At 37.2% G+C, this 233,985-nt stretch overlaps 20 protein-coding genes, 2 long non-coding RNA genes and 86 other non-coding genes across 116 annotated transcripts; 96 read left to right on the forward strand and 12 right to left on the reverse strand.

Annotated features, from left to right (window-relative positions):
• The first annotated feature begins 1,705 nt into the window (after positions 1–1,705).
• Positions 1,706–2,233, forward strand: LOC143466207 (uncharacterized). The gene has a single exon (XM_076964843.1). It carries the CDS (start codon positions 1,706–1,708, stop codon positions 2,231–2,233), a length of 528 nt encoding a protein of 175 aa, XP_076820958.1.
• A 20,125-nt stretch (positions 2,234–22,358) lies between these two features.
• Positions 22,359–24,383, reverse strand: LOC143466208 (transcription factor Sox-19a-like). Its single transcript, XM_076964844.1, has 2 exons — positions 24,176–24,383; positions 22,359–23,165 (listed from the first exon to the last, which is right to left on the reverse strand). Exons 1-2 carry the CDS (start codon positions 24,326–24,328, stop codon positions 22,359–22,361), a joined length of 960 nt encoding a protein of 319 aa, XP_076820959.1. The 5' UTR covers positions 24,329–24,383.
• Positions 24,384–31,364: 6,981 nt separating this feature from the next.
• On the forward strand, positions 31,365–33,005 carry LOC143465670 (uncharacterized). The gene is made up of 3 exons (XR_013118640.1): positions 31,365–31,492; positions 31,806–31,945; positions 32,247–33,005. It is a non-coding gene; the product is annotated as an uncharacterized LOC143465670 (long non-coding RNA).
• Positions 33,006–35,085: 2,080 nt separating this feature from the next.
• Positions 35,086–38,282, forward strand: LOC143465318 (3-oxoacyl-[acyl-carrier-protein] reductase FabG-like). Of its 2 annotated transcripts, XM_076963543.1 has the most exons (7): positions 35,098–35,562; positions 35,936–36,069; positions 36,435–36,569; positions 37,031–37,127; positions 37,232–37,345; positions 37,457–37,493; positions 37,561–38,281. In XM_076963543.1, exons 1-7 carry the CDS (start codon positions 35,526–35,528, stop codon positions 37,781–37,783), a joined length of 777 nt encoding a protein of 258 aa, XP_076819658.1. In that variant the 5' UTR covers positions 35,098–35,525; the 3' UTR covers positions 37,784–38,281. The 2 variants fall into 2 exon arrangements, with proteins under 2 accessions (XP_076819659.1, XP_076819658.1); XM_076963544.1 differs by lacking the exon at positions 36,435–36,569 and having other exon boundaries at positions 35,086–35,562; positions 37,561–38,282.
• A 4,258-nt stretch (positions 38,283–42,540) lies between these two features.
• LOC143466209 (uncharacterized) lies at positions 42,541–44,805 on the reverse strand. Its single transcript, XM_076964845.1, has 2 exons — positions 44,463–44,805; positions 42,541–43,338 (listed from the first exon to the last, which is right to left on the reverse strand). Exons 1-2 carry the CDS (start codon positions 44,613–44,615, stop codon positions 42,541–42,543), a joined length of 951 nt encoding a protein of 316 aa, XP_076820960.1. The 5' UTR covers positions 44,616–44,805.
• Positions 44,806–50,047: 5,242 nt separating this feature from the next.
• LOC143465438 (uncharacterized) lies at positions 50,048–53,615 on the forward strand. 2 transcript variants are annotated; one of them, XM_076963727.1, is made up of 4 exons: positions 50,048–50,111; positions 50,516–50,576; positions 51,010–51,160; positions 52,521–53,615. In XM_076963727.1, the coding sequence occupies exons 3-4, from the start codon at positions 51,041–51,043 to the stop codon at positions 53,217–53,219; spliced, it is 819 nt and encodes a 272-aa protein (XP_076819842.1). In that variant the 5' UTR covers positions 50,048–50,111; positions 50,516–50,576; positions 51,010–51,040; the 3' UTR covers positions 53,220–53,615. The 2 variants fall into 2 exon arrangements, with proteins under 2 accessions (XP_076819842.1, XP_076819843.1); XM_076963728.1 differs by lacking the exon at positions 50,048–50,111 and having other exon boundaries at positions 50,135–50,576; positions 50,986–51,160.
• Positions 53,616–54,354: 739 nt separating this feature from the next.
• Trnar-ccu (transfer RNA arginine (anticodon CCU)) lies at positions 54,355–54,428 on the forward strand. Its single transcript has one exon. It is a non-coding gene; the product is annotated as a tRNA-Arg (tRNA).
• A 282-nt stretch (positions 54,429–54,710) lies between these two features.
• On the forward strand, positions 54,711–54,828 carry Trnal-caa (transfer RNA leucine (anticodon CAA)). The gene is made up of 2 exons: positions 54,711–54,748; positions 54,783–54,828. It is a non-coding gene; the product is annotated as a tRNA-Leu (tRNA).
• A 188-nt stretch (positions 54,829–55,016) lies between these two features.
• On the forward strand, positions 55,017–55,090 carry Trnar-ucu (transfer RNA arginine (anticodon UCU)). The gene has a single exon. It is a non-coding gene; the product is annotated as a tRNA-Arg (tRNA).
• Positions 55,091–55,678: 588 nt separating this feature from the next.
• Positions 55,679–55,752, forward strand: Trnar-ucu (transfer RNA arginine (anticodon UCU)). The gene has a single exon. It is a non-coding gene; the product is annotated as a tRNA-Arg (tRNA).
• A 279-nt stretch (positions 55,753–56,031) lies between these two features.
• On the forward strand, positions 56,032–56,149 carry Trnal-caa (transfer RNA leucine (anticodon CAA)). Its single transcript has 2 exons — positions 56,032–56,069; positions 56,104–56,149. It is a non-coding gene; the product is annotated as a tRNA-Leu (tRNA).
• Positions 56,150–56,337: 188 nt separating this feature from the next.
• Trnar-ucu (transfer RNA arginine (anticodon UCU)) lies at positions 56,338–56,411 on the forward strand. The gene has a single exon. It is a non-coding gene; the product is annotated as a tRNA-Arg (tRNA).
• A 281-nt stretch (positions 56,412–56,692) lies between these two features.
• On the forward strand, positions 56,693–56,810 carry Trnal-caa (transfer RNA leucine (anticodon CAA)). The gene is made up of 2 exons: positions 56,693–56,730; positions 56,765–56,810. It is a non-coding gene; the product is annotated as a tRNA-Leu (tRNA).
• Positions 56,811–56,998: 188 nt separating this feature from the next.
• On the forward strand, positions 56,999–57,072 carry Trnar-ucu (transfer RNA arginine (anticodon UCU)). Its single transcript has one exon. It is a non-coding gene; the product is annotated as a tRNA-Arg (tRNA).
• Positions 57,073–57,357: 285 nt separating this feature from the next.
• On the forward strand, positions 57,358–57,475 carry Trnal-caa (transfer RNA leucine (anticodon CAA)). Its single transcript has 2 exons — positions 57,358–57,395; positions 57,430–57,475. It is a non-coding gene; the product is annotated as a tRNA-Leu (tRNA).
• A 188-nt stretch (positions 57,476–57,663) lies between these two features.
• Trnar-ucu (transfer RNA arginine (anticodon UCU)) lies at positions 57,664–57,737 on the forward strand. The gene has a single exon. It is a non-coding gene; the product is annotated as a tRNA-Arg (tRNA).
• A 282-nt stretch (positions 57,738–58,019) lies between these two features.
• On the forward strand, positions 58,020–58,137 carry Trnal-caa (transfer RNA leucine (anticodon CAA)). Its single transcript has 2 exons — positions 58,020–58,057; positions 58,092–58,137. It is a non-coding gene; the product is annotated as a tRNA-Leu (tRNA).
• A 188-nt stretch (positions 58,138–58,325) lies between these two features.
• Positions 58,326–58,399, forward strand: Trnar-ucu (transfer RNA arginine (anticodon UCU)). The gene has a single exon. It is a non-coding gene; the product is annotated as a tRNA-Arg (tRNA).
• Positions 58,400–58,684: 285 nt separating this feature from the next.
• Trnal-caa (transfer RNA leucine (anticodon CAA)) lies at positions 58,685–58,802 on the forward strand. The gene is made up of 2 exons: positions 58,685–58,722; positions 58,757–58,802. It is a non-coding gene; the product is annotated as a tRNA-Leu (tRNA).
• Positions 58,803–58,990: 188 nt separating this feature from the next.
• Positions 58,991–59,064, forward strand: Trnar-ucu (transfer RNA arginine (anticodon UCU)). Its single transcript has one exon. It is a non-coding gene; the product is annotated as a tRNA-Arg (tRNA).
• A 281-nt stretch (positions 59,065–59,345) lies between these two features.
• On the forward strand, positions 59,346–59,463 carry Trnal-caa (transfer RNA leucine (anticodon CAA)). The gene is made up of 2 exons: positions 59,346–59,383; positions 59,418–59,463. It is a non-coding gene; the product is annotated as a tRNA-Leu (tRNA).
• Positions 59,464–59,651: 188 nt separating this feature from the next.
• On the forward strand, positions 59,652–59,725 carry Trnar-ucu (transfer RNA arginine (anticodon UCU)). The gene has a single exon. It is a non-coding gene; the product is annotated as a tRNA-Arg (tRNA).
• A 279-nt stretch (positions 59,726–60,004) lies between these two features.
• Positions 60,005–60,122, forward strand: Trnal-caa (transfer RNA leucine (anticodon CAA)). The gene is made up of 2 exons: positions 60,005–60,042; positions 60,077–60,122. It is a non-coding gene; the product is annotated as a tRNA-Leu (tRNA).
• Positions 60,123–60,310: 188 nt separating this feature from the next.
• Positions 60,311–60,384, forward strand: Trnar-ucu (transfer RNA arginine (anticodon UCU)). Its single transcript has one exon. It is a non-coding gene; the product is annotated as a tRNA-Arg (tRNA).
• A 281-nt stretch (positions 60,385–60,665) lies between these two features.
• Trnal-caa (transfer RNA leucine (anticodon CAA)) lies at positions 60,666–60,783 on the forward strand. Its single transcript has 2 exons — positions 60,666–60,703; positions 60,738–60,783. It is a non-coding gene; the product is annotated as a tRNA-Leu (tRNA).
• A 188-nt stretch (positions 60,784–60,971) lies between these two features.
• Trnar-ucu (transfer RNA arginine (anticodon UCU)) lies at positions 60,972–61,045 on the forward strand. Its single transcript has one exon. It is a non-coding gene; the product is annotated as a tRNA-Arg (tRNA).
• A 281-nt stretch (positions 61,046–61,326) lies between these two features.
• Positions 61,327–61,444, forward strand: Trnal-caa (transfer RNA leucine (anticodon CAA)). The gene is made up of 2 exons: positions 61,327–61,364; positions 61,399–61,444. It is a non-coding gene; the product is annotated as a tRNA-Leu (tRNA).
• A 188-nt stretch (positions 61,445–61,632) lies between these two features.
• On the forward strand, positions 61,633–61,706 carry Trnar-ucu (transfer RNA arginine (anticodon UCU)). Its single transcript has one exon. It is a non-coding gene; the product is annotated as a tRNA-Arg (tRNA).
• Positions 61,707–61,987: 281 nt separating this feature from the next.
• Positions 61,988–62,105, forward strand: Trnal-caa (transfer RNA leucine (anticodon CAA)). The gene is made up of 2 exons: positions 61,988–62,025; positions 62,060–62,105. It is a non-coding gene; the product is annotated as a tRNA-Leu (tRNA).
• A 188-nt stretch (positions 62,106–62,293) lies between these two features.
• Positions 62,294–62,367, forward strand: Trnar-ucu (transfer RNA arginine (anticodon UCU)). Its single transcript has one exon. It is a non-coding gene; the product is annotated as a tRNA-Arg (tRNA).
• Positions 62,368–62,649: 282 nt separating this feature from the next.
• Positions 62,650–62,767, forward strand: Trnal-caa (transfer RNA leucine (anticodon CAA)). Its single transcript has 2 exons — positions 62,650–62,687; positions 62,722–62,767. It is a non-coding gene; the product is annotated as a tRNA-Leu (tRNA).
• A 188-nt stretch (positions 62,768–62,955) lies between these two features.
• Positions 62,956–63,029, forward strand: Trnar-ucu (transfer RNA arginine (anticodon UCU)). Its single transcript has one exon. It is a non-coding gene; the product is annotated as a tRNA-Arg (tRNA).
• Positions 63,030–63,314: 285 nt separating this feature from the next.
• On the forward strand, positions 63,315–63,432 carry Trnal-caa (transfer RNA leucine (anticodon CAA)). Its single transcript has 2 exons — positions 63,315–63,352; positions 63,387–63,432. It is a non-coding gene; the product is annotated as a tRNA-Leu (tRNA).
• Positions 63,433–63,620: 188 nt separating this feature from the next.
• Positions 63,621–63,694, forward strand: Trnar-ucu (transfer RNA arginine (anticodon UCU)). The gene has a single exon. It is a non-coding gene; the product is annotated as a tRNA-Arg (tRNA).
• A 281-nt stretch (positions 63,695–63,975) lies between these two features.
• Positions 63,976–64,093, forward strand: Trnal-caa (transfer RNA leucine (anticodon CAA)). The gene is made up of 2 exons: positions 63,976–64,013; positions 64,048–64,093. It is a non-coding gene; the product is annotated as a tRNA-Leu (tRNA).
• Positions 64,094–64,281: 188 nt separating this feature from the next.
• Positions 64,282–64,355, forward strand: Trnar-ucu (transfer RNA arginine (anticodon UCU)). The gene has a single exon. It is a non-coding gene; the product is annotated as a tRNA-Arg (tRNA).
• A 279-nt stretch (positions 64,356–64,634) lies between these two features.
• On the forward strand, positions 64,635–64,752 carry Trnal-caa (transfer RNA leucine (anticodon CAA)). The gene is made up of 2 exons: positions 64,635–64,672; positions 64,707–64,752. It is a non-coding gene; the product is annotated as a tRNA-Leu (tRNA).
• A 188-nt stretch (positions 64,753–64,940) lies between these two features.
• On the forward strand, positions 64,941–65,014 carry Trnar-ucu (transfer RNA arginine (anticodon UCU)). Its single transcript has one exon. It is a non-coding gene; the product is annotated as a tRNA-Arg (tRNA).
• Positions 65,015–65,295: 281 nt separating this feature from the next.
• On the forward strand, positions 65,296–65,413 carry Trnal-caa (transfer RNA leucine (anticodon CAA)). Its single transcript has 2 exons — positions 65,296–65,333; positions 65,368–65,413. It is a non-coding gene; the product is annotated as a tRNA-Leu (tRNA).
• Positions 65,414–65,601: 188 nt separating this feature from the next.
• Trnar-ucu (transfer RNA arginine (anticodon UCU)) lies at positions 65,602–65,675 on the forward strand. The gene has a single exon. It is a non-coding gene; the product is annotated as a tRNA-Arg (tRNA).
• Positions 65,676–65,960: 285 nt separating this feature from the next.
• Trnal-caa (transfer RNA leucine (anticodon CAA)) lies at positions 65,961–66,078 on the forward strand. The gene is made up of 2 exons: positions 65,961–65,998; positions 66,033–66,078. It is a non-coding gene; the product is annotated as a tRNA-Leu (tRNA).
• Positions 66,079–66,266: 188 nt separating this feature from the next.
• Positions 66,267–66,340, forward strand: Trnar-ucu (transfer RNA arginine (anticodon UCU)). The gene has a single exon. It is a non-coding gene; the product is annotated as a tRNA-Arg (tRNA).
• Positions 66,341–66,622: 282 nt separating this feature from the next.
• On the forward strand, positions 66,623–66,740 carry Trnal-caa (transfer RNA leucine (anticodon CAA)). Its single transcript has 2 exons — positions 66,623–66,660; positions 66,695–66,740. It is a non-coding gene; the product is annotated as a tRNA-Leu (tRNA).
• Positions 66,741–66,928: 188 nt separating this feature from the next.
• Trnar-ucu (transfer RNA arginine (anticodon UCU)) lies at positions 66,929–67,002 on the forward strand. The gene has a single exon. It is a non-coding gene; the product is annotated as a tRNA-Arg (tRNA).
• Positions 67,003–67,287: 285 nt separating this feature from the next.
• Trnal-caa (transfer RNA leucine (anticodon CAA)) lies at positions 67,288–67,405 on the forward strand. The gene is made up of 2 exons: positions 67,288–67,325; positions 67,360–67,405. It is a non-coding gene; the product is annotated as a tRNA-Leu (tRNA).
• Positions 67,406–67,593: 188 nt separating this feature from the next.
• Positions 67,594–67,667, forward strand: Trnar-ucu (transfer RNA arginine (anticodon UCU)). The gene has a single exon. It is a non-coding gene; the product is annotated as a tRNA-Arg (tRNA).
• A 281-nt stretch (positions 67,668–67,948) lies between these two features.
• Positions 67,949–68,066, forward strand: Trnal-caa (transfer RNA leucine (anticodon CAA)). Its single transcript has 2 exons — positions 67,949–67,986; positions 68,021–68,066. It is a non-coding gene; the product is annotated as a tRNA-Leu (tRNA).
• A 188-nt stretch (positions 68,067–68,254) lies between these two features.
• Trnar-ucu (transfer RNA arginine (anticodon UCU)) lies at positions 68,255–68,328 on the forward strand. Its single transcript has one exon. It is a non-coding gene; the product is annotated as a tRNA-Arg (tRNA).
• Positions 68,329–68,701: 373 nt separating this feature from the next.
• Trnaf-aaa (transfer RNA phenylalanine (anticodon AAA)) lies at positions 68,702–68,819 on the forward strand. Its single transcript has 2 exons — positions 68,702–68,739; positions 68,774–68,819. It is a non-coding gene; the product is annotated as a tRNA-Phe (tRNA).
• A 188-nt stretch (positions 68,820–69,007) lies between these two features.
• Trnar-ucu (transfer RNA arginine (anticodon UCU)) lies at positions 69,008–69,081 on the forward strand. The gene has a single exon. It is a non-coding gene; the product is annotated as a tRNA-Arg (tRNA).
• A 285-nt stretch (positions 69,082–69,366) lies between these two features.
• On the forward strand, positions 69,367–69,484 carry Trnal-caa (transfer RNA leucine (anticodon CAA)). The gene is made up of 2 exons: positions 69,367–69,404; positions 69,439–69,484. It is a non-coding gene; the product is annotated as a tRNA-Leu (tRNA).
• A 187-nt stretch (positions 69,485–69,671) lies between these two features.
• On the forward strand, positions 69,672–69,745 carry Trnar-ucu (transfer RNA arginine (anticodon UCU)). The gene has a single exon. It is a non-coding gene; the product is annotated as a tRNA-Arg (tRNA).
• A 282-nt stretch (positions 69,746–70,027) lies between these two features.
• On the forward strand, positions 70,028–70,145 carry Trnal-caa (transfer RNA leucine (anticodon CAA)). Its single transcript has 2 exons — positions 70,028–70,065; positions 70,100–70,145. It is a non-coding gene; the product is annotated as a tRNA-Leu (tRNA).
• Positions 70,146–70,333: 188 nt separating this feature from the next.
• On the forward strand, positions 70,334–70,407 carry Trnar-ucu (transfer RNA arginine (anticodon UCU)). The gene has a single exon. It is a non-coding gene; the product is annotated as a tRNA-Arg (tRNA).
• A 281-nt stretch (positions 70,408–70,688) lies between these two features.
• Trnal-caa (transfer RNA leucine (anticodon CAA)) lies at positions 70,689–70,806 on the forward strand. Its single transcript has 2 exons — positions 70,689–70,726; positions 70,761–70,806. It is a non-coding gene; the product is annotated as a tRNA-Leu (tRNA).
• Positions 70,807–70,994: 188 nt separating this feature from the next.
• Trnar-ucu (transfer RNA arginine (anticodon UCU)) lies at positions 70,995–71,068 on the forward strand. The gene has a single exon. It is a non-coding gene; the product is annotated as a tRNA-Arg (tRNA).
• Positions 71,069–71,441: 373 nt separating this feature from the next.
• On the forward strand, positions 71,442–71,559 carry Trnal-caa (transfer RNA leucine (anticodon CAA)). The gene is made up of 2 exons: positions 71,442–71,479; positions 71,514–71,559. It is a non-coding gene; the product is annotated as a tRNA-Leu (tRNA).
• A 188-nt stretch (positions 71,560–71,747) lies between these two features.
• Trnar-ucu (transfer RNA arginine (anticodon UCU)) lies at positions 71,748–71,821 on the forward strand. Its single transcript has one exon. It is a non-coding gene; the product is annotated as a tRNA-Arg (tRNA).
• A 285-nt stretch (positions 71,822–72,106) lies between these two features.
• On the forward strand, positions 72,107–72,224 carry Trnal-caa (transfer RNA leucine (anticodon CAA)). The gene is made up of 2 exons: positions 72,107–72,144; positions 72,179–72,224. It is a non-coding gene; the product is annotated as a tRNA-Leu (tRNA).
• Positions 72,225–72,412: 188 nt separating this feature from the next.
• Positions 72,413–72,486, forward strand: Trnar-ucu (transfer RNA arginine (anticodon UCU)). Its single transcript has one exon. It is a non-coding gene; the product is annotated as a tRNA-Arg (tRNA).
• A 281-nt stretch (positions 72,487–72,767) lies between these two features.
• On the forward strand, positions 72,768–72,885 carry Trnal-caa (transfer RNA leucine (anticodon CAA)). Its single transcript has 2 exons — positions 72,768–72,805; positions 72,840–72,885. It is a non-coding gene; the product is annotated as a tRNA-Leu (tRNA).
• A 188-nt stretch (positions 72,886–73,073) lies between these two features.
• Positions 73,074–73,147, forward strand: Trnar-ucu (transfer RNA arginine (anticodon UCU)). The gene has a single exon. It is a non-coding gene; the product is annotated as a tRNA-Arg (tRNA).
• Positions 73,148–73,520: 373 nt separating this feature from the next.
• Positions 73,521–73,638, forward strand: Trnal-caa (transfer RNA leucine (anticodon CAA)). The gene is made up of 2 exons: positions 73,521–73,558; positions 73,593–73,638. It is a non-coding gene; the product is annotated as a tRNA-Leu (tRNA).
• Positions 73,639–73,826: 188 nt separating this feature from the next.
• Positions 73,827–73,900, forward strand: Trnar-ucu (transfer RNA arginine (anticodon UCU)). Its single transcript has one exon. It is a non-coding gene; the product is annotated as a tRNA-Arg (tRNA).
• Positions 73,901–74,185: 285 nt separating this feature from the next.
• Positions 74,186–74,303, forward strand: Trnal-caa (transfer RNA leucine (anticodon CAA)). The gene is made up of 2 exons: positions 74,186–74,223; positions 74,258–74,303. It is a non-coding gene; the product is annotated as a tRNA-Leu (tRNA).
• Positions 74,304–74,490: 187 nt separating this feature from the next.
• On the forward strand, positions 74,491–74,564 carry Trnar-ucu (transfer RNA arginine (anticodon UCU)). Its single transcript has one exon. It is a non-coding gene; the product is annotated as a tRNA-Arg (tRNA).
• Positions 74,565–74,845: 281 nt separating this feature from the next.
• On the forward strand, positions 74,846–74,963 carry Trnal-caa (transfer RNA leucine (anticodon CAA)). The gene is made up of 2 exons: positions 74,846–74,883; positions 74,918–74,963. It is a non-coding gene; the product is annotated as a tRNA-Leu (tRNA).
• Positions 74,964–75,151: 188 nt separating this feature from the next.
• On the forward strand, positions 75,152–75,225 carry Trnar-ucu (transfer RNA arginine (anticodon UCU)). The gene has a single exon. It is a non-coding gene; the product is annotated as a tRNA-Arg (tRNA).
• A 290-nt stretch (positions 75,226–75,515) lies between these two features.
• Trnal-caa (transfer RNA leucine (anticodon CAA)) lies at positions 75,516–75,633 on the forward strand. Its single transcript has 2 exons — positions 75,516–75,553; positions 75,588–75,633. It is a non-coding gene; the product is annotated as a tRNA-Leu (tRNA).
• Positions 75,634–75,821: 188 nt separating this feature from the next.
• Trnar-ucu (transfer RNA arginine (anticodon UCU)) lies at positions 75,822–75,895 on the forward strand. Its single transcript has one exon. It is a non-coding gene; the product is annotated as a tRNA-Arg (tRNA).
• A 281-nt stretch (positions 75,896–76,176) lies between these two features.
• Positions 76,177–76,294, forward strand: Trnal-cag (transfer RNA leucine (anticodon CAG)). The gene is made up of 2 exons: positions 76,177–76,214; positions 76,249–76,294. It is a non-coding gene; the product is annotated as a tRNA-Leu (tRNA).
• A 188-nt stretch (positions 76,295–76,482) lies between these two features.
• Positions 76,483–76,556, forward strand: Trnar-ucu (transfer RNA arginine (anticodon UCU)). The gene has a single exon. It is a non-coding gene; the product is annotated as a tRNA-Arg (tRNA).
• A 1,051-nt stretch (positions 76,557–77,607) lies between these two features.
• Trnar-ucu (transfer RNA arginine (anticodon UCU)) lies at positions 77,608–77,681 on the forward strand. The gene has a single exon. It is a non-coding gene; the product is annotated as a tRNA-Arg (tRNA).
• A 291-nt stretch (positions 77,682–77,972) lies between these two features.
• Trnal-caa (transfer RNA leucine (anticodon CAA)) lies at positions 77,973–78,090 on the forward strand. The gene is made up of 2 exons: positions 77,973–78,010; positions 78,045–78,090. It is a non-coding gene; the product is annotated as a tRNA-Leu (tRNA).
• A 188-nt stretch (positions 78,091–78,278) lies between these two features.
• Trnar-ucu (transfer RNA arginine (anticodon UCU)) lies at positions 78,279–78,352 on the forward strand. Its single transcript has one exon. It is a non-coding gene; the product is annotated as a tRNA-Arg (tRNA).
• A 290-nt stretch (positions 78,353–78,642) lies between these two features.
• Positions 78,643–78,760, forward strand: Trnal-caa (transfer RNA leucine (anticodon CAA)). Its single transcript has 2 exons — positions 78,643–78,680; positions 78,715–78,760. It is a non-coding gene; the product is annotated as a tRNA-Leu (tRNA).
• A 188-nt stretch (positions 78,761–78,948) lies between these two features.
• On the forward strand, positions 78,949–79,022 carry Trnar-ucu (transfer RNA arginine (anticodon UCU)). Its single transcript has one exon. It is a non-coding gene; the product is annotated as a tRNA-Arg (tRNA).
• Positions 79,023–79,305: 283 nt separating this feature from the next.
• On the forward strand, positions 79,306–79,422 carry Trnal-caa (transfer RNA leucine (anticodon CAA)). Its single transcript has 2 exons — positions 79,306–79,343; positions 79,377–79,422. It is a non-coding gene; the product is annotated as a tRNA-Leu (tRNA).
• Positions 79,423–79,610: 188 nt separating this feature from the next.
• Trnar-ucu (transfer RNA arginine (anticodon UCU)) lies at positions 79,611–79,684 on the forward strand. The gene has a single exon. It is a non-coding gene; the product is annotated as a tRNA-Arg (tRNA).
• Positions 79,685–79,975: 291 nt separating this feature from the next.
• On the forward strand, positions 79,976–80,093 carry Trnal-caa (transfer RNA leucine (anticodon CAA)). Its single transcript has 2 exons — positions 79,976–80,013; positions 80,048–80,093. It is a non-coding gene; the product is annotated as a tRNA-Leu (tRNA).
• A 188-nt stretch (positions 80,094–80,281) lies between these two features.
• Positions 80,282–80,355, forward strand: Trnar-ucu (transfer RNA arginine (anticodon UCU)). Its single transcript has one exon. It is a non-coding gene; the product is annotated as a tRNA-Arg (tRNA).
• A 290-nt stretch (positions 80,356–80,645) lies between these two features.
• On the forward strand, positions 80,646–80,763 carry Trnal-caa (transfer RNA leucine (anticodon CAA)). The gene is made up of 2 exons: positions 80,646–80,683; positions 80,718–80,763. It is a non-coding gene; the product is annotated as a tRNA-Leu (tRNA).
• A 188-nt stretch (positions 80,764–80,951) lies between these two features.
• Trnar-ucu (transfer RNA arginine (anticodon UCU)) lies at positions 80,952–81,025 on the forward strand. Its single transcript has one exon. It is a non-coding gene; the product is annotated as a tRNA-Arg (tRNA).
• Positions 81,026–81,308: 283 nt separating this feature from the next.
• Positions 81,309–81,425, forward strand: Trnal-caa (transfer RNA leucine (anticodon CAA)). Its single transcript has 2 exons — positions 81,309–81,346; positions 81,380–81,425. It is a non-coding gene; the product is annotated as a tRNA-Leu (tRNA).
• A 188-nt stretch (positions 81,426–81,613) lies between these two features.
• Positions 81,614–81,687, forward strand: Trnar-ucu (transfer RNA arginine (anticodon UCU)). The gene has a single exon. It is a non-coding gene; the product is annotated as a tRNA-Arg (tRNA).
• A 291-nt stretch (positions 81,688–81,978) lies between these two features.
• Positions 81,979–82,096, forward strand: Trnal-caa (transfer RNA leucine (anticodon CAA)). Its single transcript has 2 exons — positions 81,979–82,016; positions 82,051–82,096. It is a non-coding gene; the product is annotated as a tRNA-Leu (tRNA).
• Positions 82,097–82,284: 188 nt separating this feature from the next.
• Positions 82,285–82,358, forward strand: Trnar-ucu (transfer RNA arginine (anticodon UCU)). The gene has a single exon. It is a non-coding gene; the product is annotated as a tRNA-Arg (tRNA).
• A 281-nt stretch (positions 82,359–82,639) lies between these two features.
• Trnal-caa (transfer RNA leucine (anticodon CAA)) lies at positions 82,640–82,757 on the forward strand. Its single transcript has 2 exons — positions 82,640–82,677; positions 82,712–82,757. It is a non-coding gene; the product is annotated as a tRNA-Leu (tRNA).
• Positions 82,758–82,944: 187 nt separating this feature from the next.
• Trnar-ucu (transfer RNA arginine (anticodon UCU)) lies at positions 82,945–83,018 on the forward strand. The gene has a single exon. It is a non-coding gene; the product is annotated as a tRNA-Arg (tRNA).
• Positions 83,019–83,606: 588 nt separating this feature from the next.
• On the forward strand, positions 83,607–83,680 carry Trnar-ucu (transfer RNA arginine (anticodon UCU)). Its single transcript has one exon. It is a non-coding gene; the product is annotated as a tRNA-Arg (tRNA).
• Positions 83,681–83,965: 285 nt separating this feature from the next.
• Positions 83,966–84,083, forward strand: Trnal-caa (transfer RNA leucine (anticodon CAA)). Its single transcript has 2 exons — positions 83,966–84,003; positions 84,038–84,083. It is a non-coding gene; the product is annotated as a tRNA-Leu (tRNA).
• A 188-nt stretch (positions 84,084–84,271) lies between these two features.
• Positions 84,272–84,347, forward strand: Trnar-ucu (transfer RNA arginine (anticodon UCU)). Its single transcript has one exon. It is a non-coding gene; the product is annotated as a tRNA-Arg (tRNA).
• An 812-nt stretch (positions 84,348–85,159) lies between these two features.
• On the reverse strand, positions 85,160–136,445 carry LOC143466065 (titin-like). 6 transcript variants are annotated; one of them, XM_076964660.1, is made up of 138 exons: positions 136,094–136,445; positions 135,668–135,829; positions 132,716–132,866; positions 132,369–132,529; positions 132,100–132,222; positions 130,710–130,835; positions 129,686–129,783; positions 129,428–129,599; positions 129,035–129,165; positions 127,636–127,774; positions 127,311–127,385; positions 126,321–126,509; positions 126,094–126,171; positions 125,743–125,934; positions 125,243–125,320; positions 124,954–125,154; positions 124,591–124,668; positions 124,192–124,401; positions 124,028–124,105; positions 123,627–123,818; positions 123,366–123,443; positions 122,124–122,315; positions 121,856–121,933; positions 121,483–121,680; positions 121,296–121,373; positions 120,917–121,111; positions 120,621–120,698; positions 120,289–120,480; positions 120,120–120,197; positions 119,853–120,038; positions 119,513–119,590; positions 119,176–119,364; positions 118,867–118,944; positions 118,521–118,784; positions 118,240–118,422; positions 117,698–117,775; positions 117,357–117,545; positions 117,210–117,287; positions 116,918–117,112; positions 116,636–116,713; positions 116,371–116,553; positions 116,061–116,138; positions 115,624–115,845; positions 115,390–115,461; positions 115,064–115,261; positions 114,811–114,888; positions 114,498–114,698; positions 114,258–114,335; positions 113,903–114,091; positions 113,683–113,760; positions 113,286–113,474; positions 113,056–113,133; positions 112,797–112,988; positions 112,599–112,676; positions 112,311–112,496; positions 111,835–111,912; positions 111,526–111,717; positions 111,343–111,420; positions 111,070–111,264; positions 110,907–110,984; positions 110,577–110,765; positions 110,383–110,460; positions 110,089–110,280; positions 109,870–109,947; positions 109,398–109,586; positions 109,217–109,294; positions 108,891–109,082; positions 108,651–108,728; positions 108,251–108,439; positions 108,108–108,185; positions 107,830–108,021; positions 107,653–107,730; positions 107,246–107,434; positions 107,075–107,152; positions 106,808–106,999; positions 106,591–106,668; positions 105,873–106,061; positions 105,677–105,754; positions 105,404–105,595; positions 105,119–105,196; positions 104,773–104,961; positions 104,604–104,681; positions 104,344–104,523; positions 104,043–104,120; positions 103,691–103,879; positions 103,534–103,611; positions 103,266–103,457; positions 102,996–103,073; positions 102,577–102,765; positions 102,417–102,494; positions 102,148–102,339; positions 101,925–102,002; positions 101,518–101,706; positions 101,367–101,444; positions 101,094–101,285; positions 100,769–100,846; positions 100,419–100,607; positions 100,256–100,333; positions 99,973–100,164; positions 99,752–99,829; positions 99,437–99,625; positions 99,196–99,279; positions 98,896–99,084; positions 98,025–98,102; positions 97,673–97,861; positions 97,496–97,573; positions 97,182–97,373; positions 96,928–97,005; positions 96,595–96,786; positions 96,343–96,420; positions 96,090–96,272; positions 95,936–96,013; positions 95,618–95,800; positions 95,341–95,418; positions 95,071–95,250; positions 94,840–94,917; positions 94,473–94,658; positions 94,123–94,200; positions 93,826–94,035; positions 93,474–93,633; positions 93,114–93,244; positions 92,683–92,830; positions 92,415–92,539; positions 91,959–92,118; positions 91,548–91,678; positions 91,336–91,365; positions 89,452–89,599; positions 89,087–89,211; positions 88,763–88,926; positions 88,504–88,612; positions 88,121–88,223; positions 87,909–88,051; positions 87,254–87,680; positions 86,877–87,064; positions 86,600–86,733; positions 86,184–86,364; positions 85,912–86,095; positions 85,160–85,714 (listed from the first exon to the last, which is right to left on the reverse strand). In XM_076964660.1, exons 2-138 carry the CDS (start codon positions 135,789–135,791, stop codon positions 85,597–85,599), a joined length of 18,948 nt encoding a protein of 6,315 aa, XP_076820775.1. In that variant the 5' UTR covers positions 135,792–135,829; positions 136,094–136,445; the 3' UTR covers positions 85,160–85,596. The 6 variants fall into 6 exon arrangements, with proteins under 6 accessions (XP_076820775.1, XP_076820776.1, XP_076820777.1 ...); XM_076964661.1 differs by lacking the exon at positions 91,336–91,365; XM_076964662.1 differs by lacking the exons at positions 100,419–100,607; positions 100,769–100,846; positions 101,094–101,285; positions 101,367–101,444.
• A 5,508-nt stretch (positions 136,446–141,953) lies between these two features.
• Positions 141,954–143,638, reverse strand: LOC143465454 (synaptotagmin-2-like). Of its 2 annotated transcripts, none has more exons than XM_076963769.1 (4): positions 143,493–143,638; positions 143,063–143,192; positions 142,600–142,771; positions 141,954–142,472 (listed from the first exon to the last, which is right to left on the reverse strand). In XM_076963769.1, exons 1-4 carry the CDS (start codon positions 143,541–143,543, stop codon positions 142,235–142,237), a joined length of 591 nt encoding a protein of 196 aa, XP_076819884.1. In that variant the 5' UTR covers positions 143,544–143,638; the 3' UTR covers positions 141,954–142,234. The 2 variants fall into 2 exon arrangements, with proteins under 2 accessions (XP_076819884.1, XP_076819886.1); XM_076963771.1 differs by having other exon boundaries at positions 142,334–142,472; positions 142,569–142,771.
• Positions 143,639–145,655: 2,017 nt separating this feature from the next.
• Positions 145,656–152,473, reverse strand: LOC143465823 (synaptotagmin-5-like). The gene is made up of 8 exons (XM_076964318.1): positions 152,100–152,473; positions 151,829–151,917; positions 151,067–151,199; positions 150,711–150,859; positions 149,061–149,198; positions 148,261–148,390; positions 147,761–147,932; positions 145,656–147,035 (listed from the first exon to the last, which is right to left on the reverse strand). Exons 1-8 carry the CDS (start codon positions 152,395–152,397, stop codon positions 146,819–146,821), a joined length of 1,326 nt encoding a protein of 441 aa, XP_076820433.1. The 5' UTR covers positions 152,398–152,473; the 3' UTR covers positions 145,656–146,818.
• A 6,463-nt stretch (positions 152,474–158,936) lies between these two features.
• Positions 158,937–160,293, reverse strand: LOC143465694 (interleukin-17B-like). The gene is made up of 2 exons (XM_076964121.1): positions 159,943–160,293; positions 158,937–159,684 (listed from the first exon to the last, which is right to left on the reverse strand). The coding sequence occupies exons 1-2, from the start codon at positions 160,272–160,274 to the stop codon at positions 159,447–159,449; spliced, it is 570 nt and encodes a 189-aa protein (XP_076820236.1). The 5' UTR covers positions 160,275–160,293; the 3' UTR covers positions 158,937–159,446.
• A 2,736-nt stretch (positions 160,294–163,029) lies between these two features.
• LOC143465866 (uncharacterized) lies at positions 163,030–163,917 on the reverse strand. The gene is made up of 2 exons (XM_076964381.1): positions 163,532–163,917; positions 163,030–163,371 (listed from the first exon to the last, which is right to left on the reverse strand). Exons 1-2 carry the CDS (start codon positions 163,864–163,866, stop codon positions 163,131–163,133), a joined length of 576 nt encoding a protein of 191 aa, XP_076820496.1. The 5' UTR covers positions 163,867–163,917; the 3' UTR covers positions 163,030–163,130.
• Positions 163,918–171,995: 8,078 nt separating this feature from the next.
• On the reverse strand, positions 171,996–175,061 carry LOC143465939 (toll-like receptor 8). Its single transcript, XM_076964476.1, has one exon. The coding sequence runs from the start codon at positions 175,047–175,049 to the stop codon at positions 172,896–172,898; it is 2,154 nt and encodes a 717-aa protein (XP_076820591.1). The 5' UTR covers positions 175,050–175,061; the 3' UTR covers positions 171,996–172,895.
• A 6,506-nt stretch (positions 175,062–181,567) lies between these two features.
• Positions 181,568–182,178, forward strand: LOC143466118 (interleukin-17F-like). Its single transcript, XM_076964735.1, has 2 exons — positions 181,568–181,702; positions 181,849–182,178. The coding sequence occupies exons 1-2, from the start codon at positions 181,626–181,628 to the stop codon at positions 182,069–182,071; spliced, it is 300 nt and encodes a 99-aa protein (XP_076820850.1). The 5' UTR covers positions 181,568–181,625; the 3' UTR covers positions 182,072–182,178.
• LOC143466119 (uncharacterized) lies at positions 181,576–182,287 on the reverse strand. Its single transcript, XR_013118705.1, has 3 exons — positions 182,147–182,287; positions 181,823–182,059; positions 181,576–181,678 (listed from the first exon to the last, which is right to left on the reverse strand). It is a non-coding gene; the product is annotated as an uncharacterized LOC143466119 (long non-coding RNA).
• A 5,567-nt stretch (positions 182,288–187,854) lies between these two features.
• On the reverse strand, positions 187,855–193,476 carry LOC143465826 (MKI67 FHA domain-interacting nucleolar phosphoprotein-like). Its single transcript, XM_076964320.1, has 7 exons — positions 193,240–193,476; positions 190,116–190,259; positions 189,920–190,028; positions 189,393–189,520; positions 189,140–189,229; positions 188,950–189,007; positions 187,855–188,743 (listed from the first exon to the last, which is right to left on the reverse strand). Exons 1-7 carry the CDS (start codon positions 193,342–193,344, stop codon positions 188,229–188,231), a joined length of 1,149 nt encoding a protein of 382 aa, XP_076820435.1. The 5' UTR covers positions 193,345–193,476; the 3' UTR covers positions 187,855–188,228.
• A 2,351-nt stretch (positions 193,477–195,827) lies between these two features.
• Positions 195,828–198,697, forward strand: LOC143465791 (large subunit GTPase 1 homolog). Its single transcript, XM_076964260.1, has 4 exons — positions 195,828–196,131; positions 196,243–196,409; positions 196,597–196,730; positions 197,020–198,697. Exons 1-4 carry the CDS (start codon positions 195,882–195,884, stop codon positions 198,224–198,226), a joined length of 1,758 nt encoding a protein of 585 aa, XP_076820375.1. The 5' UTR covers positions 195,828–195,881; the 3' UTR covers positions 198,227–198,697.
• A 3,030-nt stretch (positions 198,698–201,727) lies between these two features.
• On the forward strand, positions 201,728–208,628 carry LOC143464727 (transmembrane 9 superfamily member 1-like). The gene is made up of 10 exons (XM_076962670.1): positions 201,728–202,286; positions 202,537–202,685; positions 202,941–203,072; positions 204,580–204,719; positions 204,823–205,008; positions 205,384–205,493; positions 205,712–205,875; positions 206,246–206,407; positions 206,952–207,005; positions 207,347–208,628. Exons 1-10 carry the CDS (start codon positions 201,807–201,809, stop codon positions 207,522–207,524), a joined length of 1,755 nt encoding a protein of 584 aa, XP_076818785.1. The 5' UTR covers positions 201,728–201,806; the 3' UTR covers positions 207,525–208,628.
• A 362-nt stretch (positions 208,629–208,990) lies between these two features.
• On the reverse strand, positions 208,991–212,920 carry LOC143464728 (3-phosphoinositide-dependent protein kinase 1-like). The gene is made up of 5 exons (XM_076962671.1): positions 212,648–212,920; positions 212,441–212,585; positions 211,194–211,882; positions 210,734–210,884; positions 208,991–210,565 (listed from the first exon to the last, which is right to left on the reverse strand). Exons 1-5 carry the CDS (start codon positions 212,855–212,857, stop codon positions 210,294–210,296), a joined length of 1,467 nt encoding a protein of 488 aa, XP_076818786.1. The 5' UTR covers positions 212,858–212,920; the 3' UTR covers positions 208,991–210,293.
• A 2,593-nt stretch (positions 212,921–215,513) lies between these two features.
• LOC143465922 (sialate:O-sulfotransferase 1-like) lies at positions 215,514–220,089 on the reverse strand. The gene is made up of 9 exons (XM_076964448.1): positions 219,444–220,089; positions 219,193–219,236; positions 218,864–218,981; positions 218,523–218,719; positions 218,213–218,408; positions 217,603–217,850; positions 217,222–217,419; positions 216,225–216,977; positions 215,514–215,708 (listed from the first exon to the last, which is right to left on the reverse strand). The coding sequence occupies exons 1-8, from the start codon at positions 219,641–219,643 to the stop codon at positions 216,592–216,594; spliced, it is 1,587 nt and encodes a 528-aa protein (XP_076820563.1). The 5' UTR covers positions 219,644–220,089; the 3' UTR covers positions 215,514–215,708; positions 216,225–216,591.
• Positions 220,090–222,041: 1,952 nt separating this feature from the next.
• On the forward strand, positions 222,042–226,046 carry LOC143465663 (charged multivesicular body protein 4b-like). The gene is made up of 5 exons (XM_076964068.1): positions 222,042–222,282; positions 223,127–223,304; positions 223,518–223,632; positions 224,057–224,183; positions 225,541–226,046. The coding sequence occupies exons 1-5, from the start codon at positions 222,105–222,107 to the stop codon at positions 225,594–225,596; spliced, it is 654 nt and encodes a 217-aa protein (XP_076820183.1). The 5' UTR covers positions 222,042–222,104; the 3' UTR covers positions 225,597–226,046.
• Positions 226,047–228,200: 2,154 nt separating this feature from the next.
• LOC143464857 (m7GpppN-mRNA hydrolase NUDT17-like) lies at positions 228,201–230,125 on the forward strand. Its single transcript, XM_076962885.1, has one exon. The coding sequence runs from the start codon at positions 228,886–228,888 to the stop codon at positions 229,801–229,803; it is 918 nt and encodes a 305-aa protein (XP_076819000.1). The 5' UTR covers positions 228,201–228,885; the 3' UTR covers positions 229,804–230,125.
• On the forward strand, positions 229,850–231,600 carry LOC143464858 (zinc finger CCHC domain-containing protein 9-like). Its single transcript, XM_076962886.1, has 4 exons — positions 229,850–230,254; positions 230,609–230,721; positions 230,898–231,042; positions 231,168–231,600. The coding sequence occupies exons 1-4, from the start codon at positions 230,104–230,106 to the stop codon at positions 231,458–231,460; spliced, it is 702 nt and encodes a 233-aa protein (XP_076819001.1). The 5' UTR covers positions 229,850–230,103; the 3' UTR covers positions 231,461–231,600.
• The last annotated feature ends 2,385 nt before the right edge of the window (positions 231,601–233,985 follow it).

Here is a 233,985-nt window from a genome sequence, read left to right on the forward strand (position 1 = left end):
GGAATGACTTGCACACTCAAGCTGGTATTAGTAACAGAATCAGCTATTTAGAACCAGCATTTCTCCGTCATATCAATGTTTTTATATACTTATCCATTATTTTTTCTCTGTGTGAACAGATTTACTGAAAGTGTTGTTTGAATTTTGGCATCCGGCAAGCAAAGAAAGTGTTGCAATGATTCTGATTGATATGTTTAGTTTATTTTCTTATAATCAGCATAAGCATAGTTATGTTTTTATTTCTTCAGCTTCTAGATTTTGGTTACTTTTGACTCAACTTGGAAAGTAACAGGTTGGAAAGCATGTTTGAAGTGTTATGCCAGGAAGCAAATACCAAGCAAACATCATAGTCCTGTAGAATTTGGTCTAAAAATGGGTCAACCTAGAAAGCTATCAACCAGTAGAGCTATCGTTGTTCGTTATAACTTCATTATGTTATTGTTTACTTACTATGGTCAGTTTTATTTACCTTGCTTGTTTTTTTTAGATAATGCTTAGTCAAAAAGAAACAGCAATTTGTGTTAAGTGTAGAAAAGGCTATCGGACTGGTGATTCACTGTGTCATGTTGGAGCTTATTTCTGCGAGAGTGATAGTACCATACACCCTTTGGACACTATAATTGGTCATGCTTTGAAACTGGATTGTGAAACGCTGGTCGCAACTTTGCAGAAAAATAAAGAAAATGGCCATATTACGTACATCCACACATCATGCCGTAATTTCTTGAGAAACCATGCGAGATCCAAGAAACGTCCAGCCTCAAGCACTAAACAATCCAGTAGCAAGAGAGTATCGACCCGGTCAGATCAACAGTCGTTTGACTTTAAAAAGCAGTGTTTTTACTGTGGATATAGTTGTATGTTTGATGAACGGCACCCTGATCGAAAAAAATTTGAAGAGGTGCGGACAAAATCGTCAGGAATATATTACGTAACACTTGCTTTATGCCAAAGTAGAGACGATGAAACTGCTAAAACTGTTCAGGCACGACTGCTTACTGCACACGACCTGGTGGCTGCTGAAGCCAGATACCATGTACCATGCAGAACAAGGTTTGAAAATCCTGCACAGTATTCAACACCTGGTCGTCCAACATCCACTGAAAAAATGACATTGTTTAATGCTGCGTCATCTGTTATGCGCAGCAGCTATTCTGTCCCTTATGTTGGAAGAATTTTAGAGTGAGTTGGCGCCCGGAGAGCAGAGTGCCTTGGAGAAATTGTATGACTCAGACAGTCCTTCTGATCATAATAATGACAGCATTGGGCATAAGATGATGGAATTCTTCACGGAAAAAAGGAGCAGCTCACACGGGAATCACGTACATCAGCTCTGTGGTTGAGCTATGTTAATTACGTTTCAGTTGTGTAGGAGTTTATTCGAGCAGAGAGAACAAGCGACTGGTTACTACACATTTCTGCGTCAAAAAGCATGCTGAACCTATTTGCTGCCACAGGCCACAACAATTATGCAAAAACATGTCGCCTGTATCTTCAAACAGTTGCAGAATTGGAAACAAGTCACCCAGATATCTACCAGCAATTTATGTAGGGTAAGCACACCGTCAGGCGTTCTAACAAACAATGGGCAGGAATCTGGACTGATTTGTCTATTGAACAGATTCTCATGAAATCTCTAAAAGGAAAAGGCGGAGTCATCGGCAAGGGCATCACCGATAATTTATTAAGGGTGTAGACTAAAACCATGCACAGGTGTGCAGAAGTGACAGATGCACTCAGTACAGTCACGTCATTGTCAAATTCTGATGATAAACACAAAGAGGCATTTGCTGGAAGAATCAAACGTGATAATGATGATTTTGAAAAAGTACAAACCTGGTTTCGTTCACACAATCCATTTAAAGTTGGAGTTCAGCTTATGGCTCTAGACTCAGGGTTGGTTGATGACAACAACAGTGTGACCTGTGACCGAGCTGAGGAGATAGGGGCGTCTATCCAAGCTGAACTTGATGGTAAAACCTTTGCCAGCTATTCCTTCAAGAGGAAGAAGCAAATACGTGCTATACAGAGCCTTTATTCCCGTGTGAAAATTGACCATGATACTATCACCATTGATCCATTAATACTCTTTTTGAGATTGGTTGTTGTCATAGAGAGAAAGCCAGAAAACGAAATTGCAGACTACGTCTTCTACGAGTTATCACCGTACCCAATGTCACTGTTCAAAGATGGAGTTCTACGAACTGCGCAAAAATCAAAACTAAAGTCATGACTAAAGAACCGGACTCCACAAAAATTATTGATGGCGGTGCCTTGTTGTGGTGTTGTGACTGGAAGAAGAACGAGAAGTTCCATGAGATCTTCAAAAAGTACATCAGTTTTCTTCAGCATTTGCGCGCCAATGTTATTGTTTTTGATGGCTACAGGGTGTCAACCAAAGATTCGACCCATCAAAAACGCTCTGGTACGACGTCTCAAACTGTTGAATTAAATAATCAAAATCCTTGCCCAACTGAAAGGAACATCTTTTTCTCAAACTATACAAACAAACAAAGATTTGTGGTGGCTTTATCGAAACAACTGGAGTTGAATGGTTTCAAAGTTCATTTGTGCCCTAGTGATGCAGATACAACAATCGTTCAAGTTGCTTTTGATTCGGTAGGTGGGACACCTGTAACTGTGTACTCCGACGATACTGATGTCCTTTGCTTGCTAGTGCATCATGCTATGCACCGCGACTATCCTGATATCTTCTTGACAAACATTACAAGAGGGAAAAACTGCCAGCAAAGACAGTGCTACAGAGTTAGAGATATCATTGCGAAGGTAGATGTTATTGTTTTGGAGTACTTGTTATTCGCTCATGCATTTACGGGCTGCGATACAACTTCAGCAGTTCATAAATTCGGCAAGATATATGTATTTGAGAAGTTGAAATCAAGCAGTTTGCGAAATGTTGCCGATGTTTTCTACGAAGACGACGTGTCTCCAAACCAAGTTGGCAGGGCTTCGATACGGTTTTTCGAATTTTTAAACTCGTCTACGTATACTTTATCGCAAATCAGGAAACAGAAGTACGAGGAAATGGTCATGTCTAATCGTTCTCACGTTGATCCAGCTCTCCTTCCACCATCACCACGTGCTGCATATCACCACGGCCTCAGAGTGTATCACCAGCTGAAAGTTTGGAGAACTTTAAGCAACTCAGATTTGAAACCCTTGTCATGGGGTTGGCAAAAGAAAGATGACATGTTTTCTCCAGTGATGACGGATGTAGCTGCTGCACCAGAAGATGTCTTGAAAATCATTCGATGTAGCTGCAAGGGATCATGCAACAGTCGCTGCTGTTGTCGGAAAGCGGGCTTAACATGCACATCGTCATGCAAGGAATGTTGCGGAATGACATGCACAAATACTACAGTCGTGTTTGATGACGAATTGGGAGAAGAAGAGAGACATTTTATGGATGCATTTGCATGATTTTGATTGAAATGTGTTTATATTTTATTAGAACTTAAAACTGTAAATATCGTTTTTACATCTTTACAGTTGGTTTAACCCTAGCAAGACCGGGCTTTTTTGGCACTCCAGGACTGGGGGTGTACAGAGTTTTGGTGTATTTTTGTAACAAAATACCCTATGAAATAGCATTTTAACTAAATACATCTTCACTACGTCTTAGATAACTTTTATGTGTTGCTTACATGACCTTGCTTATAAAAGAAAAACCTTTTATTTCGGTGAAATCTCTCCTATTATCTCCGTCTCGGTCAACTTTTACCCCCTTAAACGTGTGATAAATACCTCTTAATAAAGTTATATTTTATTTTTTTGCTGTCCTATTGTTAGTTTGCTTTGCTGATAGTAATATTCCAATTTATGGTGTTGTATTCTGTTACGAAAGTATCGTATTTTAGCTTATAATTGTATTATAATGTTAGGCAAAATAGTGTTTTACCCCCTGGCACGTTTTTGGTCATAACTTTTTTTCCCCAAGGTAAAAGAAATGACAAAACCCATCATTGAAAAGCTGATAAAATTATCTTTCCAACAGTATACAATACGTCTTTATAAGAATTTTTTCTAGGTTGACCAAAAATTCTTCAGTACTATCACGTTTCTACTTCCCGTCATGTGTGACAAAAAAACGCTAACATGCATTTTGGTTATTTCAGAGCAGTTAATGTTTTTACTGTCTGGAAATTGTTTTTAGCTTGGACTTGCAAAAAAAACTCTCTCTCTCAGGAGTGTAGCTAGCTAGTGGTTTGGGGTGCTGGTACAAAACTACGCTGCATGCTTCTCCTTCCTGCTATTACATCAATGCCACTATTATGATTATTATTATTACTACATAATAGACGGCATAGCTACCATATATAGCACTGCAACAGGATTTTTCGATTCGTCAGCTAGGCACTTTTTATGGTTGGTCCAAAGATGCGTAGTTAGGCTAAAGCAGTCCTTGTCTTACTTATAGGGTGCTACGAGCTCACGAGCCACCCCTAATAAGGCACTTACGGGAAATGGCAACTCTGAGTGAGTGAGTATGTACTTTATGCTGTGCATATTGGGTTCAGATTACTTTATAGGTTTAAAGCACAATCGAGCAAAGTTACAAAATATAACCGGGGATCCGGTAATTAATTTTACAACCAGATGTAACTGGCTCCAATATCTGACGCGGTGTAGTTACGTATGTAGACAAATTGCTGACTATAATAACTTGGTCCAAGAGATGCTTTTAGTCCAGATTAGTTTGATGTGTCCCTACTGTGGGAGCCGATTACAAATGCTATAAACTCTTAAGTTTTTGGTCACTGATGGTGCTGATGCAGCGAATGCTGTTGATCTTGTTGTTGCGCCGTTAATCGGAGTGCTGTTGTGTAGTAACCTTGACCACATGGAGCGTTAACGCAATTTTTACCATTTTTTTTGGATCTTGATTTCTTTCTCCTAGGCCGATATTTGTAATCAGGGTGCTTTGTCATGTGTTCTTTTCGCAGGCGTTTCGCCTTCTCAACGTAAGGGCGTTTTTCCTCCTCCGACATCATCTTCCAATTTGCTACTAAGTGTTTAGAGATTTGTAAATTATGCATTTTTGGGTTGTCTTCGGCCTTACTCGAAAGCCCAAACCTAATGAAAAGAGAACAGAAACACACCACAATTTCGATATTTTATCGTCTTTGTGCTATTGACGTTTTATGTATTAAAATAAAATGATGTAAATATAGTTCACTTTTTATATTTCATATTGTACTAAATGATGCCGTTATTCTTAGCTTTATTTAACGTAAATCATTCATCTGAAATAATAGAATAATAGTAAAGCAATAATAAGAGAAAAGCAACACAACCTCACAGCTCGAAAGATGTTCGTTTGACACAATACCAACAGTGAAGTAGTCGTGTCTACGATTAAGAACTGCCCGAAACAGAAACACACGAAGTAATTAAGATAAAACGGGGCGAATTAACTAAGGAATTTTCATTACACATATTTTTTTATATTTTTAGGAAAATTCGTTTTTTTCGCACATTAAGAATTGCCGTCAGAGAAATAGTTATGCATGTTATTATAAGTTGTCGGAGGGCTACATCTAGACGGATAGATTCTTGCCCATGTACAAATTGTTCAGAGTGCTCATAATTATTTTGTAGGAAAGCAGCCGCATTGTCATTTGCAGGGTTAGATGGATAAGAAATTGAATCAGACTCGTAAATATAACAGGATCCAGGAGTTAGAGAAGCAGTAGGGTAATTATTACTGGCTCCAACATCTGGACCAGCGTAATTGCCATCATTGCTATGTCCGATATCAGGACCAATGAAACTACTTGTTGGAGTAGCGTGAACAAGCTGGTTAGTATAACTCGGTGTAAGAGCCGGTTCATGCAGCGGATGCTGTTGATCTTGCGCCGTTAATGGGGCTGCTATTGTGTAGTAACCTCGACCACATGTAGCGTTAACGCAATTTTTACCATTCTTTGTGGATCTTGATTTCTTTCTCCTAGGCCGATATTTGTAATCGGGGTGCTTTATCATGTGCTCTTCTCGCAGGCGTTTCGCTTTCTCAACGTAAGGGCGTTTTTCCTCCTCCGACATCATCTTCCATTTTCCCCTTAAGTGTTTAGAAATTTGCCAATTATGCGTTTTTGGGTTGTCTTCGGCCATTTGTCGGCCTTCCTAGAAAGCCCAAACCTAGTGAAAATATAGCAGAAACACACCACAATTTCGATATTTCATCGACTTCTTGCTATTGACGTTTTATGTATTAAAATAAAATGATGTAAACGTTGGACCAGTTAAACATTGGCCATTGTTGATAAAGACATGCTTGGTAATGCTGATGCCGAAATAGTAACACAATTTCACGAAGGATAAAAGAGCTATCCTCAGATTTAAACGATCATGTTCGCGAACACTTTGTTGCTACAGACGAGCTGTCTGTACTTATGGTCTTTACAAGTTGACGAATCTACTGACAGAACTGGGAAAGCTCATCTGCTGGCTTTTATTCGCTTCATTAACAATGAAACATTGGTAAATGAATGTTTGTTTTGCAAAAGAATTAAAGGGCACAACCAAAGTAGAAAACGTATTCGAATTGGTAGATGAAAATATTTTGCTTTCTGAGTTGAAGCGGATTAACTGCTTGAGCGTTTGTACTGATGGTTGTCCTTCAATGCGGGGGGAAAATAAAGGATTTGTGGCATACGTGCTTCAAAAAAATCCGAACGTGATAGTTGTAAATTGCATGATCCATAGAGAAGCTCTCGTAGTTAAATCTTTGCCTGCAGATTTAAAAGAAGTTATGGATCAGGTAAGCCATGTGGTAAACAACATTAAATCTCGGTCGCTACAAAATCGACCCTTTTCTCAGCTTTGTAAAGCCATGAATTCAGAGTACGAGTGCCTGCTCTATCACACCGAGGTACGATGGCTTTCTGAAGGAAGGGTGTTTAAGCGCATGGTGCATTTGAAAACTCAAGTTATTTCTTTCATGTAAACTCAAAGAAAAGACTTTGAAAGTTGGTGGGTGAAATTTTTGTTTCTTTCTGACTTGTTTGATTAACTGAACAGTTTGAATTATTATTACAACAACATCAAAACTACGATCATTAGACGAAAAGTTGACATTGTGGAAAACCAAGGTCTCGAAGAAAATCTTTGTTTCGTTTCCCGCTCTTAATGAATCAACTCATAAACAAGAAATCATGAGCACATTGTCTGGACTTCAGCTTGCACTGCAACATTACTTCCCAGAATTTGCTGTTAACAACTTTAGATGGGTAGTTAATCCATTTGGAAGCAATCTTTCTACAGAAGAAGAAGAACAGCTCATTGCCTTACGAAACGACCCGTTTTTTCAAACGCTGTTTCCACAAACAAACTTGATGAATTTTGGCTGTCTGCTTTCAAATCCTATTCCATGATCTGTGCAAAAGCAAACAAATTTATATTGCCATTTGCATCTTCATGGCTATTTAAACATGGCCTTTCTTTTTTGACTGAAATTAAAAGCTGTAAACGAGAGAGACTGCTTGGAATTATTTTTTTGACAAAGATGGAACAGGGCATCTTATAAGAATATATAAAACAGAACATGCAATATCACTGTCAACGCTAACGAAAGTTATGAATTTTGTAAGGTTGTTTTCTGATACGCTAGGTTTGTGGTACCGCAGTCTTGTCTGCCTTCGGCCAGAAGCACTTATTAATTTGGTTACGCCTTGCCCGAGTTATTTCTATCGACACTGTACTGCTGTGTGGACGTGATGTGATATATCTAACTGCAGGTCTTTTCCAAGCAGCACTAGAGAAAGACCGGTAACAGTTGTGCACCTGTTTTGAATAACTGCTTGGTGTTGTGAGGAAACATTTGCTCTGATTCTAATTTTACACACAAAAAGAAATATGTATAGGCATTCACTGAAGATTAAGAAGCAGGAATGTCACTAATGGTTTGGGCTGCTAAACAATGCTACATTCTTCGCCCAACAGGATTTTTCGATTTGTCAGCTAGGCACTTTTTGTGGTTGTTCTAAAGATGCGCAATTAGGCTAAAGCAATCCTTGCCCTACAGGAAACTGCGTTTAAAAAGTGGAAGGTTCTATCAGTGATTGCAAGTAGATTTGAATGTGTCTGACTACCACCAACACCTAAAGACAGCTGTGGGAAATATCCTGTTTAATAAACGTCCTCCGTCAACAAGTGGAACATAAAAGTAAATCTGACGCGGTGTAGTTGCCGCTAACACTACCCAAACGTATTTAATAATTTTGTCAATATTATCATCTTCTTTCGTACGAGGTCGGCTCAAGCATAATCTTCCTTTCTTCGTCAGGGGTATTCAGGTCCTCTTAGCCTATTGGTGGGTGTAGGACACGACAGTCGAAGATGATGTGTTCTGCCGTTTGTGATTCTGCACCGCAAAAACATGATGGTGATGTTTTGAGGCCCCAGCGGTGCATGCATTCGCCAAAACGGCCTACTCCAGTTCTGAGGCGGTTCAGGGTTGTCCAGACCTTTCGAGGAAGGTCTGCGCCATCAGGGGGGGGGGTGGTGGAGGGCTCCACATTGAACTGGGTGGGACACTTTTTTCGAGTCGTTGCACCATGCAGTGTTGATGTTAAAAGCCGGCGTTTACAAGTGCAGTAGCGTGTCTGCAAAAGGGGCGGCGAGAAACCAGTCGGTGACGGCCACTGTGAAGTTGGCTGCTTAGGGTTCCGTACAAGGGATGATTGGTTCTGTTCATGGCTCGGCATGCAATCTTGTGGGTTGCTTGTACTCTCCGATATTTGGAGGGAGCGATGCCTGCCAGTAATGATCCTGAGGGTCTCGTTTAGGATGGTGTCCAGTTTCTTCGCATGCACACTTTTACACCAGACTGGAGTAGCGTACTCCGCAGCACTGTGGACAATCGCAAGCGCTGCAGTACGAAGGGTGGAGGTGCATGCACCCCATGAGATTCCAACCAGACGTCTTAGAAGGTTGTTTCTTGTCGATATCTTGCTTCGGAAGGCTGCAATATGTGGTTTATACGTTACCTGGCGGTCCAGTGTCACTCCAAGGTACCGTGGTTGCTGGATGTTAGGCAATACAATCCTGTTCAGTTGGGTAGCTAACTGACGGTTCGCCTCACGGTTGTTGAGGTGGAACGCGGTAGTTGTTGTTTTTGCAATGCTCAACTTTAGTCTCCATTTTTCAAGAAAGTCTACGATGTACTGCGTGTCCTTTGTCAGGGTCTCCTCCACGTTCTTCCAGTTCACTGGTCTTGAGAGTGAAACTGCGGTTGGACAAGACGTTAGTAATGAAACGCACTAGGTGTCGGTTAGGCCTTGCTGCCACACGGTGTCTTAGGCAGCCGTGAGGTCCACCAGGACCACACCCGCTTTCTGTCTTCGCTCGAAGCAGTCTTCGATGTTATCGGTGAGCTTCAGCACCTGCTGTACAATTGTTAGGGTTTGTTAGGCTTTAGCAAGGCGATAACATTGGCCCTGAGCCAGATCTTCGGGATCGCCATGCGACGGAGGCAAGATGAAAATAGGTTGTTGAGTCCTGTTTGACATTTGGGACCACACTGTTTGAGGAACTCTGGGGGATGTTATCCGGTCCTTGGGCTTTCCCACTCTTCAGCTGCAAAGTAGCACTCGAGAGTTCCTGGATGGTGAATGGCGTGGAAAGATGTCCATCTGGCCCAGGTGCCTTCCATAGTGCACTGCATTCCTGCTTTACCTTGCGTGCATGGTTCTTGTCTGCATTACTAAAACGGCCATTGGCTATGAGCTGTCCAGCTATGGAATTGGCTGTAATCGGGCATTGTTTTGACTGGGAGTTTCGTCCAGTGAGGTGGTTAAAGATCTTCCACGCTTTTCTGCTGGAATGTCTTTTACAGTATGCTCCCAGTGCTTCCTACGTTTTTTGTCGAGGCAGTTTAGCAGGTCTGTTGCCTTGGAGGCAGCATTACTAGGTTGCTCGGTACTCACGATTGCGTCATAGTGGTTATTACATTCATCATCCCATGTAGGGATGTAGTGTTGCCGACGGCCACGTGGTATGGACTTCTTTGCAGCGTCAGTGAGTAATTGGCAGAATGCAGAGCAGGCTACATTCAAGCTGATCGAGTTGGGGTCTGGTAGCTTTTCAGATCCAGACTCAACCAATCGAGTGTATTGTTGCCAGCTGGCTTTCCGGAGGTTCTATCTTTTGACTGGTTTTGTTTTCAATGGTTCTATTGGGTTCATTGGTTTTGTTAGTGATAGTAAGTAGAACGTCTCGGGTTAGGACCAGTGTTGAGGTTTGCGAAAGCCAGGTCAGGGTTGGAGGTGGTGTTCCATCTGCCTGAGCAGAAACTGCCTGGCTGGTTTGGGTCAAACAAAAGGTGGACATCGGAGGCCGAAGCCCATTCTTCAAGTGCTGCGCCATCGTGGTTTGTAGCGCTGTAGCCCCAGATAGTACTGTGGCAGTTGAAATCGCCAGCATAAACACATGGGCTGGAATTTTTAAGTAGCCTGGAGGGGGCGGTTTGTAGACATTGATGACATTAACGCCTTCCACATCTACAGCCGTCCATTCTGTTTCGGAGTTAGCAGCACATGTTGCCATGTGCTTCCATTTGGCTGTTTGCTTCACAAATGTAGCTGTGCCATGGATTGCGCTCTCGGTATGGCCAGCCAAGGTGTATCCGGCGATCTTGAGGCGAGATGTATCAATTGCATGGGTTTCTTGTATAAGGATGGCGGTGACTATGTGGGTACTCGCAAGGTGTTCCAAGATGTTGATTTTGGCTTTTGTGAGACCTTCAACATTCAGCTGTAACAGCGTGACACCTTCTCGTTCGGCAGTTCGAGATGCCCGCCCTAAGGAGGGCACATGCTTCGGGTCAGTATTAGGCTGCTGGGGCTGAATTCGCGTTTTGCTAAATAGCTTCTTGTTTACTTTTCTCATAGCTTGACAGACGTCAGTTTCCATGATTCACCACGAGGAGGTCATCAACTTGAATCCCAATATTATCATGAAATACGTGCGCTGAAGTATGCTAACACCAAGAATTAAGCTACCATTTATTCAGAAATGAGTAATGCACTTTACCGTCTAGGAATCAATCGGAAGCGTTGGCCAGCGTTGTCATCAGCTATAATCCATAACGTCAGTAGCATGACAGTCATTGTTCGTCAGCGAGAATTCTTTTAACTGGATACTTCCAAAATTTTTGAAATTTCTGCCGCAATTTGCTGGTTAACCGACCGCTAAATGCAATTTGTCTCTCAATCCTTATCTGACTCCAATTTGCACTTTTCAGAGAGATACCTTTTAATAAATCGAATTTTTTCAGAAGTGCAGTGTTCTTCTCTTGTAGAAGAAAGTCGGGTCACCATGAATGTGGTGACAAAACTTTCATTAAGTCTATATTGTTATATTGTCCGAACTATAGTCGTAGTCACATCAGAACAATTTCATCACCATTTCACATTCGAATAGAAGCCAAATAATTGGTCAAATCATAAGTTGTTTATGTAACAACAGCAGTTCTGCAACTTGGCATCGACGCTTCCTGTAATTGGGGTACGTTGTAACAATTATGGGTGGAATATGCAATAGCGTTGCCAATGTATATTTGCCAGAGCAGAATGGTAACTATTACTGGGTTCAAATTTTAGCGCATTGTAATTGCTATTAACATTGCTCTCTGCAACTTCTGGATCGTTGTGGCCGTAAGCTTGAGGAGGGCAGACATATGGCTGATTATAATTCTGGCCAGGAGCCGGTTGATGACCGTTATGCTGCTGTGCTCCAAAGTGGCTAGTTAAGCCATTGGTGAAACGTTCAGCGCAATTCCATGACACCACCGGTTGCTGGTGCATTTCCTGGCTACTGTAGCTGTTGTTTACACCGCCATTGGGAACTGCCGTTCCATAAGAAACGGGGGCAGATGTAATGTTTATACCTTTGTTAACTTTTTTTCGGACCACTGATTTTTTTCTACGAGGCCGATATTTGTAATTGGGGTGTCGTTTCATGTGTTCTTCAGCCAGTCGTTTCGACTCTTGAATGTGAGGGCGCTTTTCAGCTTCGGAAAGATTCTTCCATTTTACCCCTAAATGTTACCCGGTTCTATGTTTAGAGCATTGTAGCTGCCATTAACATTGCTCTCTGCAAATTCTGGATCGTTGTGGCCGTAAGCTTGAGGAGGGCAGACATATGGGTTATTATAATTCTGGCCAGGAGCCGGTTGATGACTGTTATGCTGCTGTGCTCCAAAGTGGCTAGTTTCGCCATCGGTGAAACTTTCAGCGTAAATCCATGACATCACCGTGCGGTGACTCTTTTGTGAGATCATGAAGTTTTTTAATTTGTCTAAAGACTAACGTTAACTCCTGGCGTCCCGCTTACAACAATCAATCATTAGTTATTTCATTTTTCGCCAAAAGCGCGTTGGGGTCGAAAAATCAAGCCAATTGTTACTTTCACGTGCCAATGAACAGGAAAAAGTGACGAAGCCGAAAAGGCTTAAAACGTGCTCAAGAGAAATAACGTTGGTATTTGCTGGTAACAATTAGCACGGCCACTAAGCCTATATAATTGGTTATATCCATAAAAAAGAGAGAATTAAGCAGACGTGCAGGCGGCGTGTTCAAGCAATTGATTCAATGCTGTTGTACATCAGAGGATGTGAAAAGAAACCCCATCCTGGGCAAGAGCTCCACTAAGGAAAGGAGTTGTTGATAAGCCCGAGTTAATACAGCCAGAATGCACACCAATTGTGTTCTGAGTTGTCATCGTACAGTGAGAATTTTGGCAAAATGTCTGACAAATTTGCGATAGTATGATGCGAGTACCAAAAATTGCCTTACATCTTTTTTCGATGACGACACAAGCTAATTAAAAACCGCAGAAATTTGTTCCGCATCGCACGATACACCAGATTTTGAAAACACATGACCCGAGATTCTAACTTTTTCTTTAAACAAAATGCATTTAGACAGTTTAAGTTCGAAGCCACCTGCAATTAACCGGGAAAGTACGTCGTCCAAGTTGTACAGATGATCCTGGAAGGTGAGTGCATATATGATGATGTCATCCAGACAAGCCAATGGGCTATTCGATTCAAGTCTAACGAGGAGTAGGCCTATGTGCATGAAGGGCCTGCAGTACCATTTTGAGCACAGTTTTGAAACTGCAACACGGTGATTGTGACGCAGATCGCATGCATGATATGATATGATGACGCATGATATAGAAATAGTATAAATGGTTCCGGTCCAGTGCGCATGTGACATATTTTGTGATGGTTTGATGTTGTTATGGCGTTTGCTGAGTGTAGGTCCAGGCTAAAGTTGACATTTTGTGTTGGTTCAAAATTATAGCTTTTTGGCTGCTTTTTTGGAAAAATTCAAGGAAAAAAGTTGAAGCATTTGGTGTGAGAATTCCAGATACAGAAATTTGCGCAAAATACTGCATCAAGTCCTTTTATCCTACATCTCGGTGGATACAAAAACTCAGCTAGTTGACCGCGCTTGCTTAGTAGCTAATGCAAATCGAAAAATGTTACTTTGCATTGTAAGATAGGCCTTCGTATGGGCCTACAGCCCTAAGTGTTGAAACATGGCAGGTGCTTTGGCTAGTCCATAAGACATAGCATTAAAATTGAATAACCCTCGATAGCATGTAAACGCTGTCTGTTCACGGTCGTCTTTACCCATCAGTATTTGCCAGTAACCAGATTTGCAGTTTGATTCAAACTGTCATCGATTCGTGGCAAAGGAAAACTGTGCTTTTTAGTGCAGTTGTTGACAGTCCTGTAGTCAACACAATTGGTATTGACCAAGGCGACTGTGAGTGAGCAATGACGTAACCATTTAACATGTTCTTTGAAAACTCATCCGTCTTTCGTTTGCTTTCTTCCGACATTCTTGTCGGGTGTTGGCGTATCATTGCAGCGTGTCAGTGAAAAAGCAGTTCGCCGTCTTCGAATCACTTCGATTACAGCTTCCCGCTCTACATCTGAAAAGTTAGGATAATTTAGATGCAGTTCTTCAATGAGAGACGACACGTCATCGTCGGTTGTTGACTCATCAACATCTTCCGATATATAACATAACGAGTAAGCGTTTATGTACTAAACATTTTCTCCAACAATTGGTATTAAATCAGTCGTCGTCCTAGCCGGAATGCATTTGCTTTTATTTGTAAAATAGGCAAGTCCAACTGGCATCAAATTGTCCTTGGTTTTTGTTACGTAATTTGCGCCTAAAATTTCGTATTTGTCTAGTAGGCTTGCAGACCTCTGTATGCCGTCGTAAGACTTGACTATGTCGGGCATTTAACATTACAGGGCCTCACAACCTTAGTAAACGCGGGGATAAGCAGTGACTCAATTAATGCAATCGAAGAACTGTGCAAAATACCTGGTTCTCTCAATAGCGTTAATGTACCTCTACCAGCCTTGAGTGTCATCACATCATAGTCAACGAAGCAACCATGGCATTAAAGAAAATCCAAACCCATAATGCAAGACTCAGACATACTCTTCACAACAAAAACGTCGAGAGTGGTTTCTATTCCGGCAACGGTGAAGATTAGCTTTTCGTTTCCTGCCATCGCGTTAACGGTTCCGCTTGCGCTAAGAAATCGAACATTTGAAGGGCAGTCTTTTAAATCTTGAGCGGATCGTTGGAAAGCCAAACGTGATATGACGGGTAATTGATGCACCGGTGTCAACAAGCGCAAACAAGAGCTTACCATTGATGACGACGGTAACGTACCTATATTGTTCTGCAGAGACGGGCTGTATCTTGTAAGTAACCAATTCTCGTTTTGGTTGTGGTGATGGATTCAGGGACGGGCACAGGCGGGCACACACCTGTGCCCGCCCCGTTGGCGTTTCCCTGACGGTTGCCTTGAGGACAATATAGCCTGATGTGTCCTATTTCTCCGCATGCAAAACACGTGCGTGATTCCCGAGGGCGAAAGGGATGATTGTGGTTAAGACGAGACCTCCGCGATATGTCCGACAGTGATTCACGCAAGGTGTCAACTTCCTGCCACAGATCCTGGATCATTTGTTTCATTTCCTCGCAAGCTGATGGGACTTGCATTATTGGCTGTATTTTGGAAACATGTTGTTGCACATGCGCAGGTTCCATCATTAACAACTTTTCGACAGCATCTAGAAACTTTGGACACTGTACCTCCATGTTGCACGTGACCAGCCTTTCTGCTTTATGTTTGTTACGCAGTCCAGCTATCAAAGCATTATTAAAGACGTCATTCTTCGTATCTTCATCATCAGCTGGCTTCGGGTATGCAATTGCTCCCAAATTGACTATGGCGTTGACGTAACTTCCATTGGTTTCACCTAATGCTTGGGTTCTTTGTATAAGCTATTGTTTGGCCTTGTTACATCGAAGTGAGCAACAAGCAACATCCTCAGTTTTGGAATTAAGTTCTTTATAGTTCATGGTGCCTAACTCTGCACCGTTGCATTTCATGTCCAACTTAACCTCTTCCGGTAAACTGAGCATAAAAGCATGTTTTCGAGCAGCTGCTGTTGCGTCCACACTGTCGCAGAAACTTTCAAACATGGATAAAAACGATCTAAAACTTTCTCCATGTTCAAACTTCGGAGGTGGAGAAAAAATTCATCGTGGATAAAACTTGATCCAGATCACTTCCTTTATACACGTTTTCAAACTGCAGGTCCTGCAGTGCTCGCCAAATGTTACCGGCTTTTTTCTAGTGCTGGTTCGAAGAGACCTGCAGTTAACTATAGGATTGTATTTCAAAACGGTATAAACTAGGCACGTCTACACAGCAGTACAGGCATCGGTAGAATGTCACTCGTTCGACAACGGGCAAGGCGCAATCACATTTATCAGTGCTTCTGGCCGAAGGCAGAAAACAACGTAACAATTATACAACGAATTAGTATGTGGAATATCGTGACAATTTGACTTAAAAAATTGGTTTTGTTCATGGGTACTTCTACTTTTAGTTTAGTTTTTAGTTCAAATTAACAAGTGTTAACACTTTTAGTGTTGAAGTAGAAAGTGTTTAAGTTCGAAGATAATTTGCTGTAATATTAATTTGCAATCATATCTGCACAAAGATTGAAAATTAATTAATTTGCAAAATCGTACAAAAATTGCAAATTAATAATTAATGTAATTAATTGGTCAAAAAAGTTTGGATTTTGCCTTTATATTATAGTAGGGGACGGCATTCGAGACAGTAACTAAAGTAATTTTTCTCCCTTGCAAAAGAAACCCTGATGTATCCCACTGTTAATTGAACTGTTTTTCAAAGACGGTCTTCGTATAGCAAAACTCTTTGTCCAGATTGGGGTCACTTCGCGGCTTTTTCCAAACTCATTCACGCTGAGGACCTTTTTTTAAGCTCCTGGAATTAATTCACATTTTCCTTTACCGTTACATATGATGATGGGAAAGTGACAATGTTTCCCCATTCACAAAATGCAGCATTAAGAATGTCGCACACGAACCGTTGTTTTTTCATTTACTAAACATGGAAAATGATTGCAAAACTATATTCATGAAATGTTGTTGATAAAATAAGCAAGCCCAGTACTAAACCAAAAGGTGACCTAAGAAAATGACACAAATCGTGAGCAAATATTGATTAAATTTTATATGTACCAGACTTTACACCAACCTTATATGTCGTTACTGAAAGCTGCACCCAACCTTACCGTTATCGTTCGATTTTACTCGCGCGTTTTTCGATCCTTTATCTTTAACCTTTACAAGTTTTTTTTTTAATAATGAATTGTTTCTTGCATGATTGTTATGAAAACACTTCTTTAGGAAAATCTGTGTAAACTGCATATTAACCCCTGTGCTCCAACTCGGCAAACAGGTTGCTTAGGTATTTAACTCAACGTAACGCCGATTCACTTAAGGCATGGAAAAATATCTAGCTCAATGGAAGATACCTGTTATAAGTCCAAACAAGATGGCTTATTAAGTATGCCCCGTGTTTAGCTGCACAGCATTGCTGTAACACGAAAGTAGCCGGATGTGAAGTGATCTGAAGGCAAAAGGCAAAACATGGAGCTATATGCTTTAGATCTCAAAAACCCTTTTACGAAGCAAGGCTTGCGGAAGTTGATTCTTTCGCCAATTGATCAGTTTAATCCGAAACAGGCCGACAAATGCCAATTTACGGTAAGACAATACAAATTTTTTTCTTACCGTAAATACATAATGTGTATGTTTTATCGTCGTTGCTTACCCTCGGCATGGGTCATTATTTTTAAACCGAAAAGGTTCTTTTGCCGCAAACAGAAAAGTAACTTTAAATATTCCAACTGATTTCGCAAATTGATTATAAAGACGCGCATAAAGCACTGTTCAAAAAAAGTCTATTCATACACATACCGCTTCAAGAACAATTTTAATGGAAAATCGGGAAATTTATTTATTTATTTAGCGAAACCAGTCATGCTGTGAAGTTTTGAAAGAGAAAACAGATTAAACGATGAATGTTACCTGTGCTCTTTACACGCTTGTAGTATAACATTTTGTTTTCAGAGAAAAACTGTCTCTGACTTTAATTAATTATTACTTATGCAAACTGGCGTATAACTGTGGTTGCAGTTTTTTGGTTTGTTTTCCTGTTTTTACTTACATAAAACATTGATAACCTATATCGCGTACTTCCAAATAACTTACTCTTTAGGCTACTCCATAGGTTTAGAATAAAATCAAGAAGTAAGACAAAATGGAACCGCAAATCCGGTTACTAACTAACACCAGATGTTCAAACTCGGACGCTAAAACATCAACACTGCATTAAAATACAAAAATACATACTTTGTTTATACTTTCGGGAAAATATGTTTTTTTCGCACATTAAGAATTGCCGTCAGAGAAATAGTTATGCAGGTACTGTATAAGAAGTCGGCTGGCTACATCTAAAGGGATAGAATCTTGCTCATGTAAAAATTGTTCAGAGTGTTCATAATTATTTTGTAGGAAAGCAGCCGCATTGTTATTTGCCAGGTTAGGTGGACAAGAAATTGGATCAGACTCGTAAATATAACTGGATCCGGGAGTTATAGAAGCAGTAGGGCAACTATTACTGGATCCAGGAGTTAAGAGAAGCAGTAAGGTAACTATTACTGGATCCAGGAGTTATAAGAAGCAGTAGGGCAACTATTACTGGATCAAGGAGTTAGAGAAGCAGTAAGGTAACTATTACTGGATCCAGGAGTTATATAAGCAGTAGGGTAACTATTACTGGATCCAGGAGCTAGAGAAGCAGTAGGGTAACTATTACTGGATCCAGGAGTTAGAGAAGCAGTAGGGTAACTATTACTGGCTCCAACATCAGGACCAGCGTAGCGACCATGATTGCTATGTCCAATATCAGGACCAATGAAACTACTTGTTGGATTCGCGTGAACAAGTTGGTTAGTATAACTCGGTCTAGGAGCCGGTTCATGGAGCTGATGTTGCTGTTGCTGCTGATGTTGTTGATACTGCGGATGCAGCGGGTCCTGATGGTGCTGATGCAGCGGATACTCTTGATGCTGCGGATACTCTTGTTGCTGTGGATGGTGCGGATACTGCTGATGCGGCTGATGCGGCTGATGCGGCTGATGCGGCTGATGCGGCTGATGCGGCTGATGCGGCTGATGCGGCTGATGCGGCTGATGCGGCTGATGCGGCTGATGCGGCTGATGCGGCTGATGCGGCTGATGCGGCTGATGCGGCTGATGCGGCTGATGCGGCTGATGCGGCTGATGCGGCTGATGCGGCTGATGCGGCTGATGCGGCTGATGCGGCTGATGCGGCTGATGCGGCTGATGCGGCTGATGCGGCTGATGCGGCTGATGCGGCTGATGCGGCTGATGCGGCTGATGCGGCTGATGCGGCTGATGCGGCTGATGCGGCTGATGCGGCTGATGGTACTGATGGTACTGATGGTACTGATGGTACTGATGGTACTGATGGTACTGATGGTACTGATGGTACTGATGGTACTGATGGTACTGATGGTACTGATGGTACTGATGGTACTGATGCTGCCGATGCTGTTGATTCGGCTGAAGCAGCGGATGCTGCCGATCTTGTTGTTGCGCCGTTAATCCGGCTGCTGTTGTGTAGTAACCTTGACCACATGTAGCGTTAACGCAATTTTTACCATTCCTTGTGGATCTTGATTTCTTTCTCCTAGGCCGATATTTGTAATCAGGGTGCTTTTTCATGTGTTCATGTCGCAGGCGTTTCGCTTTCTCAACGTAAGGGCGTTTTTCCTCCTCCGACATCATCTTCCATTTTGCCCCTAAACGCTTAGAAATTAGCGAATTATGCATTTTTGGGTTGTCTTTGGCCATTTTTCGGCGTTCCTCGCGGGCCCAAACCTAGTAAAAAGATAACAGAAAATACTATCATTTCGATACTTTATCGTCTTTGTGCCATTGACTTTTTATGTACTAAAATAAAATGATGTAAACGTCTGTTTGCAAACTTTATATTCTCGTTTAAGTAGTTGTGAGTATCTTTGAGGAATTTGGTGCTACATTTGTTACAACTTGTTTCGAATTGCGAACCGTCTATTATTTGCTCGCCATTGTCTGGATGTCTTTATACAACTAACTTCGGTGAATGCAGGGTGCATAGGATACTCTTGTTAAGGATCGATGCGTTCAATCAAATACAGCGATTGGCAAAAACCCACCCTTTCGGGTTAATTTTTTTCAATCTCTGAGAATTCTAATAAATGATTCCATGATTGTCCCATACGTCGCGATAAAATTAATCAAAAGAACCACCACCGCCGCAATGCAAACAAAATAGCGACGAGACACATTTTTGACATAGACTTGGGGAACGAAATAATACTAAAAATCGCCGTATTATTATGAATCGTTTTTACTTTTTTAATTAGTCGCAAAGAGATTTTAAACAGAACCGAGAATGTTTTTTTTTACTTCGTTACGTAGAAAATGTATTGTCAAAAATACTGATATACTTCATTATGCATTTTATTCATCGATCAGCTACTTTAGATCATGTTCCTGCGATGCGATGGAATGAAACATAACGAGAAACTATCTGATAGGCGAAAATTACAAGTTGAGTCTTTACATCTTTGTGGGCATTTGTTCGCCGGTTGTTAATATAATGCAGTTCAAAAGGAATCTTCATAAATTATTACAGTTACCTCAAAAATCTTTGTAGTTTGAACCCACCGTGTACAGCCAAATAACAACAAACAAAAGCGTACAAAATAATAAATCTTGCTACTGTTGTTGCGTTAACAGGAAATATTATAACTTAAACATCGTCTGAAGTAACACATTCTGACTTTAAAATCGGTTTATACTGCACCTGCATATATGTATAGGAATTAGACATGAAAGACGATCTAAACTATGTAATCAAAGAGAAATAGAAGCGCGATGGATTGGAATGAGCGTGTGACGGGAAACGACGAAAACCGATTTTCACATTTTGTTTGAATATATTCAATGGAATAATTTATTCTAAGCATTAAGTTATCGACGACACTCGAACATGGTGGCCTAGCGGTTACTGCATCTGGATCGCAATTATGCGACCTGGATTCGATACCCAGCTGCGTTACCGTTGTAATACCCTCGAGCAAAATATGAACGACGTTTATTCCTGCTCAGCTTAAAATTCGAGCATCACATTTTCCGATAAATGTGTTCTTGAAACGGTATATCTATGCATATAGTCATGGATTATGTGTTTTGAGCAATGCATTATGCGCGTGTTGAAAAATTAATTTTCAAGTTGAGTTGGAATTTTAAAAGTTACTTTTTTGTTTGTGGCAAAATCAAAATCGGTTCAAAATAACGATTCATGACAAGGATGGGCATTATAACGGTAAAATGTTTACAACATGTATTTATAACAAAATATATAGGATTATATATAGAAAATATTTTTTTATTTTCTCACCATAAATGCATTTGATTCGCTGTGGGGCTTGTGCAACTCTTTCATTATCTGCTGGATGAAGACCTTGGTTCGAGTTGAAGTTAGAACAGGAAGCATGATTGCTATACATCTTTTTAGCAGTAGACATATGTTTCCAAAAATTTAAATCTTTGAAACCTGATAATATAAACGGTAATCAAACCTTTCTGCTTCATGTTTGTTACGCAGTCCAACTATCAAAGCGTTATTAAAGACGTCATTCTTCGTATCTTCATCATCTAGTTTCGGGTATGCAATTGCTCCCAAATTGACAAATTGAAATTGACAAGAATGTAAACTCACTAAAACCTACAATATTTTCGACCTTAAACTATCTAAAGTTCTGTACATAAACCTTCGGTGAACTGAAACTAGTTTAATAAAAGGTATTTAATTTGGATTGTTAATCGTTGTATTATTTTGTCTTGATGGATAGATCTCTATTGCAGGTAAGTATGTTTTTATTTATTATATTTATTGTTTCACCAGATATAATAAGACTTACAGTTTTGACAACTTTCCGCCATCTTATAACACAATTATTTTCCTCGTTCATTTCAACAAAGACAGTGTGATAAAATTATCAATGACCTCGCACTTATGTTTTGTTCTGGTTTTACTTTGTAGCTCATTATAACACGTCTTAGTTGTTTTTGTCTGATTTGTGTGTGTATATTTTAGCTTGATCACTTTGAAGATTTCGTTTCTTGGAAAGCATTCTTACGCATAAGTTGTAGCCAGCGATCTTATGCATGCTTTTTTTGCTGTTAATCATTTAGGTCGTTTCCTTTGGCAAATAAAACATTTAACCAAAAATCTTGTCTCTATTGATTTATTCGGCGGGCGGCGATTCATCGTTAAAGACGAATCGACCTGGCAAGAACGGAGGCGATAAGCATATTAGATTTCTCGTTGCAGCAATAAAATGTTGCAAAACGTTTTAAACAGTCTGGTGTTTGTTGTAATTAAACTTGGTGAAAATTTCATCTGAGAGTTTATGTTTACTTATATTTTTTCGTACCTTCAATCCACTTTATACGTTATACCAAGGCATGAGTACATATCAAACTTGAAATCTTCACCAATCATGTTGTGACGTTGTGAAAGAAAAAAAAATTGAACGATAAACATTACCCATTTATCGAACATTGTTTACGGTTTCACACATTTCACCAAACTTGTACTTATGCATGTTGTCGTCGATTACCTGTATTGTATCATCTTAAATAACTGGTTTTTTAAGCTACTTCATAAGTTTGGAATAGAATTAAAAAGTGTGACAAGATGGAATCGGTGATGCAGTTGTTAACTTTACTCCAGGTGTTTGAAATCGCGCGTTGAAACAACAAAAAATAGTCTGCTTCTTTTATACATTTTTAATACACATATAAAAATATACGTTTTCACACATTACTAACTATTAATGCATCACTTACAGTAGTCATAAATATTTTCAAAATTTATGTCTTGCCAATCCGATAACCACGGGTCAGAGTGTCCATGATATGATTGTGTGACAGCAGTATTACTGCAACTTGGCATCGACCCCTCTTGTAATTGGGGTACGCTGCAACAATTCCGTTTGGAATATGCCATAGCGTTGCCACTTGCATCGTTAAGTACACATGGAACGTGATCAGGCTCGTAAATGTTCGTCTGTGCAGGAGCTGAAGGAGCAGAATGGTAACTGTTGCTGGGTTCAATATTTAGCGCATTGTAATCGCCATTAACAATGCTCTCTGCATCTGCTGGAACGATGTGGCCGTAAATTTGTGGAGGGCAGGCATATGGCTGATTATAATTCTGGCCAGGAGCCGGTTGATGACCGTTATACTGCTCTGCTCCAAAGTGGCTAGTTACGCCATCGGTGAAACGTTCAGCGTAATTCCTTGCCATCACTGGTTGCTGGTGCATTTCCTGGCTACTGCAGCTGTTCCACCCGTTGTTAACTCCGCCATTGGGAACCGCCGTTCCATAAGAAACGGGGGCAGATGTAATGTTTGTACCTTTGTTAACTTTCTTTTTGACCACTGATTTTTTTCTACGAGGCCGATATTTGTAATTGGGGTGTCGTTTCATGTGTTCTTCAGCCAGTCGTTTCGACTCTTGAATGTGAGGACGCTTTTCAGCTTCGGAAAGTTTCCTCCATTTTACCCCTAAATGTTTAGATATTTCCGAGTTGTGCATTTTTGGGTGGTCTTTCGCCATTTTCCGGCGTTCTGTGCGAGACCAAACCTAGGAAAAGGATAAAAGATATCACCACAGTTTCGACATTTTGTCGTGATTGTGCTGTTGACATATCATACTAAAATAAAATGATAAAATTATTTCAAAAAACCACAACCGCTGTAAAATAAACAAAATGGCGACTAAACATTTTTTTGACATAGACTTAGTGAAATATATAATACATTAATGTGCTGTACATTATTGTTAAAAATCGTTTTATAGGTTTTCCATTAAACGCAAAGAGAGTTTTAAGCCGATCCGAGAATGTTTATCTTCATTACGTTATCTGGAAAACGTTTTGCCAAAAATACTGAGATACTTCACCTTTTTCTTTATCAGCAAACTCAAATCATATGCCTTTGATTCGATGGAATTAAACATAACCACAAACAGTCTGATAGGCGGAAATTAAAAGTTGAAACATGAAATCTTTTTGTGCATTTGTATGCGCGATGTTAAATGAAAGCAATTTGGAGGAATCTTTAAAAATTATGATAGTTTCGTCAGACACCTTCGCATTTTTACCCCCTTTTTATAAGCATATGTAATAATGAACTATTACTGCTCTAACGATAGTAGTAAATACTACACATGAAAGATGTTGTAGTATGTAGATCATATTTTATACTAACTTTAACTTTACTAACATTTAAATGCTACTTGGGTTCCATACCCAGATTCGTCAACGCTTTAATATCTTTGAGCAAAGTAGGAACGACACTTGTTCTTGCTCAGGCTTAAATTCGAGCATCAGATATTGAGATAAAGTTGTTCACGAAACCGTGTATTTATACATAGACTATGCGTTTCCAGCAGTATTGGATGAGTGCGTTTAAAAATTACTTTGCAAATTGAGTTGGGATTTCTAAATTTACTGTTCTGTTTGTGGCGAAATCACATTGTCGGTTTAAAATAATGACTCATGACAAGGATGGGCATTAGCGGTAAAATATTTACATTACATAACTATATTGGATTATATAGCAAAGAAAATAAAAAAATTTTTATTTACTTACCATAAATGCATTCATCGGCCTTTTGATTCGCTGTTTGTGTTGTTGTTGTTGCTGCATTGTTCCTGTCGGGGCTTGTCCTAACCGGACATTATTTTCTGGATGACGACCCTGGTTCGGGATGTAGTTAGAACCCGAGGGAAGATTGGGATACATATTTTAGCAACAGAAATATATTTCGATAAATTTAAATTGTTTGAAACCTGCTATTATCAACTACAATCGTTTTGTTAAAAATAACGAACCCAAAACACAACGATAAATTTAACCTACACAAGCTCAAGCGGCGGAAAGCTTAAACATAACCTTTCACTATAATATAATTTACAAATTTATCAAATTCCCTGGAAAATACCATACAATTGAACATAAACATAAATAGGTCTGTTTTGTTAGTCTTTACCTGGACACTTATACTAATATTGCTATAAAACCTGTATTAAAGCTCTACAAATATTTTCTATTGATTAATTTAACAATAAAACTTAACAATAGCTGTAACAGTGTAGTTTAATAGCAGTCAATTGATTGTATGCTTTTAACAATTCTACGAAAGTCCACTAACTCCTAATTCCCAAACAAAACATCGCCGTTGTCCACTTCGTTCAATTCACCCGAACAACAATGGGCAACTGAATGAACATTTTCTCTCTCCACTGCTTTTTTCATCGCGAATTTGTCGAAAATTATTGGATTCCGTCGCTGCCTTTTTCCCGCGTGTTGGCGAGTTTGCGTGGCCAGCTAGACTTCTAAAATCAGGAAATTTACGACCATGGAAAACAATATCGCCGATGTTGGAAAATAACACCGGATGGCTTTTGTTCGTGGAGCGTCTTTCGAAGCCACAGATAAGAGACAATAGCGCACCTTGCGTTCTGTTTACCTTTTAACAGTTTAGCTGTAGGCTTATACAAATTCAGTGTCCCGCAGATATAACTGTTGAGACATATATTGCAAGCCAGCTGCAAAGGCAAGTTCCCTGTTCTGGTTTTATGCCCTCATGATAAAAGTTATCGTTGTTAGTAATGACAAATTTTACCTGCAAAAGTTTTATGAATACATAACTCACCATAGTTTTGTAAACCAGGTTTGATACAAACAATGAATTTTAACTTTTACATTAAAAAATAAAGTTTATGATTTGGTTTTAACTTTCCAGTCTAGAATTGTAACATGTTTTCTTTGTTTTGACACATTAAAGAGTTTTGAAAACAGTAAAACTTTTTTCATCATATTTACGAGGCCACAATTGTACACAATCATTCACAACAAGTAGCCATAATACCTCTTTCTTTTTGGCTTTGATTGATAGGAGCATATACATGTTGTACTGTACTTCTCCGGAGGATAAATGCGTTGAATAAAAGGATTAAACTGGTCAGAGCTATATATTTTTCCATGTTTTAAGTGAATCGGCGTTACATTGAGTTAAGTACTTTATCAACCTGTTTGCCGAGCTAGAGCACCGGGGTAAATATCCAGTTGACACAGATTTTCCTAAAGAAGTGTTTTCATAACAACCATGCAAGGAGCACCGAGGATAGTATGAAAGGGGAATACGTAGTTTGCATAGATTTTCCTGAGGTATAGTGTTTTGACAACAGTCATACGGGAAAAAAATAGATTGTTACAAACAGAACTTGATAAAGGTTTCTAAAACGCGGGAATAAAATCGAACGATAACGGTAAGGTTGGATGCAGCTTTTGGTAACGACAGATAAGGTTGGCGTAAGGTCTGGTGCACGCAAAGTTTGATCAATATTTGCAATAATAGGATACGTGCAATTCTTTTAGGTCTCTTGTTTGTTTACTACTGGGTTTGCTTCTTTCATTAACAACACTTCATGAATTCAGTGTTACAGTCATTTTTACATGTTCAATATGAAAGAGCTTGGAGTATCACATTCTTAATTATGCATTTTGTGCTTTTTTGAACACGGAAATAGTCATAGGAATATGTGGCAAAGTCTGTGTATGCATTTACAATAAATATTATATGGTCATACTTTATGATGCAAAAATATATTAGAGACTATGATGTGTATATACAGTCTACGTTTGTGTGAGTCGTGTACGTTTGAGTTCAGTACTTTTGATAGGTCTATTAGTGAGCAAATAAATGTTTCTTGAAGCAGATTAATATTCGTTTTTTCAGCTTTATCGAGAAAAATTAACCTTTTACTTGCATTACGACTTCATAGTAATATAAGGATCAAGTTGCGACATGAACACAGCCAAGAGACGCCCATGTCACTGTTAAAGCAACCGATTAAGTCATTTTCCCACCATCGGATGTAACGGCAAAAGAAAATCTCGATTAATTCCTGGAGCTGAAAAATGGGTCCTCAGCAAGAGTTCGGTCGGATAAAGCGGCGTTGTGACCTTAATTTGGACAAAGAGTTTTGCTCGGAAGACCGTGTATCAAAACTAGTCCAATTAACGGCGGGATACAGAATTTTGCTCCACCTTGGGCATGTCTTTTGCAAGGAAGATAATTTTTTTTAATTATGTCCACAGCTGGTACAAAAGATCTTGATCCAAACTGCCTCAAGGAATTCAAGCTGAACAAATCATTAAGTAATGGCATTTTCGATAACTTGAGCAATGTAATATACTGTATGTGTCGTGGACCATATTCTTTCATAAAATGTTGGGCAAAGACCAGAGACTCATTGGATGATTATGATCAGACGTATTATGTTGAAAGAGTGATTTATGTTATTTATTTTAATGAAAAGTCTCGTCACGTGCATCGGCATTTGTATTATCAAGTGCGTTTTTCAACAACATTGAACTCACAATTTTATGCTTAAACCTGTAAATTTCAACGAAATTTTAAGCGTCATCGAATAAACTACAAATAAACAAACAAATAAACAAAATCATATCTTGACTTTTCTTTCGCTATTGGAAAATTGTAGTACTGCGAAACAAAACGTTGGCTGAGCATTGTACGTTGTTTGAATTGTCCGACATGCACTGTTGAATAAACAGAGTTTTTGTTCTCCGCGGTGTTTTGAAAGTGACCCTAAAAACGCGCGTTGTTTGTTACCTATGACCGAAAACCGCAAATGTGCAAGCATGCGAAGGCACAAAATGTTTTCAAGAAAATAAATTAATCTCCGCTGTTTTAATATCTTTAAATTTAACTGCGAGAATCAGAAGTTGTTTTCACCGCCCATTATCAGGTGGCCAGAGATAGGCAAAACAACAAGACGATGTGTGATTAAAGCGATTAAAGCGCTCTTTTAGGAAACATTACTAAAATATGATCAGGAGATAAAATAAGATATTATTTTCCATTGTCCACGTAAGTGTTCTTTTAATTAATGTTGTTGATTTTCAAATAATCGAGAAATCTTTAATTAGCGCCTTCGGGGTCTCGGCACCCAGCATTTACCAAAAACCTGGTTTATGTCAACGTCCAGACAATGGCCGCTAAACAATGAATCGTCTGCGACTTTATCGTAGGCAATTAAACCGTAACTATATAACTACTGGGCATAGGGAACAGCTAATAACAAGGGTGTCCTGAAATACAGCTAATTTATCGGCGATAAATACTTTTCAAAAAAATATATGTTGCTTTATCCCTCTTAAAATATCGAAATGGCGAAATGATTGCTTAATATCAAAATGAAATAACACCTCCTTTAAAAATACAAACTGTAACCAACAAATCCAATCTCCATGTAGAAGAAAAACAATATCAAGGGAGCCAATGGACTCGGAGCGTTTAACAAAATGCAGTAAGTCGGCTTTCTTCGTTTCCTTCGAAGTCCAGCATCGACCACATCGACTATAGTCTATATTTGTATCTGATGTCGGAATGAATGATGTTGTACGCAAGTTCTGCTGATTGCTTCACATTCTAAAAGGTTTGTTCCAAAATATTTTTCTCTTTTAATAAAAAGAGTTAATAACAAGTAACAGAAATTATAAATGATGAAAATTCAATTAAAAACTGCACTTGATACTGTTTTGAGTTTTGCCTGTTTTGTGTTATCGGGTTCAAGAGCGGGTAGATAATTGTGCGGAGATGCAATGCCACAAGTTCGGTAAAGAATTCCAACTCTGCTCAATAACAATCATTCAATCATTTCAATTCTCGTCTCAAGTGCGCAGGTAGTAACAAATATCAAACCAGCTGAAATTAATAACTGTATTATAAAATAACATTATAGAAACACATTCTGTTTGCGTCACAGTTTTCGAGCAACAATTTAAACGGGATGCCATATTTTTTCAAATGTCCAGTATTGTGTCCAGTATTTGAGTTACCTTTTATTTAAAATCTTAAATATAAGATCTACTACGATTATTTTGTATTGTATACTTGGTTTATATAAATTATAAATATCCTATAAAGTTTAAGTAAACCAGTGCCTTTTTTGAAATAATGTTGATATATTTGATTTTATTGAATAAATTTGAGCCATCACAAATATTGTTTGGTTTTATATCAATTAATTCGCATTTATCTTGAATTGTTCATTTGGATTTAATATATGTATATGTTTTCAATCAATCTGGATTTAAACGAATTCAATTAAATTGCTATAAATTTAATTGGTATATATTTAATTGAAGATAGTTTAGTTTTACGGATTTATTTTACATCTTGGCTTTTGCAACAAGTAGCAAGTGATTTTAAAGAGGCTAAGTGAAGTAAACTCTTTGAAGTGCAAATAAGTGACGAAGGAAGTACAATAACTTGGGCACCGGTAAACAGCTTCAACCGCAAATATACAAAACTGAGCAAGTAACCAAGCAGGGAACTGGTATCTATAGCTTCACATCGAAAGGTATAAATGAAATAAAATCACTTATCATTGTTATATGTTGTTTCTATGGATGATCAACTAAAGATTTATTTAGCGCTGACGCATAAGTTACTCGTGTTTTTTTGCAGTTTGTTTAATAGAACTTGTATGATATAATGGTAATACATGTTTGGAGACTTTACTGTCTTCCTGGCTCATACCCACAGCCTAAATTTCCAAAAACATTATGACTTGGAAGTGCAATGTTCTTAACATTGGATGAGTTGGAGTTAGCCAATTATAGAATTTAAACTTCATACTGAATAAACTATGCAAATTTTTTCTAATGCCACAACACAAGAAGATGCTTATTTAGTGTAAGTTGTTGTTTTAGTGCTGGTTCATGCATTCTTAATTATTTAAACATCTTCAACTGGTACAGGTTGGAGAAAAATATTAACGCCCATTGCCACATGTTTAATTTTTTTCATACTCTGTCCAACCAACCTCGTTCTCAATATTGCCCACATAAGTATTGCAGAGTCAGTCGTATACATCAGTAAAAACCGGTTTTGCTTCACCGTTTTTTTGCCACGGGATACTGAATTCCAAAGCTTGCGGCTAACGATATAACTGATAAATAATCAACAGAATGCGAAGTGTGCTATTGTCTTTTATCTGTGTCATTTCGAAGGAGCTCCATGCATAGCAGCTATCTTTTGTTCTTTTAATACCTGGTTACCAGCATTTGTCGCATTTCCACGGTAGTCAGGTTTCCTTTATTTTCAAGTTAAAACCAAGGAAGCGCGCAAACGAAAGAGAAAAGTTAAGTGACAACATAGGTCGTAAAGGTAAAGCTTTTTTACGAAGCGGCAACGGCCAGTCTAACAACAGCAGAGCCACATGACAAAATTTAGTTTGCCCGTTCAATGTTTTAATTGAATCTGTTGTATAGAATGATGATGAATTGAATTGACTGATGAATTGTTATGGGTAAACAATCTATTTTAAAATGTTAAGGCATAATGTTATAGATATAACATGGGTAGGGTGAAAACTGATTTAGTGTATCAATCTTATTTAATCGTGTTTCGAAATTGCGTCCTTTTTTACTACAGGAGCAAATAGAGTAAATCAGGACCACGTTATATTGGACTTTATAAGCGGCGACTACTGTATTGTAAATTGTTTTGTTAATTTAACCTTCTTATTTTATTTTTCGTGTTCTGCTTTAACATGTATTTGTTTAGTAACGTTAGTTGTTGGACATATATGTGCAAAATTTACGTTTACATTCCTTAGCAAGACTGTGTCCAATGCGTATTTGGGCAGCATATCTACTCCAACCACCTTCTAAATAACCCTTTGTTTCCTGGTGTTGCGTGAAGGGAAATAACAAGCCTTAATGTGACGTGGCTAATTAAGTTTGAGAAAAACTGTTTAGAGTATCGTCTTGTTTTTGTTTTGGTCACATTCTCCCCCCCGCGCCTTCCAATTATGCTGCCAGCTTCTCTTATCCTTGCTGATTGCATTGAATTCTTGGCGCTTTCCTCATCTAGACACCTCAAGTCAGTTCGGTTGGGAGTGTCGGTAAAGCAACAGCTTTTCATGGTACTGTTATTCTTCTTGTGTTAGATTAGTATTAATCTAGTAAGATGAGTATTAATGGTAGTATTGTATGAGTAATGAGTAATTAGTATGAGTATTAGATGAGTATTAGTAATAAGCTTGAGTAGCAAACATGATTGATTTCATAGTTTAGCATCTAGATTTTCTTAAGTAAGGTTCTGCATTTTTATTTAATCAAGTTTCGTGCCCTATTCGTGTATTCGTATCTTTACCAGCACTAGTGACTTTGTGAGATATTTGACGTTATTTGTTAATGTTACAGATATCGTGACAAATGTCAGATTCTACAGGACAGAAGATTTTGTTGTAGATATATGATATTGGTAAGTATATATTTACCTTAGTTATAACACTAAGTTATATAATATATAAGTACATCAGTATTTTAACTTATTTGTCAGTGTAGAGAATAATCATCCCTTTGGAAAGAGAAATTTTTGTAAAATGTCCCTTCGTTTGAAGTTATATGAAACTATTTGTCTATGTGGGTGTGATCTGTTGCAAAATGTTATAGGAAAATATATACATGTTGCATAGCACAAAAAATCAAGAAAATTAATTTAAGATTTTTTTGCCAGTAGAAGATTTTACGAGCTTAACCAATTCAATGAGCAAGTACTTAGAATCTATACACGATTTGGGTTTTTAAGCTAATTGCTGCCTGAGCTTGTTTAAGTTTATTTATTTACCATCTTACTTTTGGAGTCGTTATGTTAACAGGATGATTATATTTATAAGATGATGATTTTACCCTAGTTTTAAACACAAAACATTTTTAGAAATATCTGTCTCTTCCTACAGGGCTAAGATATATACCAACCATGCCTCGGTTTCTAGCTTCAACCCGAACCATGGCCATGTTCCTGAACAACAAGAAATGTTTCAACAACACGAAGAGCGAATGAAAAGGCCGATGAATGCTTTTATGGTAAGAACATAAAGATTTATTTAATTTTCTTCTATAGTAAACACAAGGTTTATTCTTCACGGTCGTTGCCTACTCTTGGCATGGATCATTATTTTAAACCCGACAAGGTGACTTTGCCGCAAACAGAAACTTACTTTACTTATGTTACTTTAAAAGATCAAAATTATTTTGAAAATTAATTTTCAAACACGCGCATAAAGTATTGCTTAAAGCGTATAAACTATGCATACCGTTTCACCGTTTAGATACACCTTCACCGCATACACCGTTTCAGGAACATTTTTATCTGAAAATGTGATGCTCTAATTTTAAGGTGAAGAGGAGATAGCTTCGCATGAACACAAAGATGTAAATTCTCAACTTGTAATTTCCTCCTATCAGACTGTCTGTGGTTATGTTTTATTCCATCGAATCAAAGAAATATATGATTTGAGATTGCTGATAAACAAAAAGGTGAATTATCTCAGTATTTTTGGCAAAACGTTTTCCAGCTAGCGTAATGAAGATAAACATTCCCGGATCGACTTAAACTCTCGTTGCGTTTAATGAAAATCCTATAAAAAGAATCTTAACAATAATGTAAAGCCCATTAATGTATTACATATTTCCCTAGGTCTATATCAAGAAAATGTTTTGTCGCCATTTTGTTTCTTTCCCGGTGGTTGTTTTTTTAACTTATTTTAGTATGATACGGCAACAGCACAATCACGATAAAATTTCGAAATTGTGGTGATATCTGTTCTTCTTTTCCTAGGTTTGGTCTCGCATAGAACGCCGGAAAATGGATAAAGACGACCCAAAAATGCACAACTCGGAAATCTCCAAACATTTAGGGGTGAAACAGAGGAAACTTTCCGAAGAAGAAAAGCGTCCTCACATTCAGGATGTGAAACGCCTTGGAACAGCACACATGAAACAACACCCCATTACAAATATCAGTCTCGGAGAAAAAAAATCAGTAGTCCAGAAAAAAAGTTAATAATTGTGTAAACGTCACATCTGCCCCCGTCACATCTGCCCCCGTTTCTTATAGAACGGCGGTTCCCAATGGCGGTGTATACAACAGGTGGAACAGCTGCAGTAGCCAGGAAATGCACCAACAACCGGTGATGGCATGGAATAAAGCTGAAAGTTTCACCGATGGCGAAACTAGCCACTTCGGAGCACACCAGCATACCGGTCATCAACCGGCTCCTGGCCAGAATTATAATCACTCATATGTGTACTTAACGATGCAAGTGGCAACATTATGGCATACTCCGACCGGAATTGTTGCAACGTACTCCAATTACAGGAGGCGTCGATGCCAAGTTGCAGTACTCCTGCTGTCACACAACCAAATTATGAACACTCTGATCCGTGGTTATCGGATGGGCAGGACATAACTTTTCCAAATAATTCTGACTACTGTACTTCGATGCATTAATAGTTAGTAATGTGTGAAAACGTATATTTTCATATGTATTAAAAATGCATAAAAAAGAAAAAGTAAACTATTTTTGCAATTAAATGCAAAGTTGTTGTTTCAGCGATTTCGAACATTTTGTTGTAAAGTTAACAACCGCATCACCGATAAATCTTCGCTTTTATGAAATACTAAGGTGAAATACAGCCGTGCAAAATCACAGGTAATTTTTATCATTCAATATTCTTTTTCTTTCATCGTCATAACATGATTGGTTAAGCTTTCACGTTTAATAAGTACTCATGCCTCGGTATAATGTATAAGGTGTATTGAAGGAACCATTAGTTAACATAAACTCTCAGATGAAATTTTCACCACGTTTATTTACTACACACACCAGACTGTTAAGGACGTTTTGCAATGCTTTACTGCTGAAACGAGAAATCTAATATGCTTATCGCCTCCGCTCTTGCCAGGTCGATTCGTCTTTAATGATAAATCGCCGCCCGCCGAATAAATCAATAGCGACAAGATTTTTGGTTAAAACCTTTTATTTGCAAAAGAAAAAGTTTTGAAAAAGAAAAATTTAGAAAATTTTGCAAAATGATCAACAGCAATAAAAGCTTAGTAAGGTCCCTGGCTACAGCTTATGCGTAAGAATGCTTGCCAAGATACGAAAACTACAAAATGATCAAGCTAAAATATACACGCACAAATCAGACAAAAACAATTAAAACGTGTTAAAATGAGCTACAAAGTAAAACCTGAACAAAACATAAGTGTGAGTGTCACGGGATTATTTTTATGCACCCGTTTTATAGCCATCGTATTGTTTTTTTGCACCACTCTTATATTTTGATTTGGTTAAATGTGTGGGTCAGCTCCTGTTTTTATTCGCGTTGTGTCTTTTGTGTGCATGCTTGTCAGGTTTTAGGTTTGCTCACGTGCTGCTGTATTTTACTTATTTATTTGTGCACGTGTTTTTGGTCGACCTTTTGTGACGTCTCACATCGCGGTCCCTAGGGCTTAATTGGTGTTTAGCGTTCCACGTTGATTTTCTCATTACGTGGAATTTGTTTTGGTGTGGTTTTGCGCTCGACTGGGGGAGCGTTGGGCAGTCTACGTTTTAACTTTGTAGTGAAAAGATGGATGTTTTTACCTAAGATATGCGATTAAAAGTTAAGAAAGCAAAAAGAGCTAAGTGACTAGCTGTAAAGCGGGAAGGTTCCTGGCTGAGAAAAAGTTTGGTTACATGAGGTCATTGGTAATTTTATCACACTGTCTTTGTTGAAGTAAACGAGGAAAATAATTGTGATATAAGATGTCGGAATGCTGTCTAAACCGTGCATCAATACTTAACATAATAAATAAATAAATACATACTTACCGGCAATCGAAGTCTATCCATCAAGACACAATCATGCAACGATAATAATTACATAATCCAGGATAAAACCGTTTTGTAAAACTAGTTTCATTTCACCGAAGGTTTGGCACGGTACTTGACACACTAGAAAAATTATAAAATGCTCGCGGCACACTTACAAGTTACAAGAGAAGAAAAGTTGCTTCAAAAAAATTTTCACGTATTAATGCGATGGATGTGGTTATTGGATCAATATGTGCTTATTTATCAGCTATTGAAGCAGTTAGAGCGCTTTTAAGTCGCGTTTGCTTGTCTGCATGCCTTATTTTAAATATTTATACAGTTTTTTTCCAAAATTCCAAAAAGATTCGCGACACACCTGAGAATCTGTGGTGGCACACAGTTTGGGAATCATTGCCTCTGGAGCAATATAGCTAGTTCTAACACTTCAAACAGCATATTGAATATATCTGTATATATAGACACGTTCAGTCTGTTATCATAAAACATGCCCTATACTTACACATAGCTTGGACGTAAAAGATAAACAACTATAAATAACATGCAAACAGCATGTTTTTCAGCGAACAAATGAGTTAGCAACACCACTATACGGATCAAACTTTACAAAGGCAAGGATAACAGGATATCTTTCTATACGAAATCTACAGTAACTAAAAGTGAAACCAGCAAGCTCTTTACTATGCATGGATTGAACACTCTCTCTTTATCTGACTTTGGTCAATGTCCTTCGGCAAATTACGGTTCGCTGATTTCAGGTTTCATCTCATTTTGAGTTTTTGAATTATATGTTTCTGGCTGTTCTTCGTCGTTATATTCGACATTTCGATGTTTTATTGGCACCTTAGCAGATAGATGCACTGGTGTAAAACACAGAAACGCTATAACTAGATCACACGTAGTAAGTAAGACTATAAGTAGTTTTCCTCAGGAAGTGATGACGACGAAAGAACGGAAATGATATTTCGTTTGCATCAAAGAAAATGCACAACGTCACCACGTTGCAGAATTGCTTAGCTTGGACACTGTCAAATACAACTAACCGTCCATTAGAATGACGAAATACAAGTTGCTCAAGGACCCCTCAGGACAGACACTTTATCGACGTTCTGGTATAAGCCGTACTAATAATAACATCAGTCTAATCTATGTACATTATAGGCCTACACTGTATAGTAGCACGTGCTGAAAGAAAGCGCTTCGTTCATTTTCATAGCAAGTGAGACAGACGTCACAGAACTATGGTTGAATTTGCTTCAAAAATTGTTCTGGTTACAGGTATATAACCTCTATTTTGAAAGGTTATGAAAGATTTTATTAAGATTAGAGCATATACGTGATTCCTAAGTATTTTAATGAAAAAAGAACGTTGTCTATATCAATTTTCGTCATAATATTGGACAAATGGAAATGCAGGCTAAGTTAGTTTTAGCGTCATTTACATACTGTACATAGAACAACCTGTAATCAAGTGCTAAAACCGCAATGCAGAATTACTGGAAAAGTGGTATTGCAATAAATTGACCTACACGTTGCAATAAACACTGGAAGCGTATGATTGAACATAATTTAACTACATGATAAAACCTATAAAGTATAAGATATACTTGAAGTAGCTTGCGTATCACTGCTTCCTTTTTGCATTACATAGGTGCAGCAAGTGGTGTTGGGGCCGGAACTGCCAAAGCTTTCGCGAAGCATGGAACACGTTTGTGCCTTGTGGACCGTGACGAAGAAAACCTTGCAAAGACTGAGACTGAATGTAAAAATGTTGGAGCAGAGAAGGTAAGGAAGAAGCATTTACGAAACTAGCTATCGAAGATGTAACAAGCTTTGCCTAACTAAACTAAAATTATATAGGCAAAATAAGCCGACTTCACTTTTATGAAAGAAACAGTTGCAAACAAAATTCGTATAGGCCTATTCAGTTAAATGGGAATAGTATCAAGTTTTTTTAAAATAGCTATAAGCTACCACGTTTCAATCGCACTACTTGCATTGTAGTTTGCAATATCACTGTTACAACAAGCATCACTTTAAATCCTATGTAGGTCCAGCATTGAATTCACACATATTAAAAGATTGCATGAAGACTATTAGTGATCCCAGTAAACAAAATTAAACATTTCAGCTGTTATTTGAGAAAACAGGTTCTTGCCATTGTCGCCGACCTTACAAAAGATGAAGATTTGAAAAGAGTTATGCAGAAAACCATCGAAGAGTTTTCTGAGCTTAACATCCTTCTTAATATTGCCGGGATATGCTTGAATGCGCCCATAGAAATCGTAAGAACTTAAGTTTGGTTGAAACGTGATCCATTAAGTTTTAAAGCGCTGATAAGCAGAAAGTTAGATTAACTTAATTCTGAATTAAACTATATACGTCATATGAGCTGAATGTGACTGATCAGCAGCAGTAGGCTATAATGCTACAGTATTGCACGTTACTGTTGTTGAGGGATTGCCTTTTTTAAAACGATTTAGAATAATTCCAGGCCAATAAAATCTGTAATCAATCAAAATATTTACCGTTTTCATAAATTGCTAATAACCAATGTAAAACAGATAAAACATAAATAAATAAATAAAATAAATAAAGCCTACAAATAAAATAGGCACTAACCTCCAGCCGGTATAGCTCAGTGGGCTACTTTACAGCAAGTGCAAAGGTGACGTTGTCAATCGGATATTTAGTTAATTCAATTTTCGGTATAACACTCATATACAATATAGCTTTCTTCTGACAGGCCAGTTTCAAAGATTTCGACGATACCTACAACATTAATGTAAGGGCACCTCTATTTCTGACTCAACTTGCTATACCATATCTGGAGAAGACGAAGGGTAAACAATTTAGTACTTATCGCTTTCCGGGTTATTTGTGGTCCTAAACTGACTTGAAATTGAGATTGAGCTCTTTAAAATGTGTGATCTGCCATCGTTTTCAGGGAGTATCGTCAATATTTCAAGCATTGCGAGCAAGGAATATGCCGACGCATCTCAGATGATTTACTGCATGAGCAAGTCTTCTGTTGATCACTTCACAAAAATTGCCGCCTTGGGTAAAACAACATTAAACTGAAGCAGATATCATGCTTGAACTTTTGGCTTATAGCTTTACCTAAAGCTATTTGAAACTGCTATATTGCTGTATTCATGTTTTTTTTCTCCAGAACTAGCCAAGAAAGGAATAAGAGTAAACGCAGTCAAGTGAGTGACCAATATCATTTTTATCGGATCCTGGCGACAGATTCAATCACATACATATTCCTTTCAGCCCAGCGTTTATGAAGACGAATATATTCCAAAGTTGGCTCAACAGCGCCGACGATGCTGAAGAATTGGTGCAAGGACGTGCCAAACTCGTCCCCCTGGGCAGGAAGAACGTCAAGGTTGATGATGTCATAAATGCAATTATGTTTTTGGCTTCAGACCGTGCAAAAATGATCACGGGAACATGTTTGTTTGTCGATGGTGCGCGCCACTTGACAGGAATATGAATGCCTGGCGTGACCATATTTTTGGTCATTGGTGTAACATGATTGAGAAGTTTATCTGTATTGTATCAACTGTGTGCTTATCTGTATGCATTAGAATTGGTGTAAATATATTATTTGCAATTTACATCTTATCATTTCGGACGTAACATGACGTCAGATGCGGGTTGAGCTATCACCCATCATACTTTGGGATTTGGTTAAGGAATCTTTTGGGTGCAAGAAAAGGGATCAATCCTTAAATCACTTCCTGGTCGAAAAAAGGCTATATCATGTCTGATCTGTTATGGACGCTTTTGCCCCTTTTAATAATCACAAAAGAACTCCATAATTCTACGTATTATGAAGTGTAAAAAGTTGACTTTACATCGTTTGAGAGCACATATATTTCAAAAAAAGTATTTTACGATAAGAAACTTAGTTTACAGTTATTAACAAGTTTACAAAATAACAGATTCACGCGTCAAGACGTATCACAATGTTAATTACGGATTTTATAACATATAGATTAAATCGATTTCATTCACAAATTTGCTTTGGTGCTTTTCACCGCCTTGATAAGAATATGCAATAACGGAATTTGGGCATTGGCAAATATTCTTTCACCAGTCTTCTCATCCTGGACTTGGAAATTCCTTCAGGGGTCGTGTGTGTTATGTGGCTGTTTCCAATAATATAACCCAAAATTTGAAGTTCAAGAACAGACGATATTGTTTTGTCGTCATTTAGGGTGAAATTCTTACGTCGGATAGTCTCCAAAAAGGCCTTCACATTTGTGTCATGTTCTTCTTTGCTACGCCCCGCAACTGTGACGTTGTCTAGATAAGGAAAGGTGTCCTTTAAATCTGCTTCTTTTACGAGCTGAAACATTTTTCTTCGAAAAGCAGCTATTCCATTTTTCACGCCAAACGGAATTCGATTAAATTCATAAATTTGCTGTTGGCTTCAAAACCTGTGTACTGATTCTTTGCTTGCAATTTGGTGATACGCGCTACGTAAATCAAACGTCGAAACACCTTGTAACTTGCCAGTTCATTGCCCATGTCTTCTATACGCGGCAAGAGAAAGGCGTCTAATTCAGTGTAAAGATTAATGGTTCGCGAATAATCTACGCGCATTCGCTTCTTCGGCGATTTGCTTCTTCCTCGAACAACAACCACTTGAGCTCGCCGTAGTGAAAAACTGGGCCGATTGATTCCTTCTTTCAACAGTTTCTCGATGCTTCCTTGAATGAAAACACGATTTTCCTGACTAAACCGACGAGACTTCGCGGCAATGGGTTTAACATCTGGAAGAAGGTTTGCGAGTAACGATTCTTCCTCTCGATCGGCTGCTATTAGCACACATCTGCACTGGTTAGACATCACAAGCTCTGAAAGTTCCTCATTAAACTCAATGATCAAACGTCTGTGTTGACTTTGAAAGTCCAAGCCAAGTATAATGTCACAGCATAACTTCTCAAGAACGTTCAATCTTACGGATGGGTAATTGTGATCTTCTATGCAAATACCTGCCAAACAGAATCCAAACGATTTGACTTTCACGACAGACGATGCCGTTTGGACGTGGTGGCTGGAAGGATAAATTTTTTACTTGAGCTCTTTGCAAACAAAAGGGTTCCGTAATACCTGATTTTACTGAGCCCCGGGGAATGCGTCAGAGATTGTGCATAACGAGGGAAAGAGTGCAGCCCAATGTGACATTCCAGAAGGTTTCTTGTGAGTGGAGTTTCAATATTTAGAGCGGCATACGCGTGTAAAATGCTCCTTTTTGTTGCATGAATAACAACTGACTCCCGGGCAGGGCAACCTTTTCGATTACGGAAAGGCCCCCAAAAAAGGATTGTGACTTAGACATGGATCCCAAGACCTCTGAGTTCTGATCAGAATCTGAATCACTTGCTTAAGCTCCAGATGATGAGATGCTTGCTACAACGCCATGTTGAGGTAAATATGCTGCAGAGGCTTCCTGAGCCATTCTAAGCGAGTTAGCAATATTGAAAGCAGCTTCTAAGGTAAATTCATTGTTTTCTATAACAATCGTTGACGTGCATGGTACAATGACATACCTTTTATGAAGGCATCACGGACAAGTTCCTTTCTATATTCTTCAGCAGTGACATCGGGCAATGAACAATCCTTGCTTATAACGTGCAATGCTTGCAAAAACTCACTTAAAGATTCATTATTTCTTGTGACTAACAGATGCCGTGCAAAGATGATATTTTGTGACTTGATGTATATGCTTTTAAGTTTAGCAGTTGCAGATTCAACAGTAGAGCAATCCTCACATACTCATAGACCTCCAAACTAATATAAGCGACAAGAGTAATCACTTTATCCGGTGGAGCAACTTTTTGAACAGTTGCGACTTCGTTGCAAGTTTCCAGAAAACTTGCAAAAACCCTCAGCCTGTGCTTAAGCTGTTTTGCTGCTTTCGACGAGTTAGGATCTGCGTCAAACCTTGGCGGTTTCAAAATCTCGTTTAACGCAGTTAACATAATCCGTCATACAATGTAAGTTTGTTTAATTGAAGTGTATAATAATTAATAACACTTTTTAAACTTAAACAAACTTATAACGGAGATAACCTATAATGAAAGATCAAGTAATAAACATATAACAAAATATTTGTACATCCAAAAGAACAAAGTTGGGGCCACTACAACAGGATAGACGACAGGTCGAGATAGCGACGGACCAGACCAACACATTTAAGGTCGCGATAACGCTCAAAACCACAAAAGTAAAAGGTGCGCTCTACGTGCAATCAATGTGCCCGAGGCGCACCATCAAAACCCTACATTTTTTCCACAAACACGATTACATAATGATTCACATCTACTGTAGTTTGTACTTTTTTATTTTTGTTTTTAGGATCAATTTGGTATAGCATTACTTTCTAATTTTATTCCGATTTTTAAATTGGTGTTTTGATTTGTTTCTTCCAAAAGCATTTGTGCAAACAAACTGATAAATTAGTGATGTTGAATCAGTGCCGCTTATCTCGAAAACGAGCAGGAATTACGAGACAAAGTGCAAACAAAATCATATCTTTCTTCTTTTTGATCGTCGTTGTAAACTCAGATTCATCGTATAAGCAAATTCTAATGTTTTTTTTTGCTGGGTCTCGTAGTCTCGTAGTCAAGCTTCATTATCTAAATCGAGACCGTAACGGAAAAGCTATTTATCCTGAAAATCGAGGCAAAACGCGATAATAATATTTTATGATGATGATGATGATGATAATTTATGCAACGATAAACCGTTGCCATTTACTTCACCAAGTTTTTTCACTATGGCAGGTTCAAATAAATACATTCCTCGCCCTACAATCACTTGTTGGTCTATCCCACGACCGTGACTGAAAGCACGAGATACACATTCGCACAAAATCACTGCGCGTCCATCTCGTGACGTCATATAAAAACATAATAGCAAATATAAGAACTTGCTTTGAACAGGAATTTATTAATCAAAAAGTTTATTTGTTTTTCTAGGTGAAAGTATGATGGAGGTGGAAAGAGTATGAAGGTGAAGTTTTTGAAGTAAATAAAAATTAGACGTCGCCGCACCATTTTTAATTACGAAATTTAAAGTCACGAAAATATTCTTCAAGAATGTAAACTCACTATAACCTATAATATTTTCGATCTTAAATTATCTAAAGTTCTGTACATAAACTTTCGGTGAACTGAAACTAGTTTAATAAAAAGTGTTTAATATGGATTGTTAATCGTTGTATTATTTTGTCTTGATGGATAGACCTCGATTGCCGGTAAGTATGTTTTTATTTATTATCTCTATTGTTTCACCAGATATAATAAGACTTACAGTTTTGACAGTTTTCCACCATCTTATATCACAATTGTTTTCCTCGTTCATTTCAACAAAGACAGTGTGATAAAATTATCAATGACCTCGCACTGATGTTTTTTTCAGGTTTTACTTTGTAGCTCATTATAACACGTTTTAGTTGTTTTTGTCTGATTTGTGCGTGTATATTTTAGCTTGATCACTTTGAAGATTTCGTTTCTTGGAAAGCATTCTTACGCATAAGTTGTAGCCAGCGACCTTATGTATGCCTTTTGTGATGTTATAATCATTAAACTCGTTTTCGTTTTGCAAATAAAAGGTTTAACCAAAAATCTTGTCTCTATTGATTTATTCGGTGCGTGGCGATTCATCGTTAAAGACGAATCGACCTGGCAAGAACGGAAGCGATAAGCATATTAGAGTTCTCGTTGCAGCAATAAAATGTTGCAAAACGTTCGAAACAGTCTGGTGTTTGTTGTAATTTAACGTGGTGAAAATTTTCTTCTGGGAGTTTATGTTTACTTATATTTTTTCGTATATACCTTCAATCCACTTTATACGTTATAGTGGTTATACGAAGGCATGAGTACATATCAAACGTGAAATCTTCACCAATCATGTTGTGACGTTGTGAACGAAAAAAATATTGAACGATAAACATTACCCATTTATCGAACATTGTTTAAGGTTTCACACATTTGACCAAATTTGTACTTATGCATGTTGTCGTTGATTACCTGTGTTGTATCATCATCTTAAATAACTGGTTCTTTTAAGCTACTTCATAGGTTTGGAATAGAATTAAAAAGTGTGACAAGATGGAATCGGTGATGCGGTTGTTAACTTTACACTGCGCGTTGAAACAACAAAACAATAGTTTGCGTTTTCTACTATATACATTTTTAATACATATATAAAAATATACGTTTTCTTACATTACTAACATCAAGTATAGCAGTCAAAAACATTTGGAAAAATTATGTCTTGCCCATCCAATAACCACGGGTCAGAGTGTTCATAACTTGGCTGTGTGACAGCGGCATTACTGCAACTTGGCATCGACCCCTCCTGCATTTGGGGTAAGTTGTAAGAGTTACTGTTGGAGTATGCCATAGTGTTGCCACTTGCATTGTTAAGTACACATGGAACGTGATCAGGCTCGTAGATATTCGTCTGTGCAGGAGCTGGAGGAGCAGAATGGTAACTGGTAGTGGGTTCATTATTTACAGCATTGTAACTGCCATTAACATAGCTCTCTGCAACTTCTGGAACGATGTGGCCGTAAGCTTGAGGAGGGCAGACCTTTGGCTGATTATAATTCTGGCCAGGAGCCGGTTGATGACCGTTATGCTGCTGTGCTCCAAAGTGGCTAGTTAAGCCATTGGTGAAACGTTCAGCGCAATTCCATGACACCACCGGTTGCTGGTGCATTTCCTGGCTACTGTAGCTGTTGTTTACATCGCCATTGGGAACCTCCGTTCTATAAGAAACTGGGGCAGATGTAATGTTTATACCTTTGTTAACTTTCTTTTTGACCACTGATTTTTTTCTACGAGGCCGATATTTGTAATTGGGGTGTCGTTTCATTAGTTCTTCAGCCAGTCGTTTCGACTCCTGATTGTGAGGGCGCTTTTCTGGTTCGGAAAGTTTCCTCCATTTTACCCCTAAATGTTTGGATATTTCTGCGTTGTGCATTTTTGGGTGTTCTTCTGCCATTTTCCGGCGCTCTTTCTGAGACCAAACCTAGGGAAAGGATAAAAGATATGACCACAATTTCGACATTTTATTGGGGTTGTGATGTTAACATATCATACTAAAATAAAATGATAAAATTAATTGAAAACACCACAACCGCTGCAAATGAAACGAAATGGCAACTAAACATTTTTTTGATATAGATTTAGGGAAATATGTAATACATTAATGTGCTGTACATTGTTGTTAAGAATCTTTTTGTAGGTTTTTCATTAAACGCAAAAAGAGTTATAAACCGAACCGGGAATGTTTATCTTCATTACGTTATCTGGAAAACGTTTTGCCAAAAGTACTCAGATACTTCATCTTTTTGTTTATCAGTAAACTCAAATCATATTTATTTGATTCGATGAAATAAAACATAACCACGAACAGTCTGATATTACTCTACAAGGAAAATACAAGTTGGGAAAATATATTTGTGTGCATATCTATGCGCGATGTTAAATGTATTTAGTGAAATGTTTAAAAATTATGACAGTTTCGTCAGGCACCTTCGCAATTTTTCCCCTTGTTTATAAGCATATGTAATAATAAATTATTACTGCTGTAACGAAAGTAGTAAATATTAGACATGAAAGATGTTGTAGTATGGAGATCACATTTTGTACTAACAGATAAATACAAATACAATTGAGTGAAATAAACGTGAAATTAAACTTTCCTTGGTGTAATTTGTTACATAACGTTATGGACGACATTAGACCTGGAGGCGTAGCGGTTAATACATCTGGATCTTTATAGATGCTACCTGGGTTCCATACCCATATTCGTCAACGCTGTAATATCTTTGAGCAAGGTAGGAACGACGCTTGTTCTCGTTCAGGTTTAAAATCGAGTATCAGATATTCAGATAAAGTTGTTCACGAAACGCTGTATGTATGCATAGACTACGCGTTTCCAGCAGTATTGGATGAGTACGTTTAAAAATTAATTTGCAAGCTTGGTTGGGATTTCTAAATTTACGGTTCTGTTTGCGGCGAAATCACACTGTCGGTTTAAAATAATGGCCCATGACAAGGATGGGCATTAGCTGTAAATTATTTACATTACATAACTATAGGCCTATTGGATTATATAGGAAAGAAATTAAAAAGTCTTTATTTACTTACCATAAATGCATTCATCGGCCTTTTGATTCGCTGTTTGTGTTGTTGTTGTCGCTGCGTTGTTGCTGTCGGGGCTTGTCCTAACCTGACGTTATTTTCTGGATGACGACCCTGATTCGGGATGTAGTTAGAACCCCAGGGAAGATTGGGATACATTATTTAGCAACAGAAATATATTGATAGAATTAAAATGTTTGAAACCTGCTATTATCAACTGCAATCGTTTTGTTAAAAATAACGAACCCAAAACACAACGATAAATTTAACCTACAGAAGTTCAAGCGGAAGAAAGCTTAAACATAGCCTGTCACTATATTATAATTTACAAATTTATCAAATTCCTTGGAAAATACCGTACAATTGAATATAAACATAAACAGATCTATTTTGTTAGTCCTGCCTGGACAATTATACTAAAATTGGTATAAAACCTGTATTAAAACTCTACAAATATTTTCTATTGATTAATTTAACAATAAAACTTAACAATAGCTGTAACAGTGTAGTTTAACAGCAGTCAATTGATTGTATGCCTTTCACAATCCTACGAAAGTCCACTAACTCATAATTCCAAAACAATACATCGCCGTTGTTCACTGCGTTCAATTCACCCGAACAATAACGGGCAACTGAATGAACATTTTCTCTCTACACTGCTTTTTTCATTGCAGGTTTGTCGAAAATCATTGGATCCCGTCGCTGCCTTTTTCCCACGTGTTGGCGAGTTTGCGTGGCCAGCTAGACTTCTAAAATCAGGAAATTTACGACCATGGAAAACAATATCGCCGATGTTGGAAGATAACACCGGATGGCTTTTGTTCGTGGAGCGTCTTTCGAAGCCACAGATAAGAGACAATAGCGCACCTTGCGTTCTGTTTACCCTTTACCAGTTTAGCTGTAGGCTTATAGGCCTACATATTCAGTGTCCCGCAGATATAACTGTTGAGACATATATTGCAAGCCAGCTGCAAATTCAAGTTGGCTGTTCTGGTTTTATGCCCCCTTGGTTGTTAGTAATGACAAAGTTTACTTGCAAAATTTTTACTATTGCTTGATTCGCCGTATTTCTCTAAACCAAGTTTGATACAAACAATGAAATTTAACTTTTACATTAAAACATAAAGTTTACGATTTGGTTTTAACTTCCCAGTCTAGAAAATGTAACATGTTTTCTATGTTTTGACACATTAAAGAGTTTTGAAATCAGTAAAACATATTTCATCATATTTGAAATTCAGATCATGGCTCCACAATCATTCACAACAAGTAGCCATAATGCCTCTTTCTTTTTGGCTTTCACTGATAGGAGCCTATACATGATGTACTGTACTTCTCCGAAGGATAAATGCGTTGAATAAAAGGATTAAACCGATTAATTGGAGAAAGAATCAACTTTTGCACGTGTTGCTTTTGTTTTTAAAATGTTTTTGAAATCTAAAGTATGTAGCTCTTTACTTTATTATCTTAAGGCCACTTCACATCCAGCTACACATACAGGTGTTGAAGCAATGCTGTTCAACTAAACACAGGACATATTTAAGAAACATTTCGTTTCCACAGATCTTTCCTGTGGCATAGTGTTTTCACAACAGCTATGCAGGAAAAAATAGATGGTAACAAACAGAACTAGACACAAGTTTCTAAAACGCGGAAATAAAAACGAACGATATCAATAAGGTTTGGTGCAACTTTTAGTAACGACAGATAAGGTTGGCGTAAGGTCTGGTGCATGCAAAGTTTGATCAATATTTCCTTCAAAAAGATGTGTGTAATTCTTTTATACCTCCTGTTTGTTTAATACTGGGCTTGCTTCTTTTATTAACAACACTTCATGAAAACAGTGTTGCAATCATTTTTACATTTTTATAATATGAAAACGTTTGGTGTATCACGTTCTTAATTATGCATTTTGTGCTTTTGTAAATGCGGAAATAGTCTTAGGAATATGTGGCAAGGTCTGTGTATGCATTTACAATAAATATTATATGGTAATACTTTATGATGCAAAAATATATTAGAGACAATGATGTGTATATACAGTTTACCTTTGTGTAAGTTGTGTACGTTTGAGTTCAGTACTTTTGATAGGTCTCTTAGTGAGCAAATGAATTATTCTTTAAGCAGATTAGTATTCGTTTTTTTCAGCTTTATTGAGAAAAATTAACCTTTTACTTGCATTATACGACTTCATAGTAATATAAGGATGAAGTTGCCACATGAACACAGCCAAGAGACGCCCATGTCACTGTTAAAGTAACCGATTAAGTCATTTTCCCACCGTCGGATGTAACGGCAAAAAGAAAATCTGGATTAATTCCTGGAGCTGAAAAATGGGTCCTCAGCACGAGTACGGTCGGATAAAGCAGCGATGTGACCCCAATTTGGACAAAGAGTTTTGCTCGGAAGACCGTGTATCAAAAGTAGTTCAATTCACGGCGGGATACAGCATATTGCTCCACCTTGGGTATTTCTTTTGCAAGGAAAATGTTTTTATTTAATTATATGTCCACAGCTGTTACAAAAGATCTTGATCCAAACTGCCCCAATCAAGCCAAGCTGCACAAATCATTAAGTAATGGCTTTTTTCGTAACTCGAGCAATGTAATATACTGTATATGTGTTGGACTATAATCTTTTACAAAATGCTGGGCAAAGATCAGAGACTGATTGGAAGTTTACGATAGAACGTAGTATGTTCAAAGAGCATTTTGTCTTGTTTATTTTAGTGAAAAATCTCTTCACGTGCATCGGCGGTTTTATTGTAAAGTGCTTTCTTCAGCAACAATGAACTTAGAATTTTTGTCCCTAAATCTATTTATTTGAACGAAATTTCACGTTTCGTCGTGTTAACGTACAAACAAACAAAGAAAAAAGTCATGATATCCTGACTATAAATTTTCTTTCATAAAGCTATTGGAAAAGGGTAGTAGAAGCAAAACTAGTCAATGGTTGCGCATTGTAACTTGACGACAACAAAACGATGTTGAAGGCTTGAAACCTGTTTGAATTGACCGACATGCGCGGTTAAAAAGATAGAGATTTTGTTCTCCGCGGTGATTTGAAAGTGACCTTATAATCGCGCGTTGTTTCTTACGTATGAGAGAAAACTGCAAATACTCTAACACGCGAAGACAAGAAATTTTTTGTAGAAAAGAAATTAATCTTCGCTGTTTTAATATCTTTAAATTTAACTGCGAGAATCAGAAGTTGTTTTCACCGCCCATTCACAGGTGTCCAAAGATAGGCAAAACAACAAGACGATGTTTGATTAAATCGATTAAAGCGCTATTTTAGGAAACATTACTAAAATATGATCAGGAGATAAAATAAGATATTATTTTCCATTGTCCACGTAAGTGTTCTTTTAATTAATGTTGTCCATTTTCAAACAATCGAGAAATCTTTAATTAGCGCCTTCGGGGTCTCGGCACCCAGCATTTACCAAAAACCTGTTTTATGTCAACGTCCAGACAATGGCCGCTAAACAATGAATCGTCTGCGACTTTATCGTAGGCAATTAAACCGTAACTATATAACTACTGGGCATAGGGAACACCTAATAATGAAGGTGTCCTGAAATACAGCTAATTTATCGGCGATAAATACTTTTCAAAAAAATATATGTTGCTTTATCCCTCTTAAAATACCGAAATGGCAAAACGGTTGCTTATATCAATATGAAATAACACTGCCTTTAAAAATACAAACTATAACAAAACCATCCAATCTCCATGTAGAAGTAAAATGATATCAAGGGAGCCAATGGACTCGGATCGTTTAACAAAATGCATTAAGTCGGCTTCTTTCGTTTCCTTAGAAGTCCGGCATCGACCAGATCGACTATATTTCTACCAGGTGCCGGAATGAATGATGTCGTACGCCAGTGCTGCTGGTTTGGCAAAAATTATGACTGACGAACATTCGATTAAAAATTGCACTTGATACTGTTTTGAGTTTTGCTTGTTTTGTATTTTTTGGTTCAAGAGCGGGTAGATGATTGTGCCGAGATGCAATGCCACAAGTTCGGTGAAGAATTCCAAATTTGCTCAATAACAAGCATTGAATCATCTCATTTTTCGTCTTAAGCGCGCTGGCACTAACAAAAATCAAGCCAGCTGAAACTAATAACTGTATAATAAAATAACATTATAGAAACACATTCTGGTTGCGTCACAGTTTTGGAGCAACAATTTAAACGGGATGCCATATTTTTTCAAACTTCTTACATAAAATAACGCTTTTCAATTCAAACAGCAGAATAATTTTTCCCTTTATAGTGCTATTATCACATGTAGCCCATAATAGTATGGCAGGTAGCAAATGAAACGGAAAAAACGGCAAAATGTTTGTACAGGTTGAATATAAGAAGTACTTTCCCTTGCATATTAGGTATTCGCAATCACCTACGTATATTAGAGTATTAGAATACATAAAACTGTAGCGATGGACATGCTTCCATTATCTCAGTTGCTTTTCATTTAAAATCTTAAATATAAGGTCTACTACGATTATTTGGTGTTGTATACTTGGTTTATATAAATTATATTTAGTCTATGGAGTTTAAGTAATCTAGCGCATTTCTGAAATAATTTTGGTATGTTTGAGTTTTTTGAAGAAATTTCAGCTTTTACAAAAATTACAAGATTGGTTTCACATAAATTAATTTGTATTTATCTTAAAGTGTTAAAGTTCGTTTCGATTCTGTCTATTTTATAAATTATATTTTATATTTTTTCATATTTTTTCAATTAATATTGATTTAAACGAATTCATTTAAATTAATATAAATTGTGTAATGTAGATGTTTAAACCATCTTGAACTGGTATATGTTCGAGAAAGATATTAAAGCCCATTGCCATATGTTTAAAGTTTTTCATATTCCGTCCCACCAACCTCGTTATTTAGTATAGGTTGTTGTGTTAGTGACCTTATTCTCAATATTGCCCACAAACGTTTGTAGAGTCAATCGTATACATGAATAAAACCGGTTTTGCTTTACAGTCAGTTTACTAATTTTTCGAACGAGTCTGAGATTGGAACGGTGTAAATACTGCTGCACGATTTTGATCCATACTTCAGTTTGCATGATAACTACTAGTTTTTATTTTGAAATGTATTAAGCGTTCCATTATATACACAATAAATATTTATTGCTAGCTTCAAACTCTTTTATCTTTTAAAGAACCGCTTATACTTTTAGATGGCAATAATACATTCAAACATTTATTCTACGATTGGTATTATCATGGTATCGGGTTTGGAACCAGTATAATCGACGACAACGACAAAAAAATTCAAATTAATTTTATAGTAAGGTTTAAAAACGAAAAGGCTTAATTTGCATTTGCAGCTGGTTTACAAAGCTGCCCGCAATTATATCCATGCGATACTTAATTCGAAAGCTTGCGGCTAACGTTATAACTGATAAAGAGTCAACAGAATGCGAAGTGTGCTATTGTCTTTTATCTGTGTCATTTCGAAGGAGCTCCATGCATAGGAGCTATCCTTTGTTCTTTAATAGCGGGTTACCAGCGGCTCTTTTTCGCATTTTAACGGTCGCCTGATTTCCTCTATTTCCAAGTTAGAACTAGGCGAGCAGCCAGTACCATAGTGACAGGACAGGACGTTAAAGTAAAGTTTTTTATGAATAGGTAAGGGTCAGTCTAATAAAAGTAGTGTCACATTAGGAACTTCATTTGCAGTTTTCCCGTTCGTTGTTTCATATTGAAAATGTTTTGTAGAATTGTGATGATTTAAACTGACTAATGAATTGTTATTGCTAAACAATCAATTTAAAATTGTTAATCCATATTGTTATAGATATACTTGGTTAGGGTCAAAACTGATTTAATGTACCAAACTTTAGTAATTAATACAACTACAGCGGGGATTATCATAATACTATTTTATTACACACAAAATGATTGACATGTTTCGGATATTTTAAAATTCTATGTACATAGTAAAGTTTAGTGGTTTAGTGGAGTGAAATTATTGCTTAATATACAGACGAGAAAAATAAAACAAAAATTGACGTCATTTGTATTTGTTACAGATATTGCGACGAGTGACACATTTTACTGGACTTAAATTTTTTTGACTAATATTTAATATTGGTAAGTATGTATATATCACTAAGCTATATGGTATATAAGTACATCAGTACTTTAATTAAGTCATTAGTATGAAAGCGAATAATCCTCTTTTCGGAAAAATATTTATTTTATAAAAAGTCTCTTTTTTATAGTTATATAAATCTATTTGTCTATGTGGGTGTAATTTGTTGAAAAAGTTTGAAGGAAAATGTATACATGTTGCATAGCACAAAAAAATCAAGAAAATTAATTTAAGATTTTTTTGCCAGTAGAAGATTTTACGATTTTAACCAATTCTATGAGCAAGTACTTAGAATCTATACACGAGTTGGGTTGTTAAGCTATTTGCTGCCTGAGCTTGTTTAAGTTTATTTATTTACCATCGTTTTTTGAGGTCGTTATGTTAACAGGAAAATTATATTTTTCACAGGTTTAAAAGATAAATTTTTTTTAGAAATATCTATCTGTTGCTACAGTGGTAAAAGATGTATAACAATCATGCCTCCGGTTCTAACTTCAACCCGAACCATGGCCTTCATCCAGCAAATAATGAAAGAGTTGTACAAACACAACCGCGAATCAAAAGGCCGATGAATGCTTTTATGGTGAGAAAATAAAGATTTCTTATAATTTATTTTCTACATGTAATCCTGTATATTTCCTATGTAAATATATAATGTAAGTATTTCACCACTAATGCCCATCCTTGTCATGGATCATTATTTTAAACCGATAAGGTGATTTTGCCGCAAAGAAATGTTATTTCTCTCATTAAATTCTCATTCTGCAAATAGATTTTTTAAAGCATTGCTCAAAGCGCATAGTCCATGACTCTATGCATAGATATACCGTTTCAAGAACAATTTTAACGGAAAATGTGATGCTCGAATTTTAAAATGAACAGGAGCAAGCGTCGTTCATATTTTGCTCGAGTGTATTACAGCGATAAAGCAACTGGGTATCGAATCCAGGTCGCATAATTGCGATCCAGATGTAGTAACTGATAGGCTACGCTAGGCTAGGCTAGGCCGCCATGTACAGTGTCATCAATAACTTTATGTTTAAAATAAATCACTCCAATGACTACTTAAACTAAAAGTGAAAATCGGTTTTCGTCATTTTCCGTCATACACTCATTTCATTCCATTGTGTTTTTATTTTTCTTATTACTATTTTTCAATAATCTACAACATCTTTCATGTCTAGTTCCCATACGTATAGTCTCAATTTATAACTTCCGCCTATCAGACTGTTTCTCGTTATGTTTTATTCCATCCCATCGCAGTAACATGATTTAAGATAGCTGATGAATAGAAATGATTGATGAAGTATATCAATATTTTTTGGTACTTCGTTTCCCATATAACGTAGGAAAAATAAACATTGTCGGTTCGGTTTAAAAAACACTCGGAAATTAATCAAAAAAAAACTAAAACGATTCTTAGTGATACGGCAATTTTTAGTGTTATTTAGTTCCCTAAGTTTATGCCAAGAAAATGTCTCGTCGCCATCTTGTTTGCATTGAGGCAGTTGTGGTTCTTTTGATTATATTTTCCGAAACGTATAAGCGATCATGGAATCGTCAAGTATCACCTTAGGGAACTAAAAAGATGAACATGCTCGTTGTTTTTTACCAATCGTTGAATTTACTAGAAAGTTTATGCTATTAATGTGCCCGTTGCAGCAGTGTTGACAGTCTTGGTTGAAGGCGGCATTGTCCCATATGCGAACGCCCATACAATGTGGACCAAACACTGAAACACCTGCCACCCAGTTACAAACGATTAAACTGGTAATGAACAATTAAAAGATCACTTTCTCTCAAACTTACTCATAACTACCTAAACGACGATGTAGAATGTTCAAAACGAGGTTTATTTCATTGCGCTTTAGGTAAGTTTTGAACAGCAGCAGCAAAGTCTTAAATTTTGAACCTTGAATGAATCCTATTGTGTCTTTTTTCAGGTTTGGTCTCGCGAAGAAAGACGGAAAATATCCCAAAAAAACCCGAAAATGCACAATTCGGAAATATCTAAACGACTAGGGGCAAAATGGAAAAAGCTTTCCGCAGCTGAAAAACGTCCCTACGTTGAGGAGGCGAAACGCCTGCGAGAACAACATATGAAAAAACACCCAGGGTATAAATATCGGCCTCGGAGAAAGAAGCCAGTTTCTATGAAGAAAGTTAACAATCCAATTAACGCTTCTGGGCCGGGATATTACACACAGGCAGTTCCCTCTTGCGGCACATACAACCCCTGGAATGGTTACTACAGTCATGAATCGCAAACCAGGATGACGGCATACAGTAATGGACACAGTAATGCAAATACCCCGATTGGCAACTTTGGCGTATCTTTGCCTAATGGACCGGAACAAGCTCCTGGATCGAGTTATATCAACCATGATGTTGCAGCTCCTAGACCGAATCATATTAACCAAGCTGTTTCAGTTAGTGGATCCAGCTATATTTACCAGACTGATCCAAATACATATTTACCTAATGCTGCAAATGTAAACTCTTCGACATATACTGACGTGAATATTCATAACGGACATCAAATGCCGATGCCGGAACAGTCGATGCAAAATTGTAATGCTGGTGCTGTCCCACACACCAGTTATGAAAGCCATAACCAGGTTTTATGTAATACCGAAAAATAGAAATCAGGATAAATGTACTGTTGTTAACAAGAAGAGTATTGACAAAAACAAATCATTTTTGAAGTTTTACGCAGTGTTATCATCTCAAATGTTTGGCATCCAGCATGAAGTTAAGAAGCAAATTAATGTTTTGTCCTTAGCCTGATTCATTTTATTGGTAAACATAGCTTCATTTACAATTTAAGGTAGAATGCTGTTTTCTTTGTACTAGTTTTCTTGTCTTTGTCTTTGAAATATATGGCAAATAATGTGACAAGTATAAACTACATATTTAATCATTGACCAAAGCAAAATATTAAACATCATTTTTTTCGCAACAGTTATTCGTCATTTCTTTCTTCAATTTTGCGACAAATTTTGTGACATTTCCTGACAATAAAATCAAAGATTCCATGATTTGAACGTTGTTGAAGAACGCTGGTCTACCATGAAAACAAATCATATAAAAAACTACCAAAAGCTTTAAGCATAGTTTAATGATGTAGCAACTTCAAAGTATACATGCATTGTACAAATATAAATACATATAACAAAACAAATATATATATATATATAACATATATAAATATATATAACAAATATAAGCATATATATACAGCGTTGTACAAATATAAACTAAAATTAAGAGTACTATCACGCCGACAGCTGCATATTTTCGGATAGGCGGGCACACGTTGAAGAGAAGACACAACTAAGAAACAGCAGTGAAGTTAACATAAGCTAAGTCAGTTAGATTAAGAAAACAACGATTAAAATAAATGACTGATGAGCAAGGATAATGTTTACGGTTGAATCAGTTTCCATTCATACAGTCGACCGGTGGCCACCTGTCATGCTAAGATAAATATACATTCTATACACGGTGTTCTGGCATATCTGGAGGAAATAGGGTGTTATGGTTTCCGAAAAGAACCGTGGGTTCGAATTCCACTTCTGACAGTAAGTTTGGAAATTTTTAATTAATACAAATGCAAATTTTTTATCGGATTGAATCGAAATTGAATCGGATGGCAAAATTGAACATTGAGAAAATTACGTCTTAGTTCAACAACAGTCCGATCAAGTAACTTTTTTAGCTTTTCCAAGTTGGATTGTTTATTAAAGCGTGAAAATGTAACGGTTTTGGTGTGAGTTTATCTCTGTGGCGCAATGGAATAGCGCGCTGGACTCCTAATCCAGAGGTTCCGGGTTCGAGTCCCGGCAGGGATGATTGGCTTAACATTTTTAAAATCTTATCACTTAACTGTACATATTTTTATCCTAAATTGAGCTAACCGTTAACATCATCCTTTACATCTTGCATAAAGTAAATCTTGAATGAAACAATCTGGCCTGGTTCGTTGTATTTATCCTGGATTAAACGTCGTTGCATGCATCTGTGAAATTTACACAGCCACGAGAAAAAGCAACTGTGATATTAGTTTTAAATTAAGCCTTTTCCTGGTTTTGTGGTAAGTATTCTAAAAAGGGAGATCCATGAAAAGCATCGAAGTCAGGATGGCCGAGTGGTCTAAGGCGCCAGACTCAAGCAGAGGCTAAGTCGCTTTGAGCGTCTCTAGGGAGTTCTGGTCTCCGAATGGAGGCGTGGGTTCGAATCCCACTTCTGATATTGTCTTTGGAAAGTTTTACTTCACATTTATGCTAACTTTGTGTCGGATTGCATTGAAGTGGATAGTAAAATTGAACATTGAGAAACTTATGTCTTAGTTCAACAACAGTTCGATTAAATCATAATTTTAATATTCTAGGCTGGATTGTTTATTAAAGTTTGAAAATGTAAAAGGTTGGTATGTGTTTGTCTCTGTTGCACAATGGATTAGCGCGCTGGACTTCTAATCCAGAGGTTCCGGATTCGAGTCCCGGCAGGGATGATTGGCTTATTATTTTTTAAAGCTCAACACTTAACTGTACAAGTTTTCATCCAAAATTGAGCAAACCGTTAACATCATCGTCTCAGTCTTGTATGAAGTAAATGTTCATTGAAACAATCTGGCCTGGTTCATTGTGTTTATCCTCGATTAAACATCGTTGCATGCATCTGTGAAATTTGCACAGCCTCGAGGGAAAACAACCGTGATATTAATTCCAAATTAAGCCTTTTCCTTGTTTTGTGGTAAGTATTTTAACAACGGAGATCCAAGGAAAACATCGAAGTCAGGATGGCCGACTGGTCTAAGGAGCCAGACTCAAGCAGAGGCTTAGTCGCTTTGAGCGGCTCTAGGGTGTTCTGGTCTCCGAATGGAGGCGTGGGTTCGAATCCCATTTCTGACATTACCTTTGGAAACTTTTACTTCACATATATGCTAACTTTGTGTCGAATTGCATTGAAGTGGATAGTAAAATTGAACATTGAGAAACTTATGTCTTAGTTCAACAACAGTTCGATTAAATCATATTTTTAATATTCTAGGCTGGATTGTTTATTAAAGCGTGAAAAAGTAAAAGGTTGGTATGTGTTTGTCTCTGTGGCGCAATGGATTAGCGCGCTGGACTTCTAATCCAGAGGTTCCGGGTTCGAGTCCCGGCAGGGATGATTGGCTTATTATTTTTTAAAGCTCATCACTTAACTGTACAAGTTTTCATCCAAAATTGAGCAAACCGTTAACATCATTGTCTCAGTCTTGTATGAAGTAAATCTTCAATGAAACAATCTGGCCTGGTTCATTGTGTTTATCCTCGATTAAACATCGTTGCATGCATCTGTGAACCACTGCCACGAGGAAAAACCAACCGTGATATTAATTCCAAATTAAGCCTTTTGCTTGTTTTGTGGTAAGTATTTTAACAACGGAGATCAATAGAAAACATCGAAGTCAGGATGGCCGAGTGGTCTAAGGCGCCAGACTCAAGCAGAGGCTTAGTCGCTTTGAGCGGCTCTAGGGTGTTCTGGTCTCCGAATGGAGGCGTGGGTTCGAATCCCACTTCTGACATTACCTTTGGAAACTTTTACTTCACATATATGCTAACTTTGTGTCGGATTGCATTGAAGTGGATAATAAAATTGAACATTGAGAAACTTATGTCTTAGTTCAACAACAGTTCGATTAAATCATATTTTTAATATTCTAGCCTGGATTGTTTTTTAAAGCGTAAAAATGTAAAAGGTTTGTATGTGTTTGTCTCTGTGGCGCAATGGATTAGCGCGCTGGACTTCTAATCCAGAGGTCCCGGGTTCGAGTCCCGGCAGGGATGATTGACTTATTATTTTTTAAAGCTCAACACTTAACAGTACAAATTTTCATCCAAAATTGAGCAAACCGTTAACATCATCGTCTCAGTCTTGTATGAAGTAAATCTTCATTGAAACAATCTGGCCTGGTTCATTGTGTTTATCCTCGATTAAACATCGTTGCATGCATCTGTGAAATTTACACAGCCTCGTGGGAAAACAACCGTGATATTAATTCCAAATTAAGCCTTTCCTTCTTTTGTGGTAAGTATTTTAACAACGGAGATACATAGAAAACATCGAAGTCAGGATGGCCGAGTGGTCTAAGGCGCCAGACTCAAGCAGAGGCTTAGTCGCTTTGAGCGGCTCTAGGGTGTTCTGGTCTCCGAATGGAGGCGTGGGTTCGAATCCCACTTCTGACATTACCTTTGGAAACTTTTACTTCACATATATGCTAACTTTGTGTCGGATTGCATTGAAGTGGATAATAAAATTGAACATTGAGAAACTTATGTCTTAGTTCAACAACAGTTCGATTAAATCATATTTTCAATATTCTAGCCTGGATTGTTTTTTAAAGCGTGAAAAAGTAAAAGGTTGGTATGTGTTTGTCTCTGTGGCGCAATGGATTAGCGCGCTGGACTTCTAATCCAGAGGTCCCGGGTTCGAGTCCCGGCAGGGATGATAAGCTTAAAACTTTTTAAAGCTCATCACTTAATTGTACAAGTTTTTATCCAAAATTGCGCAAACCGTTAACATCATTGTCTCAGTCTTGTATGAAGTAAATCTTCAATGAAATAATCTAGCCTGGTTCATTGTGTTTATCCTCGATTAAACATCCTTGCATGCATCTGTGAATCACTGCCACTGCCACGAGGAAAAACCAACCGTGATATTAATGCCAAATTAAGCCTTTTCCTTGTTTTGTGGTAAGTATTTTAACAAAGGAGATCAATAGAAAACATCGAAGTCAGGATGGCCGAGTGGTCTAAGGCGCCAGACTCAAGCAGAGGCTTAGTCGCTTTGTGCGGCTCTAGGGTGTTCTGGTCTCCGAATGGAGGCGTGGGTTCGAATCCCACTTCTGACATTACCTTTGGAAACTTTTACTTCACATATATGCTAACTTTGTGTCGGATTGCATTGAAGTGGATAGTAAAATTGAACATTGAGAAACTTATGTCTTAGTTCAACAACAGTTCGATTAAATCATATTTTTAATATTCTAGGCAGGATTGTTTATTAAAGTGTGAAAATGTAAAAGGTTGGTATGTGTTTGTCTCTGTGGCGCAATGGATTAGCGCGCTGGACTTCTAATCCAGAGGTTCCGGGTTCGAGTCCCGGCAGGGTTGATTGGCTTAATACTTTTTAAAGCTCATCACTTAATTGTACAAGTTTTCATCCAAAATTGAGCAAACCGTTAACATCATCGTCTCAGTCTTGTATGAAGTAAATCTTCAATGAAACAATCTGGCCTGGTTTATTGTGTTTATCCTCGATTAAACATCGTTGCATGCATTTGTGAAATTTACACAGCCTCGAGGCAAAACAACCGTGATATTAATGCCAAATTAAGCCTTTTCCTTCTTTTGTGGTAAGTATTTTAACAACGGAGATCAATAGAAAACATCGAAGTCAGGTTGGCCGAGTGGTCTAAGGCGCCACACTCAAGCAGAGGCTTAGTCGCTTTGTGCGGCTCTAGTTTGTTCTGGTCTCCGAATGGAGGCGTGGGTTCGAATCCCACTTCTGACATTACCTTTGGAAATTTTTACTTCACATATATGCTAACTTTGTGTCGGATTGCATTGAAGTGGATAGTAAAATTGAACATTGAAAAACTTATGTCTTAGTTTAACAACAGTTCGATTAAATCATATTTTTAATATTCTAGGCTGGATTGTTTATTAAAGCGTGAAAATGTAAAAGGTTTGTATGTGTTTGTCTCTGTGGCGCAATGGATTAGCGCGCTGGACTTCTAATCCAGAGGTTCCGGGTTCGAGTCCCGGCAGGGATGATTGGCTTAATATTTTTTAAAGCTCAACACTTAACTGTACAAGTTTTCATCCAAAATTGCGCAAACCGTTAACATCATCGTCTCAGTCTTGTATGAAGTAAATCTTCAATGAAACAATCTGGCCTGGTTCATTGTGTTTATCCTCGATTAAACATCTTTGCATGCATCTGTGAATCACTGCCACTGCCACGAGGAAAAACCAACCGTGATATTAATGCCAAATTAAGCCTTTTCCTTCTTTTGTGGTAAGTATTTTAACAACGGAGATACATAGAAAACATCGAAGTCAGGATGGCCGAGTGGTCTAAAGCGCCAGACTCAAGCAGAGGCTTAGTCGCTTTGTGCGGCTCTAGGGTGTTCTGGTCTCCGAATGGAGGCGTGGGTTCGAATCCCACTTCTGACATTACCTTTGGAAACTTTTACTTTACATATATGCTAACTTTGTGTCGGATTGCATTGAAGTGGATAGTAAAATTGAACATTGAGAAACTTATGTCTTAGTTCAACAACAGTTCGATTAAATCATATTTTTAATATTCTAGCCTGGATTGTTTATTAAAGCGTGAAAAAGTAAAAGGTTGGTATGTGTTTGTCTCTGTGGCGCAATGGATTAGCGCGCTGGACTTCTAATCCAGAGGTTCCGGGTTCGAGTCCCGGCAGGGATGATTGGCTTATTATTTTTTAAAGCTCATCACTTAACTGTACAAGTTTTCATCCAAAATTGAGCAAACCGTTAACATCATCGTCTCAGTCTTGTATGAAGTAAATGTTCATTGAAACAATCTGGCCTGGTTCATTGTGTTTATCCTCGATTAAACATTGTTGCATGCATCTGTGAAATTTACACAGCCTCGTGGGAAAACAACCGTGATATTAATTCCAAATTAAGCCTTTCCTTGTTTTGTGGTAAGTATTTTAACAACGGAGATCAATAGAAAACATCGAAGTCAGGATGGCGGAGTGGTCTAAGGCGCCAGACTCAAGCAGAGGCTTAGTCGCTTTGAGCGGCTCTAGGGTGTTCTGGTCTCCGAATGGAGGCGTGGGTTCGAATCCCACTTCTGACATTACCTTTGGAAACTTTTACTTCACATATATGCTAACTTTGTGTCGGATTGCATTGAAGTGGATAATAAAATTGAACATTGAGAAACTGATGTCTTAGTTCAACAACAGTTCGATTAAATCATATTTTTAATATTCTAGCCTGGATTGTTTTTTAAAGCGTGAAAAAGTAAAAGGTTGGTATGTGTTTGTCTCTGTGGCGCAATGGATTAGCGCGCTGGACTTCTAATCCAGAGGTCCCGGGTTCGAGTCCCGGCAGGGATGATTGGCTTAATACTTTTTAAAGCTCATCACTTAATTGTACAAGTTTTCATCCAAAATTGAGCAAACCGTTAACATCATTGTCTCAGTCTTGTATGAAGTAAATCTTCAATGAAACAATCTGGCCTGGTTCATTGTGTTTATCCTCGATTAAACATCGTTGCATGCATCTGTGAACCACTGCCACGAGGAAAAACCAACCGTGATATTAATTCCAAATTAAGCCTTTTCCTTGTTTTGTGGTAAGTATTTTAACAACGGAGATCAATAGAAAACATCGAAGTCAGGATGGCCGAGTGGTCTAAGGCGCCAGACTCAAGCAGAAGCTTAGTCGCTTCGAGCGGCTCTAGGGTGTTCTGGTCTCCGAATGGAGGCGTGGGTTCGAATCCCACTTCTGACATTACCTTTGGAAACTTTTACTTCACATATATGCTAACTTTGTGTCGGATTGCATTGAAGTGGATAATAAAATTGAACATTGAGAAACTTATGTCTTAGTTCAACAACAGTTCGATTAAATCATATTTTTAATATTCTAGCCTGGATTGTTTTTTAAAGCGTAAAAATGTAAAAGGTTTGTATGTGTTTGTCTCTGTGGCGCAATGGATTAGCGCGCTGGACTTCTAATCCAGAGGTCCCGGGTTCGAGTCCCGGCAGGGATGATTGACTTATTATTTTTTAAAGCTCAACACTTAACAGTACAAATTTTCATCCAAAATTGAGCAAACCGTTAACATCATCGTCTCAGTCTTGTATGAAGTAAATCTTCATTGAAACAATCTGGCCTGGTTCATTGTGTTTATCCTCGATTAAACATCGTTGCATGCATCTGTGAAATTTACACAGCCTCGTGGGAAAACAACCGTGATATTAATTCCAAATTAAGCCTTTCCTTGTTTTGTGGTAAGTATTTTAACAACGGAGATACATAGAAAACATCGAAGTCAGGATGGCCGAGTGGTCTAAGGCGCCAGACTCAAGCAGAGGCTTAGTCGCTTTGAGCGGCTCTAGGGTGTTCTGGTCTCCGAATGGAGGCGTGGGTTCGAATCCCACTTCTGACATTACCTTTGGAAACTTTTACTTCACATATATGCTAACTTTGTGTCGGATTGCATTGAAGTGGATAATAAAATTGAACATTGAGAAACTTATGTCTTAGTTCAACAACAGTTCGATTAAATCATATTTTCAATATTCTAGCCTGGATTGTTTTTTAAAGCGTGAAAAAGTAAAAGGTTGGTATGTGTTTGTCTCTGTGGCGCAATGGATTAGCGCGCTGGACTTCTAATCCAGAGGTTTCCGGTTCGAGTCCCGGCAGGGATGATTGGCTTAATCTTTTTTAAAGCTCATCACTTAATTGTACAAGTTTTCATCCAAAATTGAGCAAACCGTTAACATCATCGTCTCAGTCTTGTATGAAGTAAATCTTCATTGAAACAATCTGGCCTGGTTCATTGTGTTTATCCTCGATTAAACATCGTTGCATGCATCTGTGAAATTTACACAGCCTCGTGGGAAAACAACCGTGATATTAATTCCAAATTAAGCCTTTCCTTGTTTTGTGGTAAGTATTTTAACAACGGAGATCAATAGAAAACATCGAAGTCAGGATGGCCGAATGGTCTAAGGAGCCAGACTCAAGCAGAGGCTTAGTCGCTTTGTGCGGCTCTAGGGTGTTCTGGTCTCCGAATTGAGGCGTGGGTTCGAATCCCACTTCTGACATTACCTTTGGAAACTTTTACTTCACATATATGCTAACTTTGTGTCGAATTGCATTGAAGTGGATAGTAAAATTGAACATTGAGAAACTTATGTCTTAGTTCAACAACAGTTCGATTAAATCATATTTTTAATATTCTAGCCTGGATTGTTTTTTAAAGCGTGAAAATGTAAAAGGTTTGTATGTGTTTGTCTCTGTGGCGCAATGGATTAGCGCGCTGGACTTCTAATCCAGAGGTTCCGGGTTCGAGTCCCGGCAGGGATGATTGGCTTAATATTTTTTAAAGCTCATCACTTAATTGTACAAGTTTTCATCCAAAATTGAGCAAACCGTTAACATCATCGTCTCAGTCTTGTATGAAGTAGATCTTCAATGAAAAAATCTGGCCTGGTTCATTGTGTTTATCCTCGATTAAACATCGTTGCATGCATTTGTGAAATTTACACAGCCTTGAGAAAAAACAACCGTGATATTAATTCCAAATAAAGCCTTTCCTTGTTTTGTAGTAAGTATTTTAACAACGGATATCCATAGAAAACATCGAAGTCAGGATGGCCGAGTGGTCTAAGGCGCCAGACTCAAGCAGAGGCTTAGTCGCTTTGTGCGGCTCTAGGGTGTTCTGGTCTCCGAATGGAGGCGTGGGTTCGAATCCCACTTCTGACATTACCTTTGGAAACTTTTACTTCACATATATGCTAACTTTGTGTCGGATTGCATTGAAGTGGATAGTAAAATTGAACATTGAGAAACTTATGTCTTAGTTCAACAACAGTTCGATTAAATCATATTTTTAATATTCTAGGCAGGATTGTTTATTAAAGTGTGAAAATGTAAAAGGTTGGTATGTGTTTGTCTCTGTGGCGCAATGGATTAGCGCGCTGGACTTCTAATCCAGAGGTTCCGGGTTCGAGTCCCGGCAGGGTTGATTGGCTTAATACTTTTTAAAGCTCATCACTTAATTGTACAAGTTTTCATCCAAAATTGAGCAAACCGTTAACATCATCGTCTCAGTCTTGTATGAAGTAAATCTTCAATGAAACAATCTGGCCTGGTTTATTGTGTTTATCCTCGATTAAACATCGTTGCATGCATTTGTGAAATTTACACAGCCTCGAGGCAAAACAACCGTGATATTAATGCCAAATTAAGCCTTTTCCTTCTTTTGTGGTAAGTATTTTAACAACGGAGATCAATAGAAAACATCGAAGTCAGGTTGGCCGAGTGGTCTAAGGCGCCACACTCAAGCAGAGGCTTAGTCGCTTTGTGCGGCTCTAGTTTGTTCTGGTCTCCGAATGGAGGCGTGGGTTCGAATCCCACTTCTGACATTACCTTTGGAAATTTTTACTTCACATATATGCTAACTTTGTGTCGGATTGCATTGAAGTGGATAGTAAAATTGAACATTGAGAAACTTATGTCTTAGTTTAACAACAGTTCGATTAAATCATATTTTTAATATTCTAGGCTGGATTGTTTATTAAAGCGTGAAAATGTAAAAGGTTTGTATGTGTTTGTCTCTGTGGCGCAATGGATTAGCGAGCTGGACTTCTAATCCAGAGGTTCCGGGTTCGAGTCCCGGCAGGGATGATTGGCTTAATATTTTTTAAAGCTCAACACTTAACTGTACAAGTTTTCATCCAAAATTGCGCAAACCGTTAACATCATCGTCTCAGTCTTGTATGAAGTAAATCTTCAATGAAACAATCTGGCCTGGTTCATTGTGTTTATCCTCGATTAAACATCTTTGCATGCATCTGTGAATCACTGCCACTGCCACGAGGAAAAACCAACCGTGATATTAATGCCAAATTAAGCCTTTTCCTTCTTTTGTGGTAAGTATTTTAACAACGGAGATACATAGAAAACATCGAAGTCAGGATGGCCGAGTGGTCTAAAGCGCCAGACTCAAGCAGAGGCTTAGTCGCTTTGTGCGGCTCTAGGGTGTTCTGGTCTCCGAATGGAGGCGTGGGTTCGAATCCCACTTCTGACATTACCTTTGGAAACTTTTACTTTACATATATGCTAACTTTGTGTCGGATTGCATTGAAGTGGATAGTAAAATTGAACATTGAGAAACTTATGTCTTAGTTCAACAACAGTTCGATTAAATCATATTTTTAATATTCTAGCCTGGATTGTTTATTAAAGCGTGAAAAAGTAAAAGGTTGGTATGTGTTTGTCTCTGTGGCGCAATGGATTAGCGCGCTGGACTTCTAATCCAGAGGTTCCGGGTTCGAGTCCCGGCAGGGATGATTGGCTTATTATTTTTTAAAGCTCATCACTTAACTGTACAAGTTTTCATCCAAAATTGAGCAAACCGTTAACATCATCGTCTCAGTCTTGTATGAAGTAAATGTTCATTGAAACAATCTGGCCTGGTTCATTGTGTTTATCCTCGATTAAACATTGTTGCATGCATCTGTGAAATTTACACAGCCTCGTGGGAAAACAACCGTGATATTAATTCCAAATTAAGCCTTTCCTTGTTTTGTGGTAAGTATTTTAACAACGGAGATCAATAGAAAACATCGAAGTCAGGATGGCGGAGTGGTCTAAGGCGCCAGACTCAAGCAGAGGCTTAGTCGCTTTGAGCGGCTCTAGGGTGTTCTGGTCTCCGAATGGAGGCGTGGGTTCGAATCCCACTTCTGACATTACCTTTGGAAACTTTTACTTCACATATATGCTAACTTTGTGTCGGATTGCATTGAAGTGGATAATAAAATTGAACATTGAGAAACTGATGTCTTAGTTCAACAACAGTTCGATTAAATCATATTTTTAATATTCTAGCCTGGATTGTTTTTTAAAGCGTGAAAAAGTAAAAGGTTGGTATGTGTTTGTCTCTGTGGCGCAATGGATTAGCGCGCTGGACTTCTAATCCAGAGGTCCCGGGTTCGAGTCCCGGCAGGGATGATTGGCTTAATACTTTTTAAAGCTCATCACTTAATTGTACAAGTTTTCATCCAAAATTGAGCAAACCGTTAACATCATTGTCTCAGTCTTGTATGAAGTAAATCTTCAATGAAACAATCTGGCCTGGTTCATTGTGTTTATCCTCGATTAAACATCGTTGCATGCATCTGTGAACCACTGCCACGAGGAAAAACCAACCGTGATATTAATTCCAAATTAAGCCTTTTCCTTGTTTTGTGGTAAGTATTTTAACAACGGAGATCAATAGAAAACATCGAAGTCAGGATGGCCGAGTGGTCTAAGGCGCCAGACTCAAGCAGAGGCTTAGTCGCTTTGAGCGGCTCTAGGGTGTTCTGGTCTCCGAATGGAGGCGTGGGTTCGAATCCCACTTTTGACATTACCTTTGGAAACTTTTACTTCACATATATGCTAACTTTGTGTCGGATTGCATTGAAGTGGATAATAAAATTGAACATTGAGAAACTTATGTCTTAGTTCAACAACAGTTCGATTAAATCATATTTTTAATATTCTAGCCTGGATTGTTTTTTAAAGCGTAAAAATGTAAAAGGTTTGTATGTGTTTGTCTCTGTGGCGCAATGGATTAGCGCGCTGGACTTCTAATCCAGAGGTCCCGGGTTCGAGTCCCGGCAGGGATGATTGACTTATTATTTTTTAAAGCTCAACACTTAACAGTACAAATTTTCATCCAAAATTGAGCAAACCGTTAACATCATCGTCTCAGTCTTGTATGAAGTAAATCTTCATTGAAACAATCTGGCCTGGTTCATTGTGTTTATCCTCGATTAAACATCGTTGCATGCATCTGTGAAATTTACACAGCCTCGTGGGAAAACAACCGTGATATTAATTCCAAATTAAGCCTTTCCTTGTTTTGTGGTAAGTATTTTAACAACGGAGATACATAGAAAACATCGAAGTCAGGATGGCCGAGTGGTCTAAGGCGCCAGACTCAAGCAGAGGCTTAGTCGCTTTGTGCGGCTCTAGGGTGTTCTGGTCTCCGAATTGAGGCGTGGGTTCGAATCCCACTTCTGACATTACCTTTGGAAACTTTTACTTCACATATATGCTAACTTTGTGTCGGATTGCATTGAAGTGGATAGTAAAATTGAACATTGAGAAACTTATGTCTTAGTTCAACAACAGTTCGATTAAATCATATTTTTAATATTCTAGCCTGGATTGTTTTTTAAAGCGTGAAAAAGTAAAAGGTTGGTATGTGTTTGTCTCTGTGGCGCAATGGATTAGCGCGCTGGACTTCTAATCCAGAGGTCCCGGGTTCGAGTCCCGGCAGGGATGATAGGCTTAAAACTTTTTAAAGCTCATCACTTAATTGTACAAGTTTTTATCCAAAATTGCGCAAACCGTTAACATCATCGTCTCAGTCTTGTATGAAGTAAATCTTCAATGAAACAATCTAGCCTGGTTCATTGTGTTTATCCTCGATTAAACATCCTTGCATGCATCTGTGAATCACTGCCACTGCCACGAGGAAAAACCAACCGTGATATTAATGCCAAATTAAGCCTTTTCCTTGTTTTGTGGTAAGTATTTTAACAAAGGAGATCAATAGAAAACATCGAAGTCAGGATGGCCGAGTGGTCTAAGGCGCCAGACTCAAGCAGAGGCTTAGTCGCTTTGTGCGGCTCTAGGGTGTTCTGGTCTCCGAATGGAGGCGTGGGTTCGAATCCCACTTCTGACATTACCTTTGGAAACTTTTACTTCACATATATGCTAACTTTGTGTCGGATTGCATTGAAGTGGATAGTAAAATTGAACATTGAGAAACTTATGTCTTAGTTCAACAACAGTTCGATTAAATCATATTTTTAATATTCTAGGCAGGATTGTTTATTAAAGTGTGAAAATGTAAAAGGTTGGTATGTGTTTGTCTCTGTGGCGCAATGGATTAGCGCGCTGGACTTCTAATCCAGAGGTTCCGGGTTCGAGTCCCGGCAGGGTTGATTGGCTTAATACTTTTTAAAGCTCATCACTTAATTGTACAAGTTTTCATCCAAAATTGAGCAAACCGTTAACATCATCGTCTCAGTCTTGTATGAAGTAAATCTTCAATGAAACAATCTGGCCTGGTTTATTGTGTTTATCCTCGATTAAACATCGTTGCATGCATTTGTGAAATTTACACAGCCTCGAGGCAAAACAACCGTGATATGAATGCCAAATTAAGCCTTTTCCTTCTTTTGTGGTAAGTATTTTAACAACGGAGATCAATAGAAAACATCGAAGTCAGGTTGGCCGAGTGGTCTAAGGCGCCACACTCAAGCAGAGGCTTAGTCGCTTTGTGCGGCTCTAGTTTGTTCTGGTCTCCGAATGGAGGCGTGGGTTCGAATCCCACTTCTGACATTACCTTTGGAAATTTTTACTTCACATATATGCTAACTTTGTGTCGGATTGCATTGAAGTGGATAGTAAAATTGAACATTGAGAAACTTATGTCTTAGTTTAACAACAGTTCGATTAAATCATATTTTTAATATTCTAGGCTGGATTGTTTATTAAAGCGTGAAAATGTAAAAGGTTTGTATGTGTTTGTCTCTGTGGCGCAATGGATTAGCGCGCTGGACTTCTAATCCAGAGGTTCCGGGTTCGAGTCCCGGCAGGGATGATTGGCTTAATATTTTTTAAAGCTCAACACTTAACTGTACAAGTTTTCATCCAAAATTGCGCAAACCGTTAACATCATCGTCTCAGTCTTGTATGAAGTAAATCTTCAATGAAACAATCTGGCCTGGTTCATTGTGTTTATCCTCGATTAAACATCTTTGCATGCATCTGTGAATCACTGCCACTGCCACGAGGAAAAACCAACCGTGATATTAATGCCAAATTAAGCCTTTTCCTTCTTTTGTGGTAAGTATTTTAACAACGGAGATACATAGAAAACATCGAAGTCAGGATGGCCGAGTGGTCTAAAGCGCCAGACTCAAGCAGAGGCTTAGTCGCTTTGTGCGGCTCTAGGGTGTTCTGGTCTCCGAATGGAGGCGTGGGTTCGAATCCCACTTCTGACATTACCTTTGGAAACTTTTACTTTACATATATGCTAACTTTGTGTCGGATTGCATTGAAGTGGATAGTAAAATTGAACATTGAGAAACTTATGTCTTAGTTCAACAACAGTTCGATTAAATCATATTTTTAATATTCTAGGCTGGATTGTTTATTAAAGTGTGAAAATGTAAAAGGTTGGTATGTGTTTGTCTCTGTGGCGCAATGGATTAGCGCGCTGGACTTCTAATCCAGAGGTTCCGAGTTCGAGTCCCGGCAGGGATGATTGACTTATCATTTTTTAAAGCTCAACACTTAACTGTACAAATTTTCATCCAAAATTGAGCAAACCGTTAACATCCTCGTCTCAGTCTTGTATGAAGTAAATCTTCATTGAAACAATCTGGCCTGGTTCATTGTGTTTATCCTCGATTAAACATCGTTGCATGCATCTGTGAAATTTACACAGCCTCGTGGGAAAACAACCGTGATATTAATTCCAAATTAAGCCTTTCCTTGTTTTGTGGTAAGTATTTTAACAACGGAGATACATAGAAAACATCGAAGTCAGGTTGGCCGAGTGGTCTAAGGCGCCAGACTCAAGCAAAGGCTTAGTCGCTTTGTGCGGCTCTAGGGTGTTCTGGTCTCCGAGTGAAGGCGTGGGTTCGAATCCCACTTCTGACATTACCTTTGGAAACTTTTACTTCACATATATGCTAACTTTGTGTCGGATTGCATTGAAGTGGATAGTAAAATTGAACATTGAGAAACTTATGTCTTAGTTCAACAACAGTTCGATTAAATCATATTTTTAATATTCTAGCCTGGATTGTTTTTTAAAGCATGAAAATGTAAAAGGTTGGTATGTGTTTGTCTCTGTGGCGCAATGGATTAGCGCGCTGGACTTCTAATCCAGAGGTCCCGGGTTCGAGTCCCGGCAGGGATGATTGGCTTAATATATTTTAAAGCCCATCACTTAATTGTACAAGTTTTCATCCAAAATTGAGCAAACCGTTAACATCATCGTCTCAGTCTTGTATGAAATAAATCTTCAATGAAACAATCTGGCCTGGTTCATTGTGTTTATCCTCGATTAAACATTGTTGCATGCATCTTTGAATCACTGCCACTGCCACGAGGAAAAACCAACCGTGATGTTAATGCCAAGTTAAGCCTTTTCCTTCTTTTGTGGTAAGTATTTTAACAACGGAGATCAAGTTAACAACGGAGATCAAATTAAGCCAAATAATGCCAAATTAAGCCTTTTCCTTCTTTTGTGGTAAGTATTTTAACAACGGAGATCAATAGAAAACATCGAAGTCAGGATGGCCGAGTGGTCTAAGGCGCCACACTAAAGCAGAGGCTTAGTCGCTTTTTGCAGCTCTAGTTTGTTCTGGTCTCCGAATGGAGGCGTGGGTTCGAATCCCACTTCTGACATTAACTTTGGAAACTTTTACTTCACAATTATGCTAACTTTGTGTCCGATTGCATTGAAGTGGATAGTAAAATTGAACATTGAGAAACTTATGTCTTAGTTCAACAACAGTTCGATTAAATCATATTTTTAATATTCTAGCCTGGATTGTTTTTTAAAGCATGAAAATGTAAAAGGTTGGTATGTGTTTGTCTCTGTGGCGCAATGGATTAGCGCGCTGGACTTCTAATCGAGAGGTCCCGGGTTCGAGTCCCGGCAGGGATGATTGGCTTATTATTTTTTAAAGCCCATCACTTAATTGTACAAGTTTTCATCCAAAATTGAGCAAACCGTTAACATCATCGTCTCAGTCTTGTATGAAGTAAATCTTCAATGAAACAATCTGGCCTGGTTCATTGTGTTTATCCTCGATTAAACATCGTTGCATGCATCTTTGAATCACTGCCACTGCCACGAGGAAAAACCAACCGGGATGTTAATGCCAAATTAAGCCCTTTCCTTGTTTTGTGGTAAGTATTTTAACAACGGAGATACATAGAAAACATCGAAGTCAGGAATGCCGAGTGGTCTAAGGCGCCAGACTCAAGCAGAGGCTTAGTCGCTTTGTGCGGCTCTAGGGTGTTCTGGTCTCCGAATGGAGGCGTGGGTTCGAATCCCATTTCTGACATTACTTTGGAAAGTTTTACTTCACATATGTGCTAACTTTGTGTCGGATTGCATTAAAGTGGATAGTAAAAATGAACATTGAGAAACTTTTGTCTTATTTCAATAACAGTTCGATTAAATCATATTTTTAATATTCTAGCCTGGATTGTTTATTAAAGTGTGAAAATGTAAAAGGTTGGTATGTGTTTGTCTCTGTTTCGCAATGGATTAGCGGGCTGGACTTCTAATCCAGAGGTTCCGGGTTCGAGTCCCGGCAGGGATGATTGGCTTAATAATTTTTCAAAGCCCATCACTTAATTGTACAAGTTTTCATCCAAAATTGAGCAAACCGTTAACATCATCGTCTCAGTCTTGTATGAAGTAAATCTTCAATGAAACAATCTGGCCTGGTTCATTGTGTTTATCCTCGATTAAACATCGTTGCATGCATTTGTGAAATTTACACAGCCTCGAGGAAAAACAACCGTGATATTAATGCCAAATTAAGCCTTTCCTTGTTTTGTAGTAAGTATTTTTACAAAGGATATCCATAGAAAACTTCGAAGTCAGGATGGCCGAGTGGTCTAAGGCGCCAGACTCAAGCAGAGGCTTAGTCGCTTTGAGCGGCTCTAGGGTATTCTGGTCTCCGAATGGAGGCGTGGGTTCGAATCCCACTTCTGACATTACCTTTGGAAACGTTTACTTCACATATATGCTAACTTTGTGTCGGATTGCATTGAAGTGGATAGTAAAATTGAACATTGAGAAACTTATGTCTTAGTTTAACAACAGTTCGATTAAATCATATTTTTAATATTCTAGGCTGGATTGTTTATTAAAGCGTGAAAATGTAAAAGGTTTGTATGTGTTTGTCTCTGTGGCGCAATGGATTAGCGCGCTGGACTTCTAATCCAGAGGTTCCGGGTTCGAGTCCCGGCAGGGATGATTGGCTTAATATTTTTTAAAGCTCAACACTTAACTGTACAAGTTTTCATCCAAAATTGAGCAAACCGTTAACATCATCGTCTCAGTCTTGTATGAAGTAAATCTTCATTGAAACAATCTGGCCTGGTTCATTGTGTTTATCCTCGATTAAACATCGTTGCATGCATCTGTGAAATTTACACAGCCTCGTGGGAAAACAACCGTGATATTAATTCCAAATTAAGCCTTTCCTTGTTTTGTGGTAAGTATTTTAACAACGGAGATACATAGAAAACATCGAAGTCAGGATGGCCGAGTGGTCTAAGGCGCCAGACTCAAGCAGAGGCTTAGTCGCTTTGAGCGGCTCTAGGGTGTTCTGGTCTCCGAGTGGAGGCGTGGTATCGAATCCCACTTTTGACATTACCTTTGGAAACTTTTACTTCACATATATGCTAACTTTGTGTCGGATTGCATTGAAGTGGATAGTAAAATTGAACATTGAGAAACTTATGTCTTAGTTCAACAACAGTTCGATTAAATCATATTTTTAATATTCTAGCCTGGATTGTTTTTTAAAGCATGAAAATGTAAAAGGTTGGTATGTGTTTGTCTCTGTGGCGCAATGGATTAGCGCGCTGGACTTCTAATCCAGAGGTCCCGGGTTCGAGTCCCGGCAGGGATGATTGGCTTAATATGTTTTAAAGCCCATCACTTAATTGTACAAGTTTTCATCCAAAATTGAGCAAACCGTTAACATCATCGTCTCAGTCTTGTATGAAGTAAATCTTCAATGAAACAATCTGGCCTGGTTCATTGTGTTTATCCTCGATTAAACATCGTTGCATGCATCTTTGAATCACTGCCACTGCCACGAGGAAAAACCAACCGTGATGTTAATGCCAAATTAAGCCTTTTCCTTGTTTTGTGGTAAGTATTTTAACAACGGAGATCAAGTTAACAACGGAGATCAAATTAAGCCAAATAATGCCAAATTAAGCCTTTTCCTTCTTTTGTGGTAAGTATTTTAACAACGGAGATCAATAGAAAACATCGAAGTCAGGATGGCCGAGTGGTCTAAGGCGCCACACTCAAGCAGAGGCTTAGTCGCTTTTTGCAGCTCTAGTTTGTTCTGGTCTCCGAATGGAGGCGTGGGTTCGAATCCCACTTCTGACATTACCTTTGGAAACTTTTACTTCACATATATGCTAACTTTGTGTCCGATTGCATTGAAGTGGATAGTAAAATTGAACATTGAGAAACTTATGTCTTAGTTCAACAACAGTTCGATTAAATCATATTTTTAATATTCTAGCCTGGATTGTTTTTTAAAGCATGAAAATGTAAAAGGTTGGTATGTGTTTGTCTCTGTGGCGCAATGGATTAGCGAGCTGGACTTCTAATCGAGATGTCCCGGGTTCGAGTCCCGGCAGGGATGATTGGCTTAATATTTTTCAAAGCCCATCACTTAATTGTACAAGTTTTCATCCAAAATTGAGCAAACCGTTAACATCATCGTCTCAGTCTTGTATGAAGTAAATCTTCAATGAAACAATCTGGCCTGGTTCATTGTGTTTATCCTCGATTAAACATCTTTGCATGCATCTGTGAATCACTGCCACTGCCACGAGGAAAAACCAACCGTGATATTAATGCCAAATTAAGCCTTTTCCTTGTTTTGTGGTAAGTATTTTAACAACGGAGATACATAGAAAACATCGAAGTCAGGATGGCCGAGTGGTCTAAGGCGCCAGACTCAAGCAGAGGCTTAGTCGCTTTGTGCGGCTCTAGGGTGTTCTGGTCTCCGAATGGAGGCGTGGGTTCGAATCCCACTTCTGACATTACCTTTGGAAACTTTTACTTCACATATATGCTAACTTTGTGTCGGATTGCATTGAAGTGGATAGTAAAATTGAACATTGAGAAACTTATGTCTTAGTTCAACAACAGTTCGATTAAATCATATTTTTAATATTCTAGCCTGGATTGTTTATTAAAGTGTGAAAATGTAAAAGGTTGGTATGTGTTTGTCTCTGTGGCGCAATGGATTAGCGCGCTGGACTTCTAATCCAGAGGTTCCGGGTTCGAGTCCCGGCAGGGATGATTGACTTATTATTTTTTAAAGCTCAACACTTAACTGTACAAGTTTTCATCCAAAATTGAGCAAACCGTTAACATCATCGTCTCAGTCTTGTATGAAGTAAATCTTCATTGAAACAATCTGGCCTGGTTCATTGTGTTTATCCTCGATCAAACATCGTTGCATGCATCTGTAAAATTTACACAGCCTCGTGGGAAAACAACCGTGATATTAATTCCAAATTAAGCCTTTCCTTGTTTTGTGGTAAGTATTTTAACAACGGAGATACATAGAAAACATCGAAGTCAGGATGGCCGAGTGGTCTAAGGCGCCAGACTCAAGCAGAGGCTTAGTCGCTTTGAGCGGCTCTAGGGTGTTCTGGTCTCTGAGTGGAGGCGTGGGTTCGAATCCCACTTCTGACATTACCTTTGGAAACTTTTACTTCACATATATGCTAACTTTGTGTCGGATTGCATTGAAGTGGATAGTAAAATTGAACATTGAGAAACTTATGTCTTAGTTCAACAACAGTTCGATTAAATCATATTTTTAATATTCTAGCCTGGATTGTTTTTTAAAGCATGAAAATGTAAAAGGTTGGTATGTGTTTGTCTCTGTGGCGCAATGGATTAGCGCGCTGGACTTCTAATCCAGAGGTCCCGGGTTCGAGTCCCGGCAGGGATGATTGGCTTAATATATTTTAAAGCCCATCACTTAATTGTACAAGTTTTCATCCAAAATTGAGCAAACCGTTAACATCATCGTCTCAGTCTTGTATGAAGTAAATCTTCAATGAAACAATCTGGCCTGGTTCATTGTGTTTATCCTCGATTAAACATCGTTGCATGCATCTTTGAATCACTGCCACTGCCACGAGGAAAAACCAACCGTGATGTTAATGCCAAATTAAGCCTTTTCCTTCTTTTGTGGTAAGTATTTTAACAACGGAGATCAAGTTAACAACGGAGATCAAATTAAGCCAAATAATGCCAAATTAAGCCTTTTCCTTCTTTTGTGGTAAGTATTTTAACAACGGAGATCAATAGAAAACATCGAAGTCAGGATGGCCGAGTGGTCTAAGGCGCCACACTCAAGCAGAGGCTTAGTCGCTTTTTGCAGCTCTAGATTGTTCTGGTCTCCGAATGGAGGCGTGGGTTCGAATCCCACTTCTGACATTACCTTTGGAAACTTTTACTTCACATATATGCTAACTTTGTGTCCGATTGCATTGAAGTGGATAGTAAAATTGAACATTGAGAAACTTATGTCTTAGTTCAACAACAGTTCGATTAAATCATATTTTTAATATTCTAGCCTGGATTGTTTTTTAAAGCATGAAAATGTAAAAGGTTGGTATGTGTTTGTCTCTGTGGCGCAATGGATTAGCGAGCTGGACTTCTAATCGAGAGGTCCCGGGTTCGAGTCCCGGCAGGGATGATTGGCTTAATATTTTTCAAAGCCCATCACTTAATTGTACAAGTTTTCATCCAAAATTGAGCAAACCGTTAACATCATCGTCTCAGTCTTGTATGAAGTAAATCTTCAATGAAACAATCTGGCCTGGTTCATTGTGTTTATCCTCGATTAAACATCGTTGCATGCATCTTTGAATCACTGCCACTGCCTCGAGGAAAAACCAACCGGGATGTTAATGCCAAATTAAGCCTTTTCCTTCTTTTGTGGTAAGTATTTTAACAACGGAGATCAATAGAAAACATCGAAGTCAGGATGGCCGATTGGTCTAAGGCGCCAGACTCAAGCAGAGGCTTAGACGCTTTGTGCGGCTCTAGGGTGTTCTGGTCTCCGAATGGAGGCGTGGGTTCGAATCCCATTTCTGACATTACTTTGGAAAGTTTTACTTCACATATATGCTAACTTTGTGTCGGATTGCATTGAAGTGGATAGTAAAATTGAACATTGAGAAACTTTTGTCTTATTTCAATAACAGTTCGATTAAATCATATTTTTAATATTCTAGCCTGGATTGTTTATTAAAGTGTGAAATTATAAAAGGTTGGTATGTGTTTGTCTCTGTGGCGCAATGGATTAGCGCGCTGGACTTCTAATCCAGAGGTTCCGGGTTCGAGTCCCGGCAGGGATGATTGGCTTAATAATTTTTAAAGCTCATCACTTAATTGTACAAGTTTTCATCCAAAATTGAGCAAACCGTTAACATCATCGTCTCAGTCTTGTATGAAGTAAATCTTCAATGAAACAATCTGGCCTGGTTCATTGTGTTTATCCTCGATTAAACATCGTTGCATGCATTTGTGAAATTTACACAGCCTCGAGGAAAAACAACCGTGATATTAATGCCAAATTAAGCCTTTCCTTGTTTTGTAGTAAGTATTTTTACAAAGGATATCCATAGAAAACTTCGAAGTCAGGATGGCCGAGTGGTCTAAGGCGCCAGACTCAAGCAGAGGCTTAGTCGCTTTTAGCGGCTCTAGGGTATTCTGGTCTCCGAATGGAGGCGTGGGTTCGAATCCCACTTCTGACATTACCTTTGGAAAGTTTTACTTCACATATATGCTAACTTTGTGTCGGATTGCATTGAAGTGGATAGTAAAATTGAACATTGAGAAACTGATGTCTTAGTTCAACAACAGTTCGATTAAATCATATTTTTAATATTCTAGGCTGGATTGTTTATTAAAGTGTGAAAATGTAAAAGGTTGGTATGTGTTTGTCTCTGTGGCGCAATGGATTAGCGCGCTGGACTTCTAATCCAGAGGTTCCGGGTTCGAGACCCGGCAGGGATGATTGGCTTAATACTTTTTAAAGCTCATCACTTAATTGTACAAGTTTTATCCAAAATTGAGCAAACCGTTAACATCATTGTCTCAGTCTTGTATGAAGTAAATCTTCAATGAAACAATCTGGCCTGGTTCATTGTGTTTATCCTCGATTAAACATCGTTGCATGCATCTGTGAATCACTGCCACTGCAACTGCCACGAGGAAAAACCAACCGTGATATTAATGCCAAATTAAGCCTTTTCCCTCTTTTGTGGTAAGTATTTTAACAACGGAGATACATAGAAAACATCGAAGTCAGGATGGCCGAGTGGTCTAAGGCGCCAGGCTCAAGCAGAAGCTTAGTCGCTTTGTGCGGCTCTAGGGTGTTCTGGTCTCCGAATGGAGGCGTGGGTTCGAATCCCACTTCTGACATTACCTTTGGAAACTTTTACTTCACATATATGCTAACTTTGTGTCGGATTGCATTGAAGTGGATAGTAAAATTGAACATTGAGAAACTTATGTCTTAGTTGAACAACTGTTCGATTAAATCATATTTTTAATATTCTATGCTGGATTGCTTATTAAAGTGTGAAAATGTAAAAGGTTGGTATGTGTTTGTCTCTGTGGCGCAATGGATTAGCGCGCTGGACTTCTAATCCAGAGGTTCCGGGTTCGAGTCCCGGCAGGGATGATTGGCTTAATACTTTTTAAAGCTCATCACTTAATTGTACAAGTTTTCATCCAAAATTGAGCAAACCGTTAACATCATCGTTTCAGTCTTGTATGAAGTAAATCTTCAATGAAACAATCTGGCCTGGTTCATTGTGTTTATCCTCGATTAAACATCGTTGCATGCATTTGTGAAATTTACACAGCCTCGAGGAAAAACAACCGTGATATTAATGCCAAATTAAGCCTTTCCTTGTTTTGTAGTAAGTATTTTTACAAAGGATATCCATAGAAAACTTCGAAGTCAGGATGGCCGAGTGGTCTAAGGCGCCAGACTCAGGCAGAGGCTTAGTCGCTTTGAGCGGCTCTAGGGTTTTCTGGTCTCCGAATGGAGGCGTGGGTTCGAATCCCACTTCTGACATTACCTTTGGAAACTTTTACTTCACATATATGCTAACTTTGTGTCGGATTGCATTGAAGTGGATAGTAAAATTGAACATTGAGAAACTTATGTCTTAGTTCAACAAAAGTTCGATTAAATCATATTTTTAATATTCTAGCCTGGATTGTTTTTGAAAGCGTGAAAAAGTAAAAGGTTGGTATGTGTTTGTCTCTGTGGTGCAATGGATTAGCGCGCTGGACTTCTAATCCAGAGGTTCCGGGTTCGAGTCCCGGCAGGGATGATTGGCTTAATACTTTTTAAAGCTCATCACTTAATTGTATAAGTTTTCATCAAAAATTGAGCAAACCGTTAACATCATTGTCTCAGTCTTGTATGAAGTAAATCTTCAATGAAACAATCTGGCCTGGTTCATTGTGTTTATCCTCGATTAAACATCGTTGCATGCATTTATGAAATTTACACAGCCTCGAGGAAAAACAACCGTGATATTAATTCCAAATTAAGCCTTTCCTTGTTTTGTAGTAAGTATTTTAACAACGGATATCCATAGAAAACATCGAAGTCAGGATGGCCGAGTGGTCTAAGGCAGGAATGTGCAACCCGCGGCCCGCGGGCCAAATGCGGCCCGCAAAGGAAAAATATGCGGCCCGCGGAGAAGTGACAATTTTGGATGGTTTGCGGCCCGCGAAACGAGTTTTAATTTAGTTTAGTCTGCTATGTGCAATCAATTCCAATCCCCTTGCAGTGCTGAATCAAACCTTGGCTGAATGTGTGTGACGCAACAATACTCTAACCGTTAGAGCATTGTTGCGTCACAGACAGACGATTAGGGCCTAACGGCCAGCTTGTGCAAAGCAAGAACGCAATTCACAAAGATGTCAATTGCTGAGCAGTTAGTTAATAAAGTCACAAGACCAATAACGAAAGAAACTGTTATTGATTTTGTGCTTTTAACTACGTGTATGTTAATTAAAGGTGTGGCCCGCGGTTTCAACCAGTTGTTGGGATCTGGCCCTCTTGTACAAAAGGTTGCACACCCCTGGTTTAAGGCACCAGACTCAAGCAGAGGCTTAGTCGCTTTGAGCGGCTCTAGGGTGTTCTGGTCTCCGAATGGAGGCGTGGGTTCGAATCCCACTTCTGACATTACCTTTGGAAACTTTTACTTCACATATATGCTAACTTTGTGTCGGATTGCATTGAAGTGGATAGTAAAATTGAACATTTAGAAAATTATGTCTTAGTTCAACAACAGTTCGATTAAATCATATTTTTAATATTCTAGCCTGGATTGTTTTTTAAAGTGTGAAAAAGTAAAAGGTTGGTATGTGTTTGTCTCTGTGGCGCAATGGATTAGCGCGCTGGTCTTCTAATCCAGAGGTTCCGGGTTCGAGTCCCGGCAGGGATGATTGTCTTAATACTTTTTAAAGCTCATCACTTAATTGTACAAGTTTTTATCCAAAATTGAGCAAACCGTTAACATCATTGTCTCAGTCTTGTATGAAGTAAATCTTCAATGAAACAATCTGGCCTGGTTCATTGTGTTTATCCTCGATTAAACATCTTTGCATGCATCTGTGAATCACTGCCACTGCAACTGCCACGAGGAAAAACCAACCGTGATATTAATGCCAAATTAAGCCTTTTCCTTCTTTTGTGGAAAGTACTTTAACAACGGAGATTAATAGAAAACATCGAAGTCAGGATGGCCGAGTGGTCTAAGGCGCCAGACTCAAGCAGAGGCTTAGTCGCTTTGTGCGGCTCTAGGGTGTTCTGGTCTCCGAATGGAGGCGTGGGTTCGAATCCCATTCCTGACATTACCTTTGGAAACTTTTACTTCACATATATGCTAACTTTGTGTCGGATTGCATTGAAGTGGATAGTAAAATTGAAAATTGAGAAACTTATGTCTTAGTTTAACAACAGTTCGATTAAATCATATTTTTAATATTCTAGGCTGGATTGTTTATTAAAGTGTGAAAAAGTAAAAGGTTGGTATGTGTTTGTCTCTGTGGCGCAATGGATTAGCGCGCTGGACTTCTAATCCAGAGGTTCCGGGTTCGAGTCCCGGCAGGGATGATTGGCTTAATACTTTTTAAAGCTCATCACTTAATTGTACAAGTTTTCATCCAAAATTGAGCAAACCGTTAACATCATCGTCTCAGTCTTGTATGAAGTAAATCTTCAATGAAACAATCTGGCCTGGTTCATTGTGTTTATCCTCGATTAAACATTGTTGCATGCATCTGTGAATCACTGCCACTGCCACTGCCACAAAGAAAAACCAACCGTGATATTTATTCCAAATTAAGCCTTTCATTGTTTTGTGGTAAGTATTTTAACAACGGAGATCTATAAAAAACATCGAAGTCAGGATGGCCGAGTGGTCTAAGGCGCCAGACTCAAGCAGAGGCTTAGTCGCTTTGTGCGGCTCTAGTTTGTTCTGGTCTCCGAATGGAGGCGTGGGTTCGAATCCCACTTCTGACATTACATTTGGAAACTTTTACTTCACATATATGCTAACTTTGTGTCGGATTGCATTGAAGTGGATAGTAAAATTGAACATTGAGAAACTTATGTCTTAGTTTAACAACAGTTCGATTAAATCATATTTTTAATATTCTAGGCTGGATTGTTTCTTAAAGTGTGAAAATGTAAAAGGTTTGTATGTGTTTGTCTCTGTGGCGCAATGGATTAGCGCGCTGGACTTCTAATCCAGAGGTTCCGGGTTCGAGTCCCGGCAGGGATGATTGGCTTAATACTTTTTAAAGCTCATCACTTAATTGTACAAGTTTTCATCCAAAATTGAGCAAACCGTTAACATCATCGTTTCAGTCTTGTATGAAGTAAATCTTCAATGAAACAATCTGGCCTGGTTCATTGTGTTTATCCTCGATTAAACATCGTTGCATGCATTTGTGAAATTTACACAGCCTCGAGGAAAAACCAACCGTGATATTAATGCCAAATTAAGCTTTTTCCTTCTTTTGTGGTAAGTATTTTAACAACGGAGATCAATAGAAAACATCGAAGTCAGGATGGCCGAGTGGTCTAAGGCGCCAGACTCAAGCAGAGGCTTAGTCGCTTGTGCGGCTCTAGTTTGTTCTGGTCTCCGAATGGAGGCGTGGGTTCGAATCCCACTTCTGACATTACATTTGGAAACTTTTACTTCACATATATGCTAACTTTGTGTCGGATTGCATTGAAGTGGATAGTAAAATTGAACATTGAGAAACTTATGTCTTATTTCAACAACAGTTCGATTAAATCATTTTTTTAATATTCTAGGCTGTATTGTTTATTAAAGTGTGAAAATGTAAAAGGTTGGTATGTGTTTGTCTCTGTGGCGCAATGGATTAGCGCGCTGGACTTCTAATCCAGAGGTTCCGGGTTCGAGTCCCGGCAGGGATGATTGGCTTAATACTTTTTAAAGCTCATCACTTAATTGTACAAGTTTTTATCCAAAATTGAGCAAACCGTTAACATCATTGTCTCAGTCTTGTATGAAGTAAATCTTCAATGAAACAATCTGGCCTGGTTCATTGTGTTTATCCTCGATTAAACATCTTTGCATGCATCTGTGAATCACTGCCTCTGCAACTGCCACGAGGAAAAACCAACCGTGATATTAATGCCAAATTAAGCCTTTTCCCTCTTTTGTGGTAAGTATTTTAACAACGGAGATACATAGAAAACATCGAAGTCAGGATGGCCGAGTGGTCTAAGGCGCCAGACTCAAGCAGAGGCTTAGTCGCTTTGAGCGGCTCTAGGGTGTTCTGGTCTCCGAATGGAGGCGTGGGTTCGTATCCCACTTCTGACATTACCTTTGGAAACTTTTACTTCACATATATGCTAACTTTGTGTCGGATTGCATTGAAGTGGATAGTAAAATTGAACATTGAGAAACTTATGTCTTAGTTCAACAACAGTTCGATTAAATCATATTTTTAATATTCTAGCCTGGATTGTTTTTGAAAGCGTGAAAAAGTAAAAGGTTGGTATGTGTTTGTCTCTGTGGCGCAATGGATTAGCGCGCTGGACTTCTAATCCAGAGGTTCCAGGTTCGAGTCCCGGCAGGGATGATTGGCTTAATACTTTTTAAAACTCATCACTTAATTGTACAAGTTTTCATCCAAAATTGAGCAAACCGTTAACATCATTGTCTCAGTCTTGTATGAAGTAAATCTTCAATGAAACAATCTGGCCTGGTTCATTGTGTTTATCCTCGATTAAACATCGTTGCATGCATCTGTGAATCACTGCCACTGCCACTGCCACAAAGAAAAACCAACCGTGATATTTATTCCAAATTAAGCCTTTCATTGTTTTGTGGTAAGTATTTTAACAACGGAGATCTATAAAAAACATCGAAGTCAGGATGGCCGAGTGGTCTAAGGCGCCAGACTCAAGCAGAGGCTTAGTCGCTTTGTGCGGCTCTAGTTTGTTCTGGTCTCCGAATGGAGGCGTGGGTTCGAATCCCACTTCTGACATTACATTTGGAAACTTTTACTTCACATATATGCTAACTTTGTGTCGGATTGCATTGAAGTGGATAGTAAAATTGAACATTGAGAAACTTATGTCTTAGTTTAACAACAGTTCGATTAAATCATATTTTTAATATTCTAGGCTGGATTGTTTCTTAAAGTGTGAAAATGTAAAAGGTTGGTATGTGTTTGTCTCTGTGGCGCAATGGATTAGCGCGCTGGACTTCTAATCCAGAGGTTCCGGGTTCGAGTCCCGGCAGGGATGATTGGCTTAATACTTTTTAAAGCTCATCACTTAATTGTACAAGTTTTCATCCAAAATTGAGCAAACCGTTAACATCATCGTTTCAGTCTTGTATGAAGTAAATCTTCAATGAAACAATCTGGCCTGGTTCATTGTGTTTATCCTCGATTAAACATCGTTGCATGCATTTGTGAAATTTACACAGCCTCGAGGAAAAACCAACCTTGATATTAATGCCAAATTAAGCTTTTTCCTTCTTTTGTGGTAAGTATTTTAACAACGGAGATCAATAGAAAACATCGAAGTCAGGATGGCCGAGTGGTCTAAGGCGCCAGACTCAAGCAGAGGCTTAGTCGCTTGTGCGGTTCTAGTTTGTTCTGGTCTCCGAATGGAGGCGTGGGTTCGAATCCCACTTCTGACATTACCTTTGGAAACTTTTACTTCACATATATGCTAACTTTGTGTCGGATTGCATTGAAGTGGATAGTAAAATTGAACATTGAGAAACTTATGTCTTATTTCAACAACAGTTCGATTAAATCATTTTTTTAATATTCTAGGCTGTATTGTTTATTAAAGTGTGAAAATGTAAAAGGTTGGTATGTGTTTGTCTCTGTGGCGCAATGGATTAGCGCGCTGGACTTCTAATCCAGAGGTTCCGGGTTCGAGTCCCGGCAGGGATGATTGGCTTAATAGTTTTTAAAGTTCATCACTTAATTGTACAAGTTTTTATCCAAAATTGAGCAAACCGTTAACATCATTGTCTCAGTCTTGTATGAAGTAAATCTTCAATGAAACAATCTGGCCTGGTTCATTGTGTTTATCCTCGATTAAACATCTTTGCATGCATCTGTGAATCACTGCCTCTGCAACTGCCACGAGGAAAAACCAACCGTGATATTAATGCCAAATTAAGCCTTTTCCCTCTTTTGTGGTATGTATTTTAACAACGGAGATACATAGAAAACATCGAAGTCAGGATGGCCGAGTGGTCTAAGGCGCCAGGCTCAAGCAGAAGCTTAGTCGCTTTGTGCGGCTCTAGGGTGTTCTGGTCTCCGAATGGAGGCGTGGGTTCGAATCCGACTTCTGACATTACCTTTGGAAACTTTTACTTCACATATATGCTAACTTTGTGTCGGATTGCATTGAAGTGGATAGTAAAATTGAACATTGAGAAACTTATGTCTTAGTTGAACAACTGTTCGATTAAATCATATTTTTAATATTCTAGGCTGGATTGTTTATTAAAGTGTGAAAATGTAAAAGGTTGGTATGTGTTTGTCTCTGTGGCGCAATGGATTAGCGCGCTGGACTTCTAATCCAGAGGTTCCGGGTTCGAGTCCCGGCAGGGATGATTGGCTTAATACTTTTTAAAGCTCATCACTTACTTGTACAAGTTTTCATCCAAAATTGAGCAAACCGTTAACATCATCGTCTCAGTCTTGTATGAAGTATATCTTCAATGAAACAATCTGGCCTGGTTCATTGTGTTTATCCTCGATTAAACATCGTTGCATGCATGTGTGAAATTTACACAGCCTCGTGGTAAAACAACCGTGATATTTATTCCAAATTAAGCCTTTCATTGTTTTGTGGTAAGTATTTTAACAACGGAGATACATAGAAAACATCGAAGTCAGGATGGCCGAGTGGTCTAAGGCGCCACACTCAAGCAGAGGCTTAGTCGCTTTGAGCGGCTCTAGGGTGTTCTGGTCTCCGAATGGAGGCGTGGGTTCGTATCCCACTTCTGACATTACCTTTGGAAACTTTTACTTCACATATATGCTAACTTTGTGTCGGATTGCATTGAAGTGGATAGTAAAATTGAACATTGAGAAACTTATGTCTTAGTTCAACAACAGTTCGATTAAATCATATTTTTAATATTCTAGCCTGGATTGTTTTTTAAGCGTGAAAAAGTAAAAGGTTTGTATGTGTTTGTCTCTGTGGCGCAATGGATTAGCGGGCTGGACTTCTAATCCAGAGGTTCCGGGTTCGAGTCCCGGCAGGGATGATTGGCTTAATAGTTTTTAAAGTTCATCACTTAATTGTACAAGTTTTCATCCAAAATTGAGCAAACCGTTAACATCATCGTCTCAGTCTTGTATGAAGTAAATCTTCATTGAAACAATCTGCCCTGGTTCATTGTGTTTATCCTCGATTAAACATCGTTGCATGCATCTGTGAAATTTACACAGCCTCGTGGGAAAACAACCGTGATATTAATTCCAAATTAAGCCTTTCCTTGTTGTGTGGTAAGTATTTTAACAACGGAGATTCATAGAAAACATCGAAGTCATGATGGCCGAGTGGTCTAAGGAGCCAGACTCAAGCAGGGGCTTAGTCGCTTTGAGCGGCTCTAGGGTGTTCTGGTCTCCGAATGGAGGCGTGGGTTCGAATCCCATTTCTGACATTACCTTTGGAAACTTTTACTTCACATATATGCTAACTTTGTGTCGGATTGCATTGAAGTGGATAGTAAAATTGAACATTGAGAAACTTATGTCTTATTTCAACAACAGTTCGATTAAATCATATTTTTAATATTCCATACTGGATTGTTTGTTTTTGGGTGAAAATAATAAAAGGTTGGTATGTGTTTGTCTCTGTGGCGCAATGGATTAGCGCGCTGGACTTCTAATCCAGAGGTTCCGGGTTCGAGTCCCGGCAGGGATGATTGGCTTAATACTTTTTAAAGCTCATCACTTAATTGTACAAGTTTTCATCCAAAATTGAGCAAACCGTTAACATCATTGTCTCAGTCTTGTATGAAGTAAATCTTCAATGAAACAATCTGACTTGGTTCATTGTGTTTATCCTCGATTAAACATCGTTGCATGCATCTGTGAATCACTGTCACTGCCACGAGGAAAAACCAACCGTGATATTAATGCCAAATTAAGCCTTTTCCTTCTTTTGTGGTAAGTATTTTAACAACGGAGATCAATAGAAAACATCGAAGTCAGGATGGCCGAGTGGTCTAAGGCGCCAGACTCAAGCAGAGGCTTAGTCGCTTTGTGCGGCTCTAGGGTGTTCTGGTCTCCGAATGGAGGCGTGGGTTCGAATCCCACTTTTGACATTACCTTTGGAAAGTTTTACTTCACATATATGCTAACTTTGTGTCGGATTGCATTGAAGTGGATAGTAAAATTGAACATTGAGAAACTGATGTCTTAGTTCAACAACAGTTCGATTAAATCATATTTTTAATATTCTAGGCTGGATTGTTTTTGAAAGTGTGAAAATGTAAAAGGTTGGTATGTGTTTGTCTCTGTGGCGCAATGGATTATAGCGCGCTGGACTTCTAATCCAGAGGTTCCGGGTTCGAGTCCCGGCAGGGATGATTGGCTTAATATTTTTTAGAGCTCATCACTCAACTGTACAAGTTTTCATCCAAAATTGAGCAAACCGTTAACATCATCGTCTCAGTCTTGTATAAAGTAAATTTTCAATGAAACAATCTGGCCTGGTTCGTTGTATCTATCTTCGATTAAACATCGTTACAAGCATCTGTGAATTTTATACAACCACGATGAAAAAAAACCGTGATATTAATTTAACCATAACTTTATCAGTCTTATACTATTCGTAGAACTATTAATTATTATTTATGCCGTATATGCTGGGCCCTTGGGGAGTATTTTTTTGACTGGTACACGGCGCTATACAAGCATTATTATTATTTATTATTATTATTATGGTATGTCATTTTATTAACGATCAAGCAGTGAATGCTAGTAAGTACTTTCAATCAGTTTATTTTTGGACACAAAATAGAAGATTTGAAAGTGGCCAAGTGAGAAGTAAGCTTTGGCTTTGGCTTTGGCTTTGGCTTTCTGCCTCTAGATGCCAATTTTTTTTTGCTTTGCTTGCTTGAAAAATAGCGGTTAATATCCCAAAACAACGTATTATACGCATTCCTGTTTTGAAGGCGAAAAATGATTATCATAGTGTAATTATTCTATTTTCTTCTCTTTTAAAATAGAAATCGTATTTTCACAGGGTAATACTTTCCATTGGCCGCATGTCTTGAAATAAGCAAGAAATTGTTGATATATAGTTATGATAAAACAATATCCTGGTAAAACCGTACTTTCTAGAAAAATCCTGGCTAAACAACACTTCTGCTCGGCCAGCCTATCTCTGAAATGAAAATTTTTAGAGGAGGTGGTTTAATAAAAGGCCAAAAATACATTTTCAACATAAAAACAAACCAAAACAATTTAATTTCCCTGGTAAATGAAGTCTCATTTAATGGATTGATGTATATTTGAAAGCAACGTGTCAATTGTACTTTTTCGGCAGATTTATCCAGCAAGCACGAAAAATCAAAAGAAAGCACCAAAACAAAACAAGCAAATTGTTTAATAATAACAAATTTAAACACAAAGAAGAATTTTGCCTTTACGCCACAGATCTTGACAAGAAAAACTAAAATAAATTACATTAAATTACGCGACAAAATATTATCGATATGACGTAAGACGGAATCAGCAGCAAATCAACTGGAACGATGGCAGAATTAGCAGATACTTCTTTTTCAGGAAAAACGTCTTTGCAAAAAATGTCTGCGTTTCATGTTGCGATGATTATTATGCGCGTCCAACAGTAATCAATAATCTTGGGCTTTGGTTCGATTCCCTTCGAAGGCGGATGCTGTATGTCGATATTGTGACTTCATAATCACCTGGCCTTAGTCTCGGGATAGACCTGTGTGAAAACGATAAACAGTGATATGGCTTGCAGTAATGCAGAAGTGACCATTACACCACATCACCTGCAGGAAACACATCACACACATGTGGTGAAATGAGGTGAGACTGATGTGTTTTTGCATGGCTTGGCTGACATTTAATAAGCCTAATTTCTATGACTGTGTTTTGTCTAATTATAATACTTATACTCACGTTATTGTGCCCGAACGGAATCTGACAAATCGGTACAAAATCGAAGTTCCCACCCTAAACACCCGGATGTTGTAACGTATCAATGTCGAAGGAGTTCCCCGCAGTTCAACCGGAAGCCACTCGAGGGTAATTGAAAGAGAAGTAGTTCTTACTACATGCAAACCGAGAGGAGGCACAAGTCCATCTAGATGAAAATAAGTAATTGAATATGAGCTTAAGCACCATCGAATAAATACTGCACTTTAACACTAACGTGGCAATTTCATACATACCAGACTGGGGTGCGGTAGGTGGTGCACTTGTTGCTGCGACTTTTGGAGTAGTGATCGTGATGCTAAACACTTCGTCGGCACGTGGAAAGCTTCGTGCCGTGATGACGTATTCGACCTCAGGTGAAAGGCGAGTAAAGGTAACGGAGGAATGAGCGCGACTTATCACAAATCTTTGATGATCCTTAAAACACAGGAAATAACACCTTTTTAAACACCTTTTTCTAGTTTCTAAAGACCTTTTGAATAAAAAGTAATTTACGGTATTTTTAACTACTGGTATTTGTCATTATTTCTTAATTTTCATTGTGTAATACGTTTAAGCCAATAAAATAAGTTATTATTAGTCTAATTCTGATTCTGCTAGTGCTACATACAGCAAGATGAGCAAGCTTAACAACAATAAAACCGACACGTACCCGTACGGATTCCTTTCTCCTTATGCTAAAGTTAATGACGGAAACTCCGATGGGAAATGTATCCCATGACAACGTGACGCGATTACTTTCAAGTGTCGTGACCCTGGCTTCAAAGTTTTCCCCAGCAGGGGGTGCTAGAGATCACAAAAGAAAGCATTATCGTAGTCATGACAATATATAAACTAAACTTTTTCCAAACTGTGAAGACATGCCAAGCCCAGAATTTTAAATCCGATCGTTTTTTCTGACCGGCTGACAGACACAGGTTTTTACTCACCAGTCACTATCCTCGTTCTTCCTGCAACGTTAGGAATGATTTGGTTTTCTGGTGTCGCTGGTCGAATTGTGACGTCATAAACAGAGGAAGGGTCAAGATCGTCAAGCGTGAAGCTTCGACCTGGTCGGAAGTTCTCGAATACGGGGAATTTTCTTCCGTTTAAAACCTTTTCGACTGTGATGTAATATCTATAGACATAAAAATGTATTATAAAATATTCATAGCAACTTTATCAAAAACTTGAAAATGACGATAAAGTGCTGCACATATTACACTTGGCGTTATGAGAAGTGATAATATTTCTGCTGACAACGTACCCTTGCCGTTATAAGAGCTCGATTAAAGCCTTGTAGTACTTATTTATCTATTTGTTTTACCTGTGACTATTCCTGAAACCAGACCATAGCAGCGTAAATCCGCTCGAAGTAATGGTCCTGTTGTTCACAAACGTGGCCAGCACTCTCTCCATCGTGAACATGCGACCTGCCTCGATCACCAAGGGGTCAGATGCACCCGCTAGTGCCTCTTTGATGTGGAAGTGGACGATTGGAAACAATAAATCCCTGACATTTTGTCGCGAAATATCCGTCAGTGATGACGTAGGTTGATTTGGTGACGTCAGAAGGACGGAGAGGGACTCGGACAACCGCCTGGTTATGCTATCCACGGTTGCTTCGTTTGCGTTTTGTGTCTCCGATAGCCGCTTTATTTCGCGAGCCAACGAAATGAGACTCTCAAACGCAGCGGACTGGGCGTAAATGACTTGGCGTTTGCGTCTAATGACCCCAGACTTTGGAATGGTCTCTGCAGCAAGAAGACTTTGGCTTAATGTTAAGACATTGGTGGTACGTAATCGTAGATAATTTATTATTATTATTTCGCATCAATCCCGGATATAGTAACGTACAGTAATGAAGTTTAAAATGCGCTTAAACAAACAAAAATAAACATATGAATTAAAATACTAAAGCTTTCAATCAAAAATTTGTCACATAACATCAGAAATACGCAGAAAACCACGAATAAACCTACCTGTTTCCTCAAGTTGTTGGTTTTGCAGGTAATCAGCGGCCACTATTCTTAGTTGCTCAACGCGATCTCGAAGTTTTATTCTGAATTCGATATCTTCGCTGACCTTCTCGTTCGGAAGACTTCCATCGCTTTCTTCAACAGAACTGCGGTTCAAAGACAGTAGATGGTAATTATCCCGTGAAAATGCGAGACTATCAGCAGAAGGTACCTACTCTGGCATTTCTTGTAGTAGCATTATCAAGTTCTTTACAACAGAGTCCAAAACGCCTTTGAATATATTCTCCGTAGGACGATTCTCTATTCCATTGTAAAGCGCTGAAAGCAACAGACAGTTGCAAACCAACGTTCAATTACTCGCAATCTACTCGAGCATTCAATACATGAAACTTTACCATGAACTAAAATATGCTAGGAACGTGTTATAACGATGCTTATAAAGACTAGGACTAGTACATGTAGACTAGGATTGCTTTTGATAAAACTTTGGAATATTCATTGCTGAGAATTTTGTGTAAAAGTTTGCATTTTAAATTTAAAACACATCAAAACCAAAACATTCTACTTCAACATAAAGAAAAATAAATATTGTTGAAACCTGTTGTCACTTGCTTCCATTCGCTGGAGCTGCTTGGCGTGAGATCGTGGCTTATCGCTGAAACCGTGACGTTGTAAGTAGTGTTGGATTTGAGACCAGACACATAATACTGCAAGATAAAAATTTAGCAATGAAAATGTTATGCGCAGTGTAAAGACACGTAAGTAAGTATAAGTCAGTCATAAAGCAACAGCACAAGAAAACAATCAAACTATGAAGATAGAGAGTAAACATATGCTTAATCGAGATATATACCCACCCTATTTGCTCTGATTCCACGGATAATCTGGATCAACAAACCTTCCTTTTCAACTAGGATCGTATAGGTCACAGCGTATGGTGTAGGAAGCCACTGCACCATAAACCCGGATGCGTTGAGGCGACTGATCGCGATTCCTCTGACGGAATTAGCATCAGGATAAGCTAGAAATAAATTATGACTTGGAGAAAGTATAACAATTCATCTTACAGTACATCAATTCCGCGATTGGAGACAAAACGTTCCAATCAAGCAAAACAAGCAGTTGGACAAACAAAATTTCTTAGCTACAAGAAATCATCGTAACGTCTTGTCAGTGCTTACGCATTTCTACAGTGATAGGTAACGATGGATCCGAATCAAAATATCGTCCGACTGATATAATGGATATGTTGTAAACTTCGCGATGCTCAAGGCCAGTAGAGATAGTATACGGCGAGGTAGCTTTGCTGTTTAATGTAAACAGTATATTGTTAACATACTTTTAAGCTGAAGACAAATCCTCAGTTTGAAACAACAAAAACGACTTTCATTGGACATTTTGCAGAATCAAAAATATTAGCAAAAAGTAAAGCCAAATATAAACAAGGCAAATCCAAAGCACGAAAACATGAGATAACTTATTATTTAAATATTTTAAATCAAAGCGTCACCGAAAAAAATTACGTCATACAGCCAATAAAATTTACTCGAAAATTTGTGACAATCCTGTTTCCGTGTTTTGCACGCTGACTCGGTATCCAATGGCTCGGCGAGCTCGCTTCCAGGAGACCGTTAATTCCCCGGGTAGACGGCGAAGAATCTGAACATCAACAGGAATCCCAGGAACCAGACGTACTGCGTTTATTTAAAGAAATATAGTAAAAATAAGTTTTTGAAATACACCTTTATCTCAGTACAAGAAGTCAAGTTTTTTCAAAAAGATACGACCATAAGTCAAAGCTTGAAATAAAAAATCCTCTGCATTTTAGTAAACAAGAACACCAGAGAATATGAGTAAAGTAAGTATTTAGATGACTTGATTAGTGATTTAAACATATTTAAATAAATTTTGATTAAAGGTAATGATGTTACTACAATACATATACGTAATTTAGCTGCAATATGTATGTACATTTTTTCGGCTTGTTTCAGTTGTTAAATTAAATTGAAAACATTTTGTACTTAAAACTTTAAAATGCGTGTTTAAAATTTTTCACCTGAGGTATTACGCTAAACAGCCTAAAAACTAACTACAAATACACCCATTAGGGGCAATTTTCAAAAAAAGAAGAAATTAGAAACAACTTTTGCTTATTTTTTACCTATTGCAGAAATTGAAAGTTAAATTATTTTTGCATAAAAATATTAAATTAATGTTATTGAGAAATTTACATTCAACTTTGAAGCTGCTTTGCAAAACCACTAATGAGTACAAAGGCACCGGTTTTAATGAAATTAAAAGTTATTTTTTGTTTTAAAAACTATTGTAGAAAAGTTAGTAAAATATACACTCATGGTTTCGGAAGAAAATTTGATTTGAAAACTTCGCCACAGCTTAGACAGCAAGATTTATTAGTTAATTATTAACGTCAATCGCTGTGGTGAACAATTCTCACAGATTTTTTTTGGTTCAGAGAATGAGAAATTATCTAGATTAACCACTTTCAATTGAAAGAATGAGAAAAAAGAATTTGCTGGGTGTGTTTATGTCACGAGATTTATTTTAGGCACCCGTTTTATAGCAATCTCAATGTGCACTGTTTTTATGAACCCCTTTTTATTGATTGATTTAGTCGGACGTGTTCTTTTTGTTGTATCATTTTTATGTCTGTCTGGTTACGTAGTCTATATTTGTTTTATTTCACTATTGTTCACATTAGCCATTTTTATGCATGTTCACGCTCTGCTATATTTTACATGTTTATGTGTACACGTATTTTTTCACTAGTGAAGTCTCGTCTCGCTACCCCGAGCGCTTAATTAGTATTCAGCGTCCCACGTTGATTCTTTGATGGAATTTGTGTTTTGTGAGGTGTCGCGCTCGGCTGGGCGAGTGTAGTTTAAGTGACGTTTTGGGTTTTTAGAGGAAGGTGGATGTTTTTATGAAAGAAAATGGCATTAAAAGAGAACAAGGCAAAACTGGCTAATTGACTAGCCGTTAGAGCGGGAAGATTCCTGGTCAAAAAAGTTTGGTTACATTTATACAAACCCCAGAATTTCTATGCATGCCGCAATAAACACCACCATTCACAGCAGAATAACGGAAGTAATAAATAAGAAATTGTTCTTAACTTAATACGATGCCTCAATGCAGATTTATTTTCTACGGTTTTTTTAGGAGATTACTAGACATTTTCTTACAAAAAAATGATTAAATGTAAACTGCTTTGTTAGGACTAAAACACTTTTGCAAAAATAGCAAACATTTAATAAGAAAAATATTCTTTACAGCATTTGATTAGCAATATGGTAAAAAGTGAAATAAATATTAGAGCTAATAACAAGTTATTATTGCTGCATAGTATTTGCACTATTAGTATTGCATCAGATGGTATTTTTGTTACTGCCTTTTTATAATTTCCGTTGTTTACCTTGGCCCGTTCTATCTTTCTTGGATTTCTCTGTGCCGTCATTAACAGAAAACAAAAAAACTGCTTATTATTTGATACGAAAAGCTTATATGTCGGTTTACTTACCTTCTGACTATATAAACCTACAAATCTAATCGCCATGAGAATCTATTACAACCATTTCAACCGTTATTATTTACAAAACAATGTACATAACGTTACGTCACACTTACGCGTTATAGTCGTCACACCCGGACTTTCATTTGAGCGCTGTCCTCCATACCCAATGGCGAAGAAGGAGACTTGATAGATTGTGTTTTGATCCAAGTTGACCACCGACACATTGGTAGTGGCTTGTACCTCACTGTCAAATTTTGAAATCACGATTAAAAGAGCTCAGGATTGTAGTTATACTGTATAGGTTATTGCATATAAATGTGACTTGAAGATGAATACATAAGAATAAACTCTTCAGAAGCGAACAGTAAGCATATTTAAAATGGTTGCTAACGCCGTAGCAAAAATCGGTACTAGTAGAACGTTCGCGCAACCGATAATATGTAACTTTTTTAATATATAATTTCTTTTTTATTTAACTTTTGTTGCAAGGCAAATGTAAAAAAACTTATTGCTGCATAACTCACGATATCCTACGTTGTTCTCCACCCCTCTTCCTGAGTATGATGACGTAAGAAGCCGCATGTTCTATAGGAAATATTTCAATGTCCATCGAATTATAAGTGACAGAACTAATTCGAAACAGGGGCTTCGAAGATCTGGTCGGGATGACAGGAACTGGGTGTCCTAAGTAGAGACAAATTAAAACTTTCAACAAATCCTCGTTAACGTTAGGTTTAAAGGATTCCAACAAAGATGCTCTATGCCGCTGTGTATGAGAGAGTTTTATGTAAGAGATCGGGCCGATTGGCGCTCTATACACTCCAGAATCAGAAAAAAACCTTGGAAATGTTATGCAAAAAATGAAAACGTCAATTGACGTCATGACTATAGTATACTGATGAATTTGTTTGCAGTACATTAAAACAATTTGAACTGTTCATCGCAGCCTTTAGACAAGGTACATGTTCGAGTTTTCTTACTTGCTTGAACCCTGAGTTGGTCACTTGGCGGAGACCTTTCAAACTTTCCAATTGAAGTCACTGTGATGAGGTAGAAGTTTAAAACCTGAAGTCCAGTAACATTGGCTTTGACATCACTGATATTCCTGTGGTGAGTTAAGTCCCTCGTTTAGGAAACAAGAAGCTTATACATGCAAGATTTATACATACTATAAGTATAACAAAGCAATGGAATAATCGTTTATTTTAATTTTTAACACATTGATATCAATTAGCTAATCTTTCTCACTTGATTTCGCGAGATGATCCTGACGCTTCCGCGACAATGGTGACGTCATAAGCTATGGATCTAGCCGTCGGCGCCCATTCTATTTCAACATGATCTGCTCGAACCTTGATCGCGGACAAAAGCGTCACCCTACGAGGTGGCAGAGGTCCTAACAAAAATAACAAATGGACACAGATTAATTAAACTGATTACCTTAAGCTCCTGTTGCTCGACCAATGAGTATTATACAGGGCCAACACATCCAATGTGTTATGTATAGAACCATCCCGGTAATATTAGTCACAACAAAAATTTATATACCCTATATACCCTCGTATTAGTACATTATTATTAAATTATGACGAATAAGCCTTGAAACGTACCTAATTGATTAATATAACTAACTATGCCGACGTTGATTAGCCATCAACTATATAGAAGCAACGTTTTACTTGTTTTGACAACTAAGGGGGGGTCACTTTCTTCAGTTTCGTCTCCGACTATTCCAATTGCTTTGATTGTGACGTTATAAACAGTATTAGGGAGAAGGTTGTCAATCAACATTTGATTAGACTCGTAGCCGCTGAACAAGTAACACATAAGCAAAATCGTCAAACCAAAACTTGATGAAATTTTAAAGAAATCTTACACATAACACAACAAGCAGTGTAATATAATTTATATCATGTTTCGCTTTTCTTTTCAAAGCACCAAAACGAAGTATAGACCATATATCACCCGTTCCTTAACCACAATTTCAACAGTGACTGCACATAGAATACGTAATTTCCGATGATGCACCATATACATACAGTACAAGTAATTCCCTGATGTTCTGATTGTTTCTTAAAACGAGTTTGTAAGAAACAGCATTTGCTATTTTCTCCCACACGGCTGTGAAGTATGTCTTTGAAATATTAAGTGCTGAGACGAGTGGAACGTCACTATGGGGGAGTTCTGGGAAGAGAGCATCTAAAGCATAATAAAATTTATTAAACATTATAATTTTATCATTTGACATTTTTTGAATGCTTATAAAAAGCGGTTTATGGGACTTTTTTGTTTTATTGTTTTTTTTTAGTTATTACTCCTACAGTACATTTCCTAAACTTCGCCAATACTTTGTAATAGTTTTATCAAAAATTTTTTAGTCGCCCATCTTACATGTCATCGCAACGACACTTTCACTTCTTGGCCCTTCTATTCCTTCGGGACTAGTCGCGGTAACTTCGAAAGTGTAATTGACGCCAGGTTCCAGATTCCTGACTGAAACTTGTGATACAGGGATTTCTCCGATCCTTGTCTCAAACTCGCTACTCAGTTTTCGAAGATTCTCTCCCAAACTGATGTAGTAGACGGTGTAAAATCCGGCTCCTGTCACGTTCATGCATTAATTAACATGACCAGTTTTTGAAACTTTTCAAGAGGATACTTTGCAATTAATCTTATTTGATGACGTACCCTTTACGTCATCCCAATTCAAATCAATCGTGTTTCTATCAGTAGACTGGGCTTCTAAGTTAGTAGGAGCTGCTGGCACTGAATATTAAAGCAAAAAACATTGTTCATTTCAAACGTAGCTATAACTATGCTTCTTATTTATAAGTAGTAAACAACGAAAAGTAACTAAAATAAACATCCACAATGTGTGTTAAAAATATGCATTTGAATTTTTAAAGATAGGAACAACTAATCTGTATCTTAATAAACATCAGCATAACACGAGCAAATTCATCTTGCAATGCGTTAATAGCAAAAGTAAGCTGATGAACAGTTAATTACGCAAATGTAATTATTGTTTTCCTGTTTACTTGTTCGTTGCACAAGTGAAGCGTTGTCAAGGCTTTTTATATTCTCCACGGTAGAAGATATCACAGTTATCGAGTATAGAGTTCCAGAGTCAAGATTGTCGATTGATACAAAGTTTTCATTGAAACTGAGGTTGACAGTGAACTTATCTTCATCGTTAATAACAATGACGTCATATGACGTAGCTCCTAAAAAGAAGCAATAACGGAGTTTTTAAACAAGTATTCCTTATGTTGTGGCATTGTGCGAAAATTTACTAACGCTAAGCAGATATTTATGAAATAAATTAAACATTATTTTCAACTTTTGTTCGCTTGAAGCGGTAAAATCAATCCAACTTCAACAAAAGAAAAACAGATAAAAATATACCAGAAGCTGCATCCCATGACAGGTGGATCAAATCGGTTTGAACAAACACAACTTGAAGATTGCTTGGGGCAAGAGGAACTGAAGTATTAAAGAATAAACTTAATCTACATATTCATGATTATTGAGAAAGTAACAGTGGTAACCACGATGCTATTCTTCTGTTAATAATTGCTTTGAATTTAAAAGATAAAACTTTGAAAGCGCAACGAGAAAGTGCTAAGATTCAAGCACCTGTTCTTTGCTGAATGGTGGCCTCTTGGCTCCTTCTTGCATCAAGCGTGATCGCAGAAACGTAACAGGTATACAAGATTCCGGGTTCGAGGCCCACCACGGCTAATTCGTTGTTTCTGATTTGTCTTTTTAAAACGTCTGACTTTTCGTCGGAAATTAGTACTTCATATGTTACAGCCCCTGAAGAAATGAATATAGTTGATTAACGATTTTTAATGCTTAATTTTACTGGAACTGCTTCGTAATTACAATATTTTTGTATAATCAAACCTTGAGATTCATCAAATAGGAAAGTAAACGACCGTGTGCTTAGGTCCTCGATTCGTAGGTTGCTTGGAGGTTGCGGAACTGAATGTAAAAAAAATCGCTCATAGTTAAACTTACAAAAGAAACAAATAAAACTACAATCTATATCCAAAACACAGACAAATTGAAAAATTTACCTAGATGAGCATAAGTGATAAAGCATTGTATTTCATTCAGACGCCTACATACTCTAACATAAGTATATTTAGTCTATTCAACTGAAAGTCAGCAAACCATGCACCTGTTTGCAGTGAGAGAACTTCACTGGATGTTTGACTTCTTCTGCCTTTCGCGTCGACAGAATAAACTGCAAGAGAATACAAGACACCAGGACGCAAATTTCTCAATGTTGTTTTTGAATCGATGACATCCAAAGAGTCTTGGCTCAGTGGTGTTCTAATCTCGATGTAATACGAGGATGCTCCTACGTGACAATAATACGCATCAGGGCAGTCGAAATCTATGCACTACTAACAAACGGTATTATATTTTTACCATTTTCTCTTGCGTTTGCAATAAAAACGACATTGTTTCGAGAGATAAATTCCTTGTCTCTTACCTTCAACAGGTTCCCAAGAGAGGGAAATGAAGTGCGTGGAAACTTCAATTGAATCAACTTGGGATGGAGGATCTATCCCTATCAAATATTTCAGATACTTAAACTTGCCCCTACTTCCATTATTGTGAGCTAAGTTGTACTGTATGTGAGGTACTTGTTGTTTCTGTTACTTCCTCGCTACCAGCACTTTTCAAGTCTTGATCAGTTACAGCGAAAACCACAAACTCATATTCCGTCCCCGGTTTTAGACCAAGAACGGCTACTTGTGGATCTGATGACGTTGTCTCCACAACTTGATTGGCATCGTTCATGTATCGAACAAGATAGGACGTTGCACCTTGCGTAAAAAAATATTTTGAGAAAGCTGATTTCTGAACTGTTTGTGGTAGTTTTGACCTAGGACTTACCGAACACGGTGGACCAAGATAGTTGGATTTCATTTGTGTATACGAAATTAACGAGGACGTTATTTGGCGCAGTAGGAACTGAAAAAAGATAGCAATTAAAAAAACGATTACCTTCTTTCACTTTGAAATCCAACTTGCAGCATGACTTACGTAAAGTAAAAGATCTAGCATGATTATAACTTTAACGAGATGCGGATTTGTAACAATGGAAAAACTCTTAACTAAAATTCATAATTCACAATTGCAACATACTTGTCTGAGCATGCAGGATATCGCTTTCTTCCTTATTTCTCCTCTCATTCGCTCCGTATGACACCACAACAAACTCATACCAAGTTCCCTCCTGCAAGTTGGAGAAAGTTGCGCGTTCTTCGGACACTCTCTCATATCCCAGGGATCCCGGAGCGCCACGTAATCGATAGAAGACGTGGTAATGGTGTGCACCTACGTAATAATGCCAGGAATGTTGCAGCAATAAAATTCAAAACGATCTACCATGAAATTAGTTTACCGATGCTCTATGCTTAGCCTGTCAACGTTGGCATCAAAAAGTTTTGTCAAAAATGGAACAAGAAATCAAGTTACCTTGAACAGATTGCCAAACTAATGTTATTGAGGTTGTGGTAACTTCGACGACCGCAAGGTGTGTTGCTACCGCCGGTCCTGCAACAATTTTTATAAATTCTGAAACGAACTGTTACATGCATACACACCATGTTGAAACATTCATGTGCACTTGAATTTCAGAATACAAATCACGCAAAGGGGTAGTAATGCATTAAAACGACGTACCACAGATTCGTCAATTAATTGGTACTTGTGTATTCTTCCAAACTTACTTGTGTATTCTGTGACTTGAGGACCCAAATCACTAATCCTGTCTTCTTCACCCACACTTCTAACTGTGAAGTTATACATTGTTCCTGGTTTCAATTCTCTCACCACCAAAGCGGTCCCTGTAGCAGTGAGGTTTCTTTGCTTAATGACATCATCGTTTTTCCACGTTACCGTTAGAATATAAGATGACGCCCCTTGCGAATAAGTAGCAAAAGGTAAGTGTTAGAGTAAAATCACAGCTTGCGATGCATTCTAACGACACTGTAGCAGTTTCAATAGTGTTGATATGAGTAGCCGCACCATTTATATCACCAACCTTTTGACGAACTCCATAACATGACGATAAGAATGTCGTCAACCTCCGTTGCTTCCAATGACACAGGTGGGAGCGGAACTACATACAGAGAAGAACATATAACATCTACATCCTACTCAAATCTAACTTATTCTTTTTCTGTAAACAAGGTGAAAAAAGTTCGGAATGTTTATTTACCAGTTTGAGCTCTGACTTCCACAGATTCCAAAAAATTAGTGGCAGATGGCGCCGCCAGTGAAATGACGTTAAATTGATACCAGGTGCCAGGATTGAGTTGAGTGATGGTGGCGAAAAGATCAAATGTCTCTAGAGACACAGTGATGTTGTCCTCAATGTTTTTGGCCACGATCCTGTAAGTTCGTGCACCTATTTTGTACACGAATGTAACGTAAGATAGTTTTCCAAATTTCAAAAAGTTACGACGTGCTTTTGGCCGAAGAGTTGCATTGATGTTTGTGCAGCGGAAACAATCTATTTGATGATTGCGAAATAGTGTATTCATCGTACAGCAACAACAATGAATGTTTACCATTAGCACCGAGCCACTCCAAAGAGGCAGTGGTTGTTGTCACAGCTGATACAGAAATCTCGGACACGGGTTCAGGGACTAAAAATTAAAACAAAAGTTTTAAAAAATAAATAATTTGTTAAATATTTTGTGTTACGTGCCCTTTTATAAATGCTTAAAAAATAAAAATGTCACAGTTTTAAAATGTTTTAGATTGCTTTTGTAAGCAATTTCAATTAGATATCGTTCAGCATACGAGTTTACGGTCGTAGCCTACACCTAAGGATAGGTAAGCAGACAAAATCAGTATAACTAACAACAAGGCACCGTACCACATGCAGCTTCATAAGCACAGGATTATTGGAAAACATTACAATTCTTTATTAATTTTCAGCAATCTCTGGCAATCAGATTACATACAGGTTTACGTCATGTTAGAATTTAAATAAATTTATACTAAAAGTGAAACAAAGTACAATAGATTGTAAAGAATTATAGTTACTAACACCTTTGCAACAAAAACATTTAAAAATGTTAATATAAAGGTACCGGTAACGTAACGATAATCATCATTCTGCGATCATTGTACTGCAGTAGCCTAAACAAGAAGTCTTATTTATAAGGTGAAATGCATTAAAGTTAACTGATTATGACAAATGCAAAAAAAGAAAAAAATGAAATTAATCCACCACATAAGTCTACACCCCACACAACAGTTAATCGTAACTTGTAATAGATTTACAAATGTACTTTGTTAGTCAGATAGTTTCAATGTTCAGTGTTCACCAATGTTAGGCAGTCATGCGGTGTTAGTCAACTGCTCCTGACACAAAAAAGAATCAAGTTGTTTTTTAATCCTCCACCACATAAAAGAAAACATCCTCATTCTCACGGGTAGTGACGTCACTTTCATGGCTCGGAACGCTTCTCTGCTTCTCGTCCCCGATTGCAACAACGCTGACCGAATAATCCGTCCCCGGTGATAAACTAAGCGCTTCGAGAGTGTTGGAAGTTGTTGGGATGATGACGTCGTCCTCAACCGATACCGTTTCACGGATTGTGACCTCATAAGACGCAGCTCCTGGATAAATGGCGTGATGGTAAATAGTGATCAGTTTGATTTTGCAAACATTTCACAAAAGTCTTACCTTTAGAACATTTACCAAATCATTTTTATCTTTGGTTATCTTACCTTTCACAGAATCCCAAGATATGGTGATAGACGTTGGTGTGACGTCATCCGAAACGATTATGACGCTAGATGGGGCAACGGGTGCTGAAAAAGCAGAAAGTTATTGACCAATCAAATTTGTGTTAAACGCAAATAAAACAGTGCAAAATTTCAAGCATGTTATATGGATGCATTGCAGATTACAAAGCTGTTTTGTGTACAAATACTATCCTTTACCGATACAGTAATATCTGCTGTTTACCTGTTTGTTTAAGTAGAGCATTGCTCGGTTTGGGGTTTTCGACAGACAGGGCTGAAAGTGAAAATACGACAAATTGGTACCAAGTCCCGGAGTTGAGAGAAGTAAATACGACCGAGGAAGATTTGCTTCGTTCAATGAAGATCTCATTTGTCTCTTGGTTAGTGGCAACGATTCTGTAACTTCCAGCACCTGTCAAAGAAAATTGACGTTTTGAAATTTTTATATCCAAAATTTTACAAACAAATTGTATTCGATAAAAAATATGTACAACAATCTAAACTCTAAAAGGCATTTGGATATTATATAAACAAATACTTTTTACTGATGGCCAAGTTAGTTCGATAAACGTCGACGAAATGGTGGCGGCCGTCGGCGTGGCAGCAGACGCAGGAACTGAATCAAGACAAGTCTCAAACTTAGTAAAGATTAACACAACAGTCGTTTGAAAACATGACACAAACTATTAGTTATATTTCACAGGTAACCTTCATAAGCTGAAGAAAAAAGGACTCAAAGCAAAATTCAGCAAAACCTACGCGTTGTTACACCAATGGTGTCACTTGGATTGCTAAGTTGCTCTTCCTCGCCCACTGCGATCACCGTTACGTTATAAGAAGTGCCGGAAGTTAGATCGTTTGCCGTAGTTGATTGCTCCATGGTTAAAACAGCTGGATGAATGATGGCGTCATCATCTACTGACGTAAGTGTGACGATATAGCGAACGGCTCCTGTGAAAGGAATCGTGTAAAAAATTAAATGTTTCAGCACATGATAGCGTTTATATTGCAAAGCGATTGACACGTTTAAGGTTTCATTTACCTGTCACAAGCCGCCACGTCACAGTGAATGATGATGTTGTTGTGTTGATCACTCTGACGTCTGCTGGAAGCGCAGGAACTGAAAAAAACGCCGCAGTAGCTTATATAATTATACAAAGAAATAAGGTATAAATTTTGGCTAAATATTTATCGCTCCAGCCTACCCGTTTGTTTACGAAGCGGTTCACTTCCTTCCGGGTTGATTTTCCCATCTTGTGAAACGGAGTTGACGATAATCTCATACCAGGTTCCTGGTGTAAGAGAAGTGAGTCTGGTCGATGCTTCTTCAATTTCTACTGCGCTAGTGTCTTCTCTTGCCAAGTTTCTCACAGTTACACGATAGAATAACGCTCCTGTGATATCAACCAAGGTTAACCCAAGTTCAACGGCCTTTTAGTTGTTAGATCATAAGAAGTGTGTTGTGAAAACGATTGCTTAAGAATCGAATCATGAACTAAAGCATGAAAAATTGAATATTACCCCAAAAAAATTCAAAACGACTAATAAATAACACCTTTTATCTTGGGCCAGGTTACAATAATGGAAGTCGTTGTAACATCACTAGCAGTGACATCAGCTGGTGTTGCAGGCACTGTAGAAGTATTAAATGTTAAAGAATACCGCAAAAATTGAGCAACGGGTTTATGATCAAGGAAAATAAGATTCATATGAAGGTCAAGCAGGCTACTTCAAATATGTGTTAATTTTATTGGCAACTTTCAAAATCAAGGTTTTAACATTAGATTGAGCAGAGTAATACGTATGTAAAGAAAGTTTGAAAACTCTGTGAAAGTGCGATAAATCTTGAAGGGGGAATGAAAAACGTATCTCGTGCTTACGTGCTATTGTGCTGATGATGTCACTTGGAACGCTACGTTGTTCTTCTTCACCAACCGCCATGACTGTGACCTCGTAAGCGGTACCAGCCAACAAATCTTTTACGGTAATTTTAACTTCCGTAGTTGCTATTGATTGTGACCCATTGACGTCAGTGTCGTTTGAAGTAATGCTGACGACATATCGATTTGCCCCTGAGTTTAATCGTATCAAATGTCAGAAGCCTCTTGTGAAATCAAGATATTAATATAGAAAAGTAGAACAGCTTGATTTACCTCTGACAGGTTGCCACATTACCACAAATGATGACGTGTTTTTTTCGCTAATTTCTACGTTGTTTGGTGAAGCAGTAACTGTCGAAATTGTAACATGTTAAGATTGTAAAATCCACATAGAAATATTAAAGTTACTTGCAACGCCATCTACCGGTTTGTTTACGAAGTGGTTCACTTCCTTCCGGGTTGATTTTCCCATCTTGTGAAACAGAGTTGACGATAATCTCATACCAGGTTCCAGGTGTAAGAGAATTAAGTCTGATGGATGCTTCTTCGCTTTCTATTGTGCTGATGTCGTCTATTGCCATGTTTCTCAGAGATACACGGTAGCTGGATGCGCCTATTTTGATGTTACACTTTGCAAACTTCAAGAAGTAGTAACTGCGTTTTATAGGAGCCAACGGCTTACGGCATAGTTCCCTTGTAGAATGTTCGCGTTCAGAGATTTGTAATTTCAAAAATAAGTTACTAAGAATTATAGTTTGAGTTTTAAAACAACTTAAACTTAAAAGGTGAAGTAGTTACTGCGCAAAAGGCAATAAATTTGCTTTTCTAAACCTTTCATCTCATGCCAATTAACGAGGATGGCAGTAGAGCTCACTTCGGCTGCGGTGACCAAAGTCGGTCTCGCGGGCACTGCAAAGAAACACGTATCGAGTAGAAATCGAATCTTTCAGGATGAGACAGAATTAAAACTTGAAAGCTTTATCATTGCTTTCGAATGGCAAAGGCAAAATACAAATACTAGCAAAAATACGTCATGGAAACGTCATAAACGCACATGTTGGTACGTGAACGGGGTCACTCGGGTCACTGGATTCTTCTTCCTCGTTCACGGTTAAAACAATGACGTCATATAATGTACCAGGACTCAAATTATTTACTCTGATAGATTTTTCTGTAGTAACAAGCGACGGTGGAGAGATGGCGTCCGAGTCTTCTGACGTAATGATTACGACATATCGATTTGCTCCTGTTAAAAAAAATTTATAAAACGAATCCATTCCGAAACGTAAATTTTATGTCACGGTAATGAAACGCTTTCCTTACCAATCACGTATTGCCACGTTACGACGAATGACGTTGTAGTTACTTCGCTAACTGCAATGTCAGTTAGCAAAGCAGAAACTGAAACAAAAAAAATTAACTTTAAACTTTGCTTGGAATCGCCGATTGTAACTTTTAGTAAACGGTTTGGCGCGCAGCCTACCGGTTTGTTTACGAAGTGGTTCACTTCCTTCCGGGTTAATTTTCCCATCTTGTGAAACGGAATTGACGATAATCTCATACCAGGTTCCTGGTGTAAGAAAAGTAAGTCTGGCTGATGCTTCTTCATTCTCTGAAGTGAACGTGCTTTCAGTTGCCAAATTTTTGGCCGTTATTAGATATTTCACCGCTCCTGGAATAAAGTATGTTATCAATTTGTATATTTACATACCTCAGCCAACAATTCAATTACCCGTAAAAAATATTCAGGAACCAGCAATAAATTTTTAACCACTGATTTAAAACAATTAGAAATATCAACAAAATAATCGTAGTTAAACTTATCAAAAAATAACAAAGTGCGTTTACAGTTTCATTTTTTCAAACAAATGACCAAAAAAAACTGGAAGGCTCACGACTAACCTTGTGCTTCGCGCCAGAGCAATGAAATAGAGGTAGTACTGGCTTCAATCACGGTGACATCAGCTGGTTTGGAAGCCACTGTAAAACCACACATTGGTATGAGTGAAAATTTTAAAACTGTGGAAAGCAGGAATGTCAAAATAAGAGGAAAACGCAAACAAGGAAATGCAAAAATTGCACCTCTATTAGGTAAAAACTAGTTCAGCAGAACTGTGTTGTCCAAACTTTGATTATTTTTAAACCAACAAATGAACGAAGATTTAAACTCACAGGTTACGACATTGATGATCTCACTTAAGCCACTGTTTTGACCTTCTTCTCCTACCGATCTCATCATGATGTCATAGGACTTTCCTTCGCTTAAACTGTCGACCGATAAAAATTCTTCTTCAGTCGTGAATATCAGTGGCATATCCACGTCAAGTTCGTCTGACGTAATGGTGACGATATACCGACGAGCTCCTGAACAATTTCATGAAATTGAAACTGTTTTACGTGCACGAAATCAAATTTTAACAATATAATAGTTTTTTCTTACCAATCACAGGATGCCACGTCATAAAAAACGATGATGTGCTGATTTCACTTATGACTATGTTTTCTGGTTCATTGGGAACTACATTGAAAACATTAAAAAAGAAAGTAATTTAATTAAACAAGAAAAGTAAACGTGTTGTTTATTACGTTATACCTACCGGTTTGTTTACGAAGCGGTTCACTTCCTTCCGGGTTGATTTTTCCATCTTGTGAAACGGAGTTGACGATAATCTCATACCAAGTTCCTGGTGTAAGAGAAGTGAGTCTGGTGGATGCTTCTTCGCTTTCTATTGTTGCTGTGTCGTTTGTTGCTAGATTTCGTGACGTCATCTGGTAGCTGACCGCACCTGAATTGAAAAGCAAATATAAAGCAAGGTAAACAAAGCTCACCTAACTTTTAATCGATAATACGTTAAATTTTCCTTAATACGGTTTATCCTTTTAGCGTGGTCCGAAACTTTAGAAGAGTTCCGCATACACAAACAAAAATAGGCATATTTTTTGTCATACCTGGTGCGTCCTGCCAAGTCAACACAATCGAAGTCGTGCTCACATTGTATGCAAAGATCTCCTGTGGTGTTGAAGCCACTGAAAACACATCAAACCAGATATATATTCTAGCACATATGCTCGGAAAAGTAACTATAGCATGCTTCGTTGAAATGGACAAATATTGTAGATATACATTGTCTCAGTTAATGCCATCTAAGAAGTACTTGATATGAAAATAATGTGAACCACATTTCTTTGTGAAATTTTACAATGAAAACTACTGCGAATGGACGATTTCAGCACAGCCTAATTCACTTACATGTAACTACCACGACAGCATAACTGGGTCTGCTGCTTTGTTGTTCTTCACCTACAGCTATAACTGTGACGTTATAGGAGGTACCAGGACTCAAACCATCAACACTGACCGATTCTTCGCCGGTTGAAGTAATGTCGTCATCATCATTTGACGTCATTCTGACCTCATACTTACGAGCACCTAACAAACACAACTTGTTCAACATTATTTTTCCAACTGTGACAATCATATTTAAAGTGGCAAATAATATCCTTGTTTACCAATTTTAGGTTGCCATGCCACAGTAAGTGACGATGTGGTAACGTCATAGATGGTGACGCATTCGGGCGCTTCGGGGACTGCAATTAAGAAAAACTTCTTTAAAGTCTTTTTTAGTTGTAGGCACAATACACAGTGACATGTTTTAATTTATTCTTGCACGCCACCTACCGGTTTGTTTACGAAGTGGTTCACTTTCTTCCGGGTTGATTTTCCCATTTTGTGAAACGGAGTTGACGATAATCTCATACCAGGTTCCTGGTGTAAGAGAAATGAGTCTGACTGATGCTTCGTCACTTTCTATCGTTGTTGTGTCGTTTGTTGCCAGATTTTTTGATGTTATCTGGTAGCTGACCGCACCTAGGACGTTAGTAGAAACTTGTAAGTAGGCAAAGTACTGTACAAGAAAACGTTTACATGCAAAACATGTTTTTCAGCGAAGCTTTTTACGATTATTATTGTTGTAAGCGATTTTGAATCTTTCTTTAAACTTTAACTCGGTTTGAGCAATAGCAACCTTTTCCTTCTGTCCAAGTTATGGAGACGTATGTTGTTCCAACTTCAAAAGCGGTAACGTCCGTCGGTCTGGAAGCCACTGCAAATTGTAAAAATGCAAGGTTCAAAAGTATGTCAATGCAATTTTAGAAGATAAATCAACAAGATATAAATATTACAATGAGTGATTACTTAACCAACGTATTTAACGATGTTTGCAAATACAAAGTGATGAATTCAAAGTCAAACTTATGATTCCATTACATCTTATTTAGGGACTGAGACTATATTTCACTAATCAACTTACAAGTAACCACAGTGATGGAATCACTCGGAATGCTGCTTTGTCCTTCTTCCCCGACGGCTATCACTGTGACGTTATATAGAATACCTGGACTCAAACCTTCAACCGTGATTGTTTGGTCCACTGTTCCAAACGGTAATGGAGACGTGATGTCATTGTCTTCTGACCTCACATGCACGAAATACCGTATTGCACCTATTCAAGAAAGTAATGTGACCCTGTTTTGTTATTTTGAAATTTTAATTTGGTGAAGTAATGATGAAAGTGATCATTTACCAATCGCCGGCTGCCACGTCACAGTGAAAGATGATGTAGTAATTTCGCTTATAGTAATTTCTGCCGGTGGTAAGGGCACTGAAATAGAAAAAATAAAACGATCAGCAATAACAATCTTAAAATTCTTAATATTATATTTTACATAAATCCCTCGCAGTTACAGACGTTACAATGAAATACACAGGGCTCCACAAACCGGTTTGTTTACGAAGTGGTTCACTTCCTTCCGGGTTAATTTTCCCATCTTGTGAAACGGAATTGACGATAATCTCATACCAGGTTCCTGGTGTAAGAGAAGTGAGTCTGGCTGACGACTCTTCACTTTCTGTTGTCGTAGTTTCATTTGTAACAATATTTCTCACCGTTATAAGATAGCTAGATGCACCTGGACGTTAAAATAAGTATTTTAGATACGAGTATGAACGAAAATTGGTGGACGTATGCAGTGTTTTTTTTAAGGTGTTTTGGGGGACCGAAACGGTCCCCCAAATTTCTCCAGCGGTTTCCCAAAATTTGGGAAATAATTCGTTTAAGCAAATATGGCTATTTTTTGGTATTTAAATGAAACACTTGCGGTCTCTTAAAACTACTTAGCGGTCACCCAAACCAAACCTTAAAAAAAAACCTGGACGTATGTTATGTCAGTAAATTGGTATTTATGAAGTTTTAAATCCACGTCTTGTTAACTTGTTACATTGTATCGCAGTAACAGATACAAATTTAAATGCAGATGTCATTTGGCTTCAAGATACATCTGGCAGAGAAATAAACTGAAGAATGTTTAAATAAAACCTGGTTTAATTACCAATATAATAAAATTTATTACGCCAAATGCATATCTACAATCTAGGCATCCTGAAGGAATTGACAAAGACGACTTAAGAAATATGTAACAGAAAGCTGAGATTTCGAACCTTTTATTTCTCTCCAACTGATAGAGATCGAGTTGGTTGTAATTTCGGTCGCGGTTTTGTCGTTGGGTCTCGCAGGTACTGCAAAAATCACAAGTCAAAGGATAAACAACTTTAAACCCGATTTAATATCATGCATGGCAAAACACGGTCAGGAAGAAAACTTTCCACTTTCTCACTAAATGTTTTACGTCACAATAGCGTAACGTGTAGCACTTACGTGTTGTTACAAGTATGATGTCACGCGGACTGCTTCTTTGCTCTTCTTCTCCTACCGCGATTACTATGACATCATAATCCGTACCGGGTAATAAACCGGTGACTGTGGTTGATGGTGTAGTGGTTGTGATCGGTTCTGCTTCGGTGACGGTAGTATCGTCTGATGTCGTCACCACAACGTATCGCCTGGCTCCTGGTGTCACATTACAACGAAAAAGAGGAGTGCTGACTTTATTCAGACAAGTTTTCTAATTTCAGATAAATTTACCAGTAACCGGTTGCCATGTCAGTGAAAATGAAGTTGTTTCTTTTTCGATAATGTTGAGGTTTCGGGGAGCGTCAGGGACTGAAATAATTAATTAGGTTAGTAAGTAATTATCTCAATCCGCCATGTCTTGCACGAAATAATTTTTACAAAGTTGCTTGCAACACAATCTACCGGTTTGTTTACGAAGTGGTTCACTTCCTTCCGGGTTGATTTTCCCATCTTGTGAAACGGAGTTGACGATAATCTCATACCAAGTTCCTGGTGTAAGAAACGTGAGTATAATGGATGCTTCTTCGCTTTCTATTGTCGTTGTGTCGTTTGTTGCTATGTTTCTGGTGGTGACCACATAGTTATATGCTCCTGGAAATGAACGAGTATTATAAAATATTTGTCTAAAATCATCCTCCAGTCTCTGCATATGTTGCTAAATACGTTCTTAAGAATTTGTACTCTTATTAATATTCAAGTATTTTCTGGCAGAATCAAAACTAAACAGTTTCAATGAAACTTTTTTGTTGAAGACAGGTTGTAATCAAGTGTTGATAACCATAAAATTATACACAAAAAAATTTATCGACCTTTTAGTTTAGGCCACTCCACAAAAATAGAACTTGGGGTCACTTCTGTTGGGGTTACATTGGTTGGTCTAGCTGGTACTGTAAAAACATTAGGTAAGAGCAAATCATTTCTGGTAAAGTCAGGAAAAATTTCCTTCATTATTACTTCAGTCGAGCAGATTTTTGTGTTATACTCACATGTCGTCACAGTGATGATGTCACTCGGAATGCTGCTTTGGTTTGCTTCACCCACTGTCGTAACGGTGACGTTGTAAGTTGTACCGGGTGATATATTTTTTATAACATTCGTTGGTTGAGTGCTCTCTATTGTTTGTAGTTCGGTGACGTCAACATCATTTGATGTAATGATGACGACATAACGGCTGGCACCTGTCAAAAATAATAACTTTACAGTAAACCGTGATCTAGGTGAAGACTCTGAACAATTGAAATAAAGCATTATAACAATTTCTTACCAATGACAGGTTGCCACGTCACCACAAATGACGTAGTTTGTCTTTCGCTGATGTTGATTTCCTTTGTGGCCTCAGGTACTACAGTGACCAAAAAATTTCATAATGACAGAAAAGTAGTCTTAAAAAATAATTGTCTCTCTTACCGGTTTGTATACGAAGTGGTTCACTTCCTTCCGTGTTGATTTTCCCATCTTGTGAAACAGAGTTGACAATAATCTCGTACCAGGTTCCTGGTGTAAGAGAATTGAGTCTGATGGACGCTTCTTCGCTTTCTATGGTTGTTGTGTCGTTTGTTGCCAAATCTCTTGATGTAATGCGATAGCCCTTTGTTCCTAATATCAAACGGTTCATGGCTGGTAGCATTAAGCAAACATTATCTTAAGGAAATATAAGCGAACTATGGAAGCGTTCTCAACTTTAAGGGCAAAACTTTATTAAACATTACAAAAAATTTACGTTGAAATCAAAATGATATAAAATAATTTGTAAGTCGTATGAAACCAATGGATGATTGATTTGAAATAGTCATAGATTTTTCCAAACCTTTAATGTCTGACCAGTATGCGACCACAAATGTTGTAGAGACCTCATCCACAGTCACATCAGTCGGTCTGGCAGGCACTATAGTTTTAATGACGTGCAGGTGATATGTGAGAATAATACGTACTTCAGGGTTTGCGAGAAAATAAAGTTAAATAAACACACACATGAATTTGGCCTTTAAAGAATCAACAAGAGCACTTTTAACCTTGCTTAACTAGTAAATCAAGAAAACAAAATTACGTGTTTGCTGACGAATTGCGTCGCTGGGACCACTGTATTGCTCTTTTTCACCGATTGCAATAATTTTGACGTCATAATTGGTACCAGATAATAAACCATCAACGGATATCTCTACTTCATTAGTCGTCTTGGTTTGAAATGTGACTACGTCAATGTCATCTGACGTAATATTGACGACATATCGACTTGCTCCTGCCAAAATGTCATTTAAAACATAAGCTTGTTCAGTATGAGGCAGTAAAACTTGGCTTTTACATTATGTTTTGCTTGCAAATTTGAAATAGGGGTAAACCGAACTTGGAAACATTAACAAAACAGTCAATCACCAATCGCAGGTTGCCAGTTCACCGTAAATGATGATGTACTTATCTCATTTAGAGTAACATCTGTCGGAGGAAGTGGTACTGTAAAAAATACGTCATTGATGATGATGTCATTCACTCGTTATACGTTTCTTGTTTTCAACAGAAACAAATTGGAAAAAGATAAAATTAACACGCCACCTACTGGTTTGTTTACGAAACGGTTCACTTCCTTCCGGGTTGATTTTCCCATCTTGTGAAACAGAGTTGACGATAATCTCGTACCAAGTCCCTGGTGTAAGAGAAGTGAGTCTGATGGACACCTCCTCGCTTTCTATCGTTGTTGTGTTGTTTGTAGCCAAATTTCTTGATATAACGCGATAGCTTGCGGCCCCTACAATTAAAAGATGAGTAAATATACCGAGATGTGTTTTCAAACTCTAAATATACGCAACTATTGAGTCGTGTGAAAATATTGATTCGTAAGTATACTACATGTGCTCATGTATAAGACTACGTATGTTTTAAAGAGAGACTTAATATTTTTTTGTGATAATAAGACAAGCGACAACAAATGTTTTTCTCTTTGCTTTTCCTTAAATAAATTACAAGGTTTGGTTGGAAAGGCGCAAAAGATTATGACAGTACGTATAAGCAAAACTATGAACAGCAGTGACCTTTAATTCTCTTCCAGCTTATACCGACTGAAGTCGTCAAAACTTCACTTGCTATGAGGTCGGTAGGTGTTGCAGGTACTTGTAGAAAACAAATGACATTTACTTTACTCATTTTCCGTAGTTAGAAAAAATATGATTAACAGAAGAACATCGAAGGGAAAATGTGTTAAATTTTAACTCTAAACTAGGGAATCCCCAGCCTTGCGCTTGTAAACTTACAGAGAGTTAGGCTGACCACCTGCCCAGCTTCACTCCGTTGACCCTCTACTCCAACCGCGGTGATACTGATCTCATAAATAGTCCCAGAACTCAATGGAGTAAACGAAGCCAACGTTTTATTTGTCGTCACGGTAGATGGTAAGATTGCGGCATCGTCTGATGACGTAACTGCCACCTCATATTTATCGGCTCCTACGAATAATTATGATGTGTTTGCTGGACACAACATGCTCAACGTACGAAACTTTGAAAAAGGCAATGAAATGGTGTAAATGCGAACAATTAGCCATTTACCGTACACCGCTTTCCACTCCAAAATAATAGAGTTGGTGTCTGAGTTCACAACTTCAATGTCTCCTGGAGGGCTTGGCACTGAAACAATAACACAATCTCTTTGAAAGATACAACCCGCTTAGTCTTAAGTGTGTATTAAGTGCTCAGCATGCCATAGGCTATGATAAGTGAATGCAGTTTTTTGACACCATTACCAGTTTGCCTTCGTAAAAGTCTGCTGCCTTCTGGGTTCTCACGATCCTTTATTCCAAAAGAGAAAATAGAAATCTCATACCAGGTTCCGGGTTGGAGGGAACGAATCACGATGCTTGCCAAGGCACTTGTATACTGGATAATCTCATCGTTGTTCACATTTTTCAATGAGATGCGGTAACTAACTGCTCCTGAAAGTCCAGTAGACAACTCAAACCAACAAGGTTACAAAATAGCATGCAAATTGTCCTTACACACCTGCTTGCTGCATTTGCAAGATATTTCAAACATTAAAAACACACGACAATTCGGATATTATTTACAAAACCTACCCTTCACAGCTTGCCACGTGAGTGATATACTGTCAATCGTGATATCGACTGCGCGTAACTCCGTGGGAATGCCAGGAACTGCACAAAGAGAACGCCAAATACAAATATATTGTGGCAGTTAGCACCTTAAGATGTTCACAAAAATGCAAGTCATATTATGTACCTGTTGTTTCTCTTATTGGTGCTGAATCAACGCTCGTAATATTTGATGATGAAGCAGATTTAATTGTGAAATAATATTCCGTTCCCGACAGAAGATCGGCGAAAGTATAAGATGTCTCTGGCGTAGAAACAGTGGGATCGACTATTATGGCATCACTGTCGTCACTCCCAATCTCAATTATGTAAAACGCAGCACCTAAAAAGTAAAACTGAGTTGGTTAGGTCACAGCACTTACGTTTCAAACTGAAATACAACTTCATGACTCTGACGTACCGTTTACATTATTCCAAGACAGAGATAGTGAAGTAAATGTGACGTCATCAACTTGAATGTTTGAAGGTGCTTCAAGAACTGTAAATACGAAGTCAATTAGCCTAAGTTCGAAAATGACAATTAAAGATTACATTGCAAAATCTGATAGCGTACGGTGTAACTTCATATGTAATTTTGTAATACCTGTTTGCTGTGTTATCGGTTCGCTGGAGTCGGCATTGAAGAGATTGTTTTGTCCAATAGAGAAGAGACTAAACGTATAGACTGTACCAGGTTCTAAATCGGTTACGGTTGCAAACGGTTCATCTACCTGTAAGCTTCCCACTTCTGTACGGGTTGTCAATTCTCTTACCACAAGCCGGTAAGTCTCTGCGCCTGCGCAGCAGAAATGTTCACACTTGCATCAAAAAGAACTGTTGGCATCGAAAAGGATTATAAATGGGCCAGGTTTCAAGGAAAACTGTGATTAAATGTTTCATTAAGAAATTCTACCTTTGACCTTCGTCCATGCCAATGATATCTCTGTCGTTGTGATATCGGTGACGGTTGGTGGTTCCGGGGTTGCAGGTACTAGAGAAAAACACGTGTACAATTTAGACAAATGTTTCATGAAGTGCAGATATAAAGATTTCCTGGTTCTACAACTGTGGCTTTCGAAATGTGGTTTATTCTGGTCGAATAAGCATCAGTAACGTGATTTTTCTATAAAAACCTTTGATGCGGGTAAAACTATAAAGAAGTACTTAAAAATAGGATCCAACAAAAATTACAACACTGCTGTATTTTTTCGATTGACGTGCCGCTATATTGAAAAGTTTAGTGATTATAAATGTCGTGGATAAACAATTGAATCAAATTCACGAACATTTGCATCAAAGAGATAACATCAACAACTTTTAGCTGAAACAAACTTCTTGACATTGGAATCAAAACAACAATGACCGACCGATTATGAAAATACTTAATACCTGTCATGTAATTTACTTCTGGGCTAGGCTCGCTTACACCATCCATCTCTCCGATTGCCTTGACAAGGAATGAGAACCAAGTTCCGGGATTAAGCCCGGATATTTTGACAAATGTCTCGGTCGTTTCGAAGACGTTGATTTTGTCGCTTTCGTGAGATGAAAATTCCACTAAGTATCTGGCGGCGCCTGAAACCGACAAAAATCAAAATCGCATAAAACCTGAACAAGACGACCACTTACCCCGGTGACGTGACGAATTTAACACGTGCGTTTTACACATACACCCACCTGCTGATGGTTCCCACGACAAAGTTATCTCCGATGTTGTGACGAGAGCTCTAGACAACCCAGTTGGCGGAATAGGATCTGTGAAATAATTCGTAATTTGGAGTACAGCTGAAACAAACCCTCTGGAACAGATTCTGAGATCGATTTTAACTTGATAGCTGGAAAACAAACTAAACCAGATTCTTGCCAGGCCCAAACCTGTTTGCACGCTAAGCTTGTCACTAGACGCCTCATTTCTTCTGTCCTTTATACCGATGGTGAAAACCGCGAATTCGTACCAGGTTCCTGGCTGTAGCCCGGGTACACTTATTTCAGTTTGTGACGTCATAAGAGCACCGGGAGCTCCATCAGTGCCACGTGCACGGTAAATGATCTGATAGCTCATAGCACCTTGATAAGAAGACACGCTTCAAACAATGTCAGGTGGTCACACAAAAGAGCTAAGCAAACGTGTTACCTCTGACTGGTTGCCATCTTAAGTTTACCGAATTTGTGGTGATAATGACACTTTCAAAGTCGGATGCAGTTGTTGGAACTACAAACAAAAAGAGCCTTTGTTCTAAGCGTTGTATGCTATATCATATAAGCAAAAAAACCCTGACCTGACAAGAATCAAACACACGAAAAACAAAAAAAAACGGAAGAGATTTCAAAATATAAAGTTTGAAAGTTTAAGCACAAACATACGCGTCGTTTCTTTAATCAGGACACTTTCTACGCTAATTTGTCCTTTTTCACCGACACTTTTTAACGTGACGCTATACTGCACGCCAGGTGAAAGGTTAGTCACTATTAATGTTGTGACGTTGGTAGCCAAGGTAACAGTAGAATCACTATTGATTGCCGATTTCACGGCAATAACATAAGATGCAGCACCTGAAAAATATTAGTTGCACTAGTTACATTTAAAACGATTTAAATAATCATTACTTTATAAGAAACCTTTTTATAAGAAACTCTAGGTGGTCTCTTTCAGGTAACCTAAGAAGTTCATGTATTAAGCCAACTCAAAGTGAAAAAACAATTCTTCAAACTTCTCGAAAAGTATCTTCCCTGAAAGGCAGAGGGTGACAACATTACTCACCGTAAACGTTATTCCATGTTAGAAGGAAGCTTTCTGTTGTGACGTCACTGATATTGATCCGGCTAGGAGGAACAGGTACTGAAAATACACTGCGGTTCAAAAGTTGCCCTTAATTACCTTTGTCATAAGTCTGTTTTATCAATAAAAGTCGCCTTTGAATGAGAAATGTATTATTTTTCCACAAAATGTAAGCAAACGCGCGGTTTAGAGTTTATTTTACCTGTCTGAGCTCTGGCAAATACTTTTTCATCTGAGTTTTCCTTCGACATAGCTCCAATGGAAACAACATTGAACTGGTACCATCGCCCTGGCATCAAATCATTTACAACTGCCGACTGGAGGTCTGTCGCGTGACTAAAGATTGTGTTGTTATCCATGTCTTTAGCTATCAGATTGTAACTTTCATAACCTGTTTGAACAGAACAGGTTTCATAACGTCATATTTACACAAATAACTACATACATATCATACACGCTACGTACATAACATAAATCAATGCTAAGTATGTACAGTACATCATACTTGCTTTAACTAACTTTAAAGACACTTGAATTAAAAATTTTTGAGTAATTACCATGTGGATCATTCCAGCTAATTTGAATCTCTCTCGCTCTTACGTTTTCAATGACGATCATAGAAACAGGAGACGGAACTAATTAAAAAATAAACAGGAAAACGTAAAAGAATTTGCTACAAGGCTGTTTCCAACATTCGAAACCGATGACCAGACTTAATTAGAAAGTTAATATAATTAAGATCCATTCTTTATCTTAAACAAAGACGGTAAGTCTGGGTAGTGTAGTAGTCAGTGTACCGGTTGCAGCCTGCGCCAGACTCTCCACACTTTGGATGTCGTTTTGTCCTAAAGAGTTTAGCGTTATGTTATACACCGTGCCTGGATGTAATGGACCTGCTTCAAATATCGTATCTGTAACTCGGGAATCGCCAAAGTTGGCTACCGTTCGGATGTCAGTATTTGGAACTTGTACAATTGTGAGGTTGTATGAAAGAGCACCTACAAAAAATATGTTTAATTAGTCTAAATGTTTCAAAAACGTATTTAATGAAAACATATGGCAGCATGGTTTGCGATAAAGGCTAACTGTGGATATTTCTGATATTCTCACCAAAAACTTCATCCCAACCAACTCGAAAAGATTTTGTGGTGAAGTTCATAATACGAAGGTTACTCGGCGTTGCAGGGACTAAAAGGAAATTCAAAAAGCTTTAAGAATTCCTACAACTACTCGCATCCCAATGAACAGTTCAAAACGATTCAAAAACTTTTTGAAGCCTGTTGTGGTTCCTATACGATAGACATGTTTATGCAGTGACAAACAAAAACATCAATTTTAAATTGAATTGATTCAACTATCCTACTTGTCTGAATAAGAAGATCTTTTGTCGACTCAAGACTTCTTTTATCACCGGCACCAACGGAATATACTTTAAAAAGGTAATAAGCTCCTTCGATTAGATCGTTTACGGTGAGGTTGAAAATTGATGACGTAAGAGTGAGCGGTTGATCAAGAACATCACTTTCCACCACGATGACGTATGTATGTCCCAACCATTCGTCTGAAGTAAAACAATTTAGTGGGTTGGAAAAATTAGTTTGCTATCAAAGTCGAACTTAAAAGTTATTACAGTTTAAAGCAGTTTTCTTAAACGTCATTATTTCACGAAAAAAGATAGTAACTTTATACCTGGCTGGTATTCTATTGTTATGGATGTTGTAGAGCGTTCTGATAAACGGACATATACCGGTGGTTCTGGGTCTTTTAAAATAAAACATTTCGGATTACAGAAATAGAGCAGAACCTTTTTTAGAATTTTTAGCATATGCTAACTGTAACATGCAATATCTGATGTTTTATAAAGCATCATATCTCAAACAGAGATTCCATGATTAAATACCGATCAATTACTGAACAACTCACATGTCGAAGAATTTACGGATATAACATCATCGGCATATTGTGCCTGCATGCCAACAGTGCGCAGCGCAAACGTGTAAGAGATTCCCGGTATCAAAGATGAGTATACGATCCTGGTATCGAACGTCTCTGTGACACCATAAAGACCTTCTTCGTAGAACGGTAGAGTTATTACGTAGCTAGGATCTAGTTCTGTGTCCAATTTCACTTCAAAATAGGATCGACCTGTAAATAACTGGTCGTATTATAAATGAATCACGTCGAGACAAATGAAGAAAGGCTAATTGTGCTTCCCAACATACTCACGTTTAAAAATTTTCATTAAAAAACAGAAACTAAATGAAGCAAAATTTTAAAAAACTCAGATAAGAATAAGTTGAGATTTTTGCTATATCTAATGCTATGTTCATGTATAAAAGCACAAATGCATTAGGACCGACCATAAACTTCGTTCCAAGATAGAGTTATGGTGTCGGTTGTTTCTTCAACCACGGAAAAAATTTTCGGTACAGATGGAGCTAAAATGACAAAATACTCACTTCTTGATTTCCAATTTAAAAAGGCTTGAATACGAAACATAAATAATATAGCATACTGTGCATCACAGAAGTAATAGACGAAACGGAATATCTTTGCAGTGAACTTCACTAACATAAATGTGATATGTCTAGTTAACTTTTAGCCAATAAATACGACGTTGTTTATGTTAACATTTCGGGAATAGTCGCTATCTTTCCAGGCTATTCGTACCTGTTTGTATATCTAGTGAAGGACTTGCTTCGAAACTCCTTTTATCTCCTTTACCAAGAGAATACACCTCGTACGAATAAAAAGTGCCAGGTTGAAGATCATGATGCATAAATCGATTCACTTCTATCTTTTCAGCACTCGAATCAATCTCTCCGTTTACAAGAGCTTCGAAGCTTAGAGCACCTGTATGTGCAGTGACATATAAAATGAAATATTCCACTTTTTGTAAGAACATACAAAAATTTTAGTTCGACAAAACTTTTACCTTCCGGTATATCCCAAGTAAGTGTCAAAGTCGTTGACGTCACAGCCACCAAAGTTGGTGATGTAGGTCTGTTGGGCACTATGTTAAGACAAAATAAATCAATAAAATAAAACTGAAATCATTACAGTTGACATGCGCTGATCATAGACGAATGTTGGCAATTTAGTTTTACAAAATGCTTGCAAAAGAGCTGCAGATCTGTGGTAGCTATCATGATGGATAACGTACGGAATAAATGCCAGAAAAATACACTAAATCAATTGGAAAACATGTGTTACTCACAAGTGATCTCATTAAGAATAGAAATAGAACTATTTCGGTTTTCTTGCTCTCCCAGGGTTTGTCCCCCGATCCGATACTCCGTTCCGGGTAGAAGATTTTCAAATGTGAGATCAAGACTCTCAGTGACAATTAAAGTTACTAAAGAATCTGGAGAATCGCTGATTGGTTGGATGCTAAATCTGTACGACGACGCTCCTTGAAAAAAATGCGTAGTTTAAGTTATTAGTTATTGTTAAAGCAAGCTTGTTCAAATCATCAAATTCTACAATATTTTGCATCCTGTTTCTTTCACCTCTTTGCTCTTCCCATGAGAGGGAGACAGATTCGTTCGTGATGGAATTTACTCTCAAGCTTCCAGGTGGTGTTGGGACTAAACATAAAAATAAATGAAATTTGTCGACAGTCTCCATACTTTTTCAAAGGTTCCACAATGTATTACCGGTTTGAATAATAATCACAGGGCTTCCAATCAAACTTCGTCTGTCATTAACCCCAATGGAAAAAACGGTAAAGTTGTACCAGTAACCCGCCAGCAATCCATTAATGGCAATGCTGGAAGTTGAAGTCGAATTGTGGAAGTTAGGCGTATGATGTCCACTTTGGACGAGGACCTCGTATGACTCGGCCCCTGTGTGAAGGTTATTAAAAGCCAGCTTTACATATAGTCTACATTCTAGTTATGTGGTCTAATGCACTTTTTATGTGACATTTTGTATCAGAAGAGAAGCGCTGCACGCATTTAGCAGTGATCACAAAAAATCTTTCGTTCAAAGTTTGCACCTTTGATGTTTTCCCACTCCAAATCAACACGGCTGCTTCTTACGCTGGTAACCTCGATGTTTGAAGGATGTTCAGGAACTGAAAAAAGTTGAAAAATGCAAAAGTAAAAACTTTTTGCACAATTAGACTTGATCAACGATGCTCCTTCAAGAAGTTCAAATTTATGTGTGGAAACTTTGGCCAAAATTAAAGATACAAAAGACCTGAAGGAAACTGGAATATTTAGAACACGTGTTGCTAAGACTTGTGGGTTCCTAACATAATTTTTACGCAAGAATAACCCTGGCCACTAAGTTATAAAAAACTCTTATCTATACATGAAATTGTACACACTTATTAACATTACTTTTGATAACTGCTAAATCTCCTGAAATCGCTTAAAAAGCTTTAAAAAGATAAAATAACGTTGACAGCTCAGGGATGAAATGTATACAGAAAAATATCTATATAACGTTTTTTGGTTTCGTTCTTACTTTTTGAGTTTTGTTAAATTTCACATTTGAAAAACTTTATACCCGTTTACAAACGTTACAGGCACTTACGAGTTGTTTCTCCAACACTTGTAGCCTGTGTGCTTAGCACGTCTTCATCACCAATTGATTGCAGTGCGAACGTATGGAAAGTGCCCGCTTCCAGCCCAGTTACCTTAAAGGACGTTAACGTAATCCTGAAGTTCACTTCGTCAAGCTCGTCTGACGTCACGGTTAGGAAATAAGCAGACGCGCCTGCATATAAATAAAAAAAAGAAATTCAAACTTTCGTTTCGACCATCAACAAAAAAAACTGGTTGCAAATGATTTACAAAATAAAAGGAATAGTTCACCTGTAGCGGGTTCCCATATTAGTTCAATAGACCTCGTATCAACTGACGTCACGACTAGAGAATCGGGTGGATCAGTGACTGTTTGCTGCATCACAATGTCGGATAATTCTATGCTCATGCGGTCTCGAGGTCCAACAGACTGAAGTCGGACAGAATGTCTTGTCCCAGCCTTCAAGTCGGTGTAAACGAAAGCAGACTCGTGGGCGATATGTTCGTTCCTTTCTCCGTTTTCGTCTTCGGTGAAAACTCGATAACTTAAAGCCCCTACAAATTTAAATACATTGCAATAAGAAAACGTTTTAAGAAACACTCAGGATAACACCTTTCATTGATAAAGTTTTCTAACCTGCAGCATCAGGCCAGTCATACGTGATCGATGACGTAGTTGCAGCAACTACCAGCGGCGAAAAAGGGGTATCCGGTCCTAGGGAAGTATTGCAAAATTAATAATTTGTATCCTTGATTACAGACAAAGTAGAAAAACATAAAGTCGTGTATCATTATACCAATAGTATTTAAGTGTCTATTATTACAATTTACTTTTATAGCTACACGAGGGGTAGTTCAACAAGCTTAATATTTCCAAATTCATAATCGAATTCGAATTCAAAAAACAAAAACTAATTGTTTTAAACAATAAAAGGTCACATTGTACTTGTCGCATCTTTAAATTCTGGATGCGCTTCGCTTTCCAGTCCTTCACGTCCAACAGCTCGGATGTCAAAAGCGTATTCTTGTCCTGGTTCCAGATCCTCCAACAAGACTAAAGTGCCAGTACTCGGAATGGATTGGAAAACTGGACCGTCGCTGAATTCAGCGACAAAGACCGTGTACGAAATAGCACCTTTATAGAAATTGTTTAACGAAAATACTCTCTGAAGTTTTATTCAATTTCTGACAGTGAAACGTCAAATACAAATTGAATTTTCATTTCATATTTGTTTCAAAATAAGTTATATTAACAAAACTATAATTTTACAAAAAAAAATCACCTTTCACGGTGCTCCAAGACAGTTCTAAGCTCGTAGTAAGAACATTGTGGGTCGCTATATCAACAGGTGGTGAAGGTGCTAAAAAAGAAAACATAAAACATTTCATTAAATGTTTCGGAATTTTATTATTCAAACACTTATCAAAATTAGTCAAACTACTACCATTCTATTTAGTATGAATGACTAAATACATGTATGCGGCCCTCTTTAATTGTTTTCAACACAAGTGTTACAACAGTTTGCGTTTATTGTTTACAGGACCTGAAAACGTTTACTTTATGCCCAGAGTAACTATTATGTTAAAGGGTTGAAAGCAAAAAGATATGTACGTTTTGCTCACCCGTATAAACTGAGCTGTTGCTGCTGCCTCGTGGATTCCTTCTATTCAGTTTTCCGATAGCGAAGATGCTGAAAACGTATTCAGTTCCCGATTCCAAATCTCCAACGTTCAATTCATTTTCCTCTACTGAAATTTCTTGGACACCAATTGCTTGGCTGTTGATACTCACAGCGTAACTTCGCGCGCCTAAATGTTATGAAAATCATTTAGATATCTTTCACATCCAAGCACTAACTTATGTGTTTCTGTTTGTTTAAATCTGCTTACCCTTTACTTCATCCCATTGCAGTTTCAAGCTATGCGCGGTTACTTCAGAAATCGTTGGTGCATTTGGAGTATCAGGATCTACAAGTGAACAAGATTATTGCTTCGCATAAGTCGTGGCTCAGTAATAGATGCTGTGAGCACTGCGCAACGATTGACATAGAAATCTTACTCGTTTCCTCCTGCACAGGTAAACTTCTTCGGCTGGAACGACGAAGCTGTTCACCAATTGACGACAGTTGAACCGTATACTGAGTACCGGGCTCCAACCCAGTAATTGTCGTTGATAAATCCACTACTTCAAGTGGTTCTAACGCATCCTCGGTGTCTTCGTTTGTTACATGCACTTTGTATGCAATTGCGCCTAAAATCAACAGAAAAAAAGGCTTGATTACGACTGAATGGAAACGAAATAAAATAATATAACAGATCTATTATAAAAAAATTAGTTTTGAACTGTTGGAGGTTCTTCTTATTTTACGCAAATCACGCATCATCACTTACCAACTACATTGTTCCATCGAACTTCTATTGTCGTATTTGATATATCTCCAAACTCCAAGTTCATCGGGGCAAGTGGAACTGAAAAATCGTACTGTCAGTTTTACCTCCGTTTGCAATGAGTAATTAGTAGCAAGTTATGTCACACAATTTATATTAAAGTTTTCTGCCGTTTTTGCAAATATAAAAATAAGATATTTGGTTATATTGATGTCATTGAACGGTAAAACATAATCTTCTTACTACTATATAATCTCCAAATTCCATACATTTTGTGAACAACATTCAATGCATCTTACCTGTTTGTGTTCGAACCACAACGCTGTTGTTTTCGTTTGTTCTGTCTCTAGTTCCCACCGAGTAAACGCTCAAGTTGTACCATGTGCCTGGAAGTAGGTCGTTTAGCTCTACGCCGTTAGATGGCGTCTTAACTTCCCATGCCGTGACGTTGGAAGGTGCGTCTTGCATCACTTCCGCAATGTACATTGTGGCCCCTGAGTATGGGGAAAGAAACCGTGACAGGTGGCTACCGTTTTTCAAGAAAGTCGTGAGAAAAAACGTGGCAAACGCCTTAACGCGCATGAATTGTCCGGAACTGTACTATGAACGTCATTTGTAACGAACATTTACAACGACACATGTGATTGAATTTGTCAGCATAAGAAATGCTGTTTTTACCTTTCATGCTATCCCAGGCCGCAGTAATACGCGATGACGTAACTTTTTCTATGACTGGCTGGTTTGTAGTTTCGGGTACTGCCAAACAGAAAGTTAAACAGTTATATAACACACCATAATATAATCTTTAAAACTAAACAAGCTTTTTAATCAATGCTTTTATCCCATACGTCTTCATTGACCTTACATGTGTTGTCGCTGACCAGTTCGCTTCTGTAGCTGACCTGCTCCTGAAAACCGATCGATCGAACCTCGAAGCTATAGCGGGTGCCTGCATCCAAACCGTACACGACCCCGCTAGTAGTCTGGTTGACACGAATTGTGATCTCCTTTGTCTTGGCGTCTTTATCAGTGGTCCATGCTCTTATAAGGTACCCGATTGCTCCTGTGAAGTACATAATGAATAAAGAATCAAGATTTGAACATGCTTCTAAATAAAAGTTTGACACACAAAAATTTTTTCTGTTTTTAATTGAGTAATATGTTAAATTACTTGCATGTTACACTCATCTACACAGCAGGTATTACAAATTAATAGGGATTCTTACTTTATTACTCACCCCATCGCTCAACCCAGACAACCTTAAAGGAACTTGATGTTGCTTCTCTTAACTTTAAATTGGCCGGTGGGTGAGGAACTGAACATAAGATATTATAATAAGGATAAATTAGCAATAGGTTATATACCTCCTTTCCTCAGGAAGGAAAAGGTTCAACATCAAAAACGGTTAAATAAATAGGTAGTAAAACTGCAGAAATATTTTGAGTTTTGTATAACGTAGCTGAAACTTAAGATTTGCAGGAAGCGTCTAATGTTGTTGAACTTACCTGTTTGAATATACAAAGTGTTGCTTCCCATGTTGCTCACCCTTTGCGAGGCATCTCTGGAGTGGACAGTGAAATTATACCAAGTTCCAGGACGTAGTCCATAAGCACGAAACCGCTCACCGAAGGTCGTGTTAAAAATGATATTGTAACCTTCCTCTCTTGAAACAGCCACAATCTGATAACTGCCGGCGCCTGCACATGTACCGAGATGCCACATACTCAACAAGCAGGTAAGATGTCGCAGGAGATTTTTTCGTGTTTTGTTTAGAAATGATTATTATTTACGTGTTTAGTGTTAGGGCTTGCAATACGTAGCTGCCGCAACTTCATATCAATGTTTCTCAAGCGCGGTGGCTGTACATTGGATGCGATTCGCACACATTTGTAAGCACTTGCACCTGTCAAATATATTTGCTTTTCATTTTTTTATGGCCGCATTTGATATACGACAAAATGGCCTTTGACTGGCTATGTGCACCTAGCAGCACATTTACACCGTGTGAGTGGTCACGCTTGGATCGTGGTTCTGAGGACAACAAAAACTGCAGGCTACACATAAAGAAACATATCAGTGTGAAATACGACACATTAACGTCTTTAATAACCACTAAAAAGCCACAGAAAAGGATTTAGGCTTTAGGCAACATTTAAAGTATCAGAAGGGTTGCCATACCGTCCTTATTTCCAAGATTTGTCCTAGTTTTCGTGTTATTTTTGAGTTGATGGCAACCCTGGGTATCAATGGATTTTAAACTGAGTTTGATAAATCAGTCCCTGGTTTTCGGTGAAGACCAAGGCATACACGTCGTGTGTATGATGCATGTTTTTGAATTCTAACAAAGGGTGTGTTAAATTCACGATTGAAACTTCCAAGGTTCATTACGTCCAATATGTCACTCACTGGTGTAAGATGAGATAAAAATCTGTACCGGGTTGAGAAATGCACCCTGACTGGAGTTAATGAAATGCCTCAAGCTAACATTGTAGACGTGTAGGCTACGGCTAAGCCTCAGAATTTCCGTTCTGACATCAACTATATCATTATATTATTAATTAACACAACTATGACGCTGCCGAGGAAAACGGATCCTGACACATTCAGTGTACAAATGATTATGGCGAATGCGTGTGCGTTTCCTTACGATTGCTTTACCGTGAGCCGACAATTGCATTCAGTGCACAGCAACCACCTCTACGGGGTAAATACGTCAACGAATTTGCAAATTGTTCAACGTAAATTACCTTTTACTGGATCCCATTCAAGTTCTACCACTGAGATGTTGACAACATTTGATCGCAAGTTAGTTACCATTCCCGGCACTGCAAACGTAAAGAAGCAATGCATATTCCCTGCTATTGAGCCGCCGAAGATTAACGCAAAGCTAATTAACTAATAAGTAACCAACAAAACTAATTAACTAAGATATTAACTAATTTGCTTAACTACGCAACTATTTTCAGAATAATGTGTTCAGTTTCTGAAGTATAATTATTCACACTTACCTGTCTGCTGATTGGTGGCTTTGCCAACACTGCTTCGCCTATCACCATGACCTAAACTTTGAACTTTGAACTCGTACTCGATTCCAGGCTCAAGGTCCTTAAGTTCAAATATCGTGCTGTTTGTGTAGAATTCCTTGAGGTAAGGTTTGTCAGGGTCCTCGCTTTTCACATAGACAACGTATGAAAAGGCACCTAAAAAAATATTTCTCTGGCTCACATGTTGTTGCAGTTTTTTCTGAAAGCCTGTAGTTATATATCTTTCTTTTTAAAATCATCACCATGACAACACGAACTAGCTAAAAACTGTATCCAGACAAACCGAGTAGATAAAGTTAGACAGAAAATTAACAAAACTTATTGTAATAATATACAATTATACACAAAGAGAAACAACGTTTTACCTTTCACTGCGGTCCAGCGATAGGTCAACGATGTGGTCGTAACTCTCCAAAAATATCCAGCAAACGGAGGGGCAGGAACTAAGATATTGAAAAGTTAACATATATATTAATTTACTTATTAGGTTATATCAACAAGAAAAGTAAAAACTGACGCAGTCATTTACCGGTTTGTTCCATTAACATAGGACTTGGGTTAGGGTTAACTTTTCCAAATCGATTTTTAGATTTAATCGTGACGTTGTACCAAACGCCAGAGAAAAGTCGAGTTATTACAACATTGGAGGTGCTGGAAACCTCTACAAAGGGATCAAATGCCTCCAACTCTACCTCGGGTCCGGCAAGAGTTCCGGTTTCCACTATGTAGCTTGAAGCTCCTGAAATGAAATATATTTTCTGTACAATATGTAGCAATATACGGAAACACAGTCTTCAGTAAGTATTGCAGCCAGTTAACCAGATTTTTGATTAAAGTTTCCAGGCTTTACCAAGGAAGGTTTTGGGAGTTCTAGAAACGGAAAAACCAAAAAAAAACCTGACCAAACTTTTCATACAATCTTTGGTACCTTCAACAGGGTCGAATTCTATTTCGATGAGGGTCATATTGACGTAAGTTGTCCTGGGTAGAGTTGGGACTGCAGCATCTGCAGAATCAAAACTCAATGCATGAAATTTATCCAATTCGTTGTTTCAACTTAGTTATCGAAAGCTTATTGTAGAATATTATAAAGAAAATATTACAAATGAAATAAATATGGCTAAAAACACAAGTAACACATCCGCCTAAACTTTTTTGCGAACATACAGCGTTAAACACCATAGACCTAAGTAATTGCACATAAATGTAAAAGGCATTGCTTGAAGAAAAGTTTGTAATATTACACAAGGCTTAATTTTGTTAAAACTGTTTGGAAATGTTATTTATTTACATGTTGAATCCTGGACTGATACGCTCGTTTCACTTTCTTGCCCTTGTTGACCTTCAGCCATGACTCGAAATTCATACAACTCAGCCGGGATAAGCCCGTTCACAACCGCCGACGTCAGGGAAGAATTGGATGTCCGCATGATAGCGCCAGTGAGATTCCCGCCGGATATTCTTTCAGTTAAAACGTGATACACCTTTGCGCCTGCAACAAAGTGAACAGTTGTGAAAAGCAGTTTCAGTTGCAACAAACTAGTTTTTGTTTGATAATTACATTCACGTGAAATCATCACCTGTCACTGCGCTCCAGATAACTTCGATAGAGCTTTCTGTTGTTGCTCCTGTGGTTACGTTGCTGGGGGCAATGGGAACTAAAAATAGGCAACCATGTTTACCTTAAATGCATACCAGGGGCAACTAATTTAAAAATACAACCTTGCGAGTTAGAATGAACATGACAGAACAAAACATGAAAAACGCAGGGCCGGCTCAAGCAAGCGCCGGACCCAATGTAAGAACTGATGCCTTATGCGTTTACGTTTAGACTCCTTGTCAATGTTAAACAAGTTAATTTAATAATAATAATAAAAACGTAAACCAAATATTTGCTTCTGAGAACAAACTGGGAATTAACTCTGTGATTAGCTAAATTGTTATTTTTGTTTTGGTGCTAAGCAACGCGGGGCCCAACGCAGTCACAACTTTCAGCATTAGCCTATAAGGCCGGCTCTGAAAAAAATGAAATTACCAGAAATACAAAGCGACTTGACATGAATAAGCACGCGTCACCTACCGGTTTGCACAGCTAACGGATAAACGACGTTCAAATCTATGGCGTCGTTTCGACCGATCGAGTAGATAATAAATCTGTACCAGGTGCCAGCTTTCAATCCTGAAGTCGAAAACTCGGTATCTGTGATGTCACTTTCCACGCGGTACGTAGGATCCTGTCTCGATCGGACGGTGACCCTATATGCGACCGCCGCTGTACCACAGCAAACAGATTTTATTTTAGAGTGTAGAAGTTAAAACAATACAAGTGAGTAAGAAAAGTCTTAAGCACGCATTAAGTTCAATGAATTCATTCCAGAATTTAATAAATTGAAAACGTCCGAACGATGAGAAACCAAGTGTAGTGGCTCACCATTCTGAATCCCCCATCGCACTGATATTGATGTCGTTGTCACGGCAACCGGTGTTACGTCGTCAGGGTTGGTTGGTGCTAGATAAACAAGTTTTAAAAAGTTAAATAATAAATGTACAATCGTACTTCAGTTTGTTAGCGTCTATGATTTTTATTAAAATTGTTTAGCTTCATAATCACAAATATCGTCATTAAATGTCCGTTAATGTAACAACATGGCACGCAACCTGTTAAAGCCGAAACGCGAGAGCTATTTCTACTGACGAGCCCTTTTTCTCCAACAGTGTAAGCGACAAATTCGTATCTCTGCGACGACTTTAGGGAGTGAACTCGGTACCTTTCAACAAGTATGTTGGAAATCACCCGTTCTGTATCTGCTTCTGCATCTCGAATGATTAAGGTGTAGGATTTGGCACCTGAAACAAAAAATAGATAATGATCAACTGAGATCAACATTTATACAGTAACGTTGATAACAAGTTTGTATCTACATACGCTTTATTGCCATGTGATGCCATTAAAGGGGTATCTTTAGTGGTCAAGTAATATTTGCAACTATAAAAACTTCTGTGGGAGAGTTTTTGTACTGTGGCTTTCGGTCTATGGGTCTTAAATTTGAAACATATATCTGCGCTACTGCTTGTACTGTGAAATAAGATTTACAAAAAAGTACAATCCGAACATGAAACTTTCAGGAAATTTAAACAAACTATTGTTTGAGAGATTCTCAACGTCGCACTAAAGGTAAATATCCCATTTTATGGAAGTTAGTTGTGAAAGATTTGCATTACGTGATCACGTGTTCATTTTTCTGATAATTCAGGAGAATGCAAACGCAACAATTTTAGCATTTCTAAGCTCCCAACAATACCGTAGTGTTAAGGCGACTATTTATGTCGCAAGCGTGAGGATTAAATCTATTTAAGTGTAAGATTCTATTGTATAATGTTACAGCCAGTATATTTACATCAAACAAACAGAAAAATATTGCGGAAATTGCGTGTGCCAAAAATGAACGAAAACAGGAAGACGGGATATTTTACGAGCATAACACTTTGTTTAAAGTCGACATTCTTGCTATAAGAGTATAATACTTCCAAATTTAGGTAAAAAATCTTCTAACAAGCTGTGAATTTTGTGATACTTGTATTCTGAAATTAAGAATTTAAAGAAACACGTAAAACATTTCTGACTTGCAAAAGTATCATAAAATTTACCTTGAACTTTCTCCCAAGTAACTCCAATCGTTGTGGGTTTAACGAGAGTAATCACCAACACCGGAGGGTCGGGAACTGCGACAAAGAGGTAGTTTATGAAATCAAAATGTGGTTCATACAAGCGATATATTGTAAGTTAAATGGTAAGATCGGTTGCCACAATAGCGCTTAACACGATTGCTGGCTTCGTTGTCCTTTGTTTTGTCGGATTACATGAACTAATTCGGGCGGAATCCGATTACATAACAGCTTTAAAAACTAAGAAACATGGTCAACGGCAAGTTGGAAAGATGGAATTTTCCGAAAAGGAACTATCTGCTTTTACCTGTGGTAAAAGTTACAGGGTCACTCTCCTCGCTTCTAAGCGCAAACGACAATGTTGACACCGTGACCCGGTACCGAGTTCCTGAACTGAGCCCTGTTATTGTGACGTTGGTGGCGAAACTGCGAAATCCTGTGACGTCCTGTAAGTGGGAAAAATATTAAAAAGAATAATAGTTCGGGTCGTGTAATTACTTTTAAGTAGCGAACACTTTTTATGCAAAATTGTTCAAAAAGAAAGCAAATATATTATTATATGAGAACTGTTTAAAACATGTTTGTGCAAAAACGTATTAATTCGTGTGTAGGTATACAGGATTGCAAAACAGGAAATTTTCTCTATACGGTACATTGCAAAACTAAGTTTGATTGCTTGATGCTTACTATAATATGCACTTTTATCATGTTTCAATTGTTCCGTTTAATACAAATTTGTCCAGGCTTACGTTTTCTATAAGCAATCAATGTTAATGAATAGTTTGTTGTGGTAACAGTTGTTGTTTAAAACTTCTAGGGTAAACTTTTGTTCCACATTTCAAGCGAAGTTTTTGAAATTAAAAGCGGAATCATATCTTATCTCAACAGTCATAGGATCAGGCGCTATACCCGGTACAATTTATAGCAGCATAACAAGATATTTTCTCAATATTTAAAACATACGCCTGCACGTGGTAAAACTGGAAACGGTTGTGGGCCGGTTTACTGCGATTAATTAAAGGGCAACACTGTTTTATTGAGCTAGGTGTTTATTTTATCCAGTGTTAAACACTCCTTAAATATCTCCGAAGCTTTTCTCGTATTTCGTAAGGCGATTACGTGTTTATGCCTTCTGCAATGGCGTAATAACAAAAAGCCGCGAACAACAAAAGGGTAGCAGCATAAATTTCGCTAATCATAAAAAATTTGTTTGAGTGACTTCGAGTATCATCGATAAAAGGTGACGTGGCGTAAACAAAAGTAGGCGTTGCTTATTTTAGTTTAAAGCTGGGCAAAATTCCCCTTCAACCTGGTCATAACAGAAAAACGACCATTGTAGACAAGACTACGAAAACAAATTGCCATCGGCCAGTCGGAAATCCCTAAATTTAGGTTGAGATGTAGCGGAGTTTATTTTGGCAACAGAGCTCCGCTTCATTGCAGAGATTGCTGGATTTGTTTACAGTAACAATTATCACAATGACCGTCTCTTGCCATAATAAAAGGCGAGATATGTCCCATCAGGTGGGGCCGGTCGTTTACTTGTCACACCAAATACAGAAATAAACAAACAAATTCACACTTGCTTCTGATTTTCAATCAAAATCGCAAACTTTATAAATAAAAATCGAACAATTTTTAATTTTTTACCTTATCTTAAAAAGCATGCACAGTAAATATATGTTTATATGCTTCACAAAACGTACTGATGCATTATTCAATGACGTCAGTGTGACGTAGTAGCTCGAAATCACTTGAGTGTCGGAAGACCAGGAAATATGAACCGATGAGTTGGTGATTGTGGAATTGTCAAGTGTGATTTCGGGACTGGCAAGAGCTTGAAAAATAAACCAGAAAATGAAATCCTTAAAACAATATTTTTCTAGTAAAGTTGTTTGGACGGGCTGGCAGTGTTTACTGAACTAGGCCTAATAGCAAAAGGTAAACAAACGCATTTCCCGCATTGCGTTATTTATCAAAATGTTGCGACTGCTAAACCACCTTAAAACTTTTCAAAAAAAAATGGTTTTCAGAGCGCAATATATGGTAGCTCAAAACTGAAGAATGGGTAGACGACGATGTTTTCAGATAACCTTTACCTGTTGTGATAAGCACCCTAGATCGTGGACTCAACTGCCCAATATCGTCCCTAGCCCACACTTCAACCGTGTAAGTGGTCGCTTGTCTCAGGTTGGTGAAGAAAACTTGATTCTGCCTCAGCGGAATGTTTAGATGTTGTTGTAGAGTCCGACGGCCTCCCAAAGTTCGAACCTGTTAACCAAGAGAATCAACGATAAAAGGAAAAAATATTTGCCTTAGAAAAGGACAACTAACACCATCACATTAATTAATCTCACCGCAGCGAAATATCTCCTGGCAAACTCTTGTCGTGTCCACCTTATCCCAACAGAAGTGGTTTGAACGTCAAACACTTCCAAAACAGGCGCACCGAGTGCTGTAAGATCATAAATAGGCGTAATCCAAAAATTTATTTTACTTAAAAGTTTTACAATTAAGACCAGCATTAATGGTAATAAATCAATGCTACATTGTAAAGCAATGATTGTTAAAACGGGTTCGATTGAATCTTTGGATTTCGATGATTTAGTCTCAGACGCGGAGTTCTGAGAAGAGCTGGACACACACTATATTTGTGTAGAATACATGTTGTGGAATTATAACAAATGGCTGGTTGATTGCATATGTGGGAATTGTAAGATCTGGAGCCTCCACCAAGCCTAAGAGTCATCGATATATAGGCAAAACTTATTTGTCAGTCTCCAACACAATTTTGCAGGGTTTGGCAATTCGTTATAGTTTAACTTACAATGTCAGCCACTCTACAATGTAATTTTCCATTTCCGCAAGCCGTCGTCAACCAAAATTATGTTGCACCAATATTAAATAAACGTTTGACAAGTTTAGTAAAGGTTAATTCTTATTCAAAGGATTGATTATGACGTCAAGCAAACCACGCCCAGAGAAATGTTTTACGTATGAAAGGAAGTTAAACTTCACCGGTTTTCAACAATTATCGGCAACACTTTATTTTAAGAACGGGATTTTCACTAAGACTTTCTTCTATGAAAACCTTCATTCATAAGACATTCCGTTCAGCGCTAATTTCCACGCCGACTGTACGTCTTAATAAAAATATCAAGCAATCGTCAGTCATTCCACTGCCAAGATTGCCATCGCACATTGTGCATTATCATAAAGCCTACATTTACACAGTGTATGCGGACTTCATGTTGATATTTAACACAGGCGTTACAATTGTTTGCACAAAGCATGATTGTAACTTCAGTGTGGATGCAATTTGACTTTGAACTAGATTACAGGGTTGGATGATACGCCATCTACAAAATGCTCAAAACTTACGTGGCTTGCACATGACACTCAAAGTCGGATCGATCCTTCGGGTGAGATCTTGATATCTTCTGCTGAAGATTGTATATCGACTGGACGGCTCGCTGGCGATCTGGAGCATTTCCAAACGGTTTGCCGCTGCATTTCACAAGTAAGAAGGTTAATTCAATCTGCTCATACAATCATAACTGGGAAGTCAATCATAGATTCATTGCTGAAGTTAGTTTGAGCATACAGTAAAGTTCTCAATATCCAAAGCTGTCTTTACCACAAAAACCGTATAGTAAAGTGAAATCATTCGTTCCTACAATACCAGAAATACTCATAGCAATTCCCAAATATTTTGAGTAAGTGAGTGAGAAATCATGGATATAAATGCTCAGGTCGAAGCTAACATAAACAATATTAGAGGCTTGAAAAGTGAGAAATGTGAAAAATACATATGAAGAAACTGTTAAATGCGTATTGAGTATAAATGGTTTGTCTTTAAATGCACTTTAATTCCAAGCAATTTTCGGCTTCTGAGGCAAAAGTTTCTCTAATTCAAAATGCCTTCACTGCATTCAGATTTATAAGTTTAAGTATTTAGGAGCGATCGAGTTTTAAACCATTACTGTAATTTGTCTGTATCCCAATCAGGGAAAATAGGTAAAATTTATGAACGCAAAAACGAATGGGGCAATAACCCACCAGTTGCGTACCACACAAAATATACTGTATGCTTTATCAACGATATAATATTATGCTTAGACAATCCACTCATAGGTCATGAACCCTGTGATGGCACTCTGGTGAACAAATTTTCTTGTATACGTTTATTTGTAAGGTCGCCACTTGCAATCTTACGTTAATCACATAGTATGCCCGAGCTCTAGAGGGATGTAATTATTGTCGAAATGTTGTTGCAAACCGCTTTGTTCTCCGGTGTGAGAAACAATATTCACTTGTTCATTTACGTAGAATATGTCATGAAGTTAGAACGTAAATTACTACGTGCAACGAAGAGTTGCTGCGTTATCTTGTTCAACAGTTTTTGCAATTTATCCCATTCAAAATATGCTTAATTTGTAAGCTTCTAAAGAATCTGAAGAGAAAAAGGCCTTCAGATTTCGAAGATATACCTGAAGCTTTCTGAAAATGAATTACGCTATCTAATTGTAAGTACAAAAAATACAAAACACAAAAATGCGTTTGATTTTAAAAGGAACAAAACGTCAACATTTCAATCATTCTTTAACACAATGCACTTCACAATGACGTCTGCATCAATAAAACTGGAACAAAATTAAAGTACGTAACACATAACTATACGGTTTTCTTAAGGCATGAAAGTTATTGCTTTCATAATATAATATTTGAAAGGCTCTTGGTCGTATAAAAGCGACAACTAAATGGTACTTACTCCCAAATCCGACCAAGATAGCGCGACAGTGTTGACGTAGCTCCTCTCCTAGGCTGGTCACATTCCGCCCAAACGCCGACGCCAAGACAATTACACAAACGGCTTCCTTGTCGGCTCTTCTTCCTTTATTGAAAAAGTAAAAAAAAACGTTATGTAAAGCTGCTCAAAACGATTTCCATATCTCCCGAATCCCAATTGTCAAAGTATGCTCTTGCCGACGCACATAGAATACACTCCTGCCAATGCACGCATGTCCAGTTTTCACTTACCGTGTTCAGGAGTGAACAGGTTATTCGATAGATATTCTATGGCTTTCTGTGGGAGAATCCGTCCTCTGTAGTTGACGGCCAAAGATGCGATTGCGCCAAGAGCGCTCCGTCTATTCTGTAAATCGTTCAACGTGCCAAGATTCTCGATGGAACCGCCGAAACTAAAAACAAATGACGTGGGGACACAACGATGTAATATTTGCATCAACAGCCAGCAGATGGTAAATCTAATGCAGTTCTATAAACACACGTTTACCTATTCATTTAAAATTTCAAGATACCGTTGAAACCCATTTAGCATATACAGCACATGATGAAAATAACCGCAATTCATTTTACGAAATTACCTGGTCAACGATATGATATTTCTTGTTGAATCAATCCTCAGCTTGTCAACAATACCTGTAAGATAGGCTTTCATTTCGCGAAGGCTTGCTCCTCCGACAAATCGGGATACTTCGACTAGGAAGTAGATGTCAAAGGAAGAACGAACACAATCTGAATAAAAAGTGACGTTGGACAAAATGTTTATTAACTGAATTAAGAATGGACGAACCAAATTTAAAGCCAGAAAATGTGAGGGTAACAATCACAAAAGCAAGCTAACTTCTCTAGAATTAGAACGAGGTAACTATCTATAAAAATCACGAAGAAAGATATTAAACTTGTAGCAATCAGGCAGCTGAATCGGTCAGGTAACATTTGCATATGATCCATCGTGTGCAATCACCGTGACCAATACATCTCGTTCACGTAGTTGCTCCGTAAATTTAATTAGGTTTGCCAGATGTACAGTACAACCATTAATGTTGTTTTTAAATAATTTTGTGGTTCATTAAATTGGATGAGTCACATACTTTTGCTGATTAACGACCAAGTGTAATTATGGATACGTTTTGTGATGTTGGTATATTTATCTGCGGTTTAAAACATCCCACAGATTTCCATAAAGTTTTATAAAAAATTGTAGTACAGTAGTATGATGTTAGAAGCCTTACGCTTGGCTATGATTGTGAATGACCCGTTTGAATAACAAGAAGAAGCGTTGTACTGCAGAGCTGAAACGGAGAAAGTTAAATATGGCACGTGGTAAATGTCTCTAAATTCGTCACCATTACCACAATCCAAGTTTATTGAATGGCGGTTTTGGTAACCTTTTCACAAAATGCGATACAGTGTGGTTGACGTCAAATTAAAGTCGCACCTTTTTAATCGTCTTAAATTGCAGAAAAACATCTGCACAATTCTACGTGCCATTTGAAACTTCAAATACAGTGTAGTTCTTATTGCAACATTTCTGCTCCACAAGTTTAAATCCAAAGTGTACCGGTAACTGGCATGTTGGCGTTGTTTGTTATTATCAACTTTTAATCCGATTTAATTCAAAATGCAATAAACTGCGGATGAAGTGTGGGAAAGTTATTCGTTTATTCAATTGCTTTCAACAAAAATTTTCGGAGTGTCGTGAATTGGTGACTTAAAGATCTTATACCGTAGTCGGCGGGCAGAACGCACCCTCTAACATATGCCATTATCGCAACAATACATTTGACATCAGCAGTTGATACATTCTTCCACATGCCAAAACAAAACCACGGGTTGTATGATTTTTAAATTTCGATCCTTTCTTTATGATTGGTAACAAGGTTGTAATCGTATTTTATTTTCAAAACTCGGTTCTGATGTGAACTTGCTGCATCTACTCCTTTGGAAAAAGCCACACATAAGGCGAAACGTCACCAGGAAAACAATTAAGCTTGGCCAAAGTATAAATAGTTCAATTCAGCTCAATGTTTTTAACTTGCCGGCTATTGAACGGGCTGTCATACCTGAAAACGTTAATGTCATTGACGTATCTGCGAACTAAAGCAAATTTTTTATCTTAAAGCATTGTGAAATTTAAATGCTTTTATACCCAAATTCCATTACCCTATTGTACGAATATGGAAAAATTGAATGCTAAAAAATTCTTCTCATGTCTTTATCGATCTGCTTCCCAAAGTATTCCAAATAATTTAGCACTCTAACTTTTGCAACGCCAATGCAATTCTTCAGCAGCGATTGAATTACATGTTTTATTACATCACAATCATTTTTGTTGGTTCATAAGGAACTCTAGAATAACGTCATACCAAACTGAACTTGATACCGTAGATTACAACAAAAGAACGGTTGGTTACTAGTAAGTCACTAGTCAACGCAAATTAATCAATTAAAGCGTTTTGAAGCCATTGCAATGCAACATATTGTGCAGAACAATGCTGCAATTTGGAATCTTGCTGTGCAAGGGTTGAAGAACACAGTTGGAACCTATTGTTTGAGAAGACGTAGTGGAATGTTAATCATAAACCAAGATTGTCGTTAGGTACGTTTGCAATCCTTCTTCTTTTAAGTTTTACAATTGATCGATTGATTACTGATAGCAGGGGTCAAAAATTTGCAGAGGTCAATCGATAAAGTTAATCTTTGAATCTTAGTCGGTTACAAGTGATGTGGATGTACAGGTTTAGTCTACATTCCGGTCATAGTACAAACTTGTAGCGATTACATAATTAACAAGGCCTCGAAGTTCAATAGAAAACAAACATATTAATTTCAAGTAATAAGGAAACTATCGGAGATAGCAGAATAACTTTTAGGCTAGCCTACGTGAACAAGAGGCAGCCAAAACAGGAAAATTAAAATATTGCGGAAACATAGGTCTATTCAGATGGTATGTATGTAACTCTTACTCAATATTGTATGCTGATTATTTCAGCCTTAATGAAAAAGATCCACTTTTTCTATTTTAATTAAAAAGAGGGTAATATTATGCCACCGGCTAAAAGCTAAGTCCGAAAACTACGCGAGCTGTCAGGGTTTAATCCGCAATATCGCCGTCAAAATTACAAATAAATAAAATCAATGTCTCCTATAATCAGGGTTGCCATCGGTCTCAACTCAAAAATAAGCACGACTAGGAAACGAAAGACGAATGCCACCTTAAACATTGCACAACAGGAGAAAGCAACCAATGTTCCTAAAACAAACAAAAAAAAAACCAGACACTATCTGCATGCTTTTAATTTTTGTATCTCTTTGGTACAAAATGGTATACTAAAGGTGTCAAAATGCCCAAAATACGAACCTCTGCCCTAAAAATAAGACGAAAACAAGGACGCAAGTGAAAATAAGGACATTTCTTAGAAAAAAGGAAAAAAATATTTTCTAAGACAAGGACCTTCAAAATAAGGACAAATCTTAGAAATAAGGACGGTATGGCAACCCTGCCTATAATGCTATAATAGTTTGCTACTTACCTCGCGCATTACGCTTAGAACGCGATAGGATCAAATCGTTATCGTTGTCAAAATCTTGACCACGTGCTAACGCCGCGAGTGATAGAACTAAGCAACAAGCTTTGATTATGACGAAAAACTTCATCCCAGTGAAGCAAAGCTTTATTCTCGGGAAATCACGAACTGAAATTTTTAAAACAGTATAAAATCAATAAAGCTTATTACAGTCAAATTGCTATGTTGTGGCGTAACACAACGATAAAATAAATACCTTTTTGTTGCCCGATATAGGTTGTGCAACCAATGGTTATATTAACGTTTGAAACAGGATAGTTCACAGACATTTTGGAGACATCGAAAAAAAACTATTTCAGAAAGTATGTGTGAATTTGAACACTGCGAGAAAGACAATTAACGATTTGTATAAATTAAGTGTCATAAACTCACCAGAACAAATGATTGGTTTCAATAAAATATCCAACTTCGTTTCGAATAGAGTTGTAATGATTAATTGAGCTGGATTTGGCCAATTTGGACCCGCCAAACTGTCGTCTTGTATATACAGAGTTGACCTTCTATTATTGGGTCATTAATCTCATTCTCCAGTTCCTTCTGTCTTTCTTAGGCTATTGAGTGTGATACTCTCACTTTTTCTGGACGAAGTCTTCCCTTAAAAGTAGTTGCCAGTGAGATATCCCTTTTTCCTTTTGATACAGACCCGAAGTGTTAAGTTTCACAAATAGGCCAGACGAAATACCTAGGCGGGCTACGCTACAGAAAAGACTGCCACTATTTCACCGGAAATATTAAACTTTTAAAGTTAATTTTCATATAGTTTGTTGTTTACCTAACTCAGACATTGTAACATAGTAACCTAAACTTGGCTTAAATATTCCTTCTAATCTAAACATAACTTCAATTAAGCCTTATTTATGTAGCTTATATCATTTTGCATACCCATTCTCCTAACCTAGCCGCCTATCGTTTATGACAGCCTGCGTGGCTTACTTAAGGCGAAATAGTCACTTTGAATAGAAAATAGTCACTCTTCGTGACATATGCAAATAAATTTGCGAAAATTTTCACTAATAACAACTTCACTTTTCGGCCCAGCACCAGCAAACAACTCTAGAAGTAAAAGAAGATTTTGAATTGCAAAATGCTCACAGACTCTCGCTTGGCTGCAAAGTACAGTAAACCAAAATGCGTCTGCCAATGTTTCGTCATTAACCACTAAGCGCAGTTCATAACGCCAAACTGCATTTTTGCGTGTATCCACAGCAGTTATATCTGAATGTTAAGAAGATTATCATTTAGATTTGGTCTCTTATCGGCGTTCAACTCATCTAAGATCTACAGTAAACTGCTAACTCGTACAGACACAACTACATCACAGTAGGTTTTCGAAATTATGCGTTTACGGTTTAGTGCCAACATTACATTGCAGTGAAATAATTCTCCTTTACTTACTAACATCAGACAGCTTATCACAGCATTCATGATCCCAGGTAGTGGTACTATGGACACATATTACATGTTTACATGAGGCAAGACACGGTGCAATCACGTCTGTCTTTTTTATATCTGTTATCCTTCAATCTACATAATACCTAAAGGCCCGGAACTAGTTCGTGCTTGTTACGACGACCAGATTCCCCAGAAAAGATTACTATAGCGCTGAAATTATCCGCTTCGTCATTAATGCAAGTCTAAGTGTAAGCATCTATAACACGTGATTATGCCTGACAGGATGCAACGCTTTTTATCAAATTTCTCTGCATTGTTACAACTTATGTAGACTCGCAACAGTTAGAAAGGTTTCTATTTCTGGTTGTCTTCAAGCTTGGAATTAAATTCACTAATTTATAGCTTCTGTGCGGGTGAATGACAGCCAACTAATCTATGAATCATGTACGTTTATAACTTATATGACGTTTCTCGCAATTGAGCACGGACCACGCGGAATGGTAAGAAAAATCAGGCAACCCAATTTGTGAGACTGATAAACGTTCATATGCTGACCGACGTTTGACCCAACTGAACTGATGAGTACCGCAGTTTTTAATTTACTGCTAGATTGAAATTTTGCGCAAGGAAATGACAGAGGCAGTGGAACCGGAATTTACGTCAAACGTGCTCGAAAAGCACCTGAACGCCAAAGGCCAGATTAAGTGTAGCAGTAACTTCAACATTTGAAAAAGCGCGCCACGTTTCTATAGCGGTTGCTTACAACTCTCTTATTTCATTCTTAGTCGTCGTAAACCGAAATGTTGCTGCTTGACTGAAAGGTGGACAGGTTTACACGAAAGGTCAGCCATGAATTGTTGTCATGAGCTATTTATTTACAACATTTTGCAAAGGTCTGTCGGCGTGTCGAAGTAAAATACGAGTGTCTGCAAAATGAACTTATTTTGCGACGTTAAAATTCAGATGATGGTGTGAACTCTGTTCACCTATCATTCAACTTCTATACTTCGTGTTTGTTAGGACAAAAAAAAACGACTTCGTCGTTAGGACAAAAAATCAATTTAACCCTGGTGGGTCGCCGTTTTTCCGATAATTTTCCGTTTTCACGTTGTTCACCGCTTTATCAAATCGCGAAAAACGGGCTTTTTGCAATGCCATTATAAACGCCTCATTGAAGTATAATAGGAGAAAACAATCCAAGACATGCCTTGCGGTGGGAATACTTTTAGACATGGCAACAAACGCACGAGAAAGAAAAATGTGTTTTTAAAAATTAATCCTCTTCATCCGCTCATAAAGGTTATAAGTAATTACAAGGACGCCACCGCGAGGGGGATATAGTGCACAAGCACTTCGTTATTAAGTGGCCTGAAAACAATTCCTTGCGCGTGGTATCGTTTTACTCCAAAAAAGTTCTAAAACGAATTTTTTTTGTTTTGTTACCAAGTGTTTTACGTATTCCAACATGACGTTCTTTTCAGATCATACAAATCTACAATTAGATGGTACGATTTCCTTTCAGGCTTTATGAGTGGTCCTATTTAATTTTTATAAAAAAAAGCTGGTTGTACAAAAGAGGTTTGAAATGACCACAATTTATCGTCGAACATATTTGTGATTCGCAGTTTTAGCTTACATCGAATACGAGGAAAATTTAGATAAAAGAAATCTTATCAAACTAAGGCCACACATTTTTGTTGTTATTTGGGATCCTTTGTGTACAGCTGAACAGTGCGTTTAGCCACAGATGTAAAAAAAGCTTCCGGATGTTGCATCTTTCCCGAAATAAGTCATTCTGTCAAGTTTATAACAAATTTGCTACTCGTTTTTTACGGCTGGAAAACCGCTTATGTTGACAAAATCAGTTTGGTGAAAATTCTTATTACGTTTTAGATTTGAAAATTTACATAAAATTATACTTGGCGACATTTTATTTATTTATTTTGTATACTTCTTTAACTCGTTAATATTACCGCGTTATAAAGGATTAAAATTCCCGATGAATTTCGCCAAACTAAATCAAAACAGCGAACGCGTCTTTAGTTTTCAACATCGGATTAAAGCATATTTTCAACAAAATAACACGAAAAATAACACCACAAGAAGTGGATTCTCTCATATAGACATTATGACGACATTGACAAACGAAAGTTTTGGCCAGGAGCGTTTCAGAAATACTGCACTAAGATACGCTAAGTACTTGTCTAAACATGCAACATATTAAGCCCTTATATACAATCGACGCTAGTCAACTTGTATATACTTTCATTAATGTTGTAAGCAAACTTTATTTTGGATTTTCGACCTACGGCCTGCTTGTACGCTACTAAATCAAACACCAAACTGAGCTTAAATTAGCGAAATAAATGATTCAAATTAGAGGGCGCGTCGCGAAGTGCCGGCACCTTCTTCGAGCGATTGATTGCTCGCATGAAGTAACAATTTGTAACAGAATTTTGCAAAGACTTTATTAATCCGAAAATTATTGCCTACGTATAGAGTAAGCCAGGTTGCCGTTGTTTACCACTGGCACAACTGAATACGTTTGATTGGCTGTCATTACCCTGGCACTGTGCCCAACAGCTATATTTTGTAGCAAATATTCAAACTCTCCAATAATTTGTGAACGCTAAATCTGCACTTAAGTCATTATATACTTGAGATCTATTTAAAAATCACTTCAACTTCTTATCTGCCTTCGCAAAAATTCGTTGATGAGCAAATTTATCGTTTTATCTGCAATATGGTCATTATTCCGAATCCATGTGCAACCACATGACAAAATGTTTTCTGCCAGACTTGTGCTTTCTAGCGTTAGGTCACGTGGTTGGGTATTAGATTCAACAGAACTGTTAAGTGCTTGTTTTGCGGTGCAGCGTACATTTGCATGCATTGCAACCTGAAAACTTTCTCTTCACTCCGTAAAATTTTGTTTTATTAAATCACACAATGACTATTTACGATAGCCAGTACTTGCTTACTTGAAGCGACATTAAAAAAAAATTCGTGTAAGCAGTAAGACAATAAAACAAGGTTATAAAAAAAAGGTCACGTGCAAAAAAATTTCGAATACAACACCCCTATTTCTAAGGGTCAATTAACGATGACTTTCTATTCAAAGACAAACTACCGAACTACTTCTTATCAAGAAGAACTAACTAACTTCAAAGACTAACTCATATGCAATTACCTGCCGCTTATTAGTTGTAGTAATTTATGAACATCAGGCACTACAACCGTTCACACGCATAGGGAAAAAACAGAACGTTTCTTGTCACAAGCATATTAACATTTTCTGACTGTGTTTTTTCTGAACAAGAAATACTGCAGGCTGAGATCTTTGCCGATATCTTTTGGCGCGAAAGGCAAAAAAGAAAACAATCGCGTCAAATGTTGTATTTCAGGCGTTTTATGCCGTAGCACGCAAGTGCATGAACCCAACTGTTTGTTGTTGTAATGTCATACTGTACATTTTAAGGCTGATTAGCCCGCTTTCTAGATTCTTTTATCTCCTACGTTATCTTGTGGATTTTCCGGTTTAAACAGTGTTGTTGTGCAACACAACTGATTAGTGAAAGATATCTATGTCTAATTGCAACACCTGCTGACTGGCTAATAACTATCTTGCTGCGAAAGGGCCTTTGGAAGCTCTCACTGAATACATGGCGGCTTATAGCATCAGTCATTTTAAAGAAAAGAAATGACCTAAAACATTTTCCGAGATATATTTCTGGCGTGTAATTTTCTGAACGAAGAACTTTTCAAATCTAATCCGTTTTGCTTGCCAAGGAAAGCTTCCCACATACCCGCAGCCTCCGTTTGTGGAGAGGACCTATAATGTATATTGCAATTAAAGGCGACGTGGTTAGCTATTCAGATAATAACAAGATGATTGCTTGTAATAACACGCTTATACACAGCTATAAACATAACAAACCGCCAAATAAAATCGGTTCAGCTAGTCGTAATTGTGAGCGAAGTTTAATAATTACAGTGATTGTCGCCAAACCTTTCACTTCAAAGAAAACTTAATAACCTTTGAATCAGTAAGACTATTTGATAGCTTTGCTGGACCGGTTTACGATCGTTAAACTTGATTTATTAAACGCTTTGGTTGGCCTTGACATTCTGCTCGACCTCATTTAAGAAGTAATTAATCTTTAAAAATTCATATTTGTAAAATTTATCCATTTTATCTCATGATGCGAATAATCTGTCATTGCGATCACCTTCCAGCATAAGCAACACGAGCCTTTACTAGACCTGTGTTGAAAACTGACCTTTGCATAAACGGCGAAGTGTACGATCTGCGTTCATTGTATCGATTATGTGATAATTGTACAAGCGTTTAGTTGTCGTTCTTGCCACCTGTCTTTGCTCTAACTCGCAATGTTGCTAGATGCGGAAAATTTTGGTACGCATTTTCTACGCGATTTGCTGACATTTGTGAATAACATTTACAACAACAAAACTATATTTACAAATTGTTCGAGTAAGACAAAGGCGTTTTCATATACTTTGTATATAATACAAGTCCCACAAGATAGGACCAAGTAATTTCAAGGGATTATAATGTAGCAAAAGGTAAGTGAGAAACTATAATATGATTACTTTGCTATTATATATTACACAACTTTGAATTCTCAATGTGATAAAACATGTTGCTCATATAAAACGTTTCTGCACTGTGTGCTCTCCTTAAAATCTACCACGTCTTTATATTACTACCTAGCGGTCGACAGATACGAAAATAACACTACATGCTACAGCACACAGTTAACGACAGATGAAAAACTTGAGTAGACTGTCTGGTCACTGAAAAACTTTTGAATCAACTCCATTTCCATGGCAAACAACATGCTTATTTTATTTTTATGATTTTACCACTAACAAAAGCAAATCTTGGAGAGAGAAAATGCATTTTCAGACTACAGGCACAAACATTTCAACTTGTAAAAAACAAAAAAGCAAATACTTAATGTCGATAAAAACGCAGTGGTAACCAATGATTAGCTTTCGTGCAGTGATGTAGGTTTCTATTTTGAACGACAAATTTTGTTGTATTAACTGTTACGTCTCTGCATGCTTTCAGACAGCAAGAGTGCACAAACATAGCTTAGTTTAGTTTCTCCGATAAAGAATTTTTGTGGTTGATGATGAACCTGGAACGCTTGATAGTGAACATGCTCCTGAACGCCCGCTAGTGCCGGGGATTTCCGAATCAGCTTTGACCCATAGACGGTGCCATCGAGCTTGTGGTTGATTGTTCATCAAATCTCGCCAGTGTGCAAGTTCATCACCAGTCGAGCGAGATCCTATCTCAAAACTTCCGATCACTTCCCTGTAGCCGCGTCTCACTCTGCAGCAGCAGAATAAAAAAAAAAACAATTTTAAACGTTCGTAAGCAGTAGACATCGCCAACAAAGTTATTAAATAGCTATAGAAATTTACTGACAAGTTTTATGCCGAATTCTCTGTGCAAGTACCCGGCTTCATGAATGACGTGAACTTTTATTGCAATTTGAGAAAGGACATTTATCGGCAGAGCAATATTGATGGGTTGGTTAAATGCCGGGTTGCAGGTTTTCTGCTTGGTTGATGTTTTCCTTTTCCATAATACAGTACCGTTGTGTAGAACCGACACTCGTACATACGGACCTAAATTGAACGAAAAATTGTTGTAAGCACAAAAAACGGGCAGTAATTCGACAAATACGACCAAAAGTTTACAAATTCGGTTTGACATGAACGCAAACATTTTGTTAACGATTCTCGCAGGTTATATAACCAATAGCTTGACGATTTGCTTGGTGTGAGCTTATGATAATTGTATCTCTCTATGCCATACACCGCGTTTGCTGTCTGTATTTATTACCGATCAATTGTGACGTGACTTTCGATGTATACAGAAAACGTTACAGTTTAAACTTATAAAAATAGTTTACTTACATGGAGGTTTCTTATCTCCTTCCGGCCCGACCTCGTTAAACAGTCTGGCTTTAAAAATAACCACAGACAATTTCCCTGCATTTGGCAAATAACGTAAACGAAGTAAAAGGTCCCCGACATGCACATCTGCCTAACCAAATGAAATGTATTTATGAGATCTCTGTGGTGTTATAAAGCGTCAATCCATAACACTGCTTTATCTTTTCATCAGTGGAATGATACATTGACAGTTTACGATGAAAGCAAACAATAAACAAAAAGGTGACCCATGCTTTCAAGTCCTATTAAAATTAATTCGTAGTGAAAACGTCAACTTTTGCTCTCAAAATTTGTCTGGTAATTTGCATGCATGCGATAATATCGTTCATTTGTCGTGAGGTAAATTACAAAATGTACTGCGTCCTATACTGTTATGCATGCAGCATCTCACCTTTTCCGCCGGTCTTTCCTGCAAAGACATTTTCATACTGAGGTCAACCATGCTTTCAATTTATGTCTAGTCCAATCTTAGAAACCTGTCACTATGTAATGGGCCTTTCAAAGTAAACAGTAACCAAAGTTTGCTTCATTTGTGTTGAAACCCTATCTATATACGGGCCCTTGATTCAACGGCAAAATGCATCCGTTGTCCCGCTAATTACACAAACGTGGAGTAGTTAATTTTTGCGTGAGTTTTTGCCTCAAGTGAGAATGTGTTTAGCTACAGCGTAAACATTGGTGGGATTCAGCCGGTTCGTGCGAAGCGGTTCTTGCAATTTCAATGACTTTCGCGAACCGGTTGTTAACAAGCGTTTGTATAGGTCTATATATTGTATATTGGCCCCAGGTCAATATGGCATGCTGCTAGTGAGAGAACCGGATGCTAAAATATTTGAATCCCACCACTGAGTGCAAACCTATAGGTTTTTTTACTTCATTTGCTTACATTTGTGAAGAATAATTACAACAAACATTAATAATTTACGAAGTGTTCTGTAACTTAATAAGAAACTAGCGTCATAATAAGAAAATGACTTAAACCTTGTAATCTCATAACCAACTAGCTATTTGACATGAAAAAGGGAAAATTTTGATACAATAATATGTTCATCTAAAACATTAACTCGCTTTTTAAATATCATAATTCTAAAAATTTACAAAGAAGAATTCGATTTTGTTTACAAAACGATTTTCTGCGAATATTTGTAAAACGTAGTAACAGCTATGGGCTTAGTGCTCGCAGAAATGTCATCAAAAAGTATTTTATTTATGTTCAGAAATCCGTGGCAAGCAGCTGGTTAATTTTGTTTTTACGATTTCGCTACTACAACCAAAGTCATGTTTATAGAAAAACTATTGCACGTCAAAGTGTCACAGGACGTTTAAACACTTGCAATTTTACTATGATATCTTACAATTACTGCATTGTTTATGGTATGAGTTATTGCAGTGTACGCGTTTTTGTCAATGCTTTTAAAATCGTCCTCGTATGGTCTAGAACAGGGGTCATCAAACTTTTTTCTGTGAGGGCCGGATTGCTGCGAGATTAACAGCTGCGGGCCGGATGCAAATTGCGAAAAGATATACAACTATTTAGAATCTCCATTGACAATCGCAAATGACAGCACGTGGCGGGCCGGATGAAATCAGTTCGCGGGCCGGTTCTGGCCCGCGGGCCGTAGTTTGGTGACCTCTGGTCTAGAACTCTAGATCATAGTTACAAACGGGCTTTATATTGTAAACCCGAGCCCGAAAATTCATTTGAAACCCAAATTAGGTCCAAAAGTTAAATTCACTGTATGAATCAAAGTCATATTTTAAAGCCATTTTTAACTGTCATCCTTTTCTAAGTTGCTCTCTGCGGGAGGCTATTTACATCCTTCGCGCATGCGCATTCGTGTAAAGAAAGTGAAATTAATTCACAAATGTGGCGGAGTGTATGAATTTTGGCCCGAATTGTTTAATTTTTTTTCAGACTTAAACCCGAGCTCGCCCCGGCTTATTGGCCAGTAGAGAAAGATGTCGGGGACGTATTCTCTACGCTTTTTATATTTATTCGTGGCACAGAACGTCCACCTTCATATCCCTATTGGTTAAAAACATAATCAGCCTTACAATGCCTATTGTCACTATAAAAAGATATTTTTGATCGGTGTTAACCATCAATGTACACATCACAGTCAACGTAATTATATTTGTACGATTTCACATGCATTTATATCGTTAACATGCTTTTGTGTAATAAATTATATAACTCCATATAGTAGGCTGCTGCTATAAAGAAGAGAATTAAACTCCATATATTTGTCTGATCTTACCTGCGAAGAATTTTCTTTTCGTGGTCGAACTTATTCTCGATAGCCAACTCGTCAACAACTTCAAAAATTTTTAAGAAACTGATATTGTCAAGAACTGTCATAGTAACAATGTTTAGCTGCCAAAGTTACTTGAAGTGTGTCGCAGTTTAAATCACAAATGTTATTCCTCGACCACCAATTGTATCGTCTGTGTCAGCTACATCGATTATTGTGATGATCGCACAAGTTGTGTTTTCAACTTTGACACCTGTTTTTTACCCAGGTCGAAATATGTATAGCTGCTTTCAAACTGAGTATGTGTTTTTACTCAATTCTCTGACATTTCTGACATTTTCAACAAATAAGATATTTACAAATTGTTCTACGTAGTAAGAGAAAAAAGCATTATCATAAAACAAAGACATGCCGGAACTTTTCTAACCTCAAAGCCAAACACAAAACGAAAACTTGTGATATAACAATAGGTGCATGTGAAGCAGTAAACCACGTTTTTAAATAAAACAGCTTCAAAAATTTCTCAATGAAAAACTCGGTTTTGTTCATGGAACAGTTCTCTGCGAGGTATGTAAGCACGCTTTCGATAATTAAATGTTTCGGAAACAAAAATGGTTTAGCAGCCGACATGACAAGACAGCACTGGGCTTTATCGCAAAAATGTTAGCAACAAATAAAGTGCTAGAAAAATGTCACTGAAAAAACATATCATTCATAAACACCACATAGGCAAGGTAAGCATCAAGCCTATCTACGATTTTGCCACCAAAAAAGCTATTATTAGAAAAACAAAACTTATTGCACATTAGAATACCCGCACAAACATTGCAACGTTTGAGAACACAAAATACTACACAAATTAGTAAGTTTCTCTGCAAGGGTGTAGGTTCCTATTGCAAATTTACAATAGAAAAAATAGCGTGTTTGCTTAGAAACTACAAGAAAACATAAACATTGGGCACATTGGGCATAAACATTATATATGGGCGCATAAAATCCTTCCCAATTTTTCACACCAAAAATATTTTTTTATTTTTTGTATCAAAGCAATCGTTTGAAAATAAAGTGGAAAAGACGACTATTAGCAAGACAATTCGTAGTGTAGGTAACCTTTCATCTAAATGTTTTCGTAAAAGGCGTTAGTCAAATGGTGTATTTGCAATGACTTGCAGCAGTATTCACAACGTACCAAACCTAAACATACTGTAAATGAGCCGCAGTGTAAATAACGAAAGTTGAATGTCGGCCAGACTACCTCGATGGTCAACGATTTTCAACAACACGCCAACCAGATTTTTACCAAATTGTTTTCCGAATTTTGTTGTTTTATCGATGACGTGTGCAGTATTCATCGTGCGGACGGTAACTCAGCCGAAAACACAAAAACAATTATAGCCAAATTATAGGTCTGGCGTGAAAACCCTCTGCCGGTTTGGGCCAGATATTTTAGTTTTACAAAAGAAGCTCATACGCCGGTATATACGGTCGCTTCTGTGATACTTGAAGTGGAACTTAAAATGGAACGCGCGCTTGTGGTGTCTTGATCGGGACTGACCGTTAGACGGTGCCATCGAGCTTGTGGTTTATTGCTCATCAAATCCCGCCAATGTTCAAATTCGTCCCCAGTTGAGTGCGGCCCGATCTCTAAAGCTCCAATCACTTCCTTGCGGTTGATTTTAACTCTGTATGACGCAAAAAAATAGTAACCGCTGTTTGACATACAGTCGACTCCGCTTAATTCGGACACTTTGGTTCCGCTCACTTTTGGCCGAATTAAGCGGAGAAACGGCTTTGTCCGAATTAAGCGGAAAATCAATTGTTCGTTTCATGGTCATGCATAACGGCAGAAAACGCATTTAAAATACTGTACTGTTGCGTAATAAATGAATTGCAGCTGCGCTATACTGCAGTAATTGGCATTGATCGCATAAAACGTCTTCGTTTACTTTAGTAAGCAATTTCACTTTTTCTGCTAAACTTTTCTGTACCATTCTGTCCTACAAGATGGACGCAATTGTACCGAAGTAAAAGCGACTATGATCGAAGCTGGCATGGCCTTATATGAGTTCATTGTCGATTGTTACCGCATCAATCGTCATTGTTTCACCATAATCACTCATAATGCAATTGTATCTTGTGTTAAAACGAAGGAAGTACTGTTTATTGTGTAATAACTAATAACCTAACGATGGAATTGCGAACCTGTGTCCGAATTAAGCGGAGAATTGTCCGAATTAACGGGAGTTTTTTACGTTCAATTTTTACTTTTGTTCCGTTCCCGAGCATTTTGGCCGAATAAAGTGGTTGTCCGGGTTATCCGGTGTCCGAATTAAGCGGATTCGACTGTACTTAACTAAATGAAACCCTACAAAGTACCGAAAAGTTCTATGTCTAGTTCTCAAAGTACCCAGTTTCATGGACGACGTGGAATTGTAGTTCAACCTGAGGAAGGACATCAAGCGGTACCGCAAAATTAATGGCTTGGTTATATGTCGGGTTGCAGGTTTTCCTCTTGGTCGATGTTTTCTTTTTTCTTAATAAATTACCATCGTGTAGCACCGCGACTCGTATATAAGGATCTAAATTGAAACGATTTAAGCTATATTGCATTTTCTGTTGTAACTACAAAAAAACTATCGTAATTTCAATGGACAAAATCTTTACAAATTCAGTTCACACAAATGTGAAAGATGCGTAACATAAAACCAAACATCGATTACGTCATCGATTCCAACAAGAAACATTATAGACTGATTGCGTCTCTGATATAGCCTAGTAACTGCATGTCAGCCATACGCTACGTATGTTGTTTAGGTATTACAGATCAACCATGACTAGGTTTTTTTCACACATTAATGTATGTAAAAGGTACAGCTTAAACTATTATCACAAATTTGGATCTCTAACCTGGTGGCTTCTTATCTCCTTCCGGCCCAACCTCTTTAAGAGACCTGGCTTTTAATAACACCACAGTTAACTTTTCTGCACTCGGTAAATAGCCCAACCGAAGCAGAATATCCCCAGCTCGCTCCCTTGCCTGTCGAAGTAAAATAATAGTTTATAAGATTTCTGTGTTGCCATGAAGCATCGATCTGTAACTCAATACACTTATTTCTTATGAGAAATTTTGGTTCCATGCTTTTAACATTTTGGCCTTTAATTTGTTAAAGTTTTGGCACAAATTTTACAACAAAATCTTTTTACAGACCTTGTAACTTATCAAGGCATAAACTTTCTTTTAGCTCAAGTTTGCTGTACAAACTCCATATTACAGACTTTCAGTTGAGAAAACAATGCACTTGGACTTCACTGCAATGTTTATGTACACTTTGATCCATGTCGCTTTTAAAATCAGCTCAGCGAGCAAACGATTGTACACGTAATCAAAAAAATTTTCTTAACTTTTATTTGGTGGGATGTGATATAGTTGTTTAGTTTTCCGGAACAAGTATTTACACGACAGGTTCTTATAAAAGCGGCTGTAACTACTGTATTTTTGCCATCTGTAAATTACATTTATGGCGGAAAGTGTGCAAAAAGCTGTGAAGCAGGTTCTCAAAATCACACAAAAGCTTTGAATCCAGTTAAAAGCTAAATTCTTCCTCAAAACCTTGAGCTGGCAGCTTGCACATAGGAGTTTATATTTTTCATGTTCTGTGTGATAAATTATGAAAAGCTAGTACTATAAAAAGGGCAATAAAGTTAACCTCTTCGACCAATCCTTTCTGGAAGGAAATTTTCTTCCAAAGGTCGACCTTTCTTTCTACATTTATCTCGTCAAGTTTTTGAGTCACAATTCCGAAGCACTCATCGCGGGAGTATTGGTCGTAGTCAAAGAATTTTACCTGCAACGAAAGCAAGCACTGGTTAGCATTAAATAAGTTCATCTCCTTACAGCTCCTTACTATAACTGAGCTTAAGGAAATCCACTTCCCTATAATTGAAGAAGTCCACAGCAGGTAATTTCAATGCGCAGATATATTATCTTTTTGGGTTTTTTTTTCGCATAAATAAGACGATACAAGAATGATTTTGTCAAAGCTGTACCTTAAAAGCTCGACCGAAAGAAATCAAATAAATCGATTAAAAATAAATCATGAAGAAAATGTTTCACAATGTATTGACTTAAGTGCATACCTGATGGACCATCTATTGATTACAATAAGCCTATTCTAATTCAAGAAAAACAATACCCTAACCGTGATTATAGTGTGCACTGTATGAAACCACCATTTCAACCTCATGTTTTCATTATAAAGTCATTGTGGCCAACTCCAAAGATTAAGTGGCAACATTAAAATCTCAAATAATTTTATATTCTTTTTGCTTGGTAATAATTTTGTAAAACCACTTCAAACAAACATTGCCGATCAGACAGTGCCGGTCTTGCAATGCATAGAGAATTGTCGACTTATAATTCAAAAAATCGTTTCAAGAGGTCATCTGCATGACAAAGTTTTTCAAACAAAAGACCGCAAATTCTTTAACAAGGGTTGTATTGGATTATCTATCGATCCAGCATTCAACACTTTTGTTTCGTTTGGCTGGTTGTGAGGGGAAATATGCCACATTTTGAATTGAGAACCAATTCTATTATTACAAGTATAGCCAAGAGATGAAAGTCGGGTCGGACTTTTTGAAAGAATGCATGGGCTCTAACTTTATGGAAAATTTTGCGGTCCTACTATGCAACCATTTTTTACAAAATAAAAATTCAATGAAATACAAAATTATAGTAATTTACAATATTTTACAATATTTTTATTATCAGTTGTGAATTATTTAGTCGCCTTTTTGGCGCGCTTGTGCTTCATATATTTTAGTTATTTAGTAAATCTAATTTTTTGGAACGCTCTAAATCGAGATTAAAAATCAATGCTTGTTTCGGCCTTGTATTTTTCTATTCCAGCCGAGTTGGAGCCATCTGTATAGTCAGCCCATTTCGTTCTTAAAAGCAGCCTATTATTTAAAACGCTTGGGGTATACAGTAGCAGCAGTTTTAATTACTTTTGTGGGCACGCGTTGCATTATTGATATGGCTGCTGCAAGCGTTAAAAAGTTTTTACATTTATTGATTAGAACACATTCAAAGATAGCGACACTTCCATAAATCTCATTGCATTAGAGACTGACTAGATATACCAGGATAAAATTACTGTCAATCCAAAAATATTTCCCTGTTTAAATTCCTAAAATGACTTTATACGCAGTTTCTTAAGTTTTATTATTTTTGGAATTTCACGACGCTTGTGTATCGGGTCTATAGGAAGATATTGATTTGTTTAACAAAAACTTCAGTCTACTTGCCAGTGAAAGTGTTCCTAGACTTCCATATAATAGGTATAAAGAAATCCTACCAGAACTGTTTTATCTTTCAATTGATGCTTAGGAACATCAAAAGAAAAATGTTCCTGAAAGATGGGATCTGTCGTTCGCCTTTGTATTTGACTCTGCCTCTCCTTTCGTTCGGGCAGCAGAGCTACCGTGCAGTATGGGTTACACACGTCTGTTGATTGAAACAGATCATATCATAGATTGCAAATACCGTAATCAATTACAATAATACATCATAAGGGACGTATTTAAATTTTAGAAAACAAAATTGAATGGCACAAATTTATGAAACGTAGTGGAACTAACTTCTACACAACTGAGTCATGTTTAAGTAAATCAAATAACGGCCTTGACTGCTACGCTATTGCAAAGCTCTTACTGGAATTGTGTTGTGGCTTCAAAAACCTGGCTTGGTCAATGTACACTTTGAGGATGTTGAAAGTACTGTCATATTCGATGGAGAAGTAGACTTGCGGACTCTTTGTTGAGCTTGGGGTCATTTGTATTGATTCCTGTTATAGAGAAGCGATATCTCATATAAAGATGATTATATTTTGTTATGCATTTTGCATAATTCATAACATATTGGCCAAATCGACATTAAAGCTATTAACTATCTTTTATAAAGTTAATGTAAAAACTAAAAACCTATAACCACTATTCCATAGCGGCACAATTCAGTCTATTATACTGATCTGTATTCTGTATTGGACAGTACAGCACTTTGTTTGTTTTTTTATTGGTTTCAAAGGTCTCACAAAACAAAGTGTAGCGGAAATGGTGGTTTGATTGAAATTGTAAACACGGAAGTTCCAAGCTTAATTTGTTTATTCATAGAAATAATTTGCACGACTGCCGGGGACCGTTATTGCGAAACCCGTTTTCGTTTTGGTCAGTTGTCACATGTGCAGTTTGCCGTGGTTTTAAAACAGGGAGAAAATTTCAAAGAAAATAATTAGCATAAAGTGCATTGTTTCCAGATTATTTTGCTGTCTTCAGTATCCCAGGACATTGAAAACACCCTGTCTTTGACGTAGGACTACGTATGCACTTTTATCCTCGTTTTAAATTTACTTCAGTATAATCAAGCTATTTCCAATATTATATGCACAAGCAGTCAATGGCACATCTTGCAAAAAACCTGGCTATAAATTGAGGAATACAATCTTGGGTCAATCGCTGCGGGATCGATTGGTGTTTGCATGGACGCCATAGGTGTGCGTTCTGTATCTAGAGTTAAAGAAAATTGATTAGATTGTGTAAACAAACGCCCGCGCTATGGCTGGGTTTATCCACGAAAGAAAATATTTGAAATAAAAAAGAATTTTGTAACAGTTGAAGTTTTTTGAAATGTTTTAGACATTTCAGTTGAGGCAATAAGCAAAGTAATGATTTCATCAACAAACATTCACCTCCCGCCATCGGGGCTCTCAGTGGGTCGATAAACTCCTGAACTCTGCCCAATTCTCGTGAAGTGAACTGCTGTCCTGGGACCGGCGCTCTCACGAACGTCGCTTCCGCATATGGAAATTTTGCAACAACTTCCGGTTTCCTATTACCATATTTCTTGAAGAGCTTCGCGCATCTGTCGAAATATTCCGCGTCTTCGCGACGCTTCTTTATGACGTAATAGATCCCATAAGCGACCACACAAAGTGCGATGAAACAAACTATTACGATTCCAGCTATTGCGCCTGGACTTAAAGTCATGGCGATTCAAGATATCATCTGTCCATCATGCCTTCATCATTTAAAAATTACGTCTGTCATTTATATGTCTACGAAATCTTCTGCAAAATAAAGTAGGTGGCCTCTTAATATAGAGTTTACTACTATATTATGTACGTCTAACTGAAATGAAGTCCAGCCTTTCTAGCTCAGCAGATCAAACCCTGCCGTTGCAACGAAACATATTATTTCCATGATGTGGCAACTGTGCCATGTAAGTACGGCTTGCGCTTCAATCAATTGATTTGAGAGAGCACTCGGCACACAAAGAAGAGAATTCCCGCATTAATCACAGGCACTGATTTTTAAAACGATACGTTTTTAATGGTTATGCTCAACATTGTTGGTGTGCTGTGTTTGGGCCTCAACTATAGATATACCATTCATGCTCGATCGTGTGCATACGTATGCAAAGCACCAAAATCATAAAGCGTTCACTATAAATTACGACGATAGGTTTAGCATTATTAAATAATCGATGGCTTTCGTATATGAGCGATGTCGTTATATTGTGAAAACAATAAAATGAAGAACGCTTTCCCTGTGTTGATGGTACCTCCGCTATTTCACTGAAGGCTTTCACTTATAGGTTGAAATAACATGTGCTTATTGGTCACTTGGTGGACCTGAATTCTACAGGCCACAGCTGCTCTGTTTCGAGGAAGGGAAAATGCAAAACCGGTGTAACCGCAAAACCACAATTAATTATTATGTAGCCGATACCAGTACAATAGCAGCAACCACGATTTCAAGCTATCACAGATATCGAATCAAGAAACTATGTACGTGACTTTTGACCCGTGTCGTCTTGGTTATGTCCACATCTAACGTGTGCGACAACAGTTCTTGCTACAGTTATGTATGTTGTTAATAAATAATACATCACTTTCATATGCGATTGTACTGGTAACTATACGGTAATTGTAAAGTGTTTCAAGAGATATTACCCGATTTTTCTGAGGTAAATGCTGGTTACGGAGATAGCCTAAGCTATTATGCGAAACAAATGTTTACATCTGTGGATACCTTTCTGATCGGGTTTGTCGTTATGTGACGATAAAAAAGACAATAACCGCTCTTTTGAGGGAAACTGTGGTGCAGCAAACGTCACCGCAAATTCCACGTTTTTTTTTCGGACAAAAAACTCACGCAGCAAGCGTTAAGCGCAACTACGCTTTTACGCAACAAGCACTGACTTTCATCAGAACAACCTGAAGCTGAACAGACAAGCTTGCCTGTCGCAAGCACTAACAAAGCCGAAATGTCCATACGTTAAATAGCAGACATTCATCGAAAAAATTCAGTCCTTTGTTTTATCAGCAACCACACAAGCCGGAGTTTGGAAAAAGTAATGGCTGTTTTCCTTGCGGCGGGAAGTTGTTCGCCTCTCTGCAGTCACTGGGATTTAGTCGTAATTACCTCACTAGCATGAAGACTAACTACATTCCTTTAGCTTAATCACGTTGCTCTGGTGCTTGCGGTGCTTTGTTTAGCAAAATCAATTATTGTTTTCAATCATATAACCAACTCTAAATCTTTTCAAACAGTGATCTGACTGATGTTTACTGTTCATCTGCCTTTCCTGATTTACCACCAGTGCCACTTGCACCGTGAGAACTTTGACTGAAACCTTGGAACAAAATGTGTTCAGTTGCCCACATGGAAAGCTTTCTGGTATCTTTATAGTATCATGAGCTACTATGCCATAGTTTTGTTAATACGTTATGCTTCACCGTAAGGGCACAAAAGCAGGATGTGAAAACCGTCCGGTATCACATGAAGCGCATCTGTTTCGGGCGCTGAAGACTTAATCAGGGCAATCAATCACGCCTCCATAAAGATTTCATGCGCTCCAAAGGTTCACAGCGATTCAACACGGCAAATTACGCTATATCATAGCCTGGTCGTGAGTAGGAGTGAAGCAAGTATAACAGGAAACAGCCCCGGCAATTGCATACTGTAGAGAGGTTACTGGTCTCCTCGCCTGCATAACAGTGATTCCATTAGAGAGCGGAAACTCTGCTACATAAGCATTATAGTCGGTGGATGGCTAATTGACCTTGTGCTAACGAATATTACAGAGCTCCTTTCAATCATTTTGTGTTTCGTCTTTGGTAGCCTACGTTGGGGACAAAAAGTTGTTTTAGCTGCCAACTCGCTAATAACATGCGCTTATCAACGGTAAAGGTAACAAAACTCTAAAGGCTTACCATGTGCATAAAAATAGTGAAAGTATGGACCTACTGACCACTAAACCTAATAAGGATAACAACTTACGAAAACTGCGGTCGCTTGCTTACTCAACTCTTTATCACACTGGTCCGCCATGAAATACACGCGACCTTATTTTAAAGATATGTCCATTTCCTTGTCACAAACAGTTAGCCTGACCCGAATATTCAGGCACTACCTGGTGTTTGTAAGTGATGTTTAATACAAGGCTAAAGTTTCTACTTCATAGTAATCGCTATTTTGAAAAACACTTTACAAATCCTTTGTTAGCTTTGTCAGCACATTTTTTTCTCTAAGCTAATATTTCAGTGCCCTGTATAGACGTATATTGGTAACTTTCGACTTCCTGATGTGATATGAAATGAAAACACCAATTCGGTCTGCAGCCACAACTGATATTGGTCGGTAGTCACAACTAATATCATTTAAAACCATCAACTTTGAATGCTTTTTTTCATAATAAAACAAATACGTAAAGCTGGAATGATACCGAAATGATCTTTCTGCAAAGTACTTTGAAAAGGTTTTTACATGAAACTTCATGTCAATTGTTCAAACTCTTTCAGTACACAGCCTAACTCGACTGCAAATGAAAAATACAACAAATTAAAATAGGTTGCTACACCAGGAAACACCCAAGCTGTCACAGTAATTAATGAAATTGGCCCGGCCAAACGTGATTTGTTCAAAAGCTAACTTGTAATTCATAGCGACATCTAACGACAAAATATTTGGATGTTATAAGCAACATATTGGATAATTTGATTTCTTTGACAAACATATAACATTTGCAGGCCAGTAGATATTGTAAGCACATTTACGTTATTAATAATCCAGAGTTTTTCATAATGCGGTGGTTTAAGTTTAATGGTAAGGTGCAAAGATTCAGGTCCAATGCTTTATTCGATCGAAGGCTCTAGGTTTCCAAGAATGCTGAAATGTAAATAACGTTCGTTTTTGTTATTTGTTTGTTTCAAAAAACCTTCAATAATTTCTCATATTTTCTTTTTTTTTCGAAAAAAAAACATTTAGCTTTAATTAGTGGTTAAAAGACTTTTTTTAACTAAATTTGGAATTAACTATGCTATATTGTTGATGAAATGAAGAAAGAAAAGAAACGCATGGTTACTGTATGTCGGACTAAGCTTCGTTTAAAAATTTTACTTCAGTTTACGACTTTCCTGAATTGAGGGCAACAAAAAGTTACAGCGAACCATTTTCTGTTTTGATTCACAACAGCCTTTGATTTTATTTTTCATTCTATGGAGAATGGCACAGATTATTGTCACGTTAGTTTAAATTTCCCGTCCGGGAAAGTTTTTTTCACGGTTGTTTGTCAAGTAAACATCGTAATAAGGTATTCACGTTATTTCGTAGCCAGGTATCCACGCTTTAACACATTAAACCATGATTAAACAATAGACCCTGCTAATTTGTACATTAGTTGCTACATTGCTGAATGCAATGGATGTTGGCGCAGCACTTTTATTATCATAACTGAAACCTCTATAAAAATGCATATAACAAAATAAAACATGGTACATGAATGCCAGATACAAAGGCATATCTGTGTTCAAGCCATCAAAAACAAAACACAATAAGATTAAGCTACTCCAAGATAAGGGTAATGAACAGCTCGCAGCTTACTGTTGCGTTAATTTAAACCTCATGTAAGACCGGATGCTCGCATTGGCAGCCCACTGATACATTTACAAACTCAACACTACAAGAGCGACCATCACAAGCTTCGACCTTGCTCACGTTTCTTAAAGCAATGACCTTCCTTTCAAATATAATTATCGGTTGGGATATGAGAATGTGGGTGATTGTGTACGTTAACTTTATGCGCCGCGTTTCCGGCATAAAACAGGCGTCGTCACGTAAACATCGACTTGTACGACATCCTGGGGATATCTGTAGCCCAAACGTTCAAGGTTCAAAAACTCTTCGCTGTCTAACCTACATGTTATCTCATAAAGAAAGTATGCGTTTGTTTGTTTGAAAAGTGCTACAATAAACACCGTTTTGTGAAATCAGGCTATGTTAAACATTCTTATGCAGAAGTGTCTCTGTCGATACAGAACTCGTATGGCGACAAGCTCATCAGTCCGATCGGAATCCTTGCGCCCGTTTCGGTTACTCCATAGATCTCAAAAATGCCTCGGACAGGCCGTAGTTGGGGTGGTACATAGCGGCAAGTTATTGATATCGTTATTGGATTTGGTATAATCGGTAATAATAAAAGTTTATACCTGCAAGTTTACATTAATAAGCAGTTTTTGTTGCTCTTTAATGAAATTGTTTACGTAACTTTTTGTCTGTCTGCACGAAACTGCAGTTAATGTTTAACGTATAAGCTAGGAATGTGCGGCGTGTATGACTTTGTCGTTTCGGCAAATCTTATAGTAGTGTTTGTGTTCCTATGGTCTCATTCCTACATAGTAATACCCTAAAGATATTTCCGGTGAAAGCATTCTATACAAATGATTGCAAAGCGATATTCAATATTTCAAACAGATATACGAAGCTTTGCAGAATATTTGAATAATCGTGTTAGCTTTCACAACAAAATAATCCACAGAAATTGTATGCAAGGAATTCTTCCTTGTAATTAATTCTTCGTAATAACAGTTAGATAACAAATTACATCACCAACTGTAAGACGAATTACATGGTGTAAAACACCTTATCACCCGGCCTGTAACACTAAGAAGGGAACCAAAGAACGACGTATTTTAAGTGTTCTAGGTAAGATCTCAAGCGTGTTATCGTGTTTAGTTTGCGCCGAATATTTCAACATATTTAGGAGAAAGCATAATGGGACATAGCCTATTATTGCAAAATATCATCAGGAAATACGTAATACGGAAAATGGTTGTCATAAAGTTCCGCATTTTGTTAAAATATTCCGTTCTATAACAGGAAAAGATTTAAACGCAAATAATTTCTATCAAACTCAACAACGACTTTGAATTATGGTTTGTCCTTCGCAGAAGCACTGGATGTTTTAGCGCGTTGATTTTGCTTGCTCCTACGCTCGTATAGTGTTTACGAATATTACAGCGTTTTACAAAGAACACTTGGTACCTTCAAAAGCATTTCATTTTGTTTTATAGCTTGATGTCGTGTTTCTAAAAACGGGCAATGTTGATTCATTGGGGAAAAGTAAACCAAGGTATCTACAGCGCCAACTTGAAAAGGCGGCTGTGCGCTAGATACGTCATTTGCGGTGCTTGGCTTGCGTTGCGACGTCGCGCTTGCAATGCTGTCTCAGACACAAAGTGATGGGAGTTGCTACTCATATACGCAAAACGAATACCAGAACCAAGAGAGCAGAGACCTTACTTATAAATGATTCAATACCATAAAGTTGCAAGGAAAGCAACTAGCGCAAGAAACATAATTTATTAACAATGTAGGAGAACTAACAAGTTTCGGACACGAACAAACGTCCTTCATCAGAGTAGGAAATAGACCTAACCGGTAAAATCAAAGGTGTGAAAATATTTATAACGACTCGGTACGGCAGTAGCTGCAACGAAAAAGGACGAAAAAATTTACAGCTTACAGTCAAGACGATACAGTAAACGATATTAGGTGCAAAGGCATTGTTCAAAATAACAGGCTGTGGTGATAGCAAACGTTGCGAAAGGCAAGGACTTTACATCTGTTTCTAACTCTGATGAAGGACATATGTTCATCGTTTGCTTTCAATGTTTCAAAAATCTTAGGCTTAACAACGCTGTATTGACTATGGTTCTACGACAATTAACCGTGTGAAATTGACCGCGAACAAACTAACCGGGGACAACTGACCGTGACGTAAATTGACCTAAAACCAACTGACCGGAATCAAAATTGACCGGGAGGTAAATTGACCGTGCAAGTGCTGAATTATTGTGTTTAAGTTGATGCTAGTATATTATATGTAAAGTAAATATTTGTTTGTAATTATTTCCTTTTTTTAACAAAATTCATTTTTATTTCAATACAAATTGACTTCATACAATTGTACGGTTAACATGCATAGCGGGTGATTTGTGTCGCCGGCCAATTTGTTGCCGGTCAGTTGATCAAGACCAATTGTCGCCGGTTAATTTGTTCACGGTTAATTGACGTGATCCCATTGACTATAACTGTTCCACTGTTGTCTTGTCCATTTACCCTGTTGCATGCTGAAATTTTATTTATTTATTTTATCCCTTGTTTGTTTTAGATTTATTGTACAACATCGTTCATATTTAAATCCTCAAAGCAACCATTTGGGCTCAATCTCGTTTTCATAAAGAACAAATTTTAGTCTAAAAATATTGGCTTATTGATTAATGAAATTTTTATGTTTGCGTTTGTGGCGGTTAAGCAGCCACTTAAACTGTGAGTATAAATGTAAAATGTAGAAACACACGTTTTAAACAATAACAACACACATTTTGAAACTCTTATTCCGTGATAATAGGACTAGATAAAGAAGACGCGAGAAAACGATGTAAGTTATGAAAATGAATGTGAATGTGAAAACTAAACTTCTACATTGAACAAAACGTATAACCCAGTACACAAAATCATGGCAACCAGTTCATTGATTCCGGTTAAATTTGTATTGATACAACAAGGGAAAGTATATTTTGGTTACTTGTTGTATAATATTGAGGCAGCCTACAAATATACAAGAGGTGTAGCACTAAATGCACACGAACAGTAATTTTATACAAATTAAATCTAAGAATAAAACCAACATAACTAAGACATTTGCAAATCAGCCAGATTGACGGTGAAATACGTCCAGATTTGCATTTGTTTTAATTCGAAACGTAGATTGGATGAGTGCATTGACATCCTACAGCGATATTTAGCGACTCAATGCGGCAAGTGCTTTCATTACAATCCTCAACATTGATACCATCCCTCAAGAACACAATGACGTTCATTTTCAAGTTAATCGGTTCGGAATTTAGATGCTTATCGATTCTGTAGGTGGTTGGGTCAAAGCAGCCGACGTCACAAAGACATCGAGCTTTTATGATATCTTGGGGGAACCTGTGGGTCAAATTCAAGGTTAAAAAAATTTCATTTTCTAACCTGCAGCGCATGATATCCGAAGTGGTACAAAAACATGTGCTGGTTGACTTAACAAGTGTTATAATGAGCTATAGGTATTATACGCATGTCAATGATAAGATTAAAATATTTTGCTAATTCAATATGAAAAATTAATAACACAATTTTTGCTAATATCAAGCTCCGTAAACTTTAATATCGAAGTAGGATATATGATTAATAGGATCACATTCTTACCGAGAAGGGTCTCTATCGATATAGTACTCATATGGGGACAAACTTCGTAATCTGATGGGGTCGCTGCTCTCGTTTCTGCTGCTCCATAGATCAGACAATTGCTGAGGGCAAGCCGTGGCTGTGGCGTTGCTGAGCTGCCATATCGTATCGTTGTTGGCTTTGATGTAATTCATCAAGGAGAAACGTAAGATTCGAAAATCCACAGATCGGATTCTCCGGCAGTTATTATTTGAAGTTCTTCTGTGATGGCTTCTACAGTACGCTTCATGGCCCAATATTAACAGAAACAAAGCTAACAAGACAAGGCGCATTGAAAGTTCTCCAAGTGACATTTTTAGACCAATTACCTCGTTTGATCAGTTGAGAAAAGTTGACTGGTATGGTCGACACTTTGCAGCTGTTTGGCTTATATAAGCGGTTTTGTGGTCATAAACGTTATGATGGCAAAGGCAAAACGTTTTAAAGTAGACAAAATCATCACTTCCTTCACGATAGGCGCAACCATTCAGTTAATTACTGTTTACTTTCGTCAAAAAACCTTTGAGAGACACCAAAGTCAAAATTTAGAAAAGTACCAGCAACGATTCAAAAAATTCCGCACGTTTTTATTACAGTTTCATCAACGTAATCAAACTTTTAATACGGGTTTTATCTCTTCGGGAGTTTGGACATTTCAAAGGTCATTAAAACTCTAGTTAATTTTTAACTTACACAAATTTCAGGCTAAACAAATAGATTGCAATATGTTAAACTGTGTGTGTGGCGAAACTGAAATAGAAAAGCAGCAGCCTCCGGCACATCGTGAAGTTTTTCATAAACGACAAACATCTTCCCTGCGAGTCCATCGTTGAAAAAATTTTTCTGTAACAATATTCTTTAGTAAAATAAGTTGGTTAACACAAAACTTAATTATTCATATACATGAGGCTATCACGTAACTCACTTTAACTCACTTTCTAATACTAAGAAAGACGGATTTTCTTTTTAAAGCAGTCCCGAGTTTTAAGCTTATTAACTCATTAACACTTACACAATATTTAGTCGTGTTTACGGTATTAGTGTCAAGAGAGTTTCAAATAACAGTTCCTGGCATCATTTATGTCTCTTGTCACAACTTCAGCTTGTGTTGATTTCGAGATCTCACATTGTGCATTTTATGCAATTGCCGCTTGGTTGGCCGACGAACACGTAGCTTTAACGAATTTTACTTACGCCTTGCGTGCATGTATAAGTGTTTAATTTATTGTGTTTGGCATCAGCCAAATCTCAACCCAGTTGCAAAATAATTAGTCCAATGCCATAATATTTGAACTGCTTCTTGCAAGCCTTTGATAGCAACCAGTTGTAAATGTCTTGTTTTCGCGACAAACCGTCAATCTCCGTCAAACAAAAATTATTTTAAGGTTAGTTTGTTTCTAAAATTCAGCAAAAACGTGCAGGGAAGGAATAAAAAGGGAAATTTGGTCCACAATCTCATCACGTTTAAAGAGTTCTGCTTTGTTAAAGATGTAATGTACTAATAAATATCAATTTCAATTCCTATTTTTCCATTTTTGTCATTGAGAATATCTCAAATAAATTCCCGGCCCATAAAGAAGAAAGAGAATGTGATTGTGACAGGGGAAGATTATAATGTTGGTGGTATTTTCATTTCGAAAGTTTTAAAAAAAATTTTTGTGTATAAACACTTTCAAGTCCAAATGGAGTCCTTGAACAAATGTTTAATAATATTTTCAATGACGATGTTTGAGCTCTGACGAATTATGACTTTTCCAAAAGTGTAGGAATAAAGAAAATTTTTATCCTTTCCGAGCGATCTTTTTGTAAGCGATACGTTTCATTCGAAGTTTTATTTCGTTTCATTCGCTTCATCACAAGTATCCAGCAATACCACTATCTTATGAAAACATTTTTGGGCTCTATTAATGTAGAAAAATGTCGACTAAATATGTTAGATTGGATTTCAAAAGCGCTTAGAGAAAAACGTAAAACAACATTTTTGAGTGGTTTTTGCGTCTACAATTTAGCAAATGAAGGACCGTGCAATACACTTTCAGAATCAGTGACTTAAAATTAACTTTCCCAGAAGGCATACCGTATACGGCAAGGAGCAATTAATTTAGAAATTTTATTTGATATTTATGATAAAAAGTTTTATTTGATATTTTAAACGATGTACTAGATGTTGTGAAAATTTTCTGAAAAACTGATTTTATCGGTTATTAAGATTTCTATCATTGATCCGACCAACTTGTTACAGTGAATGGAATAATAATAATAAACACACAATGAAGTCTAAAGTGATAAAATCACAAGAGGCGCTAATGATTTCTCTTTTGTGATAACATTTTTTTTTATCAAGCGAATATTTTGTTTGCTTTCGGGTTTAAATTTTCCAAGAAAAAGTAAATATTAATAAACAATCTGGTATGTTGAGTTGGAATGAGGACATCGTTTGCTTTCACATTAGCAATAAATTCAAGGTACTTCCCCAAGTGCGGGCGTAAACAGGAAGTAGCCTTGAAGATCGGCTTTTAAATGTTTGGCTTTGCGCGATAAAAGTTTTATTATGTAGGAGCAACTACTAAACCATATAAAGAGTTTTAAATCAATACGTTAATGCTTAACCAAACACACGGTTAACATTTAAATAGGACTTTAGTGACTGGCGTATTCAGAATTCACATCGTTGTAATAACCTTAAACTTGCTGCTCTTTAAATAAAAATAAATGATTTCAACAATCACTTTAATTTTTAAACAACCAATTTTTATTTGAAAAGGAAATTAATTTCATAAAATATAAGGCTTGTGGTTGACAAAAGCCTAATGTGATCCAACAAATCAACATTTATTTATAAAAAGCTTTAGAATGAGGCAAGTAGACACACCACGCGCATATTTTTATGCAATTAAAGCATTTTATTTACTTTAGCACAAAAAAGTCTGGTTACAATCGTTTGAAAAATGCATTCTGAAATTACAGTTTGAAAACGCTGGTTAGAATATGACAACAACGTATTAGATTGTTTGATTACAAGCAAATAGATACAAATGCAATAAAAATCATATACATAGCAGCACAAAATTATGTGTATTCTTAGTCATGAAAGAGTACTTAAATGGCATAATCTGGTATAATAAGGTCTGGCATAAACTGGCATAATGGTTAATCTCAGCAGAGGATAATTAACCTCCAACATATTTGGGCCGAACACACTGGCACCCAACAGCGACATCTAGAGACTCGATGTGGCAAGAAGATTTATTGCAATCTTCGACACTGCTGACCACGTCGTTCAAAACAATCACTTTAGTTTGAATTGTGACTGGCTTTGACGTGACATGTCTCCGTGTTACGGTCGGGTAGGGTCTCATGTAGCAACCGTCGAAGCATATGCATTTGGCTTGTATTATGTCCATAGGAAATCTGTGTAGGAAAAAAATGGGTTAAAATTTTTGCTTTGGGTTGATTTTATAAAACTATTATGGCTGATGTAGAATTTAGCAAAAGTTAAGTATTTTAGAATATTGGCAAAATTATGAAACCATTAATATACTTTATTTGTAACAAGTAGGTAACAAGGTACCTTGAGGTGTTCCTGTCTACACAAAACTTGTACGGTGACAAGCTTTTCAGCGGCAAAGAATCCGATTGACCGTTCCCGCTGTTCGATAATTCAGAAGGTCGGCTGGGACAATCATTTGGTTGAGGACTGCAAAGTGGTAAGACTTCGTTACAACTGTTTAACCGGGCATAATCTTTAGAAATTTCGCACTGAATCCGAAGTTTCTTCGATGGAATTACTTCGCAGTTCACATCTTGTCTGCCAGTTGTTGGGTTCTTGTAACTGAAAATGTGCAGTTCTGTGCAGTGGATTCCCGTGAGTGCCAGTAGAATCAACACAGTGAACATTTTAAACATTTTCTTCGAAAAAGTCGTTTTGTGCTGATAAATAGTTAACCAAATATGATATTGAATTTCAAATATCTCAAGTGCTTTTATGTCTTCTTACTTCCGATATTTATATAGACGAATCCGTTTTTTTTTTTCGGTTAAAACCACCGAATTTTATGGTCAAATTTATAATTTCATAAAAAAAATTGATCGTTTCCTTCCCAAGGTTATTTCATTAGGTATAACTAATTTTGTTAAAGTGGAGACAGTTTCGTCATAAAAATCTGAAGCTGCTGAGAGCTGAAAAGGGAAAGGTGTGAAGACAGTAAATTTCCTGGTTAATATTTGCTGATTGTCATGTGAGTTGGCTTTCCTGCAATAAAAATCCTCAACGAAACCAGTTCTTCTCTCTGATTAGCAAAAAGTTGACTTTAAAATCAGTTGTCGAAATGTTATTGATTGGTTTCGCTGTTCAACTTTCGAACGTGATAACAAGATTTATGTGTACCTTGCCGAAACAGGTTGTAAATAATAGTTGAACGTTGCTTTAACGTACAGTTGCTACCGTAAAGGAAACTGAAAATACAAATCAACATTCTGATTTGCAGAAACCGCTTTGAGTGTTGATTGTATAGAACTTATGATAAAAACTGGATTTATTTTGTGACAAGGTTTATAAAATTATTTTGTATGGTCAGAAATATCATTCGTCTTTTTACGGCTAAAACCAAAAAGTCAAGGTTCCTATATTATCAAAATTAAATTATTTTTTGCAGGTAAATCGTACATTTCTGTACGTTCAACATTAAAATGAGGAAGATTTTCAGTCCGGAAGCAAATGAGTGACCAAATTATTTGTTTATGTTTAATTTTTAGCCAAATTAATAATTATCTATCAAGGGACAAAACATTTACTAAAAAACAAAACAGTAAAAGAAAAGTAAAAAAAATCAGCAAAAACAGTAAAAAAAAGAGGTTGCAAAAAGATTTCTGCCATTGTGTACAAAACAAAACTAAGTGCTTTTACAAATTTGATATGATATGTGACCCAACACACTTTCGTTGCACAAGCCCCCTCCCACCTTGCAAATATTTTTGAGGGTTTCAAATGCAAAGCGTATTTGTTTACTACGTGTAACAAATAGGAACCCTCATAGTATAGGAAATAGGAATGAAAAGGTTCTAATACGGTCTATTTTTATGCCTTTACGAAAAAAACACTTTTTTCTGTACTGGTTTATCGGTTGTTGATAAAAATAACAAAATGTGTTTATAGTGAAACGACAATATCATGATTTGAACTTATAGACTTTCTCTCATTAACAGTTTCGCAAGAGATTACATCAGAGTATCAAGCCATACAGTAGCTCGTAAATGAAAATGAAAGTATTTTGAATAAATATTTACTTACATATACATTTATGACGTCCACTGTATACTGAGTTATATTCCCAGTGTCTTTGTCGTCTTTAGTGGAAAATTTTCGGCTAAAATTTATTTTTAAAATCACTTCATATTTTCGCTAAACTTTTACAATTAGGTGCGGTGGGGCAAAAAATTTTCATTATTATAGGTGGTTTTGCAAGGGGGAATGTTTATTCTTTTTTTATTCCAACTACCCGAGACTAAATTTAGATGAAAGAAAATCAGTTGTAGTCCCCTTTCTAATACTTTATTGAAAGTATTTATATACATAGCAAAGCAAATAACAGTAAGATTTTCGAAATTGCTTAAATGGCAATAAAATACAAATAAAAACATTGGAAAATAAAATTGTTTTAACCAATTCATAAAACAAGAAATTGTAGTAAAGTTTCTCATCGACATTGATAACGTAACCAGGGGGCCAAATTAACAAATTTAACGCTCCATATCACTGGGATGTAGGATCTTCATCTTTTACTCGATACCGTCACGTCCATTTCGTAGATTTTCTTCCCTCCATAATCATTCATGTAAATGGAAACCGGCAAAGTCTTGTTCCCAGGACCCATCTGTCTATTATTGGTTGGTACCAGTTTGTTTTTCACCAGTTTGTTCTTCTCTATTTTGTGTTTGACCGGTTTTTGTTTTCAACGCTTATGATTCTTCTAAAAATCTGCATAGTTCTTGATTCGAACACACGCCTTTCCATTCTAGTTAATGTCAACTAATGAGGTTGTTGATTGATTGTTAAAGTTTGCCATCAAGACATGCGGCACGCAGAAAGGGGCCGAAGATGTGCAATGTTGCTTAGCAACGATGTCAGTTCACATGATTTGCTTCACAAAGCGTTGGACGAAAAATTTTTTTGCACCGCCAGGTAAATCCTTTCGTGTGAGCAATAAACGAAATTATCCCCGACAACGTCAACCAGCAAATGTCAACAATGAGCGTAATTTATTACTTGTGTGGGCGCATATAATGTCAATGTTTACTCAACCAGTATAAATCTGAGATGGTAACTCAAAGTCCACTGCTCGTGTTCCCTTTTGAGCATAAGCACACAATCTTGCAGTAAACGAATAAGACATAACGGTTTTATTAGCACAGGAGAACATCGAAAAAAGCTCGCGCGTATCTATCAAACAAACAATTATAAAATCGGGATGGTTATGCACAAGGTTTTTGCTCAATTAAATGATCAAACTTTATTCATAAAAATAAAACAGCTTGAAACTACCGCATTGCCTTCTTCTTACAAAACGTATTCTGTAGAAAGGGAGAGTTGATCATTGCAGTTGTAAATCAATAAATTATATAAATAGAAAGGGGAAAAGTAAACCAAGTGCTACAGCATAGGTTTTCCATTGAATAAATTGATCGATTCTCCAATGCATGCAAAAAGCTTCACAATAATATTACAATTAACATTAATTACCACATCAATATTATGGCAAACATTTTACGCCCATAAATGCAAGCGAGACATGTGTGTATGTGCACTCTATTTGTACACATAAAGTCAACTAAAAGCTGCATAAACAAACATTAAATAGATGTTTACGTTAAATCGTTATTAAATAAATAACAAAAAAAAACAATTTTGTAGTTTTGTGCAAACACCATAAAAATTCAAGCTTAGTAAATATATGAAGTAAAGCTACTAGTCATTAATACGAAGGTAAGGATATACAATGGCACCCAACACTGACTCGAAGTGGTTCGACAAAACAAGAACTGTAGGTACATTCCTCGACCCCTGAGACACCATCCAGGCGAATGACGGACATGTGAATGTCCACTGGCATGCTGACTGTGGCACGGGTTCTGCGGCCAGATGAATCGAAACAAGCTTCATTGCAAACACACTTGGCTTTGACTACGTCCCTTGGAAACCTGAACGAATATCAAAATCAAGTCAGGTTAATATTATTCATGAAACGAACAGAAAGTTATGACATGTGTTATATTAACCGCGTTAAGTACACTACAACGAACAACTTCTTGCAAAAATTAAACAGTTTTTATCGTAACATTCTTACCGAGCTTGGTCTCTGTCAATGCAGTATTCAAAGGGTGACATATTCCGAAGACGTTGAGGAACTTCAGTTAAGCTCATTTCTCTCAACAATTCACTCAGGCGAGCCGGACATCTCTGCTTCAATCTGCTGCAAAAAGGAAGAGATTGAGATCCGTTGTTCAACTCGTTGTAATTTTGCAAACTGAAACAGAGTCTTCGCAGCGTGTGGACGTTGATCCGGGAACATTGCACCTTATGCTGAGGAGACTCTCCAATACGATAACTGTGCACGAGTGGTCCTAGCTTTGGTGAAGCCGTCGACAAAGATACGATTGCCATGACCAAGTTAAAAATCAAACACGATCTCGCAGACATTTTCAAAGATTTTTATCACAAACGCTAAAGACACCACGTTCAGTAACTTTATTATTATCTTTTAATTTCTTACAACGAATGATTCTGAACCCAAGCAGCAGACATTTTTAATAGCATCGGTGATAAATAGTTTGTACTTTCCCACATGCGAATTTTCCCGAAAGTGCCGCAATTCCTCTTTCCGCCGCCCACCTATATGATATAGAGCGCATTCCATGCTGCAAGTCCGTTAGTAAACAGAAACACAAAAACTACAACGCGGTCAGTGAAACTATTTTTGTTGTTTGTTTCTCAATTAAGCCTAACAAGACAGCTCGATATATGAGCGTCTTAAATCAAGAGATAATACTCGAAAACTAGCAGCAGACATTTTTATAGCATCGGTGATAAATAGTTTGTACTTTCCCACATGCGATTTTTCCCGAAAGTGCCGCAATTCCTCTTTTCACTTTCCACCTGTAATAATCTAGGGCGCATTCCAACAAACACGAATGTGGGCAGTGAAATTATTTTTGTTTTTTGCTTTTCCAATTAGACTTAACTAAACAGTTCTGTAAATAGAAGCACTTTAAACCAAGAGATAATACTCGAAAACTAAAACATCGTTATTAACATCGGAAATTGCTTTAGACCGAAGGCAAACGTTGCAATATTTCAGGCAACTATCACTACTGGTATATAGCTGAATTTAAGCCTAGAAAAAAGTCTATTCCATAAGGCTAGTGTTAAATACCACTCAAACAAAAGGTTTCTCTCTTCCACAAATATAACGTAGGTCTATGCCTCTATGGCAAAGAGGTTGGATGCCAAATAAATAAACAATTAGGGAAAAAGAAATCGACAAAATTATTTCTCATTCTATAATTTAGTGTTTCCGTGACGTATTGCTTGCTACTACGGAGGTTTTGGAATTATTCATTAAGTCATTTAAATTTGGTTTCAAGACTGTTAGAAAATATTTCCTCTATAAGTTTGATGTCCGGAGTTTGACAAAACTCAAAATTGCAACGTCAATCTTTGATTGCTTTAACGGGTGAGAACCATGAAAGGTATTTTTCTTATTAAAATGGTTGAAATACCATTTCCTATATAGTAAACGTCCAATTTTACTTTACGTTAAGATGTTTAAAATAAGTTAAAACAAGCTGCAAGCTTTGTTCTTGAATAAATCAAGTGGGGTCAGAAAAACAAAGCAGACCCGAAAACGTTCTTTAAAATTTCAAAATATTTCGTGGTTTTATAACACGTCTAGTTGAGATGAAAAGAAATCGAGAAGGAAAATTAATATACTTGGGAAAATGGAAATTTCCTTTGAAGCATCAAAACAGAACGCCGCGATGTCATCGACCAGGAACAGTTTAACGAGGTCGCACCTGGAAACTTGAATTCTTTGAAACGCGGAGTGTTATGTTTATCAAAGCTAGTACTCCCACCCACACATTTTGTCAATCGACTTTAAAACCTGAAGTTTACTTGGTACATAGCAGTCCGAGAAAGAAAAGGGAAAGTTTTACAAAGTCACGCACCTTGATGACGCTGATGAAGGTTAAAATCTGGAAAGCTGTAAATGGCATTGTCTATGGATTCTTATATCAATGCGAACCTACTGTAATCCCAAACATAATATAAGAATCTTAATAGAGGCATGAAATTAAGGCATTGTATCGAGTTTCTTTTATAGACTACTTTCAAATCTTTATCTCAACTTTTAGAAAATACTCTTGAAAATATGGCATAGCGGTTAGTTCGTATAAACTCTCAAATGTAGTGACCTTTTAAAGAAGAGTTTTCCTTTAAAGCTATCTGTACGTGCACCGGTTTGTTCGTGTTTATTGCGCTTAAAGTCAAGATAATATTTATCATTTACGACACAAACTACTTATCTTATGTAAATGCCAACTTGTCGTAATTGCTTATGCCTACATTCAGTGTGAACCACTTTCGGGAAACCGAGGGAAAATATTCAATAAATGTACAAATGCTTGCTGGGCATGTGCACAGACCATTGAACCAATCCAGGCATTAGATTAACTTACAGGTCACTTTGTCTGCAATTGTATTTGATTTAAGGATTTTCATGTCAGTATAGGCCTACACGTTTTAATAATTTCGACTCCTGCTTCTAAAGTTACGAGGAATTTCTCGTCATAATAACTATGTACTAATTTTGGGATATACCGTCGCGTCTTAACACTTTCGGGGCGGTTCTGTTATAGGTTTAATCGGAAAACAAACCATGAATATATAGTTTCACAGCGGACGTTATTTCTTTGCGTTTCTTATTCATTGTTCACTTACAGATTTGTGACATGGAATACGCATTAGATCGTGCACTCCAAATTCCATTTATGGACGAGCCGAGTCAAACGAGCCGCAATAACGTCTGAGTTTTCGATTTGCTCTGATAACAGTTGCTGTGCGACTGGAAAAAGTAGTTTGATTTTAGTCGTCTGGCCTGCTTATTTGCTGAGGCAAAAAGCTTCGGGATGAAGTTACTTTCGGTTGCAGCTTCGCAAATAAGGGATGGAGCTTCGAGTGGTGCAGATGGAGTGGCTCCGTTGCCAACGAGCGAGAGAAAAAGTGGCTTTATCGCGGCAAAGACCAGGAGATGATGATGATGATGATAGATGCATACGAGGATAGGAAGATTATCCAATGGTGTAGGAAGGAGACATCCATTCATAGTATGCAAAACCCTGTTTGTGACAGCATCGAATCAGTGGGTGTATGTACTGCGCTACCAGACAGGTTCGCCGTACTCGGCAGTGGAGTGGACTGGGGCTAAAGCTATTGTGCGAAGAATCAGCCCCAACTTGGCCCCAACAATCGTCTTATCAAAACGGCCTAAGATGTAAGTTTCTTGCGTAGTGCATCTACTGGTCGTCCGGGTACGTGTACTTGGACGGCATCGTGTTCGGTAGGTAATGGGTTTAGATGTCTATGAGAAGGGGGGCTATGGGACCGATCCTTGTGAGACGCCATTCTTGAGGCGTCGCAACATTCATCGCAGTCTGTGACCGATGATAAGGGTAAATCTCTGGTTTTAGACAAGCTCGAGGATGGCCTCTGATGTCCACAAAGTCTACAGATAAAAGAATAGAGATTATTATTAGTCTAAAGATTATTACGGCAGTTTCAGGTAGCACAGTGTGTTACAACAGCGTCATCTCGACGTGAAAACTTCTCACTTAAATCGACGCGTGGTTTCAATACAAGGACACACAAGCCTCATGACTTCCATGATTTGGCGCAAATTCAACTGCCATGCAAAGGACAAGCAAACTTAAACAAATGAAGTGAACCAAGTTCAGTATACTTAACAAAATGCACTATTGGGCGCGGCTGCAAAGCTCTTCTACAAGCTTTAGGTTCTTCCAAAGAAAACAAATTTCAGTGGCAGGTTTTAGAGAAATCAATCTCCACCTTCACTTTAGAACGTAATGCATTCATTATATTCAGTGATTATTGTGCATAGAGGTAAGACATCGACCCACTTGAAGTACTTGTTTTCACTTAATCTGATTTTGAAGATTTTCGTTGGTTAACGCGCGTTTCACACTTTTAACAAGGAAACCGAAATAAAAAGTGTTTGTGTCACCAAATTTCACGTTTGGTAATTCTTTGTTTATTAACCATGCTGGCAGGCGTGTTAATCTAGCACTGCACATTGATATGTATTTAGTTGTATAGTTAGATGTATATTCCACGATGTGTTTTTAGATTTATATTAAGATGTATTCCACCCTTATTGTTATGGCCATAATGTGTGACTGCGTATTTATGTAATATTAGTAATTCATCGATGTGCCACTTTGTACCTTTTATTGTTAGTAAGTTTTCTACACACATACAAGGTTTACTCCTTTACCCACAACTCCCCCCGAAGTATATTACGCTGCCCGCAAATTCCAATCTCACACCCTAATGATAATAATTGATTACGCTGTGGTTTGTTTGAGAAGAGCAGAAACCGGCTAATCGACTAGCCGTAAAAGCAGGAGGTTTCCTGGCCAAGGAAAATCTTGGTTACATTTGGAAGTCACTGTTGTGGAAAAGATACAATTGGTTAAAGGGTACTTATATAATAACATGCTAATCGCGGAATCTTATAATCTTTATTGAATGAAGCGCATTCAAGGAAATAACTTTATATTTAGCAGTGTCGCTCACTTCCTTGCAAACTGAATAAATTCCATTGTAAGTAAAAGCCTATACTTGTCATTGTTTCATGGAAAAATGCATATAGCGTTACTTTGTTTCTTGTTTCCTTTTTCTTTACTGTAATTACCATATTCTTTGCATTTCAGAGCTGAAAGTTTATAAACGACATCCATTGAACCCATGTAAATAAGGCGTTTATTTATGAATATATCACTTCATAACTTCGTCGCAGTTTGCGATGCATGAAAAGTTAAAAATTTCCTGCATGTTAATGTTTTAAACAATGTTGAGAAAATTTAATGTTTATAGTGAATTAGTAATGAATTGTACAGGGAATATCACAATATCACTTTCATATGCAGTAGTTAGTTATTGCAATAATTTTAGTTTTTCAAAATACTGGAGTAGTACAATAACGTTCAATAGAAACTAATATAAGTGACTGGGTACAAAAATTGCTTTACAACAAATTACAGCACGTGGAAAACATGAAGTGTCAAATAAAAACTCAGCAATAATGTAAAGTAACCTATAGGTCTAAATTCTCAAAGCATCAGAAAAGCTTAGCATCAAAAATTATTAAAACAAACTATACTTTTCAACTCTACATATAGTCTATGCATCGATAAACTTTTATTGAATAATACCATCTATATATAACTGCTCCTTATTATCTACTGTAATTTCAAATGTTTTAAATAAATTTAAATAAATCTAACACAATCGTCATAAAAACTCCATTGTCTTTGGACACATTTCAAAATCAAAAACGTAATCGTCCAGTATTGTGCCACTCGCGAACGCAATTCGAAGTGTTTCGAAGAACATTACTTCGTCATCATTTGTTTGATCGAATCTCAGGAAATTGTAGAAATTCCGGTTGAAAGTTTGTTGAATTAATTCGGGAACGCGAGCTGCTACTTCACCATGCCACTCCACTAATATCAGTTGATCTCTTCCAGCAGAGCATTGAAGTTCCTGAAGCGCCGACAATACAAATCTGCAAAATGAAATTGTAAACGCAATTAAAAGATCTGCAAAGATATTTTTGGCGAATCGTACAAGATCTTATACAACTTTACCTACAAATCGGAGTGTTGCAAAAGTTACCAGAAAATATGACGATTGTTTTTCGACTCTTCGTGATAAGTCGGAGAAGATTTTCATTTGGAGCCGCACCAGCGTCGACGTCACGACCAGCTAAGAGAAGTTCAATCGAAGGGTTTCCGTTTATCATCCCAGGTACTAGTTTATTATCCACCCAATCACCCAGTTCATTATTGTTGTGGTCAAAGAATACAAAAGCAATTTTATTGGTGGAAGAACACGAAGAAACATCGCCTGGTTTTAACGCTTGAACTCTAAAATATTCATTGACTTTTCGAAATATCAATCTCTTGAACCATTTACTATAACCAATAGTGCCACATAACATGAATAATATAAAAAATATCGTGAATGCAATTGTATATTTAAAATCTGTTTGCAAGTCACACGAAGTATTAAATCCAAAGCGAGAGATCGAGCGCCCACGCAAGTTCAGCGGCGAATGACAGGCTACACAGCCGCCATAATACTTATCCATTTCCAAAGTGCATCTTGGAAAAAATCCAGGAAGCTTGGTGCTGTAACTGGCGTCAGTAATGAACCAACGATAAAACTTTTCCCAATCATGACAAAAGCAGTCGAGGTCATTTCCCCTTATGTCCAAATACAAAAGTGAATCCAGCATAACTTTATCGAAAATACTGGGGTCTAATCGAGATATGAAGTTGTGACTGAGAACAAGCACTTCAAGTTTTAAAAGTGAGAAGAATCCTGACTGAATGAATCTGATGTTGTTATGAGCGATTGTAAATTCCTTTAAATGAACAAGAAACGACAAGTTTCCTTTCAGTTCAACGATATTATTATAATCTAAACGCAAGACACGTAGCCTTGTTGTGCTTCTCAAAGCGGTGGAAGGAATTGTCACCAAATGGTTATGAATCATATACAAGTATTCAAGATTAGTTAATACGAGAGTACCATGGTCGATAAAAACATTTTGTAAACCGCTGTAGCTAAAGTCAAGCAATACCAGGTCGGGCATGATTTGTAGAATGTTCATTTTATAGGGAAACCAGGTCTCTGTCATAATATTGTGTGACGCATCAAGAGCAAGCAGTGACCTTATCTCGCATTTGTTACGTTCATGCCACGAATCTAACACAAGAGCAAGATCATTTCCTTCCAATTTCCAAAATAACTGAATTCGAGCCGAAATACTAAAGTGACATAAAAACGAGAAATCAAAATTGCTAAGCTGGTGATCATTGATGAAAAAAATTGCCTTCAGGTTAGATAAACTGCTGAAAGTGAAATGGTCAATCGTCTGCAGCGGATTATTGGAAAGATCGATCCAGCATAAATTTGTCAGGTGTTTCAAATCATCTGATCTTATCTCTCTTATTTGATTGTTTGATAAATCCAGCATTGTTGTCGATGATAAAAAGAACTTGTTTTCGGAAAGAGTAGTGATTCTATTGTTTGAATATTCAAGTGAGCCGCTTTCGTCACAAAGAGATTTTTTCCTGTCGGAAAGTTGATCTTTCTTTCGATCATTTATGACAGGATGAGGAAATGTGGACTGATCTTTGGGCAGTTTTCTTTGCAAAGTTGTAATTATTGTTTCACTAAAAGATTTGTTATTAAAGGTCAAGAGATTATTTGAAGCTCGGATGGATTTAAGATGACGCAGCCCAGACCATGCGTCGGAGGAAATATGACCAACATTGCAGTGAGAAATGTCGATTGTTGATAGATGCGTTAAATTTGATAAATTGGAAAATGATTGGTTGTCGATTTTATCAAATTGCACAGACGCTTCGGCAAAACCTTGTGAATCAAAATAATTTCCAATTAGAAGACTTTCAATTGAAAAAAACGAAGAAAAAGCTTTTCCCAAGCGAAGTACTTCAGTTGACACCGGACTTTGGCAGTTGCCGTTGAATGCTAACGCGATAATTCGAAGTTTATTTAGATTGAAGAGGAATCTTGCTTCAAATATTGTCTGTTTCAATAAATTCCAAGAAAGGTCTAAAACTTCCAGATTTTTATTGTTTTGAAAAACTCCAACCGGTAAGTGCTGGATTCGATTGCCAGAAAGTACAAGATATTTCAGATTCCCAAGCGGATCAAACACTCCATTTTCTACAATAAGAGACGAAAAAGAGGACAACATGTGCATCATTGACAGTATTTCTAAGCTTGTTGCATTCATAAAATCGTCTTTTCTTAAACGATTTACAGGGTTTGCATCAAAAATAAACGTTTTCAATTCATTCCCGAGTAAGTGTCGGGGGATTCTTTTCCAGTTATTGAAGGTTAAAGAGAGATACTTGAGATGAGGAGATAGTGGTTGTGTTATAGTGAAACTTCTTGGACAAACATTCGGTTGTACATAACGATTACAATTGGCTCCACTGTATAAAGATGTTAAGTTAGGTAAGGCTCTCAGTTGTGCAGTTACATCATCTAAAAATGTTACAGCTATACCCAAAGTAGCTACACTGGGTGGTAGTTCTTGTGGAAACTCATAAAGATAATTATTATCTAAAAACAACAACTTTAAATGAATGAGATGTTGCAACGCTCCAGGCTCAATGTAGAGATGGTTGTGAGCTTTGAAGCGAGACACATAATGTTGATTTAAAAACAACAGACTTATTTTTGGATAAGAAATAAAATCTTGTTGTTTAATTCGAGATATCATATTAGAATTCAGTTCCAGCACTTCAACATTCTTTTTCAAATTTTGAGGAACTTTTTTTAATCCCCTCTTTGCGCAGTTTATTACAACGAAGTTGTGATCGAGCCAGGGAGAGATCTCAAAACACATGTTTTTGTCAAAGAATGGAGATTCGTCATCTGGACAAAATTTTGATCCCTGGACAATTTGCACTTCATCACAAGGATTCAAAGGATTTCTTGAAAATACAGAAGAAAGCAACAGACACTGCAAAATCAATTTAAGCAACCAGCTCATCTGTTTAAATTTAAAAACTGTTAACTAAAAACTAAATTGTTTACAAAAGTAAATTTTTGCAAATGGTTACCGCCTGTTCGGTCTTACCCGTCTGGTTTTTTTCTGCACTCAATTAAATCGTCTTCCTTGTAGTTGATTTTTTTCTATCTTTTCCTGCAATTTTGAACAAAAACTTAATTGTTATTTTCATCCTGTCTAATAGCATTAACAACGCCTGCTTGTTGCTAAAGTACACAAAACTACCTCATACTAACCACAGTCAAATCAAACTGAGCTTGTATAAAGCGATGTGCTCCTTGAGGCGCATTCTATTTGTGATAGATTGAAAAAGGCAGCGTTTGCTGTGACGTCAGCTTATTCCTTTTTTAGTTAGGAAAAACGCTTGTGACGTCGAAGTTATTACGTAAGTAACAAGCACATTTAGTCATAAAGTATCATATTTGGGCGTGTTCTAAGAACAACAAATTTAACTGCTCTTGTTAATCAAAACATTTCAAAAGAAACACTGTTTATAGCATTTGAGAAAACATGCCAAAATAAAATTGAATCTTATGAAACACTGTTCCCATGAACTGGGTTCGCTATCGTGTTTCATATCGTACATCTTCGTTAATGCCGCATAATACTACAACAATTAAATTTATTTGTTACGGACGAAGGAGCCGACGGCATCGTTCTTATCTTGTTTCCTCATATTGTCGACAATGTTATCTCAGAATATTTATCATTTGTGTTGTTTCTGTTGCTTTTAGGTCAAAGAAAATTGAGATAGGTGCACTTTTTGTATTTATTGCATCGTTTGTGCATTTTCAAAAGAACATTCAGGCGGTTGGGTGACTTCGACATTCCAACATGATAATTAGCATAATTGCAAGTCAGAAACGTTCTCACCATTACACTGCACGCGCAGCAAATACCCTATCCTAACCAGGCTCGCAACTTTACTATAACGGTTTGGTGACAGTTAATCACGCGACACTTAATCACGCGACACATAATCACCGACACATAATCACTAGGACATTTAATCACGCGACATTTAATCACGCGACACATAATCACTAGGACATTTAATCACGCGACACATAATCACTAGGACATTTAATCACGCGACATTTAATCACACATTTACAATATTTTTTTACATTTACAATTTACAGCAATGTTATGCATAGGAAATGTAAGCAACTGCACTTCGGTTGTTATACGAGCCTGGCACCGACTTTTCTGGTAGAGTTTGCAACGCCACTGAATCGTTCCGTTTGCGTACTCACGGTGTTTGACAAACTCGTACTGTTTGTGCAGCACCGATTGATTCCCTTTCGATGTTAAGCTAAACTGCACTGTCTTATTAGTCATAGTAGCCCTAATGTCCGTTCGCCCCGACATTTCTGGTAGAGTTTGCCACGCCACTGAATCGTTCCGTTTTTATTAGTCATAGTAATGTCCGTTAAATTAAAATAATCACGATTTACAACGGTAAGACAGCGGCAGGCTATAGTATAGACAAAGACACTGTATAAATGTCGTGTGATTAACTGTCTAGTCATAGTAATGTCCCCTGAATTGAAATAACCACGAGTTACAACGGTAAGACAGCGGCAAGCTATAGAGTATAGACCAAGGGTCCGCAACCTAGGGCCCGCGGGCCGTATCCGGAACGAGATTGTCTGTAGATTGGACTAGTCGTTATAGATACAAAGAGATGTGGCGGTCGTGATAGTAAATTGTAATAATTTATTCATTGGCATTGTTCCAGAGTTCCAAACCGACACAAAACAAGTAGCATTGTATTTTACGGTGTAACGTTTTGATGGTACTTTGGTCAAGAGCTTCGGTGACAATACAGTAGAATAATGTTAGATATTACATAGGTTATACTTTCGGACAATATAACAATTAGACTTTATGAAGCTGGTGTTGATTTAAAGAAACATTATAGAGAAAGCTGGCGCAACGGAGTCAAAACAATTGTCGGGGAGTCGCATCCAAGTGATTATGTGTCGCGTGATTAAATGTCGCGTGATTACGTATCGAAGTCGCGTGATTAAATGTCCTAGTGATTATGTGTCGCGTGATTAAATGTCCTAGTGATTATGTGTCGCGTGATTAAATGTCCTAGTGATTATGTGTCGGTGATTAAATGTCGCGTGATTATGTGTCGCGTGATTAAGTGTCGGTACACCACTATAACTAGGTGTGGCCGACCCCGCACACACATTTTCAATCGTTAATTACTAGAAAACTATACGTCGTAAACTGATCGTATTTTTACAGGTTAGTAGAAAAATCCTCTGGCTTCCTGTATACATCATAATTGTAAAACTAAAGAAAGTGAATTTAGTGTAAATTAATTATTTCTAAAAGTGACACATTTCTAGAAATTTTCTTGTAACGCCGCGCCCCCGCTGTGCTGAAAACCAGGTGACCGCGAGAAGAGAACGCAAGAGAATAGTTGGTCGAGTTAGTGGTGCGTAAATGAGTAATACGCTTCAATGCGGAGAGAGAGCAAAATTATGAAAATATCACAATATCTCAAAAATTACAAAATCCAACTTTATCAAACAAACATGGACAGATAGCTGAACATTTCTTAGGAAAAGTCACCAAATTTCAAGTTTCTACAGCAAACAATGCAACTGTACGCCACGTTTTTCTGTGACTGTGTGCGGGAGAAGCCAAGCCTAGTTAAAATTAGGGTTAAACAGGGTCTTGTTAACTTTTCAATTTATAGAAATCTATAACGGAATTCACTGTAAAGCAATGCGATGATGAATAAAGATTTGTTTGAAAATACATGTAATTGCCACATGTGTCCACTGTCCATTGTTTAAACGCGCTCTTTAGTTAACGGTTTGATGACAAGGATATTCCAGTTCTTATGTCAGATTTTATGATCGAGAATAACAAATTAAAAGACATGTTTAGGTTTATAAATCAAATAATGACAAATATTTAAAAAGTTCCACACGCCTTTTTGATTTACTTTAGATTCACAGACGTGTTTAAAGGAGGTATCTTCTTCTAATTACGTCATAACTGGCATAATTGGACTACAAAAACATTGCTACGAAAGTTATTGCATGGTGTCTCAGTAATTTAACATAATCATTATTAGCACTAGCTTGCTATTGTGACGTTACAGAACATTTTACTTCTATTGTTTCAGCGTAATGAGAAAATTGTTTGTACATATTATACGCGATCATGTTCTAGTCATCGTCATTGTGTTCTAGTTTTGGCTGACTAATTATTATCACTGGTTATCTCACGTTTTGCATCTTACTCTTCCTTAGCGCAGTAGTTCGTTACTTTTTATGCTAAAAAAGTCGTTATTAAATGTTTTAAGGGGTTTGCTGGCGCCACAGTTTACCATGAATGTGGGAAATGCCTGGTACAACAAGATTCAGAATTTTCAGTTACATTATGTTGATTGGTATGCAAATCAGGTTTGTCTTTACGGCAATGTCGCCAAATCTTGCTTGAAATTTGTTAGAAGAACACGATGAATCGACTCTGCATCGATTGAACTAAATGTAAATTAGGTTTTTTATAACGTCGTTTACTTCCTTAATTGTCGTTTGAGTAAATTTAACACAAAATATCTCAGTTTATTTATGTTTTAAAGTTTATTTTAAACGAAATTTTTGGTTGGTACTTACAGTACGTAACGGAAAATCGTTTTTTCGTTCGTCTATCAAGTTACAAAATTTAGCCTTGAAATCAAATCGAAAAAGTAAAGAGTTAGCGTAAAAATAAAGATCAAATGTCGTAATTGGCTTTATCTAATAGCGCGTCTTTTAACATTTACACAAAATAGTTCCATTACCGAAATATGTTCATGATGACCTGAACATCTTTACTGCCAAAGGAATACGTTCACGTATTCTGTCTATAATTTTCTCAATATGCCTATTTCTGTTTATTTGCATATTTGTTCAATATGCCTATTTATTTAGTGATGATCTTATTGCAATATTTTCTTTCAGTGACGGTCTTATTTATTTGGCGGAATTAATATGGGCGCTCTTTAAGGAAATGCACCGCCTCAATAGATTTTCGACGAGCGTTTGTCCTAAATGCTTTGCGATCACGAAGCAGTGGGAAAATGTTGCCCAGTTCAAGCGGTTAAAAATATTTGTTTTAACTTCCTGCAAGTGGCAATATGGAGCAATAAAACGCTTCGTGTATATTTTGGTCACAAAGATTTTTCATTCTACACTTTTACGACACCACTTACAGTGTTCCTCCTGTGTAGCCTAAAGTTTAACGCAAATCAAGACCTGGCTTGGTTGGTTGTTCAAATCTGTAATGGCAAAACTCTTTACAGGAAAGCGATGCCGTCTTGCTAGACTCGTACAAACTGGCGACTACAACAATTATTCGAAACACAACAAATCAATTTGCCTAAAACAAAATTTCCAAAACATATGCAGACATTTATAAGCAAGACCTCGGAAACCCTATACAATAAATTCCACAATTAAAACCCACAATCCCTTTAAGCAAAATATTTTCGCAGTTATTTTTTAGCACTGCTATTAATGGTCATTACAGATTATACTTGCAACATTCCAGCTTTCGACTAGCACTGGCCAATACGATGGTCACGCCAGAATACAAAGACCGAGGATTACATCCGATACCGGAGTAATCACGTTTCAAAAGATTCAATTCGAGAAATTATGAACTAACTGTTATTTTAATTTTTCAAAAATCTTTTCTAAAACTTTGAGGTATTATTTTGGACTATTTTCAAACGTTTGAATAAAAAGAATATTTTTTATGGTTCTCACCCGATAAAGATAAGTGTAGCTTTTTTTGTATCAAACTTAAACGACTGGTTCAAAAGCCCCCAAAGAAACAACCAGTAGGCTACGTCACGAAAACATTAAATTATAGAATCAGAAATAATTTTATTGATTTCTGTTTTCTTAATTGTTTGTTTATTTCAAAGCCAACCTCTACGTCATAGATCTACGTTACATTTGTGGAAGAGAAACCTTTTAGCTGAGTTGTAATTAACACTAGCCGTTTGGAATTGTTTTCAAACAGTTTTAATATCAGCCGCCAGTAGTGATAATTGTCTGAAATATTGAAAGTTTATTTTCGGTCTGAAGCAACTTCCGATGTTAGTAACGATGTTTTATTATTTGAGTATTAGCTCTCGGTTTAAAACGCTCATATACCTAGCTGTCTTGTTAGGCTTAATTAAAAAATAAACAACAAAAATAGTTTCACTGACCGCGTTGTAGTCTTTGTGTTTCTGTTTACTAACGGGCTTGCGGCGTGAAATGCGCCCTATATCAAATAGGTCGGCGGCGGAAAGAGGAATTGCGGCACTTTCGGGAAAAATCGCATGTGGGAAAGTACAATCTATTTATCACCGATGCTATAAAAATGTCTGCTGCTTGGGTTCAGAATCATTCGTTGTAAGAAATTAAAAGATAATAATAAAGTTACTGAACGTGGTGTCTTTCGCGTTTGTCACAAAAATCTTTGAAAATGTCTGCGAGATCGTGTTTGGTTTTTAACTTGGTCATGGCAATCGTATCTTCGTCGACGGCGTCACCAAGGCTAGGACCACTCGTGCACAGTTACCGCATCGGAGAGTCTCCACAGCAGAAGGTGCATTGTTCCCGGATCAACGTCCACACGCTGCGAAGACTCTGTTTCAGTTTGCAAAATTACAACGAGTTGAACAACGGATCTCAATCCCTCCCTTTTTGCAGCAGTTTGAAGCAGAGATGTCCGGCTCGCCTGAGTGACTTGTTGGGAGAAATGAGCTCAACTGAAGTTCCTCAACGTTTTCGGAGTATGTCGCCCTTTGAGTACTGCATTGACAGAGACCAAGCTCGGTAAGAATGTTACGATAAAAACTGTTTAATTTTTGCACGACGTTGTTCGTAGTAGTGTACTTAACGCGGTTAATATAACACATGTCATAACTTTCTGTTCGTTTCATGAATATTTTTAACCTAAATTGGTTTTGATATTCGTCCAGGTTTCCAAGGGACGTAGTCAAAGCCAAGTGTGTTTGCAATGAAGCTTGTTTCGATTCATCTGGCCGCAGAACCCGTGCCACAGTCAGCATGCCAGTGGACATTCACATGTCCGTCATTCACCTGGATGGTGTCTCTGGGGTCGAGCAATGTACCAAAAGTTCTTGTTTTGTCGAATCACTTCGAGTCAGTGTAGGGTTCCACTGCACTTCACTGGATTATTAATGATTGCTGAGTGGTTTACTTCATTAAATTCTAAAGAATTAATTCAAATATACCTGTTAATTTTTTTGAACAAACCTGAAAATTTTGTTTTCTTCCTTTTTACTTGGGAGTGATTTAGTTTTCTGTTATTTCCACGATTTATCTTTAGGCTGTTTTCTCACTCTTTTGATATCTAAAATGCACTCATCAAGTCGGTTAGTTTATACTTAGAGCAACCTTTTTTTCATAAATATTCTGAGTTACAATCAAACCTGGAGTGGATCCAGCTGGAACGATCAACCGACAAATCTGGTTCTCTATCTACAACTTACTTCTCTTCATATTTTAAACACAAGAGTATAATGCCAAAAACGTCTTTCACTGCACTCATTTTTCGTTGTTGTTAGCGGACTTCACAATGTCATATCTAGCTGTGACAAAACAATCCGCTTCTTTCAAGAAATCTCTCCCGCCTATTAGAATTTGCACTTGTATTTGGCAAATTTTGTGTTACCTTTATTGAAATGATAAGCTTTTTTAATGTAAGGCTTATTACACTGGAAAACTACTATAATAGCTTGATGCTGTTGTTCACGCTTCCTATTTATTATGCAAATATAAACATGAAACATTCTCCTCAAGCAGTAATTCAACTATGTGTCGTATATCACAATTGTTAATTGAAACTTTCAAATTAGATTTGGTTTATTGCCGACTCCGTGGGATGATTTACTTGTTTAACTCTTGCAAATAAAGTTTGCTCCAATTCCAAAGCGAAGCCAGTTGAACATCAGAATATTAATGAGAATTTTTGTAACAAGCTTGTCATACATCAGTGCCGTAAATATGTGAAATAAATAAGATTTGATGAAATGTGGTGATCGCTTTATTTATTTTCTTTGCCTCATTCCAGCAGGAGGGGTCACCAGACAACTGAATAGTTAAATATCCTCACATTGGCAAAATCAATTTTATTCTTATTTCTCTACAGTTCCGCAAACAAACTATGTTAGCATCGACCATAAAAAAAAACAGCCTAAAAGAGGGTCGTTTTGCACATTGTGCTTGGGTAGTAAGAATTTTGTAAATGATTAACTTACTAACCAAAGCTTAACAAGCTATTACAGAATAAGAGGGTTCCATAAGGTTAAAATATTTAAAATAAGGAAACTTTTTCATTGTCTCCATTAACTGAACGTTGTTAGTTTCAACACATGAAGTGATCATAAGATCAAGAAACTTTCCGTGTCTCCATTTCATGAAAAACTTTTGTGAAGATATTACTGACAGCTGCCCTGACAACAAGTACATATCAATGATGAAAACATAACATTTTTTGCAACTTTTGTTTTTTTAATGTTGCAATTATATGCTATGTATTCCCATGTAATGTTTTACAAAGGTAAAAGTTCTACGTTGACGTCTTCTGTGACGAATCCAGGCAAATTAAATTCATACTTTAAAAATGTATTAGATGGTGATGAAGTGTATGCATTTGGATATTTGAAATTGTAGAATTCTTTGCTTCTTAACTGTATGGCAAAGTTGTTAATAAATTTTTTAAACTTTCCTAAACATAAACCTTTCACATTTCCAAACGTTGTATTCATGTTATGAAGACATCAAGAGGTGTCCTAATGCAAGTATTACAGCATATTGGATGACTCTTAATAAACATTTGGCAATAATATTTACAAAGTTAACGTTGTGAGTGTTATCACATACTGTCTCCACAACATCAGGAAACTATATAGTTTGGAACAACCCATCCAGTTTTCTGATGCAATGGAAACGTTCTGTGAAGACATTATTATAAAGACTTTGTTTTCCAATCAATCTAGCATGGTGACTACTGGCGGTACATTTTGCTATATATTGCATAATGTTTCGAAAAAAGATAATTGAGTTTGACACAAGCAATTAAAGGTTAGTACTCAGCAAAACGTTGTAAAAATCAACAAAAGTTAAATACAGCTTATTAATCGGACGCGGAACCTTATACATACCACCATCCTGGAAGAGTATGAACACCATGTGAACAGCTTTAAACTTTTTACTGCAATAGAGCAACTACCCGAATCAAATCTCTTGGTGAGTGTGATTATACGACAACATGACTGCTCACTCATTTCTCACATCCTGGAAAAAGTCCAACGTCACTCATCCTGAATCAAATGCAAGTTGAAAGGTAACGCTATTTGGACATCAAGATGGATATTTGTCTACAACAAAATAGTTTCTTGTAAGATATTTTTATTAAACTAATTTATAATGGCAGCAGCAGAGTAATCCGAACTTGCTGTTTTTGAACTTGAGCTTTGTGAGATTAACCGTTTATAACTATATTTATTACAAGTATGCAAAACATTTTGTTGACCATTTTCATCATTGCTAATAAAATAACATTAACAAATTACCTTGTTAGTTTGTATCGCCTATTATATCTGTATATGACGATAAATATGTCAATTAGAATTAGATAACATTTATCTGGCAAACATTTACTTAAGAAAGAAGTTTTCCATTTACCAACAAATCGAAAAATCACTTCTAATCAACACCCATAGGTAGAGTTTTTGTAAAAACAAACTTCTTTTTACACTCCTGACATTGACAACTTATACTGAAGTACATATAGTGTCATATTTTCAAAACTGAGAAAGCTGTTTGAATCATCCAAATCTGTCTCCACAACATCAGGAAACTATCCTTGTCTTCAAGGGTAAAGTTTCCTAATATTATGATAACACATTGTGATGACATCACTATGTGAAATTATTCCAGTTAACTCCAAAGCAACCTGGTGCATTAGAAATAAGTTCAAGTTTCAATACAAGCTTACGAAAAAAATATTATCTTCCTCCAAATTTACCATCTTCAATGCCCTTTCATAAAATTTATTAAAGACTGAAATTTTTTAAATGCATTCAACTTTTAAGGCAATTTTGCTTTCCTTACTCTAACGAATCATCAAACAACAGTAAGCAGAGTACAACAGATATGAGTATGTTGGTAGACACCAGTTTGTTCTTTACACATGAGTTAATTATTAACAACCATATCTTGTCAAAAATTGTCTAAAACAGTACTTTAGGCTTGTCGGTTGCTTTATTCAATGCAAGATATCAGAACCAATTACTGGACTGTGAGTATTATCATTACAACTTTTTCTCTAGAGGAGAACTTGTAAATTTGGTTATGTCATTTTATCAGCAACGAAATAGCTCACACACTCATACTAAAGCGAATTTTCCAATTTAGACCACTTTGTCATTGGTAAGTTAACATGCAAACTTAAACAGGTTATAGACGAAGCAGAACCTCCATCCAATAAGCACCGTTTCCCGAACAAACACTTGATCTTAAACTCAAACAACAGAACTCTTAAATTTAGGTTCGACGTCATTATCATGCCACGTTGCAAACTGTAGATATAAAAGGCTGTGTACACAACTGAGGATGCAACTATCACTAGTTATGAGTAGTTATACAGATTATTTGCACCAATTATACTGGTACATACATACTCGTACATATATTGCAAGAAGAAACGTTATAAGCTTAATATTATTGTAAATATTTTTCAATTAATGCCTAAGTTTAAAAATCTGTACCCAATTCACAAAATAGTAACACTAGACGTGGAAGTGTGGCATGTACACAAAAGAGACTTGCTTTTCATTATTTAAACAAAATTAGCCAGGTCTTTTCTATGGCCCAACACACTTGTGCGCCAAAATTCTACACTTGTTACATATTCTACAACTTTTCATCCTAAGCCACCACAAAGGTATGGTACCAGTACTCTTAGCACGTTGCCTTCCAACAGCGAGATAACTTGTGGTTGGGATTCTGAACCATGCTTTCAGCCACGAGTTGTCTCCAGTTCATCATCTGGCCACTTAAGCTAAACCCACAAGTTTTCTTGCCTTTTCGTACACAATGAAGTCGTGCGTCTGGGATAAGAGAAATCTCATCTACAGCCATATCTGCACATTTTGGAAAAAATTGTAACATTTACACTCTGATGCACATTTTGCAACAGAGCCAAACCTTTTCCATGATTCTGGTGTTCCAGTCTAATACACATTTCATCATAGCTGTTAGCTGCACATTTTCTTGAAAATATCTACATCAACTGCTTACTTTGCAAGGCTTCCATTCTTGAGTTTGTAAGGGGATTTTTTTCTTTTGTCATGAAGTCTGTATCGTAGACGAAGATGTAATGTTTTGTTATGTATACCGTGTTAGATCTACACAGTTCTGGGTAGGATGCATTAAAACTGGGTTCTAGCATACAACGGCACAACCAAATGGCGTCACAATTTGAGTAGCTGGGGTCTAGTGTACAAAGGTTTCCTGTGGCTGTGGACTTGTATACTAGACGGAAAAAACTGACACTTGACACTACACTGCATTACATTGGTTGGTATAGAGAGCGTGGCACATGCACGCTTTTACGCCTTCACGCGGATTTACAAAACTAATCAAACGAGAAAGTTAATTTTTACAAGCCTAAATACTGAAATAATACTTTTACTCTTGGTCATAAAGCCAGGCAGTCCAGCGCAAATTGCGGAATTTCCTGTTTCGCAATTGGGAAATTCTCGAAGTTGAAGACATTGAAATCAAACCATCACAGGAAAGCAACATTTGGTGGTTGGTTGGCAAAGTGATTTGTGCGCCTAGTTCGTAAATCAAGTTACTTGCACTACCCACCGTTGTAATACCCTTCAGCAAGGTATAAATGACGCTTTTTCGGCTCAGCGATCTTAGTGAACTGTTTCAACTTCAAGCAATATAACAAATAATAAAACATCGAATAAAACTGCAAATTTATCGTAACCTGCACGAAAAAGTTCAAAACCGGGTTTCGATCGATAAGAAATCACATCTTACAAAGACTTTCTTCAGTCTGACGAGAATAAAAATTGTAACACCATACCATGCTGTATGTGCATCTCCACAAGTTGCTTCACTACAATATATAGCTTATTCTTTAGCATGCATTAGAATTTGCCTGCCTGCTTGATGAGTAAGCAAACTTATAAAATGGGACTTAATTCAATAAAGCTATATACATGAACTTAAAACTTATTTTGTTAGACGCTTTCCGACTTCCACTTAAATTCAATTATACTGTGGCGGTCAGTGCCACACCTAGAATTATTTGTTTTGTGAAAGATGTAAGTGGACCTCTACTTTTGTGTGACCTTGAGTGTCCGTAATTGCATTCATTTTCAAGAGCACGTGTTACAGAGAAGGTCGGTTTATAATTTCTGATTTGCCGAATGTTGAAATTAAACTTTTAGTTGGCTTGAATTCTGTGTGCTTTCAGTCAGCCTTTTCGAGAAGTCAGAACTTTCAGTTACTATACATCCAGTTCACGTTATACGCTACAATACTAGATAAAATAAATCCAAAATGTGAAAACCAATTTGATACTCGCTCTGTTTATTCCAACTTTATGCACTTGCTCAAGAGCTTTTAGCAGGAAACATACCCTTATTCAGACTCTGTAACAGCAAACATAAATGATTTATCTGGCATTTTTTTTTTAAATACATTGCATTATTGCCCAGACTCTCATAATGTCGGATTATTGATATATCTTAAATTAGCAATGTTATATATTGTATTATGAGGTAATCCCGGCGCAAATTTAGTTATGTCCCAAGCTTTCTGGTTAACTATAACTTTACTGGTATTCTTTAGGTACAAGTTATGTTCACAGTGAACATACAAGCAAGAGTTGGCAAGCTCACCAGCTGATGACACTGCAGCCAAGTTACGGTTCAAGAAAATTCTGCAGTACCAAGGTGTGGCTTTAATGTGAACAGTGCCTAAATATTGGGAGTTAAAAATTAGTAAGTGCGTTGCAAATTGATTCGACAAACGCTTATCAAAGTTTCTCTTCACCGTCAATTTAATTTGCAACAGAGCAAACCACAATAAAAAAACACGATTCTTCCATGCAAGACTCCTTAATTCCTAGACCTAGACAGTGCAGTGGCAGAGCAATTGAGATTGGTCCTTTGTAACTTGTAATTGCAGGTTTCTTGCAAGACATGTCACAGGTAATTTTACGTAACTCATCGATCAAAGTGAAAATTTAGAAAGATTTTTGCACAATACCATTATACCGGAGATCAACTAAAGCAAACAAAACATTTCAGGGCTAAACCGTCATGCATAATAATTTTCTCTTTTCAATGAGTTTTTGCTTCCGTTCAATCTTAGAGAGTTTCGGTGTTTTTGCCTTTCTCTTTATTTTCGGCGTCATCTCTCCTGTACATTCATTAGAACAACATGAATTTGTCGCAGAAGAGAGTGATCTCTTTTTAACTCTGGAAGATTGTGGAGGAGTCTTGAAGGAAACCTCCTCATCTTCAGTGTCCACGAGAATTTCGGAAGTCACATCTGGAGAAGGTGCTGCAGTGTCATTGGCATCTTCATTTTCTTCCTCGACTTTCTCTTCTTCAACCACTTCTTCACTGGATTCCTCCTCAGGTCCAGATTCATGACCTGAATCTTGAATATCTTCCTCTTCTTTCTCATCTGGACTAGATTCTTCATTTTCTTCCTTGTTTTTATTCTTGCAATCCTTGATACTTCCAACGTTGAAATCATACGAATCAATAATTTCATCTAATTGTTTCCGTATCTCCGATTTTTCAAAAGAAGTTCTAAGATCTAAAATTCATATATAAATGTTTTACCACTGCATATTACAACATTGTAAGCACCAGACACAGCTAAGTCTTGCATTGAAAAAGTGACATAAGACAAAATCCATCATTATGTTCATATTTTTATAATGAAGCATTGCAAGAAATGTTGAAGTAGGAAGGAGCAATAATTGAAATAATAGCACTAATTTTTAACATTAATTTTCAAACCTGTATTCGGATCGGGGAACTTTCGTGGTGCAGCAGTCCACTTTGGATTAGTTTTTAACTAAAAAAAGCAAACCAAAATCACTTGAAAATGAGCATTGTTTTTAAAATATCAAAGAAAATCATTCTCAAAGATGCTCTTGACTTACATAAACAAAATGAATATATAATTAAGTTCAAAAGTCAAAAGCACCTGATTTATATCATATTCAATTCCAAAGGACTTTAGCTTTGACATCAGTTCTCTACGTTTCTTGTTTGTTTTCGTCATCTTTTTGGCAACCTTTTTTATTTTAATGGACAATGCATTAGCAATTTACAGTGAGTAGTAATTTAGATAACATGTATAGCAGACTCTGACTTTATAACAGTAGTTACAAGGATAGAGGAAGTATTAGACAAGCCTAAGAACACAGGGTAGTTCCTTAGTTAAACAAAGGACTTACCCGTTTGGGATCTTTACTTTGTTCATTCACTTGTCTGACCGAGTCTTTACGAGAGGTTGGTTTCCTGAATACTCTGTCGGATCCTTTGAAGGTGTCAGCATGTAACTTCTCAGGAGGCACAACCTCACCTAGAACAATGCTAAGTTTTACTTGTGCAAAGTTATTTTGGAGTGAAAATATCCAGAAAATATATACAAGGTGGTATACCAACTGCATACCTTATGAGTTATGATATACACACTTTGATGCGTATTTTTCAAATATAAGTTGAACAAAAACAGTAAGATATTTGCTATTCTGAAATAAGAAGCGCAGTAGCGCATCAAAATTCAAATGAAATCAATGCTTGATCCAAATCAAGCCACAACGTAGACCAGATAAATAAATAGAAGCTGTAGCTTAAAGAATATACAACAAATACGATATCAAAAAGGCACCAAATTAGTAAATGTGTATATATAATTAATGTATAGTACAAAGCGTCAAACAAACTATCAATGAATTCAAAATAACTTCCATACACTTACACTTCAAACATCTCTCAAACATAAGATAATTGTTCATAGTTTCAGCCACAACTTTAGCAACTTCTCTATGAGTGAACTCAATGTAGGCGTAACCTTTTGATCGTCCAGTCTAAAAAAACAATAAATATCAACAGTAGCAAACTTCAATTATAAAACATGAAATGAAAATACAGGCTACAAAACAAAAATAACATACTTTTTTACTACGAGACAAACGTAACCTCTTCACTTCACCAAACTGTTCAAAGTAACTTTTCATCTGAGGCTCGAAGAAACCATTGGGAATGTGTTTCAGAAACACAACTCCAGGCTCATTTGATGGAAACTCATCACTCTTTTTCTAAGTAAAACAAAACCAATGGATTTAGAACAAATCACGTCTAATGACAAACAAGCTAATTGACAAGCTTGTCTAGGATAGCATTAAACTTTTCACAATATATTAAAAAGGGGAAAAGTTATCACATCAGTCAGGAGATAGTATAACATTGCAAGGTTTATATCATAGGCAAAATAACATGTTAATTAAAAAGCTACTTTTCTGTTATACAGAGAAAAATTAACAATTGTAAAATTAAAGAAAAGTCAAAAATGAAATATAAATTTTGTTTGCAAGTGGTGATAGTGAACAAAATATTATGAATGCACTTGCGCATATCCCAGTTTGTACTTCGTGGCAGCTGTCCACCCGAGATAAATTCTTATTAAACTTTTTTCACACTTGAGTAATTTGTAAATCAATACCCGCTTAAAAGTCTGAATTAACCTTGACAAAAAGATTCGTTTAATCGTAAAAAATATTTTTCTGTGACTTTGCGTTTGCGGCTCCTAGGGTCAATCGGCCCTATTGCGGCCACGGCGCTTTTGCGGCCCGTAAATTTTTTTCTGAAATTACCGAAAAATAATTTTTTTTAAATTAGCCTCATCTAATATTCCTAACAAACAACTCCAGCAAATTTCAGGAAGTTACTCCAAGTAAAACGTTTGTTATTACCCTTAGAACGTGACTACCTCAAACAGAGACCAGAACGATATGAAAAACAGCCAAAAATTTTTTTTCACTCTGCAAACTAAACTGCTGTTTCTCCACCAAATGTTGCTCTTTTTTCATTCTTTTTTCGCACACGAGTAGCTGTATCCTTCTTCTGTGTATGTACAAAATTTGAGATGTCTATGTCTTTTTTTTCAATGTTTTTTTTTTATTTTTCTGTGTTTCATCACAATTACAAAATAACCCCCTAAATGCGGACAGCATAACGTGGTCATTCTAGTTTATCAAATGCTTTGTTTGCACGTGATTATTTGCTTACTTTGGTCTACTTGCGCAATATGGAGTTACCAAGTAAGAAATCAAGGAACTCTTACGATCAAGTAATGCTAAATGCAGCTCTTTCAGCTATTTGCTAAAGTGGAAAATAGGTCCGGTTGAACCGTCATGGGTAGCTTGTGATTTCTGGGACCATACCAAATGCACCAACCTCAATATCGAGGTTAATGAAATTGAAAACGTGCAGTGGTATTGTGATATGTTTGTGTGAAAATGGTGCTGATAAAATTTTTCGGTTCTTTTTTCATTAGCATCGACTCTCAAGTGGTATTTTCTTGAATTGTTTCTTGTCGCATGAAATAAACAAATACATTATCAAAAAACATGTTGTACCATAAAGTTTTAACATGTAGGCTACACGAGTATAAGCTTGCCGCCTTATTCCTTTGGAATTTTTCTTGTACTCGATGCAGGCTAAGCGTAATGACTCGCTTTTTATTTTGCATTACACTGTAAACATACGATAATCGTTACGGTTAAGTTACGCTTATAGGATATGTGAGGTATACTAAAAACGTTTAAAACTTGGCCCGTCCATTATACAAACGCAAAAGTAAAAACGAATCGTAGTGGTTACGCATCGTTTTACACCAACCAAGTTACCTGAATATTCTTCTCCCTTATTCTTACAATATTTATACATACATATATTTATTATGCAGTTATTCGATGAATCAATGAATAAAAACAATTTATTTTGCATTGCTTGTAACTCCAATGTTCTTCTTCAGTCTTGCACACAACAAACGGCAATACTGTAAAAGGCTAAATTCTTCATAAAAATACGTCCGCAAAAGCAGGGAAATGCGGACGCATTTATGGAGATGTGTGGCCGCATTTGCAAGAAGTGTCCGCAATTACCCGGAAAAAGTAGTCTTGGAAGAAATCGTTTTGCTCCGTTTTTGCATCAACAGAAAATAATATAAAATTATAGTAAAAAAGTAGATTAAATTCTGCACAATATGGTGAAAAAATTTTTTCGCTAGCCCCAGGCAAACGTATTTAACATGAGATTTAAATCGCAAAGAAAAAATGTGGCCGCAATACCGCCGATAGACCCTACCAAAGCGAGATGCTGCCTACAACGTTGTAGTCTGTATCTACTTACTTGCCGCTACCATTTTAAGAAGAGACTACAGATGCAAAATCTATACAACTTATTAGTCTACGTGTGTGATTACAGGTAGTCTCAAGTCAGTCACAACTCTTTAGATATTATCAAGTAGCAGGAGAGTTCAATCGAAACAACAATTGGCACATGACACGAAGGACATGAATGTAGCAGAAAAACGGACAACAGTAAAACTGTTAAAAATATTTAAAATCACTGAATCGTGACAAATTAACAAGGCTAGCCTTTTCCATGTAATCGTAATAATTGGCCAAATTTCGGTAAGAATCTACGAAAGTTTCTCCAGTCCACACATAAATCGATTGATATATAAGATCTAGTGCAGAAGTGCACAACCACATGACATCACAACTTGAGTAGTTGGGGTCTAGTACAGAAATGCATCCTGTGGTTGTGCATTTCTGCACTAGATTTGATAAATCTATAATTACAACTGTTAGCCTATAGAAACGCACTGGAGAAAGATTGAATTGGTGCACACTTGATTAACCATTGCACGATTGCGTTATCGCAACTGCAAAGTCGTCACATATCATTACACGTTTGACATTGTGATATCGATGCATCGATGGGCAATCCTATTTTTTAAACGTAATAAAAGAGCAATTTTTTGATTTTTATGACAAATCGACGTGAAGATAAAAAGTTCGTCATGTACAATGATAAATTGCTGTGTGCTGGTGTCTCACTTTCCATCAGGCCTATTAGCCTAAGTCGGTATGGTACAAAAATACAAGAGGATGTCTAGACTGGCAATCCAAATTGATAAAATCACAATACAACCGGCTTACCGTAAACAAAATAATAAAACGTTTTTCTTTGCATAAAATAGGACGTTACGAAAGCAGCAGGTTTACTAACCTTTTTCTTTAATTTTTTCACTTTTTTTGACAAATTTTCTTGCTCATTTTTGTCCAGAGCTATGAAATCGACATTTTTTGCAGGATCGCTCTTTTTTGGCGACATCGTCGTTTTGCACTACTCTTACTGTCTTATAGCATAAGAGACCTACAGTGCAAATCACGATAAAACAATTATGCTTCTGCAGCCTAGTCTAATTAAACACCGGTGAATGCTTTCAGTTTCAGACACGCGGTCCCAGTCGGACTGAAATGTTGGCGGAAGCAGGGAAACATGAGGAATAAAAACAAGAAGTATGGGAAAATGCGGAAAGTAGAGAAGTATGGAAAAAGTGGAATAAAATATCTCAAATTTCTATCTCCTTTTTAAGTCGATAATAATCTAAATCCTCAACCAGTTGACTTAAGCATAGAATAATAACGTTTGCGATGTAGGCGTCAATCGTGGTGACTGGTGTATGGTGAAGCAATGCTTTATTCGAATTGAGTGTCATTGTGTGGCGTGAAGTAAAATTTTATTTGTCCTAAGAAATTTTGATCTGTGCATCTTACAAATGACCGTTTATTAAAACCAATTAATAGGCAATAAGCCTATATAAACTAATCGGGAAAAAGAATCATGACGAATCATTAGAGATTAATTAACCAGTGCAATTTTAGTTTAGTTAATGCGAGCTACTTCAAAGTCCTCTTGTAATGTGTTTGCTTGTTTGAACAGCTGTTTCTCTTTTTGTGTTCTGGCTACAATAAGATGACGATATGCTGTATGTTTTCATCAAACTTTAGAAAATTATGGATTTCAAATTTTCTGTTGTTGTATTTAACTCTATATCACAATTTGGCAAAATATGGTACCTTGCACTTTCCGTTTTCGTTGCACATTTTGACACGTCCTCTTTACTGACAGAAGCCATCCATTACTTTTTCTAGCAAATTTCATTTGGCAGTTTTAGTGCTGATACAACTTTGCACTTTCGTGATAAGCTATTCTATATGCGTTACAAACGGCAGTTTTGTGTATTACTGTTACTACTAAGCTTTATCAAATGAAGAGGAAGACGTAACAAAGGTTTGGGTGCCGATACCTATTCGAGTGTAAAGAGCCGCTTTGTTTTGCTCTCTCCATTCGATTCCCTAGAGGACCTAGCTGTCAAGCTTGCCAAAATTTTGGATATATGCTTCAAAGATTGTTAATTACAAAATACTAATTAAGGTAAATACATGAATTACAAATCGCTAGGCTGAGGAAGAATATTTAGGAAAAGTCAAAAAATCAAAGTTGTAGCCTTTACACTTATAGCGCAATTTCGAAATAAGTATTTTGTTTTGTGGCTGACACTTAGCCACGTTCAATTAAGACAGGGTTAAGTAAAGTCACTATTCTTGGCACAACTTATTAAAACACTAAACTTTTGATCTAATTTTCAATGATTTTTTGCAAATAATGTTTGTTTTACGATTACAAAATTTTAACTTTGCTTCGGCAGGAAGCACTACCTGGCGTCCCATGCCCGAACATCCTTGCCATGGAGTGGCGATCGTCTCAGACTACGACTACGAGTCTACTTGTCTACGACACACTGAAATTTTTGTTAGAAGTGCGCAACTGAAATTTCTGCTTCAGGTTACATTTCATGCAGTGCCTTCTTTAGGCTAGGCTAAAACTATGCTCATAAGGTTGGACCGAAACTTTGTAATGGCATCTGATTTTGCGACATTTAGCCTAGTGTGTTTTAGTGCAAGAATAAAATTGTACAAAACAGTGTTGTAATGACTCAAGTCATTGACAAGACAAAGACAACTTTAAATTAAAAAACCAGGTAGCCTATTTTTCAAAAAATTACAACTCTCTGCAAAAATATCAAAAAGGCTAATGTGTAGAGTGTTATGACGTTATAGGCTAGTAACCAATTTAATGTAACGCATAGGCCTAGAAAGTGTGATCTAAAAATAGTTGTCATTAAAGGCATTGGCTTGACTTGACTCGAGTCAAAAAAAAGGGTCTAGTATACAAGTGCACAACCACAGGATGTCTTTGTATAGCCTACTATATAGATCCCAGCTACTTAAACTGTGATGTCATCTGGTTGTGCACTTGTATACTAGACTCGAAAAAAATGATTTGGTTACAAGTTATAACCCTGGAACAAATATAAAATATGGGCCTATAGGGGATAGGAGCTATATATTTTTTCGGGTCTAGTGCAGAAGTGCACAACCACACGATACATTTGTATACTAGACCCCAATTGTAACGTCATTTGGTACTGCAGTAGACCCATTTTTTTGTTAGATGGATAAAGTTTGTTACATAATCCAAAAATCTTTTGTGGGCATATATAGGCTATTGTACACTTAATTAGCCTATAACCTATGTTTAACTTGTTAAAATATTAAACTTGGATGTTTTTACAAAACGTTGTTTGTATGTAATTGGTCATCAGCTCAACACTAATTTCCTCAAGTGAGGAAGTTTTGTGGGTAACTTAGTCATGAAAAGTGAGAGTTGGGACCGGTAGGATTTATAGTTTTAGGTTAATTTTGTATTGTCACTTCCGTAGATTAGTGTTGTCCTGTGAATTAGTCTATACATATCAGCTACAGTTTGCATTTAGCTTGTTCGCAATACTTTTAAAGGTTAGAATGCCTCGTAAAAAGCACCAGGCGCCCGGTCTTGGCAAGAGTTTAATAAAGGATAGGTTTGGTAATAGTAAAAATGTGGCCCACAAGCATGCTGCAGAACTTGCAGCTGAACAAGAAGGAGATGAACTAAATCTCAAGTCTGTAACGGAGCTGACTTCATTGGATGACTTTCTTGCAACTGCGGAGCTAGCGGGGACAGAATTCACAGCTCAAAAGTTAAACGTTCACTTTGTTGACTCTGAAAAGCAAGGTTGTGCTTTAAACAAGATTGAAATTAAAGCTTCTTTGTATGGTCTACAAAGCCTGCCATATGACTGAGTTATCTTTGATCTATTAGAGCATTCATTTACTCTTTTTCCAGGTGTCATATCGAAGGAAGAAGAACAACGTCTTGCTGAGGTTCATGAGGAGTTTGCACATCTCATCAGTATCCCGCGAAGGCCTCCGTGGGATGAAAACATGACCAAAGAAGTGTTAGACACTAAAGAAAAGGAATCATTCTTGTCATGGAGGAGGCAATTAGCCAAGGTAATGTCTGTTCCTAAAAACTCTGATATCACCTGCTGTGTAAGGTCAAATATAATTACCATATCTGGAACTGTCATTGTAGGTAGGAAATTGAGAGATGCTGATGTGTGTTTATGCTGAATCTGTTATTGTTAACAGTTATAATCAATGCTATGTAACTGCTGGAGTTTATGGTGGTTGTGTTTAGCTGCAAGAAGATGAAGATTTACTTATTACCCCGTATGAAAAGAATCTGGATTTCTGGAGACAACTGTGGCGGGTTATTGAACGCAGTGATGTTGTTGTGCAGATCGTTGATGCGCGGGATCCGCTTCTTTTTCGGTAAACACTAAACTGTCTGATTTTTTGCTGATAGTCATTTACAGTGCATTGTACTCTACAGCTTCTGTGAGTTGATGAGTTTGTTTATTTTTAACCATGGCCATTAGCAATGTTCTGTGGTAGAATGTTTACAATCAAACTCCAGGAGTGAATATTATGCCAACTGCAAAATATTTTATGCCATATTTTGACTTTTGTTAATATCACTATAAGTTACACAATGTTCCGTTCTGTATATATATGAATGAGATATGTGTAAACTTCACAGAAATTGCATTCATGCTTTTAGATGTAAGGATATGGAGACTTACGTGAAAGAAGTTAGTTCTGAAAAGAAAAATGTTATTCTCGTTAACAAAGCCGACTTGCTCTCACCAAAGCAGAGAGAAACGTGGAGAAAATATTTTGAAGACTTAGGAGTTGAAGTTGTCTTCTGGTCTGCGATTTTAGAAAATGAAAAACTGGAGTTAGCCAATAAAGATTTGGAGACTTCAAGCAAAGATTCTGAAGATAGAAAAAAGAAGTTTGATCCTTTTAATATTGAAGATGATGATGATGATGATGCAAGCTCATCTAGTGAATCTGATGGTGATGTCATTGATGATGTCACAACAACATGCAATAAAACTGACAATTCTGAAGATGGTTTGTTGACCAGAAATGAAATGATAACATATCTAAAAAACCTAGTCCATGGCAAGAGCTCAAAAGTAGTTGGAATGGTCGGGTATCCCAATGTTGGAAAAAGTTCAACTGTCAATACGCTGCTCGGTGTAAAGAAAGCAGCTGTCTCTGCCACACCGGGCCGAACAAAACATTTCCAGACGCTTCACATCGACAAGGAGTTGTGCTTATGTGACTGCCCAGGCCTTGTCTTTCCAAGCCTGGTCTCCAGTAAGGCTGAGATGGTCCTGAGTGGCATATTGCCAATCGATCAGATGCGCGACCACGTTGGACCAGCGAATCTTCTCTGTCGTCGAATAAATCGGAAAGTTGTGGAAGGAACATATGGGATCAACATCGCTAAACCTAAGGAAGGGGAAGACCCAAATCGTGCACCCAAATCTTCGGAAATGTTGAGTGCGCATGCGCTGTCAAGAGGTTTTATGACATCTCACGGTCAACCCGATAACTCCAGGTCAGCCAGAGTTGTACTAAAGGATTATGTGAATGGAAAATTGCTGTACAGCAGGGCGCCGCCTGGTACTGATAAAGAGGAATATGAATCATGGACAATTTCAAAAGTGTCGATGGTGTTGAGTGCAATGAAGAACTCACTCACTGTATCCGATGATCTGGCTCCTCTAGTGGCTAGAATAAACAGAGTAAATAAGGAAAGTGTCGATGAAATTCACCAGGTCGAAAGAGAGTTTTTTAAACCACGGAATATTAGGACTTTTACCAAAAGTGGTGAAGTTGGTGATACCAAAAGCAACAAAAAACATCACAAGAAGCGAAAAGAAAAGATGAGAAGGGTCAGACAAGTGCAATACTGATGTTTGAGCCAGTAGATTCAGATTGCATGCATTTTGATCGTCAAAATTCCAGCGTAGTAGTTACACCATCAACACACTGCCTTTTTAAAAGATTGCGTTCTATCATAATGTATGTGGTTATGTGTGGATTCATCCTCGTGTTGCATTCTACTTTTCTTACCTTGTGTAGATACTTTGATGCGACTCGGTAAAAGGTTAACTTGAACAGGCCTATTAGCTGTTATGATGATTGGCGAAAGTCAACAACATGCTTATCTTTGCCATTTCAATCAATAAATTTGCTTCTCGTTAACCATGAAAAACTATTCAGTAGGTTATTTCAGCTTAAATGCTTTTAATCGCTTGTAAATTTTTTTTGTCATATGGTCAAGTAATTTTAATTGATTTGCGAATTATTATTAGCGATAAATCATCGGTGCTTTAAAAACTTTAAAGAAGCAGTGAATAGTAGCAATAAATAATCTTTGGGAAGTTTGTTTCAGACTTATGTTTTTTATGTATTCTGTAATAGGTAGCTTGCACAATCTGATTAGAACATGATTTTATAACTAACTTAATGCTTAAAATGACAGGTCATTACTGTTTTGGGACGGTTTGGTTGGAAATGAAGTTTGTTTCTATTTCATACAAAACTAAATTCCAAACAGATAAAATGCAGTACATTTATATTTTGCTTTTAATTCCCATTTGTTGGTCTTCATGCATACAAAGATAGAGATAAAGTTGATGTGTTCTTCAATAAAGTAGGACCGTACTTTAATCCGCACGAAATTTACCACTATTATCATTGCCTGGGTATAGTAGACAATATAAATTTTACCAAGACGTTGAATTGGGGAAGTATAGTGGCAAGTTATACCGGAGTCAGCAACTTTTTTCTTGGGATTAGTTTTCGCTAAGCGGTAAATAGCTCTGATGTAATTGCCAAATTACATGGACAGAGTTAAAGTTACATGGAGTTACAGCTTCATGTATTCAAAACTGTATAGCAAAAATCGAAAGTTTTAGGTAACAAAAATGTATATTTTATGAATCACAACCAATTGCAGACTCGTCTGCAGATCGTATCAGACCGACCAGCTTCGGTTTGATATGCCCCTCAAGAATGTTAATTCGACTTAAATGTTATCTGTCGACTATCGTGACATTGGCAAAGTTATTATAAGGTAAACGACATTGACTCAACTTGAATAGAGTGACAAAGAATTGATTTGGTTATAACTTTGCTAATGTCGTAGGAATATCGTATCGTTTATTTTTCGCCTTAGACTGTGAGAAGGAAAAACTCTGGTGCCAACTTCGTTGTAAATTGGTCAAATATGAAACACGCTCACAAGCAATCAATGAGTAGCACCAGATCCGTCAATATTTGAGTAATTTGGTAAAGAATTACGCCCAGGCCAGAGTTCAAGGCTTAAATTCTACTTTGGCTTAGTTCTGTTTTTGGTATTAATTGCGTTCCTTTTGAAAATTTGTAAACTGACGAATTTTGTTTATTATATGCTCGAGTGATTTTAGCGACGTAGACTACACAAGAAATTCAGAGTTCAGACCAATGACCGAGGATTTTCCAAACTTCTATGCGCGACTGGTTTGGTGGCTTCAAATTTTTTTGTGTGGCAGGGTGGGCAAAAGGCATAAACTAGTAAAGGTTAGTGGTTAGGGTAAAGCATCAAAACCAATTTAGGGATCTAACAAATCCATATGCAGCTAACAAAGTGCAGGTCGTGCATCCTAATGTCTCATGTCTGAATATCCCAATGGTAAAATTGGCTATAGATAGCCTATACCGAATACTGTGCTGATGCACAGGTTTATATTCAGATATTATAGCCTACAGTTAGAGAATGTACCGTAATTTTCACCGCTTTATCGGAAAAATCATACAACATAGCCGTACCGTAGTAACCTAATGTTATAACATAGGCTAGTAAATAGTTGCTAAAATAAACTTTCTGCATATGCCATACCCTTTCTTTTGTTCTTCAGACTGCAGATTATGTCATGTGCACACCCAGACACCGGACTTTTTTGTGTAAAACAACTTGTACATCATTTTAAGATGCTTGTAGGCTATTTCATGGCAGCTGCACACCTGAGCCGAGATAAATTTCAAATAAACTTTCATACTTGCATTTGTTTAAAATCATCGAAGCGTGACAAATAAGCAAGGTTGGCTAAATCCATTTGGCTGTAACGTTTGGCCAAGTTTCGATAAGGGTTAATTAAAATTTATCTGGCCTTGGTAAAGTATGGCAGATTTCGGTTGACGACAAATCGTGTGTGCAAAGACACATTTTGGCGTGGTGGCGTGCACTGAAGGCAGAATCATCTCTGCACCCTAGAGACCCATATGGAAAGAAAGCGTTGTAAAAACAAGGTAGCTATCTGGTGCACAACGTAGCTATCTGGTTCACAAAATGAGTCAAAAAAGCTACCTTGTAAACTAAAGTAATTCCCAATCAGCGATATTCAGTGCACACTTGCGCATACCGGTTAAAATTTTTTGTTGCCTATTGGTGCACCCACGTCTTTGGAAATTACCCTGTCCGGTGCTCAAAAATTGTGCATTTCATACTGGCCTGAAGATTTCGTCGAAAAATGATATATTCTGTAGATCGGCCTATTCTCCTAATTGCCTATTTCAACAATGAGCTGCATGACCTACGTTTGGTTAAATAGTTATTGTCTAATCTGTATTTGGAATTAACTGCTTTAAGTTTGCAGAATTATTTCTGGGTTCCCATACAAAGATAGTGAAAGTGTGGCACCTGCATGCACCAAAAGATTCATCAACATACATTACATTTTTTATTCTGTTGGTCAGTTTATAATAAACATACATCTGTAGAAGAGTTGGTTTGAACGCCAATTTATGATAAATATAACGCTGTTACTATTTTGTGTGTTCGGACCTGTTTTTTACATTTTCTTGATAACCTAACTTAAATGTTATAACGTAGTAACCTAAATCTACTTTCTAATCTAGATTTAACTACAGCAAAACCTTAAACAGCTAAAATCAATTTTTTGCTTATCCATTCTCCTAACCAACCGCCTATCTTAACCAACAGGCTGTCTGACCTATGAAATAGTCACATTGTAAAATTGAATAAAGAAACTCTCCAAAAAGGTAGTCGTTTTTGGGTTCTTGCCTTTTAATTATGACTGAAATTTATCCATTTATTTCAGCGAGATAAATTTTTCAAGATTTTCTCGGATTATTATCTTGGACCCAACCCTTTTTAACGTGCCCCTTTATGCCAAACTTTGCACCACTCCAGCCTCATGCCTGAAGAAACAACGATTCTTCTCTGAAACTGAGAAAGCAATCAATAAGTTGGAATGCAAACATACGCACTTATAAAGAAAAGTTGTTTTAAGAAATTGTAAATCGTATAAATAAGAAAAACTTTTGATTTCAATGCTGGTTAATTATGAAAAGATAACCAGTTTCAGTTATCTGTCCCACCCCATTTACAATGTGTGCACGATTAATTGAAGTTCTCTTATTTAGTTGTTATTGCAGGTCGAATATCTGAAAATTCTTTTTATGTAGATACATTTCAAACTGGGGAAAATGCTGTTCGATTATATTCTGCTTGCTTTATCTATCTCTTGGGCCTCTGCTCTCCAAGCATATAAAGATGGAGATAAAGTTGATGTGTTTGTTAATAAAGTCGGACCATACTTTAATCCACATGAAACTTACCACTATTTCTCACTGCCTGTTTGTCGGCCGGAGAAAATACAGCACAAATCGCTGACTCTTGGTGAAGTGCTAGATGGAGATAGGATGGCATATTCTCAGTATGAAATTCATTTCAAAATGGATGAAAAGAACAGAGAATTATGTGAACTAACGTTGAATGAAAAAGAACTCTACCAGTTGCGAGAAGCCATTGAGGAATTGTACTACTTCGAAATGGTTGCTGATGAATTGACGATGAGAAGTTTTGTTGGGCGATTTGAAGAACACAGTTTTCTTGCTGTACCACACATTCATGAGATATTTTTATACACGCACATTCATTTTGAATTTACCTATAACTATGACAAGGTTGGCTGTCATATTTACTTTAGTTGTCTGTAGCTTGTATCTTGAAAAATTTTTATTTTGTCTAATGATATACTGGTTCATAAAATTGATATTAGTTATTACTATTAGCCTAACAAATTTATTTCAATAAACACAATTATGCTCTTGTTATGTATATACATATACTGGTAAGTCTCCTACATGTACTGTAATTAGTTGTTTGACAGATTCATTGATTAAAAGTGGCCCTAAATGTGTGTATATATCCCAGATTGTTTCTGCCAACGTGACAACTCGTCAGGATGAAGCTACAAAATTAAACGAAGAAGCTCCACAAACTCTGAAATATTTCTACAGCATCAGTTGGAAACCAACTGAATATGATCCTATAAAAAGAAGTTCTCTCCTTAAAGATTACAGGTCAACAGAGGTTTTGTTAACACTCATGTCGTTTCATTTACAACGTATTTTTTTGTAATTGTAAAAACATATTTGTATATATAGTATATGTATGAAATTGAACTACTGACACATTTTGCTGAATAAACAGTTTTTATTTTGATTGTTATTTGTGATTATGTTTGAACTTCAAATTTTTGTATAGCTCAGTGGGATGATGGGGTATGTAGTTATATAAGTCATTGTATTTTTTGAAACTGTTTCTTATATTTTTAGCTTCTTCCCCAAATCTCTTGAAATCCACTGGCTTTCAATTATCAATTCCGTGATTTTAGTCTCACTTTTGATGGCCTTTGTTGTTGTCATCTTGGCAAGAGTTTTGCGAAGTGATTTCTCCAGATACAACAAGTAAGAAACATATATTGGTTTCTTTTTAACCAGGTCTACACTAACAGTGAGTAATTTGCTACTATAACAATGAGAGATGCTTTTAATTCATGAGTGAGTAGCTCATGAGCTGGATTCAAGTAAACAATTGCTTACTTGAAAACCTTTGCTTGTTACTTGCGTAAGTAATTCTCAATTCCCAACCATATGAGTGAGCTGTAAAAGTTTTTGTCATCGTAATATGTTGCCTGTTAAAAAATAGGTTAATTTGTGCATCAGGTGTTAAAACTTGAACCCAGCGATATGACTATATCAAAATATTCCCAACAAACAAGGCTGTAACATGCTAACATTTAAATACTGTTTGATAATTTGAAATAGATTTGCAAGATTAGGATACTTCAGCAATCGAATTGGACAAAAGTAAAAAGAAATAGAAAAAAATGTTTAGATTTTTTGTTACCGAGTTTGGATTGTTGTGACATTGGGATTAAGCTAGGGACCTGCTTAAAAATAGGCATAGCAAATTGCCTTTTCCTGCGTTCATTTACACCGATGGTAATTGGTAATGCATAACTTTTAGTCACCAAGGAATTTTTGACTTTTTTACTGTGGCCAGATTAAGATGTTGTGCTAATCAATTGTAACCTTTATGAAAAGTGCAAATTAATTAGGCCCCATTGCACTGACAGTTTATTAAGGGAAAGTTGAAGAAGCTTGTTAGATTAATGTCCCTTAATGACGATCACATTTAGTCGACTGTTGTATCAGACACCAATTTTTTCTCCACCATGATGTAATAAACTTACGAATAACGTTTTAAACAAAGAGCACTAATTCACACCAAATAATGACACTTTTCTAACAAACTGTTTAAGAAAAATTTTCTGTGAAACTAAAATTTCTGTGCGAAACATAACAAAATTGATAATTGCAGTTGATAAGCAGTGAATTAATTTTTAATGCAGTTATGTTTCCTTTTCAAGTTAACAGATCTTGACTTCTTTACAAAGACTAACTAATAGATCAGCATATATTATTAGTGTACAAAGTATTAAGATAGCACATACCTTCAAATACTTCAATGAGGCAGCAGAATCCTCCTATTTGGTGTTTGTCATAATGCAGTGTTTTTTGGTCGCAATAAGTAAAGATGAAAATATATATCAACGTCTGCAAATACAGACTAAGTTGTGAATGCAAGTACATTAATAAACTTTTTTCCAAACTCATCTGCCTAGTCCTTGACAACAAGTAACAAATGTGACCTGTGAACAATTTGTTATAAACTTGGACCTACCAACACTTTATCAGTCTCATTCTGATTTCCATCGAGTGAAGAAGAAGAAGAAGTTATAGAGCTTACAGGATGCTCTTTCCTTGGTAGTTTGTGCAGGTTGATGAGAGTTTTCGATTAAGGAACTCTGAGAAACATGGTGGTCTTGCTGTAAATACCGAAGCTAGTTACTTTATGTGCAAGATACCTCTACTAAAGCATTTTCGTAAAAACAAGTCTATTCTAATCTAGAGCCGATGATGAGGAAGATTTTGGTGATGACGACAATGGTTGGAAGATAATCCACACCGACGTCTTTCGCTTTCCAAAACTTAAGTCTTTATTCTGTTCCATTATTGGCGTGGGCACCCAACTTCTTTCAATCGGGACAGGTAGTCATTGTTCGGAACTTTCTTTCAAGATGCGTTAATATTTAAGTCGATTGAGTTGGAAACTCATTTTTCAACAATGACATTGAACGTGTTCTTTTGGTAGGAATAATTGTGATGGCACTGCTCGGAATGTTTAAAGCTCATCGTCATGGTTCAATAAACACAGCGGCAATACTACTGTACGCTCTCACATCGTGTGTTGCCGGCTACGTTTCAAGTTCATATTATCGCAAGTTTCAAGGAACAAACTGGGTCGCCAACATTGTCTTGACTTCTTCTCTCTTTACCGGTAATTTAAACATTAAACTGTAGAAGTACTTGTTATTATTCATAGCTGTTCTATTGAGTCTGTATATTTTTTAATTTGATTTTTCAGTCTATACCTTTGTAAGTATTTCATAATGTTGTGTATATATAATAAACTCAACAATCCAGAGTTTGTTTTTATTACGATCTAGTTTATTTTACTTTGCTTTTTCGTGTAGTATTTTGATTGACTTTGTTTTCCTTCTTTGTACAAACATAAATGTCAATGTAAGATAGCAAGTTACATGTATGAAGTGTTTAACACTCTGTGTATATAAATATGTTGTGTCAGATTGCATTAAATTGTCTATAGTGCTCTAGTTTTATTGTTAACCTGTCATAATACTTCCCCTGTCAGCTCCCTGCTTCATTGTTTGGAGCATTGTTAACTCTGTCCATTGGTGGAATGGCTCTACACAAGCGTTACCTTTTACAACCATTCTATTACTTGGATTTATTTGGATGATGGTAAGTTGCCGTCAGCAACTTAAATTTCTTAATAACTTTGACCTTGCTTCGTTCCATGTCGTAAATGTTAACCTTTTAAATATCTTTATTTTGTAATTCTTTGGTTATTGTTCAGTATATGCTTGGGCAACTATGCTCCAATTGTTACAGCCATCGAAGGCGATTGCAAGCATCGTCAGTTCTTATTTATTTTGTCATAATTTTTGCTCGTGCTGTAGATCGGCTTGCCTCTCACAGTGGTAGGAGGCATCATGGGTAAAAACACGTCGGGAGACTTCGACGCACCCTGTCGGACGAAAAACATTGCTCGTGAGATTCCTATCCAGCCCTGGTATCGCAATACAATGTGTCACATGGTCTTTGGAGGATTTTTACCCTTCAGGTTTTTATTTGGTCACAAAAATTTTAACAATACATACACATTATTGGATCTACAGTAAATAATTTTAACAAAGTCAAGATTATGGCTTGACCACTAAAGCCCGTAAAACAATGTATCCACTGCATTCTGTTCTATACCTCACTCAGATGGTAGATATAGAACAGACTGCAGATGTTTACGTATAGACACGTAAAGGAAAGATTTTCAATTGAGAACTTGTTCTGTTTATAATGTCATAATCATAACATAAAGATGTTTGTGGTTTAAATTCCACGAGTTAAACAGCCTCTGGAAAAGTGAAATCCCAAAATCAACATCTGTTGCTACAAAGTAAATATTATTGTTAAAGCTTTATTTATGTTTCTAACAGCGCGGTATCTGTGGAACTTTACTATATATTTGCAACTGCTTGGGGTAGAGAGGTCTACACCTTGTATGGCGTGCTCATGCTTGTGTTTGTCATTGAGCTGTCCGTATCTGCCTGTGTTGGAGTCGCACTGACGTACTTTCAGCTTAGCAGTGAGGATTATCGGTAAGTTATCATCTAGACTTGCGAAATGATTTACCGTTGCACAGTTGTATTGAATTCGACTAATTCTAGTCGTGTTGGTTATGCTACGATAGAAATTTTTAAATCTAATTCTTTAACTCTAAATATACAGTTGAGAGTAGTTTAAAAGTCAGAAGCTGTAGTTTCATGTTTCAATACTTTTTTCTGTTAAAACTTTATGAAAATTCTTGCGATGCGATTCAACAGTTTATATGGGTTTTGCAAATTCAATGTAAATTCACCCGGTCATACGGCAAAATCGTTATTAAATTTCGTCAAGTTATCTTGGAAAAGAAATTGGGGGTTTATAGCTGGCTATTTTTGGACATTTACTTCAAATCCACCACTGCATTTCACATTTTGTATGTAACCCATTTTTGCCAATTGGGTTTGTTGCAATTGTCAAACCCTGTTGGCTTGACCCTAGTCTATTGGCTATTGCGAATCCATTGTTAAAATTTTGAATCCCATCACTGTCTTGAATTATGGAATTATCAAGATTTTAATTTATATGCTGTGTTTTTAGTTGGTGGTGGAGATCGATATTTAGTGCAGGATCCACTGGAATCTTTGTTTTTATGTGAGTTACTGTTTGGATTTTTATGCAAATACAATGAGGATTTCAACTTCATTAAATCTAACTTTTCATAAGGTCTTGAGCATTGGTGAATAATGAGATCATCCTAGTTACGGTTCATTAGTAGCGTGACAGTCGGCTGGTTTAGTGGAAATATAAGATGTTAACATGTGAAGTGAAGTCAGTATGTTTTATAAGAAAAATGTATTTTGCCTACTGGCATCTTCAGTATTTGGGTACAGCACACAAATGAAGTGGCATGAAATCACAATCTATGGATGCTGTTGTGCTGATAAATTTCGGACATAATGAAAGTACATAATGTCAAACCTTGTTTGTTTCAGATACGCCATCTTCTTTTTTGTTCGTCGTTCCAACATGTCCGGCATTGTACAAACTGTCGAATTCTTTGGTTATTCCATGCTTACTTGTTTTGCGTTTTTCCTTGCACTGGGAACCGTTTCCTTTTTTGCTTCGCTCAAATTCATTCGATACATTTACGTCAACTTAAAAATGGATTGATTCCATACACAGAAAGCTATTGCTGACAGCTATTTCAGATTGTTACGGCTTAGTTAACTCGAGCGCTTTGAGTTTTACAAGGTCTGCACAACTCGTAAACTTGAGTCTTAAAACTGACTATTTTTGGTGCAGGCCGTAGTTGCCGTATATTTATTCAATGTAGATTAAGGCTGTTTGTAGTATAAAGAGATTTTTATTGTGGAGCTCGTTTTGTTCTACTACGGTAAAGCTTGGTTTATTGTGAGAAGCAATCCAACTCTTTTTGCTTAGACCCACTAATGCTCTTTTTGTGTTTGGCTTCGTGCCCATTTAACTTAACAACAAGGATGAGAAAAGTTTTGACTCATGGTGAAATGTAAAGAGAAGTGTTCCATATTTTGAGTAAGTTTCATGCTTCCAATAATAAAAGTTTACATTTTAAAAAATAATTGAAAAAAATTGGTAACCATTTTGCCCCCTACTTTTTTCAAAGTCATTCAGTCCCATTTGATGGTTTTGTGTTATGTAATTAGCCATGTTCTCATAAATCAACTATTAGTCTAACCAAGACTTATTTGCATTTTATATTTATGTTTACTTGAATTAGAAGTTTGAATGTCATAGATGTTATTATTTTTCGTAGTGCTTTAGATATTTCAGAATTTCTTTTTTCAAAGCTTAACACCATTAAGATATAATGCAATTTGTTTCACTTGCTTTCTTACATGTACGGTGGCCTGGTTTTCTTGAAAACAGTTCTTAAAATAATTCCAACACCATAATATCCTATACATTATTACGCATTTTTCAATTCGGAACATTTTATATAAAAAATGCATAGAAATGGTTTAGTTGGAATAATGATATGAACTTTCTTGAAGATAATGGTTTGATCCTGCATAATCGGTTTATTTTCTAAATTCTTACACAAATACTACATCGTTGTCAAACATTTTTAAATCTTTTCCGATGTACATAACTGTCTGTTTACTGCTTTTTCACAAGCAGAGGAATGCTGTGACTTTCTTGCTCTTGTGTCAAGTAAAACTTGTCAAATTTTGAATGTCTGCCTCCAATTGCTGGATGGCGACAGTGTGTACTATAAATAAACTGGTGAATAACAAACTGTGCTCTAAAACACATATTTGTATTCGATCCTTGCATTACGATATTTTGCTTGGCTTGAATAGTAGGTTTCTGATCCATTTGGTTTGTATTTGGGGATGGAAGCAGTTTTCAATTTAAAACAGTGATTTTAAAATCTAGTTAAGTTTCTACCTGTGCTCTTTAAATGGAGTTGATTTTACATCTTCTGTTTCAACATTTCAAATAGAAATGAAATGGAAGTGAATCAGAGACAGATTTTGCTTGCTTGAACATTTAAAGATCATTAGAGCCACCCTCAAATCGGGAGAGTTCCTGACACTACACACTTACTACTGTTTCAACAGTTCATAATTTGCTTTGCAACAAAAAACCTTGCAACGGACTCTAAAAATTGATTTTACTTTAAAGACAAACCCCGTTTTCAAATAATAAACTTTGTTCATTCGGCACATTTACAGGATAGAAAACATGTAACATGGTTTTAGACATTTTCTGTGTAAGCAGAGCAACATTGAATTAACTAAACTTGCAATCTTACAAATAGTTTTATACATGTTAGTATGGTTATAACTTTTAACATTTTCAATGACAAGTAACAAATTGCCTAATAGTGAAAGTACACAAGGTGATTTTTTAACAGAAGTTATAAGCCTAAAATCAAAAAAAAGACGATATTACAGCAGTGTAGACGTGAGACATAAATATACTGTAATGCTTCGTAGACAGATGTCATAAGTGACAATATAGAACGCTCGTAAATTGCAACGTGTACAGCATGCACGAACAGGGTCAGTGCATAGATTACGGTAATTTTTGCGACACTTGGATTTATCCTACTAACACGAGCCAAAATTGCACCATATTTAACGTGACATCAGTTTTGGTGTGCAAGAATTGCATAACTTGACAACATAACTGGCACGTTTTCTTTCTAAGTAAGCAAGGGTTATCACTAACAAATGTTAGTTGCCATGAGCACAGTTGACTATTAGAGTTGAGAGACCGAGTAATGTTGAGTAATACACACAGTGGAAACTCATTAACTAGAAGTGGAAGGGAATGAGTAAATTGCTTTGGAAAGTTGGTAAATTCCAAGAAAACATCCACAAGATTAGCACTATGTGATAATTAATAGATGACTTATTAGCAAATTGTTAAAGCGAGTTTTTGTTTTATAACTTTTCTGATAACACTTTTTGATCATGTATGCTGTTAAAACTTGTTCACATAGTCTAAAAAGAATGATTTTGAGATGAGCTGTCATTATGCCCTGGGGATCACAAAAACACTTTAAGTTAATGAGTTTGCAGTTGTCTGTTCACATGCTACTTAACAGAAAGCTAGCCAAGAGCTGTTGAGATTGAGTTGTTTGAAGTTCTGTGTTAGCAAACTTACACTCTGTAGTTTTGCTAACCGTTATCAATATGAATACAGAAGAAATGCGTTCTATACATAAGCTAGTTGATATTTATAAATGGCCATGGAGCAGGGGAAAGAATTAAAATATCTGCAATCTTACTGTTATGGATAAAAAATTTTAAAACAGTCCCTTGAAAGATAATTTCAAAAATAAAAGACTAAAGTAAAAATGGAAATGTGAATATTGCAAAACTAAACACGTCTGCTGCATGCGACTGGTCATGCAGGAGAAATGGATATCGAGCACCGTACAGCTATCTTTGACTATTTCCTGCCAAAGTAAAATTTCTTGATTTCGTCAATCTTTTTGCACCATTTCATTGCATTATTTGTTTTGTCAATTAAATGATAAGTCCTGTTGGGCGTGTGGATGTAAAAGATTCGGAAGGACCTTGGCTCAGTTCGTAGTTCGCTTGACCATGGAATTTCACCTTTGACCTCTTTTGAAACTGGGTCAATATAAAGCAACTTTGGACCTTCAGTTAGTATGAACTCTCGAACTTTCACCGATAACTTTCGCTTCTTTTCCAACTGACCTAAGAAATAAGGAAGGTAGTATGCACAGTCCTATGATAATTGTAACTGAAACATAATATACATTGGTATTTACATATATATATACGGTATGTGTATATACAGTAAATAATTTGTAATCAGGATTGACATTACAAAAGCAGCGATTTGGCTAAGTAACAAAAATAAACCTCTTTTCAGGATGAGCTTTCCTTTGGCAAAATAATCCCACTCAGATTGATGCTGTTTCCTCATCCACCTTTCTCTTTCCTCCTCGGACATGCAGGCGGATAATCCGAATCCACTGATGTCATCCGGTTCACTGAGAGCAAGTGACTCATCCTGTAAAAGGTGGTGGCAACATTTACATCAAAAAAGTCAGAGACCAACTTTCTTCAAGCTAAGGACGTCAAAGTGATTAACAATCATGAAGCTATACATTGCCCAGAGCCTCAATTTTCACTTCCCCCCTTCAGCCTAACTTTCCACTTGGTTTATGCAAAATATATTCCGCATACATTTTCCAATAAAATACAACAGTACGCTGATATGAACATGTATATTACGCATTCACTTCACACATACCTAAACCTATCTAGGAAGATTCAATGACTAACAAAACACAAAATCATAATGAGCTGTTATACTTACACTTCCCCTTCCTTTTCTTTTCTCAGATGCTTGCTTCTTTAATTCAGTCATGAAGACTTGATCAAAGTTATCAGTAATCTGACTAACATCATCATTTTCTTCATCATCTGAGCTGTTATCAGCGAGATGCAACATCACTTGAGGGGCTGGAGCAATGAGCAGGGTATCCCAATTTATTCCCTTGAAGAAGGGATGACTCATGAGGGCATCATAACCTCCACAAGTGGGACAACCAATTCTTTTCAGCGGATCCAACTGCAGCAGGTTGGTGATCAAGTCCTTTGCATCATCCGGAAAATAGTCAGGCAACTCGTATCGACAACTAAGGATTTGTTGAAATATAAGATATTCATTTGGGGCTTGAAACGGAAATTTCCCTGACAACATCTGGAAGATGATGCAACCTAGTGCCCAGAGGTCAGAGCTGACACCTGCTTGTTTATCTTTCAGCAATTCGGGGGAAACATACTGGGCTGTTCCAACAAAAGAAGAGGCTTTCGGGGTTTCAAGATCACTCTCTGTCACTTCCTTGGCTGTTCCAAAATCGGTTATTTGAATTTGCATCAAATCATTAAAGAGAATGTTTTCTGGTTTTAGATCTCTATGGATGATATTTAGCGAATGTAAATGTTGAAGTGCGGAAACGATTTGTGCTGAGTAGAATCTTGTACAATCGACATCAAATTTCCCTGTGAGATTAAGTGCAAATATAAATCATGAAGCAGATAGTGACGGCATGAATTATTTTCACAGCAAGTGAAAAATAAACAGAAGTAACAAAATTATTTCAAGAGTTTGGAATTAAACACATTCAATATTCGACAAATTAACTATCCAGACTGAAAAGTATGGCAGTTTTCAGTAGAAAATCATTCGAGCCTTCGAGCATTCACAAATCTTGATGGGGTGCACTAAAACTTTAATTCTTTAAGGTTGCTAATTATAAATGGTATTCACACAACCAACGTCAAAATTTATGTTTTTGAATCTGACTTGTTTGTCCATAACAAATCGGTGTGATTATATAAAATTTCAGTGTGCACATTGACAAGTCTCACACACGCTCGAGCAAAACTTTTCACTGTAACCAATTACAAAACGTGCTTAAAGATAAATGTTTCTAAGATATTGTCATAGGCTTGTGCATTGAAGAAAAATATGTGCAACAACACAAAAATGTAGCTGATTAGAACCGCACAGGCAAGAGGTATCGTTTTATCTTATCCTTAGGTATCTTATCGTTTTACCTAATTGTTTTATTTTTGACAGGAGTTCTCCTTTGCGAGCAACACTGAGACCGAAGTAGAGTCTCTCGGGATCTTGAAAAGTGAAGAAAAGTTTAACGAAAAAGGGATGATCGAGTCGGCTAAGCACTTTCTTTTCTCGTTCAACCTGTTGAAAAAATAAAATCTCGGGATCTATTATCTTGAGTTGACCCAAAATGTATCCCATACCTGCGGTACTTTTTTCTCTTTCACAATATGTCGTTTTTCTAATATTTTCATTGCAAACTCTCTGCCAGTTGAAATTTCGCATGCAAGTTTCACCGTTGAATATGACCCTTCACCTAAAATCGGGCCAAAGCGAAAATCTTCAGGTCGTTTTTTCTTGATTGGAGGTTTTGTTTTTTGCCCGCCATCAGAGTTTTCCCCATTTTCTGCCATTCTGAAAACAGGTCAATGGCATTCAATTGAATTTAACACTGACACCTAAGCCCAGAAAGGCTTATACCTGTATAAAAATTTCTTATTACAGTATACTGGGTAATTTTTTGAGAAGGATGCCATGCTAACCTAGATTTCTACGAATCCGCCTTCTGCACCAAGTGTTATGCCTTCCTTAATATCTTACACATAAACCCATGGGTTCTGCCATTTTTCCTATTCCTTGGTAATGTGTAAGCAGATTTCTATTGTGCTGTAATCAACTAACACTGTCACCATTAGACTGTAGCTACTTTATGCTCCTGGAAAGCAGTGTAGTGTGGCCGTTTTCGACAAGAAATCGGGTGTGCAGAGACAGAAAGTCTGGCATAACGGCGTGCATTGGAAACCCAATTCATTGTCAAGTAACTATAGATTGGTGTTTAAACAACTAGGTCTAAGTTTGCCTAGGGCTTAGCGTGTTTATTATACACTGGCATGGACATGAAAAAATGTGGCATGTAGCCTAGCAGGCTAGCCTACACGTTGACAAGTCTCGGCTGACTTCCACAGTCCATGGTAAAAAATAGCTTTTAGAAACGATACGATCAGTACGACAGAAGAAATAAGTACATCCCGGAACATATTGAATTAGCACAATACCACCATTGGTCTTTATAACCTACCATACCATCTTACCAGTAACTGCACGAACTCTATAGCCGAACCTACACCATGTTGAAAAGCGTGAAAGCGGCGTCCACCGGACGATAAGTCTGCAAGTAATATTTACTTAACTGATGTTGTTATTCAATCAATCTATCATTCAGTTTTCGAAAATTCAAGCCAGTTGTTACTAACACGCGTCAATGAACGGGAAAAAGACGAAAAGGCATAAATAAAAAATAATTAAGGTAATAATTGCTGATAACAACTAGCACGGCCACTAAACTTCAATGTAAGGCAACTTTTATTTTATATCATGGAAGGCTAGACTACTGGAGTACCCTTAAATTTTAAAAATCTGAATCTAGGCTATTTGTGTAAAGTGGCAGACTGGCTCCCAGTTTCGTGCCAAGAAACGCCGGCCAAAACAAGTGCGTGGCCAAATTCGAAAACAAATGAGACCAGACAGACTCCCAGAGGCGAAACCGCAGACGAAACGAGGTAGTAAACAAAATAGACAACTTATTGACGCTTTTACCAAATTTTTGTAATCAGCTTTTTTACAGATAATTTAATTTAATCCTCCGCGACAACACAAATTTAACATACTGATCAGTCAATTACCCCGTTTCGATGTCCAAGAAAAAGCTTAGCAAATACATGGTAGGTCTAACTTGTAGTTTTAGACGCCTAATACGGCATGCGTTTCGATGTTCAATTTTGAGATCGGCCAAGCATAAAAAATAGAGAAAAAGCTATTGCCACCCACTGTATCGCGGTACGGCACAGAGCAACTAATATAGGTCAGGCTGATCTTCACTGTACGTCAATTACTATTGTGTTAAAGAATCGATATCTTATGATCTAGTATTTTATTTAATTGGGTAGACTACACTCTTTTTCTTACCAAATTGTTAAGCAACCATTTCGTTGGTAGCCTATATCAGTGGTTCTCAACCTTTTATGGTTCGTGATCCTCAAAATACGTGGCCTCCTGCTCATCAATAAAATATGTAAGTTGTTGATTGGAAAACACTTTTTACTTGATTACTGCGTGTGCGATAGCCTTCGTGCCGCTAATTTTGCACAGCAAGCACTGCTTACTAAAAGCTAACAAGTGCTTCCGGGTAAGGAGAGCCAAATATTGAAAAACGTGAGAAACTTGAAGTGTTTCGCTATGCCCTGCATTCCACTTTGCCTTGTTCACCCCTACTGCTACTGCATTATTGTTATAGCGAGTGAAGCCTCTGTTCGAAGCCCTCAGAGAACGCCCCATGGGCCACCCTTATGGGCCCTAGGCCCTGGTTGAGAAGCCCTGACCTATACCTAGATTTGTGAGCCAATTGTTAAGGTGCCGTACCATTTACCTCGTTTCCATATCCACACTTGATGCCTAATAGAGTTAATAGAATAACACAAGTTATGCTAGGCCTTCCTTTCCATATATGGAAGTGACGCTAGCAGGGCTGCCTTAGGTCAATACGAGCGATGCGATTGCTTAACGCCCCGCGCGATGCTAACCATCCAATACAAAGATAGCAATTTAGCTTTTAACTTACGCAAATTACAGTGTTATTTCCCAATTTGTTCGTAACAGAGAATATTTTATCGAAAGTATGTCACGAAGCAAAGCTTTGAATAATGGCAGCTGATTTGCAACCTACGAAAAATCTGTGAAAGGTGTATTTCCACTTGTGGTTTGGCATACTTGAATACGTGACTCCTCGCATGAGCTAATGTCTGAATTCTGTTTTCTACAATCTAGCATCACCGTAAATATGTGCCGCGCTCAAAGAGTTACACCAACCTATTACACTTTTGTGCAATATAGACAGCGTATATGCAGCGGTAGTCATTTAATTATGAATAAGCACAAGGCCGAATTGCGCTATGATTTTTGTGTTTCTTGTGTAGGCCTATTTGCCCAAATATTTGTAAAATTTTGCATCGTTTCATTTTGCCTGTAGTTGTCTTAACTGTCGTTTCCGGCAGCCAAAGCGCAAGGCTAGAATAAAGCGAGGTGTGATTTATACTTTTTCACTTATAAACGAATTAATATGCTTTATAAAAATTCAATAATTGTGTACATTCACAGGAAAAGGCTGCAAGAAACGATCCAATTTGTGATAAACATTCGAAAGAAGTCGAATATAGCAGGCAATGCAGCAAAACCAGTTTTTGTTAGAACTGTAGACAGGATGACAACCTACAAAAATACAATCATACACAATTTAGAAGTAGAGAAATGAAGGATGTTTCATTTGTTTGTTTGTGGAATTGTTTTAACTTAAATAAACCATTGTAGTGTTGTTGTGGCAATTTAAATTCATCGCTTGAAATTTGTTGACAAATTTTGATATTAACGTTTATTATGCCCCTGGAAAACATCATATTTACTAATTAGAGAGGAAGAATGATTTTAGTCAGACCTATTTGCTACTGTAAGACCCAATACAAACCAACAGATGCTGGTCAAAGTATAGCTATATCAAGAATTATACCGCACGCAAATCAAACTAATTAGTTATTGTTTACAAGCAAGCAACACTCTGCCAAAAACCATTGCCTTGTGCAACATTTAAATAACCCTGCATTTAAAAGTTTATGCTGTGAAACAGTTTCATATAACTTTATCAAACAAGCAAATCTTGCAAAATATTCAAAGACCGCCTAACTTTTCACAGTCATAAAAGCATATTTGCGTCATATATATGCAACTTACATCCTCTAGCAGGAACATTTTTTAGAGTCTTTTTTTCAGACATCACTGGAAGAGCAGATTAACTTCAACACGAGCTTTTACAAAGGCATCATATATGAGATTTGGGTGCACTGGCAGACCTTTTTAAAGTTGTTATAGTGTATAGTCTATACACTGTATAATATACTTATAAGTAATATCTACGAGTAACCTGCGAAAAGAATAGAAGAATGTGCTGATTCCATTTCAAACAACAAAAACCTAACTCAATTTGTAAAGCAACTACTTTGGTCGTATTGTATTTTTGAATTGGATCAAATGAAGAAAGTTAAGCACTAAAGCCTAATCAAAAATAAATAATTTGCCGCAAACGTTGAAAACAGAAACCCTATCCGTCGAAAAACTCTCTTTCGTAAGGAGGTAATGTCTTTTCCAGTCCGATACCTTCAAGCATTTCTCGCACCGCCGTAACTTGCGCATTTAAATTCCGTTTCATATCGTCAGTAAACAGATCGCGGGGAAACCCTTGTTTTGATTTTTTTCTTTGAGCTCGACCAGAAGTTTGTTGACTGAGGCAGAGCAAACGATCTTCCAAATCATCTACTTTCAATCCAGCCTCTTGACTGACAAATTTCACCATTCTTCTGGTTTCCGCAACTGGATTCTCGACCAGGTTGTGGTAGAAGACGAGCAAGAAAGGTTTCTTACTTTCAATGACGAACTGAAAGAGATTCCTCCAGACGCCCGGATGTACATCCAAGTCCCGTTCAAAAGCTACAGAAATCATACACTATGCATCAATATTTTAAGAAATATAAACATCAACACTTTTTACGCGATTTGTTTGAAACATTGTTACACAACTGGTGAAACACATTTTTTCTTAAGTTTTTTTCTAAAAAATGAGGTTACAAGAAGGATATAACTTAATAAAGAAACAACAATGTATAAATAAATTGATTAGATGTCAAACTCTATTGAATGTAACACGGGGACTTTATTCAGTAACGTTGTTTACCCAGACTGTTGAAGGCCGATCGATCAGCAAAGCCGGTGTAATTATGCGACATGTGACGGTTAAAATTTGATATAGCCGCCTCGTACGGGTTTCGAACCACCAAGATTGCGGCATCGTATTTCCTCATGTAGCTTTTTCCACGGAACATGTGATCTTTTATAATGATAGTTTGATTTAGCCTCGTTTCGCCAAAGTAACCTAAATAACCAAAAGGTTGACTTAAGTGATGAAATTGTAATCAAAAGGATGATGTGTCCAGCAACAAATGTCGCATAAAGTTACATAAATAACAATTAAAACAAGTGATTTCGCCTAAAATGTCAACGATAAAAGTTATCATTGATCAAGCTATCATTGATTAGAGAAGATGAAACTTCGAACCCAGCTCATCTAAAGACCCGTCTTTGTAGGTGCTCCCGGTGTAGTATCCTGTGGCGCTTTCCAGGAGAAACCTGGTCCAAGTGTTTCCCGAACCCGGAGCGGATGTGAGTACAATTTTGACGTAATTTCCAGGAGGAAGAATCTTGATCCGAGAGCACCTCTCATCTTCTGCTAGAGTCCGGTAAACTTGTATTTTCTTTTCTTTATCGAGATCGGAGCATTCCAACAGCTTGGGCGTAATGAAGAGTCTGAAAGTGAAGAAAAGAGACGAGGTTTGTAGTCATCATCACATTAACTGTGTAAAATATGTGAACCAATGGAAAAAGGAAAAAAGGAGGTTGGAGAAAGAAAGTTCTTAGAAATTCGGTGACAAACCGGCAGAGAGGTTAACGATCAGATCAGCAAAGCTATACACACCACGCAAAACAAAATAGACGTTATGCCGGATCTTTACGGCACTAAATGAGAGATATAATCTACTGAAGTGCAGCTAATTTACTTGGTACAACTACGATTTTCAATAAATAGATAAAAGAATAATAAACAGTTAATTTGTTTACCAACAAATAATAGTTTTTGTTGTAATCAATCTATTATACTTTCTGCTCACTTTTTTGTCATTTTACCACAGCCACACCGCCCTCTCGTGTCAACAAACGCTAAAGAATTCTTTAAAATCCCACAATGCAAAACACATTCGGTTGTACTTGCGCCCTGACGGAAAACTATTGTTTCCAAAAAATCTTCGTCACTGCTGTAACATGCTAAGTGCCGCGAGTCAACAAAATCTTCAGATAAATGCAAACCTGCAACATTTAACGCGCGTTTAAAAGAACTCAGCTGAACCAAAGGATAGAAAATCAGCTTAGTACAATTTTTGAACAGTTTGTCATATAAACCATTTTTTTTCTGAATTCTACCTTTGAAACAAGGATTTATAATCCGGTATAGAGAGGCCGCCATCTTACCACCGCAAACATCGTTTTCGTTTCCAGGACATGACCTTTTACACGCGTCAGTACTCAGCTCGCGAATAAAACTTCGCGAGTATCTTGCGCATGCGCAGACACTACCTTCTAAGAGGGCGACATACCCACTTTTAATACCAGAAAGGCTCCTAAAATAAATAAAAAAACAACAAACAAACAAATCTTATTTATGCGGAAAGAGTAAGCAGAGCCGCTCTGCAATAAAACATGGATGTGAATGTCGATTGCGTCAACGTGGAGACCCAAAAAATTAACTTGTGTTTACGTTTTACCTCTTTGAACACTGGGAAAGGCACAATTCTTTTGTCATAGATGTTACATTCTTTGTAACGAATACTCCGTGACCTTGATCGGAGCGAATGTCTGACTCAAAACAACCAAGATATCGGGCTAGAACAAACGTTAAGAAGAGGTCAGTGATGCTATGACATGCTGTATATTTTCATCATGGTCTTCGGGGAATAAGTTACCTTACAGCCTTGTTACTAAACGGATATGTTTATCTATAAAAGCACCCAAAATATAACACGTTATATTCTGAATTCAAAGATTAATGAGGACAAAACGTTACTACATTTACATTGTGCAGAAGAAGACTTACCTTCACAGTGATAAGATGTCCTCAGTCGTTGTTTATCGAATTCGCTAAAAGTAACAGTGACTTAATAACCTAAGTTACTGAAGCAACTTTTTGCTAGAGTCCTAAGTTACTGAAGCAACTTTTTGTGTGAAGAAACTTATAACCAAATAGCTAATGAAACATATCTAAGTTGGATAAACAGAAGTATAATTTGACAGAGAAGTGATAGTACCTTCAGCAGCTTACAAATGGTACCGGATAAAATACCTCACCTTAGCTTCTGAGTTTCTTCCACAAAACTCATCTGCTGATGATCGTTTATCTCTGGGCCCCTGTACGATGCAACATGCTGTTGTTTAATTTCAAACTCACTTTCATGCCAATAGATCATAAACAAAACTATCAAAGCCGCACAAACGACAAACGTGCAATAAATATCGAGTCGAAATTTGCATAATGTTGCCCTTGGCATAACGTGGTAAGCAACTGACCGCTATATCGGCAATAAACTGTCTATTTACATTCTGAAAACGAATGATAAAAACCTGTTTGGCAAATTATCGGCAGTATTTTGACCGGTAAGTTTGCTTGTATGCCTGAGGCGTGTTTGGTAACGATATTTGCGTTCAGTCAAGTTCGGTAAATCTAATTTTTACGCAAGAGCTCAACAGCGCGTGTATGCGGTAAAAATACGACAGCTGCACACAAATTCTCCATTGGAAAGTATATCTGTACAGTTGACGTCGCATTACGATTCAGTTGTCGGATATTCTATCTCACAAAAAAAATAACTTTTTTAGTAACTAGGCCTAACTACAGTACCTGCAATATAAGTCTACAATACCTGACAAATTAACAAGAATAGTTCATTCGTAATGAAACGCACACACAAAAATATTACTCATTAAAATGAGCGTTCCGTGAAGTTTACGTTACGATACCGTGTTATGCAAACTTCTTATCAAGTTATATTTTATTATTTAAGTCATTTTAATGTACAGACTTAGTTTTATGAATCATGACGGTCTCATGAGTATGTCACGCGCACGTGATCATGTGATGAAGATGCTAAGTTTGGTTTAGACCTGCGTAATAGACAACGTTGCGCAAACAAGTTTTTAAATTGCTTAAACTTATGAAAAATGTTATAAACAATTCTTAATTATGAATTAATTCTTGATTTCATTTCAAATATCATCATAATTTCTGCTACGTCAATTGTAACTACAATTTGGCACACAGACAGAACATAGAATAATCATTAGGTATAATTTCACACCGATTAAATCAGTTTTAAGTAAATAGGTGTATAGCTAGTGCTGCTAGTATCTAATACTAACTGACATTGAATTACATCTGCTTTAAGCAAATAAAGTATTGTTGCTTTTATGGCATATTTTATATTTTGAAAATATTTTAAAGCCGTAATGTTAGACATATTTTGACTAACATTACGGTAATTTCAATATGGGTTTTGTGAGTCTTTTTGTTTTAGTATGTGTGAAATTATTTGTAAAGTACGCATTATTTCATAAAATCAATGTGTCCTGATAGATACGTATTCATGAATAATAATATATAATTTATGCCAGTACATTAAAGTAAAATACTGTAATTAGTTCTTTATTGCAATATCTATGATACCAAAAATTTCTAAAATTATTCCAGGAAAATGCAACAATATTCTGAAGCGTATGTTGGTCACAGTTACGTTTCTAGAAACTGTGAACTTGTACTCACCAAACATATATCTTATCCTATGTAAGCCAGAATTTTATTATAATACGTAATACTATAATCAGGGTTGCCATCGGTCTGGACTCAAAAATAAGGTCGAACAGGAAACGAAAAGAAGAATACTACCTTAAACAGTGCACTACAGGAGAAGGCAATCAATGTTCCAAAAATGAAAAAACGAGATACTATTTGCATGTTCTCAATTTTTGTATCTCTTTGGTACAAAATGGTATACTAAAGGTGTCAAAATGCCCAAAATATGAACCTCTGCCCTAAAAATAAGACGAAAGTGAGGACGCAAGTGAAAATAAGGACATTTCTTAGAATAAAGGACAAAAATATTTTCTAAGACACGGACCTTCAAAATTAGGACAAATCTTAGAAATAAGGACGGTATGGCAACCCTGACAATAATAAAAGAAGGAAGCTGGGTTGCGATTGTGTTTGTAAGTTGTCGCCTACTTTTTTCGTTCTTATGGCTGAAAGCTTAAGTTATTTATTGAACTGCCTACGTTAAATTTTACAATAGATTGCTGTGAATTGAGGTGCAAAAACAAAAGTTGTGAAAAAAGAAGTAAACTTCAAGCTACAAAGTGAAGCGAAAGTGACTAATTTAGCCTGTAGGCTTATTCTATTGTTCTTCATGTAAGATTTTCATCTTTGTACGCACGATTTCTTGTTGAAAAGGGGCGTAGCCTACTTCCCAGTTGGGAACCTACGGATGTTAAAATACTAATCTGAATGGAATTTAGGCAATAGGGGAATTATGAAGTTTTTTTTTCAAGAATTTAGTGAATACGCAACGCATAATGCCCATACTCTTATTCCAGATTTTATTTCTTTCACTGGTTTCTATTTCACCTGTAAAAGTTTATATAAACGTGAAATTACCATTCCTCAATGTGGAACTAGGAAGTTAACTTAATGATGCTACTGATCTTAGACTCTTTTGCCTTTAATGTTTATTCTATAAATATTGTCACGATGGCCTTACAAATTATTTTTCTCTGCGCAATCTGCACTTCAAGTTTGTTTGTAATATATATACAGCGTATACTAGATGTACATATATTTTATATATATACACTGTTAGCTGCATGCAGTGCTGCTAATGTACTAGTTATTTCCATCCGTTTTTTTTTTCTGTTTCTAGACTGTGTGTAGTTAGGGAGTTTGCATTAATTGCTGATATCAGAATGTCAGGATTCATGAAATTGTTTGGTGGTACAAAAGACAAGGCTCCATCTGCCCAAGATGCGATCCAGCAGCTCCGAGAAACTACCGACATGCTACAAAAGAAGTCAGACTTTTTAGAAAAGAAGATAGAAAATGAAGTAAAAAATGCTAAACATCATGGCACTAAAAACAAGAGAAGTGAGTTTCTCATTAAAATCTGATTTCTGTTGAACTTAATGCGACGAATGTTGTTCAAAGAAGTTCAAAGAGGCTTGTGCCCTTGTGTAACTACACGTATTAAAGTTCGGCTGCTGGTTATTCACGATTGCAAGCATTTACACACAGAAATCACTATCTTTCAAACCATAACCATTTATATAATGGTTAATAAGATAACAGTTATATAATTGAATAAATACTTATATATATAATTGAAAGGAAATGTTATTTATTTACTTTATATTGTTACTTATTTGTTTTTTTTTTGGTTGAAAAATTAATTGAGTATTTTTTGTTAAAAATTCACCAGTTCGATCGTATACCACACACAAGCAAAATTATGTTCAGAACCCGCAGTAGGCTGCATACTTGTAGATCCATAGCAAAGTTATTTCTCACCTTTCAAAAGACAACGACTAAAGTAACACCAGCAAAGTTGGCAACTACTACATAGAAACAACAGCACTCTCTTAGAGAGAAAACTTCACTTTGTCTGATTTCATTCTCATGCTGACAAAAAATGACAACAACAACAAAAAATAAAACTGTTAAAAGATTTTGTGTAAATTTACTGGGTTGAATTTAAGGTCATAATTATGTTATTACATTTTTAGCTGTTGGGCAAGCCAGACCTTACATTACCATCAAAGTTTCAACTCTGTGACTTATTTTCAAGTTCTGTGTTATTTATCATACTGAATAGAATGGCTTAGATAGAGGAAGGCTCCTTATGATGTATATATAACGTCATCAAAAAAGCGCAAATTAACTGAAATCATCCTTTGTATCATAATTAGTTATGATGTGATATGTTTTTTATTAGTGGCTATTGCTGCCCTCAAAAGAAAGAAGAGATATGAAAAGCAACTGCAAAACGTTGACGGGACTTTGTCCACTGTTGAGTTTCAGCTTGAAGCCCTGCAGAACGCGCAGTCAAATAAACAAGTTTTAGACACGATGAAAGTTGGTGCACAAGCACTAAAGAAAGCCCATGGTGCACTGTAAGTGAAAAAATTTCGCTTTGACACTCACGGTTTTAGTATTGGTTTGTTATTGATTTTAGAGTTTGTTGCATGTTCCTTCCTGTTACATTGTAATTTTAAACCTTTACCCCATCAGTACCAGTAATAACACATCTCCATATATTTTTGTGAGTTTATTTGGTCACCTTTGTGCAATTTTTTTATAATTTATACCACTTAAACAATGTTCAGTTCACCTGATGATGTGCACGATTTAATGGACGACATCGTTGAGCAACAAGAAGTCGCCGACGAAATCACTACGGCACTGTCAACTGGTATTGGTCACGCTGAAGACGTAGATGAGGTTTGTGTTAACTTTCTTTATGTTCTTGCTGTGCTTATGGGTGGGCAGAATCGGTCATAGACCATAGTACATGTTGTCAACATATGTGCAGTATAGGCTTTGTTTGACTTTGAAATGAATGTTAGGAAATTTTTAACCACGCTCAACGTCGTTAGTCTCGGACAAACAATTTTGAAATCAACAAACACAGCAACGCATGAAAACATTTTCAGCAAACTGTTATTACTTTGACTAATTGAAAGTCCATATTCAAACTTCCATTCTCTCCTTTGTTCATGAATTAAGTTTTGGTCATGTTTATAGAAATTATGTGTTTGACAAAATGTATTCAACACATACTTTAATTGTAATTTTGTGTAACTATAATTTCACTGTAACCAAAATGCATTGTAATTTGTGACACCTCAACAAATCATTGTTTCAGGATGATCTTATGGCGGAACTTGAGGAGCTTGAGCAGGAGGAATTTAACGAAAGCATCCTCAACATCCCAAATACCGACCAACTTCCCGATGTACCTACAGACGCTCTTCCCACCAAGCCTGCCAAAGGTACCCCCTGCTTAACATGGCTTATGTTTAAGTTTTCATGGCGGCGTGCTTTGATTTTCAAAGTATTGATGTTTTGTTATTTAAAATTTGCTTAACTTTTACTGTGAAGTAAGTAAGTAACTAAAAGTATACATAGCTTTTCCGGTGTAAGCAAAATTGCATTTCTCTGAATAAATATTTAAAACTTTTGAATACGTGTAAACAGCTAAGGCACTAAAATAACTTAAGAAGCTGAACTTACTTAAGTTTAACTTAACTTAAGTTTTAATTTGGCCAAAAGTACTGTCAAGCCCCAGTGTAAGGTGCGTATTATTTAAACGTTGGTTGAGTATCCATGGTTGCAGTAAGTAGGCTAGCGTATGAGAGACTAAGGGTACTAAAGGAAGATATTAAGATATCAAATGAAACTTGATATGCCAAATAGCAACTTGCAACTTATTGCGAGATATGGGCTAACCAGTACACTATCAGTGATAAAGTCTAAAACCCGATTGCTTGTAAAAAGGGCAAGTTTGACAAAAATCAATGTAAATTTTATTAGTTAAAGGAAGAGTAGTGAAACATTCTCTTAAAAATAGTCATTCATCAGACATAGTCATACATGACATGTCTCTTAGAGCTGATAAGCTGTAGTTTTGTTTATAGAACAAATTTTTAAGAACCCATGTCAATGCCCAGTGGAGGCTTTGATATCTTTGTTGGCACAAACAGTTGTCTTAACACATACCTACTGTAGCACTAAGCAACTGTATCAGTTAGTTATTATCGGTACTTTCATTGATGCCTTTATGCACCGATGGGCTGCATAAAACTGTTTGTAGATTAAACAATTTTTTTTCCTTGTATTATAAAGGATCTACACTAAAAACACAAGTTACTTGATTTCGAAAAATGTATCCACGACACCCAGTCATGTTTTTCATCATTTTACTTATTTCGAATAAATTGAATTTTTAAAAACTTGAAGTGAATTAATCGATCCCTTCAATCTAGAGTAAACAAGCTTCCACTATGTTTATTTTTCTTTGAAAATGTGTTGGTTATTTATCGTATCATGGTGTCTTGCACCTGACGGTGCTTGACTTGAAAGCATCTTAATCTGCGTATTACATAATACATTAATTACTCAAAACCTAATTAACTAATCTGGGGTATTGGCCATCTGTTATAGCAAACTTTTTATGAGTTTTGTTAATAGCAGTATTAGTTGAGTGAGCTATCTGTCATACTCGTGGCTGTGGATACACATGGAATTCGTTTTTACTAGGAAATAGTATCCTCCCACGACCAAGACAAATAAGAGAACAGAGATTAACATGTATTGTGTCTAGTATTAACAATTTTAAATTGTTTGAAGCTAAAAAACAAGAAGAAGATGATGAGTTGGCCGAGTTGCAGATGTGGGCTTCATAGACATCTTCTATTGAAATTTAAGCAGCTTCAAGAACTCTTCTCAAAAGCAAACTTACATTTGAGCCGACGTGTCCTATTTGAAAACGTTTTACAGCAATGTAACATGAACCAGCCGAGATATTTTTCAAGTGAGATTATTCATGGAATCCTTCTCTCGTCTGATGCCCTTAGTTTATTCAATACTGCAACAAGTGTAAAAGTTTTCAAACTGCTGTACGGCGTTGACTCCTTTTTGAAGTCGCAAATGATCCCACTATCGTTTTTCTATTTTTTGCTTCTATTATTTCAACCTGTACAGTCCAAAGCAGATCTCCTGCAAACGTGATTAATCACTCTATGATCTTCTCTAGAGTAAGGTGGTAGCATGTTTTAAGTATTTTAGTCGCACTTGTATTCGTCTAATCTCGCATGTAAGGTAATTGTTTATTATATGATGTCTTTCTTTTCTTACACTTGAGTTTCTATCCAACGTTTAGCATACCAGAGTGGTAGTTGAATTCGCTATTTATACACCGCTATCAAGTTGAAATTTTAAATCCGGATTAATTCTGAAATAATCTCTAGGACAGTTGTTTAGAATTAAGATTCTTAAATTAATAACAATCGTATATGATGTTGATAATAAAATTCAATATTAATCTGAAACTTAAACACTGAGGGTATTTCAACAGAGCTTTTAGGTTTACCGGAAACGTTTTTGCTCAGTGAGGGCGTAATTGCCTGTTTTAAAACTCCATCTTTCACTTGTAGAAAGTGCAACTTAGTAGTTTCCCCGGGACACGAAAGCACTCGTAAAAGAATAAACAGGAAAATAAAAAAGAAATAAATATAACCAATACTAAAGCGAGTATGAAGACCTAAACTGAAGAGCATCGTACGCATTCGTTGACAAATAAAATGATTTTAAGTTACACTTTGATGTATTCCGAATAAAGAATAGAGAGATTCGTTTCACTTTAATCCTGAAACGTGGTTAAAAAGAACTGACTCGAGCCTTTGAGAAAAGTGACTGAAGTCGTATTCGAGTCTTCGCGACTCTGCCAGTAATAATATCTGCTAAACTCAATATACTCCGTTACCATTTAACTTATGGTATAAAGTTTATCGAATTCAATCCTTTTCACTAGTCACTACTCAATTCATCACGCCATATATTTTTAAACAATAGTCGGCTCGGTAGTCGAGTGGTTTGAACGCTGGACTAACACCAATTGTGGCTTGTGTTCCGTGTGCAATACCCAGTGGCACAATACGCTTTAAATGCCCTTGACCAAGGCGTTAACGACACTTGCTACTGTTCAGTGGTCCTGGTGAACAGTTCCAAATTCGGGCAAAATAATACGAAAAAAACAAATGAAAAATGTGTGTATCAGTCGGAACTTGCACAGACTGATAGTTCGGGAGCTTGAGTGACAAGATTCATTGCATTGTCAAAAACTTGTGCAAAGACTTTCCTCAATCTGAGAATACCATGCCTTCACTAATCTAATCAATCTTAACACACACAATCCGTTTTTTAAACTGTGTTCTGTGTTTGAGATGCCAACAACTTCTTTATCGTATTTGGTGTGTTGGTAACTTTGCCACCGAATTAATATGTGTAAACTGTAGAACGTTGTGTCTGCGTGGGACGCACTAAAAACCTCGAAAGGGCTGAAATTCAAAACAGTGTTTCCCCACTAGCCTAGGCTTATTTTCTTCATTTCAGGCTTTTAGTGAGATCCCGTTGTGGTTTATTAGTCGGTTACCAACAAATTCAAGATGAGGATAACGCTTCAGTTAATGTGTGTGACGCAGGGCAGAGGATAATAAAAACAAAGCCAGAAAGGTCGTGCTAAGATTTGCATATGGAGTAATCTCTCAGTAATGTTGCTTGCGCAATGCGCATACTGTAGTTAGATTATTTTTAAATCTGACTTACTTAATCATACGCACTAGCCTATGTGGTTCCACGACATATGGCCGCGGGAAAGTGGCCGCGAACAAACTCACCGGGGTCAACTGAACGTGACGTAAATTGACCGCAGACAAACTGACTGTGACATAAACTGGCCGGCGATCAAATTAACCGTCGATAAATTGGCCGGCGATCAAATTAACCGGCGACAAATTGGCCGTCAAAAGGTCAAAATTTTAAACTCGGTAGTATATGATATGTAAAGTAAATATTTGTTTGTAACTATTTCCTTTGTTTTTAACAAAATTGTTTTTTATTTCAATACACATTGAAACGTTTATTGAAATAAACAGAAGTGACTAGATAGTGAATTAGAATTTTGACCTTTTGACGGCCAATTTGTCGTCGGTTAATTTGATCGCCGGCCAATTTATCGACGGTTAATTTGATCGCCGGCCAGTTTATGTCACAGTCAGTTTGTCTGCGGTCAATTTACGTCACGTTCAGTTGACCCCGGTGAGTTTGTTCGCGGCCACTTTCCCGCGGCCATATGTCGTGCTCCCAGCCTATGTAGCAACAGACGCTGAGAGACGCATGAAAAGGTAATTGATATATAACAAGTTAATAACGTATGTATGAAAGCGCTTGAGTACAATTTAACCAGCTTAGATCTTGCAGTCATACCGGTATGCAGTCATACCGATAAGTGGCGCATTCGTTGTGATTTCTGAGCAAACATCTATGTGCGTGGTCGGCTATGACGATTTGTTTGACTGTCTGCATAGCGCTGTGGTCTTATCTTAAGCAAGTAAATTGAAAAGTATTTTACCAAATTAAAAAAGACGATTTAGTGTACACAATTTTACAAGTGAAACATCATGCAGTTGTGTGTGTAGGCTAGTGTATGGCTTGCGTCTAAGTGTAACTTTGCATGTATTAGAACTTGTCAACTTGAACGCATGTCTCGTATTGTCATATTTCAATATTTTTTTTTTAACTGAAAAATGGACACTAGCGTTTAAGCCATTACAGTTTAAAAACATCGAATTTCAAAACCACATGCCCAAGATGGAAAGTTTACCCTATCCCCCACGCACAATTGTGTGAATTTACCCGCAATTTTGGACATTTCCTCCGAAAATCTGCACGAGATAATTGAATCTGCGGCTGTTTTTGTGATAATTTGTAATTCCCAATATGATCTTATAAAGCATAAGCTTCGGAACAATGCTAACACGAGTCCACGACCTCAAGTAACTCCAATTTTTCACAGGCACTGTAGTCCAGCATTTAGAAAACACTGTTTGATTTTTCATGTACATATGTATTGTTTTTAAAATAGTTTTTTAACTGATACGAATTTTTAATCTCTATGCGGTTACCCATTAAAGCATGATGCGACAGATATTAACTTATTGGAAGTCAAGACAGTCACCGTCGCCCATACTTGCCAATTTCTCTGAGAGTGTGTTGAACATTTTTTCCTCGGATAAAAGCACAGATGAAGTGATGGTTTCATGTTCACTGAAAGATAACTGTCTTGTGATTTCAGATGATGCAGAAGAAAATCATGTGCTATTGAAACGTCCCTCATTTTGTCCGATGAAGCACCTAGATCATCAAATGGTCAGCCAATTGTCACCAAACACAACAAAGCGTGGTGTAAATGTTGGTGTTGCTGTACTCTTGGAGAGCAGGGACAATTTTGTTTTATTAACTCGAAGAGCTCAAAATCTACGCACTTTTCCCAATGTTTGGGTCCCACCTGGTGGACATGTAGGATTGAACGAGACGCTTTCTGAAGCAGGGTTTCGTGAAATGAAAGAAGAAACTGGAATATCAGTTGATCATGCCGTTAACACCAAAATATTAGGGTTGTGGGAGTCTGTATTTCCACCTAATCTTCAAACTGGCCTGCCAAAGAGGCACCATGTTGTTGTTTATCTTCATTATCAGGATAACAGACTGGCTAGTGAAATAAATCAAACAATCCAGTTAGATCCAGCCGAAACCGACAGATGTGCGTGGATTAGTCGTTGTGTTATGAAAAAGGTTATTGAAACTGATACAATTAACATTAACTGCTCTTTTTCTAAGACGTATGAAGTTAATAGCCCTCAAACAGCAAACAGTAAATGTCATTTTTCATCTGATGTTGGAATGCTAGGGGCTGTAGTGCAAAGCGGAACCACTCAAATGGTGTCTGACATGGATCACAAACCACTTCTAAACCAGTATTCTAGTGCAACACCTCAGCTTGAACGAGTCAGCACTGGCACAAAATTTGCATTGAGTCTTATCACGATTTGAATACACCTCCAGTCACTTTTTGTCGTGTTTACCTAATTGCTTTTTATCGATGGTATCGCCCCACCCTTTAAGTATTGTTAGAATTATATACTTCATGTTTTATTTTCTGAAAGTTGAGTAATTTTGGCACTGTTCTAGTGGTTAGTAATGTCTGTCTTTTTTTTCTTCAGCAAAGTATTTATTGTTTGACTATCGTAGTATTGAATTTTAATACTAAGTGGTCCCATCATATGAGAGGCTTTTTATTTCTTAATGAAATTTTTGCTTGATTTCTTGTGCAATTACTGGTAATACTGGTTGATGACAAACATGTTTGTTTTAGGTTCAGTTCCTTTAAAATACTGCATTTCTGATGAGATAAAGTCTATTGCAATTGCAATGACAAGGTGGGCAAGGTCTTATGTCAAAAAGAAAATCAGTCATTCTGCTTCATCGTGGAACGATTTAAAAGGTTTCTATGTTTTATTTATACTATATTTATTTACATATAGCCTGTATACTTCTTCCGGTATCACAAAGTTGCTTTTTGAAGACATATCAACATGAATTGCTTATTTACAATGAATATATTTACGTTTTCAATGAAACACATCGATTTACCTACACAGGAATAATTAATCCCTCCACGCAAGACATAAAAGAAAGTATAAACTTGTCGATAATTCCAAAATTTCCATAATTTTGAATTTCAAAATTGAAGAAATCGCCTAAAAAATTGGTTAGGATTTGTTTTACATAGTTTGGATTATTCCGGAGTTGGAATTTAAGTAGGTACAAGTTTTTAACACGACGCCCTATATAACAGCTGCAAAAACGGAATCCGGTGGAACATCGGATCCGCAGTTATATGCAATTAGAAAGTACAAGAGAAGTGAACACAGAAGAATCAAACGGACACGCCAGAGAGAAGCAAAAAAGGTTTTTGTTCAAAATTCTACTACAATGTTCTCCTTATATTACATTTGCTGGTACACCGTGTGACTCTGGGTTTTTGTATGTTGTTTGATTTTAATCTTCACTGCGCAAAGAAAGTAACAAAGATAGTGCCAGCTGGATGTTACTGTTGAATATTCTTACATTTTTCACTGTCTTAGGTTTGTTTTCATTGCCGTATGCCAGGACATGGCATGGCAGACTGCCCTGCAATGAAAGCAGACGTTGAACAAGGTGTGGATATTTGTTTTAAATGTGGTTCCACCGAACACTTGGCCAATGTGTGCACTGCGAAGGTTAAAAAAGGTACACCAACTGGTTTTATTCAGGACTGTACTTGTTCTTGTTATTATACATTTTCTTCAACAGTAAAATGAGCGTTTTTGGAGACATTTTAAAGTGATCTTTAATTTGTTTTCTCTCCAATACAGGAAATGAATTTATGTTTGCGAAATGTTTTGTGTGCGGTGAAACCGGTCATCTTTCAAGATCATGCCCCGACAATCCTCGCGGTCTATATCCCGATGGTGGGGGATGTCCAATATGCGGATCAGTTGAACATTTCAAAAAGGACTGTCCCGATCGCCCGGTAAAGGACGATGTGACCGTATATAGGCTGCCACCAAAAGGAAAACACATAAACGTTGACGAAGAATTAAGTTTGTATGAAGATTTGAAGCCACCTGTAAGGACAGTTAAGAAACCTAAAATTGTCAGGTTCTAGTGTTTATTTATGTATCTCTGGCTGTAAAACGTCGTACACTTTTCAAACCACTTGGTTCAAACAATAAAACAACACCCATTAATAAGAGTCATGGAAGCCTTAAGTATAGGTAAATAAATACTTTGCAATAATAAGAATGATTACTTGTGTGCTATAGAAAATCATGATGGAACATCTTTTGTTTGCAATGTAACAAAACCAGATCAGGCAGTGTGTGGTGAGGAAAGTTTAGGAATAAACTAATATACTCCATATTCACTTTTTATATGAAAACAATTTAGGATGTTTCATTTTTTCACCATTTTGGACTTTAAAAAAGCTTGGGGTCTCCCTAGGCCGTATTTTGGACACAATGAAAGAATCAGAATTTTTTTTTAATTTATGACGTCATTTTGAGGTTGCACCCCCTTGTTGAAGTTTCGGTGGGGGTGCATTTTTGTGAATTTGCGATATCTTCGTAACCGATTGAGCTAGAGCTATGATCAAGGTCTCAAAAGATGCAGAACAGCTGGTTTCCTATAACCACTCAATACATTTTAACCGTATTTTTGCTCTAGAAAAAAAGTTATTTGAGAAAAACCGAAGTTTTGAAAAAAAACCTAAGTTTTGACATATTTTGTATGCAAATCACAATGTAGTTTCCAACCGAACCTTTATTTTGCTTGGTGGTGATTGTAAACTTTTAGATTGGCCTTCGCCATGAAAAGTAAGCAAAATATTTTATATGTAAGCTATACAAACATATATCTAAGATAAACTTAAAATTACAGCAGTTTGTGTAAATAACTGCTACATCGGTAGTTCTGGAAAGATCGAGTAAACGATCATGTTAAACTGCGACTTCTGATTTCTACTTTAGCGTTACTCTACCGTGTAAGAACAGTTCCATAAGCCAAATAACAAATTGTATTTTTTATTCAAATTTATTTTTATTCTTTAAACTAACAACAAACAACAGTTCATGTTAACCCAAAAATTTACTGTCTTCACTAATTGTTATCCATATTGCACAGGTATGCTTGCAAACGAAAATCAGTACACCTCAAAGTAGATTTGTTTTCACGAATTTTCTCCTGCAGAATATTTTTCAACCATCCAATTTTCCTTTCATTGCACCTATTATTGTTTTCAATGGCTTTCCAAAATTCTGGATCAACATCATCTGAAGCAATGCAAGGAGCTTGTTTGCTGTTCAATGTGAAAAATTGTTTTAAACCAGCATTACGATTCATAAGCAAGTTGTTTACATCGATGGATAGCGGCATGGAAGAGGATACTTTAACAGCCTCGATTGGGTAAGGTGGCACCTCAGAATAAACACTTAAAGCCACATTTTGGGGGTCAAGCCATTGTCCCGCATGATCCAAGTAATACTTCATTACCATATCAGCAACATCTGGCTGGATTTCTCTATAAGCAAGAAGAAGGTTGCGTTGGAAAAGAGTAAGAAAAGGACCATCACAAGCTTTTGGATGCAAATGTATCATTACAAAAGAGGGTACATAGACTGAAACAATGTATGAAACAATTTTTTCTAATTTTCTTTTTTGATTTGTGGACATTTGTTGACTTCCAATGTTGAAAAGCAGAAGACGAAGGTAGCCGCTGGCAGTTGTTATCCATCGTGAGTGACTTATGCTCTCCTGTTTGTATGTTAAAAGGTTTTTTAGATTTTCCGGAACATTCATGAGCAAATGAGAAGCTAACACTAACAAGCACAATTCGTCACTGCGGAAACTGTTGTCTACCATTTTTTCCTTTTTTTTGTCAGAAAACCATTGTGTTTTTTCCTTTATGTGCAGTGCTGCAATTTTTGTAATCGGAATAGTTACAGTGTCACATGGAATTAAATCGTTTAGAACGGGCTTCTGTATTGTTTTTATAATATTCAGTAATGCACCATCTTCAAGTGCTCTGGGACCTTTTTTTCCACCTTCTATGAAACGAATAACATGGGACAGATATATTTCATTGACATGAAATAAACATTCCAAGGTATGAATCCCATGACCAATGGTCAAACTAAAATAATCTGCTAAGCGTTTATTTACTCCTGACTTCCTGCCTGTGTTAACAGCTGTAGTGTCCGCCATGACTGAGTACACCTTCTTTAGAGTATCACCGCACACCTCATCAATAATTGTGGAGGAAAGTATTTCCCCTGTAACTGATGTTCCTTTGGGAAAGGTTTTGACACCAACAATTCTCTCACATTTTTTATTCTGGTCATCCAACAACTGACCAACAAAAACATACCGGTCAAGTGAGTTAATCACCCTACCATCATAACACAGTTGCATTGCACTACACGACTTTATCTCTAATTGGCATCTTTCTAATGCTTTCATTCGTACTTTCTCTCGTCTGCGAAAAATAGTTGTTGGAGATGCTGCGATTTTTTCACCTGCCAAAGATCTCAGTTGGTCTGAGTGCTGGCGTATGGAAGTCATACGACGGTCAGCTAGCATGCACATCTCCTGATTTACTGAAAACGTATGAATTTTTTTATAGAATTTTCCACCAAT

The sequence above is a fragment of the Clavelina lepadiformis genome, chromosome 7, assembly GCF_947623445.1.
Source record: "Clavelina lepadiformis chromosome 7, kaClaLepa1.1, whole genome shotgun sequence".
NCBI classification, from domain to species: Eukaryota; Metazoa; Chordata; class Ascidiacea; order Aplousobranchia; family Clavelinidae; genus Clavelina; species Clavelina lepadiformis.

Excerpts from the sequence above, each read along its gene's own strand:
- LOC143466207 (XM_076964843.1), top strand. The coding sequence starts at position 1,706 with ATGCACAGGTGTGCAGAAGTGACAGATGCACTCAGTACAGTCACGTCA.
- LOC143466208 (XM_076964844.1), bottom strand. The coding sequence starts at position 24,328 with ATGTATCCCAATCTTCCCTCGGGTTCTAACTACATCCCGAACCAGGGT. Across the intron at positions 23,166-24,175 it reads GGCCGATGAATGCATTTATG|GTTTGGTCTCGCACAGAACG; the intron begins GTAAGTAAATAA and ends TCCTTTTCCTAG.
- LOC143465318 (XM_076963543.1), top strand. The coding sequence starts at position 35,526 with ATGGTTGAATTTGCTTCAAAAATTGTTCTGGTTACAG. Across the intron at positions 37,346-37,456 it reads CACAAAAATTGCCGCCTTGG|AACTAGCCAAGAAAGGAATA; the intron begins GTAAAACAACAT and ends TTTTTTCTCCAG. Across the intron at positions 37,494-37,560 it reads ATAAGAGTAAACGCAGTCAA|CCCAGCGTTTATGAAGACGA; the intron begins GTGAGTGACCAA and ends TATTCCTTTCAG.
- LOC143466209 (XM_076964845.1), bottom strand. The coding sequence starts at position 44,615 with ATGTATCCCAATCTTCCCTGGGGTTCTAACTACATCCCGAATCAGGGT. Across the intron at positions 43,339-44,462 it reads GGCCGATGAATGCATTTATG|GTTTGGTCTCAGAAAGAGCG; the intron begins GTAAGTAAATAA and ends TCCTTTCCCTAG.
- LOC143465438 (XM_076963727.1), top strand. The coding sequence starts at position 51,041 with ATGTATAACAATCATGCCTCCGGTTCTAACTTCAACCCGAACCATGGC. Across the intron at positions 51,161-52,520 it reads GGCCGATGAATGCTTTTATG|GTTTGGTCTCGCGAAGAAAG; the intron begins GTGAGAAAATAA and ends GTCTTTTTTCAG.
- LOC143466065 (XM_076964660.1), bottom strand. The coding sequence starts at position 135,791 with ATGAAGTTTTTCGTCATAATCAAAGCTTGTTGCTTAGTTCTATCACTC. Across the intron at positions 129,600-129,685 it reads CCAGGAGATATTTCGCTGCG|GTTCGAACTTTGGGAGGCCG; the intron begins GTGAGATTAATT and ends CTTGGTTAACAG. Across the intron at positions 125,155-125,242 it reads TATCTGGAGCGCAGTGACAG|GCGCAAAGGTGTATCACGTT; the intron begins GTGATGATTTCA and ends ACTTTGTTGCAG.
- LOC143465454 (XM_076963769.1), bottom strand. The coding sequence starts at position 143,543 with ATGGTTGACCTCAGTATGAAAATGTCTTTGCAGGAAAGACCGGCGGAA. Across the intron at positions 143,193-143,492 it reads AGGAAAGACCGGCGGAAAAG|GCAGATGTGCATGTCGGGGA; the intron begins GTGAGATGCTGC and ends TCATTTGGTTAG. Across the intron at positions 142,772-143,062 it reads AGGAGATAAGAAACCTCCAT|GTCCGTATGTACGAGTGTCG; the intron begins GTAAGTAAACTA and ends CGTTCAATTTAG.
- LOC143465823 (XM_076964318.1), bottom strand. The coding sequence starts at position 152,397 with ATGACTTTAAGTCCAGGCGCAATAGCTGGAATCGTAATAGTTTGTTTC. Across the intron at positions 151,200-151,828 it reads ATTCCTCAATTTATAGCCAG|GAATCAATACAAATGACCCC; the intron begins GTTTTTTGCAAG and ends TCTCTATAACAG. Across the intron at positions 147,036-147,760 it reads CACGTCGTCCATGAAACTGG|AGTTAAAATCAACCGCAAGG; the intron begins GTACTTTGAGAA and ends TGCGTCATACAG.
- LOC143465694 (XM_076964121.1), bottom strand. The coding sequence starts at position 160,274 with ATGTCACTTGGAGAACTTTCAATGCGCCTTGTCTTGTTAGCTTTGTTT. Across the intron at positions 159,685-159,942 it reads ATCGATAGAGACCCTTCTCG|GTTCCCCCAAGATATCATAA; the intron begins GTAAGAATGTGA and ends TTTGACCCACAG.
- LOC143465866 (XM_076964381.1), bottom strand. The coding sequence starts at position 163,866 with ATGTTTAAAATGTTCACTGTGTTGATTCTACTGGCACTCACGGGAATC. Across the intron at positions 163,372-163,531 it reads GTAGACAGGAACACCTCAAG|ATTTCCTATGGACATAATAC; the intron begins GTACCTTGTTAC and ends TTTCCTACACAG.
- LOC143465939 (XM_076964476.1), bottom strand. The coding sequence starts at position 175,049 with ATGATGCACATGTTGTCCTCTTTTTCGTCTCTTATTGTAGAAAATGGA.
- LOC143466118 (XM_076964735.1), top strand. The coding sequence starts at position 181,626 with ATGAGCTCAACTGAAGTTCCTCAACGTTTTCGGAGTATGTCGCCCTTT. Across the intron at positions 181,703-181,848 it reads ATTGACAGAGACCAAGCTCG|GTTTCCAAGGGACGTAGTCA; the intron begins GTAAGAATGTTA and ends ATATTCGTCCAG.
- LOC143465826 (XM_076964320.1), bottom strand. The coding sequence starts at position 193,344 with ATGTCGCCAAAAAAGAGCGATCCTGCAAAAAATGTCGATTTCATAGCT. Across the intron at positions 190,260-193,239 it reads TGAAAAAATTAAAGAAAAAG|AAAAAGAGTGATGAGTTTCC; the intron begins GTTAGTAAACCT and ends TGTTTTACTTAG. Across the intron at positions 189,008-189,139 it reads TTGAATATGATATAAATCAG|TTAAAAACTAATCCAAAGTG; the intron begins GTGCTTTTGACT and ends TGCTTTTTTTAG.
- LOC143465791 (XM_076964260.1), top strand. The coding sequence starts at position 195,882 with ATGCCTCGTAAAAAGCACCAGGCGCCCGGTCTTGGCAAGAGTTTAATA. Across the intron at positions 196,132-196,242 it reads TGTTGACTCTGAAAAGCAAG|GTGTCATATCGAAGGAAGAA; the intron begins GTTGTGCTTTAA and ends CTCTTTTTCCAG. Across the intron at positions 196,410-196,596 it reads GGAGGAGGCAATTAGCCAAG|CTGCAAGAAGATGAAGATTT; the intron begins GTAATGTCTGTT and ends GGTTGTGTTTAG.
- LOC143464727 (XM_076962670.1), top strand. The coding sequence starts at position 201,807 with ATGCTGTTCGATTATATTCTGCTTGCTTTATCTATCTCTTGGGCCTCT. Across the intron at positions 205,009-205,383 it reads GACTTCTTCTCTCTTTACCG|CTCCCTGCTTCATTGTTTGG; the intron begins GTAATTTAAACA and ends TTCCCCTGTCAG. Across the intron at positions 206,408-206,951 it reads CTTAGCAGTGAGGATTATCG|TTGGTGGTGGAGATCGATAT; the intron begins GTAAGTTATCAT and ends CTGTGTTTTTAG.
- LOC143464728 (XM_076962671.1), bottom strand. The coding sequence starts at position 212,857 with ATGGCAGAAAATGGGGAAAACTCTGATGGCGGGCAAAAAACAAAACCT. Across the intron at positions 212,586-212,647 it reads AAGAGAAAAAAGTACCGCAG|GTTGAACGAGAAAAGAAAGT; the intron begins GTATGGGATACA and ends TTTTTTCAACAG. Across the intron at positions 211,883-212,440 it reads GTCAAAAATAAAACAATTAG|GGAAATTTGATGTCGATTGT; the intron begins GTAAAACGATAA and ends TTAATCTCACAG.
- LOC143465922 (XM_076964448.1), bottom strand. The coding sequence starts at position 219,643 with ATGCCAAGGGCAACATTATGCAAATTTCGACTCGATATTTATTGCACG. Across the intron at positions 219,237-219,443 it reads GAAGAAACTCAGAAGCTAAG|CGAATTCGATAAACAACGAC; the intron begins GTGAGGTATTTT and ends TGTTACTTTTAG. Across the intron at positions 218,409-218,522 it reads TATAAATCCTTGTTTCAAAG|GTTTGCATTTATCTGAAGAT; the intron begins GTAGAATTCAGA and ends TAAATGTTGCAG.
- LOC143465663 (XM_076964068.1), top strand. The coding sequence starts at position 222,105 with ATGTCAGGATTCATGAAATTGTTTGGTGGTACAAAAGACAAGGCTCCA. Across the intron at positions 223,633-224,056 it reads ACGCTGAAGACGTAGATGAG|GATGATCTTATGGCGGAACT; the intron begins GTTTGTGTTAAC and ends TCATTGTTTCAG. Across the intron at positions 224,184-225,540 it reads TCCCACCAAGCCTGCCAAAG|CTAAAAAACAAGAAGAAGAT; the intron begins GTACCCCCTGCT and ends AATTGTTTGAAG.
- LOC143464857 (XM_076962885.1), top strand. The coding sequence starts at position 228,886 with ATGATGCGACAGATATTAACTTATTGGAAGTCAAGACAGTCACCGTCG.
- LOC143464858 (XM_076962886.1), top strand. The coding sequence starts at position 230,104 with ATGACAAACATGTTTGTTTTAGGTTCAGTTCCTTTAAAATACTGCATT. Across the intron at positions 230,255-230,608 it reads ATCGTGGAACGATTTAAAAG|CTGCAAAAACGGAATCCGGT; the intron begins GTTTCTATGTTT and ends CCTATATAACAG. Across the intron at positions 230,722-230,897 it reads GCCAGAGAGAAGCAAAAAAG|GTTTGTTTTCATTGCCGTAT; the intron begins GTTTTTGTTCAA and ends TCACTGTCTTAG.